This window comes from Asterias rubens, chromosome 2, assembly GCF_902459465.1.
Source record: "Asterias rubens chromosome 2, eAstRub1.3, whole genome shotgun sequence".
Taxonomy (NCBI): Eukaryota; Metazoa; Echinodermata; class Asteroidea; order Forcipulatida; family Asteriidae; genus Asterias; species Asterias rubens.
In genome coordinates this window covers 11,906,511-12,194,868 of record NC_047063.1, presented here as the reverse complement: position 1 = coordinate 12,194,868, position 288,358 = coordinate 11,906,511, and the positions used below count along the sequence as shown (strand labels likewise).

The window sequence follows — 288,358 nt, the reverse complement described above, 5'->3', positions numbered from 1 at the left end:
AGTTTCAATTATTAGACTTAAATAATGTGATTGTGCAATAAATTTTGCAGATTGGTTTTTCTTTCAGATACCGTTTTATTACCAAATTGTGTAGACCTTTTAATTTGTATGATGGAACTTTTACTCATTTAACTATGTACAGTATCATTCATTTTTAAATGCAAGTTTTTTGAAATTGTGCAAAGCATAATAAAGATTAAAGATGTCAGTAAAGTTTAATAATAAGCGTATAATTTGTTTTGAATGAGTTGTTTTATTTTGTAAAAATCCCAGATTTGGCGGGAATTATCCAGAGGTTTTGTTGGAATAACATAATGCTATCACATGTTTCAAGGTGATTCTTACTTCAGTTTTGGCCAAGCAAGTTCAGATCAATATCTGTGGGTAATATGTTTTAGTGAATAAGCCTTTGTTGAAAGAATTAAAGAAATAACCCTTGGTTTAAAACAGTGATTCATAATATGTTAATTGCTTTTTTATTTTATTGCCTCGGTGCCAAACAAATTTTCTCTGTTGAGGTCACAGGGGCGGAGTATGCTATCCTAAAGACCGTGTCCAAATTGGAAGCTTCGGCTACAGCTATGACTGGATCGATGCACCATGACGCACTTCAGTGTTGGACGTCCCTAGCAACAGTTGTAGCCATAGCGGTCCGATACGGCCTAACACAAGGAATGGTGCACCCATAGGCCCTTTCAAAAACTATGACTTTACCTATGACTCTGGCTTAGACTCCCTCTTTGGCTCTGGCTTATGGCTCACAAATGAGACCTAATTCTAAGGTATGCACCCCCCCCCCCATATTTCCACTCTTTGCCTGCCCCACCCTTTGTCTCCTGTCTCTAAACCAATCAGATACATCAATGCTTCTACCTGACTAAAAGTTTGGCTTAGCAAAAACAATTCCCAGGCAGTAATTTCTTGCTTTTAAACAACTTTATTAAATTGGGCCTAGCTCTTATCGTCTTGATGGGGAAGGTGTGCCAAGAAGGTATAATGTTTATCTTTACTTTTGGTTTCCCATTAGTTTTTTTTAGGTCAAGATGCTCGCTTTTATCAGCAGCGATTTCCCATCTTTGATAACCATCAGTTGATGGTCGACATCCCTTATCAAAGTATGCTGTGAACCATTTTAAGACGAATTACATCGTCAGCGAGTTGCATTCTTGCACAGGTTGTTAATGAGCAAAGTAAAGTATGATAAGAAAAATACCGACATGGTTTTAATATGGCTATTAGAATACAACCAAGTTCATATTAGAATACAACCAAATTTGTTTCATGATATGTGGATATTGCCCCATTGCTCGAAGATGAAGTCACCTTGGCCCAATTTCATAAAGCTGTTAAGTAGAAAATTCTGATTAGCAAAGTTCTTTGCTATTGAGCAAAGTGGCACCAGTTGCAACTTTGTAAACCTAACATAATTTTGGCTGGTAATCAGTTGTCTGTGCTTATACATAATGGAACGTTTTTTGGTTATATCATAAAACAATTTCTTATGAATTCCTACATTCAGAAAGGAGAGCGATTAACCATCAGAGATGATCCATCTCCGATCGATGGCCATCTCCGGTCAACGGAGAAATTTGTTCCAAAACTTGAGTTTGTTCTTTTCAGAATTTGTTTAGAAAGTGGAGCATACTTGGAACAATTAAGTATTGAATGCAAAAACAGGAACCACGTGGCTGTTCAATCACTGATGATGGTGGCATTGATAATGGTTCACTCGATGTTGGGACGAACTTCTTCCGATAAATTTGTGCCAATACTTGAAGTTTGTTCTTTTTAGAATTTGTTTAGAAAGTGAAGTATACTTGGAACAACTAAGTATTACATGCACGAAGGCAACCATGTGGCTGTCAAATCACTGGTGCTGGCGGCGGTGATCGTAGTTCATTTCATTTGATGTTGGGATGTTCTATCTCCTTCCGTGGTCCTTTCTCTGTGGTTGAAGTTGGTTGAAGTTCTGAAGTGTCTCTCCACAAGAAGGAAAGAGGTATCCAGATGACAAGTCTCTGCAATGCTTTGCGTGGGTGAGATGCACAATTGTGTCAAACGAACACTGTGCACAACGCCTACGCAACACCTTACAGTGCTATAGATTGTTCTCTTTAAGATCTGTCTCCTTCAAGATCTGTCTCCTTCAAGATCTTTCTTCTTCAAGATCTGTCTTCTTTAAGATCTTTCTCCTTCAAGATCTTACTTCTTCAAGATCTTTCTTCTTCAAGATCTTTCTTCTTCAAGATCTGGATCCTGGCGAACAGGATGAGAAAGATGAAGTTGTTCTCCTGGAAAAAATATTTCAGATTATCAGTGTTTCATAATGCAACTGAAACTTAGGCCTAAATGCAAAATAGTCTGGTCCCTTTTTTGTATTTTGGATGGCTTTTGCTTCATGACAGCAGGGATCTGTTGGTTTGTAGCCAGCCTATGCCTTTTCTTCGAAACAGTTGCATGGTAAATATGTCACAATGTGTCCCAACCATATACTCTTGATTTGCTGAGATGTAGAACAAGGAGCCATTCCAACAGCTTTATTCCAGGTACTTTGGAACTCCTTGCCTGATGCACGTTTCCCTCCATCTTACATTCTAGACTGTTTTAAGGGAATATCAATTCCGACTATCAGCTCATCTGAGATTTGAGTTAGGTCTCTTTTCACCTGTAACGTACAATACTAACCCGATGAAAATGTGAAAAAATTGATTGTCATCATTTTAAAATAATTGTTTAGATGTATTATTTCCTCGCTCGTTTGAAACGTATGTTGGGTAGAACCACATCGCGAGGTTTATAACAGAATCTAAACTATTATGCCCGCCAGTATCATACAAACTGATCATAATATGTTGAATGTTTCCATCCTTGACGTTGTTTACTTTCCTGAAAACAATTTGAGGAAAATTCCTCACAGTCTTCGGGAAGACACAACATTTTATGGCAGTTGTTTTAGTTTATACACCAACCGGGTCAACGTAAATAATGTGGCAGACTAGAGATGGGGTCAACCAATCGATGACCCTTTAACATTAGTGAACAAATATTGGAGAAATGCACATGAACATCTTACCCCCCCTTCCTTTAAGCCCGCACCCCCTTCTCCTTCACTTTCGATGGATTCGCGCACTACAATAACAACGGGTTGAGTCCCTTCAACACACGCATGCAGTTGCTCTCGATCTTTGTTAAAAAAATCCTGAAAATAAAAGGATACCAACACCAAGCACACTGCAAAAACTGGGGTGTTAAATTTCCACCACATGTGTTGTCAGATGAAGATATTAAAGAGAGTATCAAAATTACTAAGTTGTTAAAATGAATCGTTCTTATTTTAACACCCTTATAGTGAAAATGTTTGTTCTCTTTTCTGTATCTTCATGTGACGACAACACCCATTGTGTAAACTAAACATCCCAGTTATTCAATGCACTAAAGACTAAATGTACCAAGAGAGTCCATTTTATAACAGATGTTAAAGGCACTGTACACGTTTGGTTTCTAAAGACCAGTTTCCTCACTTGGTGTATCCCTTCATAAGCATAACATAACAAACCTGTGAACATTTGTGAGAAAATGATGAAAGTAAAAAACACCCTTGTTTGACGAATTTGTGTGCTTTCAGATAGGAATAAAGTACTTCTAGCAAGAAGTTTTTTATTATTTGAGTGAGAAATACCTCTTTCTCAAAAACTACGTTACTTCAGAGAGAGTCGTTTCCCACATTGTTTTATACTACCAACAGCTCTCCAATGCTCTTGACCAAGTCTGTTTTTAAGTTAATATTTGTTTTAATTAATTACCAAACGTTTACCTTTCCTTTAAATTTGCATCAGGGATAAAGAATATTAGAATTGCAAAGGTCGTGGGTTCGAATTCCACCCGAGCAGTATGCCTGTGATATTTGTTCACAGGACTCAGGAAAGTATACAAACATACATCGGTGTATGTGTAAAAACCAAAATTAAAAGTCCATTCCAGTTTAGGAACAGGTCGACGATATTTTCTTTAGGCATCGTTGACATTGTCTGACAATCGGCATTTAGCTTTGAATCCAAACCCTCAACGCCAACCTTAAAGGACCAAGCCAAACAAATAGTGATACCAGTGAGGTGGATTTCACAAAGGTAGTCCTAACTTAGGACTAGTCCTAGGCAATTCTAAGAGATAGGACCAGTCCTAAGTTAGGATGAGTTAATGGTCCTAACTTAGGACCAGTCCTATCTCTTAGCATTGCCTAGGACTGGTCCTAAGTTAGGACTACCTTTGTGAAATCCACCCCGGTACTTACCAGAATGAGGTTGTCGCAGGCAAAGTACCAAATCACTTGTACCATATGTGACCGGTGTGCGGCTCCTTTTTTGCTCAGCAGAAATTGTTTCTTAAGCGTAACACCACTGCCTCCAAAACAGAAAAGGCTACCAACTTTACTTTCAGGAGACACACTCGACTGTTGTTCCATAACAGTTTCCAATCCGATGTTTACCGACCTCCTCTGCTGTTACGTAACAGACAAAGAAACGTCCACCCAGAAACTGCAATGTAACAATTAACAGAATATTGACTAATAACTGAAGTTGTATTCAAATAGAATTAAGTGCAAGACATCTAGATTGGCGACATGTAGAAAGATTTTGGCGTAAGCCTATCACAGCTACGCGAGGTTGCCTCTTCTCAAGGCACTGGCAACTATTGGTAATTGTCAAAGACCAGTCTTCTCACTTCGTGTTGCCAACATGTGTATTACACAATAAACCTGTGAAAATTTGAGCTCAATTGGTCGTCGAAGTTGCGAGATAATAATGAAAGAAAAAACACCCTTGTCAATCGAAGTTTTGTGCTTTCAGATGCTTAATTTCGGGACCTCAAAATATAATTCTGAGGTCTCGAAATCAAATTGGTGGGAAATTACTTCTTTTTCGAAAACTATGTTACTTCAGAGAGAGCCGTTTCTAACAATGTTTTATATTATCAACCTCTCCCCATTACTCGTTACCAAGTAGTTTTTTGTTATGCTTATATTTTGAGTAATTACCAATAGTGTCCACTGCCTTTAAACAGCTACTTGAGCTACTGTAGTATATGTCACAATTTATTGCTCAAAATAATTGTTAGCATACAAACTTACTTTTAACGAGCAACGGAGAGCTGTTGATAATATAAAACATTGTGAGAAATGGCTCCCTCTGAAGTAACGTAGTTTATGAAAAATAAGTAATTTCTCACTAGACCAACTAAGATTTGCACATTTCTTCAACGGTATAAAGATTGTCATAGTCCAAAACTTTCCTTGAAATATTGTTGCCCGAAACGCTATAGTTTTTGAGAAATGAGATTAGCTTTGAACTCGCAACATCAAAACTCGATGTTTGAAACCAGTGAAAGATTTTAACAATATTTTCTCGTCATCCCGATGACCGATTGTGCTTGAACTTTCACAGGTTTGTTTTTTCATGTGTAAGTTGAGTTACATAAAGTGTCGTCGCTGCAGGTCTTTGACAATTATCAATATTGTCCATTTTGAGTATATTTAGTGTGCAATACGTACATGATAATGGCGTCCATACTCTTCAACATGTATTCTTTACACAATGCCCGACAATTCTGTAAAACTTTCATGATTAATGTAAAAACCTGACAAAAGTTGAATGTGTAGAAGCTTAAACATAGCATAAACATTAATATATTGCTTAAACTTTACCATGAAGTTATGTATCTGAGATTGGTAAATTTTTAACTTAGTCGTGTAACATTTTACAAAGCATTTTGTACCCACTTTTGTTACCATTTATTTTGTGTGTGTAGTCCTTTTCAAATCACAGTTAACATAAACATTGTTGAGAACGTAGCTCCTTATCGGTCTCATGTTTGAGTGACTTGGACAATCTGTAGAAATACATGCAGTCATGTTTGCAGACAATATTGAACAATACAGAATCATACCCGGAGAAAAAAAAAGCGAAGGGGGCCAACGTTTTTTGTTCAATTTATTGCGATTTTTGGCTTCAAAAAACCTTGCACGAAAATACTGAATGTTGGTATTACGCCATGAGCATCACTATTATGCTATAAGAAGCCACTTTAGTAAAAATTAAAATTAAAAAACACATTTTATGGACGAAAGAAATTGAGAAACAAATGACATTCCACACATTTTCGCCTGTGTAAAAACTTTGGTTTGGGAACTTTTGTCAGTAATCGTAAGCATAAAATCTTACTTGGCAATTTCTTACTCAGATATTAAAGAACTTCAGGTGTGAAGCCTATTTAGGCATCTGAAAGCACACGCAATTGTGCAACAAGGGTGTTTTTTGTGTCATTATTCTCTTGCAACTTCGATGACCAATTGAGTCAAAACTTTACACAGATTTGTTTAATGTTATGCATATTTCGGGATGCACCAAGTGAACTGGTCTTTAACAAGTAACAATGGTGTCAAGACCCTTTAAAACATTGTGGTCTCTTTAACAAATCAACAAGTTTAAGTTTGTTAGCAGATTTTCAGTTCGGAATTGATATACATGGTTGACCTTCGATTGGAAGGTGTGCAAACTATATGGCTCTCAAACTAAAGGCATATTTTATACAATAGAGAAAGACACACGTCGTACGCTCTTGCTGAGAAGTGAGCATCGGTTGTAGTTTTGTTATAATTCTCCGTCTCGTAATTTTAGAAACAAGATGGTTTTCCAGTTTTCAATTCAAATTAAAAACGTGAAAGTTTAAAGAAATGATGTCCCCAAATCAACTTATACGAAGAAGAAACAAAAACTATTGAGACATCCTCTTCATTAGTCTTTAAACTTGAGTTGAGTCTTTAAAAATGCAATTTCGGGTTACTTATAGCCAACTAAACTTATGCATTTTTAAAATGTCTGTGTTCATGGGGGCTGCAAACTGCTGTAACTTTTCGAATTGCACCAACCGCCACAACAACACCTCCAAAGGAAGATCAATATATCGTTTTGTCATCCATGAAAAAAGGGTTGTCCACCCCCTGTGGTCTTAGAGGGGCTAGACACGCCCCCATTTTCAGAGGATTAGCAGCTTGCTTATAGAATTTACTCACGGACTATTTGCTGTGGGAGGAAAACGGCGGGAAAATCCGTATCGACCGTGAGGAATGCTATTTTTTTTTTGAAAAGTGAAACATGTTTGTTTCGTGTTGCTTGGGATCAGTGTTGGTGTAGGGTTTGAAACTTAGCGTGGTGGAAGTATAACCATAGCTCCATGGTATAACTAAGATACATCTGTGGTAGAACCATATGAATGTCTTTTTCAGTAACTTTGGTTCTGAAAAGAACCGGTGGTTGACGACTAAGTGTTGGGGTGTTGGGGTTTCACTTGATGTGTTTGAATGGACTACTTGTGTAGATACGGAATAGCTGTGGGATAGCTGTGGGGACGTTTTTGGCCGGTTGTTTGGTTTAAACTGGGGAAGGCAAGCTTGTTCAAAGAACTTGCCTATAAATATTAAAATGTAATGGTACGGCTCTGATGTGTATGGAGGACACTAAGTAACATGTATAGGGTGCCTACTGTATCAAAATTAAACAAAGTTTGCAAGAAACCTTAAAGACCTTGATCAATCCATACAACTCAAGCCGGTTACCTTTAAGCTGTTCGGGTGAATGTTGAAACACTTGTAATATTGATCAGATTAAAAGGCGAAATGTACTTTTGGTAACTATACTTAATAATTTAATTAGGTTGGTTGGTAAAGAGCACTGAAAGCTGTTGGTATTATAAAACATTGTCAGAAATGACCTCTTCTTTATTGAAGTAATGTAGTTCTAGAATAATTTTTCACCAAAACATTTGAATCGGAGAAAGACTTCAGACAAAAAACATGAATTCTTGCTTACAAGGTAACTTATCTAAAAGCACACAATATACGCAACGAGTGTTTTTTTCTTCTTTTTTTAGTTATTTTCGTGCAACTTCGATGAGCAATTGAGCCTAGATGTTCACAGGTTTGTTATTTTATGCACCACTTGAGGATACTTGTTACCAAACGTATACCAATTGCCTATATTTAAAATGGAACAAAATGCTAATTGCAGCATCCGTCATGGTAAGCCTGCCAGTACTTGATTTGAATTGAATTGTTTATTCGTCAAGTATAAAACTGGCTTTTATCTTATCACTTGACTGGATGCGTTGATAGCTAAAGGATCTATAACAATTTGGTAATGACTCTGAAGATTAATGGCATTAAAGTACCATAGCTTTGAATTGTATTTTTTTTTTATTAGAACTTTTTCACTTCAGTTATGGATAAAGATATTACCCTTTTATCCAACAAATTTGCACTTGAGAAGCGTTAATAACAGTTCCGTTGCTCTACTCAGTTTGTGTATTCCATTTATACATATATTAATCATTCCTGCGTAGACACAACCACTCCAGATTTTCGGCAATATCTCAAAGCGCTACCACCTTTTGAAATCAAATTGTTAACAGGCTATACTTTTGTGGCATACCTAAACAACTATTTGGTAGGATTGAATCAAACAGTGGGTTCGAATTACCAAACGCATACCATCCCTTTAAAGGACTTTGGTTGATAGTCATTTTGTTTTGAAACATACATGATTTGTGTATGATTTAAACATTTAAATATTCCTCCACATCTGTACGTCTACTTAGATTTAGCTATTCCACTTGTAGTAACTTCAACATAGTTCAAGCACTCAACTGAAGAAATACAGTATCCCCCCTCCCATCAAAAATAAAAGAAGACAGAAAATATATAGCTACGCCACCGATGGGTGTATTATGTGTGTAAGTGTAGGCTCAGGCCTGATACTTCACCGAGGCACTGAATGCGATTGCCTCCATGCCCCCTGGTCATTGCTTTCGTGCCATTGAAATGCTCCAGTGGAAATTTACAACTTCCTCATAGGTTGCCTTTTAACAAGGAGACAATGCCTTGGTGCCCTTGCCCTTTCAAAAACGAAGCATACAGGGTTGTAGGCTAATAATGTGGTTTGTACTTTTAAACGTAGTTTCTTACCCGTGTGTTAGCAGGACGATTGAAAAACTCCATGAACGACTTGGCAGAGAACCTTCTTTCACTGCCGTTGAAGGCGGCAGGCTGCCGGTATCAAATGTTGGACGAGGTGACGAAACCACGTTGTGGTTGCTGGTTGCTGCTTTCCCGAAGTACAGATGACATCAAGTTATAGTTCTACCTCCATGGTTCAAGTCTGGACATTCATGGCATGAGAAAATGCATCCCTAAATAAGACTGAAAGTCAATCAACGTGGAGTGAAATCTGCCTAAGATACAAGGTTTTCGCGCTTAAATTTATTGTCACTAAAAGTAAGAGTTGCAGTAAACGTTTTGCAAAAGTGAAAGTGAGTGGCGAAGAAGATTGTCCAGAGAAGTCTTGAAGTTGGTGAGAATCGGGCTGCAGGAAGAGTAGAGCTTGTGTGCTGCAGTCCGGATCGGTGGGTACAGCCTCGACACGCGGAGGGCTTATAAAGATCTAAGCTGTAGAGAGTGATGACAAAAAAAAGTGAGCAGTCTGTGGAATTATAACAAAATGAAGACCTAGTGTCCTGGAGATTCAACGCAAGGTGTCTCTGCTTGGCGTGGGTTTATATACAGGTATTTGGTTAGACTGTCCATCCGCACGACGCACAGCGTGCTGTCTGACGATGCTATTGAATTGATCACTGAGAATCAACTACTGGTCTGACACCTGGTTTATCTTGAGATGTTGGGAACAATCTGTAATAAGGAGCTACCCCAGTTCGCTCTCCTCTATACATACTTAAGTGGCTTCAAGATGCTACTGGACGGGGCTGTCAGCTCATCCACCGACGTCTATTGTGTCCGGCCATTTGCACATGTTTGTCAAACAAACGAGTGTACCGTCTTCCAACTCCGATCTCCCCCTACAAAGAAGAGACTTTTCTTGGTCAATTTATTTGGGATTACCGTGGTATTGTCACCTCGGTAGTACCCCCCGGCGGACATATTTACCTTCCAGCGCGAAGGTCTGGGCTGATCCGCCGTGGTTTGTCCCGTCTGTACGGTGTGGCCAGATGATAGCGGCTTATGTCGATTCCCACGTCAGTATGGATTTAATGGTAAGACAAAGAAAGCGAGAACATTGTGTTTTACGCTGTACCATAGCTGAGTGTGGGGTGAGTGTGGATTAAAATAAGATGCATTAACACAAGGACCCTGTAGCTCCAAACAGGTCCTGCTGAAAGAGACACCGAGGTCCCACAATGGGGTTCGTTAATGACCTATGAATGGGAACAGAGGATTTTGTAATATGGAGGTGTTACGTCGGTATCGATCCTTGAAAGTGCAATGGGCGTTTTGAAAATGATTACTGCTGTGGAGAAATCGAACATAGCTTTGGGCTTGTTGGGCATGTGATGGAATGCTCATAAAAGTATGGAATGACGGCTGACCTAAGTCTGTAGATGATTGGGCAGATTCTAACCCTTCTGCTCTAACAGTTTCCATGTGTTTACAAGCACAAATATTATTTTACAAAATGTGGTTTTTAAGTCCTAACTTGAAAAAAAGGTATTCGCACAGAAGTGTTGGAAAACATCAAAGGCATGGACACTATTGGTAATTACTCAAGATAATTTTTAGCATAAAAGCTTTCTTGGTAATGAGCAATGGAGAGCTGTTGATAGTATAAGACATTGTGGGAAATGGCTCCCTCTTAAATAATGTAGTTTCGGGGAGAGAGGTAATATCTCACTCAAATATTAAAATACTTCAGACCTGAAGCCTTTTATTATGCATTTGAAAGCACACTTGTGCAACAATGGTGTTTTTCTTTTACAGTTCTCTTGCAACTTCGATGACCAATGAGTCCAAATGTTCACAGATTTGTTATGGATTGGGATACACCAAGTGAGATTTGGTCTTTGACAATTACCAAAGGTGTCAAGTGCCTTTAAGTTCTAACTTTGCAAAAGTGTTGTTCCACACAGAAGTTTTGGAAAAACATTACATGACCGCAATGCATGTTGTTGGATAACATGAAAATTATCATCCATTTCTCGTAAGGTTTTATGATAATAATTATTTTGAGTAATTACCAATAGTGTCCACTGCCTTTAAGTGATTGCTCCTTTGGATAGTGGTTTGGGTTCGCTTTTGGGCAATCCCTAGGCTCCCATATGTTATTTATTTGTTACGTCCCTAATGTTTTCGTAATGTCGCTAAACATTTCAAGTATTCTGTGTGTTTTAGATTTTTGTTTAAGCCAGAATGAATAAATATAAGTAAAAGAAATAAATAGACCCACGTTTGACAAAAAAGTAAAATATATTGACAACTTGTTTCATGGGATAACACTAATTTGTCTGGGATTGGCAGTCGCGCGTGTCATAGTACTGAAATCTTCTTAATAACATTCTTAGTTAATGTACAGAAGTGTGAAAAACAAGCACTGAGCTGGTCATTAAATCACTCTTGATTCCCTTTGAGGCAATCTCACAAAAACCCTGAAGCGTAAAATCGATCATTGATTTAAGCCCAGGGGTCCCCCCCATCTCTCATCTTGCGGCTGTCTTTCATTCTGCTAATCTCCCCGGCGTTCCCATTAGCTTTTGATGTCAAGCCTCGTAATTATTAATGAGTGTAAAACCATGTATGTAGATTGAACACGTGTGCCTTTTGTGTGGATGTTAATATGTCGTGCAAATACTGAAGATAATTATGCCACGTCTTCTTTTTCTGTAATTGGTGGGTCTAACTGTCGTCTGCTAAACTGTGTTTTGGCGGGCTATGACTACCAACGGTTTCTTCGTTTTACATGCCGTAGGCCCTTACTGCTTCTGTTAAGATGTCTCCATTGTTGCTTATTGATATCCCTATTTGGACCAGACTTACTTTTTGGACCAGACTATACTATTATGTAAGGCGTACAAGCATGTCGCATTCCTTGTACATGTATTACGAAATTAAAAATGGCCGGTTGGTGATTTTTTGTTCCAAGACAGAAATAACCTAACGATCACAAACCGTTGTGGACTGGAGACGCTAGTTTTTTCTTCCATGATTTTAACGAAACATAACAAAACAAAAATACAAAATAACTTTAAATAGCAGTAAACTAGCGGGTATGATGTAATAAAATAATCTCATTTTGAGGGCGTGCTGGCTCTGCCTGAAAAGAGCCGGTTTGGTCTCGACGTTTCAAACAGTGTACTCTGTTTGTCTTCAGGATAAGTATTGTAGTCTATACGAATGCAACAAAGATTGACCATGTAGTTGCATTTTAAAAGGGAACAACTGAACAACATAAAATGGCCTGCTTGGTTCAATGTTTTTTTTTTTTGAGCTTTCATAAGCAAAAATGCAGCGTCAGACTTAGAGCACAAACTTCACTTTCAAAGACGATTGGAACTTACGTGCCAAGTTGTTATAATGTTTAAAATAATTCTTCTTTTCAGAGTCGTCTCTTTAATCATTAGAGAGATATTTACATGACGTCATTTGAGTGTATAAGTTTGCCCTACCAAGAGTATCTGTCAAGATCAGGGAACGAAATATGAGGCTTGTTGGTCACTGTGTCCGCAATTCACCAGAGCTTATCGGGGAGCCCCCTAGTTCTTTGGGAACCCATCGATGGAAACAGGAGCAAGGGCAGGAGGAGAATAATGTTCGTAGATCAGCTGAAATTAGTGTAAAATATTTCCATGTATTTTGTATGGGCAGGCCCGTCTGTTTGTTCAAACACTTTTTGGGTACTTGATGAGATTGTTCTTTAAGGTACACTGTAAAAACAGGTGTGTATGTTTTACACACTATTTGAACACTTTCCTGTAACAGATTTCGAACGCGTCAAAGGGTTTAGGTTGAACACGTAACAGTAAGTGTAAGCACTTTATGTAATCCACGATAAATACATAAACTGACAAGCCTGTAGAAGTTTGAGACCGATCGGCCATCTGAGTCACGAGAAAATAGTAAAAAGCATTAGGCTCTTGACCTACACATTTTGCACGACATCGGGTAAAAAAAAAAAAAAAAAAAAAAAACGCCCACTAAGCGATAAACTCCAAACGGGAAATTAGTTTTATTTATTTCTCATCAAATATAACATTTCAGACAGAAACATTTCAAGGGATGTTTTCTACTGTGATCATTATTAGACCGTTTAATTTTTTTTTTTTATCAACAGGAAGTTTTACCAATATGACTTTTACAGTTTATACCATGTAATTTCTTTTTGGTACCAATCTGTGAACAAAATTTGATTCTAAATCGTACTGATGTTGTGTGCACCCTTTGAACCTTCACATGTGCCTCATGAAACTGAAGGTTTTGGAGTGAGCACAAAACATTGGTCACTGCAGTGGCCGCCATTTTGGTTCAAAATGGTTTTTGAGATCAAGTGCCTACGGACGCGTTATGAACATGATCACTTACTTTGGATCATCAACCGTAGATTTATGGGCATTTTCGCATTGAATTGAAATATGCAATTGTAACCTCAGAGTGTTTTTTATATACTTTGGGATTAACTTCGTCAAGACAGCGTCAATACACCGAAGTAACTGAATACAAATTTGCCGTTAGAGGGCGGTGTGCATATTTGTTTCTTTCTCAATATTTTTGGAGGACAAAACGAGTGCGGGCGCCCTTTTAAGAAGCAAGGCTTTCGCCCAACCGGTCTCATCCAAGACAAGCTAGGATGAGCTGATGGGGATATACGAGAATTTGGTGTCTCTTTGTTGGACCGGTGCACCGCGGTGGGACCATGGGGGAATAGTGGGGCAGAGCATGGAGGTACCTCGATGGCAGAGTGATCCGTCTTCATGACCCCGACTCATGTCTGTGTTTCAAATGCATCACTCCCCCCCCCCCTAAAAAAAATCAGACAGTACTGACTCAACACTGAAACGTTTTCCAACCCTCTAACTTCTTAACCAAACAATATAAGAGTAAAAAGCCATAGGCCTAAACTATTATTTTTGCGCCACGTCCTACTTTGAAGCTTGGGCGAGGGAATTACGGCGACAATAGTTCATGGATTCTTTCGAAATCATGAAGAGGTGACCAAGGGTTGGGTCACGGAAAATGGGACCAAACGAGCGTGCTGCGTGCTGGGACGAACGTCTCAGAGAGTGACCTCGGTTGTAAGACTTTAACAAAAACGTCTACCAAATTAAGACCAGCGGTCAACTCACTGATCTCTAAACTGGGCCCCTGCAAGCTATTCAGATCCAGGGCTTTCATTTGATACAATGATGTCATTAGATAAATGCAGTGAATAAAAGCTGCCGTATCTGTGGTTGTTTTGATTGGTCTTAGGTCACCTCGGACGACCAATCAAAACACAGATATGGAATTTTTGACTGCGTATCTCCATGGTATCTCTATGTGAAATTAATGTAGGTCAAAGGTGAAGATATACGCCGGCTGGAGGCCGGTCTCTGGCGTTATTCACGAGGCTCTAAGTGTGACATCAGATGTTCAGGCTATGGTCTCTGATGATCAGATCAGTCTGGGGGACGAAAGGCACCTCTTTCGGGATATGACTTAAATTTATTGACTAGCACCAAAGAGACTCGTTGAACTTGGGCTTGATCTCACATGAAAATATGGTTAAGAAATGAATTCCTCTTTTAAAGGTGTGGGACGGTCATTTATTGTTTTTGTCAACGTATTGTCACCTAGTTCGAAAGCTTTGCCTGAATGTATCTACTTTTTGAGAAAATAGCAACAAACTGTCACTGTATTTTCATCAAGAACCTCAATCCATCCGGTTTAACGAGGTGACAGCGGGTACCAACCGCATCTCTGACCGCAGCATTCACAAATGGGGGACACCAGGGAAATATTGTCGCCATTGTACCATTACCATATTTACAGCAAAGCTGGGGACCAGGGAAATTTGAATCTCCAAAATGTCGCCTTGTTCATTAATTTGTCTACTTTGATTTCTAATCATTAGGGGGCGCTTCTCTAATTTATTTCTCCATGTTCAGACTAAATATTGTCGCCGAATTCTTATTACCATTATATTTACAGCAAATAGGTTTTGGGATTTTATTTATTCATTTTTCCGAGGTCAAACCCTTCCATATGCCACTTTCGAAACCACGGCTTCGGCTCCAGATTCGGCTCAGGGCCCAATTTTATAGAGCTGCTAAGCACACAAATTTGCTTAGCATTAAATTTCTTCCTTGGATAAAAACAGGATTACCAACCAATTTCCACATGATTTCCAGGATAAGCAATCAACAGCTGAACATCAGTAACAAGCAATGTGCAACAAATGGAAATTTGGTTGGTTACCATGTTTTTAACAAGAAAGAAAATTCATGCTAAGCAAATTTTCGTGCTTAGCAGCTCTATGAAATTGGGCCCAGATTATAGCTTGGCCTCGCGGTTGCTGTGACAATTTGCGCTTGCTTTGCGTACGTGCTTAGGGCTTCAGACGAGAGAAAGGAGCCTCTAGCCGAATCCAAAATAGATCCTAAATAGACCCATTGCACTTGGAGTTCCAAAGCTCACAACATGTTTTTTTTTAAACCTATAAATACCTGTATCAAGGAGAACGATCAGTGGAGTTCCTGAGCAAAGTGTGATGTCACAATATAAATCACCATGTATGCTCACAACTCATCATAAGACGAAACTTAAAAAAATGATAATAATAGTAATAGTTGACTCCGTGGCGCAATTTGCGGCCAATCAAACAACACCAGGGCAAACCCCTTCTATTTTCGATAAGTGCACTGCTGGGTTCTTTTACGTGCGTTAAAGGCAGTGGACACTATTGGTAATTGTCAAAGACTAGCCTTCACAGTTTGTGTATCTCAACATATGCATAAAATAACAATCCTGTGAAAATTTGAGCTCAATTGGTCATCAAAGTCGAGACCTCAAGTTCTAAATCTGAGGACTCGAAATCAAATTAATGGAAAATTACTTCTTCCTCGAAAACTGCGGCACTTCAGAGGGAGCCGTTTCGCACAATGTTTTATACCATCAACCTCTCCCCATTACTCGTCACCAAGAAAGGTATTATGCTAATAATTATTTTGAGTAATTACCAATAGTGTCCACTGCCTTTAAACAACACGGGACCAACGGCTTTACGTCCCATCCTTAGGGCTTTAAGAAATTGACCCCATATTCCGAAAATACGCGCTCTGTCGATCCCGATGAACACGTGTTTCTTAGCTCTGGCACTAACCAATTCCCCCCTCTGAATGTCTGTTATCACCCATCTGAAAATTGCCACTTTCCCAACAGCAAGATCTCATCTGACACCCAGTAGTCAGAATTTTTTAGAACAATACCAGAGAAAAGTCATAAAACTCTATTGACCTCATCAGCAGTACAAAAATTATTCCCAGAGGCCGGTTTGGATGTTTTTTTAAAAGAAGCACTTTGACCTCTTATTGGTGCAAGGTCAAGTTGAGCCAAAAGGTCAACTGAGTGAGGTCAGCTTATTGATTGTTCAGTAAGGGTTTGTCAACTTATTATTAGATACATATCTCCAGGAATATAGCACAGAGCAACACAAGATTCCTCGAAGCAACAGCTGTGAGACTTCAAGTCAGTTCGTTGTTTTTAAACAGCTAGCCCGTGTTGAGCTATGATACGTTTTCGTGGTCTGGAAGAAGACGGTTCTCAGGAGTTGCATCGGGCAAGTTCTACGCCGGATTGCGTAAGGTTCAAGGTAAGTACCGTACGGATTACTTTAACACCCCCCCCCCCATTTGATACACAACATGTCCACGCGTGCAACGTTTTAGCTGGTTTCATGTCTCTGCTTATTACAAAGAATTTTGTCTTGCCTATAGCTTTCAGTCTATTAATGACTTTACATAAACAGGGCACACACTTCCTCGGTCAACCAGAGTAATGAAACTGAGCCAAGCTGTGCTCAATTTTAAAATGCAGGTTAAAGAAAATAGCAGGATAATACCAGCCAGGATATCACCAGTGATAGTATACATGTGAAATGGTATTTTAGTTGGAATCTAGTCAGTCTGAATCTAGTGAGCCTATATTTATTGTGCTAGCTCTCTATGAAATTGGGCTATGGTCAGCTGATTTCATAGTGCTACAGCTATATACACACCTGACCAAGTTTTGTGGACTTGGCCATTTTTTCCTTGAAATTAAAAAGTTTGCTTGCAGTTTGCTGACCACCACAACTTTGTGTAGACCTTATGGCACGTGCGTCATTTGAGTAGAGCGCTCTCAGCTAGCTAAGGGGGAGGGGGGGGGGGGGGGTCGCCCACCCATTGTTTTCCCACTATTGCATCATCGGCTTGATGACGTCAATGCTTGATCTCTTATATAATTTAGATCAATGATGATATCTATGGTGTGATGCTTTTTACAGAAATGAAAAAAGTATTGAGGATGTTTGAGGAGACAATACCGGTCTCTCTGGTATCCCCGCTGAAACAAAAGATTAGAATTCATACAAGAAATCTCTTATGATCGGGACTCTTATTTGCTCCGGAGGATGAATAGAATAGATAAAACAATAGTGCTGCAGAGTTTACAGTAAACGTGTTGTGATTATTTTATGCTCAAATCTTTACAAGAAAGGCAACTTATCTACCTCGATTATTAAAAAACCAACCAACAAACCAAACAAACAAAACCTGCGGGGCAAATTTGACATGTGAGAAAAACATAAATCACACCATGTCAAATTTTCCATTAATGGTCCGGCTGTTGACCCAGAAACACCTAAAGAATAGCATATGTATGCAACTTATTGAATGCATGGTAAGAGGGATTGAACTAAATATATACTGGCCCTGTTGGAACCCGGAGTCCCTGTTAAAGGCACTGGACACGTTTAGATAATTGTCAAAGACCAGTATTCTCACTCGGTGTATCCTAACATATGCACAAAATAACAAATCTTTGAAAATTTTACTCAATACTATTGGTCATCGAATTTGCAAGAGAATAGTAAACGAAGAAAAAAAATCAAAAACATGTTGCATTACTTTGTGTGCTTTCAGATGCATAATAAAAGGCTTCAGCTAAAGTCTTATTTGAGTGAAAACTACCTCTTTCTCAAAAACTATGTTATTTCAGAGGGATCCGTTTCTCACAATGTTTTATACTATATCATCAGCTCTCTAATGATCGTTAACAAGGAAGTTTTTATGCTAACAATTATTTTGAGTAGTAACCAATAATGTCTAGTGACTTTAAAAGAGAGCTTGCGCAGAACAACTCAGGGTCGGGTTACGAAGTGTTACGGACACAGGTAAGCTGAACTTGACACCAGCGTGGGAATCACACCAAGATAATGCTGAATGTCAAAAGGCTAAAAAAGATATTGAACTTGGAAATGCCTAGGAATCTTGGAGTGTGACATTATTTAGATAAGTGTAATAATGATACACCTTACTGAGATCAAAATTATAAAACTGGAAACACAAAAGGTCTCCGTATAGGGCAATTCTAAGGACTCGGGTGCTCCACAAGGAATTATTGTGTGTACAAAAGTCTACAAGGACGAAGAACAACACATCTCTCCACAGTAAGCAGGAATGCAAAAATTCAGAGTGTATGGACATGCGTGGTGTGAAGAACTTAGGCCTAAGCTTGCTCTCTAAATGTAAAAGAGTGAAAAACACCACTCTTTACATTTCGAGATGTCCCTCATATGGCTCTTCAAAAAGAGTGGTGGTTATTTCACTCTTTTAGAGGGGTTTCACTCCAGGACAAAGTTAAAAGTCACTCAAAAAGATGCAAACTTCAATCTAAAAGAGTGGAAGACCACTCGAAAAAGAGTTGTCCTTCATATGGCTCTTGGAATAGTGTTTTTTCACTCTTTTACATTAATGAGAATTTTAATTTTCATTAACTCTTAAAACTTAAAAAAAGTATGTTAAGAGAGTTCAAAACTGAGGAGTTTATCACTCATCAAAATGACCAAAGGTAAACTACGTCTGTTCAATGACAAAATGTGAAACTGCGAGATTGTATATGGACCACTCAGTATAAAACACTGCAACATATCGCGAATCACGAATGTTGTGAAATTGTATTCTTAAACAAAACAAAAATAAGAAGTGTCCGTGATAAGAAGTCTATTCCCAGAAGTAAGATTAAAACACGGATTTATCTGTACGTATAATTTACGACTATTGGAACACCTTCATACAACATACCGTAGTGCGTCTAACAATATGAGCTATAAATTACATGCGAATGGAAAAAATCCCTCGTGGATTGATACTCTAGCAACATTTTTACTTCCCTCGGGACGTGCAAGAAAATTCTGGAAAGAAAAAGAAAAGCTGTAATTGTAAACAATGTGGAATTTATAGTTAGGTCCGAGAGTCTTCAACTGTTTGCAAGATGTATGTTATTTGAAGTTGAAAAAATAATGTGTTTATAGGCGTTACATTTTAAAGGAGTTGGGTACTTTTTCAAAATTTACTTTTGTCCACAGATTAACTACAGCACCTCAGTAAGTAACATTTCAAGGGAAGCTTTCTACTATCATAATCTTCAAACTGTGTAAGTTTAATGTAAATCTGTGGTACATAGATCCTTTAAGTGTGGAACTGAGAACAAAAGAAGTCTGCATTGTTCGCAACAAGTCCCTTATAAGGGACTTGAAACATTTTGGACTTATGCACGTCAACAGTTGTTCTTTTAAAGGCACTTGACACTGTCGGTAATTACTCAAAATAATTATTAGCATTAAACATTACTTGGTAACGAGTAATGGGGAGAGGCTGATAGTATAAGACATTGTGAGAAACGGCTCCCTCTGAAGTATAAGGCTAATGTAGTTTTCGAGAAAGATGTAATTTTCCACGAATTTGATTTCGAGACCTAAGATTTAGAATTTGAGGTCTCGAAATCAACCATCTGAAAGCACACAACTTCGTGAGACACGGGTGTTTTTTCCTTTCATTATTATCTCGCAACTTCGACGACCGATTGAGCTAAAATTTTCACAGGTTTGTTATTTTATGCATATGTTGAGATACATCAACTGTAAAGGCTAGTCTTTGACAATTACCAATAGTGTTGAAGATTGTTTTCTTCTGAAGAGCACAGAACAACACAACACATACTCTGGATATGCTTTCATTATTTTACATTATTTTACGTAAACAAGTTCCGTATAGTCAGAAGTTATGTTTTGTGTTTATGAAGAAATAGGGAAGCTGAAGTTACATTATGCAAACGAAGACATAACATAGAACCTCACTTCAGGAATTCTGACAGCTAACTGTTTTGTTTACTGCGGTCAAATTCTTTCTTATTGTTTCCACAGACAAAGCTGTAAGTCAACGTAACTGAAGCCCATTGTGGTTTACAACAAAAAACAAACTGTCACGTGTTTTGTTTAAACATGCGGGTCTATTTTACATGCTCATGCACGCCGCTATTGTACAACTGAGCTTGTTTTAATGCCTCTCGGTAAACCGTTATAAAACAGAACTCCATATAACGGACGATGATGGGAGAGCCTGCGATGTTTTATCAGATATGCCAGAGGGTGGGTAACTTTGGTCTTTGCTGTTAGCCTACTTCCTTGTCATCAATTTAGCGTAATATCATTTGGTAAGGACTCCCACAAAGAGTTTAGGCCTCAGACTATTATAGTCTTATCTCCAGAGTTAAGGCGAGTTACTTAGAACCCTAATTGTTCCTCCATGCTTGGGACTAGCCTGTTATTTTTAATATCTCATATTGGACTAGTCCTATATTAGGAACAGTCCTATAACTCTTTGCGATCGACCCCCTGCAACCATAACTGTAATTGTGTTCAACGTTCTCACACTCCCCTACAATTCAAATTCTGAAAGCGTTGGGTTTCCAGACTGTCAACTCATTGGGGTCAGAGTTCTGCCTCCATTCATCCTTTGTTATGGAGATGTTCTCCAAACAGACGCATTCAAACCAACACGAATGGATGACTGCACTACACACTGCGCTCGTTTGTGAATCATCAATGAGTTGTTATAAAAAAAAAATGCATAATACATGTACATGTCACCACGTAATAGTGCGTTCTCAGAGATCCATGTAATTGTTTCGCGTTGAAATGGACTTTGCCCATCGTCTGGTGTGATAGCATTTACCCCGGTGTGGCGTCGCTATTGGACCCATGGAGTCGGTATGATTTGATTGAACCCAAGCCGTACACGCCGCGTCACCACTTCAATTTCATTTTGATGATTTGGATTAAATTTACCCTCACGGCGAGGGCCCCCGATACAAAGTACTCCATCTGTACATGCTGTGGAACTGAAACGAATGGATTATGATAATGGACTGGTTGACTGCATCTAAGGATTGAACCGTTTTTTTTTATATCGCTGCTCATTTCCTCAAATGACGACATTTTTCCTTACGATGTTTCGTTGACACACCCCATTTTTGGATGGTGAGTATTTAACCAGATATAATTTCTGTACACTGTGATAAATAGTTGAATACCGTGGAATGGTATTTTGGTCGTTGTTGTTTATTGTTTGTGAACCAACATGGCGTACGTATGTGTATACACTTTGTATACGACCCGGCTTCCATGTTGATTTCTTTTTATGTAGATACACATAAAATCGACGGGGGATTGTAAATGACTGGCGCACCTGTCAATGTTAATTTTCACATCGTAAATTAAGCACAGTCGTGGCACGTGGCTGAATATAATTCAGTTGTGACATGACAAGAGTCACCTCATCAAAACGACGTGGGATAGTTTGAAAATGCGAAACCTTCTCTCATGTCAACACGGGTAATGATGGAGATGGCTGTTGATGTACATATGTACATGGAAGTTCGAACCATCGTGTATAAAATAATGAGTCGTTGTACACAAATGTATAGGCTTTGAGGCATTGCATGGTGAGGTATCAATAATATTATTTTATTTGCTGTATTTGTGTGTATTTACTTGCCAGGAAAATTTATTCTTTTGAGAACTTGTCTTGATTTATATTCCACTATTGAATTCCGAAAATCTACTCTGCGGCATATCAGTAGAAAATAAACCAAAACAAATCCTCAAAAGAACAAATCTACTTGGCAAGTATACCACAAACCAAATATAAACCGAACCTTCCAGAGTGAGTAATGCAGGAGACGTCCCGTGGCAATAACTCATTTTTTTTCACTTTCCATTTCAAGGTCAACCAGGAACAAGCCACGGACCAACGCAGAAGCTCAAGCCGAGTATAGCAACAGCAAGATGTGATTGTTCAAAAAGTTCAACTCGGGACATGTGTATGTTACAGAAACGTGTAATTTTGTGAAGAAAGAACATGAACTTGGCTCCCAAGATGAGCAATTCCTTGAACCTCACCCGAGCCCTGGCTCTGAATGATGCCGGTGGCACACAGTTGTTTACCTTTCTTCTCTCTATGAATGACTTGGAGGCGTTCTTTGAACGGCCTACTAGATCATCTCCAATCTACTATGAAGGACATGAGTGGTATCTGACCTGTGGGGGATACCAGTCGAAAGACTCTGATGACATCTTTCTTGGGATGTACCTGTACTGGGATAATAAGGCAGCCGGGGAGGGGGTAAGTTGCCGAGCTGACTACCGCCTGATTGTCAGGAACGTCGTGGATGCTTCGGAGAGTGTGGTATCCGAAGGCTCACAGGTTGAATTCAGTGCACCAGATACTTTGGGATGGGGGAAACGAGAGCTTGCACCTCTCCATGAAATCCTTGCCCCTGGAAATGGCTTCCTGGTGGACCCAGGACGGACGGTCATTGTTGAGCTTGCTGTCAGATACTGCCGGACTATCTACCAACAGATGGTGGACTTCTCACAGCTCCCCGATCACATGAATCAACCATTCTCTTCTTATTTCACACCGAATTTCTCCATCTGTGGATTTGATTTCTACATGTCGTTCTATCCGCTCGGTGATCGCGAAGAAGCAGACAAGCATGTCTCGATGTATCTGCACCGTCTGAACAACCCACAGGTCCCGGAGTGCTTGTGCTGCCGAATCAGGTACCGCTTCTTCCTCGGTGATCGCGTCTCCCCAGACGGTGACTCGAAATCGTTTGAATTCTCCTTCAAGACGGATCGCGGCTACGGGAGATTCAAAGCCTTCGATCCCCTCTCGACCTCGGACATGTTCAGCAAAGGTCCCGTGCCGATCGGCGTGGAGATCCTCTCCATAACCCCGTTCGCCTTCGTGGAAGTGGGCCTGACCACCCGAGGTTACTACCACACGGATAACTTTGTCTTCGATGACGCCATCTTCCCCGATCATCGTATGAATGTGTGGAAACTCTCGGCCAATAACTCATCCCAATACCTGTCACTTCGGCTTGATGTGGAGGACAGGAGCCAAATTTACCCGGTGAGTCGACAGGGGCAGACCCGGGACACTCTCTGCACTAAGTACTTGCAGTGGAAAGCATACCTTCTTTCTCGTACGGACCGTAGTCACAATGTATTCATCACGGAGTCTCCCATGTCTGCATATTTCTCACCAGCATTCCCGGAGAAGTTGTTCACTATGGCGACTGACATCCCAATACATCGGGTAAGTCAAATATATTAGAATAAGAATATTTTATTGTCCGCATTATAAGTATATGACATTTTAAAAGATACCAAAAGTTTAAACATGTTCTTAATTTGTTCACCAATATCCTGGCATGACATCAAATACTGTTGGTTTTTAAACAATCTCTACCCCTCGATTTGAAATTTCACGCATTAGTTTAGTCTATGACCAAAAACAAAAATAATCACGCATCATCGCACAGTTATTCGGCATGCATGAACAATAGACCATGTCAGACAGGCCACAGGGATTTCCCCTCATGTGGCAGGGAAACTTTAATACAGTTAGAACGGTCTGGACTTCAATTACATGTTGTTGTTATTAGGTCAATATTATTTCTGCAATATTGCTATATCAACATCTTGTTATATCAACATAAATTAACAGTAGCGTCTATTTTGTTTTAGATAATAGTGTAAGATTAAGACAGTCGGATACGTTTTGGGTATAAAGGGTTATGCGTTATTATTTTCCCTTCATCTGGCCAATCCTTTGAGATTTGCTCATAAAATGTATAAACATAAACCCTTATAGTTGTATGGTAAAGAGCACTGGGGAGCTGTTTAGTGTAAAACATTGTCTGAAACAATCATTAATGTAATTTTAGAGAAAGAGGTAATTTTTCACCCCATAATTTTAATCTGAGAAAGGCTTTTCTCATGCGTCTGAATGCACCCAATTCTATGCAACAAGGGTGTTCTTGTTTCGGTCACTTTTTTTCTTTGAACCTCGATGACCTATTGAGCCTAAATTTTCACAGGATTGCTATTCTATGCATGTTTTGTGATACACCAAGTGAGGACAGGCCTCCTTGACAATGACCAAAAGTATGAAATTATAGAAGCCATTGTTTACAAACATTGAAGTAACCGTTTTGTAGGTCACCCTACTCGAGGTTATCATGCTGCGTTCTCACCAGTAAGGACCCGGACGTCAAATTACTGGTCCAAGTTACTTCAACCTGAAGACAACGATCTTCCAATCTTGAATCAAATCCCAGCAGGATATAGCAAAAACCACAAACAATGGGGAGTAGGCTTTTCCCATTTATGATTTCCTTAAAGGCAGTGGACACTATTGGTAATTACTCAAAATAATTATTAGCATAAAACCGTTTTGGTGACGAGTAATGGGGAGAGGTTGATGGTATAAAACATTGTGAGAAACGGCTCCCTCTGAAGTGCCATAGTTTTCGAGAAAGAAGTTATTTTCAATGAATTTGTTTTCGAGACCTCAGATTTAGAACTTGAGGTCTCGAAATCAACCATCTAAACGCACACAACTTTGTGTGACAAGGGTGTGTTTTTTTCTTTCATTATTATCTCGCAAGTTCGATTACCAATTGAGCTCAAATTTTCACAGGTTTGTTATAATATGCATATGTTGAGATACAGTAACTGTGAAGGCTAGTCTTTGATAATTACCAATAGTGTCCACTGCCTTTAAAGGCAAATCATTTGGAGTTTTGGAACGGTTCCAATTAATCCCACATGTAGCCCTACATTATAAGAGCAATACAACAAAACCTTTTCCCTCCATGATAAAACAAACCTGTACAAATTTCAGTTCAAAAGGCTGTGGCGTGTTTGAGATATTGTCGAAAATCTCCAGCGTTTATGTCCCCACATAAAACATAATCCGTAATTTGCATACGTTTTTTGTTTTGAGGGAATAGTGAAATCAAATACAATGCGTAGCCGTGTGCAAACGTATTATGAAATGGGACCAAGTGTGACAACAACAAACATCCTGATAGTACTCGATGTAACAATCATAAATTGAGAGTTTTTGTCAAGACGTGCACAGAAAAACTAGGACTGGAACGCAATTAAAATGCTCAAAAAGCTGAGCATCCTCCCCGTGTTGAGTGAGAATCATGTAAACGAGAATTATGATTGAAAAGTTTCATGCAAAAACTTTTCTCCGATTGAAATGTGTTTGAATTCCTCTCCCTTTAAAACCACATTTCTTTGAAGAGTATCATACATTGTCAACATGCTTCTAAATAACTGGTCGTTTTTATGGTCGTTAATGTTTGGAGTGATTAACAAAACGTTAACCCTCCCTTTAAGATGGTTGATACTTTACTTTCTTTGATCGTCACAACTCAAGACCTTGATCATGAAACTCCTTGAATACAATGTCAATGCCCTGCGGAGTCGGGTACACGACCGACCCTTATCAACCCCGCCTTCCCATGTTGGAGTCCCGAGGGCAGGTGCCCAAACAACAAAAAACAAATCAATTCTCCACTTGTATTGGTCGTAAAAATATTTTTGTTTCATCACTCGGTTGCAAAATGCCACCTTTGACTGTATGATCGTTGCCAAAAGATGAGTTTGTTTTGTTGTTTCGTTCGATAGATGACGTCACCGTTATTGTCGGACACTATATGGTTACCTTGGTAAAAATAAATCCGTTGAAAGATAAATATTAGTTTGTTTGGTTGTTTTGGGCCGATTGGAGGCTTTTTCATGGCTAGTTCCCTTCGAAGAACAAAAATAAGTGGTTTGTTGTTTTGAACCGATTAGAAATTGGGTAATAATGTTACAGTGCTTCAGCAAGTAGTTATGCATGTTTCCCTGCCAACAATAACGCATTGATCTGAAAATAACACATACGTTGGTTTTGCTTTGGACAATGACGTCATGCTTATTTTGTTGTATATTTGCCCCATATGGCAGTAGGCCTACATAAAGGAAGGCACCGTCTGTTGACATGGCTGTAAGTAATTTCATATAGGCCGCTAGGCAACTGGCGTTTCCTGAATTCCTCCAGTAGCCTACATCACGTCAGTTCTTTTGAGAATGGCGATCACCTTTTCTTTTTTATTTAGAGGAGCAAAAAACTGTTTTAGCCAAAAGGAACACGTTGCCTTGGATCGGACGAGTTGGTCTTTAAAAGCGTTTGTTATAAAATGCATATGGATAGAAAGATGTTATACATTCCCAAGTGGAATACAACGATCCACACGAATTTGCCTCGAAATTGCGTGGTTTTTCTTTTACTCTGTGCGAACTAACACGGTCGGCCATTTAAGGGACTCAAATATTTTGACTCCCATAAATGGCCGACCGTGTTAGTCGACTGCAATTTGTCCCAAACTTGTTAAGCCTGATTTTTCGAAAGCTTCCGAGTACATGTAGCTGTTAGCCCACCTCCCAATCCAAACAAATCAGTTATGTTAGGGGGAATACCCTCCATGAGCTGCCCCAAATTAGCCTTCACTGGCACCCACCGTTCTGTCTCAGCGGTTGACAATCCGTATAGAGTCTCGGACCAAAGATGACTGGGTTGTGGTGAAATCAAATATCTTAGAAGACTGATGGATTGTTGGTTTTCTAGAAAGACGGATATAAAGTCCCTGACCTCCCGATGAGCACACATTAAATGAAACAGCTGTTGTCCTGACGGTTTAAAAAACTTACACCAACAATTCAAAAGAGTTATTTGAGACAAAGTTCCCGCCAAGTTTCGGGTTGTCTGCATCATTTTTTTTTTTACGGTGCAGTTGTTTTCTTTCCGTGCTTGGCAGGTTCACAGCATGGCACAATGTCGATGGAGAGGCTTATATAAGCACATCGAAATAGTTGATTACTAGAGTAAACATCCATCTATACCATCCGCCCGTGTAATAGTTTAAAAAATCCAGAACTGTCCCTGAGAAATCTACTCCGCAGTAGTAGAATTAAGCAAAACAGTTCTCTAAGAACAAACTAAACCAGTAGATACACACATGATTTTATATAGAATAAGGTTACCAGCTAAAATACCATAGTTTTGATGTAGGCCTACTATCTGTGTCTGGTGTCCCTGTTAATTATGAAATAAGTAATTATGCTTTAATTAATTAGTTATGCTTTATATCAGAAAACCGTTGAGCATATTTGCTGCTTTGTAAGTAGCTCTATGAAATTTTACAAGAGTTTATTGTAAACACACAAGTTTTCAGTGGGTGGGACAAACTTAATCAACTCTATTGGACCTATGTGCTACATGTAATGGTTTATTCAGTGAATAGAAAATATGCCTATTTTGAAGTTAGTCGAAACTCGAAAGTTTTTCAAAGGATTTTAATGACACAATCGAAGCAATAAGTTACCAGACTCTTAACCCTAAATTTTAAAACGCCAAAAGTAAATGAAAATAAAATATACAGTATTTTTTAAGTCTTTTTTATTTTCATTGACTTTTAGCGTTTTAAAATTTCATAATACATACTTGGATGGGTTATCATACAAATGTTTGCCCACTGCAACGCACAGACCTAATCGAATTAAACCAACCTCAACTGGGAGGCCTACTGCCTGCTGTCCCTACCCACCCACACCCCACCCACCCAAACCCGCCCCCATCCTAACCCATGGACCACCTGTGCATCCTCGTGACTAAGCTATAATTATGATTTATTTAAAGAGCTTTAAAGTAGACCTCTGGTGCATACCAAGGAGTACTCAACGCCAATAAATCAAACCACGCTATTTGTCGTTCAAGGAGAGCTATCATAATTCCTCTATCAAAAACTGTATCCTTCATCAAAAATCGCAAGTCATGCAGTTTATTTTCGCTTTCGTTTTCGTTTCGAAAGGTTACTTTAGGATGACAGGTTTCAATTTCAAAACTTTCCTTTTAAGTTTTTAAGACTGTATGGAATAATTTTTTATTTTTCGAGGCAGGTTGGCGGACCAGATTTTTCAAATTTTTGGTATGTTTCATAATGATTTTCATTACAACTTTAAAGTTATTTTGGAATGTTGAAAATGATCGATCTGTGAAGTTTAAAGGAACGTTACAGTCAGAATTGGTAAGAAAACAAAATCGTGAAGATCACAGATTTACATCAAACTTACACGGTCTAATGATGGTGATAGTAGAAAGCATCCCTTGAAGAATTTCTGTTTGAAACGTCAGATTTGATGAGAAATAAATAGTCTAATTTCGCGGTTGGAGTTAATCGCTCAGTGAGCGATGTCATGCAAAATTTGTAATCGGTTTTTCACTATTTTCTCGTGGCGCGGATGGCCAATCGATCCCAACCTTTTACATGTTTGTCAGTTTATGTATATGGTGGATTACATAAATTTTTACACTGCCAGCAACTGTTTTGTTAGCAAAACCAATTATGTAATGTTCCTTTAAACTTGAGAGTCTGTGATGCTAGTTTTCACATGGTTAATATTAGTTTTTAAATAATAATAATTATATTGACGTCTTCTAACGCGCTGGTATCTATGAATAGTGCTCATGGCGCTTGCTTCAATAAAAAAGGTTCCCCTTGGTTGTCCTCTAGCGGTGCAAAGATCAAGAAAAACTAAAACTTAAAAAAACACAATGTCTATAGAATGATACTAAAATGTTTTTGAAAACGATGAATATTTAAACTAAAGGTTTCATTCTCTTTAAAGCACACACAACAATGTCAAAGATCGATAACCAAACATTGAATGGTTTTGTAATGTTTTGTTTCTTGTTTATAGGCCAAGGCTTTGGATGGTGACTATTGCACAATGGACGAACCTTCTCTACTACTTCGGATTGAGTTCTTCAATGCACAGGACATTCCTGGCATTATGCAAGACTACCCCGTCCTGGAGTTCGAACGTTTTCGCCTCTATCAAACCAGGTACGGAAAAACCCCACCCGTGACCCCCCCCCCCACACCTACCCCCCCCCCCCAAAAAAAAGCAAGCACAAAAAACCCCCACACCAAACAACAGACACCCCAAAGACATCCAACAACCCAACACCCCACCTAACCAACAAACAACCCAACACCCCACCTAACCAACAAACAAGCAAACACCCAGCACCCTAATAAGTTAACCACACAACAAAATAAACAAACGCAGCTAAACAAAAACAAAACAGCAACAACAACAGTATTGTCTAAAACAATCCTTCAACGTATTCATTGGTAACTTTTGTATAAATATTGTAATTGCTTTATATTTTTGTAAAATGATGTATGGTTGATGTATGGTTCATGCATGATCTTTACCTAATAATTGTGCTGCGTGAATTTTGATTGTTTCCAAATTGCCAATTGAACTGTTGTTTTATTCACATGATCTGTATTTTTTTATATGCAGTTAACCTGTCTATTTGTGTTATCTATTGTATAATGCTTTGTCTGTTTTTGTATCCCCTAAACAGGTTTATAAAGTATAGGCCTATCATTAGTTGACGGTTTAAACGTCATAAAAAGCCAATAACAATTTGGCATTGTCATGGCCGAGCGGGTATATAAGAGCACCGGATTGTGGGTTCGGATCCCGGTCGTGACACTTGCTACATAAAATTTGGGAGGTCGTGCTTTCTGCTCTACTGGCTAGGCTTCGAATTGAAGATACCCAAGCCTACATCCATATGGACTGTAAAAGGGGGTAACCCTGTTTCAGCCCCAGGAGTAGGTGGCAACAGCCTCTGGAATAAAATAATTGTAGCCCACACCTTGAAGTGGCCTTCAGGCCTTGTGTGTCAGGCGACTTGCAGAAATAAAATTTTAAAAAATATTGGCAGATTGAAATGTTTTTGTAAGAGAAAATTGTAATTTTCCCCTCCTGAGTTTAGCCTTCTCCACATCTTTGTTGTAAATGTAACGTTGTGGCTGTTCCCACCTTCTTTTTCTTTCAGCGATTGTCTTCTACTTCATGTGCATAATTTAGTGTGTACTTTATTTGAATTTTGTCAAAGGAAATAAATTTACTCGTACTTGTTTTTACTGTTTCCCATTGACAATGGAATACTATTGGATATGTTAATTATAATAACCAATTTGGTTTTTGATTAAAAATGATACTAACTTCCAAAACGACATTTATTTACATCAACTTGTCCACAGCATTTTTTGCAATACGTTAAAATTAATTGGTCTTTAGTTTAAAATAAAAATCAGCTCTAATTTTTTCTGAGGGACGGGAACGTCTTTCGTTTGTTTTATTTTGTTAACTTCTGAATAACATGCGGATTAAATGTCCACAGCAGTAGGCCTATTGGTAATCTGTTTAAGTATGTTTAAGTTTGTTCTTTGGTAAAAGTTTTTAAAACTGGAAGCATGGGCAAGAGATTTATAACTACACAATCCATTGCTGCACCCTACAATGCTTGTTGTATAAAATCTCATGAATTCGATTTATATTTAAATTTACAGGGAAGGCTTAAGACGTTGCCTGGAGGTTAACACTACCCTGAAAGGTCAATTGAATGACCTTAGACGTAGACTGAACGAAGTCATGGCAATTGGAGACGGCAACATCGGTGGAAACAGCAAACAGCAGTTGATGCGTGAATTCCAAAGCCTTTTGCAGGTGAGAACGGTTTTTGTGTGTGACTGTTTCATGAGTCAAGTTTGTTGTTATTTGGTCGTAGAGATTCAGTGCATTATTTTGTGATTTACAGTGACGCTCAATATGGCTGAACTTTTTATTAACAAATGATACACATAAAGCTTTTTGTTGCAACGAAGATCAGGTAGCGACATTGAACTTCGATATTGATTAAAAAAAAATCAATAATAAATTGTCTTGTTTTTATTTTCAGGCAAGTGATGAAACAGACTCTGCCAGTCAAGCGGCTTTCAAATCCATGACTGCAACTCCTGGGTCCGACAACTTCGCAACCTCATTCTCATTTCCTGTGTCATCAGCTTTTGACGCACCCCCCATGGGCAAGATGTCGCAGTATTTGAGCTCTAGCGGCAACAGTATGAATAAGGAACCAGTAAATATGCCTACTAAAGAACCCAGTAACAGAATGTCCCAGTTATTTAGCTCCCGTTCTGGTACCACACTGCCTGATTTCAGGACTGCTCCTCCCTCAACATCAGCAGGAACTGCACCCGCAGCTTCCAAGGCGAAAGATAAAGAACCCAAGACGTTGGGTGCAATGGCTAGTATTGGTGCAGCCTTCAGAAACCCTGTTAAAGGATCTGGCTCTTCTGGTACAACCCATAATCCTTTCAACAGAGGAACTCATGCCAGGGCAAGTACTGCATCTTCAGTTAGGTTCGGATCTTCTTCAGCATCCTCCAAACCCTCTAACGGTTCATCGATACTTAAAGATGCACCGTCAAGGAGCGGTCTTCCTCCCGGCCAGAAATCCACATCCTCATTGAATCGGCAGATGGTGGGTTCTGGAAGACAGTCGAATATCTCAGGGGGAAACATCCCTGCCTCTCAGATGAAATCTAACGAAGGCATCAAGTTGACATCTGATCATACTGTGTATGCGGCCATCGCTGTACCACCTCCGTCAAATACATTACCCACAGTGAGTCGACCAGCATCAAACACATATGCTATTGTAGGTAAACCACCACACAACCCTGAACCTGTAAAAGAAGTTGAAGTCACACCCGAACCAACAAGAAAGTCTAAATTTAATCCCAACATCTTCAAGTCGGTCCTTCCTAAACGAAGTCATTCCAGTGCAAACGATCATCAAGACCACCATCATGACCACCATCAAGGCAAGTCAAGCACGCTTCCTAGAAGTTCACATTCCGCTGAGAGGAGCACGGACTTCTTCGGCAACAAGAGCTTACCAAGACCAACTCATGGTATCTTCAATCAGCCTTCATCGAGGAGCACCTCGACGCTCTCCGCTTCCTACAACAACCCAGCCCCTGCAGTCCAGAAGGTTGTCCCAACTCAGTCTCCAGGCTCAACAATGACCCGATCAGGTGGTGTTGCGAATCTTGGTAGCTCTTCATACTATCCCCCAGTAACTACAGCTATCGTGATGCCAGTGCGAGATGTCACCTACACAGAGTCAGAGAAGACCAGGATCCCTCCTGTACCAGCACCTCGACAGGGACTGACGAAGAAACCTCTTGACGAATACCAAACTGAAAAGCTGCAGTACTTCGATGAAAAACCATCCTTTGAACCAGAGACTAAAGAAACTTTCCAGTACTCAGAACTAACAAAACCACTACCCCAAGAACCAGAACCAGAACCAGATACACCCACCCCATCGGTTGAGAAGACACTGGAAGATAAAACAGCCTTCTCAAGAGCATCTATTGCATCAGTTGATGATCCCATGTTACAGAGTGAAGTGTATTCCATCTTTGCGACAGCTGCCAAGCAAGGAATCAAATTAGTAGAAGAAGCACCCGAGATGGATGAGCCAATTGTCATGGCCCCACCGCCAGACGCTGCTGCTCAACCTAAAGTTGAACCCAAGCCACAGCCACAAACCAAGCCACAGCCACTGCCTAAGCCTAAGCCTCGTAACAGAGTCACACCGGAGATCACTGTAACAGACAGCCAGGGGACCCAACAGAGCCAGCAGACTCATCAGAATCGGGATTATGGGCCTCAGCCACTGTCTCCATCCATTCTGAAGAAAGAAGCTAATATTAGTGAACCGGCAGCAAACGTGAAAAAATCGAGAAGCACCAACAATGTTCGGTTTAATGAAGACCCTGAGACACAGGGGCAAACACAACGAGTTGTGGGGACTTCCAGGGCAGAAGAATACAAACCATCTGGGTCTTATGATCAGCATGACGGTCGCTCTGTCAGCGTTGGGCAGCAGAAAGGGGGCCAGTTTCAACAACAACCAAATGCTCAATTGCAGAATCAACAGCAGCTTCGTTTTCAGCAGCAACAATTAGAACAACAAGAGTATAAGAAACAGTTGCAACAGCAGCAACAACTGATGCAGAAGAGGCAGCTGCAGCAGCAGGAATTACAACAGAAACAAAAAGTGCAACAGCAACAGCAACTGTTAGAGCAAGAGCAACTACAACGACAACGACAGCATATGCAGCAGTTTCAACAACAACACGAAGGAAAACAACATGAACAGCAACATCAAAATAATCAACAACACAATCAAAAACAATACAATCAGCACTTAGCACAAAACCAACAACAGCAGCAACAACGCAGACAGCTGCAGCAGCAGCAGCAACAACAACAACAACAACAACAACAACAACAACAACAACAACAACAACAACAACACCAACAACAACACCAACAACAACAGCACCACCAGCAACAACATAAACAACAACAGCTGCAGCAACAGCAACACATGCAGCAGCAGCAGCAGCAACAACAACAACAACACCAACAACAACAACAACAACAACAACAGCAACAATACCTGAAACAGAAACAGCAGCATCCAGAATCCAACAACCGTACCGAACAACAGCAACAGGAATATCAGCACTATCAACTATCAGAAGAACAAAAGCAGCAGTTTCGCCTGCAGCAGTTACGTCGTGAACATCAGGAGTACATCAAACAGCACGAGCAGCAGCAGGTACCAACTCAGCAGCAGCAGCAACTGCAGCAGAATCTGCAGCAGAATCGGAATCAGCCTCAATTGGCGCCAAAACCAGGAACCAGTCAAACTAACCTAACGAGGTCTAGCTCTGGTGTGGTACAAACTTCATTGTAACAAATGTATCACTTATGCCAACCACTTTGACGCTTTTTTGAGTCACTATTCAATAACAAATCATATTCTGGTTTCATGCAGTTTTTAAAGAAATATGCGGATATGGTTTTTTTTATTATGCTCAATTTTAAGTAAAGTGTAAGCCAACATCAACTTAGTGCCATTTGTAAATTTTAATCTTTTGGATTGCTGATCAAGTTTTCTTCGATTTGAATTTTAAAACGCATAGAAAAGAACAATTAAACACACAAACAAACAAGCAGAGTTGACATGCATGCCTTAAATTCACCTTTTATTAGAAAAACTGTTTAAGGTGTATGGATAACTTTTAAAGGGACACCATGGCCAAGTCCAAGGAAACCAATCTTGTTTCACTCAGGCCGTGACTTGTTTTTTGCTTTTTAACTTGAAGTTTTTACATGATATTTGTGATCGTCATTTGTGTGTTTTTATCGCTGTATATATTTGCACGATTTGTTTATTTCTGAACTGAATACTAAAACTAAATGTAAATATTTTTTTTTAAATCTAACCACATGTCGGCAGAATAACTATTGAGCCTATAAATTATTGATTATTTAAAAATCTGTACAGTAATAAATTTGCGTGGGTGACCGTAATTTTTTTAAAAAGCTTAAGACACGAAGATAGTTAAGATACGAAGATAGTTAAAACAACTTGCCAATACATGTACTACGCCAATTAATAAAAGTTCAAATAATTTAACGCATTGCCTACATTCCCCATCTACGGATCCTTTTTTTTAAAGAAAAAAGATACAGAACAAAGGTCTGTGGAAAAAAACATTCGTTCGAACGAAAATAATCTTTTTTTTCAGCAGAAACGATAACATTAAATTTAAATTTTTTAATGAGATACATTTATCTTATTTATCTTTAAATTAAGATTTGTTCGTTGGTAGGCCTACTATTGAGTAGTTTTCCGATATCGTTTTGATTATTCATATACGTATTATTTTTTTACCTGTCCAATTAAAAGACACATACCCATGTGAAAGAGGGGTTTATCAAAAGCTATGCAGCTGCCATGCCCACACATAATTGTTGCATAATTTGGTCCGACTTGTTTTGTGGCGGTTGCGGCTGTTTATGGGTAATTTTTTATTTTATTGACATCCAACAGCGGAAAGCCGCAACTTACAGGAATCGTTAAAAACTATGTAAAAATATAAATTTTAATATGAATATAAATATAACAATGTATAACATTAAAAATTACACAATATTGATAAAAACATTATTACAAGTAGACAAAAATAGTACACCGAAACCCACATCAAACAGACCAGGGAATACCAACAAGTACACAAACACACATCGGACATTAAAACAAACACATGTAGTAATTGGTGGGCCGGGGTCGTCCTGTCTTCAAAATGTATCTTTTTTAAATTAAAACGTAAGGTACTCTGTAATATTATAATAATCGAAACATGTTTTCTGTTAACAACTTCTACTGTTAATTCTACGCAGATAAAAATATGTTGTAACTGTCAAAATACATTTTAATCATTACATATGAAGGCTCATTTTCAAGAACTATGATCAACCGACGTATATCGAATTGCCAGATTGTCATTTAGGTATAAATTTAAGCGATGTCTTGGACTAATCTCTCAGTGTATATATTAAAGACAGTGGACACTATTGGTAATTGTCAAAGACCAGTCTTCGCACTTGGTGTATCTCAACATATACATAAAATAACCAACCTGTGAACATTTGAGCTCAATCGGTCGTCGAAGTTGCGAGTCAATAATGAAAAAAACACCCTTGTCACACGAAGTTGTGTGCTTTTAGATGCTTGACTTCGAGACCTCAAATTCTAAACTTGAGGTCTCGAAATCAAATTCGTGGAAAATTACTTCTTTCTCGAAAACTATACGTCACTTCAGAGGGAGCCGTTTCTCACAATGTTTTATACCATCAACCTCTCCCCATTACTCGTTACCAAGTAAGGTTTTATGCTAGCAATTATTTTGAGTAATTACCAATAGTGTCCACTGCCTTTAAAGAATGTGTAAGTCTCGTGTGGGAACCGGTAAAAAAAGGCGGGCGTTTGTTTCCTTCACGCAATGCACGTGGGCCCTGTCCTAAAATGTTCGAATAAACGCGAGACTTGCACGGTCTGTTTCAGCTATCTATCAACCACGCGCCAATAATTATGTACATTATGAGGTACAATTATACAATATTGACTTCTACAACCCTTTTAAACGTACCTATCATAATTTTGCACAAGGAAAGCTAAAAATTCACACTTTAAAAAACTGTGTTTACCAACTTTTTAAACATGTTTAAATGATAAACATGTTGATCATTTTGGACACCTGCTCACACGGTTTGTAGGTTTGAAAAAAATGGGTACAAATTTTGTGCTTGGAAATGTGTTCACAAATATATACTGTTTTTAAAGTGTATACAAAATTATATTTTATGCACTATAAAAACAGTGTTTATGTTTTGACGATATAGTAAGATTACCCAAGTTGTATTCACTAATCCCATGTAATCTTATCTGCCAACTAAAATTTGTATATTTATTATGTAAAAATTTGATTGGAACTGCACTGTGTATTTATGTTGGAATCGAAAACATTTAAAGTCACCTGGAAGTGGTATTTTTTCAAAATAAAGCTTTTGTCTTTTGATGAGTGGAATGTGAATAAACAGTTAACTAAGGTTTTATAAAAAATCAGTTCTTATGTTATTTACAAATTTAAGAGTAGACCCCGACCCGAGAGGGCGCTGTTCGTGACGTCAATCGAGGCAGACTTTGCCTGTAATGCGTAGAGTAAACACAATTGCACAGTACATGTACGGACCAAGTCGTGAGTTTGTACGTTTAAAAAAAAAGATTGTTTTTGTTTTTTCCGGCAATGCCGACCAGGTGTATTGCTGCTGAATGCAGAAAAACACTTTTTGAAACGTACCAACTCACGACTTGGACGTACATGTACTTTGCACTTTGCACGTGTGTTTACTATACGCATTGCAGGCAAAGTCTGCCTCGATTGACGTCACAAAAGGGGTAGGCGGAGTCAGCCCTCCAAACAACTTTATCTATTTTTTAAACATATAAATCGTGACAAACAATCACTAAAAAATTTGTTTTATTGTTCGTAAGCATATACTCTTATGTTTGAAAGAAAACAAATTCTATTTCCAGGTGACTTTAAATTTTAATTAACTATTAACATGCAGCTCATTGTTTATTTTAATAATATACGATTACATTGATGTGGCCTGTGAATAAATTATGAATAGTATAGAGCTAATCGCTGTTTTCTGTTCAAAGTTTTTGTTTAAGAACTGTGTTTGATCTAAACTAAACTGTATCGATCCAGAATGTGTAGACTTGCCCCAGTCCTTCCTAGGCAGGCTCTAAAGCGGTCTCTGTAGCACCCTTGACACCGGGGACTAAGACAAAAACAAGGTCGCCAATAAGCCGTTTCTTATTAAGACTCCCAGTATGTATTTTCTCGTATCAATGGCAATCTAGATCAAGGGAAGATATTGCAACCTTTTCACTCTTGTGGCCAAATAAATACTTATATCTGGGTAAATTTAAGACTAATTTTGTTTATGTCATAATATTTTTTTTACAAACTCCATAAAATAACAACACAAGGCACAACAGACATTACTTTGTTAAGCGTCAACATTACACTTTACACCGTTTTTATTTTAAAAGGTCTGACCCAAATCAGAAAATTGTATGAACAAAAAAACTTAACCAACCAAGGGAAAATAATTTCAGTCCTCAACTTGTGGGCAACTCGAAAAAAGAAATTCTCTAAATCTCAATGCATAATAATTACATCTCGGTCATATCCGTATTGAAACTAGGGCAAATTGTTTATACTCTGTTTATACAAAGAAAATATTTGTTTATACAAAAACAATTTGTATAGGGGCATATCTATCCAAAATGTAAATGGTAATTAGCTTTTTATTAATTTTAAACAAAACAGTTTAAGGCGAGAGTCAAATTTCAAAATGACAGGCAATGTTTAGCGAGTTTCATTTGTTCAACTCAAATAGGGCTTTAGGCAAATCTGTTAACTTTATCAGTATACACTTGCATTCATGTTTGGCATAATTTAAAAACAAACAAACAAACAAACAAACAAACAAACAAACAAACAAACAAACAAACAAACAAACATACAAACACCCCCAACAAACAAACAACACCACCCCCGTCGAAATGGCAGGGAGAGGGGTTCATAATGCCCTACAACATAATAACACAACATAAAGAATAAACAGCAGTGCATCCATGTTTAGCATTCATAACAACTCTGTTCACCAGCAAGTAAATAGCTACACTATATCACGAGTAAATTGACCTTCAATAAAATGTGTCCCTCAACTTTTATCACCCCATTGGTTACCAACCAGTTCCATTATATCCATTGGCCATAGCTGTGCATTTTATGTCATTTTCTTTTCTTTTAAAAAGAAGAGACCAGAGTGTTTCTTCCTTTCCAGGCTCGATTTGGTTGCATTTATTTGACTGGAAAAAAACCCACCAAAACCCACCAATACCGTCAATGAGCTTCCTATGAATTAGATGCATTTGTCTCAATACCTTAAATTTATCTCCAATAATCATTTTCTAACATTGAACCTAATATTCCATGAGAGAAGTCAGGTACTCAGGACAGGTTCCTTGTACACCCATCCATTCATGGCTGTGTTCTTACACATAATTCTTTTTCCCAGTACCAGACAATTTCCCTTCCAGTTCAGTTTGGTTGCATTTATAGACCTTTCTATTGTGATGTCACAACCCAAGTTTGTTGCCAGCCAAGGTTGAAATACTGTCTATGGGAAGCCATACATGCAAAGTAAAAACAGACAGCCACATAGTGTAACAATGTTACACAAATAGTTAAAGGCAGTGTTAGATTTGTTGGAACCAATCATGAGATCTATTTTGTTTCTACTGAAAGTTTGCAGAAATGTGAAATTGGTCACAACATCTGTTAACGCGATTTAATGTTTTCCTTGCACTCGGCCGTCCATGCCCAACCAGCGCAGTTTGTTTACCACCAATAGAAAGGCCTATATAAATGGAGAAAACAAACAACCTATCAACACCCCCAACAAACAAACAAAACAATACTGGTATTTACTATCCTATGAAATAGATGCATTCTTCCTAACATATTATTACAAACTAAATATGCTCTTTTTGTTTAAATGCCTCATCTTCACTTTGTCAGCCTCTTTGTACAACTATCTACAAATATAATAAATATACATAAATACAAATCTATCCCTTCTGAAATCATCCTAAACTATGTTCATTGCCATAACATATACATTTATACTAAAATAAAAATTAACAAAAACGTTACTAGTTCTGAGAAAAACACATAAGGGTGCTCTGATATTTTTTGGCCGTTGGTTCAAATAAGTTTTTATTTTATTTTTCATAGAAACAAAGTGATAGATGCTATCAGTGGCTACCTTCTACTTTTGCAAATGCTTTTCATTTATAATTTTTTTTCACATTTTCATTTGCAACTACCCCCAAATAATGCCTTATAGAAAAAGTCAACACCTGTGTGTCAACCAGGCAATGGACACTATTGGTACTTACTCAAAATGATTGTTGTCATAAAAACTTTGGTAGTTAGCAATGGAGAGCTGTTGATAGTACAAAACATTGTGAGAAACGTCTCCCTTTGAAGTAACATAGTTTTTGAGAAAGAGGTAATTTCTCACTCAGATATGCAGCCTTTTTTTAGGCATCTGAAAGCATCCATTTCTTGCCACAAGGGTTATTTTTGTTTGCAACTTTGATGACCAATTGAGTCCAAATTTTCCCAGCTTTGTTAACTTTCTCCATATTGTGTCATGATACACCAAGTGTGAATACTGGTCTTTGACAATTACCAAATGTGTCCAGTGCCTTTGATGGTGGCAACTGCCCCAGTACCTCTAGTCTTTGCCCTCAGTGTCCTGAGAAATGTTCAGTACAAATTAAAATTTAAAATTGTCCTCATAAAGGTGCCCTTTACTAAGGAATAAAACTTTCTTGCCCTTACATAAACAGAATATCTGGTCTGGCTGACTATTTTTATAGCATTTATAAACAAGCAAAAATAGTTGGCAAGAATCAAAAGAAACATGCAGCGAAGCATTCTAAACTGTAAATCTGAACAATATTTCCAGTGAGTGAACTAGACTTTATCATTTTGTTATTGTTTGGGTGGGGATGGGGGGGGGGGGGAGGGCAAGCAAGGGGCAAAGAAACAATTTGGAGCATCCTTATACTTAACAAATACATAAAATCTTTTTTTAAAGGATTTTCCCTTGTCAGTTTCAACCTTAACCTTACCATCTAGAAGATGACATGCGAGGCATGTGACAGTAAAATAGGATTTTTTTTCCCCCACATTGATGACCCCGTACAAACCTATCGGTGATGTATCGAACCATTCAGTTATACATTATGGATACTACTAAAGAAGCCGCCCTTAAATTAACGTACCATTCAAAATCACCCCTTTGCAAATTTTCCTAATTATTATGGTGGGCCGCGGTAAAAATGTGTGCCAACCTTTCAAAACGTTCATGTTACATTTTTCTACCCACATCCAGACACACCAACATATCTTTTCTGACACAATTTCAGTACAGTAAGTTCACACTGTAAAGTAATGTATTTCAGAGTAAAATTAAACAGTGTTCCTTAACCAGTCCTGTATAGCACCTGTAATTTGTTTTACTTTACACTAAAACAAACAAAAAAAAGGCCGATAAAAGATGGCTATGATAACGATGAGTAATTGATAGTCCACTAGGCACAGCTGGTGATATGATAACAATCTCGATGTCATTATATGCATGTGTGCGATCCAGTAGTTTTCATGACAGTATGTCATTATTAACTTGTCCAAATCATGATCAGAGTGAAATTAATGGCTTTAACTTAAGGTGAGTAGCCAAATTTCAATATTGCGGCTACAACCATAATTCGATTTGGACCCGGCTATTCTTGAAAATTAAGGCAAGAATGGATGAGCTTGGCTATATTTTCTAATATTGAAAGTTCTTTGCTGACACACGCTGGTTTATCGACTTCAAAATTTCACGTACATCATTGAGAACTGAAACAAAGCTGAGATTTTGGTAAAGTTTGCCACAGTTTAAGAGAAAATCAAACTCCACTTCCACCTGTACCGCTTCAGTAATGGGAGACTTTGGAACTCCAGTTGGCAGCAGAATTACCAGGTTTAATAATCCATTGTTCTCGGTAATGTGCGCATGCTTAGAACTACGCAAACAATGGCAGTTTACCTGGTAAGCCTGCTGCCACCTAGTATTTGAAAATCGCCCAGTGGCCAAAACAAGCAGCAATCAATATTATTCTGGTGTACTTTTTCTTGAACTTTTTGCATGTAATTTTCTCATGTTATTTTTTACTGTGTCAATATATGCGCCAACATAAATTTGATAAGCTAATTCATCCCCTAAGCAAATATATAGCCACAACTTAACTTGATTTACTCCAAGTAGTTGATACTTGGTTGTTGACTGATTGGTACCCCTGCCTGTATCGTAGAGTGATCCATAGGGTTACCGATGACCAAGGGGCCAAAGGTCACATTGGGTGATTGGCCGAACTCTGTGCTGTTGTACATAGCCGGGCTGATGCTGATTGGTTCTTCCTTACTGTTCGTTGAGTAGGAATGGGGGAGATGGTGCGCCTCGTCCTCTGCCTCCTCGGCCGGGTTGTTGTAGGACAAAAGTAGGGGCTGCTTGAACTTTCTAAAAAGAACATTAATGAAAGAATTAATTGTGTTCCTTTTCATGAGTCTGTCGAAATTGGGGAAAAAGATAGAACACCAAAAATGAAATTCACTAAAGAAATGTAGGAGGATAGAAGGATCACTGGAGTAAAAGAGTGCATACAAATGAAGACAGAGGGATGGTTAATTTTTATTAACTGAAAAGTACGAAAATACCCAGATAAACTAGATATATTTATTAATAAAAATAATAATAACAATTTATTTAAAGTGCGCCAATTCCAGGCAAACCTGTTCACAGGCGCATGACAATGAACGATAAAAATATTAACCCATTAAACCATCTAAACAATAAAATATAAAAATATAAAAATACACAGTGCTTAAAATGCAGACAAACATTTCATGAAGGTGAACATTGTGGGCAACGATGACAACATCTTTTAACTCCACACCATCACAACATGACAAGCAAGGGCCTTTATGACATGGTCTTCAATTAATCATTAGCTGTACTCACCTAAAAAACTTGTGTAGGAATGTCAGGTAGATTAACGGCGCAAAAATAGAGAAATAGACGTATGAGGTGGCATCTACAACACTGTACAGGACAAGATAACATAGTAAGTTAGCATTTACAAAGGTTGATTAGCCTTAAGACGAGTCACACTGCAGCAATAACGAAAATTATAACGATCACGACGCAAAGAGAACGTATCGTATTGGTTGAATTGCTCCACGCAGAATACGCACACGCTCATTCAACCAATAGAATGCGTTCTCTTTGCATTGTTATTGTTGTCGTTCTCGTTATCGCTGCAGTGGGACCGGGCCTTTAGGGAGAGAAAAGAAACTGCTGCTGAACGTCTTTTGAAGAAACGAAACAAACACACTCGTATAAGGGTGCAAGTTCAAGAAGAAGTTCAGTAGGAGATACTGCTTAGAAAATGTTGAGCAGCAAGTTGGGTACTGGTCCGAGCAACCCAAATTGGTTGTGACATTTTGGCTGGAACTGGCAACTTTGCCTGAAAAGAATGGTGTTCAAATATTTTGAGTTTGAGTCTCACAAGTATCTTTCAATCTTGCCGAGTATAACCCATAAAACAGAAGAGATAAATTTTCTTAGTGTTTGTTTGTTTGTTTGTTTGTTTGTTTGAATGATCTTCCCATCAAGGGAACTCGGTAAACTCCAACAAAAGGGATATAAACACCAAGCTGGCAACAGCCAATCTCTCTCAAACAAACATTGGTTTAAAACGTCTATGATTATGAATTACACAAATCAAGAAATTGTGATTCAGTAACTAGACAACAATATTTTTTCTAGTCATTGTGAAATCATGTTCAAATGAAACAGTTCTCATTGTGATTCTATAGTGTATTTTCATTTTGATTCTGGTCTATTAAATAAAATCTCATACTAAAGATTGTGAGGTCTGGTTGATTTTCCCACCAAATTTGAACTTGTACTTTTCGCTTGTTACAAGACACTGAGATAGCTTACCATATAGCAGGTTTAGCTCCGCTATACACCAGGCCACTTGCAACAGCTTGAATCAGATTTAATAAGGCTAGAAATGCCACGTAACTGTAAAAAGACTTCTTGACTGTGGAAATAAAAACACAAATCCCAAGTCAGAATACACATTAAGTAAGAGAGAGCTTTAAATGAATGAAACAATTGTAAAACTAGGCAGGATATTTGGTCCTTTGAAAGGACAAGGGCTGACCTACAAGTACACATATACTTTATTACACTTGTCAGGTCTTTTCATCACAACATTTCTGATTTTTCCCAAGGACAAAACAAATCGGAGAAAGAGTACCATGCTTATTGGTGCGTTGGTGTATCTCAACATATGCATAAAATAACAAACTTGTGAACATTTGAGCTCAATCGGTCGTCAAAGTTGCGAGATAATAGTGAAAGAAGAAACACCCTTGTCATACGAAGGAGTGTGCTTTTAGATGCTTGATTTCGAGACCTCAAATTCTAAATCTGAGGTCTTAAAATCAAATTTGTGGAAAATTACTTTTTTTTTTTTTAAACTACGTTACTTCAGAGGGAGCCGTTTCTCACATTGTTTTATACCATCAACTTCTCCCCATTACTTGTTACCAAGTAAGGTTTTATGCTAATAATTATTTTGAGTAATTACCAATAGTGTCCACTGCCTTTTAAAGTATTTGCAAAAACGTGAGAAAGGCCTTCATAGATTACACAATCTGAATCTTAGGGGAATAAAAACTCAAATATCTTTTTTATATAACCACATTACTTTTCTCAAGATTCTTTATACTACCGAAAACTGCTGCAGGCTTCTAACCAAAAGATTTTTCTGCCATTAATTTCGAGAGTGATAATAAAACGTACACCTTCCCTTTAACATTCATAATCTGTGTTTTTGTTTAACACCAGGGCCCAATTTCATAGAGCTGCTTAAGCAAAAAAATCGTTGCTTTGTAAAATCAGATTACCGGCTAAGACTCCACTCAAATGTTATGCTAAGTAAACAACAGCTAAATATTAGTCACAAGCAATGTACATGACATGAAATTTTTGCCAGTAACATGTGTAAAATAAGCAAGCTATTTTTTCGTGCTTAAGCAAATTTTTTGCTTAAGCAGCTCTATGAAATTGGGCCCTGTACATGCACTCACCAGGGAGTTGTATAACATATTGAATTCTTGTGCATGGAAGAACCAACACTGTGAAATATGCCTGTGTAAATATGAAAAAAGACACAATCAACGTTAAGCACCATCAGGGCTGGACTATAAGGCTAGAGACCACAGGCCTGAGGACAGTAGTTTTAGTGTCGGGCCAGTAAACTCAAGATAGGACAAGTGTCAAGTGGTCTGGGTGTTTTCCATTCAACATCTATCTCTCGTAAGAAGAAGTTTCAAATGTTGAGTGTGAGTCTCACACATATCTGTAAATCCTGCTGATAGTTACCCATCCCGTAAAGTCCGGCAGTCTTGTGTTTTTCAATTGTCTATTCATAAATACTTAAGACAGTTTATCCACTCTGATTGGTCGAGAGGGCATCACGTGGGGGTGTTTGAACGGATGATATAACACCAGTAAAAAGTGTTGAAACATGGGCGTGACACGCGTGCTTGCACCTGTGCTTATAAGACAGTTTCTTCATTCCTATTGGTCGAGAGCACTGGCTGGACCAGTTGTGCCACATCACGCGATACGCGCGACATGCACAGCAATCTCCTTATAAGGAGTTGTTTACCCGTGTTGAAAGAAATCATTGAACAATTAAAATGTTGGGATTTATTTTACTTTGTGACCAAAAATTTTTGATGTTTTTTGACCGAAAAGGTATTTATGAATGGGAATCGAAGTGAAATGAATCGGTTTTCAACTAGTGGTTTAAACCCGCCGAGGCATGGTTCTTGATAATTAACCTTGACTTCGTCTCGGTAAAATTATCAAGAACCAGGCCTCGGCAGGTTTAAACCACTAGTTGAAAATCAATTCAACACACACTGATTCGCTTATTAATGAATAATAATACCTCACTATGTATCATCTTGAACGTCAAAAGAACAAAAAACTCAAATGTTTACTTTGAGTCTGATAAAAAATATCTTTCAACTCTACTGAGTACTAACATATTGAAGTTTACAACTCTTTCAGTGCCAAGATCTATTTTTTGTATCCAAAATAAATTTGTACACACGGATTTATTTTTATTTTGAGAGTTGTGGACTCACCAAGGCAAATACTGAGGAGCTGATACACCAGAAGATCATCCCACCGTGAGCGTAGATGTCATATTTATCAGGTGCTACAAAATGTTTATCAGGAAACTTGATCTCTAGAACACCCTGGATGAAGAAAACAAAACAGCACTGTTTTAAGCCCGGTTCATACTTCCTGCAAATGCGAAACGATTGTTAAGGTCAAAAATTCGCAAAGAATAATTTGCAGCAGTTCAACTCTGCTCAACTCACTTGCAAATATCGCTCCAAAGGAAGGGTTGTGACGTCAAATTCCGTCAAATTCGCATTGAAAAAAGGCACTGGACATGTTTGGTTATTTTCACTTGTATTGTAACATCATGTGCAAAAAATGACAATCTGTGAACATTTAGACTCTTTGATCGAGAATGAATGAAGTTTCAAGAGGATTATGAAAAGAAAAAACACAATTGTTGTACAAACTTGTGTGCTTTCAGAGGTACATTGAAACGATGGCATTTCTACCTTTGTCGAACGCTACAGTTACAGATTCCAATTAGCTTCTGGGAATAGGATCCTCACTGCTAGCGAAGTAGATCAAAGAGCACAACTTATTTAGTTTGGAGAAAAAACATTCTTGATTTACCTGTGTAACCGAGTAGGCCAGCGCAATGGTTGACGTGACCATGAGAATCCTTTTAATGATGATTTTACTGTCAACGATGCTGGAACAGAGCCCAAAGATAATCACACTCAGCTCAATAGAAATCAGGAAAAACTTGACGATGATCCATAGAACCTGTGAGACATCAACAAGAAAAAATACAAGTAAAAACAAAATCTCCAAAGTCGTGAAAAATATCTGAGCACCTTCCCTCTACTTCTCCTTCCTCATTGTTCATCCCTTGCTTTTTCTGTTTGCTTTCTGTCTCTTGTTCATTTCTTTCCAATTGACTGCTTCTGTTACACCGGTATATCGGTTTGCTTATTGTTTTGTCGTTGAGAAAGACTCTACTTGGGTCAATATGTCAGGCCATTAACTATTTTTTCAAACATTTATACCAATAGGCCGTGTCTGAATTGGCGACTACGGCTGCAGCTACGGCTAGGGCGCGCGTGCCTGCCATTCTTTAACACTGACAGACGCGCTGATCTAGCCGTAGCTGTAGCCAAAGTCGCCATTCGGACACGGCCTTAGTCTTTTTTTGGTTGGCATATGTAAGCAGTGAGTTTGCAACAGCCAGTTCTATTTTCTCACAAAAAAAAAAACACATTTTAAAATTCATAATAATTTTTTGTTTATTAAATTAACACATTCCATCGTTATTGTTTAGAATTTCAAGACAGGATCTCTTTAGACAGTATCTCCTCATAGCATGCCACTTCAGTTCACCAAACAATCACAGTTGAGATAGTGGCTCAACAAACATACATTTTAGACAGTTAGCACCAATGAGAGGCAGTTTCTACGATGAGCAATGCCCAATGAATTTTGAATATTTAACTTCTGTACAAGATTTTGAGCTCCATTTACATGAAGCTTGCCAACTTTTAATAATGTAATCGTTCAAATAATTCTGCTGCTGGCAGCGATTTGAATAGATTTAAACAAAACAAAAAACCATTAAAATGAATTGAATGAAACAATCACAACTGAGAATGTGGCACAACAAGCAAAACAGCACCGTTGCTAGGCACTTTCTACCAAGGGCAGTACCCTTTGTCTGTTTTTAACTTCTGTACCAGATCTTGAACAACCTCCCATCACACAATAACATGAATAGCTCACAGATGACAGGATGTTGGCGTTTCCTGTACATGTTATCTCTGTGACTACACAATGGTTACAGACAACCCTAATCAGGATCATGGTTAGACCAGTACAGTAGCGGGCCTCCATGACTTATACTTGTAAAAATTAATGACAATACAAAGTTCTTGTAAGAAGCCTATGGCAGAATTGAATAGCATTTTGAGAAACATTTCACTTAAGAAGTAATGTGATGATATCAGTTGTTATGCCCCCAAATTTGAATCTGAAAAGCATTACTGCCAGTATCCGATTTAAGACTTCATCATGCCACCATCTAGGTCATATTCCCTGTATTGAGTAACAGCAATGAATGCTGATATTCACTGTACGAAAAAGGAACCAAACTATTTTTCCTTCCAGCCTTGGTTTGCTTACACTGAGGTTGAGATGGCCGCACCATGATAAAGGTCTATAAGACAAAGCAATGACCTAGTAATGACTTTGACCTTGAAATAGAGAGTTTTAAAAGACGGTATAGGCTATCAATTGTTCTAGATACTGACCGTGTCGGTAATATCACCACTATTTGTTGAAGCATTGACCATCATTGACACAACGGCCCTGGCTACACTGATGATGGCTACTGTCAAAACCTAAATAGCAAAACCAAAACAATTTATTACAAACATGACCCAAAATTATGCTGCACAGGGATCAAAATTGGACCCTGGTTGGACTCCGAGCAGACTCAATGACTTGAAGTTACAAAACTTTGATACGGGCCTAATTAAAGGCCTGTCTGCTTTGTTTTTGAAAGGGCAAGGGCCCCAAGGCATTTTCTCCTTGGTAAGGGCACCCTATAAGGAATATGCTGTTTTTGAAAGGGCAAGGGTACCAAGGCGTTTTTTCCTTGGCAAGTGCACCCTATAAAGAAAGTGTACATTTCTACAAGGAAATTGTAAATTTATACCGAGAGCATTTCAAGGGCACCAAGGCAATGACCAGGGGTCATGGATGCAAAATCGCCTTTGTTGCTTCCTTGAAGTATCAGGCCTGTTGATACTTGGTTGCTGTAAGGGCAAAACATTTTACCATATGGCAACCTAAATCTCCACTGGAACATTTCAAGGGGCACCAAGGCCCATAAGCCGTTTTGAGATATGGCGGACACAATTCTACAACTTGGGTAAATTTGTGTGTATATACGCCCAAACTTAACAGTACAGTGCGCTCCTATCACATTCGCCATACCTCAGAAAGGCTAATGGTGAGGGGCACAGGGGCATTTGCCTCCCTAGCCTGTGTTCATTCTTTTACTCACCATAGCATAAAATGCAAAGAACACAGCACTGCTCGTCTGTCGTAGTTTAGCGACGGCTATTTTGCCTTTGAAGATGAGAAACAGGAGGAACAGAGAGTTGGGAACAAGGAGGGCAACGTCCCATATCCGCACACTGTCAGAGCAAAGATTGTAAAACGTTAAATATGAAAGCATTACATCAATCTGTTGTAATTGAACATTATGTATCAGGCCTGGAGGTGTATGCAGGCCATGGAGGCTTTCCTCAGATTCAAATGTTTTTGTGAAAAACTACCGCTTTCTCTTACAGGTGCTCTTTACCAAGTAAGTTTTTATGGTCGTTAACTTTTGGAGTGATAATCAAAAGTACACCCTGCCACCCTGCAGCCGATTTCACGAAACGCTAGGATTAATCCTATCTACTTAGGATCAATTTTTAAGGTCTGCATGCTACAGTGCAGGGTTGGGACTCTACCTAAGTCCTAAGATTAATCCTAATTTAGGAAGAGTTTGGTAAAATCGACGGCTGATGACATTGAACCAAGGTAGTTTTACACGTACTTAGATGTGCCGAATTCTGCATAGAGTATCCAAAGGCAATGTTCTAACGAAACTGGAGCTTCGGTGATTGTTGTTACATCCATTGCCGTGGTAACTTGATTTGCTGTTGTTTCTCCATCCGTTACCGTAGTAACATTACCATAACTGCCTGGACTCTGGGTCATGTTGAGTTCATCCGGGCGGGGTAGCATGTGAATGACTTCAAGCTGGGAAAGTGATGCCTGAGACATCATTGATTCCCTGCTGCTCTCACCTATAATAGTAAACAGTTGGTTGTTAAACACGCAAATTCATCACAAGGTAAAAGTTCATTTATTTCTAGTTCTAGCCCCATCAAATGATGAACACTGGTTCAAGGAGACCAACGTGTTTGGCACGATTTATGGGGCTAAATTTCCACAGTATCAAAAAGCAGAAGTTAGTTATTATTAATAAAAAGTGGCGACTTTCGGAAAAGTTTCCGTATGGCGCCACCACTTTTTCATTCGAAATAAAATAATATAGGAACTTATTTACCTGATTGATATATCCCTCTTTGTAAAAACATGGAGGTAGAATTCTACCTCCATGGTAAAAATGAGTGAAAAAGTGCTGGCGCCATACGGAAAGTTATCCATTTGTTGAACTTGAAGATTATCCACATAATATCAATAATCATGTACAAACTCATATGGTTGTAATATTTATACCAAACTCCTTAGAGCATTAACACACACAAACGAGGCAGATTTCAAACCATAAATAAAACTAAAAAAATTATTTTATTTTTGTAAATGTTTAAAAAATTGAAATTTACTTTTGATGACTTACCGATTCACTTTTTAAAATAAAACCATGTCCAACAACAGCATACAACAATGCCTGATAATTTGTCGTTATGTGATATTTGTTACTCTGCAACAATGTTCAGTATGCGCTGACCAAAGGATAAATAAATTAGATCAACTTCCGAGAACGACACAAAACTTCCGCAATCAAAAAAACTTTCACGTTTGTATTTTTCTGTCCGTCGGCTGCTGCTTACTCATCACGCCATGTTTTGGTTGACGTCATCGTTGACCCAATAAAAATGCATATTCATCGTTTAAAACCCAAACGTGCATAATTAGCAACCTTTGACCTTCACGAAGCTTCGCGCGCTTTTCGATCACGAGTCGTCTACTCTCAGTGTCATTTATCTAAGTGCGGGAATCTCATCGACATGGCGGTAAGTATATTCGGTACTATTTCTCTTTTTTAAAGGCTTAATAGTCTTTGAGAGATACATATTACGAAATAATGATTTCAGTAGAATTACATGGGACATTTTGGTGACGGTTTTATTCGTGAAAGGTCGTACAAACATGGTCAAAACATTTCGGTGCACATGTTCGCTTTGTTTTTGTCTGTTTGTTGGTTGGGTATTTAAACTTTAGGTTAGTGTGTACAAAGCAAGGGAGCATTAGATTATACAGGTTTGGTAAGGGGGTGAATGCCATACTAAACATTTAAATTGTTGTTTAATTTTAGTCCGAGATTCCTTAGAGAATATGACGTTAGTTTATGAAGCTCAATTGTATTTTATAAACTAGAAATAAAAACGTAAATATTTTAGAATAGAAGGATTGCAATCATTTTTGTTTGTTCGGAAACAATTCCCTTTGATTGAAATGAAGCCTTGTGCGTAGTCTTGTATGTATGTAACATTGATCGTAATATTGTATTGTAGTTAAAACGTAACAGCTGGTTTATGTTGCTACAGTAAAAAATAGGGACAAAGTGTGGAAAAGTTTCCGTATGGCGCCACCACTTTTTCATTCGAAATAAAATAATATAGTATCTAATTTACCTGATTGATATATCCATTTTTGTAAAAATGAGTGAAACAGTGGTGGCGCCATACGGAAAGTTATCCGTTTACTACCAACCTCTCCCCCATTACTTGTTACCAAGTAATGTTTTATGCTAATAAATATTTTGAGTAATTACCAATAGTGTCCTCTGCCTTTAAGCCCAAATTTTCACAGGTTGTTATTTCATGTTTAGTTAATCCCACAAAACATGTCCTCTATCTTTGGCTGTTTTGTCAGCTCCACCAATCCTGTATTTTTTCCCATGTTCCCACTAAAAAAAAAAAAAAAAAAAAAGCACTGGATATTGACTTTCCACAGGAACCAAGTTCACCAGGACCTTTCTCCGATGCAACAAGTCATGATCGTTCCATTGGGGCGCCCTCAAGCAGCCCTGGACGAAGTGATCTTCCACCATTCCAGGATGAATCCGAGATTCGAGGCGAGGAAGAGATCGTTCAGGAGGAGGATGAAGACGGAGAGGAATTGTTTGGAGATGGAATGGAAAGGTACGACATCACTGATAGAACTTGTATAAACCCCTTGCAATACGCGCAGCGTACTCACACGTGCCTATCCTACCGTCATTTTGGTTGTCAAAATCGTATACAAACACGCACAAAAGAGAGTTGACACCCAAAATTATGCGCTTTGTTCGTAGGTGCGTTCTGTAAAGTGTACCCCTTGCATAACGCGCAACGCTACAGGTAAGCTGAGGTCAACCCCAAAGTTTCGGGTTCACATACACAACGAGCACCCTTGTTAAAGGTTTCCTTAGGCTTGCAAGCTACAGTGATTAAGTGAGGTCGCTCTAGAGGCATACTTGGTTTCATCACCAAAATAAAAGAATAATTTGATGTTTATTTGACAGAGACTATCGTGTCATTCCGGAGCTGGACACGTATGACATCAATAACCTTGATCAAGATGAGTACGATTCTATGGCACCAGAAGAGAGAGCCGAGGCTGAAAGACTGATGAGGAAAAGAGATCGGGAGGAAGCCATAGCAACAGGGCGCATGAGACCTGGACTCTTATACGGTACGTCAAGTTTCATTCAAATATTACTGTACTTACTTGTGTAGTCGGGGCATGGTTGGCTTGTGCTTAAAGCGCTCGCCTCTTACCACTGTGACCCTGGTTCGATACCCGGCCAGGGGTAATATGTGAGTTGAGTTGTGCTGTGGTTCTCTGCTCTGCCAAGTTTTATATTTGTTAATAGTTGATTAATTGAACCCATTTTTATTTTCTCTGACTTCAGAGGATAGTGATGATGAAGATGAGAGGCCAACGAGGCGGAGACGTCTTGCTGAGAGGGCTGCAGAAGGAGTTGAAGATGATGAAGAGGTAGATAAAGAAGCAAAGTTATTTCATTTGTATTGGTTAATTATAGTAATATGTGATCATCCACCACCAATGGGCTGTAAAGTTGACACTTTCACTGTTATGGGATTAATGCATTTTTTGAGAGAGTGTGTAATCAGCTTCAAAATGATACCATCCACATTTAAATCAGATATTTCTTGACAAAGTTATGATTTCTCAAAGCCACATATTTTTTTATTCAGATTTCTCAAAGTTTTCTTGAAAACCCAAACAATTTAATAGGCTCTGCAATGTGCAAGTGCGACTTTACAGCCCATTTGTGGTGGATGGTCACATATTAGCTTGTGTCGTAACTTGGGTGTGATCCCTGGCCACTCGGCAGCTAACGGTTGAATGGCTTCTGACTGGCACCTCGAATAAAGATATTGATTAAAAGGGAGACCAGAAGGGTCCATATGCCAGACTGTATACTTATCCGACCCAGTTAGAATGTTGTTACCATTCAGACTTTTGTGATGCTCCTAAATGAACCCTCAAATATTTGTTGCTAATCCTCCCATATTTTTGGGGGTTGTAGCTTGATCAAGTTAGAGGTTGGCTATAATATAAATTAACAACATTTGAAGTCTACCAAAGGTGAGCTGATCAACAAAATTTGAGTTTGCACTTTTGATTGTGTTTGTTCTCTTTGCCATTTGATACTCTATATCATTAGCTGTGTCTAAGATCAATGCACAGTGGACATTTCTTTGAATTAGTCTGGGGGAATCAAAACTGCTCGGCGGCTTAGTGTATTTTGCTCAAGAGTGCTGGGCAAAAATTGTGAGTTCTGGCCTGGCTCGCCCAGCATCGCCCAACGTGGCTACAGCACATTTTGTTGCTAATCCGCCCATATTGGGTGGCATAGTTGGCTTGTGCGTAAAGAGCTCGCCTCTCACCAAGGTGACCCCGGTTCGATTCCCGGCCAGGGCCATATGTGAGTGAGCTGAGTTGGGCGTTGGTTCTCTGCTGTGCCACGAGGGTTTTCCAGACCATCCGGTTTTCCTCCCTCAGGAAAAATCAAACACTTTCGATCTTGCCTGTGCTCCGTGGTCATATGGGTTGATGTGCCTGCTTCTCGAACACGTTGTAGCCGCGTCCTTCGCAATTCAGCTCTTAGCTGCGAGTAAGGATGATTTTTAAATTTTTTTATTGGTTGCTATCTTCTCATCCATCTTTCTTGCTTATCCTCCCACCTCATTTAGATGATTGAGAGTATAGAGAATCTTGAAGACATGAAGGGACACACCGTCAGGGAATGGGTCTCCATGGCTGGGCCTCGTCTGGAAATATACAACCGCTTCAAAAACTTCCTGCGTACTTTTGTCGACGATAAAGGCCACAACTTATATCGAGAGAAGATTCGACAGATGTGTGAAGGTACAGCTCTTGCCTAATATTTCAAACAGGGCTTAAATTTTACACTTGGGTGGTTTCAGTGTCGGGCCAGTAAACTTGAGACAGGACAAGTCAGTTCAACATCTTTGTTTCAAAAGAATGATGTTCAAATGTTGAGTTTGATATCTTTCAATCCTGCTGAGTATCACCCATAAAATAGAAGCGATATGTCTTAGAACCCTTAGTGTTAAAGGATTCGGGTACTTTTTCAAAATGTCCACAGATTTACATTAAACTTGCAGGGTTTGAAGATAATGATAGTGGAAAGCTTCCTTCAAATATTACTAACTAAGGTTGTGTAGTTTTTGAGAAATGAGTAAAACAAGTCACAAAATATTTTTCGTCTCAGGACGACGAAAATTAATTTAGCATGTAAAATCCCATTAACCAGTTATGATATTATACCAAAACCATAGCATAACTGGTTGATTCGTTTTTACATGCTAAAACTGAGACGAAAATTATTACTTTTAACTCATTTCTCAAAAACTACAGCACCTCAGTAATTAAAATTTCAAGGGAGGCTTTCTACTTTCATAATCTTCAACTGTATAAGTTTAATGTAAATCTGGGGACATTGTGTTTTTTGTTTAGGAAAAAGTACACAGACCCTTTAAAAAAAACACAATTTCCAGTCTATTCTCATTGTGACTCTGGTCTTGTTAATAAAATCCCGGTCCAGTAAAAATTGTGAGCGACGAGTCCTGCGATTTTGAGGTACGAGTCTCCCCCCCCCCCCCACAAAATAAAATATTGAGCCCTGATGCATATTTTGACATAAAGAGTTTGTAGTAAAAATCTACATTGACCCATGGATCAATGTCCAACATGGCTTTTTGTCTGCCACAATCACCGTGTTGGGTGTCAAATTGTTGCCAATTCTCTACCATTTTCAAAAATTTTAAACCCTACATATTTAAAGATAAGATTTTAACAAAGGCTAATTTGAAAAAAAAATTGTTTCTTTTCTGTTATGAATCAATCTGATGAGATGGATTTTTGTGTTTTATCTTACAGGTAACAAAGAGAGTCTTGTCATTGACTATAATATTTTGGCGTCTCAAGAGCAAGTTCTCGCTTACTTCCTACCCGAGGCTCCAGCTGAGATGCTGAAGATCTTTGACGAGGCAGCCAAGGAGGTCGTCCTGTACATGTTTCCAAAGTACGAGCAGATCGCCAAGGAGATCCACGTCAGGATTGCTGAGTTGCCTCTGGTAGAAGAGCTACGGTCACTCAGGTAGGATCAAAAATCAATACATTTTTTCACAATTCAACAAAAATTTCATGCTAAGCCAAGTGCTTAGCAGCTCTATGAAATTGGGCCCTGGTGTTTCTGATCAGCAGAGTGTGGGTTGGTCCAAGCCATTGGTTCTGTCTGTTGTGAAAGAACCCAGTGCACTTATAGAAAAGAGAAGGGGCTCGCCACGGTGTTTTTGGTTTGGATGGCTGCAGATTGCATCACCCACAGCACCTTGTAAACCATTACATGGTGCTACGCAGTGGAATGTGTCTCTTACTTCAAAACGTAGCTCCACTTGCCTTGCAGGACAACTTACTGAGCGCTTTGAAACGTCCCTGGTGGTGTGATAAAGGGTTATATGAGAAAGAGAAGGGATTCACCCCGGTGTTCCTGGTTTGATTGGCTGCAGTGAAAGAGTTAAAATAGTTTCTTTTGCAAAGCCAATGTTTTATTGAATGTCAGAATATCATATCTTCAATAAGAATAATAATAATTACACAGCATTTATAAAGGCGGACTAAAGCTGGTGTAAAAATCATTCAAAGGCGCCGGTCAAGATGGAAAAGAGGAAATTCTCAAGTGTTAGGGAAAGCAAGTGTGAACAGGTGTGTCTTGAGTTGCTGCTGAAAGATGAAGATGTTATGTATTTCCCTGAGGTTCTCAGGGAGTGAATTCCAGAGCCTGGGTGCTGTAATGGAAAAACCCCTGTCCCCGTAGCTGGCTAGACAAGATCGGGGAACAAGGAGCATGTTGCTTGTGAATCTAAGACCTGCCGTCGATTTCACAAAGAGTTAGGACTCGTCTTATCTCGAGTTAGGACGAGTAACTCTTCCTAACATTGGACTAATCGTAATGTCTGCATGCTACAGTGCAGGGCTGGGACTCGTCCTAAGTCCTAAGATTAGTCTTAAGTTAGGAAGAGTTTTGTGAAATCGACGGCTGGTCTTGTAGTACGGGTAGTGTTTTGAATGTAGGGTGGGGCTGAACCTTGGAGTGCCTTGAAAGTGAGAATGATTACTTCTGATATTAATGAAAATTTGTACGATATTCCTCTTCTCCTGTCCAGACAACTACATCTGAACCAGTTGATCCGAACGAGCGGGGTAGTCACAAGCGCTACTGGTATCTTGCCTCAGCTCAGCATGATCAAGTATAACTGTCCAAAGTGCGGCTTTGTGTTGGGACCGTTCTATCAGAATCAGAACCAAGAGGTGCGACCGGGGTCATGTCCAGAGTGCCAATCGGGAGGGCCATTTGAAATCAACATGGAGGAGGTGAGTTACACCCATAGAGTTGTATATAAGAACTAGAGGGCGCACTGGCCTATATAAGCGACCCGGCATGCGAGCAGGCGGCCATTTTCTAGTGTTCAATAAACACATATTCCAACGTGTGTTTCATATTCTACGGCCCTACAGAATGGCGAGCGCGTGTCTCCTTGCGGTCCAGTCGCCTTTGTGCATGAAGCATCACCAGTGCACCCTCTAGTTCTTATATATAACTCTATGGTTACACCCGGTTCAGATAGGCGCTTCACAGAGTTGTGCCGAACCAAATAGATTAGAAGTGACTCTGGGTCGACCCGAACTTAACATAACATTTACATTAGGTATGGCTCATGACAAGATCGACGTCTGAAACCAAAGCGCTCCAGAGTCGTTCTGACTGACTGCAACATTCAATCTTTCGACTTCTAGCGCTTCCAGTCGCTCCTAACTGTTTTAGATGTCAAACTTTCATGTACATAATTCACAGTTTCGTTCGACGCGACTCTGGAGCGCATGTCTGAAACTGGTGCTAGGCCGTGTCCGAAACGGCGACTTCGGCTACAGCTACGGCTAGATCGCGCGCGTCTGCTATTCTTCAACACTGGTAGACGCGCTGATCTAGACGTAGCTGTAGCCGAAGTCGTCGTTTCGGACACGGCCTTAGATACCTTTTTGTAGATTAATTTTGTTTGGCCATGACATGAATCCCTACTCCCTGTGATTGAAGATGTATGTTATATAATTTACCTGTAAAAGTTTCAGCTTCATTAGTCGTCACGGTTTTTGTGAAGAAAAAAAAGTGAAAAAAAACAGAGCAATGTTTTCAGGAGAGTCGCGTAAATCCGTTGCACATGCCAAAATGATTTTTGTCTCACTGCGACAACAATTATTTTTGTGAAGTTATTTTACCCATTGCTCAAAGACTACAATACCTCAGCAAGTAATATTTTAAGGGAAGCATTCTACCATCATTATCTTTAAATTTGTGGCAGTTGTGTTTTGTGTTGTACAAAATACATTTGGTAGTCAAAACTATTCAAATGACTGGCAAAGTGTAGCAAATTTTATTAGTATAAAGCATTTTGAGGAACATCTCACTTTGACATAATGTGATTATGGAAAATAAATATCAGTTTTTATCCCCCAAAATTTGAGTGTTACTGACAATAACTTGATTGATAACTTGATAACTAGATTGTGTATTCCAATTATGAAATATTCTTCCTGCTTGGACTAAACCACTCAATATTCCAAAAAAATGTACCACCCTTTGTAATGAAACTTTCACAGGTTAGTTTTATTGTATATATCTACATTTATGTACGTAGATGACTTGTCCAATCAAAGTTTTTTCTGATTTTTGACTAAAAATTCAACTTTGCAAAACAAGACTTTTTATTTATTTTTGTCTTGCAGACTTTGTACAAGAACTACCAGAGAATTACTATCCAGGAGAGCCCAGGCAAAGTGTCTGCTGGTCGTCTGCCTAGATCCAAGGATGCCATCTTGTTGTCAGATTTGGTGGATAGCTGTAAACCGGGAGATGATATAGTGAGTTCAAATTTTAAAGGGACATATTGCCTTGGATTGGATGCTTTGAGCTTAAAAAAGCGTTCGTAATGAAATGAATTAAATGTATATGGTTGAAGAGATGGTGGTTTTCCTTTTTTGCTTTGTGAACTATTAACTCTGTCTGCCATTATTTAGAACCAAATGTTTGCTGCCACATAGTGGGGGACAATATTAATATGCCAGTTCATCGCAGGTTACTGGCCCGTTCACACAGGCCCCGATAACGAGAACAATAAAAATGCACACCCTTGATTGGTTAATAAGCCTGGGCGTATTTTGGGTGGAGCAATTCAACCAATCGAGGGCATGCATTTTTATCGTATCGGTTTTGTGTCTGGTTATCGGGGTCTGTGTGACTGGGCCTTAACTCCCCAACCCGCCGGTACCCCATTTGTATTACTGGGTGGAGAGAAGCAATTATGATAAAGTGGTTTGCCCAAGGACACAAGCGTCACACTGACCCTGACCAGGGCAGGATTCGAGCCAGCATGCTGTGTAAATAACAGAACTGGAGTCTGCCGTCCTAGATCGCTCAATGACAATCACACCTCAAGCTCTCAGAGGTATTATACAGGGATGGGATTGTTCAAACTTTTGTCTGAATTCAGAGTTTATATGTCGCCCTGGTGAAGAAAATCAGACAAAATGTTTTCCACAAATAAAGAAATCCTGCTCATTGGTCAACTTCTCTAGTGCTTTGTATACTGTTTCCAAAAGCTCCTTGGAATCTATAACCCCAGGGGGTTACCAAACGGTAGAAATAGCATCATTTCAACAAACCTTTGAATTTGTATCCAAGTTCCAGACTTTTTTGTTGGTAATGATTCTCGAAGCTGTTATACTACATGTATAATGACAATCATACAATTTGTACTTTCAGGAATTGACTGGCGTTTATCACAATAACTACGACGGCTCGTTAAACACAGCCAATGGTTTCCCAGTGTTTGCTACGGTCATCCAAGCTAACTACATCACTAAGAAAGACGACAAGATGGCGGTCGGGAGCATGACCGATGAAGACGTCAAAGCAATTGTTGCTCTATCTAAAGATGAACGCATCGGAGAAAGGGTAGGATTCAAATAATAAACAACTACAAAGATTTTCTTTTTAAATTTTACTTTTAGAATTTCTGGTGTTTCATTATTATAGTATTGCAAATACTAATTTGTTATGTAGCGCTTTCTCGCAGGCTCTGTAGCGCTCATGATTTCTAAAGGTCTATTCAGAATAGTCAATGTTCAACAATTTTGATTTCCTTCAAAATTGGTTTGACCCACCCTTCCAAAATTGTCTGTAAAGAAAAAACAATGAAACCTTTTTTTTTTTTAAACCCACTGATGGATTAAATTTGTTCCGATTTGCAATTTCAGATATTTTGTAGTATTGCACCTTCCATATATGGCCATGATGACATCAAGAGGGGTCTCTCTTTAGCCCTGTTTGGAGGTGAACCCAAAAACCCTGGTAAGATTCGTCATTTATATGTTTGTGCTGTTGGTCGGTTCTTTTCTTACAACTTTGATGACCAATTGAGCCAAAATTTTTACAGGTTTTTCTTTTTATGCATATATGTTGCGATACACCAAGTGAAGATACTGGTCTTGACATTTACAAAAATTAATACAATAAAAACAACTGCATTTGTATAGCGCCTAACACCTCCAAAAGAAAGTCTCTAAGCGCTCAGAGGAACAAAAGAATAATTACATATACGATGAAATGAACTGAAATGTTTTTGAGTGGAGAGGGAGATTGTTCCATAAATGAGGTCCAGCAATTTGAAAAACTTCGTTGACCATTTGTTTTGGTGGCAGTATAGGGGATTACAAGGGTGTCTTCCAGTAGGAGTGCTATACCCTGCCCTCTAGTCTCACTGATGATTGTTCATTTTGTTTACGCAGGTCAGAAACACAAGGTCCGTGGTGACATCAACATTCTCCTTTGCGGTGATCCTGGTACAGCCAAGTCACAATTCTTGAAGTATGTTGAGAAGACGGCTAGCAGGGCAGTATTCACCACCGGTCAAGGTGCTTCGGCCGTCGGTCTGACCGCGTATGTCCAGAGAAATCCCGTCTCAAGGGAATGGACGCTAGAAGCTGGGGCCTTGGTCTTGGCTGATAAGGGAGTTTGTATCATCGACGAGTTCGATAAGGTAAGAGGGATTCATCAATTGAGTTTATATCTAAATTGAGTTGTGTAAATGTTGCTTGGCTTGGCCATTCAGTATGCCAGGGTGGTCTTGCAGCAGCAGTGCTTGATGGAACCCCTCTTGGAGACTGTCGCGGGGTTGGACGACCAAAACTCAGCTGGATCGACGGACTCACGAGGTGAAGTGGCCTCAGCGTGGCAAAACTAACTGCGGCAAAGTCAGGTTTTCAGGACTCTGGCGGGTCTCTCTGAAAGGGGTAAAAGATAGGGAAAAAATAGGAACTAAAAAACCCTAATTCTCCCTTATTGAACACTTTAGATGAACGACAATGATCGAACCAGTATACATGAAGCTATGGAACAACAGAGTATCTCTATATCTAAGGCTGGTATCGTCACGTCTCTGCATGCCCGATGCTGCATCATGGCCGCCGCTAACCCTATTGGAGGACGATACAATCAATCTATGACATTCTCAGAAAACGTAAGTAGTAATTTAAGCAGAAACCAGGGTGGAACTGTAATAAATGGCCCTCATTTGGTGCTCAATATGTGGCATAGTTTAAAGGCAGTGGACACTATTGGTAATTACTCAAAATAATTATTAGCATAAAACCTTACTTGGGAACAAGTAATGGGGAGCTGTTGATAGTATAAAACATTGTGAGAAACGGCTCCCTCTAAAGTAACGTAGTTTTCAAGAAATAAGTAATTGTCCATGAATTTGATTTTGAGACCTCAGAATTAGAATTTGATGTCTCGAAATCGAGCATCTGAAAGCACACAACTTTGTGTGACAAGGGTGTTTTTTCTTTCATTATTATCTCGCAACTTCGGTGACTGATTGAGCTCAAATTTTCACAGGTTAGTTGTTTTATGCATATGTTGAGATATAGAAGACTAGTCTTAGACAATAACCAACAGTGTCCAGTGTCTTTAAGCCCCCCGCCCCCTATTATGTCTTCGTTGTATTCTGGGAATCGCAGGAATTCTTTGAGAATTTCTGTCTTTTTGGGGGGTAGTAAGGAAGTTTACTTCTGTAAAAGAGGAAAACAGTGTTAAAGTAGATGTAGGAGAGCATCCGGTGGGAAAAACTCATTGCTCAACAGTTTTCTGCTTAGCAAAAATGAGCAGGTTACCAGTCACAGATTGTACTTGTGACCTGGTATTTTGGTTGTTAACCTTATTCTAGTAAGCAAAACTATGTTTTCCTTAGCTACTATTTTTTTTCACAGGACTCTGGGGAGAAAGTACTGAAGATACAGTGCTTACACTCATAGGTGTACTGGTCAAAACAAAAATAGTATTCTTTAATCCTGAAGCAAGTTTATATCTATAACATGTTTTTACTTTTTCTGTCCAGGTTGATCTTACAGAACCTATTTTGTCCCGTTTTGACATATTGTGCGTGGTACGAGACATTGTGGATCCAGTTAAGGTAACTATTTACAGCTTTCTGAGTTTTCCTTTGAGTTCCTTGCCTATGAAATTCTTCGGAAAGTACTGAGTAATACACATCAGTGTAATGGTAAAAACCTAATTATATTCTTTAAAAAAAATTAACATCTATTTATCATTCTTGTTGTTTGTGTGTTTAGGATGAGATGTTAGCAAAGTTTGTGACGGACAGTCATATCAGACATCATCCATCAAATAGCGGAGAGCTGGAAGAGAACCTACCTGTGAGTATTCTATTTAATCTGGAAAACCTAAAGTACTTAGCACAAACTGCAGGAAATACTAGAAGTGTGCAAACTGTTTGTACATCTCTAATGGGCCCAGTTTCATAGTGCTGCTTAAACACAAAAATAACTAAGCACAGCAAAATATGCGGTAACCAGCCAAAATACCATTTTACATGCACCAGTTGTGACTGGTATCATGCTCACTTTTGTTTAGCAGGAAAATACTAAGCACAATTCTCTGCTTATAGCAGCTCCATGAAATTGTTTTGTTTTTAGCAAACAACTTTTTTTCTTTTCTTTTTATGTTAGTAATTGTCAACTGGTTTCCTTTTATTTATTTTGGTTTTTACCCATATACACTGATGTGTGTTAGCGCTGTATTATATTCAGTACTTACCCAAGTTCTGTAAACAAAATCACAGGCATATTACTCGGTTGGGATTCGAACCCAGGACCTTTGCAATTTCAGATCAGTGTCATACCAACTGCTGTATGGTGATAATTTTCATCGTTAAGTGTTGTTTTTATTCATATGTAATATGTGTTAATGTGCATTTGAATCGACTGCGAATCTCTGTGTGAAATGAATGCGGGTCTGGTCGGTATCTGGAGTTATCCGCAAACCTTGAAATCTGTTAGAAGACTACAAATTTTATGTGGAAATCTGTTGCTCTTAAAATTGTTGCTTCCCAAGGTTTTTTTTTCTGGATCTACAGGAAGTTTCAACACCAATGCACCATATCATGCTGAGAGTCTATCCCTGCTGTCAATACTTTTTATATATTAATGTGCACTATTATTGAAAATATTATCGTTTTCTACATATTAATCATTTTTATGAATTATTAATTTTATGATATACGAATAATCGTTTTTAATTAGGTACATGTATGTATTTGTTGAGGGACATAAGAGGTCAGACATAGGAAAAGAATTTATTTTATCTTTTGTTTCCAAGTTGGCTGTAAAATTGTCTTCTTTAGCTTTGAAGCTCCGTTGAGTGATAGAGCTGCGTGCGCCACAATAAAAAATTGAATCGTTATTATTTGTATTTTGTCAACTCAGGAGCTGCCTACAACCTCAGGTTTAGAGAAGATCCCCCAAGAACTGCTCAAGAAGTACATCATTTATGCCAAGGAGAAGGTTCATCCCAAGTTACATCGCATGGATCAGGATAAAGTAGCTAAGATGTATTCTGAGCTCAGGAGAGAATCTATGGTTAGTGTAGTGTGAATTAAAGTAGCTAACATGTACTCTGAGCTCAGGAGAGAATCTATGGTCAGTGTAGTGTGAATTAAAGTAGCTAACATGTACTCTGAGCTCAGGAGAGAATCTATGGTCAGTGTAGTGTGAATTAAAGTAGCTAACATGTACTCTGAGCTCAGGAGAGAATCTATGGTCAGTGTAGTGTGAATTAAAGTAGCTAACATGTACTCTGAGCTCAGGAGAGAATCTATGGTTAGTGTAGTGTGAATTAAAGTAGCTAACATGTACTCTGAGCTCAGGAGAGAATCTATGGTTAGTGTAGTGTGAATTAAAGTAGCTAACATGTACTCTGAGCTCAGGAGAGAATCTATGGTCAGTGTAGTGTGAATTAAAGTAGCTAACTCTGAGCTCAGGAGAGAATCTATGGTTAGTGTAGTGTGAATGAAAGTAGCTAACATGTACTCTGAGCTCAGGAGAGAATCTATGGTTAGTGTAGTGTGAATTAAAGTAGCTAACATGTACTCTGAGCTCAGGAGAGAATCTATGGTCAGTGTAGTGTGAATTAAAGTAGCTAACATGTACTCTGAGCTCAGGAGAGAATCTATGGTTAGTGTAGTGTGAATTAAAGTAGCTAACATGTACTCTGAGCTCAGGAGAGAATCTATGGTTAGTGTAGTGTGAATTAAAGTAGCTAACATGTACTCTGAGCTCAGGAGAGAATCTATGGTTAGTGTAGTGTGAATTAATACTCAAAATAATTATTAGCAAAAAATCTATTTGGTAACGAGTAATGGGGAGCTGTTAATAGTATAAAACACAGTAGTTTTCCATGAGCTTGATTTTGTGACCTCGGATTTAGAATTTGAGGTATTGAAATCAAGCATCTGAAAGCACACAACTTCGTGTGACAAGGGTGTTTTTTCTTTCATTATTATCTTACAACTTTGACTGTCCACTGTCTTTAAGATCACAGATTTACATAAAAGTTACATGGTCTAATGATGACGATAGTTACCATCCATTGAAATATTTCTGTCTGAAATGTCATATTTGATGAGAAATAATTAAAACTAATTTCTTGTTTGGAGTTAATCACTAAGTGAGCGTTTTATTCAGTTTCTTTTTTTGAATCGATGTCATGCAAAATGTGTCATCGTTTTTCCCACTATTTCTCGTGGCCCAGATGGCTGATCGATCTGTACAGGTGTGTCAGCTTATGTACATGGTGGATTGCAACTGCCAGCAACGGTTTTGTTAGCAAAAACAAATTCTGTATATTGTTCCTTAGTGGCACCAGACACTTTTGGTAATGACTCAAAATAATTGTTAACCATTAAAACGTACTTGGTAACGAGCAACGGAAAGCTGTTGATAGTATGAAACATTGGGAGAAACGGCTCACTGGTAAATGTTGTCTGTTGTTGAACCCAGCATTGTAAATGCTTTATGCTATTGTTCTTTACAGGCTACAGGAAGTATTCCAATTACTGTCCGACACATTGAATCTGTGATTCGAATGGCTGAATCTCATGCTCGGATGCATCTCAGAGAGTATGTGAATGAAGATGACGTAAACATGGCAATACGCATCATGCTGGAGAGCTTCATCGATACGCAGAAGTTTAGCGTCATGCGAAGTATGAGAAAGGTACGGTTGCCAACGGGGTGAATTATGAATACTAACTCCCTAGAGTGATGCGCTCTTAAAAGATTGGGGTACTTTTTGTAACACAAATCACACTGGCCAATTAACAATTAACTACACGGTTTAAAGATAATGATGTTAGAAGGCTTCCCTTAACATTGTACTTGCTAAAGTGCTGTAGTCTTTGAGAAATCAGTAAAACAATGTCATGCAATGTCTCCGAAAATAATTGTTGGGACTTAAAGGCAGTGGACACTATTGGTAATTGTCAAAGACCAGTCTTCTCACTTGGTGTATCTCAACATATGCATAAAATAACAAACCTGTGAAAATTTGAGCTCAATCGGTCATCAAAGTTGCGAGATAATAATGAAAGAAGAAAACGCCCTTGTCACACGAAGTTGTGTGCGTTTAGATGGTTGATTTTGAAACTTGAGGTCTCTAAATCAAGTTCGTGGAAAATTACTTCTTTCTCCAAAACTATGGCACTTCAGAGGGAGCTGTTTCTCACAATGTTTTATACCACCAACCTCTCCCCATTACTTGTCACCAAGCAAGGTTTTATGGTAATAATTATTTTGAGTAATTACCAAAAGTGTCCACTGCCTTTAATTTACTCATTTCTCGAAAACCAAAGGACCTCAGTAAGTAATATTTCAAGGGAAGCTTTCTACCTTCATTATTTTCAATCTGTGTTATTTTAATGTAAATCTTTGGACATTGTGTTTTGTGTCCTGCAAAAAGTACCCAGACCCTTTAAATATATTCATAAATCATGAAATCTGGAAAGAAGAAAACTCTTATTGTTTTATTAGCTGTTTCGTAGCGAAGCGCAGCGAAACAGCTCTTGTTTTTGTTAAAGTTTTTTTTATTATTGTTTTTTTTTTTATTTGTCTGATTCAGTACTCGCAATTTTTTGCATAGTTCCCAAAGAGCAATTGCAATGAAACTTTCAGGGATTGAAGGCTATGGTGCAATAATGATCCTAAAGCAAGGATGTCATGATGACGTCCTCAGCGGTCACGTGACGTCATCTTAAAGGTGTTTTATGTTAAATGTTTGAAAATCTATATCAAATCAGCCAAACGAGACCGTAGGTTTCTGTTTGCGGGATGTGGTAGGGATAAATTAGGTCTTCATTTTGTTTCGTGTGCGTGACCTCACATGACCTCTACTTCCGGTTGAAACGGGCAAAAAACGGAAGTGCCCTGTAACTCAAAAGTGGTAAAAGTTATGAAGTTGCTTTCCAGGACGTAAGTGTCTAGCAAGGGTGGGCAGTTCAAAAAAAATATTGATGACGTCACAAATTGCAACAGCGCCCTCTAGCGGCAGGTTGAAAACTCGTCAAAATGGACTTTTTGAAGATGTGTGGGGTGAAGTTTTTTGTAATCACTTCAAATTTTACACACACGTTAACTGTCAGGCAGCCATCATATGTGTGAATTTTCAGATCAATGACGTCATCGAGGATCACGTGACGCGGCCTTAAAGGGGCACTTTTTGAAGTTGTATAACTCTCGAAGTAATGACGCGATTTTGTCGAAACTTTGTAGATTGTTAGATATTGGCAGGTTCTCGTGAATTGTGAAATGACGTCATATTGACGTCATCACAAGATTTTTTATGATTTTTTCCATTTTTGCACCTTTAAATCGTAAAATGCTATCCGAACATGGTATAATCCAAATTTCTTTTTTAATAGGCTGGATTGGTCATAACTTCTTTAATGCAAAGAGAATTTCAAATTAAGTGGACAAAAATTGAAAATTTTGTTAACGAAACAGCTCTGCATTTGTGTACAAATGCAATTATGTCTAGTTTTACTTGCGTTCAGGTAGATCTTTTGTGTAGATTAGTTTTGTTTGTTTACATCAATGTCTTTCTCTTTTCTTGTAGAATTTCTCAAGATATCTAAGCTTCCGTCGAGACAACAACGAGCTTCTCCTGTTCATCTTGAAGCAACTTGTGACGGAGCAGGCAACGTTTTATCGGACTCGTTATGGTGCCGACCAAGATGTCATCGAAATATCCGACAAAGATCTAGCTGACAAGGTACGGAAGAAAAAAGAAAAACAATTTCCAAGATGATGTTTTCCTTGAATTTGTTGATATCAAATATTGTTAGTTTGTACCAAGCTGTGAAGCCATTACTACCTGTTTACCATCCACAGATTGCCATGCATTTTGCATTGACTTTGGCCAATTTATGATTTTTTTTTTTTTATTAATTAAAATTCTGTTGTTGTGTGATATATGGGCGTGTGGGGCAAACTGAGAGGGAAAATGTTGACTTTTGGGGTACACTGAAGTGAGGGCATACAAGCTGTTATGTTGGCTTGTTGGGCAAACTGAAAGTGCGTGCACGCGCAAGCCAGTAATGGACCGATCCGGCATATCAATAAAACTGCGCATTCACCCATTTGACCAATAACAGCAATGATTGTGGTCTGACAAACTCGGTCATGCGTGCGCGTATATTTGGCACGCGCAACAGAATCGTGCAGAATGTCATTGGGAGTGTTCGTACATGTGTCTTGCTCATGTGTGCGGTGGGCGGAGCTTAGTGGAAAGCCGGAACGGTCCATTGGATTGTGGGCCAAACTTAAAGGGTGTGCGCTAGCTGATATGTTGGCTTTTTGGCTACACTGAGGGCATGCAAGCTGATATGTTGGTTTATTGGGCACGCTCGGGGTGTGCGCAAGCCATTATATTTGCTTGTGGGGCAAACTTAAAGGCAAGCGCAAGGTAATATTTTGGCTGGAGTCCTCCAAGTGTCAAACCTTGACAAGAATTTAGATGACAGTGCAGCACACCTTCAAATTTGCAGGTGACACGGCTTTCTCAGTAGCTACTCACTCAGTAGCTCAATATTTGTGCTTGTATCTTTTCCATCAGTTCAAATGATGACTCAAATCATCATGCCAAGTCACCGGAGTGAGGGTTTGAATCCCGGTCGTGACACTTGCGTCCTTGAGCAAGATACTTTACTATAATTGCTTCTCTTCAACCAGGGGTATAAATGGGTACCTGCCATGGTAGAGATTGATATTGTGAATGTAAAAGCCTTCAGAGCGCCACGGCAGCTCGGGGGTGTATACTCTCTATAGGGAGTAGTCTTGGTGCAAGACGTTTCTCGTTTCCCGTTTCACGCACACCGCGGCCAATTCACCAACAGCGCCCGCACCGACTCAATCCGCACCGACTCACGTGACTTAGTTCACTCACCGCTCCCCCGGAGAAACGTCTTGGTCCGTGTACAAATCGCTCGGGAAATTCCGAGCACATTCCAACCATGCCGCTGCGCTTGGCCTGCATAACTCTGACGTAGCAGTATCGGCATCAGTCTGGTATCTGTACGTCTTTGGTGGGAACAGCTTGGCATGGCATCTACTTGTACAATACAACGACGACAACAAAAGCGTCGCGCATGGAAAAGCTTCGACGGTGCATTTGTGCGTGTGGGCCCTATAACCTCTAGCCCTCAAAGTATAAAATGGCGTTTGATAGAGTAGACGAAGCTATCGATTTTGCTGCAAGAAAGTTAAGTCTTGATAAGTTTAAGAGCCAACAAGTTAACGCTCTTCGCCCAGGGTAATGATATATTTATCAATTTACCAACGGGGTTTGGAAAAAGCTTGATCTTCCAAGCTTCCACAGTTATTGTGGACTTTTTGAAAGGTGTTGTTGGTGGAAACGATAACCATGATAACGACGACATCGGCGCTGACGAGAAATCATTGGTTGTTGTCGTCTTGCCGCTTAATTAAGGCTCTGGCTGTAGATCAGTTAGACCATGGAGGAATTTATTCCTCCATGGTTAGACCGAGTAAGCAAACTCGGTCTGGAGGCTGCTGATATTACTTCGGATATACCAGATCATGTTTTGGAACAATCGCCCAAGTACTCAATCCTGTTTGCAAGTCCAGAGAGTCTTTGCTCAAGCAAAGGGAAGGAACTACTGTTGCTGGTCAAAAACAGATGCTGTGGATTGTTTGTTGACGAAAGTCATTGCGTATCGAAATGGTATGTACCTTTTAAAAATGATTACTATCTGACTATTGTGTGACATTCCAATAATCTTAGGCATCTTGAAGAAAATCACAGTGACATAGCATAGTGGTAGGCAGGTTTTTAAATTATTTTTTTAGAGTTTTGCCATAGTCTCTTGGCTTAAACAAGGTAGATATGGTGTATAACTATAATCTCTACTTTGATAATTAGTAATTGATGTTCTATTCAATTCATTGCTCAAGAGTCAGTGCTTTTTTCCAAGAATGGTATTGTGGCTGATTTTTATTGCTCTACCTATTTACCAACTCAAGTACTTAGAGGGTTATTCCTTTATGCCATTTGGAGTTTATGACAGTAGGGCCACTGATTTTCCGCGATCGCGGAAAACGGACGGAATTCGCGGAATCCGCCCTTTGAAACGGAAAACGGGATTTCAGAAAATTTGATTTTTTTTTTTTTTTTTTTTTTTTCTTGACGCCAAAACTATTGAAATTGCATTCTTTATTAAGATTCTTTTTGTTAAACTAAAAAGGCATCAGAAATCAGACCATTAAAAAGTACATGATCGTAACCGTGGATCATTCTGTTCTACTTCACACCATCCTCAATGTTTACACACATGATGTACACACGTTGTTAACATGGTTAAGCGAAGGGCATTATTCGCGGCACGTTTTAAACATTTTTTGTTCACCCAAATTGCATTTTCTCCCTCTCTTTTACCAACAATAATACACAAACTAGCTTACCTATGATCTATAAGAACACATACAATGTTTTTTCATCTCGGAAAGGTCTAAAATAAAACCGTAAACTGTCAACATTCTGTCGCCAAAGCGAAAACAAAATGGCTGACATTTTGTTTGTGGATGGAGAATGGTCACGTCCATAGACTTGTTCCCAAGTCTTTGATCATGCTGAAACAGCGCCCTCTTGTGGATACACTCCTGTCATTAGCCTACAGTGTGGCTGATGCAGAGAATCAACTGCAGTTTTAGACTTGGAATCAAGTCTATAACATCATGTGCATTGATACTGCAGTCACAGTGCAACCTTTTTAGAACAGCAGTATACAAAATAATCCACAATTATAAAAAAAAGTATTTTTTTGAAATTTGTCAGTTCAAATGAACATTTTACGAAGTCAACAGTGCAACTTATCTCAAATTGATTTTTATAAGTGTGTCCCTGGGTATTAAACAACCTTTTATCTAATTAAACATGAAACGGAATTTTTTGTGCCTGAAACGGAATTCATGTTTTTGCCAAACGGAATTTGCACTTTTCTGAAACGGAAAATCAGTGGCCCTATGACAGACCTGTGAATGGCTTCTTGTGAAAAGCTTTGTCAACTAATACCCAGCAAGCTCTTTCAACCAAGCTTTTTGCATGCCCAGGCTTTCATTCCTTTCATGTTTTTATGACCTATTCACATGGGTGGCTCAGCCTCTATTCTTTAGTGAACCATTCTCCATAGTCTCTTAAATGGCTTTAGCTTATAAATATTCAGGCATGTATGCTCCTTTTTTGCAAAGGGCAAGGGTACCAATTCATTTTCTCCTTGGTAATAAAGGGCACTCTAAAAATTATAGTATAATGAGGAATTTTGTAATTTCTACAAGTTTCTAGAGTAATTCAAGTGCACTTGAAAACAACACTAATCTTTTGAAAACTATTTAAAGTGATGACTCTAAACTTGAGAATTTGTGGCCAGTTTGGACTACAATGCTTGGCAGCAACCTTTGAAAAAATAAATACAAAAATAAACAGTCCTCATCCCCCTCTTTTTTTGAAAAGCCGGGACTATCAACATATATTTTTTGTATACATGTGGCCTTAATTGACAATCAAGCTTTACAAGGTTTTGTTTTCACCCAACTTTTTAAAATACTTGTAATTGTTTGCAGCAATGTCATGAAAGGGATTTTATTTTAATCATTTAAAAGAGAGCTAGATTATCTCCATGATGTTTTGCAAATATCAATACATGTACATTGTATGTGCTATTGTTTTAACCAAATAATAATTACTTCCTTTTCTACTGTGAACAGGAAAAAGCCAAGAACTTTTAGTCAAAAAGATTATGGATAATCCACATTTTTAACTTAACATAATTTTTTTTTTTTAATTTAACAGGGGTAATTCATCAACCAAGAGTTCAGCATTCCGGAAGTGCTATGGCCAGCTGGGACAGCTACGCTCCATCCTGAACCAGTCAATTGTTTAATATCACGTTTTCACCTGAGGTTGTTTTTAAAACCAAAAATAACTGTACATAATTATTTTAATGGCACTTGAATTTTGACCATATTCAATTAAATGATGATTTTTTGGTTGTAGTCAATGACAATGTGTACATGTATTTGTTTATGTCCATATTCAATCAAGTGTGAACCATTATTAGCAAACTTTAAGCTGTAGGCACACTGTCCAAACAATGATCAAAAGACAAGTCCAATTCAGATAGAACTGTGTGTTCTCCAATACGACACTATTTCAGAGGGAAGTAGTCAACATGTGTTATTATATTAATTTCATGAACAGTGAGTTTTTACACTGAAACCAAACAATGATTGTCCTTTCTTCATCCTGTTGTAATAATAAGCACAGTGAACTTGTCTCAATTTTTAAACAACTATTATTGTATCATTGCCAAAGGTTCAAGACAAAAACATGTTGATTAGGTCTTCTTGTTTTTTTCTTTTTCAAACTGCTCAACATGTAGTCAAATTTAAAAAAAAGGCTGCTGAAAACGTTAACAACCAAGTAAGATTGTTGGTGAAAAAAAAGTTTTATAGTATGTTGTAGTTTGCCAACCTCAATTCAAATCTGCTTTTTTTCATGGCATTCTATGTATACTAGCAGTGAACAATTTCATCCAGCATTTTTGCATCCTGAATGGTAATATTGAGTAGCAAATGATGATTTTGAAAAGCAACTGACACATTGTGCATAGCCTTTTGTTACTGTAACAACCAACAAGTTACTGTCTCTTGCACATGAAGTCAGACTGAGACATAGTTTTATCTTGTGGTGTGCTGGTCACATGTAAATTCCTAGTCAAAAACAGTTTACATGTATGTGGCTATATATCACTGGACAGCATCAACTAATAGGCAGTAAATGTATACCTTTCAAAATTTAAATGATTACCTGCAACTATTTACAATTGAGTTACAAAGGCTTCATCTGTTGTTTTAAGTTTTACATACAAGTTCTTTCACTAAAAAATACATGTAAATATGTACATAACTATTTTGATGGCACTTGAAATGGATGTTATTAAAATGAATGTCTTTCAATCAATGAAACACTTATCTGTTTTGTATCTTTGTTCAGATTCAATCAAGTGTGGACTATTATTAGCAAACTTTAAGCTGTACACACACTGTCCAAACAATGATCAAAAGACCAGTCAAATTTTGTCTGGCCCGGTTATCTTGCAGTAATTCACGTTGTTTTTGAAAGGGCTAATGAGTCCCTTTTCGCATTTAAATTATATCTCTTGCTTTTAATGAAACTTGCCACAGGAAAAAAACAAAGAGACATTTGATTTTTAAATAATCACAAAAGATTTTATAAGAAGAGTTGCATTTCTTAGAGAAGCAGTGTGGTTACGACTTAAATTTCTTCAGAAGTTAGTGTAGTGTACAATAACTTATAAGACATTACCAACTTAGTGAACATTTGGATGTCAACCAACATTTGCCGAGAACTGTTGTTTAATTTCGTTCCCTATCACTTTGCCCTTTCGCCACTTGGCATCTTTGGAATCACATTGTTCACATATATTCATACTGGCGATTGGTGTGATTTTTTCTCCCAAAATTGTGCTTAATACCGATAATAACTGACTGTCTTTCTTTAATTTCGAAATTATTGGCAATATCTTCTACAAGTAACAAGTTCTCTGCCGCAAATAAACACCATCGAGTTTTGCCGAGGCGGCCACGGCCCGGCGGCGGTCCAGTGGCCAGGGAAGCCATTGTTATTATAATCAAACTTTTCGGATTTCCACCGCACAACAACAAACGCACATGTGCATTTCCCGGGTCCCCGCGGCAGCAGCGATGTTTACTCGGACAACGATGCATGCAGGTTACCAGGCTGGCCCGCTTCTCTGTTTCCAGTTGTGCGCGTGCGTAGTATTTTGTTGACCCACACGTTGAATATGTATACGGAGGTCACATAACTCAAACATGTACACGGACCAAGACGTTTCTCCGGGGGAGCGGTGAGTGAACTAAGTCACGTGAGTCGGTGCGGATTGAGTCGGTGCGGGCGCTGTTGGTGAATTGGCCGCGGTGTGCGTGAAAAGGGAAACGAGAAACGTCTTGCACCAAGACTATATAGGGAGCTGAGAAAGATTAAAGGGATGTTATTGGCCCAGTGACCAGGGCACTAATATAAAGCGCATTGATACGGTTTATTGTGAAATGCGCTATATAAGAATTTGTTGTTACTATTATTATTATTATCATCTTTTTTTATCTTGAGATTCCTAACTTATATTTCCTTGTTATATTTGATCTTCACTGGAGTTCATCTCGGCGGCGCACCGTAACCTTTCGAAAATGTATAATTAACGGTATTACTATGCTATTATTATTACAGTCACAGTTGCCCAAATGATTTTTGTTCTAGTTCTAGTATGAAATAATTTGTCTGTTTGGCACTTTGCTCTAATTAACTTGTTTTTCTTTAGATAGGAACTTCAGATCATTTCATACGATACTTGTGGTGTACTTGTCTATATTTGGGGGTTGGGGTTTTGGGCTGTTTCAGACAGCATTTTTCTTTTTGATGTCTAGCAATACTTATTTGTATAATAAATATATTTAAAGGCAGTGGACACTATTGGTAATTACTCAAAATAATTATTAGCATAAAACCTTTCTTGGTGACGAGTAATGACGAGAGGTTGATGGTATAAAACATTGTGAGAAACGGCTCCCTCTGAATTGCCATAGTTTTTGAGAAAATAGTAATTTGCTGCAAATTTGATTTCGAGACCTCAGATTTAGAACTTGAGGTCTCAAAATCAATCATCCAAATGCACACAACTTTGTGTGACAAGGGCGTTTTTTTCTTTCATTATTATCTCGCAAGTTCGATGACCGATTGAGCTCAAATTTTCACAGGTTTGTTATTTTATGCCAATGTTGAGAAACAGCAACTGTGAAGGCTAGTCTTTGACAATTACCAATAGTGTCCACTGCCTTTAAGAGTTTTTCTTTTCTTCTGTAATGGTTTGTTCTATTTTGCTTTGCCTGATTGTCTTCTCACTTTGATATTCTTTATTTATTGAATTCTTTGATTGTAATTCCTATGTCTTTTTTTGATTCTGAATAAAGACATGCAATATAATAGTGGATTTAGTTAGGAGTAGATAGTAAAAGATTGAATGGGTGTGTAACTCAAATAGAGAACCTTATGCTAAATAGTGAGTTTTCTAAGAAGTTCATTCCCTAGTGTACTAAAATTTGCTTATTCTCACACTTATTTCAGGCTCGACAGATAAACATACACAACTTGGTTCAATTCTTTGACTGTGAGATCTTCAAGGCTCATAAATTCACTCACGACAGTCGACGGAAGCTGATAATTCAGACCCTCTGAGAGTGAAGGCGTCTTCATCCAGACATTGACAAACACGGGACAAGGAGCACTTTAGGTCAGACTGGTGCCTTGCCAAGACACTTTGTATCTTGTGCATCTTTTGTCATTGTGTACATGTAGTTTGTCCTCGGGAGGTACACATCGTCGTCTAAAGTGCTGTAAGGTCTTAAACTGCAATTTCATACTCGTAACAATCAAAAGGTTGATAAATGAAAAATGCGAATCGAGTTTGAATTTTAACATTTAGTTATTTTTGGCACAATTACTTTGGTGACCACTCTTGATTAATAAACTCCATTAACCAGGAGCTGCAAAATTTATGAGATCCGTAAAAACTGCATTAATGACCTTATAGTTCTGAGCGGACGGCATGGGATACCAACGCCACTTTGGGAATTTCTTCATTGTTTTGAATTTTTACCAAATGTTTGATAAATCATCAAAGTTCATATATTGAAATAAGAATTATGATATTTTGTGATATAAATTGAATGTGTACAGTTTGTAATGCTTCATTGTTGTTCGGTCAGTCAGTGCAGAAACATTGTTTCTTTGAAAATAAAATTTTCGCTTAAAATGAAGGCTTTATGCTAAAAATGTTCCAAATGTATTCACTTGACTCAGGCACCAAGATTGAACATTTGTGCATGCAGTTTATCTCTTAAGCACAGCTTAAGCACATCGCTGAAATTGGGCCCAGTTAATTTGAGCAAGAGAGCATGCAGCCGATTTCACGAAACGCGAGTTAGGACCAGTAACTCGTCCTAACTTGGGATGGGTTCAATGCATCCTAACGTCTATGGATACGGAATTTAACTCGTCATAAGTTCCTAAGATTAATCCAACGTTGAGTAAATTTGGTGAAATCGACGGCAGCACACACATGTACTGGTTTGATATAAGTTTTCTAAAAATGGATATTACATTAAATGGATCGAATGAAGTTACACACCACAATTATTATGCATCTGTACATTTCTTAAACCATGTAAATATTTTGACACACTTCAAGTGTCCACACAGATCATGGAGGTTGTGTCATCTTGTAGCGAAACCATGAATCAGTGTAATTATCATTTTGTTATCTTTTTCTAGATTTCAGTTGATACTATACATCGGTCTGACAGCTTAGCTGCCAATAGGAGACTTTCCAACGCTAGGCGGCAGCAGACATACCGGGTAAATTTCCATTGTTTACGTAGTTCTGAACATGCGCATAATTCTGAGAACAATGGATTTACGCGGTAAGTCTGCTGCCCTCTATCGTCCCAGAAAGTCTCCCATTAGTTCTTAAGAAAAGGGCACTCACTTTCGAACATTTTGAATTTTTGACTTGGTAAAAGCAGGCTTGCAAAAAGCATTTCTGGAAATTGAAAATGTTCCTTTAGTGGTTTATCAAACACTAAGCATGGAATGTAAATACCAGTCAATGCTTTAGAACATTATTGATCGTTGTGAACACAATAAATTTCTTGTTTTTTTGGTACTGAAATGAAGTATTTGTCACTTTTATTTTAGTTGTTGAGTTTTAAGTTGAGAAATTAATTATGTTGTATGGCACCAATTTTATGTATGGCCTATGTATACATTTGGTTATAATACAAATTTTATTGATTTTCTTGTTCAACTGTTTATCGCAACAGTTTTGGTTGTAGGTGGCGCATGCCTCCAGGTGAATCGTAAATCTGTACTAGTGCCTAATTCACACTGGCTTTTGACTCTTGTTGAGGTTGTTCTTTAATGGCTTCCTTTTCCCAGGGAGTAATGAGGCAGTGGACACTATTGGTAATTACTCAAAATATTTATTAGCAAAAAACTTTTCTTGGTGACGAGTAATGGGGAGAGGTTGATGTTCATGTCCGCCGGACGGTTTTTGCATAGCCCCGGACACGATTGCATATGCAAAAGTGTCTGGGGCGGACAGTTTTGCATGGCGGACACAATTGCATCTGACACCGGCATGATTAAGCCCGTTTTGTGCACTGAACACGCAACAGTCATAGGCCAACCCGTGTTTCAAAACATTTTACATATCAGATGTTCGCTATTACTGTCCATTGTTTCATATTAATTTGACGTTCTCAGATATAATATATTGACAATAACACAGTTGAAAGTTTGAACAAAATATTAGAAACGAAAAAGGAAGGAGGAAGACAAAATAATTGGCTGGCCAAGACCATCAAAGTTTGTTGTTTTAGAAAGAGAAACTATTGATTTTGGAGACCTTGATATGTGGTTGATTTGAGGCATTACTTTGTTTTTTAGTGTATAGATTATAATATTATGAAATTTGGGGTGGGTTGGTTTGGTCAAACCAATTTCGAAAAAAAAAAAAAAAACCGATCGAAAGGTGGGCGTGCGAGTTGTAAAGTTCACCATTTGATTGTTTTTGTAGGCTAAAGGGGTTAGTTGAACGCACACCCTCCGGATCGGCCTCAAAATTCCACCACATATTTTATAATCACCACACAATATGTATATATATAGTGATTACTGAGTGAAGTTTCTAGTCATGGCTAGAAATCCTTCACAAGCAGAAAGTGCAATAAAGTTTACATTTTATTTCCTAAAAATATTGACAAACATATATACGAGAATTGGTACATAAATCGTTGATAACTTACATTATTTCTAAGAAGTAGATTCCAACGGAATGTCCATTCAGGGGTATTTCCTATTAAAAAACTACAGTTTTAAAACCAGTTCCGCATTTTCAGTCATGACACTTGAACATGACCTTTTGTCTAGCTGCTATCCGTGACGTCACTCATGACCTTCCCTCGAGAGCGTTCACTGTCAACAAAGCTCGTGTGCGTTCCTAGAACCTATAGATCGACACTACATACTGATTACCATGATAAAGTACTTTAACTTAAATTTAAAGATATTCATCATACATGGTGTTAGTAATTGAGTTGGGATGGTCTCAACTCCTCACGTTTCAGTACAAAATTAATTGTGTACGTACACTGCAACATGTTCAACGTGTTGTTGCACAGGATCGGGGGGGGGGGGGGGCAGGGCAGTGGCAGTGTTCAGTGACACTCAGGCGATATAATTTTTCACTCTTTCAGTTTAGTACACAGGGACAGAAATCAAAACAAATGGCTAAGGAAACAAAACCAAGGGGTTCAGAACGTCTTATAAGAAACAGTAAAAAGATGAAATGGAGCTGGGTATATACACACATTAGCCGCCGAACAGATAAGCACACCATAATGGGAACAAACCGACTGGAGAGCACAAGAGAAAAAATATGAGAGCAAGCTGCAACAATACTGGGAACAAAATTTGATTTAAAAAAAAAAAAGTTTTGTGTATAGTTTTAATATTAACTATTGTGAATGGCCTGGGAGGGGGGTGGCACTAATTATTAGCGATTGATTGGTGTTCTTTTGTATAAAAAGAAGGGGGGGGGGAGAACAAAAAAACGATCGAAAGTTGGGAGTGCGAGTTGTGTGTTGTAACCCTGTTAGGTCGAATTAGCGCCGCCTTTATGGAAGCGTTTTGGTTTTGTTGAACGCACACCCTCCGGATCGGCCCAAGATTTCCACCACATAACATTTCACTACTACAGAATATGTATATAACGGTGTTTACTACTGACATTTCTAGTCATGGCGAGAAATCCTCCACAAAAAGGTGCAATAAAGTTTACAGAAGTTCTTTCCCACAAATATTGACAAGCGCTCTCAAAAGAGAATTCTTACAATTATAAAGCATTGATAATAATTACACAATGAGTTTTATGCATTGGAATGGCCATTTCGAGGGGATTTCTTATTCTAAACCTACAGTATTAAAACACATTTCTAGTCATAACACTTGAACATGATCTTGTATCAAGTGACGTCACTCATGACCTTCCCTATAAGTGTTTTCACTGTCAACTACTAGTGCGAGTTTCGATCCACAGGCCTACTGATGATTCACCGCAGAGAAAGGAGATTTCCTTCGTGTGGTGCCCGAACAAATACAACACTCTTTCTATAATAAACGAAAAATCTGAAGTGACATGCTAACAATAAAGGTACCCAAGGCGCTGAGTATTTACAAACTTTAAGAACGAATCAATCAGTACTCAGCAAAACCAATGAAAGGACACCATAATGGGAACAAACCGACGAGAATAGAAACAGATAGTTGTCCTCAGTCGTGTAGTACTTTGTCTTCTCTTTTACTGCCTGTCCTCCTTTTTTATATCTTGATGTATCCCCTTTTTACTGTTTTTCAATCCAGATGTATATATTTATATATTTAATGTTTTTAAGAGTTTTATCCTTTACGTATACATTATTTGTATTTTTGTATTTTTATGTGAATTGCCAAATAAATAATAATAATAATGATAATAACAACAACAACAACGACAGCGACAGCGACAGCGACAGCGACACCGACAACGATAATAATAACAATAATAAACCTTCCATTGTGCATAAAAGAAAAGGCGTATAACCAGCTCCCTGCATTTCTATAAGAAAGAAAACTGCACAATCTATGCTCAACCAGAGACATGTCAAGAAGTAGCCTTCACAAAATGCCTCATCACACCATTTTCTTCCTCCATGATCACACGAGTCTATCCAGGCAATCCCTAAAAAGGAAACACATTCATATTCAGCCTTTCTCGTTATTTTCCTGGGGATAGTAAGTAACCGATTGAAGAGCGTTTCTGATGCTGCCAAAGTGGTCCTTGCGCATGTAAGTGCAGTTGATTGCCTCCATGTTTTTTTATTTTATTTATTTTATTGCCTCCATGTTACCTGAAAATATTGCTCTTATATTGTGACAATGCCGTTACGTATAAGAGCTAGACAAAAGGAAAACAAATTGCTGAGAAAACATGACCAAGGTTTGGAACGTCTGATGAGAAACAGTAACAAGATTAAGTGAAGATGGGTACGCCACAGATCAGCTAGATCAATCACTGCTGAGCTAGCAAAATCAATGAAAGGGCACCTTAATGGGAACTAACCAAATGGGGGGAGCACATGAGAAAATGATAGAGAGACGAGCTGCAACAATGTCAGAGAGTTCTGGGGGATGCGTACTGGGAGGTTGTAGTGTATCAGTAATGGAGGAAAAAAAAATCAAAATTAAAATCATTGGCCTATCATCTTGATTATACCTATATAAGCAAGCGCTTATGGCGTGTATAACGTCGAAACCCCAATGGACTGTCAAAGAACAACATGGCTGAAAAGAACAAAAATTGAAAACATGGAAGCCACGGACCTGAACATCAACAGTAGGAGATACATTTTGCAGCTTGTAGAGTATAATGCACTATTGTGAAGGGAACTTAAAGTAGGCTTAAAGCCATTATAAAACATAAATAAAAAAGTTCACAGATTTACAAATAACTTACAGGGTTTACAGAAGGTAATGGTGAACGACTTCTCTTGAAATATTATTCAATGAAATGCTTTACTTTTCGAGAAAACATTAAAACAATTCTCGTTGTCGAGAATAACGGATTTATTTTAAACACATGTTATGACACGGCGAAACGTGCGGAAACAAGGGTGGGTTTTCCCCGTTATTTTCTCTCGATACCGATGACCGATTGAGCCTAAATTTTCACAGGTTTGTTATTTTTTATATCAGTTATGATACAAGAAGTGTGAGCCTTTGGACAATACTGTTTACCGAAAGTGTCCAATGGCTTTAAAGGCAGTGGACACTGTTGGTAAATACTCAAAATTTGCAAAAAAACTTACTTGGTAACGACGAGTAATGGGAGAGGTTGATAGTATAAACATTGTGAGAAACGGCTCCCTCTGAAGTAACGTATTTTTCGAGAAAGAAGTAATTTCCATGAATTTGATTTGGAGACCTCAGAATTAGATTTTGACGTCTCAAAACAAAGCATCTGAAAGCACACAACTTCGTGTGACAGGTGTTTTGTCTTTCATTATTATCTCACAACTAGCTCCCTCTGAAGTGCCATAGTTTTCGAGAAAGAAGTAATTTTCCACGAATTTGATTTCGAGAACTCATATTTAGAACTTGAGGTCTCGAAATCAACCATCTAAACGCACACAACTTCGTGTGACAAGGGTGTTTTTTTCTTTCATTATTATCTCGCAAGTTCGACGACCGATTAAGCTCAAATTTTCACAGGTTTTTTATTTTATGCACATGTTGAGATACATTAACTGTGAAGGCTAGTCTTTGACAATTACCAATAGTGTCCACTGCCTTTAAAGGGTCTATGTACTTTTTGGGGGACAAAAAACACAATGTCCACAGATTTACATTAAACTTACACAGTTTGAAGATAATAATAGTAGAAAGCTTCCCTGAAAATATTACTTGCTGAGGTGCTGTAGTTTTGGAGAGATGAGTAAAACAATGTCATGAAAATAATTTTCGTCTCACTGATCATGAGACGAAAATTATTTTAGCATGTAAAAACGTATTTTCATGACATTGTTTTACTCATTTCTCAAAAACTACAGCACGTCAGCAACTAATATTTTCAGGAAAGCTTTCTACTCTCATTATCTTCAAACAGTGTAAGTTTAATGTAAATCTGTGGACATTGTGTTTTGTGTTACAAAAAGTACCCAAATCCTTTAAAGAGTGTGTAGTGTCAGATGCACTTAATATTGACGAAAGCGCATAGATGGGATGTTGATACTCGGAGTATAAATGGAGATCAATGGTCACATGGTGACGGAATCAAACTCACACGCGCTTTTATAACGGTTTCTAATTTTCAAAATACCCACGAGTTTTCACGTGCACACAGTCTACATGAACTGCCATGTTTTCTGCAATGTTGTTTTTTTTTTGTTTTTTTTTAATTCAATGAAACGTTTATTCCTACTCTTAATCAGATTGAAATGTAACAAAATCAGAAGCGCATGTAAGTATTGCTAAAGCAAATATTAAATAAATAACTATAGGAATTAATTATGTAGGCCTACTGGATAGGAGCGAGAGCATGAAGCTGTTAGAGTAAGCCGAGGCTTGTATGAAATCTTATACAACCTTTATACAGACGAAACAAAAAAAAAGCGAATACGAAGCGAGGACAGACATAACGAACAATGACACGACGAAACACTGGCGACAAATTACAAAAAATAATAATACCAGGCTGACTGAAGACGTCAAAAGTAAATAGGTTAAAGAAAAGCCGTGTAAACAAAATGGCTATCTGTCGCCTTCATCAATGGTATATCCATCAGTCGCCGCATAAAATACACGTCAAGTAAACAAAAAAACCGTTCCGTAGCAAACAGACAAGAATGGTAATTTGGGCTCACAAAGATCTAAGATTGATTGATCTTAACTGCGATTCAATCTACGTTGTTTTAGTTGCAAAGTGTGCTGTCACAAAATATAACACCAATTGAATATCTGCAGCCTTCATCAATGGTATCTCCACTCGCTGCTCATGAACCACGTTCAGTAAAAAAAGAGGGTTCAATGGTGAGGCTCACCAAGATCTAAGGTTGATTGATCTTAACTGCGAATCAATATACGTTGTTTAAGTTGCAAATTGCTTTATGCAGCCTTTATCGTTTGTATCTCCATTTTATGCTCATGAAACACGTTCAGTAACAGAAAAGAGTTGCAAAGTATAATACAAACCAAAATTGTGGGGCTCACAAAGATCTTAGATAGATTGATCTTAACTGCAATTCAATCTAAGTTGTTTTAGTTGCAAAGTGTGCTGTCAAAAACAAAAATGGCTATCTCAGCCTTCATTAATGGTGCCTCCATTTGCTGCTCATGAAACACGTTCAGTAAAAAAAAGAGGGTTCCGTATGTTATACAAACCAAAGTGGTAAATACTGGCAATTTCAGATGAACCTTTTAAGATATAAATCTTTTACTCGGAGTTTGTCACGCAAAGATTAATTGAGTTGCATTTCGAAGTTTGTAAAATCCAGCGAATTAACTCATTTATCTTTAGAGCTTTAATTTGGTATTCGTGATGGCGTTGCTTATTGGCAGAAATCGGTTAACGTGTAAGAATCTTTTTTTTTTTCTTTTTTTTTTTTTGAATCAGTAAGAAAGTGTGTCACGTCATTGGGTGTGAATTAAGAACGAGACCCACTTTTGGCAGCAATTTCCCCCTACTTGTTGTTATAGGAATGTTTCAAAAATTCAGTTTGATTATAAAATACGGATCTTTAAAAGTGATGCAAGAAATACAAATGCATATTGGGAACTTGGGTCTCTAAGAGTTTGCAGATTCAAAATATCGTGAGGCAAACCTGGTTGACAGACTGCTTTGATTCCATCCACTTGAACTTCAGAGCTTGATTTGAGAAAGATAGAGAAAAACCACAACACTTCAAACGATGCATGTTTTTTTTTTACCCATTTTTTAATATAACCAAAGTAAAGTATATTTACTTGTTCAATGGGAACGTTTTCTACAATTTAATACATGTTATTCCTTTCACATTACTTTGGACATTTTTAAACTAAGAAAACAATTACATAAAAGACTCAAACGACTGTGATTTTAGTCACTTTACTCAAAAATAAGCACTCAATGTGTCTTTTAATAATGTTTTTCACTTGAAGTTGAAAAGCTATACTTTACTTAAACGTATTGATGAAAACTGCCGCGGCATGCCGTCAGAGTGTCTTATTTATTTATATTTATTTTTTGCATTATGCAATCAAAGTATACTCATTCAATCAACAACTTATTTAAACCGCATTCAAATTCACAGCAGCTTTTTGCATAAAAATCAATATTTTTTGTGCCTACTATGCAAATTGAATTCCCACCTGCAAGCGCTACCATAACGAATAACTGATAAGTTTGAGTAAACAAAGGCACCCTACCTAGCGCTTCATTATTCACAAGCCTCAAATTAAAACTGAATTACGCAATTTTTCCAACGAATATGAAAAAAAGAAAATGCTTTTGTTTAAATTAGTGAGAATTAAATAGGCTGTTTTATGCATACTCATCATGTAATTTAAACAGTACTCAATAAGAGACGTCACTTGCAATTACAGTTTTACAAATGTTTCATTAGGTGACTAAGGCGGTACATAGAAAACCCAAGGTCAAATCTATCTTCATTATCTTTCGCATAAAGTTTAATATTGGGTTTTTTCCTGCAAGGTACTGGACACATTTGGCCATTGTCAAAGACCAGTATTCTCACTTGGATCACCCAAACATTGTGCACAAAATAACAAACCTCTGAACATATTAATGGACTCAATGGTCACCGAAGTTGCAAGAAAATAATGAAAGAAAAACACCGTTGTTACACTATTGAGTGGGAGTAATTTGTCAAAATGTTTTATACTACCAAAAGCTCTCGGTTACTCGTTACCAACATTTTTTTTAATCCAGTACCTTTAAAGGCAGTGGACTCTATTGGTAATTACTCAAACTAATTGTTCGCATAAAATCTTACTTGGTGACGAGTAATGGGGAGCTGTTGATATTATTAGACATTGTAGACATTGAAGTGACGTAGTTTTCGAGAAAGAAGTAATTTTCCACGAAGTTGATTTCAAGACCTCAGAATCAGATTTGGTGGACCCGAAATCAAACATCTGAAAGCACACAACTTCGTGTGACAAGGGTGTTTTTTCTTCAATTCTCGCAACTTCGACGACCAATTGAGTTCAAATTTTCGCAGGTTTTTTATTTTATGCATATGTTGAGATACACCAAGTAAGAATACTGTTCTTCGACAACTACCAATAGTGTCCACTGTCTTTAAGCTAAAGAGAAGCTGTTGTCGTTTTACACGTCAACAAGATAGCGTGGTCGCTGCTCAACTAACTCTAAATGAGATCTAACAAAGTTCTCCAAGAGATGATTTTGAACAAGCCACTAGGATGATTTGAAAGGGATGTTTAAAGTTGTGTATATCCCATCCGTAACCAAATTTAGTACTTTTTAATATCGTATAATTATGTTAATGTTGGACCACAAACATATACCTAAGTGTATGTTAGTTTGGTTATTATCATTTTACTTCAACATCTCATACTTTTTTTTATTCTCAAATCCCAAGACGACATAAAAGTTAAAGACGTGGTCGTTTCTCCATAGGCATTCAGTTAATCATTACTTAAACTTCCTGGATAAAACGATATTCACTGTCCACTTTACAGCCAATAAAGGAATATTACAGACCAGTATTAAATATTTCTTTTGTTAAAATTGGATCATTCCAATTCTTAACATGGAGTAGTTGACCGTGAGCCGTGGCGAATTTCAATGGTCTAACGGGTTTAACCTATAAAGAATAATCTTTTGTCAGGTCACGGTCAAGAACAATTTCTTTATTTCATTCCATTTTAGTTCAAGGGACAATTTGTTGGCATTTTAACTTGCCAATGTTTCAATGATATTTTAGTTGAGATGGTAATGGATGTTTCTCGGTAAAGCCTTGATTGTAATTAGATTTCGCAAAGCTATTTTCTAAAAAATCTCTGGAGTGGAGTAAACATGTCAGTGGCTTATGAAGATAACGGCTGAAAATGTTGAGTTTTTCTTTATTTTAATGGGAAGTTACCAATCATAAAGCTGTCCAAAAAGACCACCAAGGTAATGGCTAAAAGGGGGGAAATGGGTTAACAGGAGAGAAAATCAATTGTATTATAATTGATAATGTGTTTGAATTGGGACAGTGCCAAATTTCATAGAGCTGCTTAAGCAGAAAATGATGCTTAACAATTTACTGTCTGCTATAACCAGAAATGAGCAGGATACCAGTCACAAAGTGTACATGTGACAAGGTTGTTTATGCTGGTAAGCATAATTTTGTTGTGCTTAGCTACTTTTGTGCTCTATGGAATTTGAAATTTGGCTCTGATCGTAAACAACTACCATGTGAATTTTGCCCGAGTGGCGTTCACGTTATCATCAAAACCTATGTTAATGGTTGCACGAATTCGGGCGCGATCCGCAAATTGTGTTTCTGATATGAGTCTACTATCCTCGTATCAAGCTTAAAATTAGCCGATCAAGGTGCTCCAGCCGGCCACGACCGGTGTCAAATGCAACTGTGTCCGCCATGCAATACTTTCCGTTCCGGACACTTTTGCATATGCAATCGTGTCCGGGACTATGCAAAAACCGTCCGGCGGACATGAACATGACTGTACATGTTTGTGCGCGCGTAAGCGAGCGTACATGCACTGAACCTATACGCATTATTATACGCAGTATGAATATTCACGTATGTTATGATCGCAGCGAATACCCAACGGCCGAACATTTCCCCAAAACAGCAAACTGCTTTGGGCATTAAAAAAAAAAGATTTAAAACAAAATTATGTTTCACACACTAAAAAATATAATTTCTGGATCAAGTTCAGGTTCGTTTTTTATACGCACGAGACTTGCAGAAACAATCCATTGACGGCCACAACTACGACTACGACTGTTGCTAAGGTTGAAAATCCTATACGTCAACGCGGCAATGCAGTTGCAGCCACAGCCATTATAGCGCCAATTTGGACACGGTCTATCGATCTTCATTGTTACAGACTGTTGGCCATTCAACTTCACTCATACATTTACGCCAAATGAAGCGAAAACAGTATAATAAGCTATTTCTGAACAAAATCGTAGCAATTGTTTGGTCATAAATTGTTTTCACAAAGATCTATATATACAAATTTTCCAAAATAAAAATTACTTAGAGAAATCAAAAACAGATATATTCAAATCAGTCGTCTTAAGATTTGGAATGCACGGAAGCATATCATATGCTGCCACATGATGGACCAAAATCTCTCTTATCTTTTGACTTAATCGTGTACATAACGTTAAGCTTGGACTTATCGTGTCGTCTTGACATGAATAAAACAATATCTGGTTGGTCTTATCGTGTACGCACATGGTAAGTAAAAACTTATCGTGAACATCGTAAGTGGCGGCTATCCGCTGTTGGATATCAATAAAAAAAAATTAAAAAAACATACACGATAAGAGAGCTAGAAGGAGAGAGAGAGAGCGATTTGGATGCATGTGGCGGTCAATAGACCGATTGCGCTACCAATGTCACGTGACCTGAGATGCGTATTACACACTAACAAACATGACGTACTGTATATCAACCTGCGTTAAAAGGACATGATTATTGTTGCATTTGGTTTTTCCAATCGAGGTTTTCTTTCTCGAAATCACTGAAGACAATTATGGAGTTTGTACCATGACACATTACACACAGTTCCACCAACTACGAAATTCTACGAGAATGTTCACACGATGTTACGTGTTTGTGCACGGAAAGTGTGGTTTTACAGTGCTCTTATTGTAATGATTTTACGGCCAATATTTTCATTAAAGAAAATTTCCCGTATAAGCTGCAGTTTCCTTTGTTTTCACCCTCAAATTATTTACATGTTCGCGGGCTCCTTTGGCACAGCCGTGCACGCCAACGCAAAAACCACGGCGCGTGAGCTCACTCAAACCTCGGTTATTTACGGAGATAAAACACTCGCCAAACGAGTCTGAGACACCATGTCCGGCTTGTTTATGATCTCACTCATGGTTGTTAATAGCACAGAGGGCAAGGGTTTTCTTTTGCTGCGCACAAAAACACAGGACGTTGTCCTTCCATAAAAAGCTCGTTAACATATCTTGTGGCAACGTTGCAGCAACGTCACGACAACGTCAATAGAATATGCACATTTTGAGATCAGACTTAGATGTGGTAAAATACTGAATAGAATTTTACAACAAACAAATCAGTTATATACTACATACACGTTTGATTAATTTATTTGTGCAAACAAAACAATAAATTGTATAATAAGTTAAATGTCTGAATTAAACTTAACAGCTTATTTCCATTTTGTTTTTATTAAGATGACAAAAGTTTTAATATCTTGAATAGTATAACAGGTGCAGTGAAGAGGACATGGTAGACGCCGGGAGAGCAATGACTGATGACTGAATGGGTGTGTGTAATGAGCAAGTTAACACACAATGTGTATAGTTAGAACAACTGTGAATAACTGTGTATAATATAATAACTGTGAAAAACTAATGAACAAATGATGTAACGTCACACAGCGACAGGAGAAACGTTGCACGGACGTCAAAACATGACGTACGGGACGTTGCTGTAACGTTTTTTATAGAACGTTATTAAAACCAAAACTTCTACACAATGTGGCAATGTTGTAGTACAGTCCTTGTCAAGGTGTCATTAACTAAAATAAACGTGTCTTAAACGTGCAAGTAACGAGGTATATACATTGCGTTTTTTACGTTCTTGAGACGTATAGGGGAGCCGACAACGTTTCGTTGCTGCCAAGTGTTTTTAAACAACGTTATTAAAACCAAAAAATCTACACATTGTGGCATTGTTGTAATATTATAGTAATTTATAAGTTGACATTAAGTTATAAGAAACGTACGTGTCTTGAACGTGCTAGTAGCGTCGGGTATACGTTGCGTTTTTACGTTCTTAAGACGAATAGGGGAGCCGTTTTTAAAACCAAGAAACTATACAATGTGGCAACGTTGTAATATAGTAATTTATAAGTTGTCACTAAGTTTTCAGAATCTTGTTTTGAACGTGCCAGTTACGCGGTAATTCGACAGTTCTGCGCCGAATAGAGTCACTGAAACATACCCAGTTCATAATCATAAATAATAATAATAATAATAATAATAATTAAAATTTATATTGCGCCCCTTACATACAAAATTATCAGAGGCGCAGAACACTTGTTAAAAAGCACAGAGTGGAAGAAAAAGACAAAGAAAAAAGACTGGTCACCAGGCCAGGGCCCAAACAAAAGTATGGCGATACGTCTGTCCCCCGCCAACAGAGAACTAATTAATTACTTATTACATAGGCCTATCTCTGCTGGCATCGGTAATGGTTTGACCTTTTCAGGAGACAGACGCCTCTAACCCTAACTATGCTAAAATTCTAAACTAACTGGCAAGGTGACCATAGAAGAAGACATAAAAAGCTAAAAAGCGGTATTAAAAAGATAGGTTTTTATATTACATTTAAAAGAGATGAGTTTCTTTTCGCTACGTATGTGAAGCGGGTGCGCATTCCAGAGCTTAGGGGCTGTCACCAAATGTAGTCAACATTTTACCAGAAGGATACTCTAAGAAAATACCATTATACCCTGACCTAAGTTTATAAAAAGATACTTTCCGGACGGAAACAAGATCCTGTATATACTTTGGAGAAAGACCATAAATAGCTTTAAATGTCAACAACAGGATTTTAAAATGAATCCTGTGCAAAGCAGCCAATGTAATTGACGAAGTACAGGTGTGATGTGATCAAATCGATGTGTGTTCGAAACAATTCTGGCAGCTGCGTTTTGAACCCTTTGTAGTTTAGCTATCTGTGACTTTGGCAGACCATACAAAAGGCTATTACAATAATCAAGACGACTGGTCACAAATGCATGAATGAGTTTTAAAAGAGAGTCTTGTGTAAGTAACTGACTAATGCGTTTGATGTTGTGAAGATGAAAAAAGGCAGCAGAGCAAGATTTATTGATGTGGGTGTTCATTGTAAGTTCAGAATCGAACTAAGACCCCAAGTTACGAACACATGTTGTAGGAAAAACAGTAGCTTCACCTATCATTATATTGGAAATATGAATTTTCTTCAATTGCTGCTTTGATCCGATGATCAAAAATTCACTTTTAGCATCATTAACTAAAAGGCGGTCATGTATCATCCATTGCCTGATGTCCCTAATGCAATCTTCAAATAAAGTCACAGCAGCTTGACAAGATTTGTCGTCGTCGGGTCTAAAAGATAGATACAGCTGAGTGTCATCGGCATAGGAATGGACATCAGGCAAATGATGCTCAACGATGTCAAACAACTTAGAGGCATAGACAATAAATAGAAATGGTCCTAAGCAGGATCCGTGAGGAACACCACAGTTGATGTTAAACTTCTCTGATAAGGTACCATGAATGGATACACGTTGACTTCTATCAGACAAATAGGACGAAAACCAATCAAGGGCCGTGCCAGTGACTCCACATTTAGACTGAAGACGTTTCAGCAAAATTACATGATCTAACAGTATCGAACGCTGCACTCAGGTCTAAAAGGACAAAAATGAGTCGTACAAACAACCTCTGGAGATAGTTGTTATTATGAGCACGTCCCTTTGTGTTTCATACATTCAGCAGGCCAAAAACTAAAATTTTCATTAACACCACAGATTCATTTTGTTTAGTAAGATAGTTAAACGAGCTCATACTTTCTGAAATTCAAGATAAAATTCAAGTGTAGGAGAAATTCAAATGTTGACAGAGTTTGAATTTGCGAATCACTTTTCTGCAGTCTTTCCTGAACCGTCTGTTTGCAACTCCGTAGATGAATGGGTTGACGACGTGGTTAATGTATAAAATGAGAAACATGTCAGTCAGTACTTGCAAGAATGTAGGATCGATGTTCAGGCCGTCCTTTGAGGCAAAACTTACTGTGACAAAGATCCAATATGGCAGCCATTTCATGAAGATGATCACACTTGTCACAAAGAGCATCTTCGTTGTCTCATGTGAAGTTGACTAACGTTGGATGGCTGCTCGGGGCGTGTTCTTTGACCCGCTTGCATCCAACCCTGACTCTGTAGATCCGTTGCAAGAGTTTGCGCTGAATTTAATACGTGCCACATTTTACCACATAAAACGCATGTCAGGCTTTTTTTTAGTAAGTCGCAAGGTAAACTTGACCCTATGGCGAGGAAAATGTGTTTTTTTGTACACATAAATTGCTTTCACTGGCGACTTTTGTATGCAAATTAAAAAGGTACAAATTACCTTCTCAAGGGTACTAGTCAAATCGCCACAGCCCAACATTGCGTTAAGAAGGTACTCAACTTTCGTACCCAACACATTTACTCAGCAAGTTTTCACACTTCTTTTTTTAGAGTGTATGTACAGTAATTTTTAAGAGCTGGGTGAAAGATAAGTCACACGCATACTACTCAGGTGGGATTCGAACCCACGACCTTTGCCAATCTAAAGCAGATGTCTTACCAATATAATAGATCACCGAGATTGCCCGGTAGCTAAGTAAGAGGCAGTTCGAATCCTTTAGCAGTGGGTATCGCAACAATTTAAAAGATGCTACACTGATGTCCGTTAGCACTAAAGTACTCAGTTCGGTTTAGTGTTTTTTTGATCACCTAGGTTCCTTCGAACTGCATGAATTGGATGGAAATAACTTGAATGAAACCAAAATATGTATATTTGGTTTGCGGTAACACCATGTGTGTATCTACTTGCCAGGTATAGAAATAGTTAACAGAGCTTGAATTTTCGAATCACTTCCCTGCAGTCTTTCCTAAACCGTCTGTTTGCGACTCCGTAGATGAATGGATTGACGACGTGGTTAATGTATAAAATGAGAAACATTTCATTCACTACTTGAAAGAATATTGGATTGAAGTTCAAGTCCGGCCAAACTTACAAAGATGAAGATCCAATATGGCATCCATGTCATGAAGAAAAACACACTTGTCACAAATAGCATCTTTGTTGTCTTACGCTGAAGTTGACTAACGTTGGATGGGTGTTCGGGGTGTGTTCTTTGACGGTTTGCCTCCAACCCTGACTCGATATCAAGTGAAGATCGTGTCTGTAGATCCGTTGCAAGAATTTGCTTTGCTGATGAAGCAGCTTGAGTTGGTACAGATGCAACCCAGACTTCCTTCCGAACCTTAGAAGTACTTGGTTTTGATCCATCGTCGATAGAGCTAGTCTCCGGAACTACAACAGTAGAAGGGCAAATTGTCGAACAGTCGTTGCGACGGGTTCTCAACGAACTGGCCCCAACTTTCACATGTTGCCTGATTGCTTTGTAAACTAAGCTGTAGAACACGGCGACCATCACGAGCGTAGTTACACAGATTATAGCATGACATGCCAATATTATGGTCAATATAGGAATGGATGAGAATACTCCAACATACTCTGGAATATTTATCAGAACTGAGAACAAGAACGATGCCCAGGCTGCTATCTTACCCCGTCTGTGAGTGAAGAACCGCCGATGTGGACGGCAGACGCAGTCGTAGCGATCTACTGCAATCACTGCCGTTATCATAATGGAGGTACCAATGGCAGTCGGTTCTAACGCCAACAAAAGACGTATAACAGCGGGTATTTCGTGTCCCATCATGAGTAAAACTCGGTATGGAATGTTAACTACTTTGATAAGGCAGACGGCAAGATCAGCCCAGGCCAATGTCATGATGAAAACGTGGGTGCTTGTCTTCAGAGTCTTGGTCCAGTACACGCGGAGGATGAGAGAGTTACCGGGAACACCAAGTAATAGAATAAGTGCGAAGTAAATTATCCGGAATACATTTACGCCAAGCTCAACGAAGGCAGGTTCAAGCGTTGTGCCGTTGAAAAGTTGGGTTGAATTGAATGCTGATGACATGTCTGTTGTACACGAACGCTTTAGATTGACATGAAAATTGTAATTTTCGTTTGAAGCATGTTCATCAACAGACACCAGGAAATACGCTTGTGCCTTTTTATACAACTCAGCTCATCCATTAGGAAATCACGTGGTCACATAATAGAGGGTTGGTGTAATGTCTGGTGTTGTTGATATTGGTTCAGGCGAATCAAGACGTCAAAAAGCGTTGTTACTGCTGACGCTTTAAGCTGACATGAAAATCACCATTTTTGTATGAAGCAACAATGTAATGTACAACAGTAGCTAACACAAGACACGTTGATGTCTTTCTAAAGTATCTCAACCCGCTATTTCACTAGCAAATCACTTGGTCGTTAACGACATACTTTATTTGTTCAGACGGATCTTGTGTGTTTTTCTTCAGGAATTGACGGGAGTACGTATAAAGGATTCGGATGAATTTAATCTGGCGTGTATTACGTGCTCACAGGAAGAATTGCATCTTGACTTTCCCTAGCCCGGCGGCATAGTCAGAAATCATGGCATTGTTAAAGCCAACCAATCACAAGGCAAATTTGAATAATACAGTGATTATAAGTTAACCTTGGCCCAAGAGCTAAAGCCCCTCGCGACAGCGCATCACGATAGTTCTTGTTTCATTCGAATTAACAACCATTGCGCATTCTTTCACCAGCAGTCACATCACATGTCTTTAAACAATGTTTGACAAGTGGAACCATACCACAAGCGTAATAAATAATGTAAAACATCATTATAGGCCTATATAGACCTTTCTTTTGTTGATAAACAAACCGCCTTGGTTGGCACGGTCGGCCGAATGTAAAACACTCAATCGTACTAACAGATGTATTAACAAAATTCAACATTTTCTGCAAACTTTCAGATAAATAAAATACCTCTCATAATTAGTTGTTTTGTTTTAAACAAATTCAACAAATGTTGTTACATTGTTACAAAAAAAACCCCGATCTTTTCTTGATTTGCACTTATTGGGTTGGCAAAACTCGGGCTTTTACGTTGCAAAAGCAAGGTCTATAGACCAATCCAGGAGTGCAAGTGCTGGGCGCCGCCTTGGGCGCCGCACACCACTGCTGCGGTGTACCTGTGCCTAATTTTGTGCACAAAGAACAAAGACACGAGAAAATCGTTTCCCTCTTTACTTTTTATGTAAATTTAATATCTTCCTCGACAATCTTTGCGATTTCGCTGACAAGGCTGCATGATATGACGATGTACTACATTCTTGATAATTTTTTTTTTAATTAAGCACAGAGTAAAATACTGCAGTTCTGATAAAATACTCTGCCGATGTCGACTATTATGTAGTTTCCGCGTCTTTTCACCCTAACTCACCTAAGACAAGCACCGCTTTCAAAATGATTCGGTTTCTATTTAGTGGCAAATAATTGTGGTCAATTATCTACATTAGTTTATCATGATATCCTGGAAAGGAAATTGTGTAAGTCGTTGAGGAAAACATTTGATTTCCATAAAGAGTGAAACGGAACATGATTTCCTCATGTCTTTGTGCACATAACTAGGCCACATGTACACCCCAGCAATGGCGCGCGGTGCTCAACACTTGCGTGCCCGGTGCGCGCCTGGATTGGTCTATACAACAGTTGAGCTTAAAACTCGTTTTGATGAAATCATCTTTATTGACGGCTACAACTACGGATGAAATGTTGTTATGTTTATTGTAAAGACCCTGGAAACCTTTAGTGATTGTCAAAGACCAGGCTTCCCACTCGGTGTATCTTAACATGCACAACATAACAAACGTGTGAAAGTTGAACTCAATTGGTCTTCGAAGTTGCGAGATAATAATGGACGCAAAAACACCGGGTCCCATTGTCACACGGAGTTGTGTGCTTTCAAGTGCTTGAAATCTAATTCTAAGGTTTCGAAATCAAATCATAGCATAAAATAAACCTGTGAACATTTTGACTCAATTGGTAGTCGAAGTTGCGAGAGAATAATGGGAGAAAAAAACACCGTTGTCGTACAAGTTGAGTGCTTTGAGATGCATCGAATTCGAGACCTCCGCTGAGGTATCTCAAAAACTACTTTACTTTAGTTATAGAGCCGATTCTTACAATGTTTTATACTATCAACCGCTCTCCAATGCTCGTTACCAAGTCAGTTTTTAAGTTAAAGCCATTATACACTTACGGTAAACAGTATTGTCCAAGTCCCACACTTCGTGTATCACAACTTATACATCAAATAACAAACCTGTGAAAATTTAGGTTCAATCGGTCATCGAAGTCGGGAGAAAATAACGGGAAAACCCATTCTTGTTTCTGCGCGTTTCGCCTTGTCATGACGTTGTTTAAAATAAATCCGTAATTCTCGTTAACGAGAATTTATATTGTTTTAATGTTTTCTCAAAAAGTAAAGCATTTCATGGAACAATATTTCAAGAGAAGTCTTTCACCATTACCTTCTGTAAACCCTGTAAGTTATTTGTAAATCTGTGCCTTTAAGCATTCTGTTGTGCTTCCTACATTCAGACTATGAACATTTACACCACATGTCCCTTGTTTGGTTAGTAGTAAGAAACAGCTAATTCTATTTTCTAAAATTCAAGATAAAATTTAAGTGTTGGAGGAATTCAAATGTTAGCAGAGCTTTAGTTTGCGAATCACTTCTCTGCAGTCTTTCCTGAACCGTCTGTTTGCAACTCCATATATGAATGGGTTCATGACGTGGTTAATGTATAAAATGAGAGACATTTCATTCAGTACTTGCAAGAATGTAGGATCGATGTTCAGGCCGCCCGTTGAGGCAAAACTTACAATGATAATGATCCAATATGGCATCCATGTCATGAGGAAAAACACACTTGTCACAAAGAGCATCTTCGTTGTCTTGCGCTGAAGTTGACTTATGTTGGATGGCTGTTCGCGATCGGGGCGCGTTCTTTGACGGTTTGCCTCAAACCCTGACTCGGTATCCAGTGAAGATCGTGTCTGTAGATCCGTTGCGAGAGTTTGCTTTGCCGATGAAGCAACAGATGCAACCCGGAACCTCCGAACCTTAGAAGTACTTGGTTTTGATCCATCGTCGATTGAGCTAGGTTCCGGGGCTACAACAGTAGAAGGGCAAATTGTCGAACAGTCGTTGCGACGGGTTCTCAACGAACTGGCCCCAACTTTCACATGTTGCCTGATTGCTTTGTAAACTAAGCTGTAGAACACGGCGACCATCACGAGCGTAGTTACACAGATTATAGCATGACATGCCAATCTTAGTATGGTCAATATAGGAATGGATGAGAATACTCCAACATACGCTGGAATGTTTATTAGAACTGAGAACAAAAACGATGCCCAGGCCGCTATCTTTCCCCGTCTGTGAGTGAAGAACCGCCGATGTGGACGGCAGACGCAGTCGTAGCGATCTACTGCAATCACTGCCGTTATCATAATCGAGGTACCAATGGCAGTCGTTTCAAATGCCAACAAAAGCCGTAGAACAGCGGGTATTTCGTGCCCCATCAAGAGTAAAACTCGCCATGCAATGTTGGCTACTTTGATAAGGCAGACAGCAAGATCAGCCCAGGCCAATGTCATGATGAAAACGTGGGTGCTTGTCTTCAGAGTCTTGGTCCAGTACACGCGGAGGATGAGAGAGTTACCGGGAACACCAAGTAATAGAATAAGTGCGAAGAAAATTATCCGGAATATATTTACGCCAAGCTGAACGAAGGCAGGTTCAAGCTTTGTGACGTTGAAAAGTTGGGTTGAATTGAATGCTGATGACATGTCTTTCATGTTGTTACTGCTGTTGTACACGAACGCTTTAGACTGACATGAAAATCATCCCTTTTCATATAATGAAGCAACAATAGACGGTGATGTCTTTCTAAACGTATCCCATTGGGCTATTTCAATAGGATAGCACTTGGCCGCCGGAATATAAAAGTTAGTGACATTGGTCCCAGACGGATCGTGTGCGTCGACAGGAATCATGAATCGACGGGTGTTATCAGTACTTATACTATATACCTATGCATCTAATCGTGCCTGTTGTTTAAGCTCTCAGGAGTACATTTTGACTTTTCCCTAGCCCGGCGGCATATAGTCAGAAATCATAGCATTGTTAAAGCCAACCAAGCACAAGGCAATTTGAATTATGCAATCTTCCCTAGCCCGGCGGCATATAGTCAGAAATCATAGCATTGTTAAAGCCAACCAAGCACAAGGCAATTTGAATTATGCAATCTTCACTGCATAGTTATTATTCTTGTTCCATTCGGTTTAACAATTATTATGCCTTCTTTTATCACCTCACATAATACATGTTTTAAAATCAAGTTGGACCGAGTGATGCGTACCTCAAGCTAGTCTTGGTGCAAGACGTTTCTCGTTTCCTTTTCACGCACACCGCGGCCAATTCACCGACAGCGCGCGCACCGACTCACCTGACTTATATATAGTTGTGAGTGAACTAAAGTCAGGTGAGTCGGCGCGCGCGCTGTCGGTGAATTGGCCGCGGTGTGCGTGAAAAGGAAACGAGAAACGTCTTGCACCAAGACTAACCTCAAGCGTATGATTTAACAAGGATCACAACAAAACCATTCCGCATCACTGCAATAAACTGAGGTGTTCAAATGGCACCATGGGTATTGTCACAAAATTGATGCCAACAAAGTACCATCAATTTCTTTCAAAACAATTACATTTGGTGTTGTTTTTGATTCTCTGTTCGGTACAAGCATGCATATGCATGGTGTCAATTTTAAACCCCAATTTTTACAGTGTGTATATTGTAGATAGTTGACCTTAAAATGCGTATTAATGAAATAACCTTAATTTTACAAACTTTTCGATTATTCATTTAGGGAAAGCAGTTGACACTATTGATAATAGTGTCAAAGGCAAGTCTTCTCACTTGGTGTATCTCAATAAATGCATATTATAACAAACCTGTGAAAAGTGGAGCTCAATCGGTCATAGAAGTTGCGAGATAACTATGAATGAAACAAACCATCCTTGTCACACGAAGTTGTGTGCTTTCAGATGCTTGATTTCGAGACCTCAAATTCTAAGCTTGAGGTCTCGAAATCAAATTCTTGGAAAATTACTTATTTCCCAAAAACTACGTCACTTCAGAGCGAGCCGTTTCTATCATATACTATCAACCTCTCCCCATTACTCGTTACCAATTGAGGTTGTATGCTGATAATTATCTTGAGTGACTACAAATAGTGTCCACTGCTTTCAAATGTCTTTTTTTTCTTAAGGAATGAATTAAAGTCAATAATGTATTGACCCATTAAATATATCCTACACATGTTGAAGATAGACCAGACCAAGAACACAACAAGGAATTAATGGGAAGGTATACACGTTTGGTAATTACTCAAAACAAATATGTACTTGAAAACTAACTTGGTAACGAGGATATGAGAGCTGTTGATAGTATAAAACGTTGTGAGAAACAGCTCCCTCTAAAGTAGCATAGATTTTGTGATTTTGTAAGAGGTAATTTCTCGCTAAAATAATAAAAGACTTCTAGCCAGAAGTCTTGTATTCCTTGTTAGGTGTTCGGCCAACAGCCGAACAACTATTGTTATTGTTCTGTTTTTTTTTCCTCGCGTTCTTCTTTCCCTGCGAACCTTCTCCAGCAATTTTAAACAAAAGTAAAGCTTGTACAAACTTAAAACTTACTATGTACATAGGCATAGTGAGTAGATGAAACCGCCACTTTTTGGGAATGATGACGTCATTGATGACGTCATGGCAAGGTTTTTAAAGTTGAAAAACGACATTTGCTTTTCGCTGTATCTCAACGAATATGAATGCTATGATGTTCATACTTGCGCATCAGATAGATAAAGACTTGGACAACATTTGAAAAGTTAACGCCAAAATCGTATGACCTCATCTTCCGGTCGTACCGGAAGGTCAAACTCTGCCTTTGTGTTTTTTGTGTTTTTTTTTGTAAAAAAAGACAATTTGTAAAACAATTCATAACTCAAGATTGATATGGAATTTAACATTGAAACTCATCAGACAACTGAACCTTAATAATAAGACCACACAAACTTAATGATGTCATGATGACGTCATCAGGTTTTGAATTACAACAAATCAAAGTTAAATATTTTAAAGAAATCATAACTCCTGAACCACTTGGTGGATTTTGACAATCTACATATCATCGGACAGGTCGATCAAACTTCAAAAAGCGCTACACACAAAATGACCCCATTTGACCTTGACTTCCGGTTCAAATCAAAAGTTGAACAATTTTACAATTTTTGATCTCTAAAACTACGTAACATTTCAACATAAATTTTGCATCCCGTTATAGATGAGTGATCCTGCTTAAACTTTCCCACAGAGATGATACCAATTTGACCTGAAACTCTGGTCGAAATCGGACGATAAAGCCCACGGATGTGTTGACCCGCGTGATAACTGCGTACACTGCAAAAGCGCTTTGGCTGGCCGTTCCGCTCCATTGATCACACCTTTATCAGTCCACGAGGCCTGTGTGTTCTGCTCGGAATAGTGCATCGTTTGACTGTACGCGTGAAGTCTCAGGTCATTGTACTTACAACGTAGCGCTATAAAGCAAGTCAAGACAAGCTAACGCCAAGCAAGTCAAGACAAGCAAGCCCGTCCCCCCCCCCCGACCAAAGGGTCTCCTATACCCAAGGTCAAACACACACACCCACAGTTAGTTTACCATACCTAGGTCCCCCCTCTCATCGCCTCCAACGCATCTTCAAGGAAGCAGGAATCAAGGTATACCACTCCGCCCCGAAGAAACTCCATGGCTCTCTCCAATCGCACAAGGACAAGAAGGACCCCTCCATCCGTGCCGGAGTCTATCGCATTCCATGCGATTGTGGTAAGGTTTATGTCGGGGAAACCGGGCGTAACCTTCCCACTAGACTTAAGGAACACCGAGCACACGGAAGGAGGGGTGACTTCGATAAATCCGCCATCGTCAAGCATTCCCACATCACTGACCACCGAGTGAACTGGGAAGCAGCAGAAATCATCGCTCCAATCCAGGCGTGGCACCCTAGACGCATCAGAGAGGCCATAGAGATCCACAAGCATGACACCGTACCCCAAGACATCGGCTTCCACATCAGCGACATCTGGCTCCCCCTTCTCCCGACCAATGGATCTTCTATATCCACGGTCACCCCGGTTTCAAATCCTACTTAACGTAGCGCTAGTTTAATGGTGTACCAACATTTTACAATTGAAGTCCGCTCATATTCGGCGTCAAATTGTTCCCCTGTTCGCCCTTCTCATGGCTTAATTATCAAAACGGAATTAAAGACGACGCTTCGCTGAGATGGCCACCTACTTCATTGATTCGTATGACTTTTAATTATGTGAGAAAATGCAACCAGAAAAAGACGAACATTGGTTATGTTTTGATCAAACACCTGGAAGCGGATTCGTGACATCGACTCGTGAAGGGTGTTTCTATCCGGCACTCACGGCAGTGTTTAGCGCGCTACACGGTAAAGCTTTGTGTACAAATCATTGCTTTTCAAAATAAGTGTTTATTTAATGCCTAACAAAATCTAACGTGCATCCCAGTTATCGTAGTTGTATCTGTATCCGTATCGTACACTTGCGAAACCTCTGTGATACTTAATAAATAAGTCTTTTACAGTTATTTACTTCACAAGTCTAAAATTAGTAAACTGTTGTTTCGTATAAAGTTTCCCCAAATCCAGTTAACCTTTTAAGAAGTTTACTCTTGAGTTAAACATCACAAGGATCACAAAACCTTCAAACTTTGCACATAGTTAGCTCTTTACTAATAAAATACATCGCTTTAATAAGTATTAACCTTAGCATTTGTTTTCTGTGCAAAGAAAGGTATAAATGTAATAGATTTACGCTTTTACTTTCTGTGAAAATTAAAAAGCTATCAACAATCTGTCATAGATTTAATTTTCCTCGTGTTCTTCTTTACCTCTGAACCTTCCCAAGCAATTTTAAACAAAAGTAAAGCTTGTACAATTTGAAAACTTACTGTGTAATATCGGCAATAGTGAGTAGATGAAACCGCCACTTTTTTGGAATGATGACGACATTAATGACGTCATGACAAGGTTTTTAATGTTGAAAAATTACCATTTGCTTGTTGCTGTATCTCAACGAATATAAAAGCTATGATGTTCATACTTAGGCATCAAACAGATAAAGACTTGGACAACATTTGAAAAGTTAACGCAAAAATCGTACGACGTTAACTTCCGGGTCGTTACCCTGGATCAAAGTTTGCCTTTGTGTTTTTTTTATAAAAAAAAAACTTTCGAGCTTATCTACGGAATAACTCAAGATTGAGATTGATTTGAACGTTGAAACTCAACAGATAGGTGAACCTTGGTATCAAGACACCACAGACCTAACTATGTAATAATGACGTCATCGGGCATTAAACTACAATAAATCAAAGTTTAAAATTTGTAAAAATCATATGGCGCGCAATTTGGGGGGCATATCCAACTTGAGAATCACAAATGCTACCAATAAGCTATTTTTATGGTCTTTTCCACGACAAAAGTATTTTGTTAGTGTTTGACCTTGCTTTCGTTTAGAACCGGCTTTTTATCGTGACATAAGATTTTCAGTTGAAAAACTAAACCTAAAAATCCGGGGTGGCTTTGCATTAACGATCGCATTATGGCACACTTTTCTAAAACATTTTAAGGGGATTCTCAAATCTGTAATGCACATTTAACTATAAAATAACGACACATTGTATAAAAAACATCTTTATGGTTCAATGTTTTTGAACCACGTCATCACGTAACGTCCAACCGAACACCGTGTTTTTGTAATTAACAAAAAGCACTATGTCTAGTTAATATTTGTTTCTATCTGAAAGGACACAAATTCATCCAACAAGGGTGCTTTTCTCTGATCATTTTCTCGAAACTTCGATGACCAAATTAGCTCAAATTTTCACAGGCTTGCAAATTATGCTTATGTTGGGATACACCAAGTGAGAAGACTGGTCTTTGACAATTACCAAACGTGTACCTTCCCTTTAAGAACCTTGTAAGTGCATCCCAAACGCACCTAAGGTTCGCTGTGGCAAGCAATATGTTTTCTAATGAGCCCCGTTTTTACGAGGTATCTGTGGAGCAGATACTATTTATTACGTAAGGCGTACAATAGTTTATATATTCGCTTCAAGGTTCTGTCATATATTTGCCATCCCATCGTCTGCATAATAAATGCAGTGAACACTATTGGTAATTACTCAAAATAATTGTTAGCACAACAACGTACTCTGATAACAAGCCATGGAGAGCTGTTGGTAGTATAAATCATTGTGAGAAACGGATCCCTCTGAAGTAATGTATTTTTTGAGAAAGAAGTAATTTTCCACGAATTTGATTTCGAGACATCAGAGTGAGATTTTGAGGTAGGCTATATTATTAGATATGCCGGCTTTGTGTTATACCTCCCATCAATCTCTTGCTCCATTTTTGCTATATTTGTGTATGCCTTTATTGTTTATGCCTCTGACGAAGGTCCCAGCTAGTCTTATAAAAATATGGCTTTATTATTGATAACATCACTGTCCAACAGTCTAACAATGAGGAATTCATTGTACTAAACTCAACAAAGAAGTGCCGCGGTCACCAATTCACCAATTACGGAATAATTGAAGCTTTGTGAGTCTGTTCGGATGAAAGGTTGATTTAATTTCAAAAAAATTGTCATGGTAGGCCCCCTACCTTTGATTTTATTATGACGGCAATGGGTGAACTTCGTGTAGAGAAGTGAAGACATAAACGAATTCTATTTGGCAATAAAACATCGTGCACTTTTTCTGTTCTGTTCTGCTCTGTTCTGTTTCGTTTTGCATTGTTTTGTAAAACACGCTTCTTTGTTGAAAGAAGCGAAGAGGGAGTGACTTTGGCAAAATGGTGTTCCACATAGACCTTATCGCAAATACCAATGCGCAAGCGCAGACTGTTGAATGAGGTGCATTGTGGGATATATATGGATCAAATTTGGATACCAGCAAGACCACAATGCACCTAATTCCAAGCTTTACGCGCGCGCCCCGGTGTTTGCGAAAAGGTCTATTAACACCATACTGAGTTTTGATTGGTATGGGGACTTTTTTTGTTCAGACCTGGGCCCAATTTCATGGCTCTGCTTACCGTAAGCACAGAATCGGCGCTTACGGAAGCAGTGAATTTTGTGCTTACGGAAAGCGTATTTCACGGGTTAGCGGCGAATTTGGGCCTCTGTGCGTGCTACTCAACGTTACTAGGCATTCTACGCTTACAAGACTAGCGCAGAAATTCGGCGCTTGCACGTGAGCGGGGAATCGTGATCGTAAGCGCAGAATTCGGCGGTAAGCAGAGCCATGAAATTGGGCCCTGTTTTTCTTAGACGGCGAGGTTTTTTGAAATGAGTGATTCCCATCTATGCATCTCCTGAATACAGTGCAAGAAATGAGGTATTAAAGAAACGTTACAGAATTTGTAAGAAACAAAAAAACGTGAAGATCACAGATTTACATAAAACTTACACGGTCTAATGATAATGATAGTTGAAAACATCCCTTGAAATATTTTGTCTGAAATGTCATATTTGATGAGAATGAAAATAATATAAATTCGCGTTTCGAGTTTGTCGCTCATCGAGCGTTTTCCTTATTTTTATTTTGGCATCAATGCAATGTTAAATTTGTAATCGGTTCTTCACTATTCTCTCGTGGCCCAGATGACCGATCGATCTCAAACTTCTACAGGTTTGTCAGTTTATTTATATGGTGGATTACATAAAGTGCTTACACTGCCAGCAACTGTTATGATAGCAAAAACCAACAATGTAATGTTCCTTTAACTTTGACAACATAGGTGTTGTCACATAATATTACTAAAAAGAGAATCAAATTTCAACATCTTCAGGGTGTTAAATAACACCAACGTAAATTTTCGCAGAAATTATAGTGTCATTATATTATTGTTGTGTCACAGTGCGATGGTGTTTTGTGTTGCACCTCTTTCCACGTAAATCTTGACAAACCGGAATCAATTGCTCAAGACGTCGAAATTCCTTTGAATTGGTTTGGCTTGATTTTGCATTAGTTGATACTGAAATGCCGGACTAAATGTAATACAGACCTATATCATGGATAGTACTTCAAAGAAATAACACACAACGTCATGCTGAATGAAAGGCACTGTACATTATTGGTAATTAATCCACATAATTGTTATAGTATAAAAAACTTATTGGTAACAAGCAGTGGAGAGTTGTTGATAGTATAAATCATTGTGAGTAACGGTTACCTCTTAAGTAACATACGCCTCTCTTAATATTTATGCATGAGGTACGTCACAATGCTAATTCAAAACGAGGCGAAGGGCGCAGCCACTGCAAGTGATGAGGAACGTGCGCCCATAGCCTCACTTTGGGTAAGAATTGTGCTGTATTAAGAGAGGCGTATAGTGTTTGAGAAAAAGTTAATCTCTCATTCAAATGATAAAAGACTTGAAGCCTTTTGCTACGCATCTGAAAGCACACAAAGTAGTGCAACGAGAATGTTTTTTCTTCTTTTAATATTCTCTTCCAACTTCGGTAACGAATTTTCACAGGTTTGTTATTTTATGCATGTTTTCGGATACACCAAGTGAGAATACTGGTCTTTGACGATGTGTTCAGAGCCTTTAATCCAAGAACTTAAAGAAAGGTTCAAACGAAGATCATGAGAGAAGAAAATAAAACGGATTTTTTTTTCATGAATTCTGAGTGAGTTAATAAAGTATTATGAGCCAGCCTTTTTGTAAAATTATTTTATCAGAATGGCCAGGTAATTAATATAGGTTTTCTCGGTCAAATGCGGCAAATAAGCTGCCAGTTTCATTTTCATGCGTTCGAATTAAAGCTGTTTTGCCTCTCCAGTGTACTTATTTGAATCCTCGTTGAGCGAAATTGGTTGCCTTTACAAAATTGAAAATGATTAAATCAGCACAATCTCCAGTCGTACTAGCTTTGCTAAATTGAATGATGATTGTGTGTCATGAAAAAGAATGAGTGTGTTTGGAACTTGAATGCCTCCAAACGAAATTGAAGGGCCGAATTCTGAATTTGAAACGCAGTAAAAACCGGAGAGGCAAAATAGCTTTAATTTGAACGCATGAAAATTAAATGGCTGCTCATTTCATAAATTGACCGAGAAAACCTATAATGATCATTATTATTAAGAATATTATACTGTACACGAATTATAGTTCCCTTGACCATGGAGGTAGAATGCCTTGACTCAGCATGGTTTGTTTTCACCAATAGGCGTAATTTTTGCCCATCGAATATAACGAAATGAATTGTTAAATTGTGCAATCACTTCAAAAGCCCCGAAGTTTTTACAAATATGCTTGTTTATTCCCAGCAACACAACAGTTTAATTTGGATCCTTAGTAAAAAGGATAAGAACCCTTTCATGATTTTCTTTTTGAAGATACGAGCGGTTGAACCGAATAGCGAATTGCACAATGCCGTGACCGTGCGATAAAGGCCCGAGCCTCCGGCCGGTTGTAAACGGCAGTTTAAGAACTCGTCGCTACCCTTATAATTCCCTTAATAGCACAATTCTTCGGAGGTTGATTGTACGAGATCAACAAAGTGGTTTCAGTGACTCTATAATGGTTGTGTCTAAGATCTAAAAGCCGGTTACAATGTAAGCTTTATAGACAACTTTGGTTTTCTAGTGGCGACAACCAGGTGGGAGAGAAATACTTCCATGTGAAAGAGAAACACCACTACCGTGAAAGAGAAACACCACCACTGTGAAAGAGACACACCACCACTGTGAAAGAGAAACACTGCCACCGTGAAAGAGAAACACCACCTCTGTAAAAGAGAAACACTACCACCGTGAAAGAGAAACACCACCACTGTGAAAAAGAAATACCACCACTGTGAAAGAGAAACACCACCACTGTGAAAGAGAAACACTACCACCGTGAAAGAGAAGCACTATCTCGTGAAAGAGAAACACTACCACCGTGAAAGAGAAACACTACTACCGTGAAAGAGAAACACCACCACTATGAAAGAGAAACACTATCTCGTGAAAGAGAAACACTACCACCGTGAAAGAGAAACACTATCACCGTGAAAGAGAAACACCACCACTGTGAAAGAGAAACACCACCACTGTGAAAGAGAAACACCACCACTGTGAATGATAAACACTACCACCGCGAAAGAGAAACACTACCATGTGAAAGAGAAACACTACCACTGTGAACGAGAAACACCACCTCTGTGAAAGAGAAACACCACCACTGTGAGGGATTAATCAGGAATACTCCTAAACTGTGGGCTAGTTATGAGAACTGAGAACAAGATCGATGCCCAGGCTGCTATCTTACCCCGTCTGTGCGTGAAGAACCGCCGATGTGGACGGCAGACGCAGTCGTAGCGATCTTCTGCAATCACTGCCGTTATCATAATGGAGGTACCAATGGCAGTCGCATCAAATGCTCCAAAAAGCCGTATAACAACGGGTATTTCGTGTCCCATCATGAGTAAACCTTGCCACACAATGTTGACTAATTTGATAAGGCAGAAGGCAAGATCAGCCAAGGCCAGTGTTATGATGAAAACGTGGGTGCTTGTCTTCAGAGTCTTGGTCCAGTACACGCGGAGGATGAGAGAGTTACCAGGAACACCAAGTAATAGAATAAGTGTATAGCAACTTATCCGGAATATATTTACACCAAGCTGAACGAAGGCAGGTTCAAGCTTGGTGTCGTTCAAAAATTGGGTTGAATTTATTGAATGCTGACGATAGGTCTTCCATGTTGTTACTGCTGTTGTACTTGAACACTCCAGACTGACATGAAAATGGTAACTTTCGTTTGAAGATGTTCATCAAAAGATAACAGGAAACACGCTTGTGCTTTTTTATATCGCTCGGCTCGTCTATTAGCAAATCACGTGGTCACATAATGGAGGGTTGGTGTAATGTCTGGTGTTGTTGTTATTGGTTCAGGCGAATCAAGACGTGAAAAAGCGAAGGTAACGTTGTTGTCTTTTTATGCCACCCAATATCTGGTTAATTACTGTATGGCTTAAATTTATGTAATATTTATTAAATGTTTTATGGGACATCGCAAAACCAATTTACTTCTGTCAATGGGAAAATAACAGAATTCTTTTAACAAAAACACTGACGATGACTTCGAGTGACGCAAAGTAGTCGCCGTTGCTGACCTTGACGCCTATAACGAACCGAGGGCTCTGAAGAGATGATGATGCCTGGGTTTAAACAGCAAGATCATAGGGAGGAAAGGGAGCGATAGGCTACTTCTTGGAGCATAGGGTAATGACTTCAAGGGGCTCAGTTTGGATAGGTTTCTTTGGAGCGGATGTTAAACTTTTGGGAATGCGATGGGTAAAAAATCTGAACTCCGGTTTGGAGGGGGGGGGGGTGTTGGAGGGCAGGCTACTATACGTAGACTTGATGCAAGTCCCATTCTCGTGTGAGAGGTCCCTATCACCCCAACTTACTAACTATGAAACAACCCGTATACAGTACAGTGCGCGCTCGCCGACAAAATGTGGACCCAGGTTTGGGAATGCAGCGCAGCATCACAAAACAGTAGTTTCCTGGGGGATGGCACGGGATTGGGACTTGAGTCAAGTTCAGCAACTATACCTAGTCAGTGAAGGCCTATCCCTATCTATACTATTAACTTTTTAACCCGCGCCATCTTGGATTGAAATTAAAAGGTCCAGTGGCATGGCATCTTTGTGGAATTCAACACGGTTGTGTCGTTTCAGACGTCGGGTTGCAAATCTACAAAAACCTTGACCCGAACTGCCTTTGTCAAGTGATAAAAATCACACGGATGATGTTGTAGCCGACTTGCTCGGCCTATAAAAGAAGTGACCTACCGTACAAGCCTGTAGTTTAAGATATTTCTCACATATAGGCCTACTTTCGATTAACACATTAAAGACAATGGACACTATTGGTAATTGTCAAAGACCAGTCTTCTCACTTCGTGTATCTGAACACATGCATAAAATAACAAACCTGTGAAAATTTGAGCTCAATCGGTCGTCGAAGTTGCGAGATAATAATGAAAGAAAAAACACCTTTGATACACGAAGTCGTGTGCTTTCAGATGCTTGATTTCGAGAACTCAAATTCTAAATCTGAGGTCTTGAAATCAAATTCGTGGAAAATTGCTTCTTTCTCGAAAACTACGTTACTTTAGAGGGAGCCGTTTCTAACAATGTTTTATATTATAACACCCCTTTATTCTGCCTTTTCATTGGTTTAGAGCGCGTCACATGATATGTCTTAGTTTTGCTAGACCACGGCCGTGTGATAGTGCATCGGTTTGCCGTGCGCTAGTCCGACAGACTAGCACACGGCGTGCAGTACCCAGACGTCCGTTGCGTGTACGAGGATGATAAATTAATAGTCTGTAACCATTTCGGATAACATGACACTACATGCAGCACAGTAAAAGTTTTCGCAATCTGTATTCGCGTCGTCTGTGGATTGTAGCATTCCGGTCTGTAACTTAATAGTACAGTATTTAGAAATGTTTGGGGTGTTATAAAACAAATATTGGCTGCTTTTACTCGTGCAATGGTTTAAACTATGCTTCCCTCGGTGATCCCCGTAGCGCTCTATTTTCCCTCGGCTTCGCCTTGGGAAAATAGAACACTCCGGGAATGCCTCGGGAAAATAGAACGCTCCGGGAATGCCTCGGGAAAATAGAACGCTCCGGGAATCGCCTCGGGAGTAATAGTTTTAACCATAGCACTCGAAGCAGTCAATATTTGTATACTATCAACCTCTCCCCATTACTCGAATACCAAGAAAGGTTTTATGCTAATAATTACTTTGAGTAATTAACAATAGTGTCCACTGCCTTAAGCTAACTTATTGATCAACAAATTCAGTTAAATTCCTGTTATTTTATAATGATATTGAAATAAGTATCTTCGCAAACCTAATTTTGGGGAGTTTACTCACTTACCCTGTTGTTAATGATAAATTAAGCATTTTGAAACAAATTAAAAAGGTACTGGTTTAAATGAAATTAATTTATCTGACTTTAAGACTGTTAGAGTTTACTTACACTTTTAAACATCCCAGCTAAATAATAATTTAACAATGTAGCTGTTTACTTGTGGAAAGTCTTTCCGAACCTTTTGTAATATATGCGTATAGCTCTTATAACCTGTGTGTTCAAAACAAAAAAACAATGGTCTATGGCGTCATTGACGTCCTTTACTTTATTCATTTACGTTAGCACAATGGGTGGTATAATTGAGTACCCATCGCGCCGTTCGTGCAAAATAATGAAGCGATTTAACAAAAGCATGACGTCTCAGGTGTGGGTTAAAGGAACACGTTGCCTTGGATCGGACGAGTTGGTCTATTCAAAAGCGTTTGTAACCGTTTGTTATAAAATGCATATGGTTAAAAAGATGTTTTTAAAGTAGAATACAATGACCCACACACATTTGCCTCGAAATTGCGTGGTTTTCCTTTTTCTTTGCGAACTAACACTGTCGGCCATTTCTGGGAGTCAAACATTTGACTCCCATAAATGGCCGACCGTACTAGTCGACGAGGTATAAGGAAAACCGTGCAATTTCGAGGCTTGTTTGTGTGGATCATTGTATTCTACTTTTAAATCATCTTCCTAACCATATGCACTTTATAACAAACGGTTACAAACGCTTTTCAACGACCAACTCGACCGATCCAAGGCAACGTGTTCCTTTAATCACTGAGAACTGCAGAGTGTGGGACGACTCCCGTCGATTCATGATTCCCGTCGACGCACACGATCCGTCTGGACCAAGGTCACTAACATTTATATTCCTGCGGCCAAGTGCTGTGCTATTAATAGCCCCTTGGGATACGTAAGAAAGACATCAGAAATCGGATTACTGTCTATTGTGTTGGGATTATAGCTTTGACTGTTCGGTTGTGGACTATGAATATGAATTTAATCGCGCGCCTAAGAAAGACATCACCGTGTCTTGTGTTTATATCTAATGTTGCTTCATAAAAAGGGATGATTTCATGTCAGTCTTAACCGTTAGTGTACAACAGCAGTAACAACATGGAAGACATGTCATCAGCATTCAATTCAACCCAATTTTTGAACGACACCAAGCTTGAACCTGCCTTCGTTCAGCTTGGTGTAATTATATTTCGGATAAGTTGCTATACACTTATTCTATTACTTGGTGTTCCTGGTAACTCTCTCATCCTCCGCGTGTACTGGACCAAGACTCTGAAGACAAGCACCCACGTTTTCATCATGACACTGGCCTGGGCTGATCTTGCCGTCTGCCTTATCAAATTAGTCAACATTGTGTGGCAAGGTTTACTCATGATGGGACACGAAATACCCGTTGTTATACGGCTTTTTGGAGCATTTGATGCGACTGCCATTGGTACCTCCATTATGATAACGGCAGTGATTGCAATAGATCGCTACGACTGCGTCTGCCGTCCACATCGGCGGTTCTTCACTCACAGACGGGGTAAGATAGCGGCCTGGGCATCGTTCATGTTATCGGTTCTTATAAATAGTCCAGAGTATGTTGAATTGTTCTCGAATAGTCCTATCTTGCCCATAATAAGAACGGCATGTCATGCTATAATCTGTGCAACTGTGCTCGTGGTGGTCGCCGTGTTCTACAGCTTAGTTTACAAATCAATCAGGCAACATGTGAAAGTTGGGGCCAGTTCGTTCAGAACCCGTCGCAATGACTGTTCGACAATCTTCCCTCCTTATGTTGTAGTTCAGGGATCTAGCTCAATCAAAGATGGATCACAACCAAGCACTTCTAAAGTTCGGAAGGAAGCTTTAGACTCTATGGAAAAACCGTTCAAGATCAAAACTTCTGCAAAAATTCAACAATCGGCAAAGCAAGCTTTTGCAACGGATCTACATACACCAACTTCACTGGACACCGGGTCAGGGTTGGAAGCAAACAGTCAAAGAACACGCCCCGAACAGCCTACCAACGTTAGTCAACTTCAGCGTCAGACGACGAAGATGCTCCTTTTGGCAAGTGTGATCTTCTCCATTACATGGCTGCCATATTGGATCTTTATCATTGTAAGTTTTGCCGTACAGGGTGGCCTGAACATCAATCCTATACTCTTGCAAGTAGTGAATGAAACATTTCTCATGTTGTACATTAACCACGTCGTCAACCCATTCATCTATGGAGTTGCAAACAGACGGTTCAGGAAAGACTGCAGAGAAGTGATTCGAAAATTCAAACTCTGTTAACATCTGACTTCCTTATGAACTGTAATTTCATCTTCAATGGATTGCGGATTGCGAATCCGTAATAACGGATTTGAATTTAATTTTTTGCTGGCACTAATGGGCCTTCGTAGTAATCGCTGTTTTAGTCGTGGTTTTAGCTGCATTTACATCACCTCAGACCATTCAAGTCACATTTATGTACCAAATGTGCACTGCTCTACAAATTGATGACTGAACCCAAACCGAAAGAGAAACTCGTGGCCGAGGTTTGGATAGGGCAGCCTATAGCATATCTTTCAAACCTTGCTTATTAGGAAACCATACAACAATCCCCGCCGTCTATATGCACCTTTCACCTGCATATTTTTTCAAAGAGATATACGACGCCAACTTTTGCACCAAATGCAAGTTCATGTACGTGTACTGACCATAATACACATGAAACTGCATGCATGCAGACGCCGAAAGTAAGCTTTTCATATCCGTGTTTTGATTGGTCCGAGGTGACGTTTTTTAGCTGCATTTACATCACCTCAGACCATTCAAGTCACATTTATGTAAAGATTTTGTCAATGCACGTAACTTTATCCAATGAAATCACAACATGTATAGTCAAAGAAATCACTGGTTCTCATAACCAATTCCCTGTCTTTACTTTTGCGGATAAAGCAGGAATTCGAGTGAAATGTAACAAAGGTCTAGTCAAGATTTTACTTCATGTTGATGTACCGCGACACTGGACTCGTACACACCCAATTATTTGTACGTTATGCCCCCGAGTGCTGACAATAATTAGGTTTCTACTTTGTTATAGGCGTCAAGGTCAGCAGTAGCGACTACTTTGCGTCACTCGAAGTCACCGTCAGTCTTGTTAAAAACTTTCTACTATTTTCTCCTTGACAGAAGTAATTATTAGTTTTGCGATGTCCAATAAATTATTAAATACCTACATAAAGAATTTAAGCCATAGGCCTACAGTAATTACCTAGATATTGGGTGGCAAAAGCCTAAGTGTCACCTTCGCTCTTTTACGTCTTGATTCACCTGAACCAATAACAAAATGATCACGCTGACATAACACCAACCCTCAGTTATGTGACCGCGTGATTTGGTAATGGACGAGTCGAGAAGCGTGTTTCCTGTTACCTTTTGATGCACATCTTCAAACGAAAGTTACCATTTTCATGTCAGTCTGGAGTGTTCATGTACAACAGCAGTAACATCATGGAAGACATGTCATCAGCATTCAATTCAACCCAACTTTTCAACGACACAAAGCTTGAACCTGCCTTCGTTCAGCTTGGCATAAATATATTTCGGATAATTTTCTTCACACTTATTCTATTACTTGGTGTTCCTGGTAACTCTCTCATCCTCCGCGTGTACTGGACCAAGACTCTGAAGACAAGCACCCACGTTTTCATCATGACACTGGCCTGGGCTGATCTTGCCGTCTGCCTTATCAAATTAGTCAACATTGTGTGGCAAGGTTTACTCATGATGGGACACGAAATACCCGTTGTTATACGGCTTTTTGGAGCATTTGATGCGACTGCCATTGGTACCTCCATTATGATAACGGCAGTGATTGCAGTAGATCGCTACGACTGCGTCTGCCGTCCACATCGGCGGTTCTTCACTCACAGACGGGGTAAGATAGCGGCCTGGGCATCGTTCATGTTCTCGGTTCTTATAAATAGTCCAGAGTATGTTGAATTGTTCTCGAATAGTCCTATCTTGCCCATAATAAGAACGGCATGTCATGCTATAATCTGTGCAACTGTGCTCGTGATGGTCGCCGTGTTCTACAGCTTAGTTTACAAATCAATCAGGCAACATGTGAAAGTTGGGGCCAGTTCGTTCAGAACCCGTCGCAATGACTGTTCGACAATCTTCCCTCCTTATGTTGTAGTTCAGGGATCTAGCTCAATCAAAGATGGATCACAACCAAGCACTTCTAAAGTTCGGAAGGAAGCTTTAGACTCTATGGAAAAACCGTTCAAGATCAAAACTTCTGCAAAAATTCAACAATCGGCAAAGCAAGCTTTTGCAACGGATCTACATACACCAACTTCATTGGACACCGGGTCAGGGTTGGAAGCAAACAGTCAAAGAACACGCCCCGAACAGCCTACCAACGTTTGTCAACTTCAGCGTCAGACGACGAAGATGCTCCTTTTGGCAAGTGTGATCTTCTCCATTACATGGCTGCCATATTGGATCTTTATCATTGTAAGTTTTGCCGTACAGGGTGGCCTGAACATCGATCCTATACTCTTGCAAGTAGTGAATGAAACATTTCTCATGTTGTACATTAACCACGTCGTCAACCCATTCATCTATGGAGTTGCAAACAGACGGTTCAGGAAAGACTGCAGAGAAGTGATTCGAAAATTCAAACTCTGTTAACATCTGACTTCCTTATGAACTGTAATTTCATCTTCAATGATATACAAACACAAAATGACGTTTAGCGATTCACAGAAATAACATATTTCTTCGGAAGTTGTTTGTACGACTCATTTTTGATATCAAAATGGTGGTTTCACGTCAACTTCCAAGGGAACCACTGCCACTGAAAGAGAAACACTAGCAAGAGAAAGAGAAACACTAACACGTGAAAGAGAAATACGTCTACGTGAAACAGAACCACACCAACGTGACACAGATCCACACCAACGTGAATGAGAAACACTACCAAGTGAAAGAAAAACACTACCAAGTGAAAGAGAAATACGTCCACTAGAAACAGAACCACACCCAAGTGAAAGAAAAACACTACCAAATGAAAGAGAAACACTGCCAAGTGAAAGAGAAATACGTCCACGTGAAACAGAAGCACAGTCTCAAACTCCTTACTTCAAGCATGACTGTGTCCTGACTCTTGTGCTTGATCACTATGCACCGTTTTAAATGTAGTTAATCACCAAACACCGTAGCCAAGGCCGGAGCCTTTGCTCAGAAAGCAGTAATCTACGGAAGCCCATTAGCGCCATTAAAAATAAATTTCAAATCCGTTATTACGGATTAGCAATCCGTTATTACGGATTAGCAATCCGTTATTACGGATTAGTAATCCGTTATCGGATTCATAATCAGTTATTACGGATTAGCAATCCGTTATTACGGATTCATAATCCGTTATTACGGATTAGCAATCCGTTATTACGGATTCATAATCCGTTATTACGGATTCGCAATTTGGACAGGGAACTGTCCGCCGTCTTTTTAGGAATCTTAGATCCTGACTGAGTTAAGTGTAAGGAAGATGCTTCAGAGAAGGTCTTCGTTTATATAACTGTCATAAGAACAATGATTAGAAGAACTTGCGCGCATCTGCTCACTGAGCTCCGTGTCCCTGCGCTCAGTATTACCTTTAGCTTGGTTATTTTTGGGGTATTTATTATGCTCGGGAAAAGGGGTTTATTTCAGTAAAAAACAGGGTGTAAAACCTCAAAATCGGCAAAGTCAATGGAGGTCAACACGATTATTGACAATTTTTCGGTGGGTTGCCTCACTGAATTGGACGGCACAGTCGTTCCTTTTGTCCCACAGATTCAACTCGCACTTCTGAATAAAGTACAAAAGATTTCCGTTCCACTCGTATAAGAATCATTCTGATTGGACTAGGAGAAAAAGGGGCTTTTTTGCTTCCAATCATGCAACGTCTCTCTTCTAAGACATGACCCGATTACCATAATGCAAAGTATTTCTTTAGTCTGGCTCCATATATAATCTCTTGTAAACACGCGTATAATGTAGGTTGAACGGGGAACTAGATTAGACCACGCAGTCATTTCGTCGAAGACGAAGCACGCCGGACGGGTGTTAGTTTTACCCCCTTCAATGTTCGTTTTTCACTGATTTTCATTGCAAATCCGTTATAACGGATTACTAATCCGTAATAACGGATTGCGAATCCGTTATAACGGATTACTAATCCGTAATAACGGATTTGAATTTATTTTTTTTGCTGGCACTAATGGGCCTTCGTAGTAATCGCTGTTTTAGTCGTGGTTTTAGCTGCATTTACATCACCTCAGACCATTCAAGTCACATTAATATGTACCAAATGTGCACTGCTCTACAAATTGATGACTGAACCCAAACCGAAAGAGAAACTCGTGGCCGAGGTTTGGATAGGGCAGCCTATAGAATATCTTTCAAACCTTGCTTATTAGGAAACCATACAACAATCCCCGACGTCCATATGCACCTTTCACCTGCATATTTTTTCAAAGAGATATACGACGCCAACTTTTGCACCAAATGCAAGTTCATGTACGTGTACTGACCATAATACACATGAAACTGCATGCATGCAGACGCCGAAAGTAAGCTTTTCATATCCGTGTTTTGATTGGTCCGAGGTGACGTTTTTTAGCTGCATTTACATCACCTCAGACCATTCAAGTCACATTTATGTAAAGATTTTGTCAATGCACGTAACTTTATCCAATGAAATCACAACATGTATAGTCAAAGAAATCACTGGTTCTCATAACCAATTCCCTGTCTTTACTTTTGCGGATAAAGCAGGAATTCGAGTGAAATGTAACAAAGGTCTAGTCAAGATTTTACCTCATGTTGATGTACCGCGACACTGGACTCGTACACACCCAATTATTTGTACGTTATGCCCCCGAGTGCTGACAATAATTAGGTTTCTACTTTGTTATAGGCGTCAAGGTCAGCAGTAGCGACTACTTTGCGTCACTCGAAGTCACCGTCAGTCTTGTTAAAAACTTTCTACTATTTTCTCCTTGACAGAAGTAATTATTAGTTTTGCGATGTCCAATAAATTATTAAATACCTACATAAAGAATTTAAGCCATAGGCCTACAGTAATTACCTAGATATTGGGTGGCAAAAGCCTAAGTGTCACCTTCGCTCTTTTACGTCTTGATTCACCTGAACCAATAACAAAATGATCACGCTGACATAACACCAACCCTCAGTTATGTGACCGCGTGATTTGGTAATGGACGAGTCGAGAAGCGTGTTTCCTGTTACCTTTTGATGCACATCTTCAAACGAAAGTTACCATTTTCATGTCAGTCTGGAGTGTTCATGTACAACAGCAGTAACATCATGGAAGACATGTCATCAGCATTCAATTCAACCCAAATTTTCAACGACACAAAGCTTGAACCTGCCTTCGTTCAGCTTGGCATAAATATATTTCGGATAATTTTCTTCACACTTATTCTATTACTTGGTGTTCCCGGTAACTCTCTAATCCTTCGCGTGTACTGGACCAAGACTCTGAAGACAAGCACCCACGTTTTCATCATGACATTGGCCTGGGCTGATCTTGCCGTCTGCCTTATCAAAGTAGTTAACATTTCATACCGAGTTTTACTCATGAAGGGGCACGAAATACCCGCTGTTCTACGGCTTTTGTTAGCATTTGAAACGACGGCCATTGGTACCTCCATTATGATAACGGCAGTGATTGCAGTAGATCGCTACGACTGCGTCTGCCGTCCACATCGGCGGTTCTTCACGCACAGACGGGGTAAGATAGCAGCCTGGGCATCGTTCTTGTTCTCAGTTCTGATAAATATTCCACAGTATATAGGAGTATTCTCATCCATTCCTATATTGCCCATACTGAGATTGGCATGTCATGCTATAATCTGTGTAACTACGCTCGTGATGGTCGCCGTGTTCTACAGCTTAGTTTACAAAGCAATCAGGCAACATGTGAAAGTTGGGGCCAGTTCGTTGAAAACCCGTCGCAATGACTGTTTGACAATTTGCCCTGCTAATGTTGTAGCCCTGGGACCTAGCTCAATCAATGATGGATCAAAACCAAACACTTCTAAGGTTCGGAAGGAAGTCTGGGTTGCATCTGTACCAACTCAAGCTGCTAGTCTTCATGGAAAAACCGTTCAAGATCAAAGCTTCAGCATATATTCCACATCATCGGCAAAGCAACCTCTTGCAACGGATCTACATAAACCAACTTCTTTGGCCACCGAGCCAGGGTTGGAGGCAAACCGTAAAAGAATACACCCCAAACACCCATCCCACTTTAGCCAACTTCAGCGTAAGACAACGAATATGCTCTTTGTGGCTAGCGTTGTCTTCTTCGTCACATGGATGCCATATTGGACCTCCATCTTTTTAGGTCTCTCAGTACAGAGTGGCTTGAACATTGGGCCCTTAGTCCTTCAAGTATTATCTGAAATACATCTCATGTTATACATTAACCACGTCGTGAACCCATTCATCTATGGAGTTGCAAACAGACGGTTCAGGAAAGACTGCAGAGAAGTGATTCGCAAATTCAAACTCTGTTAACGTTTGAATTCCGAATAAACTTTTATTTTATCTTGAACGTATATCAAAACACAAAGGATGATTGTTACATGTTTGTATGATTCAGCTATGATATTAAAATGGTGGTTTCAGTGACTTTACTCGGTGCAGGACCAAGACCCAAAGGTCGATCGTAATTCAGGCCTAGAAACACTTCCAAGTGAATTAGAAACAACATGAAAGACAAACACAACACCGTGAAAGAGAGACACTATACTACTATTGAACAGAAACACTACACTGTGAAATGTGAAAGAAAAAACACTACCACAGTGAAAGAGAAACACTACTACCGTGAAAGAGAAACACTACCACCGTGAAAGAGAAACAATACCACGTGAAAGGGATACGCCACCACTGTGAATGAGAAACACTACCACTGTGAAATACAAACACTACCACGGTGAAAGAGAAACACTACCACTTTGAAAGAGAAACACCACCACTGTGAAAGAGAAACACTACCACCGTGAAAGAGAAACACCACCACGTGAAAGAGAAGCACTACCACCGTGAAAGAGAAACACTAACACCGTGAAAGAGAAACACCACCACCGTGAAAGAGAAACACTACCACTGTGAAAGAGAAACACTACCACCATGAAAGAGAAACACTACCACTGTGAAAGAGAAACACCACAACGTGAAAGAGAAACACTACTACCGTGAAAGAGAAACACTACCACCGTGAAAGAGAAACACCATCATATAAAAATAACACCACTTACTAAAATAAACACGTCCGCTTGAAAGAGACACAGTTCAACATAAAAGAGAAGCACCACCATTTAAAAGAGAAACGTCGCCACGTGAAAAAAACACACACTACCACGTGAAAAAAAAAGAAACACTTTAACGTGAAAAAAAGAAGCACTACCACGCAAAACTTCACGCAAATACTATCAAAGAGAAACTCTTCCACGTGAAAGAGAAACACCACCAATCGAAAGAGAACCACTGCCACGTGAAAAAAAAAATTCCACATGGAAGAAAAACACTTCCACGTGAAAAAAAACCGCAGAAACACTATCAAAGAGAAACACTTCAACATGAAAGAGAAACACAGCCAATCGAAAGAGAAACAATAACACGTGAAAAACAAAGGAACACTTTCATATGAAAGAGAAACATCACCATTCGAATTTAAAACAGAAGTGAAACAATGAAACGCAACGTGGCACTAATGGTTGCTTTATGGCGGTGTCGCATGCAATTATGTCCTCTATGCAATACTATCCGGAGGACAGTATTGAATATGCAATAATGTCCGGCGGACGGTTTTGCATATGCAATCGTGTCCGCCTTGACGCTGCTGTATCATGCAATTGTGTCCGCCCGGTCACATTTGCATATGCAGTTGTGTCCGCCCCCGTGCAAAACCGTCCTTGCAGTAAATTAAACGCCCTTGGTCGACGGAACACGTTCGCCATTTTTGTACAAGCTAAGTGCATGTAGTGATGACATGGGAAATGTTCGGCCATTGGGTATTCGCTGCAGTCATAAAATACGTGGGTATTCATGCTGCATATACGTAGGGTCAGTGCATGCACGCTCACTTACGCGCGCACATACGATTGCATATGCAAAAGTGTCCGGAGCGGACAGTATTGCATGGCGGACACAATTGCATCTGACACCGGAGACGTATGCTTGAATACGCAACCAACCTAGTATTACTGTTGTACAGCTCTGTCACACCTTTATTTTGATGTAGCAATTAGCACCAAACACCCATAGCAAAAATGTCCTGTCACGTATACATGTATAGGTTTTCTAGGCCAAATTAAAAAAATTAGCAGCCATTTTAATTTCCATGCGTTTGATTAAGCTGTTTTGCCTCTCCAGTCGTTACTGCGTTTCAAATTCAGAATTCGGCCATTCAATTTCGTTTTGAGTCGAGTCATATTTCTTAAGCACTCTTTTCAATTTAGCGTTTCGTTATTCTTTTTCGTGACCACACGCCTCAAGAAGCATCTTTGAATTTAATTGCTGCTTTGATGAATTGTTAAATTGAATTTTTATTTTTTACATTTGACTAATCATAAAACGAAATCAAATTACCCCTTTTCAGTAGCATTCGATTTCGCGCGAAATAGAATAGCTTGGTGGTTTAATTGACTGCTCATTTTCCGAAATTGACCGAGAAAACCTATATTATGCTTATGCGATCTTCTAATAACTAAATAAAGCCACTGTAAAGCTTTCAAACTTATCAACACAAGCAGGGCGAAAATGCCGGATGGGAAGGACATTATTACAGCCCTCTTTTGTCGAGGGCTGGGATGGGGGGGGGGGGGGGGTCCATAAGATCGTACTCCAACACTTCTTATCAGCGATGGAGTTGATGTAATCATAATATTAATAGTGTTTATACTGCACCACCCAACTGGGTTCCTTAAAGACAGTGGACACTATTGGTAATTGTCACAGACAAGTCTTCTCGCTTTCTGTATCTCAACATATGCATAAAATAACAAACCTGTGAAAATTTGAGCTCAGTTTGTCGTCGAAGTTGCGAGATAATAATGAAAGAAAAAAACACCCTTGTCACACGAAGTTGTGTGCGTTTAGATGGTTGATTTCGAGACCTCAAGTTCTAAACTTGAGGTCTCGAAATCAAATTCGCTGAAAAATACTTCTTTCGCGAAAACTATGTCACTTCAGAGGGAGCCGTTTCTCACAATGTTTTATACTACCAACCCGTCCCCATTACTCGTTACCAAGTAAGGTTTCGTGCTAATAATTATTTTGAGTACTTACCAATAGTGTCCACTGCCTTTAAACCAAGGCGCAGGAAAACAAACGATGAAACAAAACTAGCAGACATATACTTCAACAGAATAGGCTTTAAGTTTAAATTAGAAAATTAGTACAACAGCAAATTATGAATGGGCGAAGATTTTTCGCACGTCACCAACACCTTTTATCGGCGACGATATTAATGTAAAAAAATGTACATACATACGATGCACCGTTCATATTGAGATCCACTTCAAGGTCGCAGAAAACAGAATTGTACACAATTTTTTAACAAGTTACTAATTGCATTTATAAGCACCCTTTCGTCTAGAAACCAGTTCCAAGGCGCAGAAACAAACAGAAATTAACAAAATATTTAACAAAATTAACAATTGTATATTATAATGCACAGTTCATCTAAGACCCATTCCACGGTGCAGAAAGAATAACACAAACGATTAAACGAAACAGTCACACAAATATAAATTAATAAATATTATAACTATTCGGAACAGTGGTATAACGCCTTCCGAAGTTTGTGCGCAAGAAATGAGAAAGTTCTGTCAACGTATTAGAAGAAGAAGTTGTAAAATCGGCACCAAAACTTGTTTGAGTAACGCACATAAACCACATTCAATTAACTTGTTGTATCCATATTTTATTTTATCTATTTTGCACTGGTCTTCTCACAGCATTACTCCATCACAGCCATAGAAACAATATGTTTAATTTATCCTCTCCAATATCCGACACAAAATAACCCCAACTTATGTTGGCTCTTGTGCAATCCCTTACCGTTAGCATGCATTGGTTTGTAAATTACTATTTTATGAAACAAAGTTTCTTGCCAGTATTTCAAAAAGCTCAAACTAATTGAGTCTAAACATGCCAAAAACCTTCCAATTTCGAAATCCAGGCATTGCGAGCAAAAATCCATTTCTATCCACAAGTAAGATATTCATTTAATTGGCGAACCAATTTGCCATTAAATCTGAATACATAACATAATAAAATAAGGCTAAACACGTTTCGACCCACGACAGAGTCTTTTTAAAAAGACCATGTCATGGTTAAATGTTATTATGTCAATCAAAATGTATCTATGTAAACCTAACTGGAAGGTTTGGGATCTGATAATTAGGCTGTCATAACACAACTGGCAACAGTAAATCCTCCATGTTGTTTATTTGAATGAGCGTGCGTTTTATGATTTGATTCACGACTTGCCCAAATTATCCAAATTGACGGAGAGAACTAATTGCTATGTAATCCTACATTAGGAAATCCTCAACCTCCGATGTTATTTTGACACTGAACATCATTGTTTCCAGACAGTTAAAGGCACTGGACACGTTTGGTAATTGTCAAAGACCAGAATTCTTACAACATAATGCAAACAAATAACAAACCTATTTTGGCTCAATAGGTCATCGAATTTGCAAGAGAAAAACACTATTGTTGCTGTCTTTGTGTGCTTTCAGTATTTGGGTAAGAAACTACCTCTTTCTCAAAAACTACGTTACTTCAGAGGGAAGTTGCTCGCTACCAAGTAAGCTTTTTATGCTAAAAATGATGAATAATTACCCGTTTGCTGATCGTGTCAAGTGCCTTTAAAGCAATGTATACAGTCTAGGCCTGACGATTTATTTGGAGAAAATACTCATGTCATTATAGAGTAGGACACATAAAAACAGTTATCTAAACAGCCTGTACAAATTTTGAAGTTCATATATTTGCTTTATGTAGGATTACTATAACTTACTCTCATAATACACTTGCAGAAATGTAATACAGCAGTCGGTTGCACCACCAACAGAAGGGTTTTACCTCCTTTATTGCAACCCCCGTTTTCATTTAATTAAGTTGTATAATTGTGTGTATTTACCTGTAATAAACTGTCTTGTACTTTCGCTGTTGTACAAACGGAAGGAAGACACCCCCCCCCATAATAATTAAACAAAAACACGAACAGCCCATATGGCCTATGGGCTGTTCGTGTTTTTGCTTTATGTAGGATTACTATAACTTACTCTCATAATACACTTGCAGAAATGTAATACAGCAGTCGGTTGCACCACCAACAGAAGGGTTTTACCTCCTTTATTGCAACCCCCGTTTTCACTTAATTAAGTTGTATAATTGTATGTATTTACCTGTAATAAACTGTCTTGTACTTTCGCTGTTGTACAAACGGAAGGAAGACACCCCCCCCCCATAATAATTAAACAAAAACACGAACAGCCCATAGGCCAACCTCTTACTGGCGCCATTAGTTTGGAAACATATTCATCTCAATGTTATCTTATACTATTATATATACGAACCACAGGCTCTGGTACTCGGTAACAAAAAATATTGAACTTTGTATTTACTATGTTTATAAATGTTTATGTTTATGTATTTTTGCTGTTATATTTATGAAGTGTACGACTATACTAATTTCCACATTGAAGTGTTTATAATAGGCCTACCTATAATGGTTAGCATTTATTGTTAAAGCAAGCTGTTGTTTATGAGTGTTTATCGTCATAATATCTCTCCGTCGTCCTTAATACCCAATCCTTACCCATACGATTAGACTAGCACTCTATGTTATTGTTCGTTACAACACTTATGGTGGCAACTTGTGTAGTATTTTACAGGACAATCATCTGTTTTTGTCCATCATTTTGTTGTGTTTCAAAGAACTGTGTGGAGATTGTCTAACAATCAAAGAAACAAAGGAACAAACAAACATACAAACGAACAAACTACCACATACAAAAATAATTGTACAAATCAGACGGATCCAGTTGGGCAATAGAAAAGGTCTACAAACAAAAAAGCCTCACGTTTCTTCAAAGTAGTATTTTGTTTCGCTCGAAGTCTAATTTTTTTCCACTAATTTCGCCTGTCAGTGTTACATGGCGGTCGAGTGGTTGGGTTGGCGTTTAGGTATTTTTTTATCTGTCCTCGCCTTCCACCTTATAGACCTTTATCATGCTGCCTCCATCGTGGTCTTGTTCCTTGTATCGAATAACAACAATGACTGTTAATAATCATTTTGCAAATAGGAACCAGACTATTTTTGTTCTTCCAGCCTCGGTTTGGTAACATTGATAGTAATGGGAGAAATTCAAGATGGCTGCACCGTGATAAAGGTCTGTAGCATCCCGGTTCGAATTACACCGGGGGCACTATACTTGGATTGTGTTTTTAATCCCTACATGACTGCCTGAGTTTTCCCTGGACTACACCTTTGGAGTTTTCCTCCCACATTTAAAACTGAAACCTTCTTTCTTATGTTCTCTCCATTTGGGGGTGTTGGCTAATTGCAACTTTTACCTTAAGGTCACAGAGTAATTATTTGCGCATCTGAGAGTCCTTGTCTTCAAAACCATGATTCGAAATGAAATGAATTGTAATTAAAATGGTGTGAGTGGGAGTGGGAGTTGAGGCCACCTGTCAGTGTTATTGAGATCATCATGGACACAATTCAATCAGAATTCAATTTTATTATTAACGGAAAACCTTCTTGTCTAGGCAACACCTGCGCTGCTTGAGTTAATAATTGGTCATAGTTGAGGAGTTTTTTAATCAGTTTTGTGTACAGGTTGTTTTCCTTACTTCTTTCAATTGAAAGAAGTCAATTAGTTTTTGGAAACGAAAACATCAGTAGTTATACCAATGCTCTATACAGTGCATAGCCAAGGTTATATTATACTAAAGCTTATTCTGAAGGGGGTGCTGGTGGCTTTGTTTGTTAGCATATCTCCTTTAGCGAAACCGGGTTGAGAAAATTGTATTGTTGTGTATCGTTAAACTATAACAGCAGTAATTTCATTGTAAAGCACCAAGTCAGTTATTCTTCAAGCTTTTGCTCGATCTTTGAGTTGTGTGATGCACTCTTTTGTTGGTTGTTTTGTTTGTATAGGCCTATATCTCATTGACAAAGGGAAATCATTTTAAGAAAAGGTGTGCCTCAAACTTTATAACAGCAGTAACTGCCGTGCAAGTCAGATATTCTTCAAGCTTTTGCACGGTCATCAGCTGACGATCATTGAGTTTACACTCGCTCCTTGACAGAAGTAAATAAGTTTTGGGAAGTGTATGGTGTAGTAAAAAAAAGAAATGTATAGGCCCTTTAACGGCAGTAGTTTCACTGTCATTGAGTTTTGTGGTGCACTCATGTGTTTGTATGCTGACAGATGTTAATCCATTTTTGCGAAATTTGAAATATGACATCATCGGACGCAAAAGAAACACTGACTCTGTATATTCCAATAGTGTGTTTAGACATTTATTCCAATAAAGGCAACAACAAACAAAAGCATCAAATGCAATTCAAGCATATACAGTCTACAGAATTGAAACATCATGGCATAAGAAAGCCATTGGACACTTTCGTTAAACAGTATTGTCCAAGGCCTACACTTCGTGTATCACAACTTATATATAAAATAACAAACCTGTGAAAATTTAGACTCAATATTGGTCATCGGAGTCGGGAGAAAATAACGGGAAAACCTACCCTTGTTTCCGCACGTTTCGCCGTGTCATGACATGTGTTTACTATAAATCCGTAATTCTCGATGTGGAGAATTGATAATTGTTTTAATGTTTTCTCAAAAAGTAAAGCATTTCATGGGATAATATTTCAAGAGAAGTCTTTTACCATTACCTTCTGTAAACCCTGTAAGTTATTTGTAAATCTGTGAACTTTATTTTTGTTTCTGTTCCGAAAGTGAATAATGGCTTTCGACAGTGGACACTATTGGTAACAATTGTCAAAGACTAGTCTTCACAGTTGGTGGTTCTCAACATAGGCCTATGCATAAAATAACAAACCTGTAAAAATTTGAGCTCAATCGGTCGTCGAAGTTGCGAGATAATAATGAACGAAAAAGCAACCTTGTCATACGAAGTTGTGTGCTTTCTCTGATGCTTGATTTCGAGACCTCAAATTCTAAACTTGAGGTCTCGAAATCAAACTCGTGGAAACGTGCTTCTTTCTCGAGCGAAAACTACGTGACTTTCAGACGGAGCTGTTTCTCGCAATGTTTTATACTATCAACCTCTCCCCATTACTCGTAATCAAGAAAGGTTTTATGATGATAGTTATTTTGAGTAATTACCAGTAGTGTCTACTGCCTTTAACTTGCCACCTACTAATGGTCCCTGCTAAGGCACTGCTGGACACTATTTATTGGTATAAAAAAAGGTTAGCATAAAACTTACTGATGAACGAGGAAATAGGTGCTTGGTTGATAATAATATTATAACACACTGTGAGCAACAGTTCCCTCTGAAATAGCGTAGTTTGTGAGAAAGAGGTCATTTCTCACTCAAATATTTAAAGCCTTCAGACCTGAAGTGAAAGCATGCACACAAATGTATTTGTTTGCAGCAAAGGTGTACTTCATGTTATGCTCTTGTAATTATGGTCCAAATTTCCACAGATTTGGTATTTGATGCCTCACTGGGATCCACCTACACCGAGTGAGAAACCCGGTCTTTGACAACCAAAGGTGTCCATCAATGCCTTTGATCTTCTCAAATCAAAATACTGCCTGAACTTTATTGATATATAGATGTTTAATAAACAGATCATTGTTGTTGGTTTCATGTTGAAAAAGAAGCTGTTGAACAATTTGTTTATTTTCCTGTGTCCTTTTTCCGTCGTCTTTTAATTCACCGATGGAACGTTTACTATTGCAAACCGCAAACTATGTTTGGTAATCACCCTTATAGTAAATGGCATTGAATCTGTTATAGAAACTCACAGCAGCTTTCGCTATAAAGCACTTCGAGAAACATTTCACTTTGATGTAGTGATTATGTAAATAGACATAAGTTTAAATGCCACAAAACTTAAATCTGAGAATCATTACTGTCAGTAACGCTTCTCAGACTGCGTATTCATACTGTACGGGTTGTTCGTTCATTCGTGGACTTTTCACTATTTTCTGCAATATTATTTCAAAAACACAACCACCTTTTGAAATAAAATAATATTCAAATGTTAGTTTGATATGCATTTAGGCCTATATTATTTAGGCTACATAGGATTAAAACAATTACGGTTCCAAAAACCAAAGGGTGTACGGAGCTGCGTTGCTGACTTCAGTAAAGTAACTTTTCACAACGAGTTGTGACTTCAGTAAAGTAACTTTTCACAACGAGTTGTTTCACTTTATGAATTTGTTGATTTATGAAAAGGCCTCATGCTTGGATTTCATGGTGTTCACTCAAATGCTTTACTTCCCGTTTTGTTATTGATGTTGTATTGGGCGGTAGTCCATGTAGGCCTACGGTTAATATTGATGTGGCACCCTATCTAGCCCCCAGGTAAAGTGCCGTAAATTTCACGGAACTTTTGCAAACTACCCCTGCCACGGCACATTACAAAACTTCCACTGTAAAATTGACGGCACTCAGCTAGGGTGCCAGGTAAAGTGCCGTAATTTCACAGATATTTTTTACAGTGTATAGTAGGCCTACATGTAAAATACGAATAGAATCAGTTTTGATGAAATTGAAATACTTGAGATAGACTCAGTGCTGATGAGCTGAGCTCATCAGCACTCATGAGGTGAAGAGATGATGATGCCGGGGTTTAACAAGATGGGAGTGGGGCGGGCTAGGCTACTTCTTGGAGCATAACTTAATAATAATAAATAATAATAATAAGACTTGTAATGCGCACATATCCACCCTGCTGGGTGTTCAAGGCGCAGTAAAACCAAACACAAAACAAAAACAAAACACAACACAAAAGAAAAAACTTTGGATAGATTTCTTTGGCGTGGATGTAAAACTTTTGGGAATGCGATGGGTACATAACTCACTGAACTAGTGTGGAGGAGGGGGGGGGTGTTGGAGGGCATCATGCAGGCTACTAGCATGGAGGAATAAATTTATTCCTCCATGCTACTAGTGAGTGAATGCCTACATTGAAATTATGTGGCCAAGGACTTTATGTAGCATAGTCAAACTGGAGGGATGCTCTATGAACTCTCTGCGGGAAAATAGGTAGGACTAGAGTTTGGGGGTACTTGGTTGGGAATATCAGTGAGGCAGAGCATGGCAGAGGGTTGATTGAAAACCGGAACTCGGTGCTGGAAACCCTTTTCTGCATTAATTTGTTCTCGTAATGGTCGAGCGCCCTCTAACGACAGCTAATTTCCGGATACCGGTTGTACTTCCTAGACTCCAATGATACGATCCAAACGGTTATGCACATTTAGGGACCCGACTGACTGAATGAATGTTCACAACGTGTGTTCGTATTGTCTGCTGTGTTTTGGTTATTTTCAGCAATTTCGCCTGAATAAAGTGCTGTGAGAGAGCAATAACAAGGTACCCAGAAGGTTTATTTTCCCCCTCCTACATTATTGTACCTTTCGAGTACTGGAAAAGAGTATTTAAGACCTCGTACCCAGTCTGTTCGGTCAGCAGTGTGTGTGTGGATGAGTGTGGAGTGATTGTTGGTCCACCGTCAACATATTATTTTTGTTTTCACAAATGAATTAAGAATAAAACTTAAAAGAAGCATACTTAATTACTTAGTCATGTTATTGTGAGTATCTTTCTCATAAATCGTTCGAATGCAAATGCTAGCCACTACTAGAGTAGTTTACCCCTAGAATTGAGGCTAACTCATTGTCTCCACCACTACGGACCATGTATCTTTCATTCAAGAAATCCTGTTCAAAACTAGACCTAGCACTCACTCACTGACTCAGCTCAGCTAGCACTAGCAAGTCATAAAAGACATAAGGTTTATCGCGATTCAGAACCGCAATGCGTTGTGGGAAGGCATATGGGGCAGTTTGCTATGCAGTGTATGTTGTCATGCACGACTTGCGCTCGCATTGCTTATTAACTTTGTGTGTGTTCAACAGCGCCCTCTCTCAATATATCTTGATATTGGCAATAAACCTTTACTTTAGGATGGGGCACTGTTCTCCTTTTTTCAAAACTTTTGTCATAATCGGTCGTACATATGACAGAATTTCGTCCTATTCACAATTGATAATCCCCCATTCTCCAGACAGTCACAGATTAATTAAAGGGTTATAAGACAACTCTTGATAACAAATCACCAATTATAATTCATGTTTTTATCAGGGAAAAAACCCAAACATGTACAACCTAAGGAAAGTAAGGACAGAAAAAAAAAGCCTAGAACGTTATTAGAATCACAATCACATAATTCAAAAAATCATGACACACATTCTAAGAAAACCAAATTGGGGTCAAATTTAAAAAGAATTAGGACGAGTTCTAGGAGATGTTAAAACGTATGGCTAGTCCTAAATTAGGATTAGTAACTCGTCCTAACTCGAGATAAGACTAGTCGTAACTCTTTGTGAAATCTACCCTTGATCTCATATTTTTGTTTTACAGACAATGGCTGAACGACAGTCTTCAAAGCGCGACCATCCAGAGAGGACTTCTGAAGCTGAGGCTAAACCCAGCTGCGGCCCTGCTGCATCTTCAAGCAAACGAGTTCGGGTCCTGAGTGAAGGTAGGGAGCGTGGGATGAATGTTGTAGATTCAACCACCAGCCAGGAAGCAAGCCACAGGAATGAAGCTCTAGCCCCAAATCTACCCGTAGGTTCTGGGGAGGTTGAAGTTGAAGAAACCAATCCAAACCTACCCGTAGGTTCTGGGGAGGTTGAAGTTGACGAAACCAATCCAAGCAGTACAAGTGGTAGAAGTCATCTTTCTTCAAATGAAAATGAACCTTCAAGCTGTGTCAATTTGGATAACTCCGAAGCAACATCTTCAAGCATTCCTTCCCGATCTGAAGTAAGTAATAATGAACACACTGTGTCACTGTCGAGGAACGCTTGTGACTCGCAGATCGAGTCGACCTCTGAAGGGAATGCTGTGGATAACTCGCCCACCAATCCTGTAGCTCTGCAAGAAACCCAGCCAACAGTCGAGGAAGATTTGACTGGACTTTCCACAAGCCACAGCGATCCGGGTCAAGGGGCAACTGTAGCATCTGATGTACAATGCGTGGAGACGGTGAAGGAAGAGGAGACTGGTCTTAATAAGCGTGCATTGACGTTGAGCGCACCCTTAACTGGTCTGAAGGAGTCAGATGTTGGTATCGTGGAGTACATCAGTAAACATGACGGATTCCATGGCGTTATCAAACAAAGGTTGGTTGTTAACTGTTATACATGTAGGCCCTATAAAGCATCTTATAACCCTTCGGGGGCGTATTAAAAGTTGGAATGGCATGAGCGTTCTAGTGGGCGACTTTGAAACGACAACGCTATAGATTGCAGTAGACTTACCTGATAAATTTCCATTGTTTACGTACTTCTGAGCACGCGCACATTACTGTGAAAAATGGATTTACCTGGAAAGTCTGCTGCCACCAAGTGTCTCAATAGTCCCACATTGGATCTGATAAGTATACCATTCTTTTGGCATATTCTAATGTGCTTAGGGATATTCACTCTTGTAGGAATGCTCCCGTAATTTGGCACAATTGTGTGGTCAAGCTACTAACATAACAGTTGAGCAGTCTAGTTCACTGGACCCAAGCCCTGGTGTTGTCAGCAGCATTGTGTGGGTTCGATACCTGGTCATGACACTTGTGCACGTGAGCAAGGCACTTGATCATTGCTTTGTTGGGAAGGTAGTGCATTCTGCTCCAATGGCCAGCCGCCGATTTCACCAAACTCTTCCTAACTTGGGATTAATCTGAGGACTTAGGATGAGTTAGTTTCCGTATCCACAGACTTAATAGTGATGCATTGAACCCATCCTAAGTTAGGACGGGTAACTTGTCCTAACTCGAGAAAGTATTAATCCTAGCGTTTCGAGAAATCGGCTGCAGGCTCCTAGTGGGTGATACACTTGCCTACATTCGTACTGACTGTGAATCAGGGGAAAACCAGCCTGTTTTAGCCCCAGAAATAGGTGACAACGTGCCCCTGGTGGCAGTTGATTTGGGTCAATAGTCGAAATCAGTTAAGTGTAGCCCTTACTTTGAGTAATTCGCAATAGTGTCCAGTGCCTTTAAACCATATAGAAAGCACTGAGTAAAAAATTACTTTGTATGTTATAAATGATTCAAAGAAACAATTAATCAGTATTTTTCCCAATCCAGACTAACTAATGTATTTCTCTTTTTCATCCAAACAGGTTTCAGGATTTTCTTGTCAACGAAGTGGACCTCGACAATAAAATAGTTCGTCTGACAGACATGAAAAGTCCAGACCCTAAAACAAAAGTAGGTTAAATAGTGTCCTTGAATTGTGCCATGCCGTAAAATTGTTTAAGTACATAAAGTTTTTTAATTCATCTGTTTTTGTTTACCTGAATCTGATTAATAAATAAAAAAGTTTAGCATTAAGTTTAGCATTAAATTTAGCATTAAGGGTACTGGGGTGGAGTTCACAAAGAGTTAAGACTTATCTCGAGTTAGGCCTAGTTTAATACTTGTCCTAACTTAGGAATAGCCATACGCTTGTTATACTCCTAAGCTAGGACTAGTCCTTAATCTTTGTGAAACCAACCCCTGGACACCTTAGGTAATCGTCAAAGACCAGTATCCTCACTTGCTCTGCACTTTGTCGTGCTTCCAGAGCACCATCTTTCCACAGCAGCCGTGCGAGAGCCCCGCAGACCTCCTCGGTCGTACTTTAACAACGGACCTCGTCTTCACATGATGCTCGTGGGGCACGGAGCGCCGTAAATAAGATTGTGAAAATTTGGACTCAATTGGTCATTAAAGTTTCAAGACAACAAACAGCCTTGTTACACAAATTTGTGCGCCTTCAGATGCCTAGAAAATAGGCTTCAAGCCTGAAGTACTTTATTATTGGAGTGAGAAATTACCTTTTCCTAAAAAACTATGTTACTTCAGAGGGACCCGTTTCTCACACTGTTTTATACTATCAACAGCACTCTACTGCTGGTTACCAAGTTAGTCTGTATGCTATTATAAACAATTATGTTAAGTAATTACCAGTAGTATCCAGTGCCTATTAAGGACTCAATCAACATTTATGTGACTCTTTTTTTTTCAGGTGCCAGTTAACATTGATGATGTTTTGAATCCTAATGACCAACAGAGACTTAATGAACTGAATGCATCTTCAGACAAGGCAGCTTGTCACTGTATCGAGGTACGTCATTTCTACATTCATAGTACAGACCAACGTTATGTTGCTGCCATCTTATTTGTTTAAAGACAGTGGACACTATTGGTAATTGACAAAGACCAGTCTTCTCACTTGGTGTATCTCAACATATGCATAAAATAACAAACCTGTGAAAATTTGAACTCAATCGGTCATCGAAGTTGCAAGATTAATAATGAAAGAAAAAAAACACCCTTGTCACACAAGGTTGTGTGCTTTCAGATGCTTGATTTCGAGACCTCAAATTCTTAACTTGAAGTCTCGAAATCAAATTCGTGGACAAATTTTTTTTTCTCAAAAACTACGTCACTTCAGATGGAGCCGTTGTTCACAATGTTTTATACTACCAACCTCTCCCCATTACTCGTTACCAAGTGAGGTTTTATGCTGATAATTATTTTGAGTAAATACCAATAGTGTCCACTGCCTTTAAAGCCATTGGACCCTTTCGGTAAACAGTATTGTCCAAGGCCCACACTTTGTGTATCACAACTTCTATAAAAACTAACAAACCTGTGAAAATTTGGGCTTAATCGGTCATCGGAGTCGGGAGAAAATAACGGGAAAACCCACCCTTGTATCCGCGCGTTTCGCCGTGTCATGACATGTGTTTAAAATAAATCCGTGATTCTCGTTAACGAGAATTGATATTGTTTTGCTGTTTTCTCAAAAAGTAAAGCATTTCATGGAATAATATTTCAAGAGAAGTATTTCACCACTACCTTCTGTAAACCCTGTAAGTTATTTGTCTCGGTTGCACATTTCAAGAACACCCCATGGTTTTACCTGCTAACCCCTACTGCAGGGTTGGGGTGGTTATTCCCCTTTTGCTGAGGCAGATAAAGAATAAAGCATTCCAGTTGTGAAAGGGACTGCCATTAGACTGGTGTGAAATGGGCTTTAGACTGCGAGGAAGATGATTTATTTGTTTATTTTTTCCCCATAGAATTTTTTATTTTATTCAAACCTTATAAACTCCTCACTTTGAGTACAAAAACACTGAAAAGCCATGGCAATAAAAATAAAATATAAAGTTTGGCAATGTCTTTATGTTTGTTGACAGGTTCAACAACTTGAGAAAGACCAACGTAAGAAGATTCACGAGGTCATAAGACAGGACTTTGCGACCCTGGAGAGCAGCACACTGGACGGAGAAGGCAAGAAGGTCATCAAGGTCACCAAAGTGTCACGAGGAGGTAAGACGTTCACAATAATAAAACTTGTTTCTATTGTCTCGTCTCTGCTTTGAATGGTTTGGTCTCGACGTTTCTAACAGTATACCCTTCAGTAGAATGTCATGGACGTTCAATTTTTCAATACAAAGCTTTTTGTTGTGCAATTTAAATCTTGGTCCCATTCGATTTAATGTGGTAGAACCTACCAACTAATCTCTGTTTGTGTGAACAGTGAGCCCTCTATAGTTCTGCAGGTGTAGACTGGTCCCCCCTGAATGACAGGTACTGGTCTTACATGCCCAGTGATAACATGCAGTGACGTCGTACATGTCGATGTACATGTAAGCATTCCATGTCTGTTTATGTGATTGGTCGAGGCGATATAATTTTGTCAGTTTGCGCATTCCGATCGTCTGCATGCAGCGTTTGACTAAATGTTTGTGTATGTACAAATATAAGCAAATGTAGTGGATGCAAAGGTCAAAGGTACATTATGGCAGGATCCCGCCAGGTGCTCAAGGCTGGTACATGTATCATGCGTTATTCACAAGTCTTGAACGTCAGTATCTTGCGTGTTTTTCACAAGCCTTGAACGTCAGATGTTCAGGCTGAGTTTTGCGTAATGAGACTTGAAATTAATACCAACCACTTGTACGCATGGGTACATAGTTAGGCTTACAAAAGCAAATATATGATCTCATACATGTTTGTCTTATTTCGGGTGGTGTCCCCTAACTGTGATGGCTCTCCATAGGGTTCTTTCCTGCATTGTTGTCATTAGCTCTGCTGTCTCCAGTCCGGTGTCTTTCCTAAAACATCTAATTAGGTCAACTTTGGTACACCACGTTTCCTTAGTCCATGTTTTGGTTACCAGTGAATGAGTTTAGATGCAGACTCCTCGCTCCTATTCGGTCCCCTACATGCATGCCATTAACGACTGCACTCACATCAGTGTGGGTACATTGGGAACAATATCAACCTGTTTTAACATTACCTGTTTTAATGACTTGACCATCTGTGTCTTGCTCCCTTATCAATTATAGGCCTTGCACTTGAGCTTCGTATAAAGTTGTCCACCGGGCTAATAAACTGTGTGTTTTGTTTGCCCTGGGGAGGTTTTGGTAACCAAGTATTTGGACATGTGTTGTCATAAGCGTCTGGTGCATTGATGGTGGTAGACAAATGAAGTTACATTCACCAACTCAAAACAGACACAAAAACATTGTTGAGTTGGTTATAATTTACATAGATCTGAAAAGGAATATGAATATTTTAAACAAGTAGGTTTGCATTTTTTTTAGCTTTTCAGTGGGGGGCAGGCCGGTGAGGGCGGCAGGGGTCATGCATGTTCCCATCCGAAGGACGAAGCAATGGGCAAGTGTCTTGCTTTAAGGACACAAGTGTCATGATCGGGATTCAAACCCACCCTCTGCTAATCAGATACAGTAGAGTTTGTGTTTGGTAGTTTGAGTTCGGTGCCCTTTACCGCTAAGCCACAACACTTCCACATACTGTCCCATCCGAAGGAGTAAGCAATGGTTTAGTGTCTTGCTTTCGAATGGACACTAGTGTCGCGATCAGGACTTGAACCACACTCTGCTGATCAGATACAGCAGAGTTTGAGTTCGGTGCTTTTAATCACTCAGCCACGACACTTCCAAATTCCATCCCATCCGAAGGAAGAAGCTATGGTTTAAGACACTGGACCGACACCTTTGATAGTGTTAAAGACCAGTCTTCTCACTTGGTGCTTGGTGTATGTCAACGTATGCATAAAATAACAAACCTATGAAAATTCGAGCTCAATTGGTCGTACATGTAGAAATTGCAAGATAATTATGAAAGAATAAACCCAAAACCTTGTCACACGAAGTTGTGTGATTTCAGATGCTTGATTTTGAGACCTCAAAATCTAATCCTGTTAGTTCTGTCTCTTTGTGATTGATGATATAATGAATATAGGCCAACCTTCAATAGCCTAAGGGTAGGCCCAGCCATCAATCCACTCTGGTGTTACAACTGCCCTTTGTAGCGAGAGTAATTGGTAAACCATTTTTAGTGTCCGGGGGGGGGGGGGGGGTGGGGGGGTGGGGAAAGTCCTTACATCGTATTTAATGAGGTTTCATGGAAAGTGCCTCATAAATACCGACAATGAAATGAGGTCAAGCAATATATGTAGTGAACAGAATTTGTTGTATCTACTGATACACAGATGACATATCAACGTTGTCGAATGAAGTGTTTTTAAACTGGCACTTGATCTCCCGTGAAGCTCGTAAAAGTTGCTAGATAACAATAGACCAGTCTGGGTGGTAGATTTGTGCGAATCAAGTAATTTTTATTGAAACAACATGTATGCGTACTTCAGTTCTATGTGCGTAGTACACTTATTTGGTTTAATTTGCCAGACGTGTCAGTGACGAATGTAAGCCTACATGTAAATGGGTGATTCAAATCTAAAAGTTAATAAATAAGGTTTACTTTTTACAAATTTCACGACAAGTTTTCAGGCCTGGAGTAACACGACCTCTGTTGACCCTGGTCTTGGCCTTGGTGGCCCTTCAAAATTTGCCAATGGAAGTGTCCTTCGCAAAATGAATATAGCCTAGCCCTCTCAAAGATGAAGTTCCTGGCCTTGGTTTTGTTGTGAGAGTGAGTTTACTCTCATTTTCATGTTTAAACAAAGTTAAAAGTCCTTATGTGACCGGCTCCACAAAAATGGGTATTAAGGAACAAAATAAGTAAATTGAGTTACAACCTATTATAAGCTTTATTTTGGTGTAGGTTTGAACCCTGTGGCATTTTGCATTCTGGAGATATACAGATATTTGCATATTTATATTGTACAATTTAATGAAAGTGCTTTCAGAGATACAGCTCCTCAACCTAGCAAAATTTAAGGGAAGTTACCTAAAATTGACACAAAAACTTTGTTTTTCAACTAAAAAAAATAAAAATTATATTTCTGTGAATAAAATATGGAAGTACTTATGCAATAGAAGCTAATAAACCAAGAAAGAAAAAATCATTGTGTGAAAATATTTTCAGGATCTCAACATTGAACACCTCTTTAAAGCCATTGGACCCGTTCGGTAAACAGTATTGTCCAAGGCCCACACTATATCAAATAACAAACCTGTGAAAATTAAGGCTCAATCGGTCATCGGAGTGGGGAGAAAATAACGGGAAAACCCACCCTTGTATCCACGTGTTTTGCCGTGTCATGACATGTGTTTAAAAGAAATCCGTAATTCTCGTTATCGAGATGATATTGTTTTACTGTTTTCTCAAAAAGTAAAGCATTTCATGGAATAATATTTCAAGAGAAGTCTTTCACCACTGCCTTCTGTAAACCCTGTAAGTTATTGTAAATCTGTGAACTTTTATTTATTTTTCTGTACCGAAAGGGTCCAATGGCTTTAAATGTAATTAGCATATCGTCCCTTAATACCCTTTTTTGCAGAGCGGGTCACAAATTTATTCTTGATTCCCGATTTTGGGGGGAATAAATTCGATTAAATAACCTGAAATGCTCTTTTTGTACTTCCTACGTACTTAAATTTCCTACCTTTTTCCAAGGATCAAATATCATGGCTGGTTCAGCTATTTACAGAGACATTCTAGCATGCTCTCAATATTTTAGTTATTACCTTTTTATGGACGAATAGACACCGCATACAAGTTAGTATCTATTTTACACTTCAGGCCTATCTGGACGGTAGGTGCAGCCGAGCTGCGGAATCACCTTGTCTTCTCAAAGAACGTAAATCACTAAACCACAAATCTGTTGTAAATTCTTGCTGAGTTAGGTGATTTGCGTTAGCTCTGTACATTCATACTAAAGGCAGGTTCAAACTGAGCTAGCCATTAGTGACATCACAAGTCCTATAGTCGCAGGGTTTGTTGACCTTATGTTTTCAGATTTTTTGCTGTGAGTGTTGTGAGGAAAAGACATTTTAACCCTGTTTTAGCGTTAGGTAAGGGACTAATTACAATTGTTTCTATTTCTTGGTACATTTTGAGACATTTTGCATGACATCAATTTAAATTAAAACAGGAATAAAACGCTCACTGAGCGAAAAACTCAAACTAGTTTTATTTATTTCTCATCAAATATGACATTTCAGATATAAATATTTCAAGGGATGTTTTCTACTATCATTATCATTAGACCGTGTAAGTTTGATGTAAACCTTTGAGTTTTTTTCTTACCAATTCTGTAATGTTCCTTTAATATGAAGTTTATGCCAGACTTGGTGCTGGCGTTTACCCTAATAAATGAACCAGTACATGTACATGTACATGTATTGACATTTGCTGGGGACTTGTATATATGTCAAGTCGATGTACATTGTACATGTATGATGTAGCAGGGCTCAAAATTCAGGGGAAAGAAACGACAAGGCTGCAGGGCTTGTTGTAGCTTTAAATTTTAACTGGACTGGAATTTATTTTACAAAACCAGAACCAAAATGTATAGAACAATCTCTCAGGGAAAATCTGTTTCATTTTGTTTATGATTTTTGGGGTTGAACAAAGAATTGACTAGAGTGAGATTCGAACCAATGACCTCCGGATTTACGTGCCGGCGCTCTACCAACTGAGCTATCTAGCCCTATGTTGGCGGTGTCCCTATTTTGTCAATATCTTTGTTGGGGGGTGCCAGTCAGAAGCCATGCAACCGTTAACTGCCGTGTAGCCAGGGATCACACCCAAATTACGATACAACCTGGGAAGCGGCAGCCAGGGGATCACCTTAAGGGGGTGCGACTTTTTGTTTCAGATATCAATATAAAAACCACAAGGGAAACTGTCTGGGTAAATTATGAAATGATTTTTGGGGTTGAACAAAGAATTGACTTGACTGATTTCAATATTTGTTTATGCGTACACTTGTACATGTTCATTAGGCCTGGGCGAATTATTCGAATACCCGGTTAATGGCGAATAGGTTTTCCTATCCGTAACCGCAAATGCCTTTTTTTTCTTAACCGGATGTCCGCATAGGGCGCAAATAGCTATTTATAAACCTGATAGTTCTGTAATTACAACCAAGTAACCGGATATTCTTTTAATATCCGAATATCCGCGGACGTCGGGCGACAACTGATAGGAATGTTTTGTCTGAATCCTTATGAAACTTCTATTAAAACAGCATAAATAAAGTATTTAACTATGCTCACCTCCGTGAAGAGTTAAAACAATGACATTTCTGACGTAATTTGTTCAAAGATTACGAAATTTTTCCTTCACATAGAGTCAATTAGATCAAAAGAAAAAGCAAATCGCCATCTTTAAATTAGATCCGATTATTTTTATGAATGAACCGAGTGACACTCTCTAAAACTAACATCAATCCGCCCATACGATCTCATTCACAAACGAACAGCGCCCTCTAGCGGCCCAAAAAAATATTTGAATATCCAGTTAATTTCGGATAGTTGGCCAGCGGTATCCGAATATCAAAATTTCACTATTCGCCCAGCACTAATGTTCATTGTACGTGTACTTTGATACTCCTGAAAGATAATTGAAAGATGCTATACAATGGGGTATTTTCTTCAAATGAAAAACACAAGACCATCTGGCTAAAATCACAGGTCTTGACGAGCTGTGGTCCAGTGTTAATTTCGAGCTCTGTGTAGAACCCTTTAAATGCAGAAAGCCAATTGTAACAAACTACTACAACTGTTTACCATTCTGTCCATTTTGTTGTATTTGGCAGGGATAGGGTTTTAAGCACCTGCTTGTTTTTCCTTAAAAAAAGTCCCAAGATCATTTAATTTGCTGAAATAATTCTTGATAAACAAACACAACCAAAGTGCCATTTGATGTACATTCGATATTTATTACAGATTCTTGTTTTTAAAATCTTTGTTCAACAAATATTTTGTTGATAAGTTTCTCTATTACAGAGATGGAAAAAAAAATTAAATTGGAAATCTTACTTTTAAACTTTTTAATAACTAAACAGTATTCTTCATGTCGTTTAAGTGTCACTAAATAAAATTACAAGGTAACCTACATTGCAAGGTCACTTGTCGTGTCTTGGCTGTTCGAATAAGAACACCGGACTCAAGCTCTGGTGTTTCTGATCAGCAGAGTGTGAGTTTAGTAATGACCCCTTGTGTCCTTAGGCAAGACACTTAAACCATTATTCATAAATACCTACATGTAAGACAGTGTATCCATTCTAATTGGTCGAGAGAGGGCATCACGTGGGGGTGTTTAAACGGATGATACATGTATGTATAACACCAGTAAAAAGTGTTAAAACATGGGGGTGACATACAAGCTTGCACCTGTGCTTATAAGACATTTTATTCATTCCTATTGGTCGAGAGCAACGGCTGGAACACCTGGGCCACATCATGCGATACGCGCGACGCGCATGCCAATCTCCTTATATGGAGTTTTCACCAAAATGGCCTTACCATTTCATAGCTGGAGGGGTGTTTTGTTGACAGAAATCATTGAACAATTACATTTTTGCGTTTTTTTATACTTTTGGTCCAAAAAGTTGTGATGTTTATGAATGGGAATAAATTTTAAAAATGTGCTTGGCCGGTATTAAACACTCTGTTTAAAACCGGCCAAGCACGTATTTATTCACTTATTGCTGCATCATTCGGATGAGACGTAAAGCTGTCCTGTGCGTTGTGAAACTTAAAAGAACTGAGTGCACTTATCGTATAGAGAAGGGGTTCACTTTGGTGTTCCTGCAGCCGATTTCATGAAACTTCACGCAACTGCGGAAGTCCACTTGCGCAACGTATATGGAGCAACTTGCGCCATAAAAATATAAATGGTTTATTTATTTTAAAATGTCATCGCAGCATACCGCTGAATTGCGACATAATTCACAATCGTTAAAAATATTACAATATTATACTAAAACGCTGCGCAAGTGGACTTACACAGTTGCGTAAAGTTTCGTGAAATTGGCTGCTGGTTTTATCGGCAGTGTATTGTCCCAGAGCAGCTGGTGAAACCAGATGGTGCTTTAAAGGAGTAGGTCTCTCCCTGTGTGTGTGTGTGTGTGTGTTTCCCACAGTATTAAACATTTGTGCTATCTTTGCAAACATATCAAATCTTACATAGAGAAATATATACAAATATTGTTTTACCTTTTTAGAGTTCTGGCTCTTTACAGACAAATATTTGGTTTTCTGCTTCTATAGTCGTGTCAATAAATTCAAACATGATATAATTTGTAACGTTACTAATTGAGAGTTGCTAATTGTGATTACTTTAGTCAGATATTTTGTGAAATCTCTAAAACAATACCCTCGTTGTTAAAGTACCCTCTTTCTATTGGTAAGTTGTCAGGAATTGGAGTTAATCTTGACTTGGAATGTTTTCGCAAGTTCATTGCCTGACTAGTTTGCCAGGGTTGTGTTGCAGTTGTTGAGAGCTCAGTCTTTGTCTGACTGCAGCAGCAGCAGCAAGAATTGCAGCAGGTATTACTTGGCGCCGGCAGAAGCAATCGCTTCAGCTCCGCTCGGAACGGCTTATGAGAAATGCTGTAGATGAGACAGTTAAGAACGCTGTTCCAGAGGCCAATGTTGAGTGTAGTGTGATATACAATTTCATTGACATCGACTACGTTGATAAAGGAAATTACACTAATAACAACAAATGGTAGCCAGCTGATGTAGAATCCACTATAGAGCGATATAGAAATCTTTGCCAGCTTACTCTCTGTGCGTCGTCCACTACGTCTACGCCTTAATGATCCATGCTTATTGGAAAATTTTGCTTGCCCCATGATTTTCTTTATGATGGACGTGTAGCAGTAGAGGGATAGGAAAACATTGGGCACGATGATAACGGACAGCAGATAGAAGCAGGTGTGGACGACTGTCATAAAGTTGGTATCACACTGCGGTTCAGAGGCCTGTTCCACGATAAAAAGCAAGACAGTGTAGACTGGTAGATACAGCATCAGACTGAGACACCATATCGACACCACGGCGCACTTGGCTCTCCACGGGTTGATAAGAGTGTGATATTTGAATGGCTTGACGACGGCAATGTAGCGTTCCACACTGATCATGCTGAGAGTGAGCACGGACACGGTAAGGACCACAAGGAGTAGATGTATGATCAGAAGACACTGCCAATATCTAAACACAACAACTCTGTAGGCAAAGATGTTGTCGATATGGATGATAAACCACATGAACCCTACCGACATGTCGGCCATCGCGAGAGACTGAAGGAACAGTTTCATCTTGGTGAGGCAGTTCTTCATACGCGGCAAGACAATGAGCACGATTGCGTTGCTGGCGATGATTAAGACAGTTGTCAAGATCAGGATGACTCTTGAAAACGTTGGTAGAGTAGTAAAGCTGTCTGCCTCAGGCAAGTTTTGATTGGATGAGTCTGTATACATGTGGGTGTTATTGTCAGCTGTGTAGTCATTTGAATACTCCATCTTGTTACTTTGCAGACCCAAATGGTGTTAACGTGTGGGGTAGTCAGGTTGGCTCAGTGGTTTCCGTCCCTGCCTTTCACCTCTGTGGACCCCAGTGTCGAACCCAGACCAGAGCCTTGCATGTGGGTTTAAGGTTTTCAGTCCCTACCTGAGTGCGTGGTTTTTTTTCATGTACGTAGGTGATTTTCTTCCCTAGTTAAATTTAAATTTCTTCATTGTCTTCTTTACAAAAGGTTTATGTGATAGTTCCATAATATGATGCTTTGTCAAAATATTCATATTATTAAAACCAATGTGAGTTGGTTGTGTACATGTACAGTGTGTTCACATCGTCAATATCGCTCCAGGCTTCGACATCCTCTACACTGTAGAATCTTCCAAACTGGAATCTGTATTGAGTTACACATGCATGTGGCTTCATTAGCTTGTAGGTAATCTCATCTAATTGTGTTTGAAGGCCAGCACCTGTAGATTGGAGCAACAGAATTAAATACAATGTTATAAATCAATATATTCTCTTCACTGTGTCTTTCCCGGCCTATCCATGAAAACAAAAATTGAACTTGAAAATATGGGTTTCGTACACATTATTTAAAAGATCATTTCTGTGTAAGTTTTGTATTTTTTCTTTTTCAATTTCAAAGTTTCAAAGGCATAGGCTAGTTTGTATAGATGTAATACACTGTATAACATGTCCTTTCTCAGGTTTTTTTACACTATCACCTCATTTTGATGACCAAAAAGCTTCCTTTGATCTTGCTTTTCTCCAAATGTAATTTTCGCCTTTGAAGTGCCATCCCGCCTACGGATTACAGTGCTAGGCACTTTTGAGTGTCAATTGGTATCGTTATCAATTCAGTTCAATTCAATTCAATGAACATTTATTTTCATGTCGACAATAACAATTTAAGCACTAGAAAACAGATATCGGTGAATATAATAATGAAAGGCGGATACAATGTATAGAATTTGAAGATAATAACTACAAAAATTAGCGTAATAGTCAACATGCAGGGAAAAAGTTTAAGAGTCAGTTCAGGTAAATAATTGACATAGTTGCTCACGGTCAAAAAATGAATTTTTTTTATACTTTGTGGGTGGAAGGGCCTTTGGGTGCAAGTAAACAAAATTGCATTTTCAATTCTATATATAGCCCGTTGCCATGGTTACGGCTCATTTTGTTTTTTGGCCATTTTAGGCCGATTTAGGGGTCTGAAAAACTGGTTTTTAGCTCATATTTACAACTCCACCCCACCAAAATGCAAAATTATTTCAAAAAACCTTTTATATCACTACAAAGTATCATCCTTGGCCTTCCTTGAGAAAAAAAATTATTGCTTTAAATATCACCCTTGTGCTATTTTTGCATCATGCATTACAGTATGTTTTTAGAACTTGCAAAATTGACATTTTTACCCTATTTTTGGACCCCAAAATGTCAACTTGCCAGGGGTCTCAGAAAATTTTCCTTTCGGCTGTGATTAGGGCCAACATTGGTCTTTCCATATCTGGTGTCAAAAACTTGGGCAATTGTATCCTGTGGTGACAGTACTGCCTCAAAACTAGACTTTTTTCAAAAAAACGTGAAAAATGCCTTTTTAAGGGTCTTTTCACATAATATCGACATACGTGTCCATGGTAAAAAAAAAAAGGAATATTTTTCTTATACTTTGTGGATGGTAGGGACTTGGGGTCCAAATAAACAGCATTTACATTTCAAATCATAATATAACACGTTGCCATGGTAACAGTTCATTTTCGTTTAGACCACTTTAGGCCGATTTTGGGGTCTGAAAAACTTTTTTTTAGTTAATATTTACAACTCCACCCCACCAAAAAACAAAAATATTTCATAAAACCCTTTACATCACTACAAAGTATCATCCTTGGCTTTACTTGAGACAAAAAAATATTGCTATAAATTTTTCCCTTTTTTAGAATATTTTTTACCATATTTTTTGCCCTCAAAATTTCATTTTTTCAGGGGTCTCAGATAATTTTCCTTTCGGTTTTGACCTTTCTGGTAAGAAAAACTCGGGCAATTGTATCCTGATGTAACAGAACTGTCTCAAAAATAAACCCTTTTCCCCGAAAACATAGAGAAATGCATTTTGAAATATTTGCTTCATTTTGAATGTATAACATGAAGAAGTTAGAAATAATTCCATCAATCTGGCAGCTTTTCATAAGCACTCTGTAGGCTTAGTGCATTACCAAACATTGATCAGGACTTGTTGATGACCTAAATCTTAGAATTTGCCCCGCCCCGACTCGGCCCAATCATATTTCTTGACATTGCATAAAAAAAAATGGTTTTGTGAACAGCGCCTATTTTTTGAAAGTCACATTTTTAATTCCCCTTGCACATAAAGAAAGTTTGTATTGTCTTAATTGTTCATTGGTTCTCAGAATATTTCTTTTTTGGTTGTGATTGGGCTATCATTATAGTTTGCATGTCTGCTGGGGAGAAACACTTTCGTTTATTGTATCCTGTTGTGACACTTCTGCCTCAAACATGGTAATTTTTCCAAAAACAATAAAAGTGCATTTTGAAGTTATCCCTTAGTTTGAATTGATAAAAAACAAAAACGAGCATGCTTGTTAAAAAAATATGGCACTGTTTCCATGCTCTTTAAGTAACATATAAAAAGTTTATAACCATGCTTTGCCACTGAGAGTTCTTGTTTTGTCATGACTACTTTACCTAGTTGTAGAGGTATGATTCACATTGCAAGAAGAGAAGTAGTGCAATGAGCATTCTTTACTATTCTTGTCTATACATGGCCTTATAACAGTCTTCTTGGTCCCCTGCCCGCTACCAAACTAAACATTTTCATCCCCATCAGAACAAAGAGGCTCTAAAAGTGAGCAAGTACTGTGTCCAAAGTATCTAAATGGCCATTCACCTGCTTTGGCCTTCTGTAAGCAGTTCCCCCATCCATGGTGGGGTTCCTTTCAATTGTACTGTTGCAAACAATAAAAGAGTTGGTTTATTTAACGTGATAAACAATTCAGCAGGTAATGTTTGACAATGTTTTTTGTTGATCGTTCTCAGAGACATATATAGTAATTATGAACTAGTAAGATAGTGAATGGAAAAAATAATCAAACTAGCCTGAATAAACTTTTGTCACTGCAAATGCATCTTACTTATTTATGTTGAGCAGGTGCAAGTATTTACAACTTCTTTCAATGTTGTTCCATTAAAGGAACACGTTGCCTTGGATCGGTCGAGTTGGTCTTTGAAAAGCGTTTGTAAACGTTTATTACAAAATGCATATGATTAGAAAGATATTTTAAAAGTAGAATATAATGATCCACACAAGTATCACTCAAAAACATCCTTCTAACCATGCATTTTATAACAAGCGGTTACAAACGCATTTCAAATACCAACTTGACCGATCCCAGGCAACGTGTTCCTTTTAAATGATCTCTTACGCTCATCTTGCAAATCGTTAGTATCATTGTTTTTAATAACATCTTGGCAAACTTTTCCAACACTTTTAAGCAGGCTTTTTAATTTCCCACATTTGTGTTGGACATGATTGGATGCTCAAAACCATCTGCCTCAAGCACAGAAACTACATTGTTTATGATCTCTATCTCTATGAAAAGTTTTACATTTGGTAGCAGGCAGGGACCAAGGAGAGTAGGCCCTGTATTAAAGACAACTTGTAAAGAATGCTCACCGCACTCTACTTGCAATGGGAATCATACCTGAACAATAGGTAAAGTAGCCAAATCAAGAACTCTCAGTGGCAAAGCATTGGTTATGGTTTGGTTGGATACCATTATGTTTAAATAAAAACTTTGTATTCATTACTCAAAGGGCATGGAAACAGTGCTAGATTTTTAACAAGCATGCATTGTTTTTGGAAAAACTACTATACTTAAGGCATGATCAGTCACAACAAGATACAATAAACACAGTGTTTCTACCCAGAAGACATGAAAATACCAATAACAACCGAAAGGGAACACTTTCAAAAAAAGAGGCGCTATTCACAAAACATTGTTTTATGCAATGTCAAGAAATATGATTGGGGCTGCAAATTCTAAAATTAAGGTCATCAACAGTTCCTGATCAATGTTGGGTAATCCACTAAGCCTATTGAGTGCTTAGGAAAAGCTGCAAGATTGATAGAATTATTACTTTTTAATGTTATAAATTCAATATGAAGAAAAAACAATTCAAAATGCATTGTTCTGTTTGGGGAAAGAAGTCTATTTTGGAGACAGTACTGTTAACATCAGGATATACTTGCCCAAGTTTTTCTTACCAGAAATAAAAAGAAAAATTTTTGCCCTGATCAAACCCGAAAGGAAAATATTCTGAGACCCCTGAAAAAATGAAATTTTGAGGGCAAAAAATATGGTAAAAATGTTGATTTTGCAAGTTCAAAAAAACATATTCTAATGCACGTTCTAAAAATAGCACAAGGATAAAATTTATAGCAATATTTTTTTGTCTCAAGTAAAGCCAAGGATGATACTTTGTAGTGATGTAAAAGGTTTTATGAAATATGTTTGTTTTTTGGTGGGGTGGAGTTGTATATATTAACTTAAAAAAAAAGTTTTTCAGACCCCAAAATCGGCCTAAAGTGGCCTAAACACAAATGAACTGTTACCATGGCAATGTGTTATATTATGATTTGAAATGTAAATGCTGTTTATTTGGACCCCAAGTCCCTACCATCCACAAAGTATAAGAAAAATATTCCTTTTTTTTTTTACCATGGACACGTATGTCGATATTATGTGAAAAGACCCTTAAAAAGGCATTTTTCACGTTTTTTTGAAAAAAGTCTAGTTTTGAGGCAGTACTGTCACCACAGGATACAATTGCCCAAGTTTTTGACACCAGATATGGAAAGACCAATGTTGGCCCTAATCACAGCCGAAAGGAAAATTTTCTGAGACCCCTGGCAAGTTGACATTTTGGGGTCCAAAAATAGGGTAAAAATGTCGATTTTGCAAGTTCCAAAAACATACTGTAATGCATGATGCAAAAATAGCACAAGGGTGAAATTTAAAGCAATAATTTTTTTTCTCAAGGAAGGCCAAGGATGATACTTTGTAGTGATATAAAAGGTTTTTTGAAATAATTTTGCATTTTGGTGGGGTGGAGTTGTAAATATGAGCTAAAAACCAGTTTTTCAGACCCCTAAATCGGCCTAAAATGGCCAAAAAACAAAATGAGCCGTAACCATGGCAACGGGCTATATATAGAATTGAAAATGCAATTTTGTTTACTTGCACCCCAAGGCCCTTCCACCCACAAAGTATAAAAAAAATTCATTTTTTGACCGTGAGCAACTATGTCAATTATTTACCTGAACTGACTCTTAAGCATAATGCTTTTGTATATTTCCCTGAGACAGATAAGGACTTGGACGACAAAGACAAAAAAACAAAAGCAACCAAAAACAGAACAAAGAAACAAAAAACAAACAATGACACAGACCAGACTAATCAATAAAAATAATTATCGACACCACAGTCTTTGTACAATTAGTGTATATATACTACATTTACAAATACATATTCAAGAGGTGCTATTTCAATTTCTTTGAGAATGAATTACACGTAAGTGAACGAGACTTTTTAATATCAGAGTTAAGGTTGTTCCAGAATAGGGTGCCACGAGATAACAATGTTGTTTTTTGAAAGTGTGGTTCGGTTGAATCTTGTATACAAATCGCCTTTTGAAACTGCACGAGTTGAATAAGTGTGGATTGATGAACACAGTGTAAAAAGATCATTAAATTCGTTAGGCAAATCAGTGAGACACATAGTACTAGTTTTGATAAAAGTAATAATAATTGTTGTTTGAACAAAGACAATTTGACTAGAGCAAAACTTTAAAATATGCGACGTCCAGTTCAACGTGCCGGAACTCTATTAACTGAACTATCTACATGTATCCCTATGTTGGCAGTCTTCCTATTTTGTCAACTGGTCAATCACAGATCCCTTGATGCATTTTACAAATGCGCCATATTTTTGGCCGTGTGAGGGCGCCCTCAAGAGTATTTTTATCACTTCCGGGGGTATATGCGACTTGTCGTGCACAGTTTCAATAGGCGTTCTGTCACTTTGGTTGCACCGTAGTTTTAAGTTGCTTTAGAGGTGGGTTGTATCGGCTCCTTCAAATGTCTTATTGTCCGTGATGGATTAGATGTCTGTGTTGTTAATGTGTTCCGGTCTTTCATATCTGTTTAGGGTACGAATGAATATACCCTCAGAAGTGATTGAGAGCGCCCTCACGCGGTCAAAAATATGACCCATTAACAAGGGCCACATTTACAAAGATACTACAGACAAAAATAACATGTCAGTTGTATATTAATTTTGGTTTTTACCCATACACCGATGTGTGTTAGCACTGTATACTCAGTACTTTCCCGAGTCCTGTGAAAAAATATCACAGGCATGTTACTCGGGTGGGATTCGAACCCACGACCCTTGCAATTCTAGAGCAGTGTCTTACCAACTAGACTACCGAGGTCAGTTGTATACAAAGATTAAAAATGTTAGTACACTAAAACTTACTTAATGATAAAAAAATGGCGCCAAGAGTAAAAACCACAAAGAAAACACAGCATGACTTTTTTCAAAACCTGACCCAGCTCAATGACGAGCTGAGAAACATAAAGTCAATACACAAGATAACTTAGTAAAAAAAAAAAAATAAAAAATAAAAAAAAAAAACACCAAAAAAGTATTGAGCTAGAACACAAACTGGGACAGAGCTATACAACCCGTAACTTTGGCATATCCAGGGATCAAACCTGAGTTTATGATACAACCTGTGAAGTGGAAGGATAGGGGTCTCCTTAAGGAGAGGCCACATTTCAATCATAATAATGATATATTTTATATATGTTTTTGTTTATTTTTTGTGCTGGTAGACTGTTTAACGACACCATGGGCCATGGTCATTTAGCCTACTCATGTAGCTTATCAATTCTTGATTATCAAGGTTTTTATTGCTGATTAGTTTGCGTACGTAAATGCAGTAGTGACGATAAGTTATCACACAAGCGCAAATTGAAGACGGAAAAATATAGCGCCTCTGCGGCTCGTATCCAATGACTTTGAAGGCAGAGTTTGATATGGGCCACAGAGAAACTATATTGTCCACCTTGTACGAGCAGGAGTGTTAATAAACTTATCTTCAATACAATAATATCTTTAAACAAATTCGGAACATTGCTTTAAATAGCTCATTGTAAAACAGGATTTGATATAAAAGTGTGCAATATACACTTTCCACAAAATTTATTCCTGTCTTCAAATTGTATTTTTAATATGCACACATTTTGGACTGTTGGGTTCTGCCCTACACAAGCTAGCGTGTTGGTTGAATTACTCTAGAGGAAGAAAGAAAAGGAGCGGAAAGTAAAAAACTTGGATCAAAGTTATAAAAATTATTAAAGGGAAGGTACACGTTTGGTAATTACTCAAAACAACTTATATATAAAATAACAAACCTGTGAAAATTTAGGCTTAATCGGTCATCGGAGTCGGGAGAAAATAACGGGAAAATCCACCCTTGTTTCCACACGTTTCACCATGTCATGACATGTGTTTACTATAAATCCGTAATTCTCGATGTTGAGAGTTGATAATTGTTTTAATGTTTCCTCAAAAAGTAAAGCATTTCATGGAATAATATTTCAAGAGAAGTCCTTTTACCATTACCTTCTGTAAACCCTGTAAGTTATTTGTAAATCTGTGAACTTTTATTTTTTTTCTGTTCCGAAAGTGTATAATGGCTTTAAGTAGTAAGAGATCGGTAAATGTCGAGCAACCGAACAACGGTTAGGAAAAAGGTATGCTAACCACAATACACAATTAATGTTATGTTATAGGCCTACTATGGAGTTTAAAAGGTGATGTATACGTTTGGTAATCACTCTCAAAATGAATGGCTATTTAAAACTTTGGTTAGAAGCATCAACTTATACAGGGGCTTTCGATAGTATACATGTAAAGCGTTTTGAGAACGTTTCACCTCGAAGGCATGTGATTAAAGGAACACGTTGCCTTGGATCGGACGAGTTGGACTTCAAAAAGCATTTGAAACCGTTTGTTGTATGAAATGCATATGTTGGAAAGATGTTTTAAAAGTAGAATATAATGATCTACATAAGTATCACTAAAAAATGCGTGGTTTATATTTTACGTCGCGAACTAACACGGTCGACGAGGTAAAAAGAAAACCACGCAATTTAGAGGCATGTTTGTGTGGATCATTGTATTCTACTTTTACAACATCTTTCTAACCACAACGATTTTATAACAAACGGTTACAGAATGCTTTTCAAGGATCAACTCGACCGATCAAAGGCAACGTGTTCCTTTAAATGTAAAAAGATATCAGTTTTATGCCCAAAATCTGAATCTTAGAAGCGTTGCTGTCAGTAGCGTTTCTCAGATTGTGTATTATTCCTATTGGGGATTACTCGTCCTGCGTGAATAAAATATTCACTCCAGATTTTCCGGCGATATCTCCAAAAAGTGGCCACCTTTTGACATTAAATTTTCACAGGTTAGTTTTATTGTATATATCTTCACTTTTGTTTAAAGACAGTGGACACTATTGGTTATTGTCAAAGACCGGTCTTCTCACTTGGTGTATCTCAACATATTCATAAAATAACAAACCTGTGAAAATTTGAGCTCAATCGGTCGTCGAAGTTGAGAGATAATAATGAAAGAAAAAAACACCCTTGTCACACTAAGTTGTGTGCTTTTAGATGGTTGATTTTGAGACCTCAAATTCTAAACTTGAGGTCTCAAAACCAAATTTGTGGAAAAATACTTCTTTCTCGGAAACTATGTTACTTTAGAGGGAGCCGTTTCTCACAAATTTTATACCATCAACCTCTCCCCATTAGTCGTCACCTAGTAAGGTTTTATGCTAATAATTATTTTGAGTAAATACCAACAGTGTGCACTGCCTTTGAAACAATATAATGGTTCCAAAAGCCTACGGTACACTTTGCCTTTAAAGGCAGAGGAGTCACTATCGGTAATTACTCAAAATAATTATTATCATAAAACCTTTCTTGATTACGAGTAATGGGGAGAGGTTGATAGTATAAAGCGTTGTGAGAAACGTAGTTTTCGAGAAAGAAGTAACTTTCCACGAATTTGATTTCGAGACCTCACATTTAGAATTTGAGGTCTGAAAGCACACTTATAAGTGTGTTTTTGCTTTCATTATTATCTCGCAACTTCGACAACCAATTGAGCTCAAATTTGTACAGGTTATTTTATGCATATGTTGAGATATACCAAGTGAGAAGACTGGTCTTTCACAATTACTAATAGTGTCCAGTGTATTTAAAAAACCTGAGGATAAATTAAAAGAGAAGAAGAAAATATTCTTCTAAAACTGACCTGGTCATAAAGTAGTTTATCTGTAATCATTCCAGCCTGGTTGTAGAAAATTTCTCTCCTGTAGACATGGTAGAACACGGAATATCTCAGAAAATATTCTGAGCTTTGGCCTGTCAGTATAAGGACAGACTACGGTGTGCTTAATACTCACTGGAACATTGGCAATTAGAAAATGTTCTCAGTTGCTGGTAGTATGTATAATTCAATGGCTCTCCATTTTGTCAATTTCCAACTTCCAACAACTCCCAGATCATGAGATCATCAGAATACAGCAGACCTAACAAAGTTGCAGTCAGTTTTTAGCTTTGAAGCCAATTTAATGATGCCAAGAAATACATCCAGTGTTTCATGAAGTTACATGTATACAGCAGCTTTAGTCGTGCCTTCAGCGTCATTGAACACAACAAATATTTTTTTAAAAGGCAACAACTCCAAGATTGTGAGACATTATTCAGAATACAGTAGACCTAACAAAGTTGCAGTGACTTTTTATTAGCTTTGAAGCCAATTTAATGATGCAAAGAAATAAATCCAGTGCTTTCATGAAGGTGTCGTCGAACACAACAGCTTTTAGCCGAACACAACAGCTTTTAGCCGAACACAACAGCTTTTAGCCGAACACAACAGCTTTTAGCCGAACTGTGGCTGTCAGTGGTGATAACTGAGAGAGAAAGTGTGATGCCAGCGTGGGAGACAACAACTGTATGTAAATATGACCCACTGCAGTTTGCGCTTCATTGAGCGTGACGGATATAAAAAAAGAGACGCCTCTTGAGTTGATCATTAACTTTTCACTTCTTAGTTTTGCAGAATTAAAAGCGTGAGTCAGGGACAATAAAACTAGACGTTTAAATGTTTTGGGGAATTTTGAAAAAGTACCCAAACCCTTTAAAGGCAGTGGACACTATTGGTAATTACTCAAAATAATTATTAGCATAAAACCTTTCATGGTGACGAGTAATGGGGAGAGGTTGATGGTATAAAACATTGTGAGAAACGGCTCCCTCTGGAGTGCCATAGTATTCGAATAAAGAAGTAATTTTCCACGAATTTGATTTTGAGACCTCAGATTTAGAACTTGAGGTCTCGAAATCAAGCATCTAAATGCACACAACTTCGTGTGACAAGAGTTATATTTCTTTCATTATTATCTCGCAACTTCGATGACCGATTGAGCTCAAATTTTCACAGGTTTGTTATTTTATGCATATGTTGAGATACACCAGCTGTGAAGGCTAGTCTTTGACAACTACCAATAGTGTCCACTGCCTTTAAGTGGACACTTTGTGTACCTTTGGCAATACATTATGCATATTGGTATACCAGCCACAAGTATTCAGGTCTCAGCCTAGTAAAGTCCATTAATTGTATTATTTAAAAAAAGAGCAGATTCTAATGTAGTTAAGATTTTCTTGCCATTTCCACGTACGTGTGTATTACGTGTATGTGCAGATTATGCATGTTTTGTTATTATTATTATTATTATTATTATTATTATTATTATTATTATTATTATTATTATTATTATTATTATTATTATTATTATTATTATTATTATTATTATTATTATTATTATTATTATTATTATTATTATTATTATTATTATTATTATTATTATTATTATTATTATTATTATTATTATTATTATTATTATTATTATTATTATTATTATTATTATTATTATTATTATTATTATTATTATTATTATTATTATTATTATTATTATTATTATTATTATTATTATTATTATTATTATTATACAGTGTAAACCTACCCACTTTAGACCAAGTTAATAATGTTTGCCCATGCGCCAAACCTAGGCCAGACTTTATTCAGATATTGAGTCGACTCAGTCACTCTGTATAGTTATAAATATTTCAACAACTAAGCTGACCCTTTTACAATGTATAGTACAGGACATAAACATTGTAATTTACTAGAGCAAATACATGCCTCAGGCGCTCATAGGTTTTTTTTAAAAATCTTTCTCCCTCCTCGATGATATTTCTTTTCATCATGAAATATTCAAAAAAATTGATGGAGTGGAACCAGATTAATTGGGAAGAATAAAAAGGACAAAGTGAATGGGTTCAAATGCGTTGTGTTGTTGCTGTGACAACTGTGCCACAGTTTTGCAAGGCATGGATGTGTATATGGGCAAATGTAGGACGTAGGTGCCTGTAGTTTGTTACGTGTGTACAGCAGTGATCTTAGTACAAAGCCCCAAAAATGTGCTTAGCACAGAAAACGGTGCTTGGCAAAAACTGGGTACATTGCCTTGTTGGGCCCAGTGCCCAATTTCATAAAGTTGTTTAGCAGAAAATTCTACTTTGCCAAAACTCTTTGCTAAGCAAATAATGAGTGGGGCACATGTTGCAACAATGTAAACTTTGTTGAATTGTGGCCGTGGTAACAAATATCTGTTAAAGGGAAGATACATGTTTGGTAATTGTCAAAGACCAGTCTTCTCACCTGGTGTATCCCTTCATATGCATAAAATAACAAACCTGTGAAAATTTGAGCTCAATCGGTCATCGAAGTTGCGAGAAAACGATGAAAGAAAAAACACCCTTGTGGGACGAATTTGTGTGCTTTCACATAGGAATATAAGACTTCTAGCTAGAAGTCTTTTATTATTTTGGTGAGAAATTACTTCTTTCTCAAAGAGGGAGTCATATCCCACAATATTTTATACTATCAACAGCTCTCCAATGCTCATTACCAAGTCAGTTTTGTTTGTAATAATTACCAAGCGTGTACCTTCCCTTTAAGCATGATTATTTGTGCTTGGCAAGATTTTATGCTTACAGGTTTATGAAATTGGGTAATGCAATTCACTAAAGCAATTACATGCCTCAGGCCTCTCTATATTTTTGTCCTCCCCAGATTGTGTTTCTTCCCTAAAGGAATCGCTTCTTAATCAGATCAATAATTTAATAATTAGGGTTCTTCAGAGATTGACAAAATTAAATGTCCAAATTATAAGTGTATGGTCATGAGAGTTAAGTGTTATGAACATATTACACCGGTTCTATGTGTATGTTCTCTACACTGGCTACCTTTTCTCAAGCAGATTCAGTTCAAAATTCTTCTCCATGTTTACAAAGCCATACATGGCCTCGCACCCCCATACATCAATAGTCTCATCTCCCAAAAGTCGCCTTCTTTATCCATGAGCCTTCTATCAACATCCAAAATCCATCTTCAACTTTCCAATGCCCCATGCACGTATACCCGCTATGGAGATAGAGCATTCTCAGTAGCTGCACCAACTTGCTGGAACAAGCTCCCTCTTCACATCCGTGACTCATCCTCAATCAGCTCATTCAAGAGCCGGGTTAAAACACACCTTTTCAGACAATGCTAAAGCGCTTTGAAACACCTGTGGAAAGCGCTATACAAATGTTATTGTATTATTATTATGGTAAATTTCCTTTTTTTGTCATCAGTGAAGTGGAAATAAATGAACAGAGAAAGAGAGAGTCAGAAAAAAAAAAAAAACAATTAGTAGGGAGACAGGGGGGGGGGGTGTAGAGGGAAGGGGCTGGTTTGACCCAATGAAGGTGAAACTACAAAGGACAATATCAATAAGGGTGGGAAGAGGGAGAACAAAACAATTAATTAGTGAATAAGGCAGGTTAAAAAGGGGGATATCTGCTGGGAAAAAGAGAAGGCAAGTATACAAAGGGTTATTGGTCATTTTCCTTCCTGGATGTTCGGACCGTGGGGTTTGAATGGGCTGAAGGCACCTTGTCCACAGTTTCCTCCACTCAACTGAACCATCTCTCGGTGGTTACCGCCTCAAAGCCCTGTAAAGCCATGTCAGAAATAGAGTGATGAGGAAGATTGAAGCGATGTCCTACAGGTGTATCCAGCTTTTGGGTCTTGACTGTGGATTTGTGGCCGTAGAAACACCTCTTGAGTGTAGTTCTTGTTTCACCTATATACTGAACACCACAAACTCTGCAAGATATGAGATAAATGAGATTAGTGGTGGTGCAGGTGACATGACCCCTTGTCATATGGGTCATACAATTGCTTAGGGCTGCTTAAGCGCAAAATCAGCTTAGCAACATGGTTACCAGCCGAAATACCATGTCACATGTACAATTTGTGACTGGTATCCTGCTGATTTTTGCTGAGCAGAAACTTTTTAAGCAGTATTTCCTGCTTTAAGCAACTCAATGAAGTTGGGGCCCTGTACGGCTGGTGAACGAGTCCGATTCCCTGATGTGTTGTCTGCAGACGATGCATACGGAGATGTTGGTTCACCTGAAAGTAATCTCATCACAAACTCCAGCTCCACAAGATTTTTTGTAATTTCCCCGAAGAACTGATGGGAGAAGTGACTGTAGTGTTAATAATTTATGGTGGAAATTAAATGTTATGCCAAGAGTCGTGACAGTTTAATCATTGAATGTATCCATTAAATCATTCGTAGCCTTTAAGTAATTAGTCAAATGAGACACACTTGATTAGCTTTGGGGAAAGAACATTTTTTAAATTTTCAAATGGTAGAGAGTGGGCGTTAATCCGGATCTCACAGGTTCAAATCCCACTCTTGTCAACTTTTCTTTGTTCAACACCAAATAAATAAGGGAATCAATGTGTGGTGAAGAGGTTTTCAACTAGTGGTTTCATCCCAATGAGGCCTGGTTCTTGATAATTTTGATTTCTTTCAACACAACACCCCTCCAGCTATGAAACTGTAAAGCCCTCTACCGCCCTCGGGTAAACAACTCCTTATAAGGAAATGTTGTGGGCGCCGCGCGTATTGCGAGGTGTGGCACAACTGTTTAAGCCGTTGCTCTCGACCAATAGGAATGAAGAAACTGTCTTATTAGAAGAGGTGCAAGCTCGCGTGTCACGCCCATGTTTCAACACTTTTTACTGGTCATAAACAAAGGTTTATACACACCCACGTGACACGCTCTCCACCAATAGGAATAGCGAAACTGTCTGAGTAATTTATGAATGGAGATTTACCAAGTTTCGCTTGTGGTTTATTACTTGATTTCATAACATTAAGTTACAATTTATTTTAATATCTGAAATATGGCCTTTAATTATATATGTTTCCTTGTCTTGACAGGTAATTTCACAGCTCATAATTCAAATCCCGCTCTGATAAATTTTGTCTTTGTTCAACCCAAAAAGAATGAAAATTTACCCAGTTCTGTTTGTGGTTTATTACTTGATATCACAGCAGTAAGTTACAATTTAAATTAATATCTGAAATATGGTTTATGTTTCCTTGTCTAGGTAGGAAGACACGAAGCAATTGGGGCAAGGATCGCCCGAATTACTGTCGCTTTGTCATGCAAAAGGAGAACATCGAAGTCAACGATGCATTGACTCTTATCAGCAAATATTTACAGTAAGTTCCTGATTTGAAACTTTGAGAATTTTGTCAAAGAAAAAAGCAATAGAAAAAAAGCAATAGATACATCTAATGTCATGTTCCCATTTGGACTTTTTTCCCTGCGTTCACGCAGGACTTAAAGGCAGTGGACACTATTGGTAATTACTCAAAATAATTATTAGCATAAAACCTTACTTGGTGACGAGTAATGGGGACAGATTGATGGTACAAAACATTGTGAGAAACGGCTCCCTTTGAAGTGACATAGATTTTGAGAAAGAAATAATTTTCCACGAATTTGATTTTGAGACCTCAGATTTAGAACTTGAGGTCTCGAAATCAACCATCTAAACACACACAACTTCGTGTGACAAGGGTTTTTTCTTCTTTCATTATTATCTCGCAACTTCGACGACCAATTGAGCTCAAATTTTCACAGGTTTGTTATTTTATGCATATATGTTGAGATTGACCAAGTGAGAACACTGGTCTTTGACAATTACCAATAGTGTCCAGTGTCTTTAAAGTTGGTGACTTATATTTGGTTTATATTTGATTTTATTTATATTTTTATTTAGCCCTGTCATGTCTGTTAAGTTATCGTGGCTGCGCAAAAGTTTCGCGACGTCTTTCAGTGTGTTAGTTTTACATCACGGTCGCAGTAAGTTGACTGGGAGGTCAGTTTACCATGCGTCCCCATGGGATTTAATTTTGTCATTCTACAGAAACGTTGCGGTACTGTAACAAAAAAAGTCAAACTGAAACACGGCATTAAACGGCTTTATAATAAACCAATTCTCTACAACACCTTCCGGATGTCCAAGTGGTATTTGTTAAGCTGAACAAATTCAAATCTCTGACAAATTTAAATGCTGGTCAGTTTTTTGGTTTGTGTTTGCATTTGATGAGGCATACTCGGTAAACAAAACTTAATTAAAATTCGTGTAACTTAGTTTAATTGCTAAAATGTGTTAACGCAAAAGGTGATAAAAAATTATAATTTAGGTGTAACATGGTGTCAAGTTTTTGTGAAGATTTAAAAATTTAAACCATGGTTTAGCACAAAAGGTAGCTAAGCACAACATATGCATACCAGAATAAGGATACCAGCTAAAAATCAAATCTCACTCGTACAATATGTGACTGGTGTCTGTGCTTGTTTTTGCTTGGCAGAACATTGTTATGCCCTTGGCTTAACTTCATTAAGCTGTTTAAGCAACAAATACTGCTTAACAAAAATCGTTGCTTAGTTTAGTGGGACACCAGTCACAACAATGTAAACTTAATATCTTTTTGGCTGGTAAACCGTTTCTGTTAAGTTTTTGTGCTTACAGGATTTATGAAATTTGCCCCATATAACCAACGTCTGTCTACCCTTAAATGTTCGGAGGGGGGATATGAGAAAGGGCGGGTCCAAGGTTTGGATTGAAGATATTGATACATCACCTCTTAATCACATCCTGAAAGATTAAAGTTCAGGTCACTCTGCACTAAAAAGGGGGGGGGTGGCATTTACAAACTGACCAAAGCTTTGGAGGGCAGGGGTTTATCTGGTAACGAAATCAAGGATGCCTTATACGTCTCTCTTAAAGGCAATGGACACTATTGGTAATTGTCAAAGACTACCCTTCACAGTTGGTGTATTTCAACATATGCATAAAATAACAAACCTGTGAAAATCTGAGCTCAATCGATCATCGAACTTGCGAGATAACAATGAATGAAAAAACACCCTTGTCACACGAAGTTGTGTGCATTTAGATGGTTGATTTCGAGACCTCAAATTCTAAATCTGAGGGCTCGAAATCAAATTCATGGAAATTTACATCTTTCTCGAAAACTATGGCACTTCAGAGGGAGCCGTTTCTAACAATGTTTTATACTAACAACCTCTCCCTATTACTCATTTCCAAGTAAGGTTTTATGCTAATAATTATTTTGAGTAATTACCAATAGTGTCCACTGCCTTTAATACTCATGCATGATGTAACCCAAAACAAGGCCATGGGTGCAGCCACTGCAACTAGGATCGAGTGGCTGGTACTGGTGGTGGTGGCGTGACGTGCGCCGATGGCCTCATTTTAGGTGACGTCGTGCATGAATATTAAGACAGGTGTATAAGTGAACTCGGGAACGAATTCATCCAGCAATTGTGCATAGCAAAAGAGATTGTGCACAGTAAATGCTAATTGAGTACCAAATCCACCTGCGGGAGTTTGCAGAGTTCGCTTGACGGGAGCTCATCTTTCTCATTAAAGGAACGTTACAGAATTGGTAAAAAACAAACATCGTGAAGATCACAGATTACCATAAAACTTACACGGTCTAATGATGTTGATGATAGTAGGAAACATCCCTTCTGTCTGAGTGAATGTTCATACTCGCTTTGGAGTTTATCGCTCAGGGAGCATTTTATTCATTTTTGTTTTGGCATCGATGCAATGCAAAATTTGTAATCGGTTTTTCACTATTCTCTCGTGACCCAGATGGCCGATCGATCTCGAAGCAGGTTTGTCAGTTTATATACATAGTGGATTACATAAAGTGGTTACACTGCCAGCAACACTTTTTTTGCAAGCAAAACCAATTCTGCAATGTTCCTTTAAGTGCTGTGGGTGCTGTAACAAGCACTACATGTAGCTATGTAGTCTAGTCAATGAACCTATGGCATTAATTGCCCTGACAGGGACTCAAACCCACTCTCTGCTCATCAAAAATACCAGAGGGGGAGCCTGGTGCTCTTTACCACTTGGCCATGACACATCAAAGCTGAGTGGAGAAGAACTTAATTTGTTTTCCTTTCAAAAAAAAAGGTCACTGAATTTTTTAAGGATGATGAATATATTACTGATGGAAAACAAGATGAAAAGAAATAGAACAGTTTGAATTATGGAGAGGTTCATTTAAGGATGTGCCCCAGAGAATCCTTCGAACGTTCAAATTTAAAATCACTTCTTACATTTACTCTTTATCTGTAAGGGTCAAGTAACAAATCTTGACAATTTATAGTATTACGATTTTTTTTTTGGAAAAATAAATAAAACCAAAAACAAGAAAATAAGTTCCGTCTGAACTGTTTATGCCGAACTGCTTATGTTTTTTTTTTTTACACCAATGTGTGTAAGCTCTGCACCCTCAGTACTCTCCTAAGGTCTGTGAACAAAATTCACAGCCATATTACTAGGGTTGGATTCCAAGCCCAAACCATTGCCATTCTAGAGCAGTGTCTTACTGACTAATCCATCAAGATTTCCTGGTAGCTAGCGGAAATTTACATAACTCTGGAAAGAACTGAGTATTCATTGCTTACCCACAACAATGTACATGTAAAGGGTCAAACCAAATAATAATCTTTATCCCTCATGCAAATTGATTGTTCCCATCTTACAGTGTGAGACGTCAGTCCTTTGGGTTTTCGGGGACCAAAGATAAGCGAGGAGTGACAGTACAGGAGGTGACAGTGTACAGGTTAGTGATATGGCTGCTAATTTCTTTTTTCGTCAACAGGAATTTAGTCAAAGTCATCCCAAGATTTTCCAACAATCTGGTCTTAAGCTTGTCTAATGACACAAATGATACATGGTCTTTCTTGGCACACAGATCCTATTTGGTAGACCAAGATCAATTCAAGGCTTAGTAGTATTATGCGTTTGGTCTGCGGTAGCACCATGTGTGTATTTACTTGCCAGGTAGAGTTTGGTCTCAAAGAACTGTCTTTCCTTATTCTACTACCGCGGAGTAGATTTAACCGATGTTCGGGAGACTTCTCAGTTCTGAAAAAAAAATATCCTGCTTTTTGACTACTACCCGGGCTGAAGGTAAAGAAAATTGCCTGGGACTACTACTTAAGCTTTTTCAGAGGATCGTAATTAACTGCACTATCGCGGAGTCAGTTCTTGAAATTGGTCTCAACGTTTCGACTAGCTTGCTCTAGTCATCGTCATGAGACTAACAATAGTATTGCTGTTTATTAGGCATACTTTTGGACCATTCCTCTAACTTTCTCAACTCCTTGGGCCATATGCAACCCCAAGCTGCTCCTGTTAGTGCTTAGAGGTTATTCCAAAACAAAACTGTCTTAGCCCTACCAGGTTCCCATTTATACTTCTGGGTTAAGAGAAGAAATTATGGTTAAGTGCCTCGCTCAAGGACAAAAGATGATTCAGGCAACAGAACTTGAGTCTGATTCACGGGACCGCTCAACCATGACGCTCTGATGGGCTTGTGGGGTCCTTCTATTGTTGTTATATTATTCCTTTTCCAAGGAGTTCTCTTATGGGGTCCAGGTTGAACAAAGAAAAGCCCTTGTGGGGTCCATTGTTTGTTTGTGTGCTGTATAAAATTTAATGGGGGTGTGTATGAATCTTATTATTATTCCTTGCTTCTTTGTCTCGCTTCCTTTTTGGCTCTCTTCCATCTTGAACCCCTCTGCCACTCCAACAGGTAGGCAGGGGTCAAGTGCAGGCTATTTAATGTCGACACCTCTTTGAAGATCAGTTGATCAAATGTTTTTTTTTTCTTTTAGTCATTGTTCCTCGATTGGGCCATTGGCTGTTTGGTATGGAAGCTTTCATTGTTCTAGCTTTTCTGGAGTTTCTTCACTATTGTGTTTTGCTGAATCTTGATTGACTCAACAAAGATATGGAATTAAACATTCTAAATTTATTAATATTAGGGCTAGATTTCAGAGAGCTAATTATCTATTTTTCTGATCACCTGCGTCAAGAGTATCAAGTTACAAACGCCCTATATTATAAATAAATTGCCGATAAACAAGCTCTATTACTAAGCAGAAATTCAGAAATTCAGAAAATGCCAGGCTGTAAAAAAATATATATGATATATTGATCTAATGAATAGGGTAGATGGCCTTAGCTTTCGATCCAATCCGGACCTTCTTCAGAGGCATAAAACAAGTACAAACAAATACATATCCATATCCATGATATATTGATCTCATAGCCCATCAAAGTTTACGAGCCAAACCCAGGGTTAAATATGTCAGATTTAGCTGGTATGGGTATGGCTAGATGTCATGCGTTGAAATAGGGCGACCTTTCTTAGCAGCAGATTTAGGTAGCTGGTAACCCGCAACAGCTTTAGGTACATGTAGTTGGTAACCACCAACTCTTATATGGACTAAGTAAAGAGATATGCTTATTGCATACCTACCAGCTGTTCCTTTTTTCTAGAGAATTCCAATGACAGTCCCTAATTCTGAACATCTTGTAATATTAAAGACACTGGTTACTTTTGGTAATTGTCAATGACCAGTCTTCTCACTTTTTTTTAACTCCTGACTCAAATTCGTGGTTGATCCCACAATCTGTGATTATTTTGGCAGCTTGACCAATCCTGTAGATACATTTAAAGACATTGGATACTATTGGTAATTGTCGAAGACTAGTCTTCTCACTTGGTGTAACTCAACAGATGCATAAAATATTAAATCTGTGACATGTTGAGCTCAATCGGTCATCGAAGTTGCGAGATAGTAATGAAAGAAAAAACACCCTTGTCACACGAAGTTGTGTGCTTTCAAATGCTTGTTTTCGAGACCTCAAATTCTTAATCTGATGTCTCGAAATCAAATTCAGGAAAAATTACTTCTTTCTTGAAAATTATGTCACGTCAGAGGGAGCCGTTTCTCACAATGTTTAATACTATCAAACTCTCCCCATTACTCGATACCAAGTAAGTTTTCATGCTAATAATTATTCTGAGTAAATACCAATATACATAGTGTCCACTGCCTTTAAAGGGAAGGTACAGTACATGTAAACGTTTGGTAATTACTCCAGAAAAATATTAACTTAAAAACTGACTTGATAACAAGCATTGGAGAGCTGTTGAACTGTTGATAGTATAAAACATTGTGAGAAACGGCTCCCTCTGAAGTAGCATAGATTTTGAAATAGAGGTAATTTCTCACTAAAATAATAAAAGACTCCTAGCTAGAAGTCTTTTATTCTTATCTGAAAGCACACAAATTCGTCTAACAAGGGTGTTTTTTCTTTCATCATTTTCTCCCAACTCTGATGACCAATTGAGCTCAAATTTTCACAGGTTTGTTATTTTATGCATATGTTGAGATACACCAAGTGAGAACACTGGTCTTTGACAGTTACCAATAGTTTAACTTCCCTTTAAATGCAATAAAAACATTGTGGGTACGGGTGATTTTGCTATGTTGGCAAGTATGCTATTGTACACGTATGTGTAAGTTAGAGATCAAATTCATCAAATTCATGTATGAATGTAGCCACATTCGTAGTGGGGGGGGGGGGGGGGGGTTTGCAGCGGGGGTTTGACATTATTACCTAAATTGTTAGACTTCTAAAGGTAATATCATAGTTAAATAACTCTTTAACCATTAATCCAGTCATCTATTCAAAATACCTTGCAAATGGACAAACTTGAAAATTAAAAGACAAACTTAAAAGACGTAGGTGGGGACTCTGTGAGCAATTATCTTTTTTTGCCAACACATTGAGTACATATTATGGGCAAATTAAGAGAGTCTCCCACTTATGCCTTTGAAATATTTACAAGGCTGTCAATTAGTAAGGTTATCTGAAAGGTCAGGGACTCAAGGTTGGTTATTTACTTTCTAATGAAAAATTTACCAGAATTTTTTTGCCTGTGCGTGTTTGCAAAAATGTTCTAGTCATGTGAAACAAAAACTGCAATAAGCCCTGCCGCGCCATCAAAAAGAACCCCCAAAATGTTGTTCTACAAACAAAAACAAAGCTTTGAAGAGAATTTTAACAGTTTATTACGGGGTTAAAATCAATAGGAAAACCCAATGTAAAAAAACAAGTAGGGCTTGAAATCATCAAATTGACATCTCAGGTTGCCATAATAGCTTCAGTAGTGTAGTGGCAGACCCCCCCCCCCCCGAAAAAAAGAGTCTAAGACCCCCTCCCCTCTCCAAAAACTTGTTTTAAAAGTCTTTATGATTCAATGATTCTATAACAGCCGACAGAAAATCGCTGCAGTTGGGCATGGCTTTAATTCCACTCGGACCAAAGATAGAAAAATTAAGTGCTGAAAAATCAATCTTATTCCTATTTTAAAATTTGCTTGACTATTGATTTTGTTCTGTACATGTGTAATAATCGATCCCATTGAGCATATACCTCTTACGCCTGTGTGTTAAAGGAACACGTTGCCTTGGATGGGACAAGGTGGTATATAAAAAGAGTTTGTAACCATTTTTTATAAAAATGCATATGGTTTATAGAAGGATGTTTTAAAAGTAGAATACAATGATCCACACAAGTTTGCCTTGAAACTGCGAGGTTTGCCTTTTACTCTGCGAACCAACACGGTCGGCCATTTATGGGAGTCAAAATTTTGACTCCCAAAAATCGCCGACCGTGTTTCTTCGCAACGTAAAAGGCAAACCGTGAAATTCCGAGGCATGTTTGTGTGGATCATTATATTCTACTTTTCAGTTATCTTTCTAACCATATGCATTTTGTAACAAACGGTTTCAAGCGCTTTTCAAAGACCACCTCGACCGATCCAAGGCAACGTGTTTCTTTAACTAACCTCAGGCTTGGAATTTCATCTTTGAAAGGGCAAGACCATTTTTATTTTTAACATGCGTTCCCCACTGAAAAATCTTAAAGTCAATTGGACATTTTTTGGAGGGGCACCAAGGCCATGATTAGGGGCAACAGAGGCCATGGCCTGCATGGCCTGTGTGTAATCTCAGGCCAGCTTCCTGGGCTAAAATTTATAGCCATAAGCAAAGCTAACTTCATTAGTCATTTGGAGTCTGAGTTTCCTTAGCTTGTCAATCAACATGAAAAGTAGGGCTACACCTTTTAGACTAAAGGCTGGATCATACTTCCTGCGAATGCGAAACGAATTTGACGTGAATTTGACGCCACACAATAATACAATGCAATTCATCTACTTCAGTGTTCAATTCCTGGTTTATACAATCTTACAATTTACACCGCTCAAACAAATATTTATTCATGAGCCAGAATTAATTCAGCCTGTCAAACCCTTACAATTTGTTTGATTAAAAAAATAATTAAAAAAGTGAGTAAACATAATGACGATGATTGAAGAATCGTCAGGTGACAAAATATAGCATTTAGAAAGGACATGTTTATACTTGAGGGTAGTGCCAGAGTCAATATAAATGGAGTGTGACAGTGTTTAAAGGAACACGTTGCCTTGGATCGGACGAGTTGGTCTATAAAAAGCGTTGGAAACCGCTCGTTATGAAATGTATTGGTTAGAAAAATGTTTTAAGAGTAGAATATAATGATCCACACAAGTATCACTCAAAATTGCACGGTTTTCTTTTTACGTCGCGAACTATCACGGTTATTTATGGGAGTCAAAATTTTGACTCCCATAAATGGCCGACCGTGTTATTGGACAAGGTAAAAAGAAAACCACGCAATTTCGAGGCATATTTGTGTAGATCATTGTATTCTACTTTTACATCATCTTTCCAAACCATATGCATTTTATAACAAACGGTCACAAAACGCTTTTCAAAGATTAACTCGACCGATCCAAGGCACTTCAAATGCAAGCAATGCTACATCCAAGGTGCTGACTGTATTATACAATGAATGAATAGTTACCCTAGCAACATATGAACAGCAATTAAAAGCACTGGACACTTTTGGTAATTGTTAAAAAAAATTGTTAGCATAAAAACGTACTTGGTATCGAGCAATGGATGAGCTGTTGATAGTATAAACCTTGTGAAAAATAGCTCCCTCTGAAGTAACAAAGTTTTTTAGAAGTAAATTCTTGAACTCAAGAACTTAGCTGAGGTCTCAACTTTAAGGCAGTTGAAAGCACACAACTTGTGCGACAAGGGTCTTTTTTCTTCCATTATTTTCTCACAACCTTGATGACCAATTGAGTTTACATTTTCACAGGTTTGTTGTTTAATTCATACGTTGAGATACACTATAAAGTGAGAATACTGGTCTTTGACAATTACCAATAGTGTCCAGTGCCTTTAATAAGCTTGTCTGCCTATCTTACTATAGCACCGATTACCTGAAAATAAACAACACCTTGAAATTCAGAACTGGTTTTATCACGAAATACGAGTCAAGTTTAAAAATTAACAGAAAAGAGGAATAAAGTGTCAATTTATTTATACTTCATCCAACGCTTGCTTTATGTTTCATTTCAGATAAATACATATAATTGATTTTTTTAAACAAGTTTATTATGTTATTAATTTGTTTGTCCTACATGTACATTGATTGGAAGGGGCATATACAAAGCTAACAAATTTGTTTAATTAAAAGTTACAGTGTGCTGTACATGGCATACAGGAACCACCCTACGGTTACAAATTGTATTACAACTAAATAGAAGTCTTCAGACGATGACTAGAGCAAGCTAGTCGAAACGTTGAGACCAATTCAGAACTGACTCCGCGGCAGTACAGTTAATTACGATCCTATAAGCTAAAATAGTAGTCCAGTCTATTTTCTATACCATCCGCCCTGGTAATAGTAAAAAGCAGGACAGTTCTTTTCAGAACTGAGAAGTCTCCCGAACCTCCGATTATCTACTCCGCGGCAGTAGAATAAAGCAAGACAGTTCTCTCAGAACAAACTCTACCTGGCAAGTAGATACACACATGGTGTTACTGCAAACCAAATATACAACTAAATAGAACCAAAGTATTTTTTAAGATCCTTTACTTATTTATCTATTTTAAGTGACAATTGTCCCAAATAAATAGATCTAAGAATAACTTGTTTTTGCCACTTGACACTCCAGTTTCAATAATGATAATATTTCAACTTTTCGCTTATTCTTCACGAGACTGGTTTAAAACAAACTACATAGAAAATTAGCCTTTACATCAAAAAATGTACAATATGCATAAAACATTTTTAAAAAAACACATTACAAAGTCATGTGCAACTTGGTAAACACATGGTACAACGTGTTATTTTTGTGTTTTGTTTTCATCAAATCCGTTTTGTTTTCCTTGTTAAAGGCACGTGACACTATTGGTAATTACTCAAAATAATTGTTAGCACAAAAACTTACTTTGTATCGAGCAATGGAGAGCTGTTGATAGTATACAACTTTGTGAGAAAAACAAATTATTTCAAGCCACCTGTTTCCAAATACAGACATTGTATGTCTGTATTTGGAAACAGGTGGCTTGTATGCAGCCAGACTAAAAAAAATTAAACAATCGATTTTACAGATCAAAATGCACATAATTGTGGGCTCAATGCCATATAAGGTCATCAATTGCAATTTCATACTCAGAATAATCAAAAGGTTGTCGCGTGATCAACAATAATCAAAATTCATAAATTAATATTTTTCTTAGAAACTGAATGTTTTGTTTTGGCAACCATTACTACTGAGACCACTCTTGATCAATAAACTCCATTGTACCAGGAGCTCCAAAATATGCAAAACTAATTTGGTGAAATCCAAACAAATTGCACTAACTACTTTATAGTCTGAGCAGACCAAAATCTCATTAGGAACACATCTCACAATACAACTACATTGTTTTTAAAAATTAAACCTGAATACTTCGACTTATATATTTCAAGCAACAAGTCTGCGCCTGGCAGTGTTTGTGCTATGGTTTTGCCTTTTTGTGTGTACGTTTTTTTTGTAATACTTTATTTTACACAATACAATATATACAATTCAAAAGACAATATTAAAAACCAGGTTGGTCCTACCTTTATATTTAAAGGAACACAATGCCTTGGATCGGTCGAGTTGGTCTTTGAAAAGCGTTTGTAACCGTTTGTTATAAAATGCATATGGTTAGAAAGATGTTTAAAAAGTAGAATACAATGATCCACACAAATTTGCCTTCAAATTGCATGGTTTTCCTTTTACTTTGCGAACTAACATGGTCAGTCATTTATGGGAGTCAAAAACTTGACTCCCATAAATGGCGGACCGTGTTTGTCGACGAGGTGAAAGGACAACCACGCAGTTTCGAGCCATGTTTGTGTGGATCATTATACTCTACTTTTAAAATATCTTTCTAATCATATGCATTCTATAACATACTGTTACATATGCTTTTCAAACGATCCAAGGCAACGTGTTCCTTTAATGTTAACAAAAATGCATGTAATTATCATACAAATCTACTTGGTAAAGAGCACTGGAGAGCTGGTGATATACTTGTAATAAAACATTTTTAAAAGACGACACCCTTTGAAGTAATGTAGTTTAAAAGTATGAGGTAATTTTTTCTCAAATTTGAAGTTTTTGTCTCAATTCTGTCACACACAAAATTCAAAGAGAACAATATTAAAAAAAAAATTTCTTTCCAACAAAAATAGGGCTAACGCAACTTTAAAAGTACAAAGGCCTAAAAGCTTTTGTTTAAATATTCACAAAGGTATGTAGTTATTTGTTAATGACTCTGCCACTCTGTGGATACATTGTTTTGCCTGACTAGTTTATAGCAGTAAGCTGTATTGGAGAAAGAGACCTTAAAGTGTCATGCTCTGTTTGGTCTGTTGTGTCTGTCTAGTATTGCTTCTCAAACTGTTTTTGTACTTCTCTATTTAATCACAAGCATTTCCATTAGCATGGGGATATGCTTCCAATTCCCGACGTGACGTCGATGGTAGGGGCGGTAACAATCCACAAAAGGGGGAGGGCATGACTTATTCGCTAACTACGCAAGTCAGATATGTCGGGAATAAACAAAACACATTTTATTGATGTTCAATACATATATCAGAAATAAATGACAGCAAAATGAACTGTTTTATTTGAATTCACTGCAGCATCCCTTCAAGACACAGTTCCACATTAGAGCTGCCAAGTCTTCTTGATTGTGCAGAAAGTTCCCTGAAAATAAACCAGTCTGTCCATGTTCTGATGAACAAGTCTTCCTGATTATGGAAACTTTCCCCCCATTACATAATTCTGAATATCTCCCAGATTGTTCATCAAAATATCCCGATTGCAAGGTACCAATGTTGAGTTGCCAACCACCAGTTCCTTTTCAGAACCAACATTACTCAAAAGAAAATGTACAGATGGCTCTACCGCAAACCTCACCTGAATATATAAAGTCTTGATGACGTTTAAAGAAGTAAAAGTTAAATTTGCTGAATTGCTCTGGAGTTATTATACTTTTTGCAGTGTCATAGGGTTCAAGGCAAGTTTTTGTTAAGGACACATGTTGATCTCCATAGACTGTGCAAGTCTCACGAAAATTTAAATTTCTGAGACTGAGTCAGGCCTGTATGCTTCGATTTTGGAAGGGCAAGGGCACCAAGGCATTTTCACCTCGGTAAAGGGCACCCTATGAGGAAAGTGTAAGTTTCTATTAGAGCATTTTAAGGGCACTTTAAGGGCACCAATTCAAAGTAATGACCCTGGGTCATAGAGGTGATTGCCTTTGTTGTCTCCGTGAAGTATCATGCCGTTTCAGTTAGTCCCAACTGTTCAACTTGTGTGCCCGATTCTGTTTCTCTAAATTATTTTAGTTTAACACAGTTTATGGCAATAAAAATGATACTCGTCCCAAGTTGTAATTTTATTTCATTTTTAAATAAGCAAAATATTTGTAAAACATAAAAAATGTAAAAAGAAACATTTTATTTCACAAGCTGTTTTCTTGTTTTTCAATATGCATGAGACTTGCACAGTCTAATGGCAAAGCCAACTCATTATTTTAATTTGAAAATTTGCAATTTATAGTGTGTGATGATCATAACAAAAACTGTGCAACATGTATATGTATAATAGTTTGATTCACTCATAATAATCACTCAACAATTCCATTGTTTCAACAACTGCACTTAGTTATTTGGGAAAAAAAAAAAAAAAAAAAAAAAAAAATATTTGTTGGCTGTTTTCATTAAAACGAGATAGTCAATTTTCATCCATAAAAGATGAGTTTAGACACTTTAATTAATATTGTACGTGATCATCCAAGGACGTACTGTTAATTGAGTCACTGGGGATTATGTTGAAGGAACATTACAGAATTGTTTTTTGTTGTGAATAAAACAGTTGCTGTCAGTGTAGGCACTTTATGTGATCCACCATATACATAAACTGACAAACCTGTATAAGATCGGCCATCTGGGTGCGAGGAAAATAGTGAAAAACAGATTACACGGTTTGCATGACATCGATTTAAAAAATAATAATAATAAAACACTCACTAAGCGATAAACTCCAAACGGGAAATTAGTTTGACTTATTTCTCATCAAATATGACATTTCAGACAGAAATATTTTAAAGGATGTTTTCTACAATCATCATCATTACACCGCGAAGGTTTTATGTTAATCTGTGATCTTTGATTTGTTTTTCTTACCAACTCTGTAATGTTCCTTTAATATTTAGTTTCATAGTCTAGGGAGCCAGAACACTGTGCTTAGGTAATAAAAAAAGGTGTCATTAAGTCTTGATGAGCGTTTTCACTTGACAAGTTAATTTATTTATTTGTAGATCGTTAACAATAAGTTCATTAATTTTCTAGCAACAGTCATTGTCGTTTTTTTTTTTTGGTAATAGGTAATATAATTTATGGCAGTATCGTGGAAAGGACATTGACTTGTGACAACAGCTAGATGTCAACTCACCCTTTGAGGGTTTTTTAGATTGTCACTGGTGTTACTCATTTCTATAAAAAAAACTACCTCACCCCAGCAAGTAATATTTTAAGGGAAGCTTTCTCACAAATTTTGAACTGTGTGAGTTTAATGTATATCTGTGGCAGTGTGTTTTATGTTACAACAAGTACTCAGACCCTTTAATGACCCATGAAATTAAACAGTGTACACCATACCTGGTACCTGTTATTTAAAGACCTTGACACCTTCGGTAATTGTCAAATACCAGTCTTCTCACTTGGTGTAGGTTTCTCAACATTTGCATAATAAACAAACCTGCGAAAATTTGAACTCAATTGGTCATCGAAGTTGCAAGACAATAATAGAAGAAAAAAAACCTTTTCACATAACGTTGTGTGCTTTCAGATGCTTGATTTTGAGACCTCACGCGTTAGGTGTTGAATTTAAATATTTTACTCAGAAACTACTTCTTTCTCAAAAACTATGTTACTTCAGGGCATGCAGGGGGAGCCGTTTTTCACAATGTTTTATACTATCAACAGCTCTCTATTACTCGTAACCAAGTCAGTTTGTATGCTAACAGTTATTTTGAGTCTTTACCAATAGTGTCCAGTGCCTTTAAGTTAGATTCAAGTATGTCAGTGGTAATTATTCCCTTGTTGAGCTGATGAGTCTGACCAACTACATGATCTAGAGGTAGTAGTGATGAATCCTGTTGACCGAAGACCTCGGTGATGACTCTTGGAGGAAATGACGCAACTCTTTGTTCAAAACCATGACTTAAAAAAGTTCACCTTCAGGACGTCACCAAAGTAGACATGGCGTCACGTTTTAGAAACAAATGTGGAACTACTCACAGCGTAGGACTCTGGCATTTTCATCAAGTTTTGCTGATGACAGAAAATTTGACAGTAAATGTAGAAATTAGGATTTTGGATATGTTGTAGTAATTTACAATTAGTAGTTTTATTGAGTGATTGACTAAATATTGTAGCTGAAAAGTTTTAAAAAGCTGAAAAGCTGAATTGTTTTCAAAATGAACATGTGGCACTTGCAGTTTTCTTAAAAAACAAATACATGTAGCATGAAGAGTTTTCACACAAACAATTGTAAAATCAATCTGAAAAATGAATACTATATCAGCTATATGTATAGAATCTGTGAATTTGTTAGTTATGCAGATTTGCAATAACTTTAGTGGTTAATAAAACAAACAAAAATGGTGAAACAAAAATGGGAGTGATGTAAAAAAAAGAATAGATAGTTCATTGAACATATTGAACAAAGCAACTATCATACTTGTTAGTTCTTTACTTGAAGCAAACTGAGTTGAACTGAGTTGTATTCAACGTGCAAGTTGGGTTTAGGACTTTCAAATTCATTCCAATGTTTCACCGAATAAGTATAAAAAAACCCAAAGCTCCACAATGTGTGTGAGGGATTTTGTGAATATAGGCAGCTATAGTTCAATTCAGCACTCCACACTGTTGCTTCAAATAGCAGCTCGTTAACTCAAGTCTCAAACTATGTCTTAAATTTCACCAAAAACACTCGCACACGTAAAGTCCATGGAGTGAAAGTACTGCTTCTGTGGATTGGCACACCGGTGCAGTGATCGCATGAGTGGTGGAATGTTTGCCTAACTGGGCATTTTGAGCAAAAGTGACGCCACTAGTACTACTGTTATTCAACATTCAGTTCCGTCTTTACACACAAATGAAAGAGACAAGTACTTGTACAATGTACAGGAGTACAGAAGAAAAACAATACAAATGGGGCTTAGGGAACGTGGTTTATAGGGACTGTAAAGGCAGGTTGGAAGAGAAAAACAAAGGTAAAGAGTGTGAGAGCATTGTACATGTAAGTGCATTGCTGGGAAGCATCCTATAGTTTTTCATATGGGACTCCAATATTTAATTTTTGAGTGTCAGGGCGATACACAATATGACAAAATAAAGGATGGCATGTGATGTGTGTCACCAGTCAAGCGACAAGGATCAATGCAGGTGGCGTATAAAAACAAACGTCTACATTTTAGTAATGTACTTTGAATCGTAATAAGGGAATACACCTTATGCACTTTTAAAAGTGTAATTGATTTTGTGCAAGATAAGCTCGTACTAGTCCCCTGCCCCATTCCCTGCCCCTTTCTTTGCATCTTATTCATGTTGTATTCCCTTCGGATAGCAGTAATGGACTGGGACACATAAAAGGCACTATGGACACTATTGGTAATGACTCAAAGTAATTCGGAACATAAAAACTTACTTGGTAACGAGCAATGGAGATAGTATAAAACATTGTAAGAAATGGCTCCCTCTGAAGAATTACAGTTTATTATTAGAGAGGTAATTTCTCATCAAAATATTTGAATTGATTTCGAGACCTCAGCTGAGGTCTCGAAATCAAGCACCTGAAAGCACACAACTTGTGTAACAAGGGTGTTTTTTCTTCCATTGTTCTCTCGCAACTTTGACTACCAATTGAGTCCTAATTTTCACAGGTTTGTTATTTGATGCCTATGCTGAGATACACCAATTGACAAGACTGGTCTTTGATAATTACCAAAGGTTAATAAAAAAAAGTGCCTTTATATGGGATTTCTAATCAACTGGACAGGTAATAGTCTTAGCATATTATGCCCCCTCTCCTAATTCACAGCCCCCGGCCCTTTTTTCATACAGGCATTCCTTTAATGTTTTTACCACAGTTTGCCAGTAATGGGCTTTAACATGATTACTTAATCAGACGGACAATAGCCCCTGCGATTAGACATATCCCTGAAGGTTCTTTGTTAACCACTTTAGGAAGCTATAGCCTTAGAAACAAAGATCGTCTTTAAAGGGAAGGTACACTATTGGTAATTGTCAAAGACCATTGTTCTCACTTGGTGTATCTCCACATAAGCATAAAATAACAAACCTGTGAAAATTTGAGCTCAATTGGTCATCAGAGTTGGGGGAAAATGATAGAAGAAAAAACATCCTTGTTGGGCAAGTTTGTGTGCTTTCAGATAGGAATTAAAGTCTTCTAGCTAGAAGTATTTAATATTTTAGTGAGAAAAAAACTCTTTTTCAAAAACTACGTTAATTCAGAGGGGATCGTTTCCCACAATGTTTTATACTATCAACAGCTCTCCAATGCTAGTTACCAAGTCAGTTTTTAAGTTAATATTTGTTTTGAGTAATTACCAAACGTGTACCTTCCCTGTAAGTACTGTCTAATCTTTCTGTAACATTACTCAGTGTCTAGCTATGGGAACTGTTCAAGAGGAAGCTTATAAAGTGGTACCGTTAGGTGTAAGGGGGTAAACAGTGTTCGACCTTAACGCTGGTCCGCTTGCCAAATGCCAGTGGAAATCGCGGTGGACCAGCTGAAACACCTTGCCAACTGGTCCGGCTGACCAGTCAAAAATATCGACAGCGGTACTACAGAACTATGACTATTTTAAAACTATTTTCAGGCTCGAATAAAACGTAAAAACATTCACTCAAGGTTTGGATAAAACGTAAAAAAAACACTCGAAGTGCCGCTAAACGCTGGCAAACTTCCGATGATCACGAATTTGCAAGAGAAAAATGAAACAAAAAGCATCCTTGTTGCACAACTTTGTGTGCGTTCAGATGCATAATAAAATGATTCAAGCCTGAAGTATTTTATATCGGAGTTAGATTTTATCCATGATTCATCACAGCTAGCTCTCCACCTGTACTCTTTACCAAGTAATTATTTTATAAAGTAGGATTTGATTTGTACGCTACTCAAAAAGCGATATCCACGCCGTGTTACTGTTAAGCTCTCTTTGTGATTTTTTTTATTGTCAATTACTTTTGGAGTAATTTCGAAAGGTTCACACATTCTCAAATATGCATCCCTGTGGAGACAACTTTTGTTGTTTCCATTGTCCCTGTCCATAAGATTTTCTCTTAGACTTTGTACACAAAATTCTTTGTAGAGCACCCTGGTCTTTAGAATTTCCCTATGGAGTCCTTTTATTTTCCTTTTTTTTTGTCTTTTTTTCCATGGTCTCCATAAGGTACGGAAATACAGGGACACTCTCCCTTTAACAAATTCAACGTACCTTTTTTATTTTAGAAGCTTTTTGCTTCCACCATCTGGTTCACATTGATGTATCCTGTATCTTAAGAGTCTTTCGTTTATTGGCCGCTTTAGGAAATAGATCCGGCTCCCCCGGTATAAATTCCCGAAATCCATGAGTTCTGTCCAAATCTCCCCGAAGCATGCCTTGTCTTGAGTCCATTGGATTCATGTACATTTGTCTTTCCGGGTACCTCTGAATATCAATAAGCATGACATCATCTGAGTTGCTGTAAAACGACGAGGTACTGGTCATCGGCCTTCGCACGTTACGACGCAGTACCTCGGAGACTGAACCTGGTCGTCCTGCCTGCTGCGTCGAGGAACCTTCTCCAAACTCTTCCTTGTCTTGTTGGCGTTCTTTGAGCTTCTGATAGACGTAACCGATTAAGAACAGCCCTATAACCACCGCGAGGCATCCACCGCCAATAGCTACCAGTTGCATGTTGAAGATTGAGTTTTTACGCTCGGCAGCCTTTTGCGTTTCAGCCCAAATGCAGTTGCTACTACCGAGAAAGCTCTCTCCACCTTCGTTGAATGCTACCACGCAAATCCTGTATGAGACATCCATCTCTAGTTCCTCCATGGTGTAGGTTTGTACGGTGGGATGTATTGGCACGCTTTTTATTACCGTCCTCTCGCCAACAACGCTGTAAAGCACACGGTATCCTTGTACATGTTGCATTTGCGGGCCTTTCCACGTTAATGTGATGTAATTCTTGGTGGATCTGGTGACTGTGATTTCCCTCGGGGTCTCCGGCTTGCGGTACTGACACAGACTGCCGCCGTAATTCTTGTGACACGTGCACCGCACAACGTACATGAGTGGGTCTTGTCCAAACTCGGTGCTCTCCTGGCTCAACATGGAGCTGTTTTTGTCACTGTGCTCTTTTAATATGTCGCTGCATACTCCCTCGTTCATGCAAGGGTTGGGATGACAGGGTGAATCGGTTCCATTGTGTCCGGGCCCTTTAGTGGTTGCCCCTCCTGGTTGTGTTGTACCTGAAGGGACCTTTGAAGTAACAACAGGGGGAATGGTGGTGTTTGCTGGTACACCAGTATGAGTGGTACCTGGTCTTGGAGCCTTTGTACTAGGTGGTGTTAGGGTTGGGGGAGGCCTGTCGTTGACCACCACGTTGTATATAATAAAGTCTGAGCCGATTGTGTTTGAAGATGTACATTTGTAGATACCAGAGTTATTTTTCTGGATGTCGTATAGAACCAGTGTCCCGTAGTGATTAGCCAATGCTTTGGTTGTGTGATTCATGAGTGGAGGGAAGGACGGAGCATCTACCTCCATTAGGCTCGGTAATGTCCAAGTCAGAGTTGCGAATGCTTTTGGGGTGATGTGGCAGTGGAGGTAGACATTTTCTCCCACTAACTTTGTCACATTTGCTATTTTGGGCTCAGTTGTAATCCTTGGGTGCACGCAAATGAAAGGGTTCTTGTTTGTAATGATCAAGTCAATCAGTCGCCTGTTTTTGTACACCTCGGGCGCATAGCAGTAGACGTCATTCGCCCTCTCCACACTCTGCCAGTGCTGCTGGAACCATTGGGCAAATCCAAACAACTGGCAGTCGCAACTAAGGTAGTTGTTGACCACAGTAAGCCGGTCCACGTTATTGATCGTAGGTATTACACCGCCGTCTATGGTGTGTATTTGGTTATTATCCAGAGTGATGGATCGCAGTTTGGTGCCTTGGGAGAATATTCCAGCCGGGACGAGGGGGATGCTGTTATTGTCCAGGCGAAGCTCTTGCAGGCTTGGCAAGTTGGCAAAGGCACCCGCCTCGATCTCACTAATGCGATTGTTTTGCAGGTGTAACCTCGTTAGGGACGGGAATCTAAAACCGTAGAAAAGTGTGTTATCTACAGATTTGATCAGGTTGTCGGACAAATCTAAAGTGGCTAGAATCCACAGTCGACTGAAGGAGCTAGGCTGGACAATCTCGATGCTGTTATTCGGCAGCTCTAGAACTTGTAGTTGGGAGAGGTCCATGAAGTAAGAAGGGGTAATTAAAGGCAGCCTACTGTCAGACATTCTGATTGATTGCAATTTGGTTAGGCCAGTGAAGAGATTCTGTGGTACCCTTGTCACATGGCTTAAAGTAATTGTCTGTAGGTTGAAGAGTCCAGCAAATAGTCCATACGGCAAGGTTCCAATGTTTGGGTTCTCTGAGATGTCCAAGGTCTGCAGGCTTACTAAACCCTGAAATACTGTCATCGGGAGACTACGAATGTCATTTTCTTTAAGGTCGAGGTTCTGTAGTAAGCTCAATCCATGGAATGTAGCTCTATCTAAGGAAGTCACCCTATTGCCGTGAAGATCAAGAGTTTGTATGTTGTAAAGGATGTTAAAGACCCCAGAGGTTACTCCTTGAAGAAGGTTGTCGTTGAGTTTGAGGACCTCCAGAGAAGTCAGACCATTGAAGATTTGAGGTGGTAGGTATGTTATCCTGTTCCCGTCCAGGTTGAGATTCACGAGTTGTGGGGTCTGAAAGAAAGCTCCCAGCTTTACAGCTCCAATGTTGTTGTTTTCCAGTAGCAGAAACTGTAATCTATCCAGCCCTTGCAAGGAATCCGAGAAGACTCCTAAAATTTTATTTTTGGAGAGGTCAAGCACGGCCAGTTTCCTCAAGCCGTAAACGGCTTGTGGAATATAAAGCAGATTGTTTGTGGAGAGCAGCAGATGCTTCAATTTAGACATTGTTTTAAAAGATAAGCGAGAAATATAAGAAATCTGGTTCCAACCAGCGTTTATAAATTGAAGTCGCTTGTTCGCTGCAATGTCTTCGTGGTAGATCGCGCTCAAGAAGTTGTGGGAAAAATCCAGATATTTCAAATCGTACAGGTAGTCGATGTTGTCGGTGATATTCAGAATGTTATTGTTGTTTAAGAGTAGAACTTGCGTGTCAGGCGGGAACGATGAAGGTACGTCATTCAGATTCCGATACTGACAATCGACCTGTTTGAACATACCAGGCCCTAAAGCATACGTCAGCTCGGGGGAGGATAGCTCGCTGCAGATACATGGACAGTACCTCCTGTACGGCCATCCTTGTGCAAGAGCCGTTGACACTAAGCTTATCAAAAGCACCAGTCCCAAGCAAAGCGTAGTACGTGCCTGCCTCGCCATGTTAACTTATCGATGAAAAGTGAACAGTGCAGTCGCTGCGCTGATACTTAGTATGTAATGGCAGCTTCCTGTGTCAAGCGAGAATGGGGTCCATTGGTGGAGATATCCATATCCAGTTTGGTTGATGAGTCATAACTTAGGTCCAGTAGGGTCCCATGTTGTGATTCGATGATAAATACAGAGGACAGTTTCAGCTGTAGGAATAAACAAAAAGTCATTCTGTCAGAAATTATGCCTGGACTCATGCAGCTCTGTGGGTATGCTAGAGGGATAATTTTGTTTACAAAGTGATGTAGCGGTTGCTATATTATTATTATTATTATTATTTATTCGGCAATTCACATAAAAATACAAAAATACAAAAATATACAAAGTTAATGGGTAACATGTACTTAATTAATTGCCATAGTTTTAAGTACCTGAACCACTGTGTTGTACATATAATGTAGGATAAGGATCATTTAATTAGCAGCCATAATCGGGTTGGATTCGTTATAAACTACATCAAAAATTACACAAACAGAAACTTTTAAACCAATAATTATCTTATTTTACAAAAACTGTACCCTAGATTAGAAAAAGGAAATATTAATATACATAAACATAACATAGCATAATACTGCATCTGGCTCAAAGTTTCTACATGTAGGTAAGGAACAGAAGGTGTTGAAATAGTTTTTAGTAACACAACTCTTTGAACCAACCATCAAACTCCAACAGCAGGTTTTGTTTGATTCTGTTGGACTGAGGACTGCACTACTAAACTGACTACGTTTTATAGGCTTACATGTATAACCATAGTCAGAGTCCAGCAGTTTGGGTGTTGAGTTACCATATTATTTTGTGATGTAAGATTCTAGTCAAATACCCCAGGGAGTAAGGGTTACTTTTTGAAGACACCAGATATTGTGTCAGGGATTTTTTTATCAATAACTATTTTGGATGTGAACAACTTAGGGGATGAGGTTGGCTCAGTGGGTTGCCCAGTTTGAATCAATCGTATTTTGGGGCTTGTCGCACTGCAACAAATCGTTGTGTTCGACACAGGTCCGCCCCCTTGAACATATTAACTTTAAGTTGACCTTTTCTCGCTACTATATTCCAATGTGGAGTTAACCCATCAAGTGCACTCGTTCTATGTCAAAACCAACCCCGCTGGGGAGGGGGTTGTGACTTTTTGACTCTTAAAGAGAATTACTCAAGTAGCAAAAAAGCTGATTTTGTGACAGGTAGTGTGCAAGCAGAACGGAATTAAACGGAGAACCATGTTGAACTTTTATGAAGCTTTGTATAAGCGTTGTAATTGTTTTATTCTTATGTGCCAATGGAAACTAATTTTCTGTATATTTATGATGCGGAAAAAAAAAACCCCATTTGGCACGAATCAGAGGTTGATAGTGTGAAAAGGCCTGTACATTTCTTTTCAGCACCTTGTGCCAAATTTTGTACTGGACATCCCCGGCGAGTAAATGTCGAAAAAGAAAAAAAGGTGACCCACGATAGCACCTGATTTCAAGATGCACCGGTAATTCCAGCAGGAAGGATAGTCAAAAATGCCAAGTACACATTCTTGGACCATGTACATCACTAGTTGGCAGCTGTTTGAGTCAGGAAAGACGTGTTCACAACTGACTCAAGGTTGCATCCTTACCTACATAAGTAGTAAATGGTACAAGGGAGAGGAAGTAAGATGGGTGCCAGGATGACAGTGTGGGACGGTGGGCATCAACAAGGGGGGCACACAGTGGGAGTTTATGATTCCCTTAACACAGTTATGGTACTGAAAGAACTGGGGCCAATTTCATAGAGCTGCTTAACGGTAAGCAAGTTTTGTGCTGACCGTAGCAGGAAAAAAATTGCTTAGGTGTAAACGTATTCATAGGATAGCCAGAAAACTTGGCGGACAGCCTGCAGGTTCACCATCTTGTTAGGAAAAAGTTTGACTGACCTTTTCACAACAATTTAATCCGACATTGACCTGTGTAGAGCACTTGATCCATGTCAAAACCTAGCCTGCTTAGGTTGAGTGTTTTTGACGTGTGTGGTTAATTACACGTGAAGCAAAAAAAAGATAACCCTCATTGAGCGTTATGAAAGCAGAATGGATTTGATCTGTTTGGAAGTTTATGAAATCACACCAGATTAGAAGCGTGTTGGAACCATGTAGCTGTTTGACAAGGATCAGAGTTTGACAGTTTGAAAAGGTCTTTGCTCTTTGGAGGATCCACAAGCAGGGTTTAGGAATGGACATTTATGCAGGAAGCATGGCTACTCAGAAAGCATGTTGGGGCCTTCTTACATCTTAAGGTTTGTGATACTTAAGATGTGATGTAAGAATGAACATTAATGTAGTAAGAATGGCTAGTCAGAGAGCATGTTGGCCTTCTTTAGTTTTAATGTTTGTGTCTTTTGTGACTTTCTTAAATCTTGAGGTTTGTAAACTTTCAGATTGGATGTCAAATTTACAGCTGTAGGTATTGGAGTTTTGTGTTATTTCACCATGCCAAGTTTCAAATCCTACTTGTGTTATTCATGAGACAGAACTTGGTACATTTATTTTGACAGGGAAGATGCTTGCCCTGTTTGTACTGGATTGGCAGTATAACTTACACCACAGTGTTTTGTTGTGTTTTGTCTTCTGGTAAAAGTACATTATTTGCATATGTTGAGGCCGATACTGGCAAAATGTACACAAAGTATCAGTCATGTTATTGGCTATTCTTCGTTTCAACTACATCTGGGCTCATACCGTCACGCTACTACGTGTGCTAAAATGCATGTTAGGCGGAAGTTTGAAGCCGGTCGACAGACTGTCTACATTTTATTTTTGGCAATTTCCCAATTAGGGTAGCGAAAGGTTACTAGGAGTCTGTGTTTCCTGTTTGAGAAAATAATGAAATTACATCTATTCTTGTTGGTAAGGGCAGGAGCTTGTAGCTAACTCTCCTCTAGAATTCAGCTTAAAGACAACGGACACTATTGGTAGTTACTCAAAATAATTATTAGCATAAAACCTGACTTGGTAACGAGTAATGGGGAGAGAGGTTGACAGTATAAAACATTGTGAAAAATTGCTCCCTCTGAAGTAACGTACTTTTAGAGAAAGAAGTAGTTTTCAACGAATTTGATTTTGAGAACTCAGAATGAGATTTTGAGGTCTGGAAATCAAGCATCTGGAAGCACACAATTTCGTGTGACAAGGGTATTTTTTCTTTCATTATTATCTCGCAACTTCAACAACCTATATTGAGCTCAAATGTTCACAGGTCTGTTATGTTATGCATATGTTGAGATACACTGAGTGAGAAGATTGGTCTTTGACAATTACCAATAGTGTCCAGTGTATTTAAAGGCACTAGACATTATTGGTAATTATCAAATTGGTACTGAGCAATGGAGAGCTGTTGTTTAGTACAAAACAATGTGAGAAACGGCTCCCTCTGAAGTAGCATAGTTTTTTACTCAAAATCGAGTCAAAGTCGAGTCAAAGTCAAGTCAAATTCAAGTCAAAGTCAAGTTACTGTAAGTGTAGTCACTTTGTTCCCCGTAAGAATTTAAAGTCAAGTGAGGTCAAGTCAAGTCCAGTCAAGTCAAAGTCACTTAATGAAGTCAAAGTCAAGTCAATTCAAAGTCAAGTCAAATCACACATCATATTGATTCATATTTACATTTGTAAGTCAGTGTTTTGTCCACAAAGCTTGAAGCGCAAGTTGAGTCAAGTCACTTTGTTCCTCATAAGAAGTCAGCTTTAATTCCAAGTTGTATTCGTTCCAGTCAAGTCCACTCACAGGGCTCATGTCTCCCAGTGATACCCGGTAACAACTTGTTTTTCCTTTTTTAAACATGGAAGTCAACACTGTCATCTTCCTGTTTCAATCTCCAGCATCCTTCAATGTCATTTTGTCACTTCCAAAGTGGGAGATAATTATGCACGTCACTGAAAATAGATTAAGTTAGCTTATCTCTTTCACGCTTGGAAGTCTTTGCAATCAGAAAAGCAATATTCTCATTTTTGATTCAATCAACCACCATTATAGAAATGGGATATTGGTGGTTGGGTTTCGTCTTATAAGTTCTTTCTTTGGTCATGTTGATTGTTTATGGTGGGACTGTTACATTTTGTGAACAATTTTGCTGCATGGGCATTTTTGACAATTGTTTTTATAATTTTTGTTTATAAATATATTTATATCTTTTTAATTGAGGAAATATAGTTTACCTGTTGCAAACTGCTTACCAACCAAAATGAACCATTGTATTAACCCCCCAAAAAATAGCAAGTGGCCTGGCGTTTTGACCCTAGCAGAGTCTTTCTCGAAGGCTTAAATTGTTATTGTCATTTTAAATGACATTTTGTCTACACGCAATTTTCAAAATATCATAACATTTTTTGGGGGTTGTACTTTGTTGTGCCTTTGTTGTCTGGATCGTTTTTAGATAGTGGTCATTTAAATTAGCTCCTTTGCTATCCTCGGGCTTGTTCTCTGTAGTCCTAGTTATAGTTTTTAGTTCTCTAATTGTTTGCGTGCTGCCTTGGAGTAAATAAAACTTCCAAAATATCACAACTTGTCATAACTTCCAAACAAATTCAAAATTTACAAAAAACTAACAGCTGGACAAGTTTTAAAATGTACCCCTCCTCTCTAAGCAAAAGTTGAATAAACATAAACTGTAAGAGTTTTCTTCCATTGAGCTGTGTTCAAATCATGCCCGCAGGAAGTCAAGCCTCTGTGGAACTCTGTGCAAACAGGGCCCAATTTCATAGCGCTGCTTAAAGGTAAGCACATTTTCGTGCTTACTGTAGCAAACAAAAATTGCTAAGGTAAGGTGCAAGCATATTTCACAGGTTAGCAGAAAAATTGGGCGGCCTTATTGCGCGTTTACCATGGGTTTGCATTGTGACGCCATTTATTTTAGTGCGGTTAGCACCTTAGCATGCATTTCCCTGTGCTTACAGTTAGCATGTTGTGAAGCAGCGCTATGAAATTGGGCCGAGGAACATGGTCCATATATGTACATTGTATCAGGCGTGTTATTGGATGAAGAACTTTCCCTTGATTGTGATCAATATGAAACCCAAATTGGTGAATATGTAGGCAATCAGTCACAGTAATTAACTCCACCACTACAGGTAAGTGCTTAGTAATCAGACACAGATTAAGTTTAATTGGTTCCCTTTGAATTCAATCTTTACCCGATGATTAATACAAAAATGGGGGATACCAGACCTTGTACTTAATAACCAGCCAATTTTAGTGGTCGGCTCTAAATCCAATTTAGTCCACCAAGGGCGAGCGGTTCAATACAAGTATTCATGCTTAGATATGGAGGCCATCATTGCTGAGTTTAAATCACGGGGAAAATCTGTGCTGGGCAGCACAGTGTATTTTGCTCAGAGTGCTGGGTGAAGTTTGTTAGTTCTGGGCAGGCCCACCCGGCACTGCCCATCGTGGCTACAATGTGTCAATAACTGCTTTCATCTTATCACAGACCTTTGAAAAAAAAGGTTCTTAACCCCAACATTACAATAGGAAGTCATGGATTATGTCATGATTAAGCGTACATTTGGGGATACAAAAAATGAATGGTTGACCTTACCAGTAATTGTGTAACTGTGTAACGGGTGCACAGATAACCTTGGTCTTGAAGCAAAGCTTAATTGCTAAATTTACACATTTTAACTTAAAGGCTTTGGGTACTTTATGCGATATACCACTGGACCAACCCTTTAACATGTTTAAGTGGTTAAGTATAATATAAACTTCCTTAAAAGCTGGGTGTTTCTGAGGTACCTGTAAGTTTTCCAGCTGTTGAGCGAAACTTTAGGTCTAACTCAATGTCTGTTTTTTGAGGCTTTGGTTAATCCTGGCATGTACATGTAATGATGGCGGATAAATTTTGGCTGTTTTCAGATTACGGACACACAAATTACTCGTACAGGCATGACAGTTTTTAAACAATGGCATTCTCTGAAAGGAAGGGTGGAGGAGATTTGCAACTTATTTGCATACAATACATGTAGGTCAGAGATAAATTCTGATACTTTCGCAAAATTCTTCCTATTTTTCCTATTCTTACTCATTACTCCGATAAATTCTTATTCCATTCATTCCCTAGATGGACCAACTAGTAGTTTTCATTTGCTATGTTTTCTACTTATGTTATATTTTTTTTTCTTGTGAGGCACTGTGTTCATTGTAGAGAGCCACAGAAATGTTTACTATTATTATTATTATTATTATTTTTGGGGTTGAACAAAGAATTGACTAGAGTGGGATTCGAACCAACGACCTCCGGATTAACGTGCCGGTGCTCTACCAACTAAACTATAGCCCTATGTTGGCGGTGTCCCTAGTTTGTCATTATCTTTGTTCAGGGGTGCCACTCTAGTCAATTCTTTGTTCAACCCCAAAAATCATTTCAAAATTTCCCCAGTCAGTTTCCCTTGTGGTTTATATTGATATTATTATTATAACGTTCGTCAAATGCTTTGACAATACTGCTTCAGATACCTACAATGTAGACTTTGCCAAATCAAAAGTTGTTTTGGTTACTTTGTTTTACCCTCACATTTTGACACAAATTTTTGAACTGTAACCACTCGTCTGTATTTGATTTTGATTTACAAATTCCTACATATTGACACAAATGTACCACTCATGTTTCTAGACATGGTAAACTGAGGTCTTCCCTTTGATAGTGACGTCCCCATTAGGATTTTGTACGCGTAAGTGAAGCGAGGACGTTTACACTCAGTCAAAACACTCGGATCCCTTTTTGTACTTATAAGTAAGCACAACAGAACTTTTTTTCTACAAACTTCTTTACAAAATCTGACTGTTCCTACCTCTTTCTCCCTGCCCTGTGTTCCTGCGATGCGAAGCAGAATACTTAATAATCCATAAATCCAAGTGAGTTGTTCCAATATCGACCCTTAATCAAGTTCCTACAGATGGTGTGTGTTCAGATTTTTATGTTCCACCCTTCTTGCTCCTGAAGCTGCAAGAACTCGCAACTGTTTATTCCATCAAGAAAGGGGAGGCTTTGACTTTCAGCGTCCTGTCTCCCTCTGCACGACGCTGTGAGACATAGGGGGTATGTGTGAGAATGAATCACCTAGCTATAAACGCTTTCCAATGTTGACCGCACTTCCCTCGCAAGGTCCCGACCGCAGTTCATGAACTTCCAGATATTATTTTGGTTTATCCACTGTCGACTCACAAACGTTAAGACTTTGTTCTCTTGGAAACCTGAATTAGTATAAAGTTGTGGTAGCATAAAGTAACGGGCCTCGTGTTGAGCATTTTATTTGAGATTTTTTGTTTTCCAGAGAATTTCAGGATTGGGTGGCAGGCATTAATACAGACAAATGGTTACAGTTCAAAGTTTTGTGTATGATTAGTCATTTTTTAATATATCTTGCTACACAGTGGCTAAAATTAGCGTTGAAAATGTGCCTTTCGGTGGCCGTGCGAGTTAAGGGGGGAGCCCGAGGGAATTAGGCACACCGGCAGGGCCCCTGTCAGCGATGATTGGCTGCAAAGAAGTCTGGGAAATTGGCTGATTGGCCCCGATGTTCAGATAGCGCCCCTCGATGTAATTTGCCATGACCACTCCTGAACGTTCAAGTTTAACTTGAAAGTTTATTAACCGCCTAACCCAGCTTCAATTAAAATATCTGTAGTTTTGTGTAATGCACGTAAAAGAACCCAGTGCAGGCATGTGTGCTTTGTTTTTGAAATGGCAAGGGTACAAAGGCATTGTCTCCTTGGTAAAGGGCACCATATGTGGACAAGGGCAATGACAAGGGGGCACTGAGGCAATTGGGCACAGAGGCAATCGTGTGGGCTCCGTGAAGTATCAGGCCCCCAGTGCACTTATCGAAGAGAGAAGGTGCTCACCCCAGTGTTCCTGTTTTGATTGGTAGCTTATTGAGCCACAGCACCTTGTAAACCGTTGCATGGTGCTATGTAAAAGGAGTAGGTCACGATCATAAACATAGTCCCACATACTAGGAAAGAGGCCAAAATGATTAGTAAAATATCTCTGTTGAAAGTCAAGGTGTATAGTTCATACAGGACGGACTGGATTGTGATGAGGGGAAGTAAGCAGTTGCTGAGAACTCCACGTCAATCAAAACCACACTTCCCCTCCCCTCAAATTGAACATGTTAGGCATCTGGATTAACTCTGGCAAGTTGGCAGGATCTTTTAAAGTTAACAAGATAATCCTACAAGTTTTCTCCTGATTGGCGGGTCCTTTATAGGTGTGGTGAGGAGCTTGCTACGATGGCCGATCACGCAGAATTCCTAGTTTATTTTATTATAATTTAAGGGCTGGTCAGAATAGACAATGTTAAAACTATTAACCATTAAGACTATCTCAAGGTTTATTCTTCAGAGTTAGAATATAAATTTATGGCGTGTTTTGGCTGAGGGGAGAAGAGAGCAGACTCAAGCTCTGATGTTCTGTTCAGAATGTGGGTTCGAGTCCCGGTCTTGACACTTGTGTCATTTAAGCAAGACCTCTTTGTCAAGCAAAAAAAATATTGGGGCACCAGTTGGAACAATGTAAACTATATGGAGTTTTTGCTGGTAACAGTTTCTGTTAAGCAACATTTTTCTGTGCTTAGCAAGAAATTGGGCCCTGGTCTTCATCTTCTAATTTCCATCTTGCTGGAGGTTTTGTAACTTTGGATGGGGTTGGTGGTGGGTGAGTGAGGGGCTAGAATGCATTGGAGCCAGTATGACTGATGGATCCGCCTTATTTGGTCATGCATATGTAGATCAAGGTCTTAGTGTTGGTGTAAATCTCTCGTCCGGTTGTAAGACTTGCGCCAAATCATTCAACACTGAGGAACCGTTTATCTGATACAATTTCCTTCCAGCTAAAGTAGAGACTTACATTGTATCTATCATCTACCACCTTAACGCAAATAAGGACTACAACTTCCATTGCTATCGGAGGATATGAAACCATAATGAATCATTCTTTGTAAACATCAAATTCCTTGATTTTGAAACCGATTCAAGGAATTAGTACTTAGCACATTACTAGATTGGTTTGTCTCCTTGGTACATGTTGGAGTGATGTAAGGCAGTTGACTTTGTGACTGGCTTTTCTGTGTGTATGTGGGCAGCAGGGCTTGTCCGCTAGAGTGAGGTCTGTAAATTTACCATTTGACTACAAGATACAGGAGCTTTGGGGAGTCCAATAAGCTAGTAGAAAAAATAAAATTTACAATATATTTCAGAACTTTTAGGGGAAATGGCCTTAGCTATTGATCCAAACCGGAACTTCTTCAGAGGCGTAAACAAGCACAAACAAAAACATATCCATTTATAGCAAAAAGAGAAGCAAAGAATACTTATACACATACATGTACATGTACAAAGTTTGATTTGATCCGAGCATGATCTGGCATTAAAAAAACATGCGGTACCTTACAGATGCTGGAAGTTCTGATGTATTTTGAAAAAATATTTCTAAAATTTCTTGTGATTTCTTTTTTTAAATATCTTAGTAATAGGAGTACTAGTTGCACATACAAATGAATGAATTGAGTGATAAAATAGTGTTGTTTTAATGGCGTTTATAATATATTCTAATTTCAGGGTGAAATAATGCAATCCCGAGGCTGTGTCATTTTGTTTTTGATTTTGTTGTCCTTCTAAGAGCCTGAATAAATAAATAACTAAATAAATAAATACAAACACTGTCTGCACTGTTTTCAAAAACAGTCATACTCAACAGCACATGATGGTTTTCACAACACAACATCCAGTTCAAGTCAATTCCTCTCTATGCATTGGGGGCACAATGTGGATTGGGTCTTCAGTCTCTACTTGACTGCATGGGTTTTCCCTCCTGGAATAATTCTCTTGGGTTTTCCTCCCACATCTAAAACTGAAATTTTCTCTTACACCTCCTCTTCGCGTTTGGCTCTAATTAGAGCGTCGAGAGTATTTATCCAGATCCAGATCTACTTAACAAACATAGACCCGCTCATTTTTTTAGGGTTACCAAAACAACTCATGTAAATTTTAAGACCTGTAAAAAGTATTGTAAAGTTTGTCATGTGGTTTTGTTTATTCACTCCAACCCTTAAATTCATGACCGATTTTACGCACGATATAAAAAATAAAAAAACTCATAAAACTTGACTGTTCTATATACATAATGTAGCGCTTTTGGAATAACTTATTCCATAAAACAGAAAATGACATCTGGAATCTGGGTTATCTTTTATTCGGTTCAGAATACCGAGTAGTAAATCCCACAATGCAAAAACAAAATTAGATTTTCAATTTTTTGGGACACATTGTTACAGAATTGGTAAGAAACAAAAATCGTGAAGATCACAGATTTACATAAAACTCACACGGTCTAATGATGATGATGGTAGTAGAAAACATCCCTTGAAATATTTCTGTCAGAAATTTCATATTTGATGAGAAATAAATAATGTAATTTTACGCTTGGAGTTTATCCCTCAGTGAGTGTTTTATTCATATTCAGTTAAAGCCATTATACACTTTCGGTAAACAGTATTGTCCAAGTCCTCCACTTCGTGTATCACAACTTATATATAAAATAACAAACCTGTGAAAATTTAGGCTCAATCGGTCATCAGAGTCGGGAGAAAATAACGGGAAAACCCACTCTTGTTTCCGCATGTTTCGCCGTGTCATGACATGTGTTTAAAATAAATTCGTAATTCTCGCTATCGAGAATTGATATTGTTTTACCGTTTTCTCAAAAAGTAAAGCATTTCATGGAATAATATTTCAAGAGAAGTCGTTCACCATTAACTTCTGTAAACCCTGTAACAAATGGCTTTAAAGTGTATAATGGCTCTAAAGCTTATTCATTTGATTTGATACTTCTTGTCAATGTCAATACTAAGCAAACCACTTGACCGTCAAGTAGTTTCCTGAAGATTGCATGTAAGTTGTTTGCATTTTCAAGACATGAATCCCAAGATAATCGGAATTGACAATTTAAATCCTCCAGATCAGGGGAAAATTACATATTATATAGATATATGTGATGATTCAACTTGTACATGTAACAATACAATGTAGAAATACTTGTATGAATATGGTTATAAATATATATGTGTATCTAACTTGTTTTCTTCTTTTTTTTAACTCAACTTGTTTAATTATTCTGATATTCAATTATAAAATAAATAAAATAAAGTTCAAGGCAAGAGCTGTGAGGGTCAAGTTACGGCGCAACGTAGAGAGAGAGAGAGAGAGGTTTTAATGCCGGGTATGCATCTGTATGCATACAGACCTTTATAACATTGCAGCCATCTTTGTTAGGTTCCCTGTATACACAATGACTTATGTAGTCTAAAGTTTTAATTTATAGGATCACAGACTATTCAATGTCATTGGTTTAAATGTATCTACAGGATTGGTCAAGCTGCCAAAATAATCACAGATTGTGGGATCAACCACGGACGTGACAAAACAAATTCTGTTGTGTGAGTCAGGAGTTTAAAAAATAGTTCAATTCAATTTCAATTCAATTCAATTAACGTTTATTCCATACTCTTGTTGAACAAAAAAGAACAATTGTGAGAATTAAACAGTACATAGAAATTTAACAAATCTAAAGTGCATTAAATTATACAGAAACAATATAATCTAAAGCAAATAGTAACAAATAACTAGGAATTAACTCTGTACAAGAGATGAGGGACAGCATGAGGCTGTTAGAGTAAGCCGAGGCTTGTAGACAACAGACTTTATACAGAAAAACAAACAAACAAACAAACAAACAAACAAACAAACAAACAAACAAACAAACAAACAACGAAGAAGAAACAGGGACAAGACAAACACACAATGACAAAACAAAATGCTGACGAGAAAATACAAAAAATATTAAACCAGGCTAACTGAAGACGACAAAAGTAAATAGATAAGTGGAGAGTACAAAAATATGCACAATATTTTCAGCATGTAAACACTTTGTCCTTAGTTTTGGTCTTAGTAACTGAAATCAGCTTTCAGTTATTATTTTTTTAGGTTTTCTTGAACGAGTCATATGACATCATTTCAAAGGGGAATATTTGGCGGAAAAAATGGTGTTAGTATTATATGAACTTCCTAAACAGTAAGCTTTCTGACTATTAAACTTTTCCTGAAGACGAGCAGAGTGTATTGTTCGAAACGTCGAGACTGCATCGGCTCTTCTCAGAGCCAACACTCACACAAAAGAGTATGTTTACATGGTTGTACCTGCAAGTTTACTATAGGTTTTCTCTGTCAATTTCGGAAAATGAGCAGCCAATTTAACCTCCAAGCTATTCTATTTCGCGCGAAATCGAATGCAACTGAAAAGGGTCATTCGATTTCGTTTTATGATTATTCAAATGTAATGTTGCGTCATTCGACTTAACAAAATAGTCATTCAATTTAACAATTCATCAAAACAGCATTCTAATTCGCAGACGCTTCTTGAGGCGTGTGTATCACGAAAAAGAATGACGATACGCTAAATTGAACAGAGTGCTAAAGGAATTTGACTCATCTGAAAACGAAATTGAATGGCTGAATTCTGAATTTGAAACACAGTAACAACTGGAGAGGCAAAACAGCTTTAATTCGAACGCATGAAAATGAAATTGACTGCTGATTTGCCGAATTTGACCGAGAAAACCTATATTAGTTATAGTTTCTTCCTAAAATTTAACTATTTTTCATCCTTACAAATTCTGTATTACCAAGGAAAGAAAAACAAGATGTTTGCACCATAGTTAATTAAAGTCTTTGGCTACTTGAAATAGTCTGGCCACTGGCAGACTTTGTTTAATTTAAGGATTCTTGTTCAGGTCAAGCACTTTGCAATTCCCTTCAAATTTGTTTTCTTCATCAAAAATGCCCCTTGATTACAGTCCTTAATGAACATTTTTTAGTAAGACCTACACTAAAGTTTGATACTTGAAATATTCCTGTTGTTGCTTTTTTATGCTTAGATAACTCTCAATAGACGCCATATTTATGGCCATGTTGCAGTTTGGCTTGCCGGCGTGTCAAGCGCTCAAGTTATTAACGCAGCTTTGTTGTTCACTAGGCAATCTTGGCATGTTGTTCACTAAGCAATCGCGGGCTTAACGACTTTCTCATGCGAGAGGCACGACTTTGTGTTCCAATTTGTCTGTATAGATAAGATGGCCCATTTGTACTTCATGTAAATTTCAAGGGCACGGAGGCGATGACCTGGGGGTGGAGGCAATCGCCTTTGTTGCTTTTGTGAAGTATCAGGCCTGATAATGAATGATCTGTTATTAATGGTACAGGTAATAAATTAATGAAGCAATTTACCAAGTTGTCTTTTGTTCTGTGACTCATTTACTCACAATCTTTCCTTTTTTAATTTCCTTCTTCCCTACAGAGTTGAAGCTGAAAGACTGTGCAGACTGAACGCCATTCTACGGGGCATCCGATTGGGAAACTTCAGGTGAGCATTTGTGTCTATTGAATTTCCAGTGGGTGGTGAGGAGGGGCAATGTCGTGTTTGCTTAGGCCGTGTCAGAATCAGCGACTTCGGCTAGAGCTTTGGCTAGATCAGCGCATCTGCCAGTGTTGAAGAATAGGCAGACGCGCATGATCTAGCCGTAGCTCTAGCCGATGTCGCTGTTTCTGACACGGCCTTAGATAACTGACTAGCTTCACAGAGGGGGGAACCAGTCTCTAGGACTGTCTGTTGCATTTGACTTTGGCTGGTTACCTATATTTTTTGCTAAGCAAGATTTTCAGTGTTTTTCCTCAACTTACAGAGAATACGATAAGTTCAGCATCTGTCAAAGATCAGGGCCCAATTTCATAAAGCTGTGAAGTAGAAAATACTGCTTTTTAATAGCAAATTTATATGCTTAGCCAAAAACGAGTGGGGCACCAATTGCAAAAATGTAAACTTTTTGGACTTTTGGCTGGTAACCAGTTTCTGCTTAGAAATATTTGTCTGTGCTTAGCAAGTTTTTGTGCTTACAGTCTTTATGAAATTGGTCCTTGACCTACCCCAAGTATGCTGGAAACCTGTCATTAATCAAGCGCCAATCATACCAGCTAAACCAGTCATGCTGAGCGGTCAAGCACACTCAAGCTCAGGTTTCCTGATCAGCAGAGCTGGCTTCAATCTTGGTCTTGAAACTTGTGTCCTCTAATCAAACCACTTAACCAGTATTGCTTCATCTTTCCGATTGGATGTACATAGAGCCTGTAGGTTTTTTGTGTGTGTGCTGTGTAATGCATTTAAATGAACACGTTGCCTTGGATCGGTCGAGTTGGTCTTTGAAAAGCGTTTGTAACCGTTTTTTATAAAATGCATGTGGGCAGAAAGATGTTGTAAAAGTAGAATACAATGATCCACACAAACATGCCTCGAAATTGCATGGTTTTCGTTTTACCTCGTCTACTAACACGGTCGGCCATTTATGGGAGTCAAATTTTTGACTCCCATAAATGGCCGACTGTGTTAGTTCACACAGTAAAAGGAAAACCACGCAACTTTGAGGCAAACTTGTGTGGATCATTGTATTCTACTTTTAAAACATCTTTCCAACCATATACATTTTATAAAAAATGGTTACAAACACTTTTTATAGACCAACTCGTCCGATCCAAGGACCCATACATCCAGTGCATACACTTATGCTAAAAAGAAGGGGTTTGTCGCAGTGTTTCTGGCATGGTAGGCTACTTTGAAGTTTGCACCACAGCACCTTGTAAACCATAACAAGGTGCTTTGTACATGGATATATAAATGTAAAATGGTTAGAACATAAGTGCTTTGGGATGCCTTGAGTGTGAAAAGCACTGGAGACTCTTGTGAAAGGCACTGAAGAGTCTTTCAGTGCCTAGGTCATACATGCACATTTGGATCTGTTTTTATGTACTCCAAAAGCTCCATTATAAGTACCGTATTTTCCTGCGGATAAGACGCGTCTTATTTGACTTTTTAGACCCACAAAACGTTGGTGTGTCTTATCTTTTGTTGCGCCTTGTCTGCTGACGATTGCATTGTTTTTTTGGATGATCACTGCGTGAAATAATAAATACCTTCTTGTCCAGTTCAAATCAACAGTCTTTGTGTGAAGAATCCTTACTCAATAATGCGGTCTATTTAGGCACTGAGACCCTATTTCGTTCGAACAGTGCCACAATCCCCCAGACCGTCCTTTCATTCCAACAATGCCACGACAGGCTGATCCCCCATGGCGGTGCTTCCTTTGCATAAAATGCCGCAATGCGTCTAGCCCCGCGAAATGATATTGCTTTCGGTCAAACAGACGGTCCAATTTTTGGGGTCATTTTAGGGTCCTGCGTCTTGTCCGCCAAGCGTCTTATCCGCAGGAAAATACAGTACTCAAAAAGTGTCATCATTCGTACAAGAACAACCCATAGTATACAATTTATCATTATCACTCAAGATATACTATTGGCAATGTGATGAACCAAGGCAACACAAATCAGCATGGTGAGAAAACCTTTATAAACTTATTTAATACAGAATTTTAGAAGAAAAAAAATACAAAAACGGGCAGTTTGGGGTAAAAAAAAAAATACATAAAAAACCTGTTTCTGAAAGAGATAATGACTAGAGCATTATTATCATGGTTATTCCCTCTTAACCTCTTGCACCTTGATCCTACCCAACAGCCAGGGCCTAATTTCATGGCTCTGCTTACCGCTGAATTCTGCGCTTACAATCACCATTCTCTGCATACATGCGAGCGCCAAAACTCTGCGCTGTAAATATAGAATGCCCAGTATTGTGGGGGTACGCTCGTGCACAAGCCAAAATATCTAGCTAACCCGTGAAATACACTTGACGTAAGCACAGATGCTTCCGCAAACGCCCATTTACTTAAGTAAAAACGAAAATGGGCCCTGCTCTCCAATCTGACAGTGCTTTCCCCCCGAAAGAGGAAATTGACTGGCCTGGTTTTGACAGGGCAGTCATGGGACCAGTCTATAAATATCGAATTAGTTAACCAAATCCCCCAAACTATGACTGAATAATGGTTTGCTCGGACAGTTGGTTTCAGCTAAGATAACGGCTATATCAGCTGTCATCAATGTACATAAAACGGGCGTAATATTCTTCCTAGTTTAATAATAATATAGTGTAATATCGAAGTCTTACATAGCGCACGTATCTACCAAACAAGGTAGTATATATATATACAAGCTACCAAACAAGGTAGTATATAAATACAAGCTGAGTATATACAAACTTTCAGAAAGATAGGTTTCAGAGACCCAATCATGTAGCACCTTATAGGGTCTACAAGGTGCTACGGCGCGCATACAGCAGCCATAGCCAGGAATACTGGGGCGAACCCCGTCTCCTATCGATAAGTGCACTGGGTTCTTTTACATTTTGTTTGCCCTTTTGTGTATCATTGCCTGAACGTGCCGTTTCTTTTTGCCAGCTGTTAAGTTCAGTTCAGTTCAATACAACATTTATTTCCAATTCCTCAATCAATATAAATACAATGTTTACAAAGTGATACACAAAAATGCAGGAAATTGGGGGCAACAACCAAGTAAGCACAGCTTGTGTAAGGAATTGCCCATACAAAGAAAACATCCAATATAATAGAATTGCGAGAACTGTCTGCTTGGACAGAAGTTTCATTTGCACTGCAGCCCCCTATTAGAACAGTCTTAAAGGACGGACACCTTTGGCAATAGACCCTTCCCAGGAAATATGTAAATTGCACATAGCGTGTGCGCACTAACCTTTTGGTTGGCAAAATGAGGGAACATCGCGCTGTTTTGTACACGGCTAATGAGTGCGTGACGCAGACGCAATTGCGCGTCTGCTTAGTTCACAACTCTATGGCGTTTGCCAACCAACAGGGTCTGTGCGCATGCGTGAATGTGATTAGCATATTTCATGGGAAGGGTCCATTGTCACAGACTATTCTCGCTTGGTGTATCCCAACATATGCCACAATAACAAACCTGTGAACATTTTGACTCTATTGGTCATCAAAGTTGCAAGAGAATTATGAAATATGATTCCTGTTGAAGGCACTGGACACTGTTGGTAATTGCTCAAAATAATTGTTAGCGAAACAACTTTTGAGCAACGGAGAGCTGTTGATAACTAGTATAAAACATTGTGAGAAACGGCTCCCTCTTAAGTACATAAATTTTCAGAAAGAAATAATTTCTCGCTCCAATAATAAAAGACTTGAGCTGAAGCCTTCTGAAAGCACACAAAGTAATGCAACTTTCAAAGGTGTGTTGTTCTTGTACCTGTTGGGATACACAAAGTGAGAATATTGGTCTTTGACAATCTGACAATTACCAAAGATGTCCAGTGCCTTTTAAAAAAGGTTGTGGGCTGCACCTCACCAATGCTAATTTTTCTGATGTTTTTCATTAAGCAAACCTGCCCACATTGTAGCTCCCCTTGATGATGCAGAGTATCTTGGCCACCGTTAAGGGTCAGACCTTTCAGAGGTTGTTGTCTACTTTCAAAATCACTTCCTGTCCTACACTGAAACCTCATTAGCCTGTTTGAGTTATGGCGGACAGTACACAGTTTGGTTTGGGAGTATACAGACAAATTGACCAAAACCTATTAGTGTCCAATATTGTGGCCGCCATCCATTCATAATGGCTAATGGGTTTTTACTCCCCTTGTCATATCTTGTTGGTCAAAACACAATGTCCACAGATTTACATTCAACTTACACAGTGCGAAGATAATGATAGTAGAAAGCTTACCTTAAAATACTACTAGCTGAGGTGCTGTAGTTTTGAGAAATTAGTAAAGCATTGTAACAAAAGTAAGTTTTTTGTAGCTTGTTTTACTCATTTCTCAAAAACTACAGTACCTCAGCAAGTAATATTTTAAGGGAAGTTTTCTACCATCAATAGCTTGATCGTTTGTTTTTTGTTTTGCACTAAAAATACCCGAACCAAAAAGAGATTTCTGAATGAGCAAGTGTGTGGGGGAGTGCGTACGTGTGCCAGAGAAATCAAACCGGGAATGCTGCGTGCTGCGTGCTTCATTGATGTACTCGTAACTCGAAGCGCATACGGTTTGCCCTACAAGTTGGCGACTTTCATAGCAACGAAGGGGTTATTCAATCTGGTCTATACAGACAAATTGACCCAAACCTATTAGTGTCCAAGTACCGTGTCCACCATCCCATCATAATGGATAATGGGTTTTTACTCCTCTTGTCATTTCTCGTCATCGTTACCATTCTTCTTGACGCTTGCTTGAATGGAATTGGTGTCAACTAGAACCAGCCCACGTCTGAGCAATCAGTGCAAGTGTCAGAACAGTTGAGTCCTCACTCAAACCAACTGACTAATCGGACACTGTCGCTGTCACTGGTGACAGATTAAATCACTAAACTGTGACTGAAGGCCGCCTTTTCTTTTATTTTGACTTCTTTCAAATCCTGTCATTCCGGTTGCATCAGCCATTGAAATGGCATAAAATTTTCTTGCGATTTGTGGGACGTTTTCTTATCAAGAGTACTGTCCACCATTGGCTGTTTTTTGTCATGTTTTTTTGTTAAAGACACTGGACACTATTAGTAATTGTCAAAGACCAGTCTTCTCACTTGGTGTATCTAAACATATGATCAAAATAACAAATCTGTGAAAATTTGAACTCAATTGGTCGTCAAAGTTGCTAGATAATAATGGAAGAAAAAACACCCTTGTCACGCGCAGTTGTGTGTTTTCCGATGCGTGATTTCGGGACCTCAAAATCTAATTACTTCTTTCTCAAAAACGAGCCGTTTCTCACAATGTTTTATACTATCAACAGCTCTCCATTGCTTGTTACCAAGTAGGTTTATATGCGAACAACTATTTTGAGTAATTACCAATAGTGTCCACTGATTTTAAAGGGAAGGTACACGTTTGGTTATTGTCAAAGACCAGTGTTGTCAAAGACCAGTGTTCTCATTTGGTGTATCCCATCATAAGCATAAAATAGCAAGCCTGTGAAAATTTAGGCTCAATTGGTCATCACAGTTGCGAGAAAATTATGAAAGAAAAAACATGCTTGTTGGACAAATTTGTGTGCTTCGTGCTAGGAATAAAAGACTTCTAGCTAGAAGTCTTTTATTATTTTAGTGAGAAATTACCCTTTTCTCAAAATCTATGTTACTTCAGAGGGAATCGTTTCCCACAATGTTTTATACTATCAACAGCTCTCCAACGCTTGTAATACCAAGTCAGTTTTTAAGTTAATATTTGTTTTGAGTAATTACCAAACATATACCTCCCATAAAGAGTACTGTCTACCTTTTGTTCAAGTATATTGCCTTTGGTAATTGGAAAAGTAGGAAATGGGACTCTAAGAGTGTGCACAAAAAAAGTCAAGCAATGACGTCTGAATAAGAAAGCTGTATAAATGGGGTGCTTGATGTAGCACTTTTTGAATGTACAGCTGTCGCTAACACTAATAGATACGTCTGCCTGTCTGCCGGGGTGTTTTTTCTACAGTGACACTTGGTCATTAGTCTTTTTTATATACTGGATACACTTGGCACCATGAGTCAGTAGTCATTTGGACAGTAACAACTTATTTAACAACTTTATTACAAACCTCATACTATGTTAGGCGCCCCTCCCCTGGATCCGCCCTTTTCGGTATGGTGCAATGCCCATGGTAGCAATATTACTGTGTGTTCTCCTTTCTGTTTTGTTAGGCCTTTTAATTTTTTTCTGTGATTTTTGTTAATGATCTTAAGTGTTGTTCTTTGTATGTCTATGCCCTATGTTGCTTTCTTCTTCCTTGCTTTTTCTGGGATTTGGGAGACAAATGCGCATTTTTGCGACAGTTAGTTTAATTTTTATGCTACATGTATCCTTAGCTGCAGCATCCCTCTGTCGTTTTAAGCTTTTAAATATATTTCAATGATTGTACCTTGTACGTCTGAAGTTATTGCCTTAAAAATATTTGTACTGTTATTGATGTTATTTTTTTCTTCAGATATGTGAAAGATCATTTGAGTCTTGGAGACCATTCTGGAAACCATTTTGTTATTGTATTACGGTAAGAACACAATATAAAATCAAACATCTATAAGAATAAAAATATCAAAGTCTTATATAGCACACGTATCTACCAATAAAGGTACTCAAGGCGCTGAGTATATACAAACTTTCAGAGAGATAGGTTATTGCATTGATGAATTCTGAGACCCAATTGTTTAGCACCTTCTAAGGGTTAACAAGGTGCTACGGCGCATACAGCAGCCACAGCCTGGAACACCGTACTTAGAAACCGTTTGATTGAGAGTTTTGAAGCACCGAGTACACAGTGCTTATCACCAATCGTTGTAAGGTATAACCAAAAATAAAACAAATATTTAGATTATTGGCAATAAATGTAATTCTTAAAAAAATAACCTTGTGCATTACTGGTGGAGTTTTGCAGCTACAGTTAAAGGCCGCATGGTTGGACCTACTTCCATTCACATAAAGAGGTCAAAGTAAAGGTCAAATTTTCAATGTAGTTTGTAACAGTATCCCAATTTCCAAACACAAAACTAAGTTTCCTGTTTCATGTTATTTTTGTTGATATTTCTACTAACAAAAATTGATTAAAGAAATAAACAATATTAGCAATGTCTGAACATTTTTTGTGATATATTATACTGAAATTATTAATAATAATAGAAAGTTCTCATACAGAAATGAATGGTCTCTAAAAGGTTAGAAGACATTGGACACTATTGGTAATTGTCAAAGACCAGTCTTCTCACTTGGTGTATCTCAACATATGCATAAAATAGCAAATCTGTGAAAATTTGAGCTCCATCAGTCGTCAAAGTTGCGTGATAACTACGAAAGAAATAATACCCTTGTCACACGAAGTTGTGTGCTTTCAGTTGTGTGCTTTCGAGACCTCAAATTCTAAATCTGAGGTCTCAAAATCAAATTCGTGAAAAATTACTTCTTTCTCAAAAACTATGTTACTTCAGAGGGAGCCATTTCTACCAATGTTTTATACTATCAACCTCTCCCCATTACTCGTTACCAAGTACGGTTTTATGCTAATAGTTATTTCAAGTAATTACCAATAGTGTCCCTTGCCTTTAATATTAATAGACAGTTCTTACACAGAAATTAATAGTCTCTTAAAGGTTAATCTAAAGACATGTTTTTGCATTCCCATGCAGAATTTAACTTTCCCTAGGAAACCCAAAACACTCAGTTTTCTTGAAACTCAATTTTTCATTGGGCCTACAGTCATTAAATGTCCTTCTACCTGGGGGCATGTGACATCAGTGTGTAGCAAACGTAGGCGGTGCCTGGCGGGCCTGCCCAGAACTCCCAAATTTCGCCCAGCGCTCTGAGCAAAATACATTGTGCTGCTTAGCACAAATTTCAAAAGTATTGTCCACTGTGCATTGATCTGAAACACAGCTAATGATAAGGAATATCAGCGGCACAGAAAAAGAACACCATCAAAGCGCCATTCAACTTATTGCGTGGCCCATGAACAGTTTGGAAACCTGGCTCCACATCAGCATTAATGGTCCCATAATTAAACATTAATAATTTGGTTGATGCTCTAGCCAAAGTGGACTTGAAGAAAATTGGATTTATTGCCCACCACTAAAATTGGTCTAGCTACAACACTTTATGACATGATATTAATTTGGAAGATGTGTTTTCTTTGTGCAGAGATGTAGACGGGACACAAGAGCAGATTGATCGTGCCATGATATCCATGAGAGATGTAGGCTTCATCAATTACTTTGGTATGCAACGCTTTGGAAACTCTCAAGTAGCCACTCATCTAGTTGGCAGGTTAGTACCGCTTGCCCCTCTCCTCCAAAGCCCAGATACATGTAGACAAACAAGAACTAATGAATATATTCTTGATGTCTTTCTTAAAGACCCTGGACACTAGTGGTAATTGTCAAAATCAGTCTTCTCACTTGGTGTATCTCAACATATGCATAAAATAACAAACCTGTGAAAATTTTAGCTTGATTGGTCGTCGGAGTTGCGAGATAACTATGGAAGAAAAAAATACCCTTGTCACACGAAGTTGTGTGCTTTCAGATGCTTGATTTCGAGACCTCAAATTCAAAATCTGAGGTCTCAAAATCAAATTCCTGGAAAATTACTTCTTTCTCGAAAACTACGTCACTTCATAGGGAGCCGTTTCTCACAATGCTTTATACTATCAACTTCTCCCCATTACTCGTTACTAAGTGAGGTTTTATGCTGATAATTATTTTGAGTAATTACCAACAGTGTCCACTGCCTTTAAAGGCACTGGACACTTTTGGTTAGACCTAGTAATAACAACAATAACTAGTTCTTATATAATGCATTTCACAATAACATTTCATTGGCTTTACATCAGTGCACTAGTCATTGGGCTAATATTTCTCAGTTCCCGGTGGAGTATACAGTCCTGAGCTGTTGTGGCGCTCCAGTGACTTTTTCATCCACAATATCAATCTCTACCCTAGCAGGTATTCATTTATACCTCTGGGAGTCTCACTTGGTTTCTCCCAACATATGCATAAAATAACAAACCAGTGAAAATATGGGCTCATTACATGTAGGTCATGGTTAAAGGCAGTGGACACTATTGGTAATTACTCAAAATAATTGTTGGCATAAAACCTTACTTGGTAACGAGTAATGGGAAGCTGTTGATAGTTTAAAACATTGTGAGAAACGGCTCCCTATGAAGTGACATAGTTTTTGAGAAATAAGTAATTTTTCACGAATTTGATTTCGAGACCTCAAGTTTAGAATTTGAGGTCTCGAAATCAAGCATCTGAAAGCACACAACTTTGTGTGACATGGGGTGTTTTTCTTTCATAGTTATCTCGCAACTCCGATGACCAATTGAGCTCAAATTTTCACAGGTTTGTTATTTTATGCATATTTTGAGATACACGAAGTGAGAAGACTGGTCTGTGACAATTGCCAATAGTGTCCAGTGTCTTTAAGAGAAAATAATGAAAGGAAAAACACCCTTGTCGCACAAATTTGTGTGCTTTCAGATGCATAATAAAAGGCTTCAGGTCTGAAGTTTTTTTTCAGACTTTGCACGACATTTACGTGATTTATGTGAAAGGAGTTTTTAAAAGTTGATGCATAACTTGTCAATGTAAAGGTTTTGTCTGGGCTTTTGATAAATTGGTTGAGCTAATTTGTGTGTGGTTGGCGAGGCAGCCAAAAATGAATCATTTCGTCAGCCAAAGGCCATTTGTATTACAAAAGCCTTACAAGATCTTTAATCTTTTTCAAGACAGTGTGTGAAAAGACAAGTCCAAAACACATCTTTCCGATATATCAGAATCGTCAATAAACAGATTTCCTATGGGATTCTGATAATTTTTTGCACTAGTCTTTGCGAAATGGGTGGAGTTTACTATGAACAGGATTTAAAAAATCTTTAAGATGATCATTTTCAGGTGTGAGACAGTTTAGCCCTTTTTCCCCATTTGCAGTTAGTCAGAAGGAAATCCTGCTCTTTGATCTACTTATCTAAAGCTGAGGATACTGTTCCCAGATGCTCCTTGAATTCTATAACTCCAGGGGTCGATTTCACAGAAATGTTCCAAATTTAGGACTAGTCCCAAGACTCTTTAGGAGATATTAAAAACTTAATGCTAAACTGGAGATAAGACTAGCCTTAACTCTTTGTAAAATCCACCCCAGGGGTTACTTAAGTGGAAATGTCATCATTTCAACTTGCCTCATAAAAATTTGATCCTAGTTTGAGACCTTCTTCTTTCTTTTTTTCTTTTTTTAGCAGTGACTCATTCCTGCATTACATGTATAAGCTGTGATCGATTACATGTTTCTTGAACTGTCTGTTGACTGATTCAACTGTATGGTTCAACACTGAGCTCTGAGTGCATGCCTGTATGCTACATTTTTTTAAAGGGCAAGGGCACCAAGGCATTTACTCCTTGGTAAAGGGCACCCTGTGAGGATATTGTAAGTTTCTACTGGAGAATTTCAAGGGCATCAAGGCAATGACCAGGGGGCATGGAGGCAATCGCCTTCATTGCCTCCGTGAATTATCAGGCCTGAGCGCATACAATAGACCCTGACCGTACTGCACCCATCTTCATCTTATTCCCCGTATACACAATGGCACTGATAGTTTTAATTCTCAATTTCATAATTAGGGGCTCAGACTACTGCCCCCATCGGCCTCAGTTTGGATGACGTTAGTTTGAAAGGAAATCTTAATAAGATGGCTGCTTATGATAAAAGTTTATATACCTCATTAGGCTTTTCCGCCTTAGCAACATCGGGTGGTTATTTTCCCAGGGGTGTATTAATGCTGGAGCCTGTTTCAGACCTTGATATTGATGTATGAACTTGTCTAGATGTTGGGTGCATCGGAAAGCTTCATGTATACAAGCTCATGGGGTTTTCCTCCTGTGCTAATCCCCAATGCAATATCTAAGAGATTTGGCAACTGTAGAGGTTGGTGTGAGAATCTATTGCCAGCCATAAAGAGTGCAAAAATTCTATCTTTTCACTGTATCAGAGCTGACAGCTCCTTCTGATATCGCTGAAGGTTCCCTGAAAGTAAACCAATCTTTGCATTTTCTGATGAACTATTTTGAAATTTTCCCTGAATATGGAAGCTTTGTCCCTCATATATCAAATGTAATTCTAAATATCTCCATGATTGCTGGACAAAGTCTTTCGACTTGAAGCAGCCAAAGCTGTCCAAATGTTGGCAGCTCTGCTGTATAAGAGCCAAGACAACAGAATTGAATTGAAATGTGGCAATACTTGGGAAGAGAACGTTCAAACTTTTATTTGGAAGACCTTTTTATGTCTACATGGTGAAAATATTGAGAAGAGGAAATAAAATTCCCACTCAAATTTGAAAAGGCTATCGGCCTGAAGTTTTTTTAAATAATATTTTAAAAGCATCTAGAAGCACACAAGTTTGTGCTACAAGGGTGTTTTTTCTTTCATTATTCTCTTGCAATTTTGATGACCAAATGAGCCCAATTTTGCACAGGTTTGTTATTTTATGCTTATGTTGTGAGGTACACCAAGTGAGAAGACTGGTCTTTGACAATTACCAAAGGTGTACAGTGCCTTTAAAGGCAAAAAAAACAACAAACTCACTAGCTTTTAGAAAACATAAATCCACACAATGTTTGAATATCTCCACCTCTGTAATTCCCTCTTATTGAATTCACACTTTAACCCGTCAACAAATCCAGAAAATGTTTCAGAAACTGTCCTCAATTATTGAAAGGATTGTTATCTTCGTTTTAGGGGGTTGACCAAGTCCATGGTCCAACACTCATCCCATCCAGGTCCCTATAATCCAACAGGTGCAAGATGATTGTTTACAGTGACACCTGTCTTAACATCCCAAACACAAACAACCTGAGTGACGTCATGTCATATGAGCAAATACAGTTATGAAAATTAAACCCCTGGGAAAATTATGGGGGGGGGGGGGGCAAGTTGACTGGGGGTTATAAAGACATTTGGAGTCTGGTTTAATGGACCATCTGATATCCAGATGTGGGAGTGTGTCAATGGAGGACTCCCAACATATGAGCCAGTAGCATGTCCCGGGGGAGAGCATACAGCATGTACAGGGGGTATGCTAAGGAAGGGAACGCCTGTGATGTACGTGCGACTTAAATGTACAATTAAAGTAGAAAAACATTATAAACAGAGTTTCTAAGGTGATGATACAACATGGCTGCCATGGATGGTGGTCGGGTTGGCGTAGTGATATCTTCCCTGGCCTTCCACCTCTAGGACTCGGGTTCGAATCTCACCAAGAGCACTACGTGGATTGGGTATTCAGGTCCCTTCCTGACTGCGTGGGTTTTCCCTGGAATATTTTTGGGGGGTTTTCCTCCCACATCTTAAACTGAAACTTCCTTCCTTGTCTTCTCTCCATTTGGGTTCTTGGCTAGTACCATGAACAAGTTCGCTTTTCTGAGAGTCCTTGACGTCACAACCAGAATAAATGAAATTAAATGAAATTGTTTGTTAGCAGCTTTTGTGGGGTACCTTTCAATGTACATGAGTCTGTGACTCACTGAAACTGCTAGACCTATAAAGGAAGGTAAAACACACATGTGACAGTGAGTCACTAATGCCTAGACTTTCTTACAATAGTTTTCTCATATATAAAGGGAGTGGTTTAGAAAAAAAGAACAAAGGTATAAGGCCAGGTCAAAGTGTTACCTGTTGGCAGACAAATCCTCTCCTCGTGTTCCTGTGCCACTTTGAGGGACTCATTTCAAAAGAATACGTTCAGGAAGGGAAATGAAACTTGCAGAAATAGTTTTTGAAAGTGGCATATACATGTAGTTTCATACCAGCCCACTTGTGGTTAAGTATCTGACTTGAATGCAAATTTTGCTTTGTTTGTTAAAAGGGAGGGTATACATTTGGTAGTTACTCCAAAAGTCAATGACCATAAAAAGATTACTTGTTAAAGAGCACGGAAGAGCTGTATAGTACATGTATATATTAAAACATTGTGGAAATGGCTCCCTTTTAAGTAGTGTAGTTCTCAAGAAAGTGGTAATTTTTTACAAACAAATTTAAATCTGAGAAAAGCTTTAGGCAAAATTATTTCCCAATGTTTTCTTTAAAATGATAATAATAACAATCGTTTTTTACACAGCGCTTTATACACCTAAAGGGCGTCTTAAAGTGCATCCATGATTAGTATCCCTGGTCACTGGGACATTTAATTAATTAATTCCTTAAACCATCTCAGCTCCCTGGGGAGTACACAGCCTGAGAGGTTTCCTTTATTTAGGAAAGTTTTACAGATATCTCTTTAGTAAAGAAATTACTTCAGAACTGGAGACATGCAAAATACACATGCATTTCTAATAAGCCGCAGTTGTACAAGTATGCATCTTGTACATGTTGGTGCCAAACATTGTGTGATGACTGACCGAAGTCAAAGCTGTAAATCTGACTCTGTGTTTAGTCATAATACACAGTGCAGAAACCTTGGACCCAATTCCATGTTAAATTAGGTAACAGGGTGGCGTGTTGTGGCCGAGCAGTCTAGTTCACCGGACCCAAGCTCTGGTGTTGTCAGCAGCAGAGTGTGGGTTCATGTCCCAGTCATGACACTTGTGCCCTTGAGCTAGGCGCTGAAACATGAATTCATCGTAACAAGTTTGGAAGGTAGTGCATTTTGCTCTACCAGCCAGGCTCCTAGTGGATGATACCTATGACTACATCCTTACAGACCGTGAGGAGGGTAACTTTGTTTCAGCCCCAGGAGTAGATGGCAACCCTGAGCATGCCCCTGGTGGCAGTTGATTTGATTGCCCAAATTAGGGTTTTGATTTGTGATGTAAGGTGATCTCTCATATATAGCAAATATGAAGATGTCTTTTTTATCCTACATGTATAAAAAAATAAAATAATAATGGAGCTCAGGATACAAAATAAACAGTTCAAAAGAAATGAACAGAAAAAGTTTGTAGAGAGTCGCTGGTCATTGTTTAACTGCAAAGAGGTGGGTTTTGAGGACAGTTTTGAAAGAAGATGTTGTATTTGCAGTCCTGATGTGGCAGGGAAGACTATTCCACACCTTCCCCTCAGTAACCAAGAAAGAACGTGCTCCCCATGTGTTCTTTGCCATATGTTCTACGAGGAGACGTTGATCGGCTGATCTTAGGTTACTGCGGAAAGGTGCATACTGAGTGATGAGATCTGAGATGTACGTAGGATGGCGCCATGTTGTGCGATTTTGTATGCTATTTTGTTTGGGGAAATGAAAATTCAGATTTATCTTAACACACAGCTAGAGACAATTCACAACTAAACATGGATGAGAAATGTCTTGTGGAAGTTTTTGTTTGATAAAGAAATCCTGGGCCAATTTCATAAAGCTGTATACATGTAAGCAAATTTTGTGTGCTTATTGTAGCAGACAAATGTCCGTAAGCATAAACGTCTTTGAGAAAGAGGTAATTTCTCACTCAAATAATAAGTGACTTCAGCTGAAGCCTTTTATTATGCGTCTGAAAGCACACAAAGTAAAGCAACAAGGGGTGTTTTAGATGACCAATTACTCACAGGCTTGTTATTCTAGGCATATGTCGGGATACACCAAGTGAGAAGATTGGTCTTTGACAATTACCAAACGTGTCTAATGCGTTTAAAATGTAGAAGTGCTACATTCTTTATCATGCGGGGATGTTTTGTTCACATTAAGGGCTTAAACAATATTGGTTTGTATACTTATAGTATCTAACCAGGCTCTAATATAATTGATCCCCAGCCTGGATATAATACCATAGGTATTTGTGTTTGTCCATTGAACAGGTGCACACGTAGACAAAAAGTTTTAAATGGCTTTATACAATGGCTCCAGGAAATTGAGCGAAACCAAGCGTTAAAGAGGCGTCGGGAAATTGTAAACGGCAGACAAATAGAGTGAAGAAAAACAACCTCTAGGGATATGAGTTTATCTTTGTATCTTTCTGGAATAGGTTGTTTTTTCTTTACATTGTTTATAAAAGCACAACAGATTAAGCAATTACCCAGTACTTGATGTTTTTGTTGTTTAAGCCTCACTCATCTTTTTAAAGTATCGGGTAGCTGCACATGTGCATATTAGAAGCTATTATAAAGTATTTTTTTCAGCTTTTGTTGGGGGTATTGTAGCATTTTTTATGCTTGTTTGTTCAAGTGAGCTTCCCTAAATGTTTTGGAATAATATGCTCAGGTGAGCTTCCCAAAATGTTTTGATGGTTTTCCTATTGTTAATATCTTTGTTCATGGGTGCCATTCAGAATACTTAATTCAACATGAGATTTTACCATAACTCATTGAATTTCTCCCTTTATGAATAGAAAACAAGGTCTAAGCTTATTTTTTTCTGTGTTTCTTTGATAGAGCCGTTCTTCATAGCAACTGGGAAGAAGCAGTGGACTTGATTCTCAAACCAAGAGAAGGATGTAAGTTATTAGGCCAGAGATCATTTTCATACACAGCTCTCAAACGCTGGAACCAACTTCCAGCACATGTTAGGAATGCGAACACACTAGATCTGTTCACAGTGCTGAGAAACACTGGGTTTAAAAAGGGTTTTCATGAACATATCAATAGTCCTGTGTGTTGTGTAACGCTCATAAAAGAACCCAGTGCACTTATCGAAAAGAGAAGGGGTTCGCCCCGGTGTTCCTGGTTTGATTGGAAGCATATTTTGCGCCACAGTACCTTGCCATGCACTGTAGCAAGTTGTAAAGTTCAATACAAAAGTTTGATTTTTTAATATATGGGGCTAGTGGTGTTTTTCCTGGCTGGACCAGAATTTTAATCATTGTCTATATTGTATTTTGCTTGTTGTAAAGTTTTTGTGCTGTTGAGTGTTGTGGTATAATCATCCATAGTCTTTATTTAAATTTGGCTGTTATTCTATTTTTAATATTAATTAATGTTTCTATAAACATATTTTTATATTAATACAATTTTAAAATTTTAATGTGTATGTAGTTGCTGGGCACCTTTGAAAAACAGTGTTTCACTGAGAGGTTTCCCCAGGGAGAGAAGAAATAAATAAATAAATAAATAATAAATAAATGTAAACTATCACATGGTGCTATGTACAAAAGATTAATTCAAAACATAGTCCCACATACTTGCAGGACATACTGTATGTTACAGCTTAGGGAGCGCCACTGAGTGGTGGATATGCATGCTATATAAGAAGCCACTATTATTATTGTTCTATATTCTACTGCTGTGGAGTAGATTTTCAGATTTGTCGTGAGACTTTTCAGTTCTGAAAAGAACTGTTCTGTCTTTTAACTACTACCTGGTTGGAAGGTAAAAAATCTTCACTACTACGGAGTGAGTTCTTGTATGGGTCTTAATGTTTTCATAAACCCATCAATAGAGGGCCAATGATTAGTTCTTAATCTGTATCTGCCCCCCTTCCTTCTCCCGCAACAGACAGACAAGACAACAGATGGAGACAGAAGTGGATGGACACAAAGAACGCTAAGTCCGTCATGGACATCCTCCCTAAGCACAAGACAATCTCCATTGAGATGCAGCTACTCAAGGGATTGTACGAGACCAGGAATAACTTCTTCCAGGCGTTGCAATGTGTAAGGTTGGCTTTTTGTTTATGTAGATGTTGTTTGAGAAGGCATGATGAAAATGAAAAAGTGGACACGAGGATTAAACGACTGTTTAAAACCAACTGGGTCATGGCTTTGGCCATGTGATAAAGGACAGAGCCAAAGGTGAGGTCCCTCACTGCATGACCACTGCCCTGCAAGGTTTAAACAGTCGTTTAATAACTTCTTCCAGGCGTCGCAATGTATAAGGTTGGCTTTTTTTTTTTTGGAGAAGGCATGATGAGTGACGGAATGAAGGAGTGGCGTCGAGGTCTTAAAAGGTTGTTTAGAAAACCGAGTGGGTCGATAAAGGATGGAGCTGAAGGTGAGGTCCCTTATTGCATGACCACTGCCCTGCAAGGTTTAAACAGTCGTTTGATAACTTTTTCCCGACGTTGCAATGTTTATGGTTGGCATTTTGCTGTATGTTATTGAGAAGGCATGATGAGTGAGGGAATGAAAGAGTGGTGACGAGGTCTTAAATGGTCGTTTAGAAAACCCACTGGGTTTATTGTGGCTCGGCAATGAAATTGGGGATGATTCCTGTCCTCAGGCCAGTTCACCAAAGGTCAAATTGCCTGCAGTGCTTAACAGTTGTCATATTTGTAGAAATAAAATTGGCATGCAGCTCATGGGAAATGTTATGCCTTGCAAATATTTCAACAAAATGTGTGTGTTTGGAACCACTCAAATGCACTGCTTTTTTAAAGGCAGTGGACACTATTGGTAATTGTAACTAGCCTTCACAGTTGGTGTATCTCATCATATGCATAAAATAACAAACCTGTAAAAGTTTGAGCTTAATCGATCATCGAACTTGTAAGATAATAATGAAAGAAAAAAAACACCCTTGTCACACGAAGTTGTGTGCGTTTAGATGGTTGATTTCGAGATCTCAAGTTCTATATCTGAGGTCTCTAAATCAAATTCGTGGAAAATTACTTTTTTCTCAAAAACTATGGCACTTCAGAGGGAGCCGTTTCTCACAATGTTTTATACCATCAGTCTCTCCACATTACTTGTCACCAAGAAAGGTTTTATGCTAATAATTATTTTGAGTAATTACCAATAGTGTCCACTGCCTTTAATAACAGTAATATTAAAGACTTGCAATGCGCACATATCCACCCCACTGGGTGTTCAAGACGCACCAAAAACAAAACTAAAGAAGATCAACATAACAAAATTAGTTCTTGAAAACCTGTGACATAAGATAAGTTTTGATAAAAGATTTGAAATTTGTGGCTCAAAAACAAGATCTTAGATTAAGTGGTAGAGAGATCCAAATGCGTGGCATAGCTGGCCATTTTAATAAATACAAAATAATAGCAAAAAAATGGCTCCCTGACGAATGAGCACACTACATTTCTGTCCGCATAAGTTTAGCTCAATGTCCATTACTCTTGTAGCGATATACTTTCAAAGCCACCCTAAGGGAAATCAAATTAACTAAAAGCTTTGTGAATTAGGTTCACTATTGAATTCTTTGAAGGGAAACTTGATTAGACGATGGTGAAAAAATAAGCCTAATTACTGGTATTGCATTACTATTGGTTGGGTTGGAGGTTGGAGTCTGCTGATTGAACCAATTGGGAAATTATCATGTCCTTGGTCCAAACAGGCTGTGAAAAGCTAGAGACATTTTTGATAACCATTTTGTGCAGTCCCTTTAACATGCTAAGACCTACATGTCCATTGTACCTCATGCTTAAAGGGTTTGGGTATCGGCTACTTTTTGTAGGACACAAAACACAATGTCCACAGATTTACATTAAACTTACACTGTTTAAAGATAATGATGGTAGAAAACTTACCTTAATATATTACTTGCTGAGTTGCTGTTGTTTTTTGAGAAATGAGTAAAACAATGTCAAGAAAACTATTTAAGCATGTACAACGTACTGGTGTGGTTAATGTTGTTAAGACAATAGAAACATTAAATATGAAAGTGGTCTCCATTTTATCGTTTAAAAGCATGTGGACAATATTGGTCACAGACCAGCGTCCTCACTTCATGTGACCAAACATGAACATGAAATTACAAAGTTGTGAAAAATTAAGTTCAATCGGTCACAGGCCTAGAATTACACACAAGCCACGGAGGCCATGGTCTTGGCCTTGGCGCCCCTTTAAAGGTTTCCCATTGACTTTAAGATTTTCCAGTGGATGTAAGTGCCCTTTTTGAAATGAAATTGGCCTTGCCCTTTCGAAGACAAAATACCAGGCTGCGCTTTCAGCTGAGTCTTAAGAAAATAGTGGGGAATTTTTCTTACGGTTGTCAAACATTGGGTGTTGGACTCAAGATATCAAAATTATTAGTGTTTTACTCATTTCTCAAAAAAACTCCACATTTGTCCACATTGACCATTTGTATACCATGTTAGTTAGATGCAAATCTGTAAGCGGTTATTTTGCTAATGTTTTGTACATCATAATAATAAATAACAATGTAGACGTGTAATGAGCACACCCTCCTGGGTGTTCAAGGCGCAGTAAACCAAAAACAAATGACAAAAAAGACAAGTTCTAATGATGATCCAATTTCCCCCCCGAGCGTAGATTCCAAGAAATGTCCGACTACTGTACGTGCACAGTTACCAGAGCTACATATGGAATACACTGATAACAAAACGCATCCAGAAGTACGGCTTGAACGTCATACCAGGGGATCTGATCGTAACAGAGGAAGTCAAAGGTAAAATGATGACTGATGTCTTAAGGGGTTGGCAGATCAAGCTCAATACATGTATAATCATACAACTAGAACAACATTGAATAATGGTTCATTTTTATTTCTAAAATGTTCCCCTTTGATTGCTTATGTTACATGTATGTCTTATTTATATACCTAAAGGTATTGTCCCTATAGTCTGTGATTTGGTTCATTTTTGGGCAATCCCTAGGCTTCTGTTTGCTTCGTTTTTTTTGTTATGTCTCTAATTGTTTTCCTAATGTTTTTAAAACCTACATTTCCTGTTATGGTTGCGGTGTGTTTTTGATGTTTTTAAGCTTGAAAGACTAAAAAAATAAAAAAAATAAATAAAAACATTGAAGGATGTTAATTTTTTGCATCAGGGGATGTTTTTACCCTTACACCTGTACAGTACTTCCCAAGTTATGTGGAAAAAAAACACTTCACAGGCAAATCACTCGGGTGGGATTCAAACCCACGACTTTTGCATAGACATATCTTAAAGAGAAACAGTTTACCCTAGTGTTTCTGGTTGTGGCTGTATTTGTAAACCCTGTAATAGTGCTGCATAAATCTCATAATTCAAAAACTTCACAAACCTGTCTTAAAATGTTTTTTGTTTATTAAGCACCTTGAGCACCTTTTTGGTTGATGCTTGAGCTATACCAAACTTAATACTATTATATTATCATTGTAAACAAAATGTACACTCATATGCTTATGTTTGATGTTTCTGGACTAAATTTTACCTATAATTAGTGAAAGGTTTAATTAGTGGAACATTTGAATATTTCCAGAATTGCCATAAATGATTGATGCTGAAGTGTACCATCCCTTTAAAAATGCTCAACATTGAGGTCAATGTTGCACATACATTGTCCCCAAACGGCAATTTTTTGTTGATGTCTCATTCTTTCTCAACTCGTGGGAGTTTTTAGAAAGTACACACACTTCCTTGACAATGACATCACATCAGGCGGTACAACCTCAAGGAAGTGCAGGATTATCTTAAAGTACACTTAGATCATTCTGGGATTAAGGCAGTAATGATCCCACGCATTATCAGCGATTACTCAAGCAGTTGGGTTCACTCTTCATCTTGAGAATCTGTGACATTATTTTTTAAATATTAAAGCCATATTGTGACACTTGTGCCCCTTGAGCAAGGCACTTGACTATATTTTCTTTGTACAAAGTTTATTCTGCGCTATCTGCCAGTCTCCTGGTGGATGATAACCATGCCTGCATCCATCCTTGTTGACAGTGAAAGGGGTGGGTAACCATGTCTCAGCCCCCATGTGATAGTTGATTTAGGTTGACAGCCCAAATCAGTTAAAGGAACATTACAGAATTGGGTTTTGCTAACAAAACAGTTGCTGGCAGTGTAAGCACTTTATGTAATCCACCATATACATAAACTGGCAAACCTGTAGAAGTTTGGGATCGATCGGCCATCTGGGTCACGAGAGAAGAGTGAAACACCAATTACACATTTTGCATTGCATCGATGCCAAAAAAATGAATAAAACGCTGACTAAAACGATTAACTCCAAACGCGAAGGTAGATTATTTGTTTCTCATCAAATATGACTTTTCAGACAGAAACTATCATCATTAGTAGACCGTGTAAGTTTGATGTAAATCTGTGATCTTCACGATTTTTGTTTCTTACCAATGCTGTAACGTCCTTTTGAGTGTATAGCCTTCACCTTTGGTAATTACTCAAAACAAATATTAACTTAAAAACTGACTTGGTAACAAGCATTGGAGAGCTAATGATAGTATAAAACATTGTTAGAAACGGCTCCCTCTGAAGTAGCATAGATTTTGAGAAAGAGGTTATTTCTCACTAAAATTATAAAAGACTTCTAGTTAGAAGTCTTTTATTCCTATCTGAAAGCACACAAATTCGTCAAGCAAGGGTGTTTTTTCTCATCACTTCTCGTAACTTCGATGACCAATTTAGCTCAAATTTTCCTTCAAAGTGGCTATCAGCCTTTAGATGTTAATAGGTGATATTTCATAGGAGAACAAAAAGCCTTTGAGACTGACTCTGCTAGGAGGGTCCAAATATCAAACCATTAACTTTTTCTTTTTTTAATACGGTATGTCCTCTTGGTTGGTAAGCAGTTTGCAACGACTAATTATATTTTCCCTCTTTCAAAGAAAATAATAAACCATTCAAGATCAATTTATGGTAAAAAGATCACTCTTTGATAAATTGCAGGGGAGGAGTCCGAAACCAAGGTGTTATTTCTTGATGCCAGCAACGTGGATAGCTACACCATACAAGACATCGTGTTGCCATTACCAGGTTACACCATGGAGTATCCTAAGAATGAAAGTAAGTGTACAACGTCGGGCCTTGAACTTTGCTCTTAAAGGGGCAAAGCAATGCGTAGTATTTTTGAATGCGTTAGGACGCTCTCAAACATATTTGTATTACTTTCGGGGGGGTATTCGTACCCGAAACAGTTAGTAGAGACTTTTCGTTTTCGAGGACGGATGGTTCTGCGACGGTAAAGATGACATTTGGCGTCATCTGCGCATGCGTCGGCTTTGAGGACGGTCGCCCCTCAATTTCTACGACAGTACTTGGGATGAATCTTCGTTGTGCTGAAAACGACAACGTTTAGCTGAACAACCGTCGCAGAACCATCCGTCGTCGAAAACGAAAAGTCCCTATTAAAGACTGGAGCACATTACCACCACAGACCACAGAAACGTTGAGTTAATCCAACGGTTCTTTTCAGAACCAACCCCAACTCATTTAGAGATTGTTATTACATGGTGTTACCGCAAACTCTTCTATAAACCACAGACATCATATCCATGATTGACAATTAGACCGTTAATGGAGCCGTTATAATCCCCCTACAAAGCAGCTCAAAACTACATTTGAGGCGCAACAAAAGTGACAGAATGCCTATTAAAACTCTGCAGGTCGAGTCGTGTATACCCCTGGATGTGATCAAAATACTGGTGAGAGTGCCCTCACACGGTCAAAAATACGATGTATTTCCCTCTGGTAAGGGGCATCTCTATGAGGTAATGTAACGGGAACATTGCACTGCAGCAAAAGTAAAGGGTAGCACATCAATAAGCCCTTTTAAATATGGCGGACGTGATATGCGCGTCACACACCGCGACTGATGCCACGCTCACCATGTTTGTGGCTATTAGGTTTACGTGTTAACGCCGCGTCGCCTAAAATGCGCACTTCACTGAATAACATACGTTCTATTTCTATGGTCAATACGCACAAATTTACCACAAGTGTACAGTGTTGTAGCATTGTGCCCGCCATACCTCAAAAAGGCTTATTGCTGTGGGTGCCATGGGTTGTTTCGAGGACTGGGACAAGCAAGATTGACAGAATTACATGTATGTGACAGGAGGACGACTCATCCACCATTAAACCACATCACGTAGGATGATGTCTATATCCAATAAAATCTTCTTAACTGGCTTAGAGTGGACAGTTTTATCTGGCTGGAAAAACTTCAAAGTGCCCTGAATTTGTTATGTCTTAACTGGCTCAGGATGGACAGTTGAGTGCCCTCAATCTGCCCGGAACTTTTTCTGAATTCCCTCAATTATTTGCAGAAAGTTATATGGCTGATGTGCATATCCAGCCTGAAATTCCATTGTGTATTCATTTCCCCGTTCGATACGGAGGGTACTGTGTCCCTTTTTTGAGAGTTATTGTTTAGTCCTAAATTCCAGACTTTTGTTTTTGTTATACAATGTGGCTTGCGCTCATTGAATCTATGAGTCCAGCCGTTGATTTTACCAAACTCTTCCTAACTTAGGATTAATCTTAGGACTTACGTAGGACGAGTTAAGTTCAGTAACCATAGGCATTAGGACATATTGGACCCATCCTAAGTTAGGATGAGTTACTCGATAGCATACATCCGAGCATTTCAGAAGGTAACCATAGATGTTAGGACCCATTAAACCCATCCTAAGTTAGGATGAGTTACTCAATAGGGTTTAATCCTAGCATTTTGTGAAATCGGTTGCAGGGATTATCAAAAGAAAATTATTTCATCATACTTCCTATTTTTTTATTTTTTTTTGTCGACAGTGACTCTCACCCCTGGTAAAAAAATCGATGCAATTTCAATCAAGTTGCTGAGCACAAATATTCCCCCAAAATCTTGCTTAGCGAAAACAGGTCACCAGCTAAAATACAATGTAATGTATTGCCTGTGACTTTCTCGGTGCTAGTTCTTACTTGCATAGCTGAAGCTTGAATTTGATTAGCAACAGCCTCTTGAACTCAGCCCTCAACTACTACAGACCTAGAGGTCAGATTGACATGTCAAAGGTCATTTACCCCAACTCAAGGCAGTCACCAATTATAAACACTGACTGGACTAATTACATACGCCTTGTGGTTTAATTGAGGGGGTCAGTTGTGATGTAAAGGCAGGCAGGCTGTACGCCAATCTTGTTTGGTTTATGAAAGATTAACCACTCAAAGTCTTTTTCCCCAAGGATCACTTTTTGAACTTTCTCCCAAGGTAATTTCTAAGACCTCCAAAGTCCGTCAGTCATAACTATTGCAAGATTGTTGCTTGCCCCCTAATTTTAAAGAGGTTCAAGTCCAAAATCTTCATCTCAAGTTGTGGTTTAAGAGAATTAAAGGCAGTAGACACTATTGGTAATTACTCAAAATAATTATCAGCATAAAACCTTACTTGGTAACGAGTAATGGGGAGAGGTTGATAGTATAAAACAGTGTGAGAAACAGCTCCCTCTGATGTGACATAGTTTTCGAGAAAGAAGTAATTTTCCACAAGTTTGATTTTGAGACCTCGGAATTTGATTTTGTGGTCTTGAAATCAAGCATCTGAAAGCACAACAAAAAAGTTTGTGTGACAAGTTGTTTTTTTCTTTCATAGTTATCTCGAAACTTTGACGACCAATTGAGCTCAAATGGTCACATGTTTATTATTTTTTCTGCATATTTTGAGATACACCAAGTGAGAAGACTGGTCTTTGACAATTACCAAAGGTATCCAGCGTCTTTAAGGGTCATTAGTTATCTAGTAGTCTAAGTTTGTAGTGATTGGGTTTAAGATAAACTTGATTTTTTAGATACAAAGTCCCATCCCGTTAAGGTGTTCTCTTTTCCTGCCACTTCCCTGGTAATATCGTACACTTGGGTGTGATCCCTGGCTATATAGCAGTTACAGGTTGTATGGCTTCCGATTGGCACTCTCTAAACAGACATACTGACAAAATAGGGAGATTGCCAACATAGGGCTAGATAGCTCCGTTGGTAGAGCGCCGGCACGTTGATCAGGAGGTTGCCGGTTCAAGTCCTGCTCTTGTCAACTTTTCTTTGTCCAAACCAAAAATATTAAGAGTAATACATTTTTTTTGTTAAACCTGTTGGAAACAAAGTTGGATTTTGAGACCAATTCCTGTAATGCAAGTCCAACCATTTGAACTTATACAAGGTGAAGAAACACAGACTGATGCTAGACATGGGCTTGGCAAGGCTATGTCACTGAGACTTACGTAGCACATGCGTAACAGACAACCTCACCCAAAGCTATGAAGACGTAATAGCACTCCCTGATGGGAGGTTGTTTCACTGGTCGGTATCTGATAGCATCAAGGATAGTTTAGTTAGACTCATTGTGCGTGTGTTTTGACAGGCGTGATATGCTTCCTACTTTAGTCTGATTTCCGTTTTGTTTGCCCTTCGGATAATCAGCAAAAAACTGTGATTAAGCAGTCTATTTAAGCCTTAACAGCATATGAAAAAGTAGGTGAGTCCTACCAAGGACCAAATATCATGCATGTTTTAGGGAAGGGGTGGGGGGGGGGGGTTTATGTTATGATAGACAGTGCTTAAAGACAGTGGACACTATTGGTAATTGTCAAAGACAGTAATTGTCTTCACAGTTGGTGTATCTCAACACATGCATAAAATAACAAACCTGTGAAAATAATAATGAAAGAAAAAAACACCCTTGTCACACGAAGTTGTGTGCTTTCTGATACTTGATTTCGAGAACTCAAATTCTAAACTTGAGGTCTCGAAATCAAATTTGATGAAAATTAATTCTTCCTTGAAAACTAAGTCACTTCAGAGGGAGCTGTTTCTCACATTGTTTTATACTATCAACCTCTCCCCATTACTCGTAATCAAGAAAGGTTTTATGATGATATTTATTTTGAGTAATTACCAATAGTGTCCACTGCCTTTAACATATTGCTCTGGAAAGTGACACAGTACAATAATAATGAGCGTGAGACCAGGCTTTCTGCTTGTTCTTATACCATTCTTAATATACTGTGGCTGTGCCGAGATGTAGAACAGAGAGCTACTCCAGTAGCTTTTTCCCCCTGTACTGCATCTCTTTGGAACTCCTTGCCTGGTGCATGTTTCCCTCATCCTATGATCTTCCATCTTTTAAGGGGAATATCAATTCCTACCTTCTGCTCCACTGAGTTTATGCAATTCTATGTTTTCTTCCTTGTAGCCCTTTACCTAGAGTGGCTTTTAGCCTTGTTTTGGGCGAACTTGCATAAATAAATAAAAATGTAAAAAATGTAAATACAAAATTCCAAGCACTTATATAGCATTCTTATGATGCAAAGTTATGACAACACATTACAATAAATAAAAACAGTGGTTCACAAATACAAAAAAAAACAAAAATACAAAAACTGAGAAGGAAGTATTTGAAGAAACAGAAGCGCGCATACATAAAATTAAATTTGGTTGAGACTAACGTGTGTCCTGGAAGTTCAAATACGTGCGAGACTTGCAGTGTCTATTGTCATGGCACTTTCAAACCATGTAGACTAATAAGCGGGGTGGGATCGAGAGAGATCACCTGTTGACGTCAGACAGGTAGACTCATAGGAAGGATTAGGAAAAAAGTGTTCCGGATCATACTTCAATCAATAATTATAAGTGAAAACTGTCAAAGGTTGCTCCGGTTCATGTTATGTATGACGTTCGTTAATCTAGTGATTGAAATAGAACAGTCTGTCACATTTGCATGATTTGTACTTCTTTTATTTCAACTTAGAATTTTCTTTAAATTTGATACTTTTTTGCCAAGGGTTTGATAAATTGTTGCGTAGTTTACTTTTAACATGTTTCCTCCATTGCTTATGACAACTTGGGTGGTTAGCAAGTGACTCTTCATACTGTATAAAATTGTCTTTCAATTGGAGACAGTTTTTTAAGGTTAGTTTAATTTTTGCGTAGGCACCGGACACTATTGGTAACTACTCTAAATAATTGTCAGCATAAAAGATTAACTTGGTAACAAGCATTGGACAGCTCTTAGTAGGAATAGAAACTGTGAGAAACAGCTCCCTCTGAAGTAACTGAGTGTTTGATTTGTCCAACAAGGGTATTTTTCTTTCATTATTTTCTTGCAATTTCAACGAACAATTGAGCTCAAATTTTTACAGATTTTTTTATTTTATGCATATGAGCAAGTGAGATTATTGGTCTTTGACATTTACCAAAGGTGTCCAGTGCCTTTAACATGTTTCCTTCATTGCTTATGACAACTTGAGTGGTTGACAAAGTGACTCTCGATATTGTATAAATAGTAAGTCCTTTTTTTGATGGCTCGGCCTGTTTCCTTTACAGTCGGTGACTGGTACGGTAACTTACTGCACAAAGACGGCCTTGACATTACGAATATGAGGCATCGGGTCAGGTAGGTGACTTACTATTAGGAGGATGTGATTCTTAATCATTCGTCATAAACAGAGAGCGGGTTCATCCCAGGGGAGTGTTGGTGCAAGGTTTTTTTTCTCTTTCTACGTAGTGCAGCGAATGGCCGGAGGCAAGACAGGACGCAAATTCTATTTTGGACATGGGGAAAAAAGTGCCCACCCCTTCCTTTCAGAGTGGAAAGTGGGTATAAGGAGTGGAAAGGGGGTATAAGGAGTGGAAATGGGGTATAAGGAGTGGAAAGGGGGTACATGTATAAGGAGTAGAAAGGGGTATAAGGAGTGGAAAGGGGGTATAAGGAGTGGAAAGGGGGTACATGTATAAGGAGTAGAAAGGGGTATAAGGAGTGGAAAGGGGGTATAAGGAGTGGAAAGGGGGTACATGTATAAGGAGTAGAAAGGGGTATAAGGAGTGGAAAGGGGGTATAAGGAGTGGAAAGGGGTATAAGGAGTGGAAAGGGGGTATAAGGAGTGGAAAGGGGTATAAGGAGTGGAAAGGCGTATAACGAGTGGAAAGGGGGTACATGTATAAGGAGTAGAAAGGGGTATAAGGAGTGGAAAGGGGGTATAAGGAGTGGAAAGGGGTATAACGAGTGGAAAGGGGGTACATGTATAAGGAGTGGAAAGGGGTATAAGGAGTGGAAAGGGGGTATAAGGAGTGGAAAGGGGTATAAGGAGTGGAAAGGGGGTACATGTATAAGGAGTGGAAAGGGGTATAAGGAGTGGAAAGGGGGTATAAGGAGTGGAAAGGGGGTACATGTATAAGGAGTGAAAGGGGTATAAGGAGTGGAAAGGGGGTACATGTATAAGGAGTGGAAAGGGGGTATAAGGAGTGGAAGGGAAAATTACTTGAAGACAAATTCTATTGCTTAGTTTGTAATTGTAACGCCATGGGTGGGGGTGGGACACAGAGACGATGGGAGAGTTCTGAGACAGTTTGCTCGTATGAGTAATTTTAATTAACGTTCATAAATGTTTGTGAAAATGAAGTATGTTTGCTGGGATGCAACTTAGAGATAAATCTTCTCTTAAAGGAACGCGTTGCCTTGGATCGGTCCAGTTGGTCTTTGAAAAGCGTTTGTAACCGTTTTTTATAAAATGCATACGGGTAGAAAGATGTAAAAGTAGAATACAATGATCCACACAAACATGCCTCGAAATTGCACGGTTTTCCTTTTACCTCGTCGACTACACGGTCGGCCATTTATGGGAGTCAAATTTTTGACTCCCATAAATGGCCGACCGTGTTAGTTCGCACAGTAAAAGGAAAACCACACAATTTCTAGGCAAACTTGTGTGGATCATTGTGTTCTACTTTTAAAACATCTTTCCAACCATATTATGCATTTTATAAAAAAACGATTACAAACGCTTTTTATAGACCAACTCGTCCGATCCAAGGCAACGTGTTCCTTTAATGTCTGCTGATTGGGACTTGAGCAACAAAACAAAAGTGTACAGGCCAAGACGTAAACTTGCCTAACTGTGAGGGCAGGGATGGTTCTTGTGATCGAATTAGCTTATGTAGCGCAAAATTATTTGTTGCACAGGCCGTGTTCTCCCCAAGGAGCTGAGATGGTTTAAGGAAAGAATTTCATGACAAAGTGAGCAGGGGTGATGATGTTGCTTTGAGATGCTCTTCGGGTGTGAAAAGCGCGATATAAAAACCAATAGGAGACTTTCCAACGCTAGGTGGCAGCAGACATACCGGGTAAATTTCCATTGTTTACGTAGTTCTGAACATGCGCATAATTCTGAGAACAATGGATTTACCCGGTAAGTCTGCTGCCCTCTATCGTCCCAGAAAGTCTCCCATTATTTTGAGTATTATTATTATTAATACTCCAAATTGATTGATTTTTTTCACAGGGATTATTCGCTAACAGGGACCTATAGGAAGATAGTAGTCAAACCAGACGCTGTATCATGGTAAGTATTTAAAGGCAGTGGACACTATTGGTAATTACTCAAAACATTTATTGGCATAAAACCTTACTTGGTAACGAGTAATGGAGAGCTGTTGATGGTATTAAACAATGTGAGAAATGGCTCCCTCTGAAATAGTAGTTTTCGAGAAAGAAGTAATTTTCCATGAATTCGATTTCGAGACCTCAGAATTAGATTTTGAGGTCTTGAAATCAAGCGTCTGAAAGCACACAACTTCGTGTGACAAGGGTGTTTTTTTCTTTCATTATTATCTCGCAACTTCGATGACCAAAAATTGAGCTCAAATTTTCACAGGTTTGCTATTTTATGCAAATGTTAAGATATACCAAGTGAGAAGACTGGTCTTTGACAATAACCAATAGTGTCCAGTGTCTAATAATATATAAGGATGTAATGGTTTATAAACATTGGACAGTTAAAACTTTTTTTATTAAAGGCACTGGACACTATTGGTAGTTACTCAAAACAAATTGTTAGCATAAAAACTTACTTGTTAACTAGCAGAGAAACGGCTCCCTCTGAAGTTATTTAGTTTTTACGAAAAAGGTAGTTTCTCACTCAATTAATAGATGATGCCTTTTATTATGCATCTGATAAAGCACACAAAGTTGTGCAACAAGGGTGTCTTTTCTTTCATTATTCTCTTGTAACTTCTCTTAAGTTAGGACGAGTAACTCGTCCTAAGTCGAGACAAGACTAGTCCTAACTGTGTGTGAAATCCACCCGTGGTGTAGCAAGACTCTTTTTTGGGGGGGGGGGGGGGCAAAGACATACATTTTTGTAGGGTTGGGTAAAAAAGTACTCAAACCATTAATTGTTTGTGCATTTTTACAGTTTTATAGGATTGTGAGGGAGATGGCTCCAAACTCCGAATGTTGTCAGAATTGTGTTTACATGTAAATACTGATTGGAACCAACTCTGAAAATGGAAACTGCTTACCCACCGAAACAACCTTTGGGTATAAATGCAAGATTGTTTTGCGTTGTCAATTAGCCGCATGACACTATTGAACAGACAAGATTTGAATGATGTTTATTTTGAATTGCTATTTTGTTCTTATATAACAGGTCCATCATACCATACAATGATGTTGTGTATCCATTAGTGCTGAGTGATCTGGATAGACTTGAAGGGAAACAGCCACCACAAGTTGAGACAGGTCAGTAATCAGTGAAAATAATTTTTTTTAATTTGTATCCTAGGGGATAATGGTTTATTGACGACATTTCACAAAATCATACATGTTGTAAAATTGTAATAACAAGACATTGTTAAAGGAATTTGGTACTTTTTCAAGATGTCCATAGATTTACATTAAACTTACAGGGTTTGAAGATAATGATAGTGGAAAGCTTCCCTTCAAATATTACTAACTGAGTTGCTGTAGTTTTTGAGAAATGAGTAAAACAATGTCATAAAAATTCGTTTGTAAATGCTTTAAATAATTTCATGACATTGTTTTACTCATTTCCCAAAAACTACAGCACCTCAGCACGTAGTATTTTCAGGGAAGCTTTCTACTATCATTATCTTCAAAGCGTGTAAGTTTAGTGTAAATCTGTTGACATTGTGTTTTTTGTCCTACAAAAAGTACCTTTAAAGCAAGACACAGCGTTTTTAAAGAGAATTAACTCCTTTTAAACATTAATCTTTGGTCAAAATCATTTATCATTAATTTCGGGCTGGATCTTTTTCAACAAAGTATCCTTTTAATAGATCCTATGCACAACACACAGCGCACATACAAGTGCGTCTCCTGTCTGCCATTGTGGGTGTCAAAACAGGCACAAAACGTAAGGAGTCCCCAAAAAAGGCAGTAATAGTTGACGAGCGTAAACATGTGTACCATCCTTTTGTGCGCATTTTTGAAACACAAAATGGGGGACAGGAGACGCGAGTGCAATGCGCATTTCGCAATTGGTCTATAGCATGACATTTTCTGAAATTTCATTATTTCTGGTAATGCTAGGGCCATGTCACACAAGACAAATTTTTTCCAAGAAGAGAATCCATTCACATTTGAACTTTCACATACTATTTTGGGGGGATTGTAAGACATTGTATGAACAATGATTTGGTTGCCTCTAAGTTTGCCCTTACACTCTGTATGGTCAAATAGCAGCATCTAACCTATTGGATAATCATCAAATCATCAAGTTAGTAAAAGTTGAATTAACAGCACAGAGAACAGCTATCGTCCAATAAGTTGACTCCTTTGTCCTCAGTAAGGGGGCTTTTTGATCTCAGTTAGGACACTTTTTTAGAGTGTGACATCATATGCAAGGGGTCACATCACGTCTATTGAGTGTCTTTTTAATAATTATACAAAATCTGTTGAAGATGTCAAATTAACTTATCAAAATTTAATTGACTGTCCACGAGCGTAATCGCGTAAATCGTAAGACCTTGTTCCAGACCTTTCTGTCATCAGTCGATCTGAGCCTAGCCATCTTAAGTTTGGCCATGACCTCAAGGATGGGACTAAGGGACAAGATGTCAGTTGGTCAGTCACCAATCAGTAACTAGTTGTTAATGACTTCCTTGACTCACCCCGTACCATGTTGGCCCATCCGTCCGGAGTCATTAGTGAGAAATCAAGATAATTGTTGCCCCAAGGTTGCCCACTTAATTCTTATGCTTCTTGCACATTGTCCAAAGAATGCCAAATTGACCGGGGGTGGATTTCACAAAGAACTATGACTAGTCTTATCTTGAGTTAGGACGAGTTACTCTTACTAAAGGATAAGCCCCAAGTTTTTAATATCTCCTAGAAAGAGTAAGGACTAGTTCTAATCATGCAACTTTTCAGCTGAACAGCTGATTTCCTCTTTCTTTTCAAAACAGTGGCATAGAAAACTTAATCTGCCATTTCCTCTTTTTTTTGGCAATAAAAAAGTTGCATGTCTGATTGACAGAGCAGGCATGATATTCTTCCTACTTTGGTCTAATTTGGGATTTTCTTTGGAAAATTCCCTTGGGAAAAATCAGACAAATTGTGATTAAATAACCTGAAAGGTCCTAGAGGGCTGACCTATAAGTACAACTGGAATAGGCTGTAGAGGTACAACTTATAAGCCTATGAGGTATGGCGGACGTGATAGGAGTGTACTGTTGGGTTTGGGTGTATAGACACAAATTTACCCAAACCTTATAGTGTTGTAGCATTGTGTCCGCCATATCTCGAAAAGGCTCATTCTATGTCCTTCATGAGTACTCGATTCAATGTTCCTACATTCTTAATGTTTTATTAAAGTCACCTGGAAATAGAATTTTTTTTCTTTCAAACGTAAGAGTATATGCTTACGAACAATAAAACAATTTTTTTTAGTATTTATTTGTCACGATTTATATGTTTAAAAAATATAAAATGTTTGGGGGGCTGACTCCGCCTACCCCTTTTGTGACGTCAATCGAGGCAGACTTTGCCTGCAATGCGTATAGTAAACACACGTGCAAAGTACATGTACGTCCCAAGTTGTGAGTTGGTACATTTCAAAAAGTGTTTTTCTGCATTCAGCAGCAATACACCTGGTCGGCATTGCTGGAAAAAACAAAAAACAAATTTCTTTTTGAAATGTACAAACTCACGACTTGGTCCGTACATGTACGTTGCAATTGTGTTTACTCTACGCATTACAGGCAAAGTCTGCCTCGATTGACGTCACGAACAGCGCCCTCTCGGGTCGGGGTCTACTCTTAAATTTGTAAATAACATAAGAACTGATTTTTTAAAACCTTAGTTAACTGTTTATTCACATTCCACTCATCAACACACATATATTAGTGACAAAAGCTTTATTTTGAAAAAATACCACTTCCAGGTGACTTTAATACATGATTAGGCCAACCAGCCACTTTATGAAAGCTTGCCTGATCATCTTTATCAGGAAAGCTTGATGGAAGTGAATTTTTTTTCTTTTTTCTTTTTTCTTTTTTTCTTTTTTCTTAAGCTACAGTGACTGTCGGTGCACTCTCTTGTGCCAAACTGGTTCTCCCCACAAATTCCACTGGATACTGTGGTCTAAAGTTCATAAGCCATGGGGTTTCCACTTAATACTAGCAGTAGAAACACTTTTAAAAAAACATGAATGGAAAGCTAGCCTAGAAGGTATGGAACTTTGTGCGCTTCTGTGGTACCTGTGTGTAGGGGTGTTAACCTTTAGTTGGACTTCCTAGGTTTCCTGCTTGGTGCTAAATTCCATTGTCACATTGCTCATGTGGCATCCATGGTTATGAAAAAGACCATGTTTTTCCTGTCTCATGATTTTGATGCATTTTTAACACCAACCCTCGATATCTTATTGACTTCCTGCTTACAGACGGTCAGCTACGTGCACTGAGGTTAGAGTTCACCCTCTCCAGCTGTTGCTATGCAACCATGGCCATCAGAGAGGTTCTCAAGATTGACACTTCGGCCGCTCATCAGTCAACTCTGAATACAACCATGGATGGAGCAACCCTAGCAGATGCAGAATCTCTCCCCAATGATGAGGAAGATGGCAACTGAGGTTACAACTCCTTGAAATGAGACTACCACTCCCTGGTGGTGAACTTTGCAGCTTAGAGCAACCTCTTGAAATGAAACTACCACTGCGTGATGGTGAAGGTTACAGCTAAGAGCAACTTCTTGAAATGAGACTATACCACTTCGTGATGGTGAACTTTGCATCTAAGAGCAACTTCTCGAAATGAGACTACCAGTGCGTGATGGTGAAGGTTGCAGCTAAGTGCAACCTCTTGAAATGAGACTACAACTGCCTTATGGTGAAGGTTGCAGCTACTGTAAAAAAAACAATTCTGGAAACACGGCTATCACTGCCTGATGGTGAAGTTTGCTGCTAAGAACAACTTCTCGAAACTAGACTACCAGAGTCTGTACCCATTATGTTGAAGATTGCAACTGAGGACAAACGCTTGAAACTAGACTATCTGAATTTGCATCCACTCATAGTGAAGATTGCAACTGAGAACATCTTGTAAGTAGATGGTAACCTACTTAAAAGCTCCCTCAACGTATGACAGTGTAACAGGTCGCTGTAACCTCAATACATGATCTTATGATAGACCTTCCCATCGACTAATAGGCTGTTTCAGAATCAAGGGTCTTGATCATGGGGATTGGTTGCAACATCTGGCACTCCAGGCGTAACCACTGGCACAGCCATTAATCAGATTCTTTAAAAATAACATATATGGGAAATTATTTTGCCTATTAAATTTAAAGTTGTACTACTTGATGGTATTTAAAGGCAGTGGACACTATTAGTAATTACTCGAAACAATTATTAGCATAAAACCTTATTTGGTGACGAGTATCGGGGAGAGGTTGATAGTATCAAACATTGTGAGAAGCGGCTCCCTCTGAAGTTACCTAGTTTTGAGAAGGAAGTAATTTTTCCATGAATTTGATTTTGAGACCTCAAAATTCAAGCATCTGAAAGCACACATCTTCGTGTGACAGGGGTGTTTTTTCTTTCGTAGTTATCTCGCAACTCCAACGGCCAATCAAGCTCAAGTTTTCACAGGTCGTTATTTTGTGCATATGTTGAGATACACCAAGTGAGAAGACTGGTCTTTGACAGTTACCAATAGTGTCCAGTGTCTTTAACAAAAGATTTACCACAAAAATACCTTTGTTAAGAGAGTTTTGGTAAAAAATAAAAACTGTGCAAATGAGTTGTAATGTGGCAAATCGTGCTGTTTTTTTAGTGTAACCATGTTTTTTAAATGATGGCTGTATACAGCCAGCAGAGCAAAAAAGAAGGAACACATCAACACATGAAATATCCTACTATTATACCCTATTTTAAATTTCTGTTTTTAGCTTTTAATTATGAATTTCAAATCGTAACATGTACCCATATTAATGTTTTTTTCTTTAACCAGAAACAAAAGTTTTAGGATATACAGGTGACAATATTTACTTAAATCATTTCTGAAAAGAAGTGACTGAGACTAATTCAACCGAGAGGAAACCGCTATAAAGAAAATAGTGTTCAGGAGGGATTAGCCCCAAGATTACAGCTGTACGAACTTTCCTATGTTGATTTTATCAGAAATCAAATGTTGCTTCACAATGGGGACCTCCTATGGTTCATTCAAATTAAACCAAGTGAAGATTACACAAAGCAGTTTGAGTTTTTAAATGGATTTGTACTTACTCCTGATGGGGAGATTTGGGTCCTTTTGAAAACCAAGGCTTGGCTGTGGCTTGGGATTAGGCTGTGGCTTGGAATAAGGGCCGTGGCTTGGAATAAGGGCTGTGGCTTGGAATAAGGGTTGTGGCTTGGGCTTAGGCTGTGACTTGGGCTTAGGTTGCAGCTCTGGATTAGGCTGTGGCTTGGGATTAGGCTGTGAGATGGGATTAGGTTGCAACTTGGGATTAGGCTGTGGCTTGGGATTGGGTTGCAGCTTGGGATTAGGCTGTGGCTCGGGCTTAGGCTGTGGCTCGGGCTTAGACTGCAGCTTAGAATTAGGCTGTGGGTTTGAATCGGGCTTGGAATTTGCTTAGGCTTGGAATAAGGGCTTGGTTTGGTCTTAGGATGTGGCTTGCGTTTGGACTGTGGTTTGGCTTCAGCTTCCATCAGAAATAAATGCCTTTTTCTCACCCAAGCCGTTTGTTAAAAAGGGCCTTTCCTGAATGGATAATATTGTGGTCTTCATTATTCAAAGAGGATAAGGCAAACAAAAACACTTAAATATCAGAGATGCACTTGTAGAAATCTCACAGGTGATGTACAACGGAGTACAGTAAAAGAGGCAAAGCAAGTAAAACAAACTGATTTTTGTTGTTTATTCTGTTAATGATCTGTTTGGCAGCAAATGTTACAAGACAACAAAGTACAGACAGTCAAAGTTGGATAAAACTACTAGTGATACAAGGAAAATCAATGTTAAAAGTGCACTCATGCGGTCAAAAATACAGTCAATCAAACCCAACAAATTGTACAAGAAAATACATGCAAGAAAATACCAACGAATGATATTACTGAGAGACGAAACGAATTACTCTCCAATGTCATACAAAACCAATTGCGGTGAGACGCTCAATGGTTTTGCCACTTTTTATTATCATTCTATATTTTTTGTTATGTAACTATTTGCATTGGTTATTTTCCTGATCATTTTATTTTATTCGATCAATTTCAACTGCATTTTGCTTCATTTTAAAAATCTAGGAACGCTTTTAATTAGAAAGATTAAATGATAAACAATTAAACTAGCATGGACCAATTTTCGTCAAAGAAATTATTGTTAATTTTGTTTTCACAGAACTCTTAGTACCGGTATACAGTGCTAACACACGACGGTGTGTATGGGCAAAACCAAAATGAATATTCTTTACCCCGTTGCAAATTTAACAATCTATGAAATGATTGTTGTTGGAATTGTTTTTCTCTAAACAAATTTTGATGTGCTGTGTCAAAACGAAAATCACAAAATACTTGCATGATATTTGGCCTGGACACTACTAAAAATCATTAGTAGCGTAAAAACTTACTTGGTTTAATGAGCAATGGAGAGCTGTTGGTATAGTATAAAACGTGTGAGAAGAGGCTCCCTCTGAAGTAACGTAGTTTTTGAAAAAGAAGTAATTTTCCACGAATTTGATTTTGAGACCTCAGAATTAGATTTTGAGGTCTCGAAATCAAGCATCTAAAAGCACACAACTTCGTGTGACAAGGGTGTTTTTTCTTTCATTGTTGTCTCGCAACTAAGTAAATTAAATTTACGCAAAATACCCTGGCAGGGGCTGTCCAGGTTTCTTTAAGGCAAAAGAAGACAAAAACTGCCATCAAATCGATGTGCCCTCCCGATCCCAGACCCCGCCAAAAAACGGCATACATGTATAAAACATAATAGAAAATAAAAGTATGAATATTACAAAATAGAGATGATAAAATATTATAGTACAAAACACATGTTGGTAAAAACAAATTCGCCAAAAAGAGGGAAAACATGAATGTTAAAGACATTTATACCACATGTCGGGCTGAATTGAAGTTCATATAGAGTCTTTGTCCGTAAAAGCCTAATGAAATTGTCCAATAGTTTGTTCGGGATGGATGACCAAGCCAGCCAGGCCCTTGCGTGTTTTGCACAATTACATTCTTTCTGTCAATGAAATATTTGAAATTGTTGCGATTGATCTAGTTGACAATTCCGTTACATAACAGTTGAGTAATCTTTCTTGTCACAATGTTCCACAAGAAAACTGCTGAGCTGTGAAAGTCTTCAAACTGAATTCAGTTTGACCATAGAGAAGTTAGACGCTAATAAGACACCGAACGGTTGAGGCTTGCTTGAAATTTTGGCTGAAGAAGGGGAATTTCGCTGCCCAGGAACGGTAAGATTTGACCCACAAACGTGCACCACCTATAATCATCAGAGACATGCAACTCATGAGCTGATTTCCTCTTTTTCTTTTCAAAACAGTGCCATAGAAAACTGAAAAACAGTGTTCAAAAGTTAATGGTTGATCGGCCATTTTCTCGTTTTTGCAATCAGAAAGTTGCATGTCTGTATTACTCTGTTCTATAGGAACCGTGGGTTTAAATGTGTTTAAATTTTCGCTGTGCTTGGTATTATTTCTGCCAACACGTTGAAGACATCATAAGAACTTGAGCCATATAACTATAGTAATTATATAGAGTTGTTTCTTTATTTTCCACTGGTGTTTTTGTGCGGAAAGTCTTACAAAAATACAGACGCACGTGTGATGTAATTTTGAAGTAAATTAAAACGTTTTCCTGCCTTAATCACGGACTCTGTTTGTACAATTCATACAAACAATGAGTCCGTGATTAGGGCTACGCTACCTGTATTCCAATCAGTTTCTTAACCACTTATTTTGCTTGATGCTGAAACTATACGGGAAACATTTCCGTGTCCTGCCACCACTTTTTCATTCGCTGATATCTAATTTAGTCAAATAAGATATCCCTTTAAATAAAAATGAATGAAACAAGTATTGGCAGGTTATACTTAAATCTTTCCGCAAAAGGTCATTCAAACCAGTTATTGCAGGACCGGTGTCGCATGCAATTATGTCCCCTATGCAATACTATTCGGAAGACATTATTGCATATGCAATAATGTCCGCCGGACGGTTTTGCATATGCAATCGTGTCCGCCCGGACGCTGCTGCATAATGCAATTGTGTCCGCCCGGACACATTTGCATATGCAGTTGTGTCCACCCGTGCAAAACCGTCCTTGCAGTAAATTAAACGCCCTTGGTCGACGGAACATGTTCGCCATTTTTTTTACAAGTTGTAAAGTGACTGACATGATGGGAAATGTTCGGCCGTTGGGTACTCGCTCCAATCATAAAATACGTGAATGTTCATGCTCCCGAATACGTAGGTTCAGTGAGTGCTTACGCGCGCACATGCGACATGGACAGTCATGTACATGTCCACCGGGCGGTTTTTGCACAGCCCCGGACACGATTGCATATGCACAAGTGTCCGGAGCGGAAAGTTTTGCATGGTGGACACAATTACCTAAAACCGGTCGTAAAGCCTCACACTTCACCTAAACATTTGCAGTGATTTTTTTTCCATCTGACATTTTATGCCGTGACTGTTGGGACTAATATTATATTTTTCATTTACATCTTGGAACGAAGGCAGATGATTAATTATATTATGTCAAATTCTCCGTCAGATAATGTGTTATATTGTGACATATAACTTCTCAACTGTTGGAAAGGTCGGCCAAAATTGAACAGTTTATAAAAAATGACTCGGGCGCACATAATTAAATATTAATTTATTCATTTATATTGCGCCCATTCCATAAAATGTACACAAGCGCATAACAAAATAATTATAAAAAATATAACATTTAACAACAGGAAAATATACAGCAATCCAAACAAACTACAAGAACCTTACAGGACAATCCGAAGAGTTAGGGCCTTCTTTATTTAAATTCTATTTCCATAATGTTTCAATTGGTCCATATCACATTACAGTCCGTGGACCAGTTTACAATGATGGGTTTGCTCCATAGCTTGATCGGCATCTCCCTCCTGCTCACCCTACCATCCGTCAGTGATGCTAACCTCCGATACCTTCGCACTGTGGCCTTCTCGGTAGCGAGAATGTCCCCCGTGCAAGTAACATCCGAGCAGATCATCGGCGATTACGACACCGTCACCAGACCCGACAATAACCACTTCGACCCGGCTCTGGGTGTCTTCACGTCCCCGCTAAAAGGAGTCTACGCCATCGATTTTAGTTTTCACCAGGACAGAGTCTTCACCAAAAGTACAACTACCAAGACGTTTATCAAACTGACCATGGAGACGGCATCCGACGGCAAGAGAACATTTTTGGCACCAGAGGGACGTCCAGCTACGGTGACCTCCCCTATATCGGTGCAAGGGGCCTCCGTTCTGCTGGAACTGGACAAGGGCGACAAGATCTACCTCGAGGCATCTCAGCCCGTTGGAGCAAATACACAACAACCAATTGCTTTCAGTGGATACTTGATCACTCGCACTTTGGATTAATAATTAGGCTAATGTGATCACTTGAACGTGATGTACTAAGACAAACCGTAGGCCTATATCTGATGGGTCACATTTAAGCTAGGCTCAAGTATCAATTTATTCCGAGCTGGGAAAAGTTAAATTTATTAATTTTATCTGGATGCACTTGGCCTCTTAACAAAAGTATTCGTAGTCAGATACTGAGACCAGGGAGACCATGGAGGTATCTCCATGCTGAGACAAAAACTAACTATTCATCAATTAGGCCTATTTTACACACCGGACAATCTCGGTGGTCTAGTTGGTATGACACTGCCCTAGAATTGCGTGAGGTCGTGGGTTCGAATCCCACCGAGTAACATGCCTGTGCACTTAGCCTCTTTACAAAAGTATTCGTAGTCATATACTCGGACAAATCTATTTATTAATTAATTTAGCTACCGGGAAATCTCCGTGGTTTAGTTTGTATGAAACTGCTTTTGAATTGTAAAGTTCGTGGGTTCGAATCCCACCCGAGTAATTATGCCTGTGGATTTTCCCCCCATACAACTCGGGAGATTAAACAATGCTAACACACATCGGTGTATATGGGTAAAACCAAACTGATTATTCTTTTCCCCGATGCAATGAATAAACATTTATTAATTATTTCCAAGATTTTGTTTCCACTATTTAAAATCATTACAAACGCAGAGATTGCACATTGCGTGGATTCTTGTACAAAACCCAAGCACAATCACCGAACAGTCAAACTGGTTTAGTGGATGTAGTTGAACCACACAAGATCAACATAATTAAATTAATGTGAACCCTGAACCGGCCATTAGCGAAAATTGTCTCTTTATTTAAAAAACAATAACTTCAACAAGTTTACAACAATCGGTGAGAATTGTTGGCCACACCAACGTTCAGAGTTCATCTTTATCCAAAATGCTACCTTGATCTCTTTTGCCAACCTTTTTTGAGAAACAAAGATATTTAAAACAAAAAGTAAATGAATAAAAAACTAAATTTAATATTGATTTTTGCTTTTTTTGCTTATCACCGCAAATTGTTCACTTTGTTATCAAAACATTACAACTATGTGGTTACTAAACTGAGAGTGACAATAAATCTTTATAACTTGGCTTATACATTGAACATTATTTGAATCGGCAATGAGTCTACTTTAAAGTCACCTGGAAATATAATTTTTTTTCTTTCAAACATAAGAGTATATGCTTACGAACAATAAAACAATTTTTTTAGTAATTGTTTGTCACGATTTATATGTTTAAAAAATATATAAAGTTGTTTGGGGGGCTGACTCCGCTTACCCCTTTTGTGACGTCAATCGAGGCAGACTTTGCCTGCAATGCGTATAGTAAACACACGTGCAAAGTACATGTACGTCCAAGTCGTGAGTTGGTACATTTTAAAAAGTGTTCTTCTGCATTCAGCAGCAATACACCTGGTCGGCATTGCCGGAAAAAACGATTTTTTTTTTTTTGAAACGTACAAACTCACGACTTGGTCCGTACATGTACTTTGCAATTTATTTACTCTACGCATTACAGGCAAAGTCTGCCTCGATTGACGTCACGAACAGCGCCCTCTCGGGTCGGGGTCTACTCTTAAATTTGTAAATAACATAAGAACTGATTTTGTTTAAACTTAGTTAACTGTTTATTCACATTCCCTCATCAAAACACATATATTAGTGACAAAAGCTTTATTTTGAAAATATACCACTTCCAGGTGACTTTAAATTTCATTATAAGGCCGTGTCCGAATTGGCGACTTTGGCTACAGCTACGTCTAGATCAGCGCGTCTGTCAGTGTTGAAGAATAGCAGACGCGCGCGCCCTAGCCGTAGCTGTAGCCGAAGTCGCCCATTCGGACACGGCCTTATATTGTAAACAATCATAACTTATTCAACACCTTGAAATGAAATGAATATCAGTCATTCAGACGAAAAAGTGTGGATTTATTAGTGAGCACTTTAAGAAGTCCCAAGTCACAAGTCCCATTATACGAACACGCAGGATTTAAGATGTCCAAAGATGTCCAGTGTTTTATGATTTCAGGACTTGTTTTTCCCAAGGTTGTGGGTTCGAATTCCATAAACTAAACCGCTGATAACTTTACTGAATCAAAATTTATTGATTTTATGCAACTCGTAATTTGAGAGAGATTGGCTGTTTTTACAGCTTGTTGTTTATATCCCTTTGGAGTTTGCCAAGTTCCCTGACGGGAAGATCATTTTAAACATAGGCCGTGTCCGAAACGACGACTTCGGCTACAGCTACGTCTAGATCAGCGCGTCTACCAGTGTTGAAGAATAGCAGACGCGCGCGATCTAGCCGTAGCTGTAGCCGAAGTCGCCGTTTCGGACACGGCCATAAGGGGGACAAATTTCCCAGGGCACATGTCGAGTAGGATTCTACTCTACTCTACTCAGTATATAACTGGTACTCTTCACGTCGCTGCGTTAAGCCAATGCAAAAATAACTGAGTACCAGCATACACCATACCATACACATACACGCATACATAACATACATGTACACATGTGTACACTGCATAGACCTTATTACAGATAGCAAAAATCCGACGTCCCGCAAAGGATTATGGGAGATATTTGGCACCTCGCAGTCGTCATGCAGTTAGCAACGCACAGCAGGCGTGAGAACAACGTTCGTCTGAGACTTGCTGTTTGTAAACATTGCGTTTGTTTGTAAACATCCAGATGGACGGTCATGCTGCAGCGGAAGACAGTTTATGTATGTTTATCTATGTTTATGGAATGGAAGTAGCTCGATGCTTTGCATTGAGGTACACTTCGAGGCTTTGCATTAAGTCATGTTAGATCATAGAGGAAGGCTAGATGATTAAAATACGACAATAATGCCGTCAGACCACAGGTGTGAGCTTTGCAACAACGGAAGAAACAGGGACAGGTACGTCGTACATAGGTCCATGTATGTCATGTTATTTTGAACAAAAGTAATTTAATAAAATTAAAATATCAATGAATAAATGTCATTATTAAAATTAAATCATGAATAATTTGAAAAATACCTGAGAATTAATATGCCACTAAAATTTGCTTTGGTTTCGTATGAAGTATGAAACACCACCAGGCTTTACAAAGAATCAGCACTTTCCGAAAGCAAGGAACTCTACTGCCTTTACATTCAATGTATTTCACAAGGATAAAAGGGAATGCTGTTTTGTAGTGTGCAATAGAGGCATTCTTCCCTGCACATGCGCAGTTGTTCAAAATTGCTATCTGTAATAAGGTCTATGCTCTCGTTCGTCGTCGCATAGAAGCGTCGTCGCATAGAAGCGTCGTCGTCCCCACAGCTAGTTGACGAGGAGTTGGTGATATGATGCCGATCCGAAACATTGATGGACATCTTTTCTCGGTAAGAAATTGTTTTTGTGCACGGTGTTCTTAACTGGTCACTATCAATATTATAAATGATCAACGTCAATTATTTTATATCAGATACTTAGACTTTTACTCTAATTTGTAACTATCAAAAGAGTCGTTTATCTGGCTGGGAAGGGGAGGGCTTTTGTAAAATTTGTAGAAGTACATTTTAAAAATAGTACAGATTTATGAAATGTTTTTGTATATTTTTAACAGTTTACCCAAAATATTGTACCCAAGTCAACTCGTACCCAAGTCAACCCGAATTCTTTCAAAGAAGTGTGACCTTTCAAACAATAAAAAATAAAATTTTCGAGAACTAATATAATAAGTTATATCAATGGTTTTCAATTTCTTGTTGAGGTACTATGTGAGCAGATGCCAGGACTTGGCGTAAACATCTTGGAGACCTCATCAAACCCGGCACCTCCAAGTCCACATCATCCACCTCCGCAAAGCTCTTGCCAAGCTGGTGGGTTTGTACCAACTGTAGGGAGATGCCAACACAACAGGACAGGTCATGCTGCAAACAAAGGCCGGATGAATGCTTCTCAAACTTGGCAGTAAGAGACTGATTATTTCATACTGTCAATGGCATGTGCATGTATAACAATATACACATGTACTGTCAAAGCAGTCCAGTTTTGTTACATGATATTTTGATCTGTGTCCCCCCCCCCAAAAAAAAATGGAAACAAAGTAAATGTGTAAACAAACATTTAATAAGGAAACTTTAAGCTTTCATTCATTGTAGTTACTTGTAAACAGCCTCCTTCGCCAACGTTGCATTACCAAAATACTTCACACTGAACAGCCACATCCTAATAACATCATGTCTTTGACCAGCAGCCGATTTCACGAAACTTTACGCAACTGCAAAAGTCCACTTGTGCAACGTTTATGGAGCAACTTGCGCCATTAAAATTGCGCAAGTGGACTCACGCAGTTGCGTAAAGTTTCGTGAAATCGGCTGCAGGGAGGTAGTATTTGCTAAAATGTCACTTTAATGGATCAACATCAAGTGCATGGGTTTTATATTCCATATACATGTACAAATAACCAATTTTTATTTTGTTAATTGTTTCAAAAATGTTTGTGTTTATATTTGAAAAGATCTTGAGGCACCTTGTTCTGGACCACCATTAGAGTTGGCACGACATCACAGGAATGACATGTACACCAGGGCAGCATGATGTACACAACAAATGACTTTTCCACCCAGCCAGCCTTCACAGACAACATGTGTCATGTCAGAATGGTACTGGAAATAGAGTAACACTACCTGGTTACTGTGTTTGTAAAATCAGGGGTATATTTCCAGATAGTTTCAACTTTCATTTACACATGATTTATGCAAAACAGGTTTAACAAATGGCAATATTTCCCGTTGCCAACAAGTAGATTCTTATTCCTAAATTAACACATGTCAATACTTAAACTTATTATTATTTTTTTTTTGCACATTACTTACGTCAACAAATCATTGAATGTGATGTGAGCAGAGTTTGTTTTTATCACAACGACATATGATTAAGTTTAATTTGAAGTACATGGCCAATTGTTTATACAATCATATTTATTGTATTATTTGAGATTTCGATATTTTGTAACAAAAAACACACAAGAACAACAAAATGCAAAAACATAAACAATCTGTATTCAAATAAATTTATCTGAAATATCTTTATTCTGTATTCATAAAGAGACATGGATCATAGATGCAACAAGTTTGATAAACACAGTGCCATTTCAATTTTTTAACCTTAAACCTTGCAAGTGTATTTTGATTTCAAACCACATGCCTGTTATGAAATGCTGTTTTAGAATGATGTTTTAGAACTAGTCATATTGTTGACTAGCAGACCATGTTAGTTCGAATAAGTAAAAGTTTTAAAGGAAAACCACCCAATTTCAAGTCATACTTGTGTTGATCATTCTATTCTACTTTTAAAATATCCTTTCTAACCATACAATGCATTTTACAACCAAATCACTCGATTTAAGGCATTGGTCTCTCTAAAGGGACTTTATACCTTAGATGTTGGTAATTACTAATTTGTGATCATAAAACTCACTTGATAAAGTCTACATGATGAGAGGCATGTCAAAGGACTTGTTTCTATACTGCAATGGTGTTTTTCTTTCACTGTTTCTTGCAGCTTTTATTGCCAAATTTAGCCCAAATTGTCACAGGTTTATTTATGGGGGGGGGGATGGCGGCTGTGGGTAGAAGCCATCGTCGAGTCGCGACTATTGTTTTCAACTATCCGGTTAAACGTGCTACAAAAATAGTTTAAAAAAAATTGTGTCTACCTGTTTGGTGAACCAATTTAGTCGCTCATTACTATTCATGACAACATAATTTACTTACAGAACACAGACATCAGTGACACAAATCTTCAATCTTTTCCGCTTGAATTAGACTATATTGTGCTTGCGGCACACATTGCCACAGTGCATCGTGATAATTAAAAATTTGTCGCGACTAGTGTCGTAGTCGCAACTATTGGATGGAGGTGCGACTAGTCGATTAGTAATTTTCACTGGTCGCCCAGGCCTAATTAGCAGAGTTTTCCTGTCCTGCGAAGAAGCTGGTTGTCATCTAACCGTGCTTGGAAAACTTCTTTGATGTACGTGTACTCTTTCTTGTCCATACCGGCTTCAATAATCACATCACCACCCAACTTTCACTGTGACCTGGCAATCAAGTATCAATACAAAAATGTTACAAAATAATAAAATTGTTCCCCGTTTCTGATTTTGTTTTGTAATTTTTGAAAAGAGTTCTTCTAGACTATGGCCCTTTTTGAAACCACGGCTTTGGCTTTGGATTCAGCTCGGGCTAGCTTGGCCCCGCAGATGTTTGGACAATACTGAGCGTGCTTTGCGTAGGGATTCAGACAAGAGGACGGAGTCTGAAGCCGAATCCAAAGCCGAAGCCGTGGTTTCGAAAAGGGCCTATGGAAGCTTCATTTTTGTGGACAAGAGTATTACTTTATTTTAGCTTTCCTTGCCGACTACCATTTGCAGTATGTGCTCCCTGTTCAGATGCATCGCACAGTAAATTTTGCTGTCAAATGATTCTGAGCAATGTAAACAGGAGCTACCTCAAATAGTACCGTCCAAGACCAAGGTCAAGGAATTACATCCCCATAATAGACATAAACATTATTTTATAAAACAATGAATGTATACCCCGAAGAAAGGATCATGTTGGCAAATAAGACAAGTGACATCTATCCTATGGCGATGGACTAGTATTAGATAGACACCACTGTCCTGTTGCCCTGTGACTCTACATGTACATGCAAACAGCATAGAGAAAGGACAGAGAAGTAAAGTCCCTGTAATTTTGTATCTAAAAACGAACTGTGGGGTATATGTGACTCGCAATTGCATACTATACTTACGCGGTAAACACGGTAAACGCCTCTCCGACATGTCTGAGCAGATGTTTTATGAGAGGATGAATTCTCTAGCTGTAGTTTTGTTTCAACTCCACTCGCTAGTTGGTATTAAATAATCTCGTCTTTTTGCTGCAAAGGCCCGAGGCAAAAAGAGACCAGGACTACAGAATCACATGCACTATTAGTATTAGTAAAACGGGTACTAGACATTCTTTCGTGTACAAAGTATTCGCATTACTAGACTGGCCCCGCTAAAATCCTACATCGTACGAGCAAGAACGGGGAGTTCAGTGCGTCTGGGGAGGTCTGGCCGCGGGGGATGATGGCCCGCTGGACGGCAGCCGCTCGGCCCCGGGACGTGGGCTGAACTTGCTGCTTAGATAGATTTATAAAAAGTTAATTCAACGTAGGCCCTTTTATTTTTGTTCATGAACTGTTTTTTGTTGTTGGTAACCATGGAGGAAGAGATAGATACAAATGGGGTTCGTAAAATGGTTAATAATTGCTCAGTCGTTATTCAAAGGCTGCGACTGGAAATAAGACTAGTGAATTTGGCGGCCATTTATGGGAGTCAAAATCTTGACCCCCATAAATGGCGGAGCGTTTTGTTTCGAGAAAGTTAGCAAAAGCGAAGCATTTCTAAGGCATGTTTGTGTAGATCATTATATTCCACTTTGGATAATCTTCCGGACGTCGCCACCAATTTATCCGCCGTTAATTAACTCCAAAATCACGGGGTGTTTTTTTACATAAATTTTATAGGTTTTTACTTTTTTTTTTTTTTTTTTTTTTAACCGATCCCCTATAAAAACCACTTTTTCATTCTAGCCCAATCGATTGAAAACCTCCTCAGGTGCACAAAAAAAAAAAAAAAGGGCCGGAAGTTGGTGGCGACGACGTAAAATTTTTCCTCCACTTTTTTAACATCTTTCCAACCGTAATCATTTTACATCAAACGCTTGTCATAGCCCAAAAACGCCCAATAAAGCGCAACCCGAAGCCAACGTGTCCCTTTAACACCTTGCTCAAAATCTGAAGCATGTCGACTCCGGGATGACGGGGTCCTCCGCAACGTATCCACAAGAATCTCTAAAGATGGCAGCTCCTGACAAACATCGTCTAGAATTTTACTCCTCTGTTTCAGGAACGATATCTGAGAGTCTTTTTCCCGACAGGAGCCCAAGAGGTGCTGAACGTGCATCTCCGACGACTCCAAGGACCTCCGTAGTTCAGCGATCTCGCGGTCTTTAGATCGGCCGAGCTCACGCAGCGTTGACTCGGCCTCCTCGTCCCGTCTCATCATCGCTTCTGCTTGCTCCTGTACCGTACTTTCCAAGTCCTGGAATCGCTGGTAAAGCTTTTGAAGGTGTTCATTTGCCTCCTTTATATTAGACTTGTTCATCGTTATTGTTGTTACCCCCTAAATTGTGTTCCTTTTGTAGAGCTTTTGTTTACATTTTCATTTTCTGCTTGTGACAAGAAAGCCACGTTGCTGTATAATTGGAATTTCGTACAGACGTGTTTACTTCCGGTTCGGAGCCCTTTAAACTCACTTGGTACTCTGCGCTGGCACGTGCACTGCGAATGAATTTGTCACGTCAGACACCAGCGATTAGGTTAAAACTTACCTTGAGGGCGCTGTTTACTAGGTTAAACAAAATTAATATAACTGGACATAAATCACAACGGAAGGGAAGGCAATAAACAATTGTTTATCTTTGGAACTATTGATTTTCAACAAGAAGGAACTTGAACTGAACATTCTTCTACCTCCATGGTTGAGCTACGTGTGCCTCAAATCGAAGAATAGATACAGTGTAAGAACAGCTTATTTTTTTAAATAATATCTGACGTCCTTTTTTTTTAAGTAATTTTTTATCTTGCTTGTTTCTTATTTGTATATGTATGGCATGTTTAGTGTTTTACTCTATCCACCCCACGTGCAATTTTCTCGTAATTTGTATCCTTTTTCACTGTTTCTATTTTATGTCTTCTTTAATTTTGAATGATTTTTTTATACAGAGGACCACAATGAAAATAAGCTCTTGAAATCCATTTTTTTTGCTCTTCTTACTCTATTCTTTTTTAAATATTTGTATATTAGTCTTTTAAATTAAAATGACATTCAATTCCTCAGAATCAGATTCCATTTTACAAGTTTATAAATGTAATGGAATTTGACAAGCTTTCTTTTAATTCTAAAATGTCATGTATTTAACTTGTTTTTGTCCATTTACTCTCTGTCCTTACTCTATGCTGTCACTTTTAAAGAATTGCAAGAATTCTGTGGGATTGTCTAATATTACTCATTAGTAATAAAAACAATCAAACAGACAGACATCTCATTCAATCACAGCAGACAGACGCAACGGCAACACAACGGATGCTTTCTCTCTACTCTACCTAGCCAGAAGCTGCGACGTAACCCTCCTGCCGACGACGGAGCCTCTGGCTCGCCTCCCGCTCCGCCGCCGGCAGGAGGGTTACGTACGTATCGCAACTACCTAGCCAGCTACTTCTAGAAACATAAGGCTCCCTGTGAGCCGGGGGAGCCTTATATATATTATTATTCGACAAGGTAAAAGAAAAACCATGCAATTTCGAGGCATATTTGTGTGGATCATTGTATTATTTTTTTTTAAACCTCTTTCTAACCATACAATGGTTACACACGCTTTGTATACCAACTCGTCCGATCCAGAGGCAGCGTGTTCCTTTAAAATGTTGAGTTGTACTGTAGCCTAGGTGGTCTCTCTTGCTATGATTGGCAAATAAAGGTGAAATTTATGTAAGCTCTGTGAACAAATCCACAAGCAAATCACAAGGGTGGTACCCGAACCCTCAACCTTTGCATTGCTAGCGCAGATATGTCCAACTGATAGACCAGCAAGCTAGCCCAGTGGCAAGACGGTTCCAATCATCGATAGTAAATGTGTTTCACAGAGCCCAGGAAAGTTCTGAGTAACCCCCCCCCCCCCACCTGGCTCAAACTCTGGTGTTCTGATCAGCAGAGTGAGGATTCGAGTCCCAGTCGTGACACTTGTATCCTTAAGCAAGATACTTCTTCCTTAGGATGGGATGTAAAGCCATTCGCCCTGTGTTTTATATTTAACATTTATAAAAAAATGTAAGAGAACCCAGTGCACTTATCGAAAATTGTTCCCGGTTGAATTTGTTGCATATTGCACCAGTAGCAACTTGTAAACCCTTGCATGGTGCTACGGAATTGTGAAAAGGAGTTTATCTTATAATTCAAATAGTAGTTCCACATACAACATGTACCTCGTTGCAGGAAAATACTGAAATTGAAGCGCCTTGAGCAGTGAGCACCAAGTGTGACGAGTATGAACACTATATGAAAGCCACTATTATTATTCGGCCTATTAATGTTGTTTCTGTTTCCATTTTAGTTGCCATGGTTTATGCTGACTGGATCCATGTCCCGACGTAATCAAAGCCCACTATTGTTGACCATGTGTCCTACATTAAAGCAGTATCACTGAGCAAGCATGTTACGTCGGTCACCAAGGCTGAAGGCCAAAGCCTCTTTGGTCCCATCAGAGTCCGGTGTTTGCTGTCTGCCCGATGAGAGCCTTATTCATATTTTTTCTTTCCTGTCAATCAAGAGCAGGTGCCGATCAGCACGGTAAGGAAATAATAACGTCCGCACAGTAAAAGAGCCTTTGCTTTCAGCACACCCACCCTTTGGAACTCTCTTCCTGCTATCCTCCGTTCTCAGATAAACCCATTCTCAGATAAACCCGGACCTCTTCAAATCACATCTCAAAACCCACCTGTTCACTCAATCTTTTTTGTAATCTTATACTCTTTAGTTTATTTGTTGCTTTCTCTTGTATAAATTTGTTTATTTGTTATGTAAAGCGCAGTGAGAGTACGTCAGTAGTACTGAATTGCGCTATAAAGTATTTCTTATGATATTATTATAATTGTTTTAAAGACAGTGGGCCGCGCCATCTTGAATTACCAACAGCAAAGTTTATAAAGCGTCAACCAAACTGTTTTAGCATAAATGGCAGATTCTATAGACATCAATTTCTATTACTTTGTGATATGCTCCAGCTGTATTAACCCATATTATGTAAATTCACAGCTGTAAATTCCCATTAGAAACAAATGTCTGCGGTAAAAACCCTCGGTGCGGGGTATGTATGGGGTATTATAAAACAAATATTGACTGCCTTTTACTTGTGCTAAGGTGAAAACTATGAAACATAGGTGATCCCCTGAGCACGTTTTTCCCCTCGACTCCCACCGGGGGAAAAAAGAATGCTCAGGGATCACCTGGGGTGTCATAGTTTTAACCATAGCACTTGAAGCCGTCAATATTTGTACAAAACATGTGTGTATCACACTCTTTATTGCAATGGAACGACCTGTCAGAATCGAATTTACTCATGACTGCCTGATATAACTTTAATCATTAGTTATTTGACTCAAATTCTTGTTTCTGCGGTGTATTTTCAGTGTTTGTAGGAGATGGAGCTCCCTCATGAAGGACAAACATCTGTGGAAGGATGCTCACATACCTGCCAGCAGGAAGAGCAGCCTGACCAAGATACTGTTGTTCATGCAGACATACTTCACCGACGCACTGGAAACATTGACTCTACCGCGCCAGCAACAAAATGTTGCAGCTACTCAACAAACAATGTCCACGCCTGACAAAACTGTCCATTAAGGGGAAGGATTTAAAGACAACAGACCTTTCTTTTCTTCCCTCGTATCTGATGGAGCTGCATTTGGGCTCGTACCAGTTTGCCGCAAACTGGTACTGCCCGTTGACGCAGGGGTTGCTCTTCCAAATAGAGAAGCTGGAAGTGTTTTGCCCGAACATCACCAACAACACCCTGGGTCATCTGGCGACGTTGCGGACTTTAAAGTCCCTGCAGCTTGTCTCTTGTCGCAGTAGCGTTGTGGACGAGAGCGAAGGGACCTACACGGAGCACGGATTCACTTGCCTCGTTCAGCAGCTGACAGAGTTGAGAGTACTACGCTTCCAGCAGTGCTCACAAATCAGCGACACAGCCTTCTTCAAGATTGGGAACAGCCTGACCAAGCTGGAAGACCTTACTCTGCACAACTGCTGCAACATCACTGATGTGGGTCTGAAGCACTTGAAGAACCTCCAAGCTCTGAAGATCTTAGACCTCGGAGGCGGGACGCCTGTTTCTCCCGAAGCTCTGATAGAGGTCCTTGGCTGCCTCAAGAGCCTCCTGGAGCTGTGGATATTCGACACGGAGTACATTCGGCAGCAGCATATCGCACAAATTGAGGAAATGTTTCCGAGACTGACGGTGTGTGTACAAGATAGATGGGAGTGTATGGAAGTTTAAAAAGAATGTCTGGGATTCAAGGGGAAAAAAACACAAACCAGAAATTTTACGAGTCACTAAACTTTGAGGTCTTTTCACAAGGCCTGCAGCAGTGCTGTTGAAAATTATAATTTGAAATTGCTTTCCTCAAAGTTCTCATGCTATCAAGAAAGCCTTAATTTTTTAATTTTTTACTTGCAATTCCCGACAAAATGCTCTCAGACACAATCATCTTTGGAGTCAGAATGCTGAGAACAAATGGTGCATTGAGAAAGCGATCAGTGGTGTTCTACTGCACTATATACACAAAACAGGATTAAGACAGAACACCAGCAAACTGATAAATAAACAACAGTGCAATCTTGCATATAAACAAGGGTTGTCAGGAACTGGTGTATGTGATTGTGTAAATGATATCACATGCAACCATTGGGACCGACAACCTGCGCCCAAATGAATGGTCGATAGTTTGTAGTTCGCATGTGAAAGGCCCACTTTGAAACCAGCGCTCACACTTTGTTTGTGAAAAACCTTTGCTTTCTCGGAATGGAGTTTCAATAAGCGGATGGAGCCAATAGCCGAACGTGGATTTCAAAACAAAGATGTGTTTTACGAAAGAGCACTGTCTATAGACAGGCCTGTATTATATGCTTTGTTTTTGAAAGGGCAAGGGCACCAAGGCATTTTCTCCTTGATAAAGGGTATCCTATGAGGAAATTGTAAAATCTATTGTTAGCATTTCAAGGGCATCAATGCAACCATGGAGAAAATCTTCCCTCGTGAAGTATCAGGCCTGTATCCTAGAGGGCCTGTGTAAGCAAGAAATAACTTGCTAATTTCGTTTTGGGTGATTTGCTGTGCGAGTATATTGTGTACAATACGTGTGGATGCTCCTGTCTGTGATTTTTTTGGTAAAGTTTCTTGCCCAGTAGTTTCAAATGCGTATGATATACAGTATGAAGTGATACAAAATTGTAATTGGCTGTTGCAAACTGCTTACAAACCTAAAAGGGTTTTTGGCCTCGCGTTTCGATCTTAGCAGAGTCTTTATCAATGGCTAGCCTTTTCACCTTCAAAATTAAAAGAACTCTGCTAGGGTCAAAAAGTGAAGCCATTCACATGTTACATTTATAACAAAAGCAAAGTTTTATCACCGAAGCTTATTTAATTACATGTCTTCCTTTTCAATGATTTTAGTTGTATTTTGTAAACCTAAAAATATGCCCTATGAGAAGAGTTCAGAACTCAAACAATTTTACGAAATTTTTTAATTATTTATTACTCTATTAGCCCCCAATGAATTTGGCTTAGAGTAATGTGTGTCATCCATCGGAGCTGTCACACATCATGATTAATTTGTTGCAGTATAAATTCTTCATTTGAGAATGAGGCGAGAAGCCTTTTAAAGGCAAACCTTTCCAATTTTGAAAACGAATGGTTCAATCATTTTATATTTTAATCTGAAAATATTTATTTTTATTTAATCTGGAGTTTGATTTTTCAGAGATATTTTGTAACTAAACATTACATTGTCTGCAAGAATCTGCTTGTCTGACAATATAATCTTGCGCTCAAGTGTGTATCAAAAGTCTTAATCCCCATAAGACGCTTCCCAGGTTGTATCGTAACCTTTGGTGTGATCCATGGCTATTGTAACCTTTTTGTGACCCCTGGCTACTTGTTACCTTTGGTGTGACTCCTGGCTACTTGTTACCTCTAGGTGACCCCTGGCTACTTGTAACCTTTGGTTTGCCCCCGGGCTACTTGTAACCTTTGGTGTTACCCCTGGCTACTCGTTACCTTTGGTGTGACCCCTGGCTACTTGTTTCCTTTGGTGTGACCCCTGGCTGCTTGTAACCTTTGTTGTGATCCCTGGCTACTTGTAACCTTTGGTGTGACCCCTGGCTACTTGTTGTAACCTTTTGTGTGATCCCTGGCTACTTGTAACCTTTGGTTTGCCCCCGGGCTACTTGTAACCTTTGGTGTGACCCCTGTCTACTCATGACCATTGGTGTGACCCCTGGCTACTTGTAACCTTTGGTTTGCCCCCGGGCTACTTGTAACCTTTGGTGTGACCCCTGGCTACTCGTTACCTTTGGTGTGACCCCTGGCTACTTGTTTCCTTTGGTGTGACCGCTGGCTGCTTGTAACCTTTGTTGTGATCCCTGGCTACTTGTAACCTTTGGTGTGACCCCTGGCTACTTGTAACCTTTTGTGTGATCCCTGGCTACTTGTAGCCTTTGGTTTGCCCCCGGGCTACTTGTAACCTTTGGTGTGACCCCTGTCTATTCATGACCATTGGTGTGACCCCTGGCTACTTGTAACCTTTGGTTTGCCCCCGGGCTACTTGTAACCTTTGGTGTGACCCCTGGCTACTCGTTACCTTTGGTGTGACCCCTGGCTACTTGTTTCCTTTGGTGTGACCCCTGGCTGCTTGTAACCTTTGTTGTGATCCCTGGCTACTTGTAACCTTTGGTGTGACCCCTGGCTACTTGTTGTAACCTTTTGTGTGATCCCTGGCTACTTGTAACCTTTGGTTTGCCCCCGGGCTACTTGTCACCTTTGGTGTGACCCCTGTCTACTCATGACCATTGGTGTGACCCCTGGCTACTTGTAACCTTTTGTGTGATCCCCTTGCTACAATGTAACCTTTGGTGTGACCCCTGTCTACTCATGACCATTGGTGTGACCCCTGGCTACTTGTAACCTTTGGTTTGCCCCCGGGCTACTTGTAACCTTTGGTGTGACCCCTGGCTACTCGTTTCCTTTGGTGTGACCCCTGGCTGCTTGTAACCTTTGTTGTGATCCTTGGCTACTTGTAACCTTTGGTGTGACCCCTGGCTACTTGTTGTAACCTTTTGTGTGATCCCTGGCTACTTGTAACCTTTGGTTTGCCCCCGGGCTACTTGTCACCTTTGGTGTGACCCCTGTCTACTCATGACCATTGGTGTGACCCCTGGCTACTTGTAACCTTTTGTGTCATCCCCTTGCTACAATGTAACCTTTGGTGTGATCCCTGGCTACTTGTAACCTTTGTTGTGACCCCTGGCTACTCATGACCATTGGTGTGACCCATTGGCTACTTGTTACCTCTAGGTGACCCCTGGCTACTTGGTACCTTTGGTGTGACTCCTGGCTACTCGGTACCTTTGGTGTTATCCCTGGCTACTTATAACCTTTGGTGTAATCCCTGGCAACTCACCGAACGAAGAAACTGCCATGAAAGTGGACCGCTTGCGCAACATAGGGCTAGATAGCTCAGTTGGTTGAGCAAGTTAATCCAGAGGTTGTTGGTGCAAATCCTGCTATTGTTCTTTTTCCTTTGTTCAACCCCAATTTCCCTTTGAGTGGTTTCTTACATGACAATGTTAATGACTAAGTTGCCCCACAAATCATGTAGGTTGTTACAAAATCTGTAATTGTATAAAAAAACTGTTGTAAATTATAATGTGTAAGTTTCATATGCACTTATGTTTGTTCACAAAGAAAGTGAGACTACTCTTTTAAGTTTTGCACACCAAATAATTTAGTGCTAGGCCAATTTGGAGAGAAAAAAATCAAATTGTATATTTTTTATTATTTAAATTGTGTGCTTGTAACACTAAGAGATAACTCTATGGTCTTTGTGAATTCAACTGTAGTGGTTATAAAATTACAATTGTATTGTGGTATGTAGAACACACTGTAAGTGGCTTGCTTTCTGCATTTTAACTAAGGTATTATATCATAAATGTTCAATTGAAAAAAAAAATTAAGCGGTGGACAATAAGTAACTTGCCATATACATGTAATATGTTACCGTTCACCATGTCATTTCTTGTTTTCAAAATGTTTTTGTCAATGCATTACATGTGTGGCCTAAAAATAGAAATGATGTCATCACTGGTAATCCTTATTCTAAAGACAATTAGTACCCAGTGACCCGTTGCCATTGAGCAAAGCAACTAGCTGGTATTCATGGTATAGTTGATATAAAACAACTATTTAGTAACGCTAAGGGCTGCTACATTTTATTCAAATGTGATATCAAATTAAATATCAGTATTATTATCATTTTGGACCACGTGATCCACCAACCCAAGACCTCACTCCTATATGGTTTAGAATATCTTTATTTAAAAAAATAAGTTCATATAATAAGAGCTAGTAACCAAACAGTTCCAGTTGCCAGTATTTATCTAGAAAGCAAGTTTATTTGTGTCATGTAATAAACAAGCATCCTTGATAAAACAAGGTCTAACCCTTATAATACATTTGGTTTAGGTGTGTTATTCGTTCTAGGAAATGCAACTCCATGGCCTATAATGAGTATATATACCTTAGATAACTACATACAGTAAATCTAGCGTGTGAGAATTTAATTTCAAAAGGTGGGAGCGTTTTGGGGATATGTCCACGCAGGAATAATGATCCATAATTGAAAAAGACAATCTGATACTCAAATCAAAAAATTGTGGAAAAAAATAACAGATTTTCCATTACTACTTTACTTCGAAACGAAATGATTCTTAAAGTGCTTTATACTATTGAGAGCTGCTACATAATATGTAACCAAATAAGTTCGTCTTGCCATGAATTTTAGGAGTAATTACCAAACGTACATACATTCCCTTGAAAACCTATAAACATTGTTACAAACTTGTAATGAAACTAATAATAAATGCTTCCTTATGTGTGAAGATTTACTCTCGGTCATATTACTTTATGCTTGGATTCTTTAAAAGAGAAATTACTTTTCGTATTTTCAAATTTAAAATGTTTTTTACGTTTAGTAAAAAATAAGGAGAAAAACATCTCACTCGGCGCCGCCCTAATCATCCCTTCCTTTATCAAGGAAAGAGAAACTTCAGTTATTTCTTGATTTTATTGCTCACCCGTCTTTCCAAAAGTCTTTAAACCAATCTAAAAATGCTTATTCGAAACGATTTTTTATAACAAAGTGGCAAATGTTATCTTCCATTTCCGTTTGCTTGCGCGAGCACCCGGTGCATTGTGGGCCTCAAAATTAAAGACAAAATGGCTGACATCTGAAGACTTCGTGTTCTCCCTCCACACTCCACATTCTTTCTAGCCAATTCGGCCGACAAAACAACCGCAATAATATGAGCGAGGTGAGTAGAATATTACTTATAGCTTATATTAAGGACATCTTTACGGTGATTTTGAGGTTTCAAAACGGTCAAAATTAGGCAAACAGAACGCTTTCCGGCCATGCGGCTATTTTAAATACACGTTTCCTGACTGGTACTAGTCTGGTACTTTGTGGATTTTGTTGTATATGGTGACTAGTCGTAGTCGGGCAGACACACTTGAAAACGCAAATGTTGAGTCAAATTGTTAAATAATTCCTATGAATTTATAACTTTAAATTAACGGATTAACAAAAATTATTATGATAACCTTTTTATGCAAAGGGATATCTCATTGAGGTATTAGATACTATAATATTTCATATCGAATGAAAAAGTGGTGGCGCCATACGGAAACTTTTCCATAAAATACTTCAGGCTTGAATCCTTTTATATAAAAATTAGCACACAATATTTTGTGCAACAATCGTGTTTTTTCTTTCATTAGTGTTCAAAAATTGTGTTTTTTTCTTTCATTTTTCTCTTGCAACTTCGATGACCAATTAATTTATACGCTAAGTGAGAATACAGGTCTTTGACAGTTACCAAAGGTGTCCAGATAGGCTTGGGCGACTAGTGAAATTTACTTTATACTCGACTCTTTGCGTCTCAAATTAAGGCATATTTGCACTAGCCGCGACTATTTTAATTCTCAAGATGCAGTGTGGCAAATGCAATATAGAAAAATTCAAGATAAAAGGATTGAAGGATTGTGTCTGATGCCTGATTGTGTTTTGTAAGTGAAAACTATGTTGTCGCGAGCAACACAATATTGGTTCACCAAACAGCTAGTCGCGACTATTTTTGTAGTAGTCGCAACTATTTTGGTAGTAGTCGCAACTTTTTGTTGTAGTCGGCTCAACTATTTTTGTAATAGTTGCAACTAATTTTGTAGAAGGCTCAACTATTTTTTGTAGTAGTCTAGTAGTCATGGCCGAGTAGATGAAGAATGGTAGTCGCAACTCGACTACGACACTAGTCGCCCAGGCCTTTAGTGTCCAGTGCCTTTAAAGTAGAATTGTACTAATGCATGGTTTGCTGTGATCTTTAAGGGACTTGCCAGCAGCACCAGTTAACTTGTTATTTCACTAGTCTGTCAGCTTTTTCACTTGTCCATATTTCATATGAAATGGGGATGCTTTTCAACACTGAACTAGCTAGCTGAAAAACTATTTGGGGTGAATTTTGACTGATCGGTAGCATTTATATATCATTTGGCATGTGGACCACTGTTAAAGGCACTGGACACTTTTGGTAATTGTCAAAGACCAGTATTCTCACTTGGTGTATCCCAACATATGCATAAAATAATGTAGGTAAGCCAAGTGCGCCCTCAGTGTTCATATTGTGAAAAGTTAACTTTCGGGTCGCGACCTGTGGATTCATTCTCTTTTTCTTTTGTAGCTTTGTGCACGAGACAGCTTTTATGCTAACAATTTATTTTTGAGTAATCATCAAAAGAGTCAACTGAAGGCACACAACTTACGCGACAAGAGCAGTTGTTTTTTCTTCCATTATTCTCTCACCACTTTAACACCAATTGAGTCAAAATTTTCACAGGTTTGTTATTTTATGCTTAATGTTGTTGAGATATAGACCAAGTGAGAAAACTGGTCTTTGACAATTACCAAACGTGTCCAGTGTCTTTAAGAGCAAACATTACTATACGTCAACTTTATTAAAGCTCACTTGATAGCTGTTGATAGTATAAAACATTTGTTAGAAACAACCCCCGCAGTAGTAATGTAGTTTCAGTGAAAGAGTTTGTTTCACCAAATAAATTGAATATGAGGAAGAGGAAGGCTTCAGGCTTGAAGTCTTTCTCAACAGTGAAAACTCACAATTCTATGCAATAAGTGAGTTTTTAAATCCATTCCATGTGCACCTTCACTTGTCACATAAACTTGTACAGGAAAATCTTCTTTAAAATTAATTTATTTGTCAACATAAAGCAAGCAGGTGTTTAACTAAAATGTCAATTTCTGGGCTAAAATTGCATAAAATCAAAAGGGGTGGGCATAAGTCTTGAATTTTTGTTGAAAATTGGCAAAATTTGCATAAAATCACAAGGGTAATAAGCCTTGCATTTTTGTTGAAATAGGGTTAAAATTGCATAAAAACAGAAGGGATAGGCCTTGCATTTTTTTTTACTGGGCTAAATCTGAAAAAGGGGTAAGTCTTGCTTTATTGTTGATAATGAGCTAAAGTTTTATAAATCACAAGGGGTAAAATCGCATAAAGTCACAAGTGTCTTGCTGTATTATCACGTGTTTCTAAAAAACAAGATTGGCACTAATTGAGTATTTTTTCTTTGAAAAACAACAACTTTTATAAACAACATTCTGGCTATATTTTTATAGCTCTAAATAATGCAAATAATTTACTGACAATATTTATAATTTGATTAATATAGATTGGTTTGCTTGAGCTTCATTGAGATCCCCAATCAACCAGGTTGAGTTTCATCATCTCCAAGTAGAGTAACCTTTTTTGAAAGGTAAGCCCAACAAAATTTATTTTAAAGATGAGGAACAGTTTTTGGTCTTGTTTCGAGAAGCTGTTGCATAAACATGTCATTGGTCATTGCGTCCATACCCCTGGTCATTGCCTCCGTGCCCTTGGTCATTGCCTCCATGCTCCTGGTCATTGCCTCCATGCCCCTGGGCATTGCCTCCAATGCCCCTGGTCTTTGCCTCCATGCTCCTGGTCATTGCCTCCATGCCCCTGGTCATTGCCTCCCCCCTGGTCAATGCTTCCAAACCCCTGGTCATTGCCTCCATAACCCTGTTCATTGCCCTCATGCCCTTGGTCATTGCCTCCATGCCCCTGGTCATTGCCTCCCCCCTGGTCAATGCTTCCAAACCCCTGGTCATTGCCTCCGTGCCCCTGGTCATTGCCTCAATGCCCCTGGTCATTGTCTCCATGCCCCTGGTCATTGCCTCCATACCCCTGGTCATTGCCTCCATGCCCCTGGTCATTGCCTCCATACCCCTGGTCATTGCCTCCATACCCCTGGTCATTGCCTCCATGCCCCTGGTCATTGCCTCCATGCCCCTGGTCATTGCCTCAATGCCCCTGGTCATTGTCTACATGCCCCTGGTCATTGCCTCCATACCCCTGGTCATTGCCTCCATGCCCCTGGTCATTGCCTCCATGCCCCTGGTCATTGCCTCCATGCCCCTGGTCATTGCCTCAATACCCTGATCATTGCCTCCATGCCCCTGGTCAGTGCCTGCCTCATTGCCCCTGGTCATTGCAATCATGCCCCTGGTCATTGCCTCCATGCCCCTGGTCATTGCCTCCATGCCCCTGGACATTGCCTCCCTGCCCCTGGTCATTGCCTCCATGCCCCTGGTCATTGCCTTCATGCCCCTGGTCATTGCATCCATGCCCCTGGTCATTGCCTCCATGCTCCTGGTCATTGCCTCCATACCCCTGGTTATTGCCTCCATGCCCCTGTCATTGCCTCCATGCCCCCGGTCATTGCCTCCAAACCCCTGGTCATTGCCTCCATGCCCCTGGTCATTGCCTCCAGGCCCCTGGTCAATGCTTCCAAACCCCTGGTCATTGCCCCTATGCCCTGGCCATTGCCTCAATACCCTAATCATTGCCTCAATACCCTGATCATTGCCTCAATACCCTGATCATTGCCTCCATGCCCCTGGTCAGTACCTGCCTCATTGCCCCTGGTCATTGCCTCCCCCCTGGTCAATGCTTCCAAACCCCTGGTCATTGCCTCCATAACCCTGTTCATTGCCCTCATTCCCTTGGTCATTGCCTCCATGCCCCTGGTCATTGCCTCCCCCCTGGTCAATGCTTCCAAACCCCTGGTCATTGCCTCCGTGCCCCTGGTCATTGCCTCAATGCCCCTGGTCATTGTCTCCATGCCCCTGGTCATTGCCTCCATACCCCTGGTCATTGCCTCCATGCCCCTGGTCATTGCCTCCATGCTCCTGGTCATTGCCTCCATACCCCTGGTCATTGCCTCCATGCCCCTGGTCATTGCCTCCATGCCCCTGGTCATTGCCTCAATGCCCCTGGTCATTGTCTACATGCCCCTGGTCATTGCCTCCATACCCCTGGTCATTGCCTCCATGCCCCTGGTCATTGCCTCCATGCTCCTGGTCATTGCCTCCATACCCCTGGTCATTGCCTCCATGCCCCTGGTCATTGCCTCCATGCCCCTGGTCATTGCCTCTATGCCCCTGGTCATTGCCTCAATACCCTGATCATTGCCTCCATGCCCCTGGTCAGTGCCTGCCTCATTGCCCCTGGTCATTGCAATCATGCCCCTGGTCATTGCCTTCATGCCCCTGGTCATTGCATCCATGCCCCTGGTCATTGCCTCCATGCTCCTGGTCATTGCCTCCATACCCCTGGTTATTGCCTCCATGCCCCTGTCATTGCCTCCATGCCCCCGGTCATTGCCTCCAAACCCCTGGTCATTGCCTCAATGCCCCTGGTCATTGCCTCCAGGCCCCTGGTCAATGCTTCCAAACCCCTGGTCATTGCCCCTATGCCCTGGCCATTGCCTCAATACCCTGATCATTGCCTCAATACCCTGATCATTGCCTCAATACCCTGATCATTGCCTCCATGCCCCTGGTCAGTGCCTGCCTCATTGCCCCTGGTCATTGCAATCATGCCCCTGGTCAGTGCCTCCATGCTCCTGGTCATTGCCTCCATGCCCCTGGTCATTGCCTCCATGCCCATGTCATTGCCTCCATGCTCCTGGTCATTGCCTCGATACCCCTGGTCATTGCCTCCATACCCCTGGTCATTGCCTCCATACCCCTGGGCATTGCCTCCAATGCCCCATGTCATTGCCTCCATGCTCTTGGTCATTGCCTCCATGCCCCTGGTCATTGCCTCCATGCCCCTGGTCATTGCCTCCATGCCCCTGGTCATTGCCTCCATACCCCTGGTCATTGCCTCCAGGCCCCTGGTCATCGCCTCCATGCCCATGTCATTGCCTCCATGCTCCTGGTCATTGCCTCCATACCCCTGGTCATTGCCTCCATACCCCCGGGCATTGCCTCCAATGCCCCATGTCATTGCCTCCATGCCCCTGGTCATTGCCTCCATGCCCATGTCATTGCCTCCATGCCCCTGGTCATTGCCTCCATGCCCTGGTCATTGCCTCCATGCCCCTGGTAATTGAATCCATACCCCTGGTCATTGCCTCCAATGCACCATGTCATTGCCTCTAATGCCCCATGTCATTGCCTCCATGCTCCTGGTCATTGCCTCCATGCCCCTGGTCATTGCCTCCATGCCCCTGGTAATTGAATCCATATACCCCTGGTCATTGCCTCTATACCTAAGCTCCTATCCATACCCTTGTACCTTGACTTGATGTGCCTAGACATAATTGCCCTCATGCCCCAGGTCATTGCCTCAATGCCCTTGGTTATTGTTGCATGTCCCTGGTAATTGGTTTCATGCCCCTGGGCATTGCGCCCTGGTCATTGCAAAATGCCCCTGGGATTGCGCCCTGGTCATTGTGAAATGCCCCTAGTCATTGCGCAATGCCCCTGCCGGTAAATGCATCCATGCCCACAGTCATTGCATCTATCCCTATAGCCTGTAATTGGTTTCCTGGGCATTGCCTTCAAACCCTGCTTATATTGCCTCCATGCCCCTGGTCATTGCCTCTATGCCCCTGGTCATTGCCTCAATACCCTGATCATTGCCTCCATGCCCCTGGTCAGTGCCTGCCTCATTGCCCCTGGTCATTGCAATCATGGCCCTGGTCATTGCCTCCATGCTCCTGGTCATTGCCTCCATACCCCTGGGCATTGCCTCCCTGACCCTGGTCATTGCCGCCATGCTCCTGGTCATTGCCTCCATGCCCCTGGTCATTGCCTCCATACCCCTGGGCATTGCCTCCAATGCCCCATGTCATTGCCTCCATGCTCCTGGTCATTGCCTCCATGCCCCTGGTCATTGCCTCCATGCCCCTGGTCATTGCCTGCATGCCCCTGGTCATTGCCTCCATACCCCTGGTCATTGCCTCCTGGCCCCTGGTCATTGCCTCCATGCCCATGTCATTGCCTCCATGCTCCTGGTCATTGCCTCCATACCCCTGGTCATTGCCTCCATACTCCTGGGCATTGCCTCCAATGCCCCATGTCATTGCCTCCATGCTCCTGGTCATTGCCTCCATGCCCCTGATCATTGCCTCCATGCCCCTGGTCATTGCCTCCATGCCCCTGGTCATTGCCTCCATGCCCCTGGTCATTGCCTCCATGCCCCTGGTAATTGAATCCATACCCCTGGTCATTGCCTCCAATGCACCATGTCATTGCCTCCAATGCCCCATGTCATTGCCTCCATGCTCCTGGTATTTGCCTCCATGCTCCTGGTCATTGCCTCCATGCCCCTGGTCATTGCATCCATACCCCTGGGCATTGCCTCCAATGCCCCATGTCATTGCCTCCATGCTCCTGGTCATTGCCTCCATGCCCCTGGTCATTGCCTCCATGCCCCTGGTCATTGCCTGCATGCCCCTGGTCATTGCCTACATACCCCTGGTCATTGCCTCCCGGCCCCTGGTCATTGCCTCCATGCCCATGTCATTGCCTCCATGCTCCTGGTCATTGCCTCCATACCCCTGGTCATTGCCTCCATACCCCTGGGCATTGCCTCCAATGCCCCATGTCATTGCCTCCATGCTCCTGGTCATTGCCTCCATGCCCCTGATCATTGCCTCCATGCCCCTGGTCATTGCCTCCATGCCCCTGGTCATTGCCTCCATGCCCCTGGTCATTGCCTCCATGCCCCTGGTCATTGCCTCCATGCCCCTGGTAATTGAATCCATACCCCTGGTCATTGCCTCCAATGCACCATGTCATTGCCTCCAATGCCCCATGTCATTGCCTCCATGCTCCTGGTATTTGCCTTCATGCCCCTGATCATTGCCTCCATGCCCCTGGTCATTGCCTACATGCCCCTGGTCATTGCCTCCATGTCCCTGGTAATTGAATCCATATACCCCTGGTCATTGCCTCTATACCTAAGCTCCTATCCATACCCTTGTACCTTGACTTGATGTGCCTAGACATAATTGCCCTCATGCCCCAGGTCATTGCCTCAATGCCCTTGGTTATTGTTGCATGTCCCTGGTAATTGGTTTCATGCCCCTGGGCATTGCGCCCTGGTCATTGCAAAATGCCCCTGGGATTGCGCCCTGGTCATTGTGAAATGCCCCTAGTCATTGCGCAATGCCCCTGCCGGTAAATGCATCCATGCCCACAGTCATTGCATCTATCCCTATAGCCTGTAATTGGTTTCCTGGGCATTGCCTTCAAACCCTGCTTATATTGCCTCCATGCCCCTGGTCATTGCCTCTATGCGCCTGGTCATTGCCTCAATACCCTGATCATTGCCTCCATGCCCCTGGTCAGTGCCTGCCTCATTGCCCCTGGTCATTGCAATCATGGCCCTGGTCATTGCCTCCATGCTCCTGGTCATTGCCTCCATACCCCTGGTCATTGCCTCCATACCCCTGGGCATTGCCTCCCTGACCTTGGTCATTGCCGCCATGCTCCTGGTCATTGCCTCCATGCCCCTGGTCATTGCCTCCATACCCCTGGGCATTGCCTCCAATGCCCCAAGTCATTGCCTCCATGCTCCTGGTCATTGCCTCCATGCCCCTGGTCATTGCCTCCATGCCCCTGGTCATTGCCTGCATGCCCCTGGTCATTGCCTCCATACCCCTGGTCATTGCCTCCTGGCCCCTGGTCATTGCCTCCATGCCCATGGCATTGCCTCCATGCTCCTGGTCATTGCCTCCATACCCCTGGTCATTGCCTCCATACTCCTGGGCATTGCCTCCAATGCCCCATGTCATTGCCTCCATGCTCCTGGTAATTGAATCCATACCCCTGGTCATTGCCTCCAATGCACCATGTCATTGCCTCCAATGCCCCATGTCATTGCCTCCATGCTCCTGGTATTTGCCTCCATGCTCCTGGTCATTGCCTCCATGCCCCTGGTCATTGCATCCATACCCCTGGGCATTGCCTCCAATGCCCCATGTCATTGCCTCCATGCTCCTGGTCATTGCCTCCATGCCCCTGGTCATTGCCTCCATGCCCCTGGTCATTGCCTGCATGCCCCTGGTCATTGCCTACATACCCCTGGTCATTGCCTCCCGGCCCCTGGTCATTGCCTCCATGCCCATGTCATTGCCTCCATGCTCCTGGTCATTGCCTCCATACCCCTGGTCATTGCCTCCATACCCCTGGGCATTGCCTCAATGCCCCTGGTCATTGTCTCCATGCCCCTGGTCATTGCCTCCATACCCCTGGTCATTGCCTCCATGCCCCTGGTCATTGCCTCCATGCTCCTGGTCATTGCCTCCATACCCCTGGTCATTGCCTCCATGCCCCTGGTCATTGCCTCCATGCCCCTGGTCATTGCCTCAATGCCCCTGGTCATTGTCTACATGCCCCTGGTCATTGCCTCCATACCCCTGGTCATTGCCTCCATGCCCCTGGTCATTGCCTCCATGCTCCTGGTCATTGCCTCCATACCCCTGGTCATTGCCTCCATGCCCCTGGTCATTGCCTCCATGCCCCTGGTCATTGCCTCTATGCCCCTGGTCATTGCCTCAATACCCTGATCATTGCCTCCATGCCCCTGGTCAGTGCCTGCCTCATTGCCCCTGGTCATTGCAATCATGCCCCTGGTCATTGCCTTCATGCCCCTGGTCATTGCATCCATGCCCCTGGTCATTGCCTCCATGCTCCTGGTCATTGCCTCCATACCCCTGGTTATTGCCTCCATGCCCCTGTCATTGCCTCCATGCCCCCGGTCATTGCCTCCAAACCCCTGGTCATTGCCTCAATGCCCCTGGTCATTGCCTCCAGGCCCCTGGTCAATGCTTCCAAACCCCTGGTCATTGCCCCTATGCCCTGGCCATTGCCTCAATACCCTGATCATTGCCTCAATACCCTGATCATTGCCTCAATACCCTGATCATTGCCTCCATGCCCCTGGTCAGTGCCTGCCTCATTGCCCCTGGTCATTGCAATCATGCCCCTGGTCAGTGCCTCCATGCTCCTGGTCATTGCCTCCATGCCCCTGGTCATTGCCTCCATGCCCATGTCATTGCCTCCATGCTCCTGGTCATTGCCTCGATACCCCTGGTCATTGCCTCCATACCCCTGGTCATTGCCTCCATACCCCTGGGCATTGCCTCCAATGCCCCATGTCATTGCCTCCATGCTCTTGGTCATTGCCTCCATGCCCCTGGTCATTGCCTCCATGCCCCTGGTCATTGCCTCCATGCCCCTGGTCATTGCCTCCATACCCCTGGTCATTGCCTCCAGGCCCCTGGTCATCGCCTCCATGCCCATGTCATTGCCTCCATGCTCCTGGTCATTGCCTCCATACCCCTGGTCATTGCCTCCATACCCCCGGGCATTGCCTCCAATGCCCCATGTCATTGCCTCCATGCCCCTGGTCATTGCCTCCATGCCCATGTCATTGCCTCCATGCCCCTGGTCATTGCCTCCATGCCCTGGTCATTGCCTCCATGCCCCTGGTAATTGAATCCATACCCCTGGTCATTGCCTCCAATGCACCATGTCATTGCCTCTAATGCCCCATGTCATTGCCTCCATGCTCCTGGTCATTGCCTCCATGCCCCTGGTCATTGCCTCCATGCCCCTGGTAATTGAATCCATATACCCCTGGTCATTGCCTCTATACCTAAGCTCCTATCCATACCCTTGTACCTTGACTTGATGTGCCTAGACATAATTGCCCTCATGCCCCAGGTCATTGCCTCAATGCCCTTGGTTATTGTTGCATGTCCCTGGTAATTGGTTTCATGCCCCTGGGCATTGCGCCCTGGTCATTGCAAAATGCCCCTGGGATTGCGCCCTGGTCATTGTGAAATGCCCCTAGTCATTGCGCAATGCCCCTGCCGGTAAATGCATCCATGCCCACAGTCATTGCATCTATCCCTATAGCCTGTAATTGGTTTCCTGGGCATTGCCTTCAAACCCTGCTTATATTGCCTCCATGCCCCTGGTCATTGCCTCTATGCCCCTGGTCATTGCCTCAATACCCTGATCATTGCCTCCATGCCCCTGGTCAGTGCCTGCCTCATTGCCCCTGGTCATTGCAATCATGGCCCTGGTCATTGCCTCCATGCTCCTGGTCATTGCCTCCATACCCCTGGGCATTGCCTCCCTGACCCTGGTCATTGCCGCCATGCTCCTGGTCATTGCCTCCATGCCCCTGGTCATTGCCTCCATACCCCTGGGCATTGCCTCCAATGCCCCATGTCATTGCCTCCATGCTCCTGGTCATTGCCTCCATGCCCCTGGTCATTGCCTCCATGCCCCTGGTCATTGCCTGCATGCCCCTGGTCATTGCCTCCATACCCCTGGTCATTGCCTCCTGGCCCCTGGTCATTGCCTCCATGCCCATGTCATTGCCTCCATGCTCCTGGTCATTGCCTCCATACCCCTGGTCATTGCCTCCATACTCCTGGGCATTGCCTCCAATGCCCCATGTCATTGCCTCCATGCTCCTGGTCATTGCCTCCATGCCCCTGATCATTGCCTCCATGCCCCTGGTCATTGCCTCCATGCCCCTGGTCATTGCCTCCATGCCCCTGGTCATTGCCTCCATGCCCCTGGTAATTGAATCCATACCCCTGGTCATTGCCTCCAATGCACCATGTCATTGCCTCCAATGCCCCATGTCATTGCCTCCATGCTCCTGGTATTTGCCTCCATGCTCCTGGTCATTGCCTCCATGCCCCTGGTCATTGCATCCATACCCCTGGGCATTGCCTCCAATGCCCCATGTCATTGCCTCCATGCTCCTGGTCATTGCCTCCATGCCCCTGGTCATTGCCTCCATGCCCCTGGTCATTGCCTGCATGCCCCTGGTCATTGCCTACATACCCCTGGTCATTGCCTCCCGGCCCCTGGTCATTGCCTCCATGCCCATGTCATTGCCTCCATGCTCCTGGTCATTGCCTCCATACCCCTGGTCATTGCCTCCATACCCCTGGGCATTGCCTCCAATGCCCCATGTCATTGCCTCCATGCTCCTGGTCATTGCCTCCATGCCCCTGATCATTGCCTCCATGCCCCTGGTCATTGCCTCCATGCCCCTGGTCATTGCCTCCATGCCCCTGGTCATTGCCTCCATGCCCCTGGTCATTGCCTCCATGCCCCTGGTAATTGAATCCATACCCCTGGTCATTGCCTCCAATGCACCATGTCATTGCCTCCAATGCCCCATGTCATTGCCTCCATGCTCCTGGTATTTGCCTTCATGCCCCTGATCATTGCCTCCATGCCCCTGGTCATTGCCTACATGCCCCTGGTCATTGCCTCCATGTCCCTGGTAATTGAATCCATATACCCCTGGTCATTGCCTCTATACCTAAGCTCCTATCCATACCCTTGTACCTTGACTTGATGTGCCTAGACATAATTGCCCTCATGCCCCAGGTCATTGCCTCAATGCCCTTGGTTATTGTTGCATGTCCCTGGTAATTGGTTTCATGCCCCTGGGCATTGCGCCCTGGTCATTGCAAAATGCCCCTGGGATTGCGCCCTGGTCATTGTGAAATGCCCCTAGTCATTGCGCAATGCCCCTGCCGGTAAATGCATCCATGCCCACAGTCATTGCATCTATCCCTATAGCCTGTAATTGGTTTCCTGGGCATTGCCTTCAAACCCTGCTTATATTGCCTCCATGCCCCTGGTCATTGCCTCTATGCGCCTGGTCATTGCCTCAATACCCTGATCATTGCCTCCATGCCCCTGGTCAGTGCCTGCCTCATTGCCCCTGGTCATTGCAATCATGGCCCTGGTCATTGCCTCCATGCTCCTGGTCATTGCCTCCATACCCCTGGTCATTGCCTCCATACCCCTGGGCATTGCCTCCCTGACCTTGGTCATTGCCGCCATGCTCCTGGTCATTGCCTCCATGCCCCTGGTCATTGCCTCCATACCCCTGGGCATTGCCTCCAATGCCCCAAGTCATTGCCTCCATGCTCCTGGTCATTGCCTCCATGCCCCTGGTCATTGCCTCCATGCCCCTGGTCATTGCCTGCATGCCCCTGGTCATTGCCTCCATACCCCTGGTCATTGCCTCCTGGCCCCTGGTCATTGCCTCCATGCCCATGTCATTGCCTCCATGCTCCTGGTCATTGCCTCCATACCCCTGGTCATTGCCTCCATACTCCTGGGCATTGCCTCCAATGCCCCATGTCATTGCCTCCATGCTCCTGGTAATTGAATCCATACCCCTGGTCATTGCCTCCAATGCACCATGTCATTGCCTCCAATGCCCCATGTCATTGCCTCCATGCTCCTGGTATTTGCCTCCATGCTCCTGGTCATTGCCTCCATGCCCCTGGTCATTGCATCCATACCCCTGGGCATTGCCTCCAATGCCCCATGTCATTGCCTCCATGCTCCTGGTCATTGCCTCCATGCCCCTGGTCATTGCCTCCATGCCCCTGGTCATTGCCTGCATGCCCCTGGTCATTGCCTACATACCCCTGGTCATTGCCTCCCGGCCCCTGGTCATTGCCTCCATGCCCATGTCATTGCCTCCATGCTCCTGGTCATTGCCTCCATACCCCTGGTCATTGCCTCCATACCCCTGGGCATTGCCTCCAATGCCCCATGTCATTGCCTCCATGCTCCTGGTCATTGCCTCCATGCCCCTGATCATTGCCTCCATGCCCCTGGTCATTGCCTCCATGCCCCTGGTCATTGCCTCCATGCCCCTGGTCATTGCCTCCATGCCCCTCGTCATTGTCTCCATGCCCCTGGTAATTGAATCCATACCCCTGGTCATTGCCTCCAATGCACCATGTCATTGCCTCCAATGCCCCATGTCATTGCCTCCATGCTCCTGGTATTTGCCTCCATGCCCCTGATCATTGCCTCCATGCCCCTGGTCATTGCCTCCATGCCCCTGGTCATTGCCTCCATGCCCCTGGTAATTGAATCCATATACCCCTGGTCATTGCCTCTATACCTAAGCTCCTATCCATACCCTTGTACCTTGACTTGATGTGCCTAGACATAATTGCCCTCATGCCCCAGGTCATTGCCTCAATCCCCTTGGTTATTGTTGCATGTCCCTGGTAATTGGTTTCATGCCCCTGGGCATTGCGCCCTGGTCATTGCAAAATGCCCCTGGGATTGCGCCCTGGTCATTGCGAAATGCCCCTAGTCATTGCGCAATGCCCCTGCCGGTAAATGCATCCATGCCCACAGTCATTGCATCTATCCCTATAGCCTTCATATTGGTTTCCTGGGCATTGCCTTCAAACCCTGCTTATATTGCCTCCATGCCCCTGGTCATTGCCTCTATGCCCCTGGTCATTGCCTCAATACCCTGATCATTGCCTCCATGCCCCTGGTCAGTGCCTGCCTCATTGCCCCTGGTCATTGCAATCATGGCCCTGGTCATTGCCTCCATGCTCCTGGTCATTGCCTCCATGCCCCTGTCATTGCCTCCATGCCCCTGTCATTGCCTCCATGCCCCTGGTCATTGCCTCCATGCCCCTGGTCATTGCCTCTATACCCCTGGTCACTGCCTTCATATACACTGCTCTTTGCCTCTATGCCCCTGGTCATTGCCTCCATGCCCCCGGTCATTGCCTCCATGCCCCTGGTAAATGGCCCATACCCCTGGTCATTGCCTTCATATACACTGCTCTTTGCCTCCATACCCCTAGTCTCTGCCTCCATGCCCCTGGTCATTTCCTCCATACCCCTAGTCTCTGCCTCCATGCCCCTGGTCAATGCTTCCAAACCCCTGGTCATTGCCTCCATACCCCTGGTCATTGCCTCCATGCCCCTGGTCATTGCCTCCATGCTCCTGGTCATTGCCTCCATACCCCTGGTCATTGCCTCCATGCCCCTGGTCATTGCCTCCATGCCCCTGGTCATTGCCTCAATGCCCCTGGTCATTGTCTACATGCCCCTGGTCATTGCCTCCATACCCCTGGTCAATGCCTCCATGCCCCTGGTCATTGCCTCCATGCTCCTGGTCATTGCCTCCATACCCCTGGTCATTGCCTCCATGCCCCTGGTCATTGCCTCCATGCCCCTGGTCATTGCCTCTATGCCCCTGGTCATTGCCTCAATACCCTGATCATTGCCTCCATGCCCCTGGTCAGTGCCTGCCTCATTGCCCCTGGTCATTGCAATCATGCCCCTGGTCATTGCCTCCATGCTCCTGGTCATTGCCTCCATACCCCTGGTTATTGCCTCCATGCCCCTGTCATTGCCTCCATGCCCCCGGTCATTGCCTCCAAACCCCTGGTCATTGCCTCCATGCCCCTGGTCATTGCCTCCAGGCCCCTGGTCAATGCTTCCAAACCCCTGGTCATTGCCCCTATGCCCCTGGCCATTGCCTCAATACCCTGATCATTGCCTCAATACCCTGATCATTGCCTCAATACCCTGATCATTGCCTCCATGCCCCTGGTCACTGCCTGCCTCATTGCCCCTGGTCATTGCAATCATGCCCCTGGTCATTGCCTCCGTGCTCCTGGTCATTGCCTCCATGCCCCTGGTCATTGCCTCCATGCCCATGTCATTGCCTCCATGCTCCTGGTCATTGCCTCCATACCCCTGGTCATTGCCTCCATACCCGTGGTCATTGCCTCCATACCCCTGGGCATTGCCTCCAATGCCCCATGTCATTGCCTCCATGCTCCTGGTCATTGCCTCCATACCCCTGGTCATTGCCTCCATGCCCCGGTCATTGCCTCCATGCCCCTGGTCATTGCCTCCATACCCCTGGTCATTGCCTCCAGGCCCCTGGTCATCGCCTCCATGCCCATGTCATTGCCTCCATGCTCCTGGTCATTGCCTCCATACCCCTGGTCATTGCCTCCATACCCCTGGGCATTGCCTCCAATGCCCCATGTCATTGCCTCCATGCCCCTGGTCATTGCCTCCATGCCCCTGGTCATTGCCTCCATGCCTTGGTCATTGCCTCCATGCCCCTGGTATTGAATCCATACCCCTGGTCACTGCCTCCAATGCACCATGTCATTGCCTCTAATGCCCCATGTCATTGCCTCCATGCTCCTGGTCATTGCCTCCATGCCCCTGGTCATTGCCTCCATGCCCCTGGTAATTGAATCCATATACCCCTGGTCATTGCCTCTATACCTAAGCTCCTATCCATACCCTTGTACCTTGACTTGATGTGCCTAGACATAATTGCCCTCATGCCCCAGGTCATTGCCTCAATGCCCTTGGTTATTGTTGCATGTCCCTGGTAATTGGTTTCATGCCCCTGGGCATTGCGCCCTGGTCATTGCAAAATGCCCCTGGGATTGCGCCCTGGTCATTGTGAAATGCCCCTAGTCATTGCGCAATGCCCCTGCCGGTAAATGCATCCATGCCCACAGTCATTGCATCTATCCCTATAGCCTGTAATTGGTTTCCTGGGCATTGCCTTCAAACCCTGCTTATATTGCCTCCATGCCCCTGGTCATTGCCTCTATGCCCCTGGTCATTGCCTCAATACCCTGATCATTGCCTCCATGCCCCTGGTCAGTGCCTGCCTCATTGCCCCTGGTCATTGCAATCATGGCCCTGGTCATTGCCTCCATGCTCCTGGTCATTGCCTCCATACCCCTGGTCATTGCCTCCATACCCCTGGGCATTGCCTCCCTGCCCCTGGTCATTGCCGCCATGCTCCTGGTCATTGCCTCCATGCCCCTGGTCATTGCCTCCATACCCCTGGGCATTGCCTCCAATGCCCCATGTCATTGCCTCCATGCTCCTGGTCATTGCCTCCATGCCCCTGGTCATTGCCTCCATGCCCCTGGTCATTGCCTGCATGCCCCTGGTCATTGCCTCCATACCCCTGGTCATTGCCTCCCGGCCCCTGGTCATTGCCTCCATGCCCATGTCATTGCCTCCATGCTCCTGGTCATTGCCTCCATACCCCTGGTCATTGCCTCCATACCCCTGGGCATTGCCTCCAATGCCCCATGTCATTGCCTCCATGCTCCTGGTCATTGCCTCCATGCCCCTGATCATTGCCTCCATGCCCCTGGTCATTGCCTCCATGCCCCTGGTCATTGCCTCCATGCCCCTGGTCATTGCCTCCATGCCCCTGGTCATTGCCTCCATGCCCCTGGTAATTGAATCCATACCCCTGGTCATTGCCTCCAATGCACCATGTCATTGCCTCCAATGCCCCATGTCATTGCCTCCATGCTCCTGGTATTTGCCTCCATGCTCCTGGTCATTGCCTCCATGCCCCTGGTCATTGCCTCCATACCCCTGGGCATTGCCTCCAATGCCCCATGTCATTGCCTCCATGCTCCTGGTCATTGCCTCCATGCCCCTGGTCATTGCCTCCATGCCCCTGGTCATTGCCTGCATGCCCCTGGTCATTGCCTCCATACCCCTGGTCATTGCCTCCCGGCCCCTGGTCATTGCCTCCATGCCCATGTCATTGCCTCCATGCTCCTGGTCATTGCCTCCATACCCCTGGTCATTGCCTCCATACCCCTGGGCATTGCCTCCAATGCCCCATGTCATTGCCTCCATGCTCCTGGTCATTGCCTCCATGCCCCTGATCATTGCCTCCATGCCCCTGGTCATTGCCTCCATGCCCCTGGTCATTGCCTCCATGCCCCTGGTCATTGCCTCCATGCCCCTGGTCATTGCCTCCATGCCCCTGGTCATTGCCTCCATGCCCCTGGTAATTGAATCCATACCCCTGGTCATTGCCTCCAATGCACCATGTCATTGCCTCCAATGCCCCATGTCATTGCCTCCATGCTCCTGGTATTTGCCTCCATGCCCCTGATCATTGCCTCCATGCCCCTGGTCATTGCCTACATGCCCCTGGTCATTGCCTCCATGCCCCTGGTAATTGAATCCATATACCCCTGGTCATTGCCTCTATACCTAAGCTCCTATCCATACCCTTGTACCTTGACTTGATGTGCCTAGACATAATTGCCCTCATGCCCCAGGTCATTGCCTCAATGCCCTTGGTTATTGTTGCATGTCCCTGGTAATTGGTTTCATGCCCCTGGGCATTGCGCCCTGGTCATTGCAAAATGCCCCTGGGATTGCGCCCTGGTCATTGCGAAATGCCCCTAGTCATTGCGCAATGCCCCTGCCGGTAAATGCATCCATGCCCACAGTCATTGCATCTATCCCTATAGCCTTCATATTGGTTTCCTGGGCATTGCCTTCAAACCCTGCTTATATTGCCTCCATGCCCCTGGTCATTGCCTCTATGCCCCTGGTCATTGCCTCAATACCCTGATCATTGCCTCCATGCCCCTGGTCAGTGCCTGCCTCATTGCCCCTGGTCATTGCAATCATGGCCCTGGTCATTGCCTCCATGCTCCTGGTCATTGCCTCCATGCCCCTGTCATTGCCTCCATGCCCCTGTCATTGCCTCCATGCCCCTGGTCATTGCCTCCATGCCCCTGGTCATTGCCTCCATACCCCTGGTCACTGCCTTCATATACACTGCTCTTTGCCTCTATGCCCCTGGTCATTGCCTCCATGCCCCCGGTCATTGCCTCCATGCCCCTGGTAAATGGCCCATACCCCTGGTCATTGCCTTCATATACACTGCTCTTTGCCTCCATACCCCTAGTCTCTGCCTCCATGCCCCTGGTCATTTCCTCCATACCCCTAGTCTCTGCCTCCATGCCCCTGGTCAATGCTTCCAAACCCCTGGTCATTGCCTCCATACCCCTAGTCTCTGCCTCCATGCCTATGGTCATTTTCTCCATGCCCCTGGTCATTGACTCTATGCCCCTGGTCATTGCCTCCATGCCCCCGGTCATTGCCTCCTTGCCTCGAGTCATTGTCTTCATGCCCCTGGTAAATGGCCCATGCCCCTGGTAAATGGCCCATACCCCTGGTCATTGCCTCCATGCCCCTGCTCTTTGTCTCCATACCTCTAATCTCTGCCTCCATGCCCCTGGTCATTGCCGCCATGCCTCGAGTCATTGTCTCCATGCCCCTGGTCATTGCCCTCAAACCCTGGGCCCAATGTCATGGCTCTACTTACCGCCAAAATCTGCGTTTACGATCACGGTTCTCCGCTTACGTCCAAGCGCCAAATTTCTGCGCTAGCCTTGTAAGCGTAGAATGCCTTGTAACGAGCAGAAGCCAAAATTTGCTGCTGAAATACGCTTGCCGTAAGCACAAAATTCCCTGCATCCGTAAGCGCCGATTCTGTGCTTGCGGTAAAGCAGAGCCATGAAATTGGGCCCTGGGCATTGTCTAAATGCCCTTGGTTATTGTTCCATGCCCCTGGTCATTGCCTCATACCCTGGTCATTGCCTCAATGCCCCTTGTCACCAAAGTGACTTTATGGTATGCCTCTTTGTAATAATTTTACTCTCTGCACACATGAGTGTAGACTCTTAGTGAAGTTTGCCAATCGGCACCCCTCATAACCAAAGTGACTTTATGGTATGCCTTTTTGTAATAGTTTTGTTCATAGGGTTCTTATGATAGACTCTTCATGAAGGGTGTCAGGTCCAAACTTAAGTTATTATGAAACAAAAACTACATCTTTTATGCAATATGAAGTACTGTACGGTTATTACACATCTTAATATTAAAATTTATAGAAAAGTTTGCGGTAACACCATGTAATAACAATCTCTCAATGAGTTAGGGTGGTTCTGAAAAGAACCGTTGGATTAACTCGACGTTTCGATCAGTATGCTCTGATCGTCTTCTGGAGAAGACGATCAGAGCATACTGATCGAAACGTCGAGTTAATCCAACGGTTCTTTTCAGAACGACCCCAACTCATTGAGAGATTGTTATTACATGGTGTTACCGCAAACTTTTCTATATCTTACTTCCACCATGCAAAGTTTCAAATCCTACTTAATATTAAAATTACCGTACAAATTCTATATATGTTTAACATACATGACGTGTTTCAAGCGGTTAATTACTCATTAGGTATTAATTAGTGGACCGATTAAGCTTCCTTCAAAATAAAATCTGCAATATGGTGAATTTATGGCAGGCTTTTTTGTATTCGTTTTTGTAGGTCAGATATTTGAGCAGCGTGACGTCATATTCAACACAGTCTATTAGCACCCCTCATATAGCAAAAGTGATTTATGTTGTGCCTTTTGTATTAATTTTACTCTCTAGACAATCGTCGAGCATACCGTAGGTTTAATGAAAATGTCGAAATGCTAGGCGTATTGAATGAAAATGTTTAAATGCCAGACAGTGTGTTACTGCCTGCGTGGAGTTAAAGCATAATGGCTCAGAACTCTACCTCCATGGTTCACCCATAGAGTACCCTTCACCCATTCACCATACGGCAGCATACCCACAGTGCAGTCCCTTATGACACACACAAAACACGTTCGCATGTAGCCCTATGTATAGTAGTACTCTTCATCTAACATGTGTGCTGTTTGTATATGCTGTGGTACACACCACGGCACAGCCCATGGCCAGAGGAAGAGTCCTATGCTACATGCTACCATAGAGCTAGTCACGCTGCATGCTGCATGCTGCATGGCCATTCGACCGGCACCATGATGTTCAGCCATCCCCTAGCCTTGTCTAAGGCTCTTAACACGCAAGCACCGTACAACGAGGCCGAAGTGCGGCTTCGTTTGTACGAGGTTAAACAAACTTGAAAATTCCTGCTTCGACCCCACGGTATCAAGTACTGTTATGTACCGTGCAGTGGGGCCAGAATTCAACCGCCTTTAACTGCATGGGTTCTATTTTCCCTAATTTTCGGTCCAGAAATAGGGCCAGAACCGCGGCTAGCTCGGCGACGGAGAAAGCGGGCAGCGTGAAACCCAGGCTACGTATTGCACATGGTTGCACCGAGACAAATATTCTGAGCGAGTTCGGTGTGATTTGGGTTTTAAAATACCAAGTATTTGCATCGTGAAACATCGTGCTTCTGTAACATCGTCATCTGGCAACTGTTTATGATGCTAATAGCATGTTTCTTGAGGAGGTTTCTCGAGGAGGCGATGTTATTTTTTAAGTGTGTTCTTCAGTGCCAGTGTTGCTGCATACAAAACCCCAACATAAAAACCGTAAGTTATGTACAGTGTGACCATACCCACAAATCGGGACGAGCATTTTTTAACAGAGCATATCATTGTTTAATTGAAATCTATGTTTCCGAGTTGCATTTAGAGACGTTAAAGCCGTTATCAAAAAACAAACAAAAACAGCATTGCAAATGTTCGCAAAAGTACCGGGCGTGCACCCTCACATACACCGTGCATGGACCGTGGACCAACCCATCCAGAGCCACCAATAACCACCCGGTGAAATTAAAGACTCGTGCTGTTGAACAGATTTTTCTCCCCCCCCCCCCCCATATTCCTATCCTGTCATTGCGTACACACCTGAAAATTATTATACTCAATGGTCAAGCTATTCGATTTGGTTGATGTTTCTCGAGGCTCTGTCTATTTTTCCAAATGTTGCCAATCTACCGATATTTCAGCTCTAAAATTGTTCACAAGTGGTTATTGTAATATTTATTTTCCCCACGCTTGCTGTACCATCCCCAAAAGACCTGCCATCGTTTTATGATTTTGTTTGTCCATTATCAAACTATATCCAAGTGCCAGCCCAACTCTCAAAAGCCAATTTGTACACCCTTGTTCATTTCACCAAAACATGTTGCCCAAATCTATCAAAAATTGCTGAGTGAATGTTTTTTAACTCTGAAATTGTCTTAAAGATGATGTTGTGCTTTTCTCTCTTAATGTCTCTGGGCTGATGCTGCACAAGTCGTATAGTTCCTCGGAGTTTGCAAACGTGATTTTTTTTTTTTTTTTTTTTTTTTTTTTATTATTTTTTTTTTTAAATAATTTTAATTTAAATTAACCGATAATTGTTCCGTGAAGCCAATTTTGTGACGTCTGGGGATTACCACTAGCACATTTTAAAAACAAAGGCTCAACTTGATAGAGGTGCTAAGCATGAACATTTGATTAGCATGAAATTTCTTTTTTCTGACGTGGACATTTGGTTAGTATACCTGTCTTTATCAAGTCGAAAATTTTATGCTAAGCAAGTTTTGGTGCTTAACAGCTCTATGAAATTGGGCCCAGATTGCATTTTTTTTTCCTTTGGCCTTTTGCTGATAATTTTGGTCATGTGAATCCTGTCCAAGTGCCAGCCCAACTCTCAAGATGCAATCTTTACACCATGTGATATTCACCAAAATATATTGCCCAATCGGATAACTTTCCGTATGGCGCCACCACTTTTTCACTCATTTTTACAGAAAGGGATATCCCATTGAGGTAAATAAGATACTATATTATTTCATATCGAATGAAAAAGTGGTGGCGCCATACGGAAACTTTTCCGCCCAATCTATCAAAGCATGCCGAGGATGTTCTTTCACTCATAAATTGTCTTAAAATGACTATGCTTTCTCTGGGCTATGAATTTCCACGAAGTTCAAAATTTACTGATAATTTGTTTTGTGAAGCCAGTGTTGTGGCGTCTGGGAAATTGTTGATTGTTTGCTCATTTCTGTATCCTCTCACTGACCAGACATGCCAATCTAAATCTTGTTCATGTTCAAATTGTAACCCATGTTGTGCTATCTTTGTTACTCGAGGCTCATGATGTATATTTCTCTAAATGTTGCCAATGTACCGATATTTCAGCTCTCTAATTGTTCACAGCTGGATGTTGTCATATTTTTCCCCCAGGAGTGTTGTTGTGCCATCCCCAAAAGATTTGCCAATATTTTATGATTTTTTTTCAAATTGCCAGCCCAACTCTCAAAATGCAATCTTGACAACCCTTGTACTTTTTACTAAAATATGTTGCCCAATCTATCAAAACTTGCTGAGGATGTTTTTTAACCTTAAAATTGTCTTAAAATGGATGCTGTGCTTTTTCTGTTAATTGTCTCTGGGCTAATGCTGCGCAAATTGTTCCTCAGAATTTCCAAACCTGAAGTTCCAAATTAACTGATAAATTGTTTTGTAAAGCCAATGTTGTGTGACGTCTGGGTATTGACTCTAGCACATTTTGAAAACAAACAGATTGCAACCTTTTAATGTATTAATAACTTTTCTGTTGTTGGTTGTTAAAGGATTTGGGTACTTTTTGTAACACAAAACACAATGTCCACAGATTTACATTAAATTTACACCGTTGAAGATAATGATAGTAGAAAGCATACCTTAAAATATTAGTCGCTGAGGTAATGTATTTTTTGAGAAATGAGTAAAACAATGCCATGAAAATACGTTTTTACATTCTAAAATAATTTTCGTATCATGATCACTGAGACCATCTGAGACGAAATTTATTTTCATGACCGTGTTTTACTCATTTCATAAAAACTACAGCACCTGAGCAAGTAATATTTTCAGGGAAGCTTTCTACTATCATTATCTTCAGACTGTGAAGTTTAATGTAAATCTGCAGACATTGTGTTTTTTGTCCTTCCAAAAAAGTACAAAGCCCTTTAACTCATTGTTTGTACCATGTTCACACGCGTGACGTCACGGGTAGCAAGGCACCTTATACCCCATACATTCTACAGCTTATTTGTAGAAATTGGTTCCGCATCTTTCTAAGGCTTCAAATGCAGTGGCAAACATTCACTGTGATGATTTGTTCCTACACGTCGTTCCGACCGATAGAGTTTATTTGCAACATCGCGATCGCTGCTTGCTTCTTTTTCGGAATTCAGTGTTTGCATCTTTGGGGTAATGTAATAAACTTTAAGGATAACTGAGAATATAAAATTAAAACAAATATATACACACAAAAAACTACATGTTTTTCCTTTTGAAAGTTGGAGCAACGATTGCATTATTATGCTAGATTCTGGGTCATGGTTTTTTTTTATTTTTTTATTTTTTTATTTTTTTTTTATACATCTCAAGTCAAATGAATTGTTTATTTTTGTTTCCTTGTTTATTTTTATAAAACCTTTTTAAATTTAGTTTTCCACACGTTTTTTTGTTTTTGCCCAAGTGGACATTTTTAATGGCACTCTTTCGTTAATGAAGTTTTTAAGTTGTAATGTTAGTGTTATTATTCAGTCATTATTATTTACCTAAAATAAAACAACCTATAATAAAAACGTTATGCCCACATACAATACAAATACTAAGAAAAAGGTAAATTACCATCATTAGTGAGTTTTTATTAAGCAAACAATTATGATTTTGTTTAGATAATCAAAATATCAGCTTCATGACTGAATAATTCTTGCCATGCTGGTTGTTTCTTTGACAGAGTTGGCTGCTGCCTGTACAGATGATGAAAGTCTAACAACTTGGAACATGTCTAGAAACTCATTGCAGGCTATCCATGTGACTGTAAAGGTTGTGCTATCTAGGAACTCGATGTTTCACTTCAGACTCACTGCTTCAGTACAACTAGTATAGATCATTCATGTGACTGCAACTATTATCTACATTGGGTAAGTCTTTAAGTTTTATCCCATATCTACTCAATTTGAACTTTATTTTGTCTAAATTCAAACAAAACTTGTCGCATGCACTGAGGTCATAATACTCTGTTGTTTTTAATCTTATCCAGTCCTCAGACATTTGCAACTGATTTTTTTTTTCAGTTTTAAATTGTTCCAAAGCTTATTTTGTTTCATTTATCAAAAATAAAAAACGTTTGTTCCATTCTTTTAAAACACTTTACGCTGCGAACAAGTTGTTCATTTTGTGGATCACGATGTTTGGGGAAACCGTACAACTTCGAGGCATATATGTGTGGATCATTTTATTCTACTTTTGAAACATCTTTCTAACCATGCATTCCATAACAAATGGTTTCAAACGCTTTTTACAGACCAACTTGCCCTATCAAAGGAAACATGTCCCTTTAGCAGAAAACCCTATGCCTTTTCTTAATTTTCACAATGTACGACTTGGCACTGTTTTATTGACTGTCTTTCAAAAACTTATCAATCTTGTGTTAAATAATATGTCTGATAATGTCATGTACTATCTTAATTCTGTCTCTGTTGCGATGCTGGTTGTTTCTTTGACAGAGTTGGCTGCTGCCTGCGAAGACGATGAAAGCCTAACAACTTGGAACATGTCTAGAAATTCACTGCAGGCTATCCATTTGACTGTACATGTCGTGTCATACAAATTCGATAAAACTGCCGAACTTACCCCTTGTAATTTTATATTATTTTTTAAATTTTTTTTTGTAGTGTTTGTCAGCCACCATTATGAAGATGTCGAAAGATCACCAGTAACAAGCTCATAATGATCTGAATATGGTAAAGGCCTATAACTTAAAAGGTAATACATAATTCTGAACGATTGTTTTTGTTGGCTTTTGAAGGATGTGTTGGTAAATGGAGCTCCACATTAAATAGAACTAGCACCCAGATTAAATTCATCTAGCTAAAAAAAGGCTGATCACCTTCCATTGCCATGCATTTTTAAGTCTCAAATAATTGATGGCACAAGTTTGATAAAACTGGTGAAAAGCTCTCGAATTTGTCAATTTTAGGCAAATATTAAACTGCTAGACCTAGTACCCTTTTTTAAATTTATTTATAATAGTGGCTGCATGGTGCTGGTAGTCTTAATAAACAATACTTCTGATTAAATCTGGGTTGGGGGGGGGGGTGTCTGTTGCATTCCCCCTCCCAATCAAAACCTCTTTAGGTCAGTATTCCACCCAAATTATCTTGCACATTTGAGGGATTGCCTTTGAAATTATAATATTGACCAATAAAACCTTGACTTGACAAAAGGAAAGTTAGCAAAACAGTCTAACACTTGGATTTCTTGTTGTCTTGTGAGAAAATATGCATAAGGCACCGACCATGAATCGCAGAACCTCGGCTGTTAGCCACAGCAGATAAATAATCTGCCAGGGTATAGCGTAGAAATCCAAGGCATTGTGTTCTATTAAGCCTCAAATAGTCAATGGCACAAGTTTGATAAAACTGCTCTTGTGACCCTTTGCCATTTTGTTAAGTTTTAGACATAAATTTGATAAATTTGCTGGACCTTCCCCCTGTGAATTTTAGTTTTGGGCTCAAATTGGCTAAAACTGCTAGTCTTACCCCTTGTGTTTTTTAAACTGTAGGCCAAATTTGATAAAACTGCTGGACTCGCCACTTGTGATTGTTCAATTTGAGGCTAAAATTCAGTAAACCTGCTGGACTTTATACCCCTTGCTATTTTAAAATTTTAGATGCAAACTTATTTTTTTCTTTTAAATGTTTTTCTTTGTAGTGTCATGAAGACTTCAAGAGATCACCAGTTACAAGCTCATATGAATCTGAATATGATGTAGGCCTATACCTAAGAAGGTAAATAAATAATTCTTAACAATTGTTTTTGTAGGCCTTTCAAGGATGAGTTGGTAAATGGAGCTTCACATCCAATAGAACTAGCATCCAGATTATATTCATCTAGCTAAAAAGGCTAATCAACGTCCAATGTCATGCATTTTAAGCCTCAAATAATTAGTGGCATAAGTTTGATAAAACTGACTAAGCCCTCCGATTTGTCAATTCTAGGCTAAAATTCGCTAAAACTGCTAGACCTTATACTCCTTGTGACTTTTTCAATTTGAATGCCAACATTTGAAAAAGCTGCTCGACTTACATATTGTGATTATTTAAATTTTAGGTCCAATTGTGCTTTTAAGCACTGCTGGACTTGCCCCTTGTGATTTTTTCAATTTTAAGGCCTAAATTCAATAAAATGCTGGACTTGCCCCTAGTTATTTTTTAATGTGAGGTCTAGATCTGCTTAAACTGCTGGACTTGCCTCTTGTTATTTTTTAAACTCTAGGCCCAAATTCGATAAAACTGCCGAACTTACCCCTTGTAATTTTTATATTATTTTTTACATTTTTATATGCAAACTTATTTTGTCCTTTAAAATGTTTTTTTTTGTAGTGTTTGTCAGCCACCATTATGAAGATGTCGAAAGATCACCAGTAACAAGCTCATAATGATCTGAATATGGTAAAGGCCTATAACTTAAAAGGTAATACATAATTCTGAACGATTGTTTTTGTTGGCTTTTGAAGGATGTGTTGGTAAATGGAGCTCCACATTAAATAGAACTAGCACCAAGATTAAATTCATCTAGCTAAAAAAAGGCTGATCACCTTCCATTGCCATGCATTTTTAAGTCTCAAATAATTGATGGCACAAGTTTGATAAAACTGGTGGAAAGCTCTCGAATTTGTCAATTTTAGGCAAATATTAAACTGCTAGACCTAGTACCCTTTTTTAAATTTATTTATAATAGTGGCTGCATGGTGCTGGTAGTCTTAATAAACAATACTTCTGATTAAATCTGGGTTGGGGGGTGTCTGTTGCATTCCCCCTCCCAATCAAAACCTCTTTAGGTCAGTTTTCCACCCAAATTATCTTGCACATTTGAGGGATTGCCTTTGAAATTATAATTGACCAATGAAACCTTGACTTGACAAAAGGAAAGTTAGCAAAACAGTCTAACACTTGGATTTCTTGTTGTCTTGTGAGAAAATATGCATAAGGCACCGACCATGAATCGCAGAACCTTGGCTGTTAGCCACAGCAGATAAATAATCTGCCAGGGTATAGCGTAGAAATCCAAGGCATTGTGTTCTATTAAGCCTCAAATAGTCAATGGCACAAGTTTGATAAAACTGCTCTTGTGACCCTTTGCCATTTTGTTAAGTTTTAGACATAAATTTGATAAATTTGCTGGACCTTCCCCCTGTGAATTTTAGTTTTGGGCTCAAATTGGCTAAAACTGCTAGTCTTACCCCTTGTGTTTTTTAAACTGTAGGCCAAATTTGATAAAACTGCTGGACTCGCCACTTGTGATTGTTCAATTTGAGGCTAAAATTCAGTAAACCTGCTGGACTTTTAATACCCCTTGCTATTTTAAAATTTTAGATGCAAACTTATTTTTTTCTTTTAAATGTTTTTCTTTGTAGTGTCATGAAGACTTCAAGAGATCACCAGTTACAAGCTCATATGAATCTGAATATGATGTAGGCCTATACCTAAGAAGGTAAATAAATAATTCTTAACAATTGTTTTTGTTGGCTTTCAAGGATGAGTTGGTAAATGGAGCTTCACATCCAATAGAACTAGCATCCAGATTATATTCATCTAGCTAAAAAGGCTAATCAACGTCCAATGTCATGCATTTTAAGCCTCAAATAATTAGTGGCATAAGTTTGATAAAACTGACTAAGCCCTCCGATTTGTCAATTCTAGGCTAAAATTCGCTAAAACTGCTAGACCTTACTCCTTGTGACTTTTTCAATTTGAATGCCAACATTTGAAAAAGCTGCTCGACTTACATATTGTGATTATTTTAATTTTAGGTCCAACTGTGCTTTTAAGCACTGCTGGATTTGCCCCTTGTGATTTTTTCAATTTTAAGGCCTAAATTCGATAAAAATGCTGGACTTACCCCTAGTTATTTTTTAATGTGAGGTCTAGATCTGCTTAAACTGCTGGACTTGCCTCTTGTTATTATTTAAACTCTAGGCCCAAATTCGATAAAACTGCCGAACTTACCCCTTGTAATTTTTATATTATTTTTTAAATTTTTATATGCAAACTTATTTTGTCCTTTAAAATGTTTTTTTTTGTAGTGTTTGTCAGCCACCATTATGAAGATGTCGAAAGATCACCAGTAACAAGCTCATAATGATCTGAATATGGTAAAGGCCTATAACTTAAAAGGTAATACATAATTCTGAACGATTGTTTTTGTTGGCTTTTGAAGGATGTGTTGGTAAATGGAGCTCCACATTAAATAGAACTAGCACCCAGATTAAATTCATCTAGCTAAAAAGGCTGATCACCTTCCATTGCCATGCATTTTTAAGTCTCAAATAATTGATGGCACAAGTTTGATAAAACTGGTGAAAAGCTCTCGAATTTTTCAATTTTAGGCAAATATTAAACTGCTAGACCTAGTACCCTTTTTTAAATTTATTTATAATAGTGGCTGCATGGTGCTGGTAGTCTTAATAAACAATACTTCTGATTAAATCTGGGTTGGGGGGGTGTCTGTTGCATTCCCCCTCCCAATCAAAACCTCTTTAGGTCAGTATTCCACCCAAATTATCTTGCACATTTGAGGGATTGCCTTTGAAATTATAATTGACCAATAAAACCTCGACTTGACAAAAGGAAAGTTAGCAAAACAGTCTAACACTTGGATTTCTTGTTGTCTTGTGAGAAAATATGCATAAGGCACCGACCATGAATCGCAGAACCTCGGCTGTTAGCCACAGCAGATAAATAATCTGCCAGGGTATAGCGTAGAAATCCCAGAATGCTTTAGTTTCCAATAGCCAACTATCCAAATACAATGAGAAACTATAGTGCAGCCTGTCTTGTCTGCCACGTTTGTATAACAAACAGACAACAAAAGTCCTGGAACTGGGGATATGGCAAAAGGGGGATAAGGGGTGCATTATTTCTGCTACTTTCTGTCCCTCTTTTTAATGGGTGAAAAGTGTATCACCACAGGGGCATACCCGTGCAAGATACACAAAGAAATATCTAGGTATCTTCGCTCCACACATGGATAAATGATTACCTGTGAGGGCAGAGTTGTTTCTTGTGATTGATTAGCTTACATATTTGGGGGCACAGACTGTATACTCCCCCCAGGGAGCTGAGATGGTTTAAGGAATGATTTAAGGCCCAGTAAACGGGGGTAATAATAATGTTGAAGCGTCACTGCGTGACAGACCTGAGCGCTATAAGAAGCCACCATAATTGTTATTATTATATAAAGAGGTGGTCTAAATTACCCATGCAAGAGTTTTGATGACAAAATATTGACTTACAACTTAATAATTATATCCGTTAACTTGACCTTTCAGGGCCAGTAGTTCCTGGAGATCAACTGCCTTGGGCAAACATCAGTATCATCAAGACATCCGAGCAGCTCATCTGTGGATCATCAGAGAACAAAAGTAAGATATTCTTTTTAGATGAGTGGAGCCTGGTTCATACTTCCTGCAAATGCGAAGCAATTGTTGCAGTCAAAAAATAATTCATAGCAGTTCAAATCTGCTCAACTCACTTGTGAATGTTGTTGGGAAAAGAGGATTCTGACATAAAATTTGGTATTTGCAGGAAGTATCAACCGGGCTTTACATGTGTTGATATTTGATGCTTTACATGTAGTGGGTTGTTTTGGTAGCTCACTATCTTGTACCTAAGTACACCCTTGCAAGCAAACAAGCATATACGCGTTTTTTTGTGCGCTAACTTGGTGGTGCCTGCGGAACGAGTGGTGCGTGCGGATCGAAATGGTGGTGCCTGCGGAATAAAACTAAAGGGACCTGGACACGTGCACGTGGCATGTGGGGTCCTACTTCCGGCTCGCTCCACTGAGTGGTTGATCTTAAAGGTGCATTCGGGCTCCTCATCTGCTAGGATGGTGCCGGTGTAATCACAAATGGTTGACCAACGGAAGTAGTCCCTAAGTTCTTTCCAACTAGGGACCGCGCTAGTACAGTAGGGGACTGTCCCTCCTTTTGGGATGGCGGACCGGACCCGCCTTCGGGCGGTGCAAAGGCCCTGATGATCTGGAAACCGTGTGGGGCAGGTATCCTGGGACCTTCACGTGGTAGCCCTGTTTTAGACGAACCTTACCAGGATGAATAGGCCAAATTTGAAACTGAAATATATTGCTTGTATAGGTCTACTTAACTATAAGATTGCCCTACAATCTTACTCTGTTCAATCAGATTATTAAAACAAGACTAATGCAAGAATATTTGCTTTGTTTTACATGTGAACCAACTGTGAGGTGGCATCTACGAAGGAACGATTGTCATCCATGACACAGCACCAAAGCCAACAGTGTCAGTTCTTAGGCGAGGCCTTAATAAATAATAATAATAATTAACCATTCTTATATAGCGCATAACACATAGAAATCAAACATGTCCCTAAGCGCTTCAATGAAGTCACCCAGGAAGGTTCAAGCTCAACAGAATGGAGGGCTGACACCTGTTGCAGCCTCGCAACCATCAACATATTGCACATTTTTCAAACATTTACAAAAAATCACAAGGCTATATATAGTATAAAATACTGCCTTGTAAATTTATCAATCTTATCTGCCCGAAGTGCAACATGGCATATTTAACAAAAAGCACTGTATATTTATAAACCTTTGCAAAATGTTTGCAAAAATAAAAAATTACAAGGCGTTTTTGATGAAACTGTGCCCAAATATTCCACAAGACTATATATTTAAAGCCTTGCGTTTTTATCAAGTTTTGCTAAAATTGTGCAAAAAAATTACACAAGACTCAGAACCTTGCGTATTCATCAAATTTTGCTCAAATTTTCCCCAAAAATTTTACAAGACTATAGCTTTGCGTATTTATCAAATTTTTCTCAGATTGTGCCCAATAATTCCTCAAGACTATAAGCCTTGCGTTTTTATCAAATTCTGCTAAAATTTTGCCCAAAAGTTCCACAAGACTATTGCCTTGCGTTTTGATCAAATTTTGCTCAAATTATCGCCAAAAATTCCACAAGACTACAGCCTTGCGATTTTATCAAACTCATGTTGTGTCGTTCCTCCAAAATTAAGATGTTACTAAATTTACCCAAAATCATTTGCCAAGTATTTTTCCAAAAGTGGCAATCAGACAATCCTGGATAATCTTTTAAGTTTTCCTTTGTCTAATTAGGGCATCCCAGCCTTTATTACCAGCCCACTCCCATATTGGTGTTGTACTTTAAAACATGCAATCTATTAATCGATTTTCATGTTTCGTATTTAGCAGATATCTCCCTTATTTGAGTAGTTTTCTTTTTAAGCCATTCGTAGATGTCCACCTAAGTTTTTAAAGGCAGTGGACACTATTGGTAATTACCCAAAATAATTATTAGCATAAAACCTTTCTTGGTGACGAGTAATGAGGAGAGGTTGTTGGTATAAAACATTGTGAGAAACAGCTCCCTGTGAAGTGCCATAGTTTTCAAGAAAGAAGTAATTTTTTACGAATTTTATTTCAAGACCTCAGATTTAGAACTTGATGTCTCGAAATCAACTATCTAAACGCACACAACTTCGTGTGACAAGGGTGTTTTTTCTTTCATTGTTGTCTCGCAAATTCGATGACCGATTGAGCTCAAATTTTCACAGGTTAGTTATTTTATGCATATGTTGAGATACACTAACTGTGAAGGTTAGTCTTTGACAATTACCAATAGTGTCCACTGCCTTTAAGAGCCAAATTATCATTGAACTCTTTTAAGTGGTTGTTTTTTCCGACTCGTTTTACTTCATTTTTGTTTTTTCAACTCTTTCAAACTTTTGATTTGTTACAAATTGGTTCTGGTACCCGTTATCTTTAAGACATATTTAATATTAAACAACTGATCATTCCAAACGATTAGTTAAGCTGGTGTTGGGTTTACTAATTGGAACTTCTTTTGGATGAGGACACTTCAGATGGAACTTCATTCATAGCTACATTGAACCTGTGAGTATAAACAAATGTATTTACTAACTTCGCCACATCATTGAACAACGACACTACAGAGTAAACTTCAGCTGCAGCTACATTTGGACATGTGAGTATGAAAAAACTTTCTTGAAAAATCACGCCACACGCACAACATGGAACGGAGCATATGCGGCCCCAGGCCGACGGTCCTGAGTGCAAACCTTTATCAGAGCTATCCTTTAACTGTCCTATTTCTTGCCCCAAAACTCTTGACAATGTCTCCCCCAATAAATCGCCCCGGTAAGTATCTACCAAGTGTTTCCAATAGTATGTCCAAAGTTTTTATTATAAGCTCTTCCAAGTTCTTAATCAACTCTTAAAAAGTTATTTGTCAACTCTTCCAAGTATTTTTCTCTTCATCAACTCTTCTAATTTATTCATCAACTCTTCCAAGTTATTTATCGTTTCTTTGGAGTTTTCCTCCAAATCTATCAAGTCTTCCAAGTTTTTGTTATCAGCTCTTAAAAGATGTTTTCTCAACTCTCCCAAGTTATTCATCAACTCTTCGATTTTTTTGTCTCAACTCATTTGTATTCTTCCTCAACTCTTCCATGTTCTTAATCAACTCTTCAAAGTTTTCTTATCAACTCTTCACATTTATTTTTCATAAACTTTTCCAAGTTCTTTTCTTAATTCTTCCAAGTGATGTAGATAAACTCTTTGAGTTTTTGTCCTAATATATCAACTCTTCAAAAGTTATTCATCAACTCTTTTGGGTTATCCTTCAAATCTATCACCTGTTCCATTTTTTGTTATAACCTCTTCCAAGTTGTTTTCCCTGGCTCAACTCCTTATTCCTTAAAATCTATCAACTCTTCCAAATTGTTGTTATAAGCTCTACCAAGTATCTTCATCAACTCTTCCAAGTTATTCATCAACTCTTTGGGGTTTTCCTTCAAATCTATCAACTCTTCCAAGTTATTTTATAAGCTCTTCGAAATCTTTTTCTCTTCATCAACTATTCCAAGTTATGTATCAACTCTTTGAATTTATCTTCAAATCTATCAACTCTTCCAAGTTATTCATCAACTCTTTGGGGTTTTCCTTCAAATCTATCAACTCTTCCTAGTTGTTTTATAAGCTCTTCAAAGTCTTTTCCTCTTCATCAACTCTTCCAAGTTATGTGTCAACTCTTTGAATTTTGTTCTTTAAAATCTATCAACTCTTCCAAGTTATTCATCAACTCTTTGGGGTTTTCCTTCAAATCTATCAACTCTTCCAAGTTATTTTATAAGCTCTTCGAAATCTTTTTCTCTTCATCAACTATTCCAAGTTATGTATCAACTCTTTGAATTTATCTTCAAATCTATCAACTCTTCCAAGTTATTCATCAACTCTTTGGGGTTTTCCTTCAAATCTATCAACTCTTCCTAGTTGTTTTATAAGCTCTTCAAAGTCTTTTCCTCTTCATCAACTCTTCCAAGTTATGTGTCAACTCTTTGAATTTTGTTCTTTAAAATCTATCAACTCTTCCAAAGTTTTGTTATAAGCTCTTCCAAGTATTTTTATCAGCTCTTCAAAGTCTTTTTCTCTTCATCAACTATTCCAAGTTATATATCAACTCTTTGAATTTGTTTCCTTCAAATCTATCAACTCATCCAAGTTTTTGTTATAAGCTCTTCCAAGTATTTTTATCAGCTCTTCCAAGTTATTCATAAACTCTTTGGGGTTTTCTTTCAAATCTATCAACTATTCCAAGTTATTTTATAAGCTCTTCGAAGTCTTTTTCTCTTCATTAACTATTCCAAGTTATATATCAACTCTTCGGGGTTTTCCTTCAAATCTTTCAACTCATCAACTTTTTTGTTATAAGCTCTTCGAAGTCTTTTTCTCTTCATCAACTATTCCAAGTTATGTATCAACTCTTTGGATTTATCTTTAAATCTATCAACTCTTCCAAGTTATTCATCAACTCTTTGGTGTATTCCTTCAAATCTATCAACTCTTCCAAGTTGTTTTATAAGCTCTTCAAAGTCTTTTTCTCTTCATCAACTCTTCCAAGTTATGTGTCAACTCTTTGAATTTTTTTCCTTAAAATCTATCAACTCTTCCAAGTTATTGTATAAGCTCTTCCAAGTGTTTTTATCAGCTCTTCCATATTTTTTATCTTCATCAACTCTTTCAGATTCTTAATTACTTCTTCAGTAACTCTTTCCAAGTTGTTGGAATCTAATTAGTTTCTATTGTTTGTTCCGATATGCAAATAAGTTTCCTTTTTCTTTTTCGATATGCAAATTAGTTTTTTTTTTTTTTTGACATTCCTATTAGTTTCTTTTGTCTGTTTCGACATGCAAATTAGTTTCTTTTAGTTTCCTTTGTTTGTCCCGATATGCAAATAAGTTTCTCTTGTCTTTTTGATATGCAAATTAGTTTCCTTTGTCTTTTTCGACATGCTAATTAGTTTCCTTTGTTTGTTCCGATATGTAAATTATTGTCCTTTGTCTTTTTCAATATGCTAATAAGTTTCCTTTGTCTTTTTCAATATGCTAATTAGTTTCCTTTGTCTTTTTCAATATGCAAATTAGTTTCCATTGTTTGTTCCGATACGCAAATTAGTTTCCTTTGTTTGTTCCGATATGCAAAATAGTTTCCTTTGTCTTTTTCAATATGCTAATTAAGTGCCTTTGTCTTTTTCGATATGCAAATTAGTTTCCATTGTTTGTTCCGATATGGAAATTAGTTTCCTTTGTCTTTTTCAATATGCAAATTAGTTTCCATTGTTTGTTCCGATATGCAAGTTAGTTTCCTTTGTTTCTTCCGATATGGAAATTAGTTTCCTTTGTCTTTTTCAATATGCAAATTAGTTTCCTTTGTTTGTTCCGATATGTACATTATTGTCCTTTGTCTATTTTGAAATGCAAATTAGTTTCCTTTGTCTTTTTCAATATGCTAATTAGTTTCCTTTGTTTGTTTCGATATGCTAATTAGTTTCCTTTGTCTTTTTCGATATGCTAATTAGTTTCCTTTGTCTTTTTTAATATGCAAATTAGTTTCCATTGTTTGTTCCGATATGCAAATTAGTTTTCATTGTTTGTTCCGATATGCAAATTAGTTTCCTTTGTTTGTTCCGATATGCAAATTAGTTTCCTTTGTCTTTTTCAATATGCTAATTAAGTGCCTTTGTCTTTTTCGATATGCAAATTAGTTTCCATTGTTTGTTCCGATGTGCAAGATAGTTTCCTTTGTTTGTTCCGATATGCAAATTAGTTTCCTTTGTCTTTTTCAATATGCTAATTAAGTGCCTTTGTCTTTTCGATATGCAAATTATTTCCCTTTGTCTATTTTGAAATGCAAATTAGTTTCCTTTGTCTTTTTCAATATGCTAATTAGTTTCCTTTGTCTTTTTCAATATGCTAATTAGTTTCCTTTGTCTTTTTAAATATGCAAATTAGTTTCCATTGTTTGTTCCGATATGCAAATTAGTTTTCATTGTTTGTTCCGATATGCAAATTAGTTACCTTTGTTTGTTCCGATATGCAAATTAGTTTCCTTTGTCTTTTTCAATATGCTAATTAAGTGCCTTTGTCTTTTTCGATATGCAAATTAGTTTCCATTGTTTGTTCCGATATGGAAATTAGTTTCCTTTGTCTTTTTCAATATGCAAATTAGTTTCCATTGTTTGTTCCGATATGCAAGTTAGTTTCCTTTGTTTCTTCCGATATGGAAATTAGTTTCCTTTGTCTTTTTCAATATGCAAATTAGTTTCCTTTGTTTGTTCCGATATGTACATTATTGTCCTTTGTCTATTTTGAAATGCAAATTAGTTTCCTTTGTCTTTTTCAATATGCTAATTAGTTTCCTTTGTTTGTTTCGATATGCTAATTAGTTTCCTTTGTCTTTTTCGATATGCTAATTAGTTTCCTTTGTCTTTTTTAATATGCAAATTAGTTTCCATTGTTTGTTCCGATATGCAAATTAGTTTTTCATGTTTGTTCCGATATGCAAATTAGTTTCCTTTGTTTGTTCCGATATGCAAATTAGTTTCCTTGTCTTTTTCAATATGCTAATTAAGTGCCTTTGTCTTTTTCGATATGCAAATTAGTTTCCATTGTTTGTTCCGATGTGCAAGATAGTTTCCTTTGTTTGTTCCGATATGCAAATTAGTTTCCTTTGTCTTTTTCAATATGCTAATTAAGTGCCTTTGTCTTTTTCGATATGCAAATTATTTCCCTTTGTCTATTTTGAAATGCAAATTAGTTTCCTTTGTCTTTTTCAATATGCTAATTAGTTTCCTTTGTCTTTTTCAATATGCTAATTAGTTTCCTTTGTCTTTTTAAATATGCAAATTAGTTTCCATTGTTTGTTCCGATATGCAAATTAGTTTTCATTGTTTGTTCCGATATGCAAATTAGTTACCTTTGTTTGTTCCGATATGCAAATTAGTTTCCTTTGTCTTTTCAATATGCTAATTAAGTGCCTTTGTCTTTTTCGATATGCAAATTAGTTTCCATTGTTTGTTCCGATATGCAAGTTAGTTTCCTTTGTTTGTTCCGATATGCAAATTAGTTTCCTTTGTTTGTTCCGATATGCAAATTAGTTTCCTTTGTCTTTTTCCCATATGCAAATTACTTTGCTTTGTCTCTTTCAATATGCAAATTATTTTCCTTTGTCTATTTTGATATGCAAATTAGTTTCCATTGTTTGTTCCGATATGCAAATTAGTTTCCTTTGTTTGTTCCGATATGTAAATTATTGTCCTTTGTCTATTTTGAAATGCAAATTAGTTTCCTTTGTCTTTTTCAATATGCTAATTAGTTTCCTTTGTTTGTTTCGATATTCTAATTAGTTTCCTTTGTCTTTTTCAATATGCTAATTAAGTGCCTTTGTCTTTTTCGATATGCAAATTATTTCCCTTTGTCTATTTCAATATGCTAATTAGTTTCCATTGTTTGTTCCGATATGGAAATTAGTTTCCTTTGTCTTTTTCAATATGCTAATTAGTTTCCTTTGTTTGTTTCGATATGCTAATTAGTTTCCTTTGTCTTTTTCGATATGCTAATTAGTTTCCTTTGTCTTTTTCAATATGCAAATTAGTTTCCATTGTTTGTTCCGATATGCAAATTAGTTTTCATTGTTTGTTCCGATATGCAAATTAGTTTCCTTTGTCTTTTTCAATATGCTAATTAAGTGCCTTTGTCTTTTTCGATATGCAAATTAGTTTCCATTGTTTGTTCCGATGTGCAAGATAGTTTCCTTTGTTTGTTCCGATATGCAAATTAGTTTCCTTTGTCTTTTTCAATATGCTAATTAAGTGCCTTTGTCTTTTTCGATATGCAAATTATTTCCCTTTGTCTATTTTGAAATGCAAATTAGTTTCCTTTGTCTTTTTCAATATGCTAATTAGTTTCCTTTGTTTGTTTCGATATGCTAATTAGTTTCCTTTGTCTTTTTCAATATGCTAATTAGTTTCCTTTGTCTTTTTAAATATGCAAATTAGTTTCCATTGTTTGTTCCGATATGCAAATTAGTTTTCATTGTTTGTTCCGATATGCAAATTAGTTACCTTTGTTTGTTCCGATATGCAAATTAGTTTCCTTTGTCTTTTTCAATATGCTAATTAAGTGCCTTTGTCTTTTTCGATATGCAAATTAGTTTCCATTGTTTGTTCCGATATGCAAATTAGTTTCCTTTGTTTGTTCCGATATGCAAATTAGTTTCCTTTGTCTTTTTCAATATGCTAATTAAGTGCCTTTGTCTTTTCGATATGCAAATTATTTTCCTTTGTCTATTTTGATATGCAAATTAGTTTCCATTGTTTGTTCCGATATGCAAGTTAGTTTCCTTTGTTTGTTCCGATATGCAAATTAGTTTCCTTTGTTTGTTCCGATATGCAAATTAGTTTCCTTTGTCTTTTTCCCATATGCAAATTACTTTGCTTTGTCTCTTTCAATATGCAAATTATTTTCCTTTGTCTATTTTGATATGCAAATTAGTTTCCATTGTCTGTTCCGATATGCAAATTAGTTTCCTTTGTTTGTTCCGATATGTAAATTATTGTCCTTTGTCTATTTTGAAATGCAAATTAGTTTCCTTTGTCTTTTTCAATATGCTAATTAGTTTCCTTTGTTTGTTTCGATATTCTAATTAGTTTCCTTTGTCTTTTTCAATATGCAAATTAGTTTCCATTGTTTGTTCCGATATGGAAATTAGTTTCCTTTTTATTTTTCAATATGCAAATTAGTTTCCATTGTTTGTTCCGATATGCAAGTTAGTTTCCTTTGTCTTTTTCAATATGCTAATTAGTTTCCATTGTTTGTTCCGATATGGAAATTAGTTTCCTTTCTCTTTTTCAATATGCAAATTAGTTTCCTTTGTTTGTTCCGATATGTAAATTATTGTCCTTTGTCTATTTTGAAATGCAAATTAGTTTCCTTTGTCTTTTTCAATATGCTAATTAGTTTCCTTTGTTTGTTTCGATATGCTAATTAGTTTCCTTTGTCTTTTTCGATATGCTAATTAGTTTCCTTTGTCTTTTTCAATATGCAAATTAGTTTCCATTGTTTGTTCCGATATGCAAATTAGTTTTCATTGTTTGTTCCGATATGCAAATTAGTTTCCTTTGTTTGTTCCGATATGCAAATTAGTTTCCTTTGTCTTTTTCAATATGCTAATTAAGTGCCTTTGTCTTTTTAGATATGCAAATTAGTTTCCATTGTTTGTTCCGATATGCAAGTTAGTTTCCTTTGTTTGTTCCGATATGCAAATTAGTTTCCTTTGTCTTTTTCAATATGCTAATTAAGTGCCTTTGTCTTTTTCGATATGCAAATTATTTTCCTTTGTCTATTTTGATATGCAAATTAGTTTCCATTGTTTGTTCCGATATGCAAGTTAGTTTCCTTTGTTTGTTCCGATATGCAAATTAGTTTCCATTGTTTTTTCCCATATGCAAATTACTTTGCTTTGTCTCTTTCAATATGCAAATTAGTTTCCTTTGTCTTTTTCAATATGCTAATTAGTTTCCTTTGTTTGTTTCGATATGCTAATTAGTTTCCTTTGTCTTTTTCAATATGCTAATTAGTTTCCTTTGTCTTTTTAAATATGCAAATTAGTTTCCATTGTTTGTTCTGATATGCAAATTAGTTACCTTTGTTTGTTCCGATATGCAAATTAGTTTCCTTTGTCTTTTTCAATATGCTAATTAAGTGCCTTTGTCTTTTTCGATATGCAAATTAGTTTCCTTTGTTTGCTCCGATATGCTAATTAAGTGCCTTTGTCTTTTTCGATATGCAAGTTAGTTTCCTTTGTTTGTTCCGATATGCAAATTAGTTTCCTTTGTTTGTTCCGATATGCAAATTAGTTTCCTTTGTCTTTTTCGATATGCTAATTAAGTGCCTTTGTCTTTTTCGATATGCAAATTATTTCCCTTTGTCTATTTTGATATGCAAATTAGTTTCCATTGTTTTTTCCCATATGCTAATTAGTTCCCTTTGTCTTTTTCAATATGCAAATTACTTTGCTTTGTCTCTTTCAATATGCAAATTATTTTCCTTTGTCTATTTTGATATGCAAATTAGTTTCCATTGTTTGTTCCGATATGCAAATTAGTTTCCTTTGTTTGTTCCGATATGTAAATTATTGTCCTTTGTCTATTTTGAAATGCAAATTATTTCCCTTTGTCTATTTTGATATGCAAATTAGTTTCCATTGTTTTTTCCCATATGCTAATTAGTTCCCTTTGTCTTTTTCAATATGCAAATTACTTTACTTTGTCTCTTTCAATATGCAAATTATTTCCCTCTGTCTATTTTGAAATGCAAATTAGTTTCCATTGTCTTTTTCAATATGCTAATTAGTTTCCTTTGTTTGTTTCGATATGCTAATTAGTTTCCTTTGTCTTTTTCAATATGCTAATTAGTTTCCATTGTTTGTTCCGATATGCAAATTAGTTTTCATTGTTTGTTCCAATATGCAAATTAGTTTCCTTTGTTTGTTCCGATATGCAAATTAGTTTCCTTTGTCTTTTTCGATATGCAAATTATTTCCCTTTGTCTATTTTGATATGCAAATTAGTTTCCATTGTTTTTCCCACATGCTAATTAGTTCCCTTTGTCTTTTTCAATATGCAAATTATTTTCCTTTGTCTATTTTGATATGCTAATTAGTTTCCATTGTTTGTTCCGATATGTAAACTATTGTCCTTTGTCTATTTTGAAATGCTAATTAGTTTCCTTTGTTTGTTCCGATATGCAAATTAGTTTTCATTGTTTGTTCCGATATGCAAATTAGTTTCCTTTGTTTGTTCCGATATGCAAATTAGTTTCCTTTGTCTTTTTCAATATGCTAATTAGTTTCCTTTGTCTTTTTCGATATGCAAATTAGTTTCCATTGTTTGTTCCGATATGGAAATTAGTGTCCTTTGTCTTTTTCAATATGCAAATTAGTTCCCATTGTTTGTTCCAATATGCAAGTTAGTTTCCTTTGTTTGTTCCGATATGCAAATTAGTTTCCTTTGTTTGTTCCGATATGTAAATTAGTTTCCTTTGTCTTTTTCAATATGCTAATTAAGTGCCTTTGTCTTTTTCGATATGCAAATTATTTTCCTTTGTCTATTTTGATATGCAAATTAGTTTCCATTGTTTTCCCCATATGCTAATTAGTTCCCTTTGTCTTTTTCAATATGCAAATTACTTTGCTTTGTCTCTTTCAAGATGCAAATTAGTTTCCTTTGTCTATTTTGATATGCAAATTAGTTTCCATTGTTTGTTCCGATATGTTAATGAGTTTCCTTTGTCTTTTTCAATATGCAAATTATTTTCCTTTGTCTATTTTGATATGCAAATTATTTTCCTTTGTCTATTTTGATATGCAAATAAGTTTCTCTTGTCTTTTCGATATGCTAATTAGTGTCCTTTGTTTGTTTTGATATGCAAATTATTTTCCTTTGTCTATTTTGATATGCAAATAAGTTTCCTTTGTCTTTTTCGACATGCAAATTAGTTTCCTTTATCTTTTTCGACATGCTAATTAGTTTCCTTTATCTTTTTCGACATGCTAATTAGTTTCCTTTGTTTAGAAGCTCATTTAAATCCGACAACGATGGCAATTTTATTAGGCAGAAAACACTTATAAGGATACGAAAATAGACAAAAGAAGCTCAATTGCATACACAAAATGACAATGGAAACTAATTTGCATATCGAAGAGGACAAAGGCAACTAATAAACATATTAAAAAAGACAGGAAACTAATTTGCATATCGGAACAGACAAAGGCAACTGATTTGCATATCGAAAAAGACAATGGAAACTAATAAGCATATCGAAAAAGACAATGGAAACTAATTTGCATATCGAAACAAACAAAGGAAACTAATTAGCATATTGAAATAGACAAAGGAAACCAATTTGCATATCAAAATAGACAAAGGAAAATAATTTGCATATTGAAAAAGACAAATGCACTTAATTAGCATATTGAAAAAGACAAAGGAAACTAATTTGCATATCGAAAAAGACAAAGGAAAGTAATTTGCATATTGAAAAGACAAAGGAAACTAATTTGCATATCGTAACAACAATGGAAACTAATTTGCATATTGAAATAGACAAAGGAAACCAATTTGCATATCAAAATAGACAAAGGAAAATAATTTGCATATTGAAAGAGACAAAGGAAACTAATTAGCATATTGAAAAGACAAAGGAAACTAATTAACATATCGGAACAAACAATGGAAACTAATTAGCATATCGTAACAAACAATGGAAACTAATTTGCATATTGAAAAAGACAAAGGAAACTAATTTGCATATTGAAAGAGACAAAGGAAACTAATTAGCATATTGAAAAAGACAAAGGAAACAAATTTGCATTTCAAAATAGACAAAGGAAACTAATTAGCATGTCGAAAAAGACAAAGCAAACTAATTTGCATATCGAAAAAGACAAAGGAAACTAATTTGCATATTGAAAGAGACAAAGGAAACTAATTTCCATATCGGAACAAACAATGGAAACTAATTTGCATATCGAAAAAGACAAAGGAAACTAATTTGCATATTGAAAGAGACACAGGAAACTAATTTCCATATCGGAACAAACAATGGAAAGTAATTTGCATCTTGAAAAAGACAAAGGAAACTAATTTGCATATTGAAAATACAAAGGAAACTAATTTCCATATCGGAACAAACAAAGGAAACTAATTTGCATATTGAAAAAGACAAAGGAAACTAATTTGCATATTGAAAAAGACAAAGGAAACTAATTTGCATATTGAAAGAGACAAAGGAAACTAATTAGCATATTCAAAAAGACAAAGGAAACTAATTAGCATATTGAAAAAGACAAAGGAAACTAATTTTCATATCGGAACTAACAATGAAAACTAATTTGCATATCAAAATTGACAAAGGAAACTAATTTGCATATCGAAAAAGACAAAGGCACTTAATTAGCATAATATAAAAAAAAGACAAAGGAAACTATTTTGCATATCTGAACAAACAAAGGAAACTAATTTGCATATCGGAACAAACAATGAAAACTAATTTGCATATTTGAACAAACAAAGGAAACTAATTTGCATATCGGAACAAACATTGAAAAATAATTTGCATATCGGAACAAACAATGGAAAGGCAAAGGCACTTAATTAGCATATTGAAAAAGACAAAGGAAACTAATTAGCATGTTGAAAAAGACAAAGGAAACTAATTAGCATGTTGAAAAAGACAAAGGAAACTAATTAGCATGTCGAAAAAGACAAAGGAAACTAATTAGCATATCGAAACAAACAAAGGAAACTAATTAGCATATTGAACAAGACAAAGGAAACTAATTTGCATTTCAAAATAGACAAAGGACAATAATTTACATATCGGAACAAACAAAGGAAACTAATTAGCATGTCAAAAAGACAAGAGAAACTTATTTGCATATCGGGACAAACAAAAGAAACTAAAAGAAACTAATTTGCATGTCGAAACAAACAAAAGAAACTAAATTGCATATCGGAAAAGACAAGGGAAACTTATTTGCATATCGGAACAAACAATAGAAACTAATTAGATTCCAACAACTTGGAAAGAGTTGAGAAAACAACTTCTAAGAATTACTGAAGAAGTAATTAAGAATCTGAAAGAGTTGATGAAGATAAAAAATATGGAAGAGCTGATAAAAACACTTGGAAGAGCTTATAACAAAAACTTGGAAGAGTTGATAGATTTGAAGGAAAACCCCAAAGAGCTTATAAAATAACTTGGAAGAGTTGATAGATTTGAAGGAAAACCCGAAAGAGCTTATAAAATAACTTGGAAGAGTTGATGAAGATAAAAAAACTTGGAAGAGCTGATAAAAATACTTGGAAGAGCTTATAACAAAAACTTGGATGAGTTGACAGATTTGAAGGAAAACCCCAAAGAGTTGATAAATAACTTGGAAGAGTTGATGAAGAGAAAAAGACTTCGAAGAGCTTATAACAAA

The 288,358-nt window shown here is 39.1% G+C and overlaps 12 protein-coding genes, 2 long non-coding RNA genes, 1 other non-coding gene and 1 pseudogene across 19 annotated transcripts; 10 read left to right on the top strand and 6 right to left on the bottom strand.

Moving 5' to 3' along the window:
- The first annotated feature begins 20,905 nt into the window (after positions 1-20,905).
- LOC117306571 (protein split ends-like) lies at positions 20,906-34,207 on the top strand. Its single transcript, XM_033791067.1, has 5 exons — positions 20,906-21,386; positions 22,133-23,511; positions 29,013-29,158; positions 30,686-30,842; positions 31,075-34,207. Exons 2-5 carry the CDS (start codon positions 22,267-22,269, stop codon positions 33,949-33,951), a joined length of 4,425 nt encoding a protein of 1,474 aa, XP_033646958.1. The 5' UTR covers positions 20,906-21,386; positions 22,133-22,266; the 3' UTR covers positions 33,952-34,207.
- Positions 34,208-40,434: 6,227 nt separating this feature from the next.
- Positions 40,435-50,090, bottom strand: LOC117307167 (transmembrane protein adipocyte-associated 1 homolog). Its single transcript, XM_033791838.1, has 10 exons — positions 49,858-50,090; positions 49,048-49,300; positions 48,508-48,640; positions 47,750-47,839; positions 46,080-46,232; positions 45,467-45,580; positions 44,399-44,459; positions 43,242-43,344; positions 42,258-42,338; positions 40,435-41,756 (listed from the first exon to the last, which is right to left on the bottom strand). The coding sequence occupies exons 2-10, from the start codon at positions 49,278-49,280 to the stop codon at positions 41,492-41,494; spliced, it is 1,233 nt and encodes a 410-aa protein (XP_033647729.1). The 5' UTR covers positions 49,281-49,300; positions 49,858-50,090; the 3' UTR covers positions 40,435-41,491.
- A 116-nt stretch (positions 50,091-50,206) lies between these two features.
- LOC117305882 (DNA replication licensing factor mcm2-like) lies at positions 50,207-74,797 on the top strand. 2 transcript variants are annotated; one of them, XM_033790771.1, is made up of 18 exons: positions 50,207-50,254; positions 51,198-51,385; positions 51,748-51,917; positions 52,138-52,223; positions 53,447-53,621; positions 54,657-54,876; positions 55,946-56,153; positions 57,564-57,698; positions 58,600-58,791; positions 59,094-59,187; positions 59,625-59,875; positions 60,191-60,355; positions 61,235-61,309; positions 61,470-61,553; positions 62,622-62,774; positions 64,228-64,410; positions 66,304-66,459; positions 73,927-74,797. In XM_033790771.1, the coding sequence occupies exons 1-18, from the start codon at positions 50,249-50,251 to the stop codon at positions 74,035-74,037; spliced, it is 2,652 nt and encodes an 883-aa protein (XP_033646662.1). In that variant the 5' UTR covers positions 50,207-50,248; the 3' UTR covers positions 74,038-74,797. The 2 variants fall into 2 exon arrangements, with proteins under 2 accessions (XP_033646662.1, XP_033646669.1); XM_033790778.1 differs by lacking the exons at positions 64,228-64,410; positions 66,304-66,459; positions 73,927-74,797 and adding an exon at positions 62,805-63,122 and having other exon boundaries at positions 62,622-62,744.
- LOC117305909 lies at positions 66,374-76,871 on the bottom strand. Of its 2 annotated transcripts, none has more exons than XR_004520745.1 (3): positions 76,665-76,871; positions 67,221-67,434; positions 66,374-66,447 (listed from the first exon to the last, which is right to left on the bottom strand). It is a non-coding gene; the product is annotated as an uncharacterized LOC117305909 (long non-coding RNA). The 2 variants fall into 2 exon arrangements; XR_004520744.1 differs by having other exon boundaries at positions 66,380-66,451.
- On the top strand, positions 67,893-71,150 carry LOC117305898 (probable ATP-dependent DNA helicase RecS). The gene is made up of 2 exons (XM_033790790.1): positions 67,893-68,430; positions 70,555-71,150. The coding sequence occupies exons 1-2, from the start codon at positions 68,201-68,203 to the stop codon at positions 70,643-70,645; spliced, it is 321 nt and encodes a 106-aa protein (XP_033646681.1). The 5' UTR covers positions 67,893-68,200; the 3' UTR covers positions 70,646-71,150.
- Positions 76,872-89,269: 12,398 nt separating the features above from the next.
- On the bottom strand, positions 89,270-91,436 carry LOC117303235 (cholecystokinin receptor type A-like). The gene is made up of 2 exons (XM_033787387.1): positions 90,462-91,436; positions 89,270-89,533 (listed from the first exon to the last, which is right to left on the bottom strand). Exons 1-2 carry the CDS (start codon positions 91,434-91,436, stop codon positions 89,270-89,272), a joined length of 1,239 nt encoding a protein of 412 aa, XP_033643278.1.
- Positions 91,437-94,060: 2,624 nt separating this feature from the next.
- LOC117303227 (cholecystokinin receptor type A-like) lies at positions 94,061-95,215 on the bottom strand. The gene has a single exon (XM_033787374.1). The coding sequence runs from the start codon at positions 95,213-95,215 to the stop codon at positions 94,061-94,063; it is 1,155 nt and encodes a 384-aa protein (XP_033643265.1).
- A 13,340-nt stretch (positions 95,216-108,555) lies between these two features.
- LOC117303218 (gastrin/cholecystokinin type B receptor-like) lies at positions 108,556-109,740 on the top strand. Its single transcript, XM_033787363.1, has one exon. The coding sequence runs from the start codon at positions 108,556-108,558 to the stop codon at positions 109,738-109,740; it is 1,185 nt and encodes a 394-aa protein (XP_033643254.1).
- A 1,203-nt stretch (positions 109,741-110,943) lies between these two features.
- On the top strand, positions 110,944-112,128 carry LOC117303209 (cholecystokinin receptor type A-like). The gene has a single exon (XM_033787351.1). It carries the CDS (start codon positions 110,944-110,946, stop codon positions 112,126-112,128), a length of 1,185 nt encoding a protein of 394 aa, XP_033643242.1.
- A 3,030-nt stretch (positions 112,129-115,158) lies between these two features.
- Positions 115,159-116,025, top strand: LOC117303199 (gastrin/cholecystokinin type B receptor-like). Its single transcript, XM_033787340.1, has one exon. The coding sequence runs from the start codon at positions 115,159-115,161 to the stop codon at positions 116,023-116,025; it is 867 nt and encodes a 288-aa protein (XP_033643231.1).
- A 9,827-nt stretch (positions 116,026-125,852) lies between these two features.
- Positions 125,853-222,945, top strand: LOC117306308 (pseudouridylate synthase 7 homolog). Its single transcript, XM_033790906.1, has 18 exons — positions 125,853-126,120; positions 127,171-127,934; positions 128,929-129,016; positions 129,816-129,914; positions 130,993-131,125; positions 154,215-154,329; positions 157,705-157,782; positions 188,546-188,611; positions 195,128-195,190; positions 196,828-196,953; positions 204,043-204,104; positions 205,102-205,259; positions 207,831-207,966; positions 210,191-210,307; positions 215,597-215,666; positions 217,552-217,611; positions 218,698-218,789; positions 221,950-222,945. Exons 2-18 carry the CDS (start codon positions 127,174-127,176, stop codon positions 222,135-222,137), a joined length of 2,412 nt encoding a protein of 803 aa, XP_033646797.1. The 5' UTR covers positions 125,853-126,120; positions 127,171-127,173; the 3' UTR covers positions 222,138-222,945.
- Trnay-gua lies at positions 135,647-135,719 on the bottom strand. Its single transcript has one exon. It is a non-coding gene; the product is annotated as a tRNA-Tyr (tRNA).
- A 2,845-nt stretch (positions 222,946-225,790) lies between the features above and the next one.
- LOC117307112 (cerebellin-2-like) lies at positions 225,791-228,782 on the top strand. Its single transcript, XM_033791772.1, has 2 exons — positions 225,791-225,977; positions 227,609-228,782. Exon 2 carries the CDS (start codon positions 227,627-227,629, stop codon positions 228,146-228,148), a length of 522 nt encoding a protein of 173 aa, XP_033647663.1. The 5' UTR covers positions 225,791-225,977; positions 227,609-227,626; the 3' UTR covers positions 228,149-228,782.
- A 1,894-nt stretch (positions 228,783-230,676) lies between these two features.
- On the top strand, positions 230,677-242,029 carry LOC117306788 (annotated as a pseudogene).
- LOC117306789 (vimentin-type intermediate filament-associated coiled-coil protein-like) lies at positions 235,857-236,587 on the bottom strand. The gene has a single exon (XM_033791299.1). It carries the CDS (start codon positions 236,349-236,351, stop codon positions 235,896-235,898), a length of 456 nt encoding a protein of 151 aa, XP_033647190.1. The 5' UTR covers positions 236,352-236,587; the 3' UTR covers positions 235,857-235,895.
- Positions 242,030-268,817: 26,788 nt separating the features above from the next.
- LOC117307301 lies at positions 268,818-274,423 on the top strand. 3 transcript variants are annotated; one of them, XR_004521066.1, is made up of 6 exons: positions 268,818-268,871; positions 269,625-270,740; positions 271,335-271,425; positions 272,369-272,445; positions 273,038-273,128; positions 274,283-274,423. It is a non-coding gene; the product is annotated as an uncharacterized LOC117307301 (long non-coding RNA). The 3 variants fall into 3 exon arrangements; XR_004521065.1 differs by lacking the exon at positions 274,283-274,423 and having other exon boundaries at positions 269,625-269,715; positions 270,664-270,740; positions 273,038-274,058; XR_004521064.1 differs by lacking the exon at positions 274,283-274,423 and having other exon boundaries at positions 273,038-274,058.
- Positions 274,424-288,358: the final 13,935 nt, after the last annotated feature.

Coding starts and splice junctions, on each gene's coding strand:
- LOC117306571 (XM_033791067.1), top strand. CDS start 22,267: ATGAACTTGGCTCCCAAGATGAGCAATTCCTTGAACCTCACCCGAGCC. Junction 29,159..30,685: donor TTTCGCCTCTATCAAACCAG/GTACGGAAAAAC, acceptor TTAAATTTACAG/GGAAGGCTTAAGACGTTGCC. Junction 30,843..31,074: donor AATTCCAAAGCCTTTTGCAG/GTGAGAACGGTT, acceptor TTTTATTTTCAG/GCAAGTGATGAAACAGACTC.
- LOC117307167 (XM_033791838.1), bottom strand. CDS start 49,280: ATGATGTCTCAGGCATCACTTTCCCAGCTTGAAGTCATTCACATGCTA. Junction 44,460..45,466: donor GCTCCTCAGTATTTGCCTTG/GTGAGTCCACAA, acceptor ATATTTACACAG/GCATATTTCACAGTGTTGGT. Junction 43,345..44,398: donor ATATGTTATACAACTCCCTG/GTGAGTGCATGT, acceptor TTATTTCCACAG/TCAAGAAGTCTTTTTACAGT.
- LOC117306789 (XM_033791299.1), bottom strand. CDS start 236,351: ATGAACAAGTCTAATATAAAGGAGGCAAATGAACACCTTCAAAAGCTT.
- LOC117305882 (XM_033790771.1), top strand. Junction 51,386..51,747: donor TTTGGAGATGGAATGGAAAG/GTACGACATCAC, acceptor TTTATTTGACAG/AGACTATCGTGTCATTCCGG. Junction 59,876..60,190: donor TCATCGACGAGTTCGATAAG/GTAAGAGGGATT, acceptor TGAACACTTTAG/ATGAACGACAATGATCGAAC.
- LOC117303199 (XM_033787340.1), top strand. CDS start 115,159: ATGATAACGGCAGTGATTGCAGTAGATCGCTACGACTGCGTCTGCCGT.
- LOC117303235 (XM_033787387.1), bottom strand. CDS start 91,436: ATGTCATCAGCATTCAATTCAACCCAACTTTTCAACGGCACAACGCTT. Junction 89,534..90,461: donor CATATTGGATCTTCATCTTT/GTAAGTTTGGCC, acceptor GAGACAACGAAG/ATGCTCTTTGTGACAAGTGT.
- LOC117306308 (XM_033790906.1), top strand. CDS start 127,174: ATGGCTGAACGACAGTCTTCAAAGCGCGACCATCCAGAGAGGACTTCT. Junction 131,126..154,214: donor CACCAAAGTGTCACGAGGAG/GTAAGACGTTCA, acceptor TTCCTTGTCTAG/GTAGGAAGACACGAAGCAAT. Junction 215,667..217,551: donor AATATGAGGCATCGGGTCAG/GTAGGTGACTTA, acceptor TTTTTTTCACAG/GGATTATTCGCTAACAGGGA.
- LOC117303209 (XM_033787351.1), top strand. CDS start 110,944: ATGGAAGACATGTCATCAGCATTCAATTCAACCCAACTTTTCAACGAC.
- LOC117303227 (XM_033787374.1), bottom strand. CDS start 95,215: ATGAAAGACATGTCATCAGCATTCAATTCAACCCAACTTTTCAACGTC.
- LOC117303218 (XM_033787363.1), top strand. CDS start 108,556: ATGGAAGACATGTCATCAGCATTCAATTCAACCCAATTTTTGAACGAC.
- LOC117307112 (XM_033791772.1), top strand. CDS start 227,627: ATGATGGGTTTGCTCCATAGCTTGATCGGCATCTCCCTCCTGCTCACC.
- LOC117305898 (XM_033790790.1), top strand. CDS start 68,201: ATGGAGGAATTTATTCCTCCATGGTTAGACCGAGTAAGCAAACTCGGT. Junction 68,431..70,554: donor AGTCATTGCGTATCGAAATG/GTATGTACCTTT, acceptor TTAATTTAACAG/GGGTAATTCATCAACCAAGA.